Genomic DNA, 288,358 nt, shown 5'->3' with positions numbered 1-288,358 from the left:
CCATTTTGAGTAATAAGTACATATTCCAAGTTTACCAAAATGTATTAAAATGTATAAATGCAACAGTGTCTCTATTGGTCCATTTGAAGCCTGGTCACATCCATCCATTTTCATCTGCTTAGCTGAAGCCGGGTCGCGGGGGCAGCGAGCTAGGCAAAGCACCCCAGACGTCCCTCTCCCCAGCAACGCTTTCCAGCTCCTCCTGGAGAACCTAAAGGTGTTCCCAGGCCAGATGAGATATATAATCCCTCCAGCGTGTTCTGGATCCGCCCCGGGGCCTCCTACCATTGGGACGTGCCTGGAACACCTTCAGCAGAGAGAGAGAGAGACTGTAGGTCAGAGAAGCGCACTGTGCGAGGGTGTGACAGCACTAACACACAATGCTGCTGTCCATGGTTCTGATTTTGGAGTCTGTCTCTGTCAATCGATCAATTATCAACATTTTCTCTACTTCATTTTGTTAATCCATCATCTCCAGTTTGCTGTAAACTCCGGTGAATGTAGAAGAAGCACCTACTGACGTGCCGATGTTGCTCCCGGGATTCCCAGCCGGCCGGTCCTCCTAACGAAAGCGGACTTTAAAAAACACAGTCAGACATTTTATTTGGAGATTTTTTTTTATTCATTATTTGGGCCAATTATTAAAGAGTAAATGTTTAATTATTAAAGGCTAAACAGATATTCAGCAGCCTGTGAGGAAGAAAATATGCATGTTTGTTAAGATTATTCCAAATCCATTCATTATTCAATGTTATGTTGTTGAAGTTTGAAGGTTATAGTTATCGTTTTAATAAGTGTTCGAGTTGAAGTTGAAGTATTGTCTGCTGTGTGTGTGTAAGGGGGATGATAATAGGACTATAATAATTAAGCAAGAAGAATTTGCGAATTATAAAAACAAAGAATGCTGAATTCCGTTCTGATGAAAAAAATAATAATACTAAAACAAGATATGCTGCTGTGAAGTGTGAGCGAAGTTCAGTCAGTCAGCGTTCAGGTGCAGGAAAAGTGTTGAGAGCAGCTCGTTAAGTGCAGCGCTACATGATGCGCAATGGTTGCTCTCTCCCAGGCTGACGTTGGGGCCTGCCTGGTAATATTATTTTGGGACATGAATGATTGGTTAACTTTAAGTGATTAAAGATACTGTATTTAAAAATTAAAAAAAAAAACAACTCGGGTTCAGTCGGGCTCGGACCCAGTGTTGTATGTGATGATGTCGGGTGAGCCGGTTTCACGCTTCAAGTCCCTCGGGTCATTTCGGTTTCAGGTTGAATTTTTGGGCCTGTTGAGAACTCTACTCTGGAAAGTGTCCCACCACTGGCTGGTTCGACTGGTCCTGATGCAAAACTGCTGTTTCTGGCTGGCTTTAAAACTTGGATACCGAGGTGGAGCAACCATCAGGTGCAGCAGACGGCTCAGTTCATCCATTAATGAACTGAACAATCCGTTCATCTGATTTGCTACAGAGTCCAAAACTGTTTTGTGTACCAGTCTGTTAACATGTTTCGGCTGTAAAGTTGGACATTTTAACATGGGGGTCTGCGAGGACTGACTTACTCTTGGAGCCAGCCTCAAGTGGCCATTAGAGGAACTGCAGGTTTTGGCACTTTAGTGATTGTTATGTTTTTCCTCAGATGAAACTTACTTTTGTAGAGACTCCTTTCCTTGCTGAAAACTTTGTCACTGTTAGTTTTGGGATCTCGCTCTGCTGGATGTTCTGTGATATATGGAGCCGCAAGTTGAAGCTCAGGACAAAGTGCAGCTCCATCAGTATATTAATCCTCACCACATCCCGCTCATTAAACATGACATGGCACCTCCACCATCATGTTTCACAACAGTAATCACTTCTCTATTACACTGTGAGCAGAGAATCTAATTAAAGCACAAATGAAATGAAGCCACGGAGGAGATTTACAGCGATGGAGAGGAACACTTGAACTCTTTTATTGTTTCTTTCTGGTCGACAGAGAAAGTGGACTTTGGTTCATTCATGTTCCGTCTTCCTCCTTCAAAGTACACCATGTTTCATAATTATCTTCTTGCCTGGGTGGTTTTATTGGGTGTTGTAATTAGGCCGGCATGTTGATACGGTGTCTGCACGAGCGCTGTTACACCACAATGAATACTGAATGAGAAAAAAATAAATCAATGAGCAACAAATCAAAGTCTCAGAGATAAAAATGGAAATTAGGCGAGCCTCTAAACAAAGGTCACACTGTACATCACTGATCTGTATCTTCTAGAAACACACTCTTTTTGTCTCCTCAGATTCAAAGTTAAGCATCAACTTCTTTCTTACTGGGTACATGCTGAATGTGGTCACAACTGGTTTGTGTATGTCGCAGACTGAAACGCAGACTGTACCACTTTTGTCTGAGATTTTCTGTGTGTTTATACAAATGAAACTTTACAGCCATTAAAAATTACAGATACTGTCGTTACAGAAACATCCTACTCGGAATTGGGTCAGAACACAGTAGACCGCTGTTCACTTCCTGTTCCCTAAAAATGTCTATGTTGGTTTCTTTTCACCATGAAACGATGGTGAGGACATACCTTAAAATGACTCAAAGTTAATCCAACGGATCCAAGATATTATCCTATCCACCAATCCGGGCCCATTTATGCTCAGCGTTAATACGGATATGTCAAGACTTCCTCTTCTCTGTGCCAGATGTATCAGTTCTATAGACAAATTCGGCAAGTGATTTGTGTATGCCGCCATCTTGCAGCGGCGCCATTGCTGCGGTGACATGTGTCAGTCATCAATTCATTATGCATACACAAATCGCTTGCTGAATTCATCTATAAACAGGTATCTGCATATAGAATTTTGCAGATGATAGTCGATGTGTTCTGAAAATCCATTTCAGCCAATGTGTTCTGCCAGTGGTATCACATAGAACAGTTTGTATAATATCCTACGAAAAATGCATGCACAACAGTTCATCGATATCCTTTGGATTCGCACCCCACGAATGACTTTACATCCTTTACTAACATAATTAACCAGCCTAAATTCTTCATGAGTCAGGTTGTAAATGCAAATAAAGGTTACTGAGGATAGGTTTGCTGAAAAGAATGGTTGTTCAGGACAATCAGATGTTCAAAAGATGCAGTCTCAGTCATAAGTTTAGTCCATTCAAGATTTTGGCCTACTTGGCCCATCCACCACCCCATCCTGCCTCCTTAAGGCCCATTTATGCTCAACGTTAAATACGGATATGGCTTTAGTGACACCTTGTGGTGCCTTCTACTCCGTAAAGCTCAGGAGATTCTGGCATGCTCGTACAGTATTTCTGCGTTTCCAGTAAAGCTTTTCAAAAGGGAGAACAGAGGACATTCCACATAGCATGCAGGGCAGTGTTGCCCTCTGACATTTCCATTTCTCTCATCGGCAGCACTAGAGAAAAGAATTCTAGTGAGACACGAAGAAGAAATAACAATTCAATTTCTCTCATCGGCAGTACTAGAGACAAGAGTTTTTGTCTTTTATGCAAGAGGTACACTATCAATATCTCCTCCACAGTCGCCATGTTTGTTTTTGAGTTTGTTGTTGTCATAAACTTTTGACTCTGGGCTGCCTCCTGGTGGATATATTGGTTAACATCCATGCCAACATCAAGGACACATGGAACTATGTGGGCAGTGACGGTAACATCGTTTGAAACGGACGTATACATTTTCGTTCGTAAAGGGAGCATAAATGGGCCTTTACAAGCACTCGGTACTGCTTCCTTGTTTACCGCTGTCTATGCATTGGTCATGTGATCGCAGCTTTTCAAATATAGGGATATATATGAAATTGAATGCATTGGTTCGTGTAGGAACACATTCAAAAGCTTTGCAAGAACAGCCTGGTTCTGCCTCACAAATATTAGGGAGGGGAGGAGTTTCGTAGGCACATGAGACATCACCGAGATTCCCATAGGAATGAATGGACTTTACTTTGACTCATCTCCGTACACATACGTACATGGAAACGAGGCGTTAATTTAACCTCACCAAAGCTGCACTGCACATGTAATAAAGAGATTTGCAGAACAATCCGATATCAACATTCTCAATGGTGAAGTTAGTGTCTTACTTTAGTTACTCACATGTTGTCAATAGACGTCTGTACAGGATGTTTAAATCAAGTAGATGAATTTATAATTTCAACATATTTTCTCGTTTTCCTCCATCTGTCGCTTTTTTTAGACCCACTGATTGTTTGCAGAGTAACTTTGCTAGATGGGACTCTTCCTATGATCACTGAGAAAAACTGTAAATCAAACTATTCTGCAAGTTAATGTGATGTATATTGTTGATTTTGATTTCATTTAAATGTAAAAGGGACACAGAGGTCTCGCAGGATTCATTTTGCTAGAAAACCAGAGCATGATGCTTTCATTTTTGACTTTATTTCACCACCAGACTCCTTTTAAATGTTAATAAATTAACATACTGCTGCCACAGACTGAACTGTTTTACAGACTGTGTTCAGACTCTGTGAAGTGAGAGTGAAGTGGTTTCAACTGCGGGGAATCATCTCCATCATCTTAATCAACATCAGAGTCTTTAATGTTTTTCAATGAGGCAGAAAATCAGACGTCGAGTGTTTCCCTGAGATCCAGAAGTCATTAAAACACACCGGAGCTCTCAACAGGAGCAAAACAAGGAGGAAGAAATAAAAACACATTTAGGCCCCTTGACCGATTTTCAAAATAAAAGGTCACTAGACACACACACACACACACACACACACACACACACACACACACACACACACTCGTTGTGAAGCTATGATGCAGAAATCCTTGTTTTAAACTGAGTCTCTTATGTAATGACCATATGAACGTACTGTACACATTTTCTATGTGTGCTGAAGAGACCAGCCACCCTCACTTCCCTGCAGGACCAATAATAGCTCACAGCAGACACACATCTGTCCGTGTCGGCCTCATAACACGCACTCTGTTTCTGTGTTCACTCGTTTAAATGATGTTGTGCGTCCACAGATTAAAGCTCTGATCTGTTATCAGAGACATAAAGGGGCGAAGGGACTCATCCATCAGGCTCTTTGAACTTTGTTTTGTTTGCTGTAAGAAATTCAATTTAACTTTATTTTAGACACACAGATCCTTATGAAGTTATTGTCCTGCTGTGTTAACGATGGGCAGATTGACACAATATTGGGAGGTGTCTTGGTGGTCTGTGCAGCCATTATATAGATACTGAGATTCATTTATTCTCTGTGGATCATGCATTGCAAATAAATACATCCAACATCTGTCAACAGATGTGAGTCTGTACCAGAGTGTTGTACTGACGGTAGAATGACATCACTGTATAAGCTGACCCATATCTGAACCTGACCTCTGACCTCCGACCAGCAGCATCACAGTAAAACCCAACATGATGACAAGTTTCCCAACAAATGGTAACTAATCCACTCCATGAGAGAAAGAAGCTGGTCATCGGTGCAGAGAATCCCTCGGGATAAATAAAGATTACATAATGGATTAGTCCAAACTCCATCTGTTGGCTTCTTCTGCTTTTTAATACACAATTCAATTACACAATTGAGCTCTGAAGATTTTAACAGTGAGTCAATGGGAAAGCTTACAAATCCAACTTAAGCCCTCCTGCTTCCAAAATATGTAATTTAATGTTATTAAATTTCTCTTTGGTACAGTGCTCACTCGGATCCTGGAAAAGCACATTTTTGTACAGTATGTTAATTTTGGAAGGTCTCAGTAGAAACATCTAAGAATTTATTAAACTCATATTTTGTGCAGGACTTTGTCGGGTCGTGTCAGCAGCAGTTTGGCTCCTGGCCTCTCCTTAATGAGACGCTCTGATCGATCGACTCATCCATCATTGCTTTACATCATGAAGAGAGTTAAAATAAATAGATGTAACATGTAACACAAAGTCTCTGGAGGCTGGTAGAGATTAGCCAAGTGACAGCTGAGTATGAACCGATCATCCATCAATACGTAACAGTTGGGTTTGTTGGTACAGATACAGTCTGAATGTTTCATCCTATCAAGCTCAGACTTTCTCTCTTGTAATCATGAAGGTGTTTGAGAACTTTCCATCTCTTACTGTTTGTTCCTTCAAGACTAATTTCACTTTATGGCACCATTAATTATGGTCCCATTTTACAGTATGAATTACAACAGAAGTTATTTTCCAGTAATATTATCCTCTATTTCCCCAAAATATGAGTGTAGAATCTATGACGTACCCTTAAAACGCTTCCATCAGTGATAGGCACAGGCTGCGAACCTAAATGAGTGAAATGACCCGGAAGTATCCAAATAGTAGCCATGTCGAATTCTCTAAGTGCAAAGGAATTTAGCTTCAGTGCTTCCTTTCTTACCCCCTTTAACACACTGGACCTTTACCAGCCCACTCCCCAGAAGAAAATGTTGGCATTGTACATTTCTGCAAACCATGAATATATGACACATTTGTGCATTTCATACGTGTCATATCAACGTTTCTAAAGTGTCGCAGTATATGAGCTGACTTTGTCATCAGGAGGTGGAGGGGATTGTGGATGATGTGACACCTTAGAGAGACACCTACCAAGCTGCAGACCACTGTCCAAGACCAACAAACAACAAAACAAGTTGTTTATTTACCAAAACATAAATGCATTTTCTGCTGGTATGGTGCCACAAAATGCAGTTGTTATTTACCCCAACATTGCTGCATTTTCTGCCACAAAAGCGGTCTTTGTTTACTGAGACATCACCACATTTTATGCTGGGATCATGAAACCAAAAAACTTTATTTTACTGAGACATTGCTGCTTTTTTTGTGGCGATACAACAAAAAACATGTGTCTTTTTACCTCGACATTGCTGCTGTTTTTGCCAGGATCCTGCAACAGAAAGTGGTGGTTGTTTACTAAGACATCGCTACATTTTCTGCCGGGATAGTGCTCGCCAGTTCCTCACCATTACCAAGAAGTTTTTGCATTTTCTGCTGGTGTGTTACCATGAAATGCAGTTTTTATTTACCCTCAATATCATTGCATTTTCCCCTCGTATAGTGCCACGAAAAGCAGCTGCTGTTTACTGTGACATCACCACATTTTCTGCAGGGATCATAAAACAAAAAACTTTTTACTTACTTACGTTTTTTACTGAGACATTGCCGAGATAGTACTACCAAAAGCGGTTGTATTTACCTTAACATAGCTGCATTTTCAGCCAGTATAGTGTCATGAAAAGCGGCTGTTTTTCACCCAGACACAACTCCTTCTTCTGCCAGGATAGAGCAACGAAACGTGGTGGTTGATTACTGAGACATTGCCACATGTATTGCTGGTATGGTGCCACAAAAGTGGGTATTTTAAGCCAAGTCATTATTTCATCATAAGTGTTAATTGGCCTGAACCTAACCACCGGGAACCACAGCGTTGTTGAAATGTAAAGTTCCAACGTATCCATTACATAATAACATGCAAATGTACTGTAACTTATCAGGTTTGCAGTGGGTTTGCCTTTACCGAAGGAATTCAATCATACTATTTCTGTTTCATATGGATAAATATGAGTGGACAGTAGGGTGAGCGGGAGCTTTGACTTTGGGTAACACTTTACAATAAGGTACACAAAATTAGAGTAGTTACTGAGGAACTAATGAGTAGTTACTGAGGAACTAAGCGACACAAAATAAGAGTAGTTACTGAGGAACTAATGAGGAACAAATGAGGAACAAATGAGGAATGAATGAGTAGTTACTGAAGAACTAACCTACACAAAATTAGAGTAGTTACTGAGGAACTAATGAGGAACAAATGAAGAACAAATGAGGAATGAACGAGGAGTTACTGAGGAACTAACCTACACAAAATAAGAGTAGTTACTGAGGAACGAATGAGGAATTAATGATGAACTAATGAGTAGTTACTGAGGAACTAACCTACACAAAATTAGAGTAGTTACTGAGGAACTAATGAGGAACAAATGAGGAACTAATGAGAAACTAATGAGGAACAAATGAGGAATGAACGAGTAGTTACTGAGGAACTAATGAGTAGTTACTGAGGAACTAAGCGACACAAAATAAGAGTAGTTACTGAGGAACTAATGAGGAACAAATGAGGAACAAATGAGGAATGAATGAGTAGTTACTGAAGAACTAACCTACACAAAATTAGAGTAGTTACTGAGGAACAAATGAGGAACAAATGAAGAACAAATGAGGAATGAACGAGTAGTTACTGAGGAACTAACCTACACAAAATAAGAGTAGTTACTGAGGAACGAATGAGGAATTAATGATGAACTAATGAGTAGTTACTGAGGAACTAACCTACACAAAATTAGAGTAGTTACTGAGGAACAAATGAGGAACAAATGAGAAACTAATGAGGAACAAATGAGGAATGAACGAGTAGTTACTGAGGAACTAACCTACACAAAATTAGAGTAGTTACTGAGGAACTAATGAGGAACAAATGAGGAACTAATGAGAAACTAATGAGGAACAAATGAGGAATGAACGAGTAGTTACTGAGGAACTAACCTACACAAAATAAGAGTAGTTACTGAGGAACGAATGAGGAATTAATGATGAACTAATGAGTAGTTACTGAGGAACTAATCTACACAAAATAAGAGTAGTTACTGAGGAACAAATGAGGAACTAATGAGGAATGAACGAGTAGTTACTGATGAATTAACCTACACAAAATTAGAGTAGTTACTGAGGAACTAATGAGGAACTAATGAGAAACTAACGAGAAACAAATGAGGAATGAACGAGTAGTTACTGAGGAACTAACCTACACAAAATTAAAATAGTTACTGAGGAACAAATGAGGAACTAATGAGGAATGAACGAGTAGTTTCTGACGAACTAATGAGGAACTAATGAGGAACAAATGAGGAACAAATGAGAAACAAATGAGGAACAAATGAGGAACTAATGAGGAATGAACGAGTAGTTACTGAGGAACTAATGAGGAACAAATGGGGAACAAATGAGAAACTAATGAGAAACAAATGAGGAATGAACGAGTAGTTACTGAGGAACTAACCTACACAAAATTAGAGTAGTCACTGAGGAACGAATGAGGAACAAATGAGGAACAAATGAGGAATGAACGAGTAGTTACTGAGGAACTAACCTACACAAAATTAGAGTAGTTACTGAGGAACTAATGAGGAACTAATGAGAAACAAATGAGGAACTAATGAGGAACAAATGAGGAATGAACGAGTAGTTACTGAGGAACTAACCTACACAAAATTAGAGTAGTTACTGAGGAACGAATGAGGAACAAATGAGGAACTAATGAGGAACAAATGAGGAATGAACGAGTAGTTACTGAGGAACTAATGAGGAACTAATGAGGAACAAATGAGGAACTAATGAGGAACAAATGAGGAATGAACGAGTAGTTAATGAGGAACTAACCTACACAAAATTAGAGTAGTTACTGAGGAATTAATGATGAACTAATGAGTAGTTACTGAGGCACTAAGCTACACAAAATAAGAGTAGTTACTGAGGAACTAATGAGGAACTAATGATGAACTAACTATTAGTTAATGGTCAGTTCTTCAGTAACCCCTGATCAAATTTCAGTAGTTACTGATGAACTAATGATGAACTGTTCTGAAGATGATTCAACAGTCAATTTTCATTTCAGTAGTTTTTAAACACCAAATAACTTTTAGATAGTTTTTTTATTTCATCGGTTTTCTCAATGACTTGTCTGTATTAGTTTAGTTTTTTTTATCTGCCTTTGTAAAGCACTGTATAACATGGACCTTAAAAACTTCTCTATAATTAAAGATTATCATCTTCAGAACATTGTAGCTTCACCACAGAAAACTCACACGACATCATCAGTCATCGAATAATCATGGAGCACGTTGAAGTGCTGTCAGATTCATTTAGTACCACAGTTGTCTTTTTCCAAGTCCTTCACCTCTTGTCATTTTCCATGGAGGTTAAGGAAAGTGGTTAAGAAAAGACATGGGACGCTATTTCTTTTGGACCATTTGACCACGTTTCCTTTTGCCCAGCGCTGTGACGGAGTTTGAACTGCATAAAACCACAAAACTCTGTAAGATGAGAACCAGAGGAGATAAAAACATTTGAACAAGAGGCTGAAGTGACAGCTCATGTTAAACTCTCCTCTCTCTATCTGTCATTTCTCTTGTGCATTGCACTCTGAGGAAGCAGAGCCGCTCTAAAGGACCTGAGTGTCCACAGGCTGAACAGGGTTGTTGTTGCCATGAGCGAGGTGCTTCCACATGTGGCCGGCTGACTCATACCTGCTGGCTGCATGAGTCAGGGAGGGAGAGGGGGATGGGGGGGCAGAGAGGTGAGTTTAGAAAACCACAGAGCTCATTCTGCACAGAGCAAGGCCATTATATTGACGGGGGCTGTGTGAGCGTCGGCAGCATGCACCAGGGTTTGTGCCAAAATTCAACTAAATGAAGCTTTTTACCAAAACAACCTGATTTTTAAAATTAGTGTTCGATGACGTCTCAGCAGTAATAAGAGGAGGCAGGAGTCAAAACTGTGCCCGTTACACTGTAGAGGAAAGTGAGGACGTATTTTGTGCATCTCTGAATCCCCGAGTTACGTAAGTGATGGTGCTATTTTCTTTTCATAAGAGACGACTGACAGTGAATCCAACACAGCTGCCCAGTGTGTGATGGGAAACCTGTTTGGGGATTTGCATGAACCAAGTGAATTTAGCGAAAGCAAATGGAATATGATTCAGGAGTTACACAGAGAAGTCCGTAACCCAACAGATGGTGCAACAGATCCCCTCATCTGTCAAAGATGGCCTGAGAGTATCAGGAGCCTCGGAGCCGGTGTTCTCATCATACTATAAATAAAACACACTTGATCCTGATCGAGTAGCTCAGACTTTATTATCAGAAGAAATAAAGTTGACTCTCAGTTCAGCTCAAAACTGATAGAAATCTTTGCTTTTATGTCTGAGATTTCACATGTGATGTGTTATTGGGACTGTACAAATGTCCTGATGTGATTCATTCGCCAGAAAACATGTTGGCACTGTATGTTTCAGCAAGATATGCTACATTACGTTATTATCTAGCAGAAACAATCTAACCTTATGTTTCTTTATGTTCAAATGATGCTGTGGTTTAGGCACAATTACCACTTGGTTATGGTTTGAAAAAGATAATGTTTTGGCTTAAAATATCTGGTTTTGGTGGCAGGGGCGCTGCCAGGGATTTTGGGCCCCATGAAAAGAATTTTTACTGGGCCCTATGCAAAGCTGGCCGGGAGGCCACCAAAAATTTTTGATGCTATTTTACATAAAACTATGCATTTTGATGGTATTTTTGACTATCATTCCCACATTTGTGAAAAAAGAACAATCTCTTCCTCCACTTCCACATTCCTCCCTGACAAACTTGAAGAGGATCCTGGACCTGGCTCTGCAGAGTGTACGTTATAGGGCTGACCCAAAAAATTCAAAGCTTCGAAGCTTCGTTCGATGGCACGGGATTCGGTTGTGAAAAAAAAAAAATTTGAATATTTGGCCTTTTTGTTTTTTTTCTCCCGTTTTTTGGGGGGACCTTGAATGCAACACCATCTCTGACAAGGAAATAAAAAGCCCAACGTGCAATGAATGAAGACCTATTATCCGGCTTGAACACAGATGACTAAATTCGTTCAACAACGTGACTCAAAATAATGATAAAATAGATTTTATCGATATAAGATAATATGCTGATGGTGACGTTTTCCACCGGTCCGCTGCGCTCTGAGTCTGGTGTCAGTGACACATGCTGCTCTGCGCTGCAGTGCGCGCTGAGGGTTTTAATTTTTAGTGTTAAATCAAAAGTAAAACACTACTTATCAGCAGCCAGAAGTGTTTTTTCGTTTGTGAATATTTTTATCTTAATTCTAGGGTTGCAAGAAACTACCTTTTCGCCATAATTTGAAAGTTATTAGTTAGTTTTCGTTCATCCCTAACTAAAATGATCACCTTCTTCTGAATATTAACTTTGTCCCTGGTCCATAAGCTGCTTATAGACCAGGGACAAAGTTAATATTCCATAACTTTCCACCACATGAACCACTAACAAACCCACCTTGCTTTTTGAAATACTGGCTGACATACTGTCGACCCTTTGCTTCTTTCTCCTCTCTTAGCTTCCTTTCTTTCCGTTTTTGGCTACCTGATTTTTGAGGCATATTGCCGTCTCCGCCTCCTTACCCGCTGTCTGTGACAAGTTACGGCGCACTGCAGCTGATCCAGTCAGACTGAACCATTTTACATAAATAGAGGGGGGCCAAAACAAATAAAGTTATTGTTACCAGTACATTGTAAATAAAATATATTTGTGATTATAAGTTAGTTAATAACTTAGTGTCATATTATTTTTTGTCAGTATTATAATTTTATTAGGGGCCTCTCTGGGCCTCTCTTAATCATGGGGCCCTAGAATCCTTCTCCTTTCCCCCCCCCTCTTTTCGGAGCCCCAGTTTGGTGGCACAATCTCCGCTGGAAATTCAGCAATATCTCGGGTTAAAAAAATCTTTTCATGGCAGTATCTCCAGTGGACCAACAGCGAAAGATTGCTAAAAAAACAAACACATTTGATGGCTAAAGTGCTGCTGGAAATCAACAGGTTTTGTAGTTTGTTGGTCTTGAACAGTGCTGCAGCTTGGTAGAGATTTTCCCTAGGTGTCATGCCATCCACCATCCCCTCCATCTCCTGATGATCAGCTCATATACTACGTCACTTTAGAAACACTGATATGATACATATGAAACATACAAATGCAAAGTATTCATGGTTTGCAGAAACGTACAGTGCCAACATTTTTGACTGGTGAGTTCGCTGTCAGACGGCATTTGGTCAGTAGATTGCAAAAATAACGGACAAAGCTCACATGATGTCATCCATTTGTTTGTAGACTCCTATTTTGAAGCCTGGAGTTCGGCGTTTCGGTCGTCGCCATCTTGGTATTTTGGAGCCAGAAGTGACCAACTTATTTGGGTGAGAGGGTGGAGCTGTGAAGGAGCTCGGGCTGCATTTCCCTGACCAAACCCGATCCAATCTGAGACAGTTAAAACTGAGCCCGACGTTGTGATTTTTAAGTCCAAACCTGACACAGTTTGTTACTGGACATAGTTATTGTTGTCATGGTAACAGCTTGTCTGTTTACCATGATAGCACATGGACAGTATGTAAATGACCATCAAAAAGCTGCTGTTATGCACAGTCAAACACGCCGCACGCACAGCAGCACAGCATTCTGTTGGAGCGGAGCCCGTGTTGCGTTCAGGCATTGTCACGTAAATAACAACTTCCAGCACTTGAATAGGCCATAGCACAACACAGCAGCATGTCAAGTGGGTCGATCCCGAAACAAACCAGAGCAAAATTTCTGATTTGTTTGTATCCACACTCTGTTTCAAAACTGATCACTGGGGCACTTCATAGCCACGTCACTGCTCCATCCAGCTCTTGCTGTTTCTCCTCTTCACTGGTGTTTTAGAGGAATGTCTGCATCTTATCGATCGTCCATGTGGTTACATGCCGACATTCTCAGAACATAAAAGAACAAGCTGGAGTGTTTAGAGTCTTTGCCGCAATCAATGGGATATTTTTTTTAAAAAAATGAGTCTGTGCATTGAGTCCTTGTTGAATAAGAGTGATGGTTCTTTATTGACCAGTCAAAGGTCAATACTGCAGTGTTTTCAGCTCCACCTTTTAGTGTCTCATCAGTGCACCAGGTACCTCAACCAAACGCTACACAATGGAGCGGTTCATTCAGTAAGATGGAAATGGAAATATAATCGTTCAAATGTGTGACCTGAACTGAACCAGACTGCTCTGTGGTAAGAAGGCTTTGACGTCCCCACACAGCTCAGGTGTCCATGACCCTCCTTGAGGACAGAGGTCTCTGTGATGAACTGGGCGCCCTGGTCTTCTGACCTATAAAACCAGTCCAGCACGTCTGGAACATGTAATCCAGAGAAAATCCTCCAGATAATGTTCAGAGCCGTCCCGGTGACTTAGTGGAAGAATGTCAGGACGCTGCACGGATCATCAGGAGTGTGTGTACGCTGGAGGGGACACACGAGTTCTTAGAGAACATCTGTGGTGAATAAATGTCAGTTTGCTCACAGATGAGTTGGTGCTGAGCAGATGGTGTTGGTGCATGGTCCTTAACGTCTCATTATTTTTGGGATAGTCTATGAGATTGAACAAACAGACCTACAATTACACCTCCTTATTTTGGCCACACCATTTTAAATTTCATCTGTTAACCCCTTTCAGTCACATCTCAGTCTAATTGTGCACCTATTTAACAATGTAAGCCTAAAATACAAATCCCTAAAAATATTTTGTATCTTACATCAAAATAAAATCCTGTTTTCTTCCTGTAAAACACAATATGACGTGTGCTTACATAAGTTTGTACCAACCACTTTCCGCTAATAATATCATGATAATCTACTCATCAATCAATCTGCAACTTTTTAGCTGCACAGTCTCAATTTTCCATAACATGCCCACTTTTCAACACCCAAATCAAAGTCCTACCAACGTTATATCCCAGGCAACAATAAAATGTTGTTGAACGAATTTGCATGTAGCAGATTAGTGTGTGTTTAGGCACAAAAATCACTTGGTTATGGTTTGGAAAAGATCATTTTTGGCTTATAACACCCACTTTGGTGGCACAAACGCCACTGGAAACATCTTGATGTGTGGGTGGAAAATACCAAAGTTAGGTGCCACAGAGGCCACAGGGAGACCCCACAGTGTGTTGGTAAAACACACACAGCTACAGCGGCACAAACGCCACTGGGAAATGCTGCGACATGCCTCTTAAAAGATCCAGGTTCAGTTAAAATAAAAAAGGTTCCAGGTTTAGTGAAAACACGCTGAGCTTCGGTGCCACAAATGCTCTGGAGAAATGCCACAATGTGCCGCGAAAAGATCCAGGTTCAGTTAAAAAAATACCCAGCTTCAGCGCCGCAAATCTCGTTGGGAAATGCCATGAAGTGCCACTTAAAAGATTCAGGTTTAGTAAAACCACACCCAGCTTCAGTACCACAAATGCTGCGGAGAAACACTGCAATGTGCTGCTAAGAAAGATTAGCGTCTAGTAAAAAACACCCAGGTTCAGTGCCATAGACGCTGCTGGAAAACGTGTGACGTGCTGCTAAAAAGATCCAGGTTTGGTAAAAAACATCCAGCTCTGGTGCCACAAAAACAGGAGGAGCTGATAAACTGATGAACTACGTCACTTTATGATACATATGAAACGTACAAATGTATGGTGTTCAGTATTTGTGGAAACGCACAATGCCTTTTCAAATCTGTGACAAAAGTGGTGCTTGATGCTCTCAAACTGCTGTCTCATCTAAACTTTAATTTTTGCAGCCATTGGATCTTTGTTAGTCTAATTTAAAAAGGTAAAACATTGTGTCTCTGCTGAGTGACAAGGTGACAGAGGAGGAGATGAACCCACAGGAGCTTTAAGACTTTCACACTTCGCATTAGAACTGAACACTAAATATACTTTAAAGCCACACCTCCCTGTCCCTCCTCATCCTCCCTGTGTCACCTCTCCTGACCTCCATCTGTCTGCCTGCCCTCTCTGTCTCCATCTCTCTCCTCTCTATCCCTCTAAGTCTGCACCTTTCTGCCTCCTCTTTGATGTGGGGCCTCAGCTGTTTCCACTTTCCTCCACACACTGTCTCTTTGCTTTCTAAGCCCTTCAGGCAGTTTGTTTCCCTCAGCAGTAGGTGAGGCAGATTAAGCAGAATTAGTTCCTGGCAACCTTCACTGAATCGTTTTTCTTTTTCAGCTGTCACACTGCTTTGCTTCTTTACCTCCTTTTTCTCCGTTTGTAGTGCAGGAGGGACTCCATCTCTTCCTCCAGCCTTCACTGACTTTTTAAAACGTCACTTTCACTTTCTTGTTCTAGCTCGTGCTTCCCTCCGCTCTCACTGAGCTCTGTCTCCCAACAATAACTGAGGGGTTTCAGTTAACGCTCATTTATCACTCAGGTTATATAAATCATAACAGAAAACAAGTGACTTGTTAATTCACTTGAGCTCATGTAAACATCGGAAACATCTGACTGTGACCTGATTTCATTTCATGGTTTAATGGTTTGATTAATGTTGTTCAGTTCACAACCACAACCATCGTTAAACTGCACATTAGCAACTGTCCTACGGTAAGTGAACGCATCATCGCCAATTTAACTCCAGTGCCTTTAATTCAGTCTGTGTGTTTTCTCTTTTCTTTCTGCTCCACACAGAGAGGATCAAGAAATTTCAATCACAACGCAGTGCACAAGTTTGTGTGACGTGCTATGCTAGTGACGTTTGTCATGTGATGTGAAAAAAAGTGCTTATTTTAAGCCAAACCATGATGTTTTTGTCTAAACATAACCACATGCCTTTCTTGCCTAAACCTACAAACAGTATTTTACCTACAGATTATTTTGAAAAAGATTTTATACATGTAACAGGCGCAAACTGACATGCTGTCCCAGAACATCTAAAACGGACACAGGAGGCTACCTAGGGTGTCACAGTTTGATGTGATGGGCCAGTATTTGACGAGTGAGGAGTGAGAGTGTTTTAGAAAAATACAGCAAATTAATAAAACCATTTGTTCATTAAAATGGCAATAGACAAGTTTCTTGCTTTAACTGATTGCACACTGTAACGTCTATAGAATAATGACACCATCTGCATTTCAGTTGGTTCCCTAAAAGCCTTGCTGTCAGGCTGCAAATGCGTCTGTCATCAGCTGGATTTAGAGCTCAGAGAAAGTGTGTCAACCATGACGCAATCAAAACAGGTGATTTAAACCAGTAAAAACACTGAATAAAGCGGTGTCACTTTATAAATCAGTGTTTCTTCTACTGCTTGGAACGTCACAAACACCATTAGCCCCAGACCTGCTAATGTGTGCTCAGCTTTTTTCTCTCATAATTTAAGATCCAGACGTTCAGGAGGTTTTTACCGGGAGCTGAATTATCCACAGAGGTCCCTTCCTCTCCAAAACAAATGTTTTTAGTTTCACATTAAAACAATCAGGTGATTTTCTGATGCTGCTCTTTGTGAAGGGGCTGCTAACTACTGTAGCTGACACAGAAACATTATGCCGGATTTCCACTGGATGCATGTCTGTTGCGGAACGGCAGCGCTGGTTATCCACTGCGTGCTCCGCCGTCCGTCAATACCCTCTGGCTGCGTTTGCTGTGCGGAGCGGTGCAGCTCCACCGGAAGACGTCACGGTGCACCTCCATGATTAATATCTCCTCGTCCATGGTGTCAGCGAGGTGAAATGACGTCTGAAAACCTCTGACCTGTTGACTTCAGGCCTGCCTCTGCCCATTATGTAGTTTTCAAAGTGTAGTGCAGGGAAATATGATCCGCCGTGAACAAAGTGTATTTTATTTTGAAAATTAACCCGATGTTTTATTTTGTTTCTGTGCACGACTTCCTGCCCTGCACGATCTGCTCTTTGCTGAATTGCTGTGTTGTGCTCCGGCGTCCAGCAAAAACAGAAGTCCTGCGTATCTGTTGCGGAGGGCTCCGGAGTGCCGCAGCTGAGACGGAGCCAGAACGCAGCACAGCCGCAGCCGGTGGAAACACACACATTGACTAGAATTGAATCCTATGGGCTCCACTGCCGTGCCGGAGTGCGGACGCAGCCAACACGCATTGGGGGTTAGTGTCCCTATCTAGGGCCAGTGTTTGTCCATTCTGGGCTACTGTAGAAACATGGCGGTGCAACATGGTGATCTCTGTAGACGAGGACCCGCTCCCTATGTAGATATAAACAGCTCATTCTAAGGTAACGAAAACACAACAATTCTTATTTTCAGGTGATTATACACTAAAGAAAACACACTTATTATATTAAATTACATTTCTGCCAATATATCCCCCTAAATCCTTCACACTGGATCTTAAATGCAGGACTTTTACTTGTAACAGAGTATTTTTATAGAGTGGTATAAGCTTTTTTTTTTCCTTAAGTGGAAGATATTAGTACTTCTTCCGCCACTCTACAGATATATGTATTTGTACCTGAGACTGGCTCAATATGAGACTGCTCTCATCCTTTATTCACACATGTTAGTGACCAGCACCTCATCTTTGGGTGTGTTCTGCAGCACAGACTGCTGACTGAAAAAAAAACCTTGAAACATTCACACTCATTTTCTTCTGCAGCAGCATTTGTGGAAATATTTAGTACTTATGTACATGTTTCATTTAAGTATGCAAATATTTCACATGACTGCACTCGCAGAAACAAAACGTATCTAAAATCTCAGGGTTGCTTATTAGCTTAACAACATGTCGTGTAACATTTGGGGGAAAAGGAAATCACAAATGTGAGGGTGAGGTTAAAGAATATGTCCCTCCCTGCATGTGTGTGTGTGTGTGTGTGTGTGTGTGTGTGTGTGTGTGTGTGTGTGTGTGTAGTGTTTTGGTGATTCACTGCCTCTCTGTCTCTCGTCCTAATATTGACTGCAGCTCCTCTCTCCCCCGGCTCGCCCTCCCAAATATCACCTGTCAGTCAAACTCTGTATTAGACAGCTCCCTTCAGGTGGCGCAGTGGGACTCTCTAAGTGTGTGTGTGTGTGTGTGTGTGTGTGTGTGTGTGTGTGTGTAAACATATGATGGTCATTAACCTCCTTCCTTTTTAAAGAGGACGAGTGCAGACCCAGACAGGGTTGGTAATGATCCTGCAGGACACAAACGGAGAGACGAGGTCGGCCGGTTCACTCAGCGCCTTAAAATACTCAACAGGCACCGTGTCTGCCATCTGGCTCTCCACCCACATGTCAGCAGGGTCACGTCATCTTCCATTTGCTCCGACCGGCACTCCGAGGTGGTTCTGACTTTTGATTTTTAGGGGTTTTTTTTGTTTGGTTGGACTGGGTGCACAGTCTCAGAAATAAACAGGTTTTAAAAACAGTAAAAAGAAAAGTGGCAAAAATCTGCAACAAGTGATTAAAGTTATAAAGTTATAAAGTAAATACTGAGGAAATCAGGACATAGAGCTCTATTCCTTTCATCGTGACCTCTGATGATGATGATGATGATGATAATCCCTCCTCTCTTCTAATATATTCAGCTCTTCTGAAAATGTTCTGTCATCAGTTTGTTTCCTTTCATTTGGGGACTTCGTTATTTATTTGGAGGAGTGTGGGGATGCAAAAGGCAAAAAAAAAAAAAGGCATGTCAAATATTTTTTTAAGCAGTTGGGAGGAAATTTTTTTTTTTATTCTGGCTTATTTAAAATACCCTCTGAACCCCAAAGCACAGGTTTTAAAGACAAGTCATTAAAAACTGCCAAAATCACACCATGTACCACGGCTAGAAACTTAAAAAATAAAAATTTGACTTTTGACTTTTAACTTTTAAACATCAAAGGGTGAGTTTTTAAAATCTAATAACATCCCTCCCGTCAAGTTACTGATACTGGGGCCGAACACTGTTGATGTTACATCAGTTGTAGGGTGGCTGTTACACATCCATATTCAGCTGAAGTGAACACAGCTTGTGTGACGATAGTCGGCTTTGAAGGACGATTTGTATTTAGCCTAAGAAATTAGCTGTTTGTTTTGGTGATAGCTCCCATATCACTCTATCTCTCATCAATGCCCTCCGGTGCCCTCAAAAATCTCTTCCCAAAATTTACTCAACTTCATGTGGGAATATGTGGGAATGGTTGCCAATTTGTTTACCACAGTTTCTCCAACATTTATTTGAGTATGTTGAGCCCATTTTAGCCACTGTTTCTGGTGTCTGAAAAAAATCTCATTACTACCTTCCATCTGAATTCCCTCCAAGTATTTGAATTGGTAACTAAGTGTGCATTCTTCCTCCTTCCTCCTGTGTGATCTGTGTATTTTTGACATACAGCATGTTGCTAAATGATTCCCACAGTCATGGACAACCTGGAATAGTCATGGAATTTCACAATCTCACTTCAAAGGCCTGGAAATTTCATTGAATGAGTAAAAATACTTTAAAAGTTTTAAGAAAGTCATAAAGTTTTGTTGTCTGTGATGAAATTAATTGTTACAGTGATCCTCCTTAGATAACCTTCCACATAATTTAATAAATATTACCAACTATTAGAGATGGGTATAGTTTTGGAGTTAAGTATGTCATACAGTTCTGATCATTTTACACGTTGTGAATGGTCATTAAATTGTATCATAATTCCTTTAAAGGTCATTGAAAAGTATTTGAATTTTGTCCATGAAAATGTTTGGGGACTGTGTTTATGTTGGGTTTTCGGATCAGTCATGCATCTAGACAATATATCCTCATAGAACTGTTTGAATGACATCCTAAGAATTAGCCCTCTATGAATGACCTTACGTCCTTATTGTAAAGTTACGTAATGAGCATAAAGCTGCAGAGTGTGGAGGTGAGGTTTAAGCTCAGGATACACTGTGCGATTTTGGGCTGTCCCAGGATGAGAGATGACCAAGAGGACAGAAACATGGTGATATCTTTGGTCGGCTCTAAAATGGTGGTCATACATCACACAGTGCGAGCGGTTCAGGGATGGCCATTGTCACAGTCTTGCGATCAAAGACAGCCTGGGATAAAATTATGACAGTGTCAGAAATTTGGGATGACCGTCTCGCTTTGTGACTGCTGTTACCACCTACATCTACAAACCAACCAATAGAAATGCAGCATAAAATGAGGCACTGATCAGCACTAAACCCAAACAAACAGAAGGATGGCAGCTCGCCATGGAGGCCAAATGCACGTCTACAAACATCAAACTTGATGTTTTACTTAATAATTAGATCCATGTCGCACAGTTTAGCTGCAATAAACCTAAAAGATTGCTAAAATCTCACAGTCTGTAGGAGGCTTTAGGCAGTTAAGTTACTGTTGTTAGGTTTAGGAAAAGAAACATGGTGAGGACCTTAAAATGACTCAAGGTTCACTCAGAGTTCACACACATCCTAACAGCAGTCTCCTTGGGAAAGTCCTGTGGGAAAATTCAGTCGGGGCTGCTTCCTTGTTTACACTGGTCACGTGACCGCAGCCTTCCAAAAATACGTGGGTTATACACGAATAACGGGGTCATGATTACATGGGATATGTACAAATATGGGTGTGTTACTTTTTGTGGGAAAACGTATTAACAGTTTATTAGAACAGCCTGATATAGAACACAACAGCATGTCCACACTAATTTCCTTTGATCCCCATCTTTCAGCAGCTCACTGTTATTTTTTTTTTGGTCTGACGTATTGTTATCGAGGTCTTCAGGTGCACAGAGTTGTGTTGCTGAGTCTCCTGCTGTGTGAATAAATGTGACTGACGTTTGTTATTCATATAATTCTTTAGTTTCATGGTGCTGCTGACAAAATCATCATGACTCATGTAATAAGTGCTCCGTCAGTTACCACCTGTTCACTTCAGATCAGCTGTGGTTCATGTAGTTGAAATAAAATAAGTGTTTTTTTGAGAAACCAAAACTGTCAGAAACTTTTATTCTCACTAACTTTTTCATATTTTCTTTTCTATTTCTGCGCTATGTGAACCAACTGGGTATAGGCCCCTGACACTATTATGTAATATATACATATATGTATACAGCACAGAACCCTGGTGTTTAGGTGGATCAGGTGGATGGGTCCAACAAACACTGACTTTCACCCGAGAGAGAGCGGTGTTCACATCTTGGGTGAAAGATTCTAAATGCCTGTTCCTTTTTTCCGAAACCTAACCACTTCCCTTTGCTGCCTAAATCTAACCATGTTTTTGTTGCCTAAACCTAACCACGTTTGTTGTTTAAGGAAAAAAAAGTCAATTCACAGTGTTGCACCGACATAGTGCATTTATTTTGAAAGAGACTGTATGTACATGTTAAATTTCCAGTGAAAACAGAAGCGTATTTAGAAAGAGAACGGTGTCCCAGAACTTCAACAACCAACGCACCCAGGGTACCTTGATCGTCGAATGTGGATGTGGAAAGTCCATGAACCGAAACGCCAATATGTGACGAGGTCGGAGTGAGAATGTGTTGGTGCTGCAAATAAAATAATCATTTCGACAAATAAGCTGAAGCACCACAGTGAGCAAGCTGTGGTGGCGTCTCCCTTGAATGCAAGCTGTCCTAAGAAGTGTACAGTTTTCTCCTTTCAAGGTTCAGTGTGTCAGATTTAGGGAGGTTTAGTGACATCTAGTGATGAGGACTGAGATTGCAACCAGCTGAAACTTCTCCTGGTTAGAATTCCTTCAGTGTTCATTGTTCAGGAGATCTTCACCAGAACTGAATTATCCACAGAGGTCTCTTGCTCTCAAAACAAACAGACCAACTGATTAAAACTGGTAAAAACAATAAATAAAGCAGTTTTTCTTTGCATCCTGCAAAAGTGGTGTTGTTTATATATGTGTATGTTTCTGAAACACAGTGGAAAGAACCTGAAATCAGAATCTTACATGTTGTAAGATCTTCAGGTTACAGGATGTTCAGCTTGACCAGCAGTTCTGGGTGTTCTGCACATTTGACATCAATGCTTCTTTCATAGTGTATTTAATCCTGAGAGTAATCGAATTAATATTTCTGTGTAACATTAAAAACCTTTTTAACAGAGTCTGACTGTGAGACACTGTGGTGACTCTTCAGGTGAATCTTACTGTGATTAATGTGTCGTTTATTTAGTCATGAGATCATTTAGTGATATTTTAAAATATTAAATGACTGACAAAGTTGCTTGAATCACTAAATATTAACAAGCTAATAAAGTGAATTATCAAATTAATAAAATATGGAAACACTCATTTAGTGGTGGGCAAAGTTCAAACTCATTAATCTGTGTCTGCTGGCGTCCTCAGCAGTTTGACGTTTAATAAACTTTATAGAAATATCTCAGCGTCTCAGTGGACTCTGTGTATATTAGTCATGATTGTTTATTATTTAATTCATATAAACAGATTCTGCATCACTGACTGCACATTCACAGATAAAATGTTCCTTTAGCATTAGTGAGTTATGACTTTATTAAGGACCGAATCTGTTTTATACATATTTTTTATCAAAAATCAGAAGACGTATGATGGGCTAAGAAATGATGCTAAACATTAATGTTAAAACATCAAGGGACTCATTTGTTAGATTTTCATTTCTGGCTTCTGCACTATTTATACTTTAGTACCTCATACTATACTCTGCAAATAGTAATTAGTACTAAAGCGTAGAAATCGACATCAAAGATGCGTGAAATTGACACTGTACCTATAGTCTATGCTATAACCGATACCGTACCCTGTGCTGTAGTCTGACGTGCACCTCTCCAGATAAGAAACAATAAACTGTGAAGAGAATAAAGCCTCCACTAAAATAGCATTTTAAGTCTTGTGTGTGATTTATCCTGGCTTCACATGAGTAGAGGAAATCTCGTCGCTAGGCTAATTTATACAATGTAAAATGCCATAGGCTTGTGCTAATAACGTTAGCATGTTGTATTTGTGTTTAACGTGTTTAGTATAAGACAGTTGTTTTGTCAGTGAACCTTGTGAGTTGTAATGGAGCCGAATTTGTAACGTTACCTTTGTTAAATGTTGCTGTTGTCCCTGGCTTCATGTGAGCAGAGGAAATCTCTGCTAGCTGCTACGCTAATTCCAACAATGTAAAATGCCATAGGCTTGTGCTAATAACGTTAGCATGTTGTATTTGTGGGGAAAATGTGTCCAGATAAAGACAAGTGTTTGTCTGTGAATGCTGCGAGTTATAGTGAAGCTGATTTAAGTACTTGTGTTTGAAATTGTCTCTGTTAAGCCACGTTTAATGTGTGTTTAATGTGTGTTTTGAATCAACTTAACTTTACAGCACTTAACAGAAACCCCACCTTCTACTAGTGTTTTGAAGGTGTAACTGCAGAGTGACACAGACACACCACCGCACAAGTATAAATGCTCACAACAGCGTAGGCTATAGGCTCGGCATATAAGGCAGACGGATGGAGCCTTCTGTCCGTATTCATTTCGTCTGTATTTTCCTGTAACATTACAGATACAAACAAAGTGGAGCAGTAACTGCAGATCGTAGAGACAGTGTAGCATAGTTAAAGGAGGATTCAAACATAGGAGATGACAAAGAAATTTAAAATGCGGCGGAACGGAATTAAGCACCATATATAACGATATATAGTGATAAATGTTGACAGTAGTGAAAAGAATTCTCCATCCATATGTCGGGATGAACATATATAATGGCTGCACAGACCGCCATCTACAACGCTGCGTCCATTTGAAGGACTACGCACTCTAGTGCCATCTAGTGGCTGTATCTAAACCAACTTAAAGGACGCGTGGAAGTATGTGGGCAGTGACGTTTACAACATTTTAAATAGACGCTTCTATTTTCATATGTAAAGGGAGAATAAATGAGCTTTAACAATGTATTTACTTCTGATTGTACTATCTTAACATCAATGCAACAAACAGTTACTGAGACAACGTGAAGCTGCTTTAATTTATTAATAAAACAGTAAATATTATTTTCAGTTTTCCTTCAGTCTCCATCTGTCTCGTTGCGTGTTTGTGCACTTGTGACTCATGAGTGCACATGTGACTCACACACAGATCCCTGCTGAACACTCGCTGTCTGTCTGTAAATGAAGTGAGACCACAGTGGGGTCTGAGTTGTCACAGAGGTTTCTTCACTCATGCATTCATCTCTTTTTTCCTGTCGCTGTGGTATTGAACTGACGCATGCTTATGTTTTTTATTGGTCCTGTCTGAGAGCCTTTGTCCCTGAGTGGCACCAAAATCAATGTCTCTTTGGCACATAAAGCACAGGACCACGCAGACACTTTTCATCGCCATTGTTCGTTTGAACAGACATGCAGCTCTTACCTGCTGAACTGCAGAGCGCCGGTTCGATTCCCTGAGAGGAACTGATCGAAGGTTTTCTTTCTGTGCAGAGACTGTGGTCTGAAAGGTGCATCTGTGTGACTGAACACGTGTTAGGGTTGTTGTGGTACGAATATAAACTGGAGTCCTGTAATGGCACAATAACACATGTACTAGTCTCTGTGCTCCACAGAAACACAATGTGCAGCACAGTCGGGAGGAAAACATGATGAAGCTCTTCAGTTTTTATCAGCTCCGTCCGACTGGATGTGTCTGCTGCTTTGTTGCACAGCTAATTAGAGCGAAGAGATGCATTAAATATTAGTGTTTACAAGATAACTCCATTATATTACCAGTGAGTGACAGAAACAGCTTTATCTCTATTTCAGAACATCTTTCTACTTCTAAAAAAAAAACAGCAGAATTTTTCCTTTCTCAAATCTGAGCATTTATTTCTGAGGCCCTCGTGTTTTTTAATGCTTTTCAATGGGAACGTGTAATTACACTGGCAGTTCTTGGTGTCACAGACTCAACAAGGTGCTGAAACATTCCTCAGAGATGTTGGTCCATATTGACATGATGACATCACACAGTTGATCCATGATGAGATCTGGTGACTGTGGAGGCCATTGGAGTACAGTGAACTCATTGTCATGTTTGAGATGATGTGAGCTTTGTGACATGGTGCGTTATCCTGCTGGAAGTAGCCATCAGAAGATGGGTACACTGTGGCCATAAAGGGATGGACACGCTCAGCAACAATACTCAGGTAGGCTGTGGTGTTTAAACCATGCTCAGTTGGTACTAAGAAAATCTCCCCCACACCATTACACCACCAGCAGCAGCAGCCTGAAGCGTTGATACAAGGCAGGATGGATCCATGCTTCCATCTGAATGTGGTTTTTCCAATCTTCTATTGTCCAGTTTTGGTGAGAAAACCCGTGTGAATTGTAGCCTCAGTTTCCTGTTGTTAGCTGACAGGAGTGGCACCTGGTGTGGTCTTCTGCTGCTGTAGCCCATCTGCTTCAAGGTTGGACAAGGTGTTGTTGCTTCAGAGATGCTCTTCTGCACACCTTGGTTGGAACCAGTGCTTATTTGACTTCCTGTTGCCTTTCTATCATCTTGAACCAGTCTGGCCATTCTCCTCTGACCTCTGGCATCAACAAGGCATTTTGGCTCACTGGATATTTTCTCTTTTTGGGACCATCCTCTGTAAACCCTAGAGATGGTTGTGCTGAAAATCCCAGTAAATACTCTGAGAAGCGCTTAGGTTGATATGAGGCCTTAAACATCGGTTCTAAATGTTCAGGTCTTTAATGTGTCTCTGACTCAACCTGTTCTTTGTTTGTGTTCACACTCTGTGAGCAGCAGCCTGGGGGCGGAGTCAGACTGTCAAGCTGATTTGTCTCACCTGGACTGACTACCTGATTACACCATATAAGCTGGTGTCAGTCAGCCCGTCACCTCTTATTGTGGCTTCCACCGATGTGTGTGTTGTTTGGTTGTTCGGCGTTTATTGAACCGTATTGTTTTTATTTTTGCCTCTCTGCTCCTGTTTACCACCAGTCATCTTTGTTTTTCTTCTTCAGTCCTTCTGCTTTAATTTGAGAGGCTGCTCTTCATCTGTCTGTGCCTGTTTTGTCTTTCTCTTCTCACATGATGAGAGCGGACAATAGAAGCACAGCACCATGGGCGTCTCAAAGATCCAAACTAAACCACATCGAGCTGATTATCATGAACCCGCTGCTGTTAAAGAAAATTGGGCACATCTGCCTTCTTTGATGTGCTCTCAACACATTTGATGTGCATTTATAACACTGAGCTGTAATTGCCATCTTGGCATTTGAAGACTTCACATGTTGCAGCTTCTGAAAACAGACGAATCAAACAGGAAACAGAAGCAAGTCATTTTGTTTGATTGAGGAAAATAGACGTTCACTTCGAACAGCTGTGACATTTCTGAGCTCGCAGCAGTTTACAGAGGGTCAGTGTTAAACTGTGATAACTGTCTGCATGGTGAAAACATGATTGTATCTATAAAACAACTCGAGGTCAGCAAACATCTGCAACGTCTCTCAGCTCTAAATGAAGGCAGACTCCACTAAAAGTGTAGTTTCCAGTTATTTTCCTCTGTAAAAACCATTTTCTTCAAATAAAATCCTCGATGTTCCCCAACACAGAGACACAGGGGCTCCTGAGCAGTATAATAGTGCTACAGCTCCATGTTATTACTGTAAGCTTTAAGCCAGAGGCATTATGTTTTCAGGTTGTCCATCTGTCCCATCTTGTGAACACTGAATCTAAAGAAGACATCAAGGCAGTTTCTTTAAATTTAGCACAAATGTCCACTTGGACTCAACAATGAACTGATTTGTTTTTGGTGGTCAAGGTTAATGTGACCTTGCAGCTGTCTCCTTCTTGTGAACAGAGCATCAGAATTATGAAGAAAGGTGATTTAAGTGACACTGAATGTGACATGGTTGTTGGTGCCAGACGCGCTGGTTTGAGTATTTCCTGGGATTTTCAGCGCAACCATCTCTAGGGTTTACAGAGGATGGTCCCAAAAAGAGAAAATATCCAGTGAGCCAAAATGCCTTGTTGATGCCAGAGGTCAGAGGAGAATGGCCAGACTGGTTCAAGATGATAGAAAGGCAACAGGAAGTCAAATAAGCACTGGTTCCAACCAAGGTGTGCAGAAGAGCATCTCTGAAGCAACAACACCTTGTCCAACCTTGAAGCAGATGGGCTACAGCAGCAGAAGACCACACCAGGTGCCACTCCTGTCAGCTAACAACAGGAAACTGAGGCTACAATTCACACGGGTTTTCTCACCAAAACTGGACAATACAAGATTGGAAAAACCACATTCAGATGGAAGCATGGATCCATCCTGCCTTGTATCAACGCTTCAGGCTGCTGCTGCTGCTGGTGGTGTAATGGTGTGGGGGAGATTTTCTTAGTACCAACTGAGCATGGTTTAAACACCACAGCCTACCTGAGTATTGTTGCTGAGCGTGTCCATCCCTTTATGACCACAGTGTACCCATCTTCTGATGGCTACTTCCAGCAGGATAACGCACCATGTCACAAAGCTCACATCATCTCAAACATGACAATGAGTTCACTGTACTCCAATGGCCTCCACAGTCACCAGATCTCATCATGGATCAACTGTGTGATGTCATCATGTCAATATCGACCAAAATCTCGGGGGTCCAACCCTGTATGAGCAAGGTGTACCTAATAAAGTGGCCAGTGAGTGAACAAATGCAACTTATGCCTGATTTGTATGAACAGGTCATGTTTTCTTCTGGCGACTGGGCTGCAAAAGGAGAGAAAACACATTAAACAGGATTTTAATAACTGTGCCTCATACATTTGAAATGAAACCTGACCTGACTGTCTGTGCAGAAACTGAGGCAGATTTCTACTTGAGGAATACTAGATGCCCAAATGCAGAGAGAATGAGGAGGAATAAACTCAGCTGTTTGTGCTTTTATTATAAATTCCCAACAGCTGGTCAGTTTGATTCAAGAGAGACAAAGTGGAAAGTTGATCTTCTCTTTGAGCCTTTACCTCACATGGCAGTCTGCTCCCGCTGTGTATATCTCCACTGTTCCTCTGAAGAATGTCTGCACAGGGAGCGAAGCCGTTTCCAAGTAAGATGCCTAAACATTTTATGAAACCAGTCTAAATAACGCTGTGTGACCCGCAGCAGGATCCTGCTGGGGATTAAAACACATGATGCAACAGAAAAATACTCATAATGAAAATTTAAAATGGTCCAACTGTTGTCTTTGATTTATTTATGTGTAAACTAAACTAAATTAAAATAAAAGTGGACACATACGCAGCAGATATCTCAGGTGTTTGACCACTGCGAAGACTCAGAGCGTGGAACACCGCAGGCTTCGTCTGCAGAGCCAGATAAGAGCCAGTGATGCATCTCTGCCTTCCAGACTCCTGCAAGTTCTTTCAAGAGGTCCTACAAGCCTCGGGGCTGTCCTCTTCACTGCCTGTCACATTTCTGGGACACCAAACACTTGCACAATGTTTTAAGTGCTTATATAACGTCAGAGACAGTGTTGGTTGCCTCTCAGCTCCTCTAAAAAGCTCACACATCTGCTGTTTTCTGGGCTGAATTACTGAGGCACCTCTGTGCTGGTGGCTGCTTCTGAGTTATGGCAGATTCAGAAGACTGACGTCACACCACTGCAATGTGAAACATTTAAGACATTTTCAAAACTTTAAACAAATGTGACGCTGTTTTCCTTTGAAGAACAACACAGGAACATGTGTATTCTTTCTGTAATTACATTTATTTAGACTCTATTTAAATGCAATAATAAGTCTGGTGATTGTCTGTACTTGTTTTCTTGTGAACAAATTAAAAAGACCAAAACCAATTATGTATCTACTAACAAGTATTGTGTGTGTATCAGAGCCTCCTCTGTTCCATAGAGATTCACTGTTTATCTAAAAAAATATTAAAAACAAAATGAGCCTTATTATTGATTTGTTCCTTCATCACCATGAATGCTCACTGTAGTTTATTTTGACTCAGTCCTACATAAACCGTCCTGCAGCACCAAATGTGGATCAATGTGCCGTTGAAAATAGCACCTCTAAAATGTTCATATGGCACCCAAAATACTTATGTCTGCAAAACCAAATATTTATTTGCGACATGCCAAATAATTACTTACAGCATGCTAACAATTTTTATACGGCACCACAAATATTAATGTACGTTGTGCCAATCTGGCACGACAGATATTTGGGTTGGGAGTGAAGTACTACCTCAAGCAAGGGAGTTCGAGTATCTCAGGGTCTTGTTCAGGGTAGAATGGAGGGTGAGATGGATTGGCAGTTTGGTGCGGCTTCTGCAGTGATGCGGGCGCTCTGCCGGACCGTTGTGGTGAAGAGGGAGCTGAGCCAGAAGGCAAAGCTTTCGATTTACTGGTCATCTACGTCCCAACCCTCACCTCGGGTCATGAGCTCTGGGTAGTGACCGAAAGAATGAGATCACGGATACAAGCGACAGAAGTGAGTTTCCTCTGTGGGGTGTCTGGGCTCAGCCTTAGAGATAGTCTGAGGAGCTCGGACATCTGGAGGGAGCTCAGAGTAGAGCCGCTGCTCCCTCGCGTCCCAGGGGGTCAGTTGAGGTGGTTCAGGCTTCTGATCAGGATCCTCCTGGGCGCCTCCCATTAGAGGTGTTGGTAGGAGGCCCCGGGACAGGCCCAGAACACACTGGAGGGATTACATATCCCTCCAGTGTTGCTGGGGAGAGGGACGTCTGGGGTGCTTTGCTTGGCCTGCTGCCCCTGTGACCCAGCCCCGGATAAGCGGATGAAAATGGATGGATGGATGACAGATATTCACATATGGCCGCCCAAAGATTTATATATGCCTCAACAAATATTTATGCACAGCATGCCTAATAATAATATATGGCACGCCAGATATTTACATATGACAGCCCAAATGTGTGGCACACTTAATATTTGTTCACAACATCCCGAATATTTATATATGGTACACCAGATATTAACATACAGCACCCCAAATATTTTTCATGGAATGCCACACATTTATGTACACAACCAGTTCTGTTGGTCCTAAATGTTTCCTCCTGTCTGTTTGATAAAACTACAGTGAGCTGTTTGAGGGAAGTTTTTGCCATCATGATTCTTAGAGGTGCTGGTAGTCAGATTTTGTTACCTTTAGACAGATTCAGGCCGAGCTTTCCCTGTTTCCTGTCTCTAAGCTAAGCTAAACTAAGCTAAGCTATGCTAAGCTAAGCTAAGCTAAGCTAACCAGCTGCTTGTTGTGGCTTCTTATTTACCGTCAAGACATGAGAGTGGTATTAATCCTCTTAGCTAAGTCTGTAAGAAAGCAACTGTGTATTTTCCAAACTATCTAACTATTCTTTTAAAGACAGGTGTTGGTGCAGCTTTTCTTCATCAGGACCTTCCTCTTCCTCACCTCATCTCTTCATTCCTTCCTACAAACACTGTAGCAACCTGCTCCTGTGTGCCAGCTGGATCACTGTAATTGGACTAAATATATTTTCAGTAGCACCAGTGGAAGAAAGAGCTGAAGTCATGGACGTCACTGCAGCAGAACTGTCAGCTGCATGTTCATTAAACTGTGTGTAAACATATGAGCATTAATGTGAGAGTGACCGACTAATTATTCTTATGTGATCAGAGTTATCTATCAGCAGGTCAAGTATGAAGCTTAGCAAGGCTATGGGTGTCATTTTAAATTAATCCAACCAGATTTTGCCATGATCTTCCTGAGCCAATGCTATCATTGCTGTCGAATTTAAAACTGACTCATCTCCACCCCATTGACCTCCGGGCTTCATCACATCCACTGTCCAGTCCTGCTCCTCAGCCCATCGTCCTCGATGAGGGGCAACAGCACGAGATACACCGCACGGACTAAGGTGACAGAGGCCCGACATTGACTGTCCGCTTTGTGTGTCAGGTCCTCAAGTCTGAGACTGAGGGTGCTTTCACACCTGCCCTATTTGGTTCAGTTTAATCAAACTCAAGCTCCTTTGCCTCCTCAGTGTAGCACAGGGGTCTGCAACCTTCATTATCAAAGAGCCATTTTTGGCCAGAAAAGTTCTCAAATAATCTGCCTGGAGCCACAAAACATATTTGAGCCTCTTACTGAAGGTAACAGGAAATCTAAATTCACCCAACAACATTACTTATAGGTCTGAGGGTACTTTCACACCTGCCCTGTTTTGGTTCGGTTCAGTTGTTTGCCCCCTCAGTGCGGTTCGTTTGGGCAGGTGTGAACACAGCAATCACACTCAGGTGTGCACCAAAACAACCAGACCGAGACCTTCTTGAAGAGGTGGTCTCAGTCCGGTTCCAAATGAACTCTGGTGCGGTTGGTTTGTGGTGAGAAGGTGTTCCAACCTGGATGTGAAGCAACTGCAGTCACATGACACATTGCTTGGGTTAAACATGAGCATGTTACAGTCCTGGAGGATTATTAATGTGCACCTCCTCCTGTACTGCCTTAATATGCACATTCAGCACATCCAATGCATCAAAACATTGTTTTCTAGTTGGAGCCGCGTTTGCCTCGTTTTCAAACTGTATGCTTTGACTAAAATGAACAATGACAGCAATATAGTCCACGATGAGCAGCGCTAAAATCAACCTGCGTAGTTGTCCCTCCATTGTGACATTAGAAAGTGTCACATTTATCTTGCAAGTGTACTCTTCTTCAACATTTGCTTTACTTCCTGGATTTGTCCCACATGGAAATTCTGACCAATCAAGAGCAGCTTTCTCACACAAGGCATTTGATCTGGTCCTCTTGTAAATGCTGCCGTGAGAACACGAACCAACTCTAGGCAATTATACAACTTTGGAACAACATGAGTCCCTGATTCAGACCAAAGGAGACCACTCTAGGGCTGAAAGCAGCCTAAAAATGCAGTTAAGTCTGAGATGGGACCCTCAAAAAGCAGCCTTTAGACCAGTGTCCAGACCAAGATCTGGAACACTTACCTCTTAAGGAGTAGACGTTGTCTGAAACAGTCACCTCTCCGTGTCGTTACACACACCTGAAACACGCCCATGGCTCCCAACAGCTTTACATAACTTATACTAAAGAATCCACAGTCAGTTCCTGTCCTCTTTAAAAGAAAACTAACTTTTGACAACTCTGAGTAAATGATGACAACAATACTCGAAAAATACCCGCTAAAAGTTGCAGCAGTGCGACAGGTAATCAGCGTCCAATGGCATCAAGTTCGTGCCGTCACACGTGTGGCACACATGCATATTCACCCCAAATGACCCGTCAGCTCTACATACAGATGAGTTCATGATTCTGAGGGTCTTTACTTCATTATGATATTTAATTTCTTCTGCTGCCGTTGTTCGTCTCCACCACCTGGTGATTTGTTTGGCCGCCCGCTGATGAACAGAGTGTCCACCTTCAGCTGCAGTGGGAGATCACTGAGTCCAGTGTGTTATGGGATGTTTACACTGGAGAGGACGTAAAGACTGAAATAAGCTTCAGGCGTCACGGAGCTTTGGACATAACTCCCTCCTCGGCTGCGGCTCTGTGATGAGTCGCCCCTGAGTGTGCAGACAGCTCAGGGTAACAGTTCACGGCGTTAAAGCCAAACATAATGAAATACCTTTTTATTCTCTCCTGCTGCTCCGACAGACGGAGCGCGCTCAGAAGAGCTGGAGAGGGAGCTGTCAATCAGGCAGATGGATTGCGTGTGTGTGTGCGTGTGTGTTACAGTATGTGTACAGATACACTCACTGGTGTCTGAAAGTCGTGATGTGGCGTTTGGCTGCCATGGTAACAGCTGCTGTCGCTCTGCTCCTGACTGACAGTGATTGGCTATGATTGGCTGCCCAGCTCCTGTCAGACGAGCAGGAAGCAGCTGTAATTGGCCGTGACACGATGAGAGCTGAGGGAGGCAGGTGGGGCTCTGCTCCCAGTGACCGACGCAAAGGTCAGCTTGATTATTGGACGCGTGTGTGTGTGTCTGTCTTTGTGAGGGCCGGTTTGGGCTTCAGACTGAGACAGTGAGGACATTTTGGGTGGTCACCACTTCTTCAGAAGCTGTCAGAGGGTTCGGACCTGGTTTCAGAGTTCAGGTCAGAGTCCGTTGGGGTTTGGGGGCTCGAAACACATTATCTCTGAGGGTCCTTACAAGCATATGAGAGCAGGGTAGCACCGCTCTAAACTACAAGTCGTGGCCACGGTGGCGAGACTGCTTCAATCATGATGATGTCTATCGCTCCTTCACTTTGCCCCAAACTAAAATATCTCAACATCTATTGAATGGATTGTGATGAAATGTGGTTCATTATTCATGATCCCTTCAGGACTGTAATAACTTGTTGATCCTCTGACTTTTTATCTCAGTGCACTCGCAAGAATAAATTGTGTTTCTGCAAACCACAGATACCTTTTGTAACTCTTTATTTAAAGTATTTTTAAATGTTTAGACAAAACATAAACACCATAGAGAACATTGTGCAGGGGCACACCGGTTAAGTAATCATGAGTCCACATGTTAAATGTCTTCACGGTAAAGCTGCGTCCATGTCTTCTGAAATAAAGATGGTCCACTTCTCTCATTTTCTGGGGAATATTGCTGCTCTAGACCTCAGGGGAAAAGTCCATTATAGTCCATTAAATTAAATATCTCCTTGATTATGTTCATCCATTGTTTCAGGCTTGGAGGCTCAGATTTGAACCAGTTCTTCGTAATCACTTTTTTGCCAGCAATTAAGTATTTTACAGAGATTTTTTATTCATCACATCTTCCCTTACTGTATCAAAATACAGGACGTTAACATCACTCGGAATTTCATATCCAAAGATCTCTTTTATAACTGGACATATTTTCCCCAAAGTATTTTGATTTTTGGACGTGTCCAAATAAATGTGGGAGTGATTGGCATTCATGTGTCCACACGGTCTCCAACACTGCTGTTGTGACTGGGATACTTTGCTCTTAATGTGGGTGTGACAAGGAGCAGATCAGGTTATTCCAGCCTAATTCTCTCCACGTGCAGATACCTTTTAATTTGTACGTTATTTCTTTATGTTTCAACAACGCTGTGGTTAAGGGTGGCTACATTTAGGCACAAAAACCACTTGGTTATGGATAGGATAAGATCATGTTTTGGCTTAAAAAGTCAATTTGGAGGCGCAGTCCTTGCTGGAAAAGCAGTGATGTCTCTGTAGAAAACTAAACGGGACTAAAAAACCACTGGAAATGCAGCAATGATTTGTTAAGAAGCAACCTGTTTAGTTGTTTCTTGACCTTTATCATATATTGTATAAATAATAGACGTAGCTAATGTGACGCCACCCACTGGTTTGTGGACTCCACTGTTGAAGACTCCGCCATCTTGTTTTTTTTTAAGCCAGGAGTGACAATAATTGGCTGAGAAGTTTCAGCTGGGGAGGAGCGAGGGGTAGATCTGACTCGCAGACTGCAGCGATGCTTCCCAGACAGTCTGTCAATCAAGCGTTCCCACCTTTAAACATGTGTACCTTTGGGCCTTAATTTAAAAAAAAACAACAACAACGTATAGTTGTCACTAATGTTGAAATTAGCTACAGAGACTAAATCTGTTTTTGGTACCAGGCTGTAAACATGTTTATTTCTGCTGTAAATTTGGACATCTTAAGATGATGGTCTATGGGGATTGACTCACTCTTGGAGTCAGTCTCAAGTGGCCATTAGAGGAACTGCAGTTTCTGGCACTTAAGCGCTGGCTTCATTTCTCAGCCTCTGAGGTTGCTGCTTTGTTCTTTAGCAGTGGTCTGCAGCCTGCCAGGCATCTCGCCTAGGTGTCCAACTGTCCTCTCCATCTGCTGATGACAAAGTCAGCTCATCTCCTACATCACTTTAGAGAATATGATATGATAAGTATGAAGCATATAAGGGATAATGTCCTTGGAGTGATCTATTATTAGTTTTAATGGCCGATGTGGAGGCGTGAACAGATGGTTGCCTCTCAAAGGCCAGTAAAGGATGGTGAGTGACTGTGGTATAAGTGGGATAATGTCCTTCAAGGTGTCCATTAACAGAGAAATAAAAAGTGAGAATATCCATCTGTATTTTCATGCTTCACGTAATCAGATCGTAAAGCTTTTCACAAGCCGCCGAGGGTTTTCCTGATACCTGGAACAAACCTTACCTCCCCATAAAGTTCTTATGCAATGAAAACGTATTCATTACTTCAGTAAATAGGACGAACCTTAGATACAACCTATCAGCAAGAGATATTTCTAGTCCGCTCAGCTCATAGAACCCTTTGGTCCAGCTGTTAAGAACTGCTATTAGCCAGAAAGCTAACATTATGCTAGCAAGAGTCAAAGTCAGTTATGTTGCGTACAGTTGACGAACAGTAAATATAATTTGATGGTATGTTAAAAAATAAGATTAGCTAGCTTTTCAGCCACGTCATTGTACCTAAATCAATATCAAGATTTTCACGAACAAAAGATACACCTTGTGTGACGTTACTGTCAGCTGCAGCCTGAAATAGCGAGCTGAATAGCAGATGAGATGATGGTTTGTGTAGTACCTGCAGCGTGTTACAGTCTCCATCCTGTGGTGTTCAGACGGTGGCAATTCATTCAGATGACAGGATAAGTTTCTTACATTGTGTAAAATAGGTATTACAATTACCATTCTACACTCAGAGGCCACTTTATTGTATACACATGTAAAATCTGATGCAGCTCAGCCATAAATTCTGCCTTTACAAAATAATAATGTTCAGAGAGGTGTTAATTTAACTGTTGTGGTTTGTAGTGTCATTAAACAGGATTTTACTACATTCAGAGTTACAGAGAAGAAGAGAAGAGAAGATTAACAGAAAGACATTTAACTACGACACCACCTCTAACTGCGACCTAAGTCATCAACATCTTTTGGCTGGTATCCACCTCCTCCATCAGCTGAAGCCAAATCGACCATCTGAAGCCATTTTGTTCTCGCCCCAGTCCGAAGAATCAGCTGAATACAAATGGGGCACAGAAAAGGTCGGGAAAGGTCAGAGCTCTTATCGAAATTGTGTGGGTGTGGAGATGATGCCATTTGATGTCCCACTTTTACAGCATGTCAGTGGCATTCCTGCCTCGCTTCGTTTCTTGACTAACAAAAGTGTATCCACCCTCAGACTGCTTCCTTGAAGCATCTCCGGCTACATCACAGGTTGTGAGATACGGTCAGCGTAAAGGCAGTGATGGAAGCAGACCTGGTTCACTTCCTGCACTGAACTCCCTCTGAAACCACTTCTGTTTTCACACATTTGTTCCTGTGCGGATGCAGTGTTTATTTCATTAACAAACACATCGACGTGACTTTCCATAGTGAAGATGAGTCGATGACGAGCTAAAAATAGATCTTTGATAATGTGGAAAAATACTTTGTAATATGTTCTAGGAAGCGGAGAACTGGTGTGCGTCTCATGAGCGGTATGAGTTCAGGGCACCAACAGCTTGATAAATGCCAGAAAACAGTCAGTGCCAGGATGTTTTGCTAGCCTGCAAACACTCGGACTACAGCATCATCAGCCTTTGGGTGCGGGCTGTGAGCTGTAATTCAGCAGTAAACAAGCAGCTGTATCTATTTTTATACGTAAAAGGAGAATAAATGAGCCTTAAGATGTAATTATTTTTTGTTGACTGAAACTGGTCTAAAACTTTGAAGGTTAAAAACTAAAATAATAATAATAATACATTTTATTTTATATAGCACCTTTCACAGAAATAAAATTTACAAAGTGCTTCACAAAATACAATCAAACAATCAAACATGCAGTCCTCAGTTGTTGTTTCAAACATTTCTAAAGAGACCACAGACCATAAACCAAAAGAAAGAGAGTTCCATAGTGATGGAGCCATGACTTCAACTGCAGGATCACCTTTTGGGTTGAGTCTGGGGTTCGGGATAGCCAGTAGGTCCTGAGTATGTCTCTAAATGAATCCTGAACCTGATAGGAAGCCAGTCTAAAGAAACTAAAATGGAAGTGACACGTGTTGTCTTGCTGGACCTGGTTAACAGCCTCGCAGCAGCGTTCTGGATTATTTGAAGGTGGTTCAGATAAGATTTGTTTTGGCGAGTAAAAAGGGAATTACAGTGGTCCAGCCGGGGACACAAAATCATGAATAATATATATGAATAATAACCATCTCCACCTCAGACCTGAGCTTCGCAATAGTTCTTAGTTGCATAAAACAAGTATGATTTAACGTGATGATCAAAATGCATGGCCTAATCAAAAATAACACAAAACTCCTAAAATTTGACCACACAGCTGACAAAAGGGCCCAGTACTCTGGGCAACCTCTGGAGCTCTACAATCTGAAGCAATTATCAGAACCTTGATCTTGTATGTGTTTAATTATAAGAGGGTGTTTGATATCCAGTCCTTGATGGCTGTCAAACAGTTGTGAAGAACAGCAAGTTTGTTGGGCTTAAACAAGACATACAGTTGAATGTCGTCGGCATAACAGTGAACTGGCTAATAATTTGACCTATTGGAAGCATGTATAAAGCAAACGATATAGGACCTAAGACAGAGCCCTGAGGTATACCACAGGAAAAAGGAGTGGTATCAGACCTGAAAGGACCAATAGACACAGAGAGGTAGGTGCAAAACCAGTCAAGGGCACTCTCAAAATAACCACCCACTGTCTAAGCCTTTTAATCATAATACTGTCATCCACGGTATTGAAAGCTGTGCAGCAGCACCAGCACAGAACATTCACCCAAAGCAGAGGACATCATTATGTCATTTGAGGCTCTAAGAAGAGCTGTTTGACTTGAACTAATAAACATCTTCATCTAAAGACTGATACATAATTTTGGCAGCTATTTTAGATTAACACTGTATGTATGAAACAAACAAGATGCAAAGTATTAAAGAAACTGAAAAACAAACTAACACAATCAGCTGTTAGGCATTCACACATCCCTCACTTCCCTCCAAGGCTTTAATTATGGACCACAGGAAGTGTCTACATTCACAACTGTAATTGATAATTACAAACTTTATTTCAACAAAAACTTTCAAAACCAAGTGCTTTACGTGTGAAAATAAAGATAACATTAAATAGAATCAGGCCGGTAAAAGTACAGAGAAGATATAAAGAGTCAAGTAAACAAACCGATAAAAGTAAAAGTTAAATAAACGTGTGTCATTAACGAAAGGCTTTTTAAAAAGAACCTGCAGCTACTATTTGAGAATCGGTAATTATTTCAATATCAGCTCTAATTTGATCTTTTGCCTCGAGTGCTGTTAAAGCGTGAAACTCGTTCACTCACATTCAAACGACAAATTATGAGAGAAGAAAAGCAGGAATCCAAGAAAGAGACAGAAACAAAAGAACAAGAGAGTACAGATAATAAAGAATAAAAAGAAGAAACTGGGACAGCAGTATATTAGGGATGAAATGACTAACGGGTGGAGAGGAAACAGCTCCTTCAAATACGATTTTGATTGAAACCTTTCAGAAGCTTTTGAGTCAGCAGCAGATTTGTGTCTGAGAGCGACTGATGAACTCAGTCACTTCAAATCCTGCAGCTGAAATCATTCCTTCAGTCTTTTCCAGCTCATTGTTGAGAGAACAGACTGAGTGGATGTCAGATGATGGAAACTTCAGTCTGATGATCCCAAATTTAACAGGCTTTTCTTTCTGATTTCCCACCTTCAACACTGAAGCGTGGCGCTTCCTGGAAGTTCGTCTTCCCACAGTGATTCCCTGGAATTCACCTCCTCCGCCGCCGCCGCCGCCACCGTCGCGCTGACACGTGGGACAGACGGCAGCTGCTGTGGAGAAGGAATCCTGCAGAAGAGCTGAGTCTGTGTGCACTGCTGACCACTGGAAAACACTCAACCTGCAGTTAGCTTATTTTAACTCTGCTGACACCTCACATTAAAAGGAACTGTTTCACATTTTGGCAAATAAGCAGGTTTATATTCTTAGTTACAATACGGATCAAATTACAACAAAGCACCAGTGAAGACGACCTACCACCACAAGAAAAGAGAACAAAAACTGTCATAGTATCACAAAAGCTACTTGTCTTATTTTTTCTTGTATTTATTGTCTTTTATGTCTTTTATGTATTGTGTTATGTCTTATGTGTGCCCAGAGATGTTCCTCGTGTGAGTATAAATAAGTAAAGAACTCTGAAAATTCTGCACAAAAAAAGTGTAAAAAATGACAGTTTGCTGTTTCATGGGGGATTATGTGCCTGACTGGGACCACCAGTGACTTAAAAACAAACATGATTAATTAACATGTCAGTGGGCTTTAGAGGTGCTGGTTGACTTCAAACAGAGCCCCTGTTTCAAGTCTTTATGCTAAGCTAAGATAACAGCTGCTGGGTGTAGCTTCATATTAGTGTGTACAGAAATTGGGTGAGGAATTGAACTATTTCTTTAGATAACATCCAGTTTAAAATGGACACATTGGGACCATGATGGTTGTGGATGAAGGGACTTCGCTGAGGGAGGTGCATAAAGGTTCCTGGTGGTCCAGATACATTTCTGTCCATGATATTGAGCTTCAGGAACAGTAGGTTTTCAGGTTATCCATGTCAATAACAATCATTTACTGTCCCTGTTATATAGCGGCTGATCTCGTCCTCTGCTCACAGGGCAAAGAGCTCCTGGACCTCATCGTTTTCCCAATTTGCAGACATTTTTGGCCACTGTTTTTCTTCAAGTTAGTTGCTAACTGCTACTTTTTAAATGTCCCGCAGTGGGTCTCATATATAACATGCCATCACAACATCACACCCCTCCAGTTCATGGTCTTGTCCTACCAGCTGTCCCGCTTATACAGACATTGTTGCGAAACTGTTACTACCTCCGCTGCCACGATTGTACCTGTAATAAAGAACATCCATCCATTTTCATCCACTTATCCAGGGCCGGGTCGCAGGGGCAGCAACACTTTCCAGCCCTTCCTGGGGGACCCCGAGGCGTACCCAGGCCAGATGAGATATATAATCCCTTCCGCATGTTCTGGGTCTGCCCCAGGGCCTCCTACCAGTGGGACGTGCCCAGAACACCTCCAACGAGAGACACCTAGGAGGATCCTGATCAGATGCCCGAACCACCTCAACTGACCCCTTACAACACAAAGGAGCAGCGGCTCTACTCCGAGCTCCCTCCGGATATCCAAACTCCCTACCCGATCTCTAAGGCTGAGCCCAGACACCCCACAGAGGAAACATTTTGGCCGCTTGTATCCATGATCACATTCTTTCAGTCACTACCCAGAGCTTACGACCATAGGTGAGGGTTGGGACGTAGATGGACCAGTAGATCGAAAGCTTCAGCTTCCGGTTCAACTTCCTCTTCACCATGGTGGTCTGGCACAGCGCCTGCATCAATGCAGACAACGCACCCAAACCACTGATCCATCTCACGTTAACAAGAAGCTGAGATACTTAAACTCTGTTTTGCTTGAGGCAGCAACTCTCTCCCAACCGGCCAGGGCCATTCACCAGTTTCTAGCTAATAATAAAGAACAGTGAGGCGGGATAACTGCATGACATTCCCGCGTTAAGCAGGCTGTGTAAAACAAGCTTCAGGTTCTTTTTCTTGAAAGGCACATGAGTTGTAGGTGTTGTATTTTTAACTGTTCATTTAAATGTATTAGTGTACTTGTATTTTTAGTCTAATTGATGTTTAAAGAACATCGTCTGCCCCGTCTCAGATAAACTCCTGCACTTTGATTTGAGCCTCAGCTGTCACATCACTCCAAAAATTTCTCTGTGAAATTCTTCCTAATGAAGCAGCAGCATTCATTAATCACTGCAGAGGACAGAAGTGACTAACAGCATCAGCTGGATGTATGGTGTAATGAGTCAAGCAGCAGAGTATGTTTGAGTTTAACAAGTCCCTGTGGGCTGGAGTCCATGTTGCCTCCACCTTCCTCTTTATTAGGACCCTGTTTGTTTCTTTGAGATGGTCTGAAGTGAGTCAGAAGGAGGCGAAGAAGAGATGGTAAAGAAAGGAAATGGACTTCTCCTTTATTAACCGCCAGTGTTTCTCCTCAGAACCTTCCACACTTCCCAGAAGCTGCTCACACACAGCGCGGCTGGCGGTCACGTGTGTTTTCACACCTACGGCTCATAAACCTCAGAAACGATCTGTCACACAAAGTGACAGAGAGGAATTTTCACCGAGCGGATGTTCAGAAATAAATGTAGACTGGAAGCTTTCTATTTCACATGTGGGAAACCGCGTCCTGTTGAACGATTTCCACAAACTTACCCTGAACTCTGAAGCTTCCACCAGTTCAATCATATCGCTCTAACACACAGGTAGACACAGCAGAGGCTCCCTACTGAGCATTTACTCTGCATTAGTGCTGCAATAATAATATATCATAGTTGCACCGTCCCTTCTCTTTTTCATAACTCAGTGAAACAGACATTAAACACATGTTGATATGGTTCAGTGGGACTTAACATTATCGCTGATATCCATCCAGAATAAACGTCCATCAATACACTTTGTCATGATCCGTCAAGCCATCTATTCATGTTTATTTGTCATCTCTGTGTTTCCAGTTTTATTTCGGTAACCATTGTCTTGTCTTGTGTCAGACCCCACGTCCTGTCAAGTTTCCCTCCTTTGTGCCTACCTGCCCCGTGCCCTGTTACATGCAATGTCTTCTTTTAAAATAATGCACTGGGAATTGACTTTTTCTTTTCTTCAACAACAAAAGCACATGGTTCAGTTTAGGAAAAAAGAACAGGGTTTGGCTTTAGAATCTCACGGGAGGCAAACCCCACTCTAGGGTGAAAGTCGGCCTTTCACCGCCTTAACTTTCGTCCTTGTCCCACCACGTTTCCTCCTGTCGCTGCTGGGCAACTGGCCTCGTATCATGCCGACGTCAAGGACGTTTTTCGTTTGTTTCTAACACCGCAAGTCACGACCCAAGCGCTGGATTTGGACGACTTCGGAGTGAGACCGGTCTCGTTTTTTACCGTCCTTGCTGTTTGACCACCCTTTGTGCCTGTCGATTTGGATACCTTTACCTGTTTTACTGACCTGTGTACCAACCTGAGCCTGATTAAAGACCTTGAACTTTTATCCCAGTCTGTGGGTCTGCTTTGTGAGACCATCTCCAGTTTGTAATTGACACACTGACAAATCGGACAAAAGTTTTATTTTCAAGTAATCCAGTGACAGTTGTCTGAATGTCCATGAGTACACTGCAGACAGGAGCTACTGACATGTCATTCAGCACACTGTGAATGGACACACTTCAACTACATGTGAACAAATATAAGATTAAATCTGACGAACCTAAACGCTGGAAAAATATTGGAATTGTACATTTCAGTAAACCACGGATACATTGCATTTGTGCATCATTATGTAGTGGATACATTGAATCTTTATGTTTCAACCACACTGCATTTAACATGGTTAGGTTTAGGCACAAAAAGCACTTGTATGGTTTGGAAAAGATCATGTTGTGGCTTAAAATGTTTTCGGTTTTTGGTGCACACACCCCACTGGAAAAGCAGTGATGTCTTGATAAAAAACAGCTTTTCATGGCACTGTCCACAGTGAAAAGAACAACACATTTCATGGCTATAAAGCTGCTGGAAACACAGCACTGACTAAACTAAAACACAACCAGTTTTGTTGTTTATTGGTGTTAAGCAGTGGTCTGAAGCTTTGCAGGCATCTCGCCACAGTGTTGTGCCATCCACCATCCCATCCAGCTCCTGATAATTAGCTCTATACTAAGTCACTTTAGAAATGTTAATATGATAGTCATGTAAACGTACAAGGTTAATGTATTCATGGCTGCAGATATGGACAATGCCAACATTTTCTTCTTGTGACTGGGCTGAGCCGACACTATAACAACACATCTGATGAGCTGTTGCTCTCCGTATGGCTTTAGTTGTTTCTGTCATCAAATTGGTTCCCAAAGTTTTACAAAAATCAAATTACACAATGAACTGATGATAAAATAAAGAAGAACAAGCAGCTCTCCACGAAGAAGAAACAGCATAGAGATCTGCTTTAAGTACATATTAATAAAGATGAGATTTAAATGATCAGATGAGGCAGCCAGGTCTATTGGCTGTATCTAGCCAGCGGCCACTGTGGCTGCTATTATTACTGAGAAATGATCCACATATGAAATAAAATCACTGACCAGGACAGGTAATGTGCTCAGGTATCAAAAGAAATATTACTCATTGAAAAGAGTATAGAGAAATGAAAACCGCAGCTAGTTTGGAACTTTTTGGTCACTAGCTTGCTCACTACAAAGATATTTCATGCGAATAAAACAGCTTAGGATACAAATATGCAAAATATGAAAGACTGTTATTTCAGCCCGAAGTCATCACCGCTTGATCAGTGATTTTGGCAACAGACACAGTATCATGTGTAGACTGGCAATATGTGACAACTTGGGATGAGAATGTGCTGGTTTGATCGATCCACCTCCCCTCCTTTCCAGCCTACACTTGCTCTTTCTTTCTTGCTCTTTATACTACGTCATTTACTCTGCTGCAGATGGGCTTACTATGAAATAAGATAAAACCCTGGTGTGTCTCACAAAGACACAAAAAGGTGCCTGTGGCGTCAATATCGCACTCCGAAGGGCGTAACAAAGCATTGGTATTTGATGACCTGGGCAGGAGAGTTGGCTGGCAAAACTGTGGCTTAAACAAAAGCAAATCTGTGAACACTGAGATGAGTTTGTTCAGGCTTGTTCACATATACACCTGCTTTCCTCTTGTTGTTCTTAATTGTTGCTTTTTAGTAATAATTGCTTTAATTACTGTCGACGTTATTGTTCATCTCTCTGCTTGTATCTGAGTGTTTCATCCCATTAAAGTCATCAGTTGCATTTTAATTAAATGTAAGAATGCCCATATGTGTTGTCCCTGTGAAGGGAAGGAATAAAGTGAAGTGAAAATATATTTAAAAAATGCTGCCTCTAAAGTCCTGCTGATATTCTCAGCACATTTAACCCCACAGACACATTTCATGTGAGGCAGGCAGAGACTGGAGAGAGCACAGCACTCCGTCTCCTCCAAATTAAATAAAGAATCCTTTTTAGGCTGAGAGCTCAGCAGGTTGTCGTTTCACTGTCACCACGAGGACAAAAGCTCCAAACATAGAACATCTACGTCCTCTTTGTCCATACACTGTGATACTGTATGCATGGGCTCTTTTTTTACCCGCGCCTGCAGCGAGATGTGAAATTGGAAACTAGAATACAAATTAATTTGGAAAGCACAGCGTCATGAAACAAGACACTGTTTGTAGGCGCTGTAGGCGGGGAAGCTGCTCACAGCCGGAGATCCCAGATGTGATGCTGGTTTATTTATCAGACACCAACAACCTGGAGAGTGGAGATGACGCTCTGTTAACTCAACATCTCTGCGTCACATAGAGAAACAGTCAGTGAGGAAACTTCCCTTTCTATCCTTTACTGTGCTGCTGTAAATATACATGATGCAGAGTAAACACAGTGCTCCACTCTTCTATTCATTACTGCTAATAACCATCACACACTGCTGAAGCTAAGAGCTAGGTCGCCCTCCATCTCAGACACTTCATAGGCACAGGTAAAATAACATATGTATATCTATACTATTTAACACCTAGTCCACATGTACATGGGTATTTTTGCCCTCAATCGCGATGAGCCAATCACAGTGTGTATAGCCATCCCCATACACTCGGACATTCTCTGCCTGGATGTCCATTGAAATGCATTACAGAAAGTCAGTTTTGTTCAGTTTTATGAGCTTTTTCTGAGATTTGAAGTTTAAAAATGGTCAAACGGTGTGCATGGGGTACATGCAACTCCGACACAAGGTATCCTGAGAGGCTGGGCGACCAGGTGTGTTTTTACACTTTAAACCACATCTCAACCGAGAAAAGTGTCTCCTTTGGATAAAGTTGTGTGGTAACGTTAGACCACAACATCAACTCAACGTGAATAAGATTAACAATGATGTCTACATCTGTTCTAAGGTAAGTCAACATTGTGTTTGAGGCAACATATTGTCACTTTGCTGGAAAGAAATATAAAGTTATCTTTAACATCTCTAGCTAACATTAGCTAAAGTTAGCCTAACGTTAGCTCCTAGCTGCGTTGTTCATCATGTAACAACCCATGGTAGCAGTGGTGAGGCCTAGCAGCCTTACTACAACCAAAATTAGCTACAGCCTACATAGGAAAAATACCCCAAGAGTCAGCAAGAGCAGGGGTGGAAGATGACTCACAGGTGGATTACACGATAACAGACATTGGAACGGACACGACTACTTATTGGATCTGTGACTCAGTGAAGGATAGGGGCACGGACCTATCCACCAGGGCTAGAATTAGCAGCACTCAGGCCAAGGTGAGCGCATCTGTAGAGGGTAAAAGTAGTACAGTTGAGAACAAGATGCTTCAGGTTTGTCCTTGCGGCTGGCAGAAAGTAACATCAGTAAAAGGCCTCAGAACTCATCAGGGAAAGAAGAAGTGTGTGGCAAAGAAAGGGCAAAGTAGCCGCATTGATCAGTACTTCCTAAAAAATCAGTCGACTCAGTCGGATGAAGTCCTGCGGCAGGTAGAAAACCACAGTTCGCAGGATATCAGTAACGCTGCCACTGAGGAGGAGGAGGAGGGGGTGGTAAGAGAGGATGCAGGTGACAATGAGGCCAGTGTGCCAGTCAGAGAGAGAACCATGGAGCAAAAGGTTAGAGTTAGATGGCCTAGGGCAAATAACAGTAAAGAATGGGAGATAGTTAATAGAGATTTGTCAGTAATCTTAAGTAGGCTTAGAGGAAATGCAATAGAAAGGTTAGAAAAGATGGGAGATATAATGTATTCATATGGTGAAGAGAGGTTTGGGGTGCATGAGAGAAAGAGGAGTGAGAGGGTACAGTCAGGTAAGTCTAGGCGGCAGAGAGAAATAGAGAAGTTAGTCAAGGAAAGGAGACAGTTAAGAAAGGTGTGGAGAAAGGCTACAGAAGAAGAAAGGGAGGGAATTAATGTGTTGCAAGAGGAGTTGAGAAGCAGGCTAGCAGTTCTTAGAAGGGCAGAGCATCTCAGGAAAAAGAGGAGGAAGAAGGAACATGTAAGGACAGGTTTTTTCAGGGACCCTTTTAAGTTTGTTAAAGGATTGTTCAGCCAGGAAAAGGGAGGGCAGCTTAAAGCAGAAAGGCTAGAGGTTGAAGAATATTTGAGAAATACATATTCAGATTTAGAGAAGAATGGGATAGTAGGTTTCCCACCCGATATCCCTCCATTAGAAGGGATAGAACATGAGATGGATGTCAGGCCACCTAGGTGGAAGGAAGTTCAGGAGGTGGTCAGGCGTGCAAAGGCTTCTTCGGCCCCAGGGCCTAATGGAGTCCCCTACCGGGTTTATAAAAGTGCGCCTGATACCCTTAAATTTTTATGGAAACAGCTAAGAATAGTTTGGGAGAAGCAAGTTATACCAAGAGCATGGCGTAGGGCAGGGGGTGTCCTCATTCCTAAGGAGAAGGAGACTGTGGACCTTAGCCAGTCCCGGATGATTTCTCTCTTGAATGTAGAGGGGAAGATTTTCTTTAGTGTAGTAGTGCAGAGACTAGCTAGCTACTTAGAAAGGAATAGCTTAATAGATACCATGGTACAGAAGGCAGGAATACCAGGTTTTTCAGGGTGTTTAGAGCATACTAGCATGATCTGGCACCAGATTCAGGCAGCGAAGATTAAGAAAAGAGACCTGCATGTAGTATTTTTAGATCTTGCAAATGCGTTTGGTTCAGTTCCGCATAGCCTCATTTGGAGTGCGTTTGACTACTTCAGAGTGCCACAGGTAGTTGTTAACTTAGTGAAAGCATATTTTCAGGATATTAGGTTGTGTCTAAGTACAGCAGGTTTCACAACAGGTTGGCAGAGGCTAGAAATAGGCATCATGGCAGGGTGTACAATTTCTCCATTAGCATTTACTATGCCAATGGAAGTAATCATCAGGGCTTCTAAGTGGGTGGTAGGTGGGGAGAGATGGCAGAATGGGTTGCATCTTCCACCAGTTAGCACTTACATGGATGACATGACACTGGTGACCACTACAATGCCATGTACAAAGAGGCTACTAGAGAAGGTAAATAAGAACCTCAAGTGGGCCAGCATGAAGATCAAGCCTAGTAAATCTAGAAGCATCTCGATACACAGAGGGAAATTAAGTGATAGGAAGTTTGTCATAGATGACGAGGACATCCCAACAATTAGGGAAAAGCCAGTAAAGAGCTTAGGTGGGTGGTACAATGTGGAGTTAAATGATGAGGAACAGGTGGTGAAATTTAGGAAAGATGTGGCAGAAGGATTGGATAGAATAGATAAATCAGAACTTGTGGTGTTGTGGTGTTTGCAATTTGGGCTATATCCTAGGTTAATGTGGCCACTGTCAATTTATGAAATTCCAATATCCGTAGTGGAGAGAATTGAAAGGTCGGTTAGCTCCTACATTAGGAAGTGGTTGGGCGCTCCTAGGTTCCTAAGTAGTGTTGCATTGTATGGAAAAGGGATACTTCAGCTGCCAGCATCTAGTTTAACAGAGGAATTTAAATGTACCAAGGTCAGGACAGAGCTGTTGTTATCTGGGAGTAAGGATGTGGTAGTTAGGAGTGTGGCTCCAAATCCAACCAAGGGGAGGAAGTGGAACCCAAGATCGGCAGTTCAGGAGGCAGAGGCAGCTCTTAGACATGCAGAGATTAATAATAATAATAATAATAATAATAGATTTTATTTATAACGCACTTTACATTTGAATACAAATCTCAAAGTGCATAGTACAAAGGCAACAATAACAAATAAAAGCAACAATAACAGTAAAATCGAGCAACAGAACAAAACAATAAAAACAGTCAGCAGATAAAATCAGATAAGATTAGTCAGGATAGGCTTTCTGAAAAAGGAAGGTTTTGAGTCCTTTTTTAAAAGCATCCACCGACTGTGGAGCCCTGAGGTGGTTGGGGAGGGCGTTCCACAGATGGGGAGCAGCAGCCTCAAAGGCCCTGTCGCCCATGGTCTTAAGCCGAGTCCTGGGCGGGCGCAGACGGTGCAGTTGGCCTGACCGGGTTCTGGCTGAGGTATGTGGGTTGAGGAATTCGGTGAGGTAGGTGGGGGCTGCACCGTGCAGACAGTGATGGGTGAGAAGGAGGATTTTGAATTCGATGCGGAGGTGAACGGGGAGCCAGTGCAGAGTGTGAAGGACGGGGGTGATGTGCTCATGTTTACGCACTCTCATCAGGACCCGAGCAGCGCTGTTTTGGACATATTGGAGCCTTTGTAGGCTCTTGCCCGGGATCCCGATGAAGAGCGCGTTACAGTAGTCCAGCCTGGAGGAGACAAAGGCATGGACGAGCCTCTCTGCTGCAGGACGAGAGAGAGATCAATCAGTCAATTTTATTTATAAAGCCCAATATCACAAATCACAATTTGCCTCACAGGGCTTTACAGCATACGACATCCCTCTGTCCTTAAGACCCTCACAGCGGATAAGGAAAAACTCCCCCAAAAAAAACCCTTTAACGGGGAAAAAAAAACGGTAGAAAATGGCCGGAGTTTGGCGATATTACGGAGGTGAAAGAAGGAAGTCTTGCAGATATGGTTGATATGATCGTCAAAGCTAAGATGGGGGTCAAACCTGACTCCCAAATTAGTCACGGAAGGAGAGAGGGAAAAGTTGTGGCCGAGAAAAGAGACGGAGGAAATGTGGGAAGAACGGAGCTGGTGAGGGGTGCCGATATGAATGGCTTCCGTTTTGGAGCTGTTCAGCTGTAAGAAGTTTTCACTCATCCAAGCCTTTATCTCCTCCAGGCAGGAGTCCAGTTGAGTGACAGAGGAGGAGGGAGTGGAGGAGGAGGGTGACCTTGAGGTAGGTAGAGTTGTGTCGTCAGCATCGCAATGGAATTGTATTCCATGCCTGCTGACGACACGACCAAGGGGGAGCATGTAGATGGTGAAGAGGGTTGGACCGAGCACAGAGCCCTGGGGGACCCCACAGACAACAGAGTGGGGGTGGGATTTAGCATCCCCCAGGGCTATGAACTCGGTCCTTCCCGTGAGGTAAGAGTGAAACCATTGAAGGGCGGTGCCAGAGATACCGATGTCGTATTGGAGGCGGTGAAGGAGGATGTGGTGATCAACAGTATCAAAAGCAGCAGAGAGGTCGAGAAGGATGAGGAGGGAAGTAGAGCCGGAGTCAGAGGTCATCAGGAGGTCATTGGTGACTCTGATGAGAGCTGTCTCGGTGCTGTGGGAGGGACGAAAACCAGATTGGAATTTTTCATACAGACTGTTTGATTTAAGATGGTTGTGAAGATGGATGGATACAATTCTTTCAAGAGTAGGTGAGTAGGAGATTGTAGGTAATGTTCAGTTTGGCCGGGGAGGCCTGGGGCTTGGCTCAGGCAAACCGGTATGGAATAAAGCAGGTCTCAAAGATAAAAGAAAGCTGGTTGTAGAACAGATACGCAGACAGGAAGAGATAGTAAGGGGTGCAAAGGTAGTGGCCCAGGCTAAACAGGGACAGTGGTTGAATTGGGAAAGTGTAGAGAAGAGGAAGCTTAGTTGGAGGGACCTGTGGAGTATGGAGGAGAATCGTATTAGATTCCTGGTAGGGGCTACATACGATGTGTTACCAACCCCCCAGAACCTAAAACTGTGGGTAAATGAGGACCCGTCATGCCCAATGTGTTCACGTACCGCAACCTTAAAGCATATTTTGTCAGGCTGTAAAGTTAGCTTGTCACAAGGCCGATATACATGGCGACATAATCAGGTGTTGAAATGTTTAGCTGCAGGCATTGAAGGGAAACGAAGACAGGTGAATTCAGAAGGTGTTAAGGATAGGAGCTTAGTAATTCAGTTTGTCCGTGAGGGAGAGAAATACAGAAGGGATAAGTTAGTGAGGAGGCAAAGGTGTGGCCACCTAGAAGGTGCTTGTGATTGGGAAATGCAAGTAGATTTAGGGGGAAAGCTTGTTGTTCCCCAGGAAATACTTTGTACCAGGCAGAGACCTGACATGGTGTTGTGGTCAGTGAGTCAACGGATAGTTTATTTCATTGAGCTGACAGTTCCTTGGGAAGACTCAGTGGAAGAAGCCTATGAAAGAAAAAAGCTTAGATATGCAGACTTAGGAGCAGAAGCTGAGCAGCGAGGATGGAAGACTAGGATTTGTCCAGTGGAAGTGGGGTGTAGGGGATTCATAGCAAGATCAACTGTCTCGCTCCTGGGGGAACTCGGAGTGCGGGGACAGAGTTTGAGGAAGACAGTGAGGGAAATGTCAGATGAAGCAATTAAATGTAGCCAGTTTATCTATTACAGAAGAAATAATGTCAGCTGGGGGCCAGCAGGGGGAACTACTAAGCAGGGCACATAACTCCTTGAGATCAGGTGGAGAGATCCACTTCCTGTCAGGAGAAATCCAGGAAGAGGAAGTATTTAAGTGTGGGAGTGGCCTATTGGAATCCATTTTGTTTGAGGCCATGCAGCAAGGTGAGTGTGTTTGCTGATCCTGTAAGTTTATTTAGCTCCTTTAACTTTAGCTTATATTGGAGTTATGCTATGTAGCATGTGAAACAGAGTATGGTGAATGTGCTAGGAAAGGTAGTATCAGCATTGCTTCTACCTGGAGCTCGCATGTATGGAGCCTGGGTTTGGTTGAAGGTGGCAGTGCTGTTTGGGCTGAGAAAGCCATGTGTAAGTAAGGTAAAGGAGGTTATTGGGTTGGTGTGGGGAGGGGAGCAGTGAGACCTGGCATTAGGGGAGTGTCTCTGGGATGCGAGAGATCACTGTCTAGCCTCCTGGAGGTGTCGTGGGACCAACTAGACGAAACACTGGTGAAAGGAGGTTCCCACCCGATGACCCCAAAGACATGCTAGTTATCACTGCTCACTGGTTTGTATAGTTAAGCCTTGCCATATTAGCTTATCATAGGGCTTAGGAGGTTTTTCACTGAGTGTTGATCCTTTCTCTAGAGCACAAGCTTCTTGTGTTTTATTTGAATGTCACCTTGTTTGCTGGGAGTTCATTAGCCTATTTTGTTCTAGTTTTGTACTTTGGTGATCGTACATCATTGTTAGCTGTTGTCCAAAGGGCTCTAGTTAAGCTAACGTTAACTTCTGGAGCTTAGCTTCATTAACTTATCTGTAATGGCAGAGATAACAAAGGTTGGCAAACGTTATGCTGAATGATTCAGTGTAAATACTGTAGCACCAAACTAACAGAGAGACACTCTTGGTAAAGATGGTAAAAAGGCCGTTATCCTTTTCTCATATTCTGAGCCAAAAACCTTAACTTCAGTGGCACTTTAACTTGTTGTCTTTGATGGCGACGGCAACCAGATGCAGTTCACAAGCGTACACTGTGACCTGTAAATTTTGGCTTGTAATTTAAGCTTTTCATCGACCTTCTCAACAATAAAATGATGAATATATCCCTCCAATGCGTAGTTTAGGCCCTTTTGGTTACTTCTCAATGACATCTGATCGTCATATCTCCAAAAATCATCAGTTGCCTCCTGTGAAATGCCGTGTACTGTGACACCTGCCATAGCGCCGGGCACTGAATGTTGATAGTTTGTCCGAGTGAGTGGAGGGGGCGTGGCTTAGCCATAGGTCAATTGGTGAATCTCATTCAGGGAGCAGCGTGACATTTAATCATTATGGACAGGCTACGTGACTAAAAACAACAACAACACATGTTTGTGTTTTGTTTTAGGCATTCAAGAATATTTTATTGATCGCCTGGGCTCCGATGACCAGAAAAAAAGCAATTACAGGTTTCTGATTGAGGGTCAAAATTACCTGAGCTCCGGATGGGTCGGGCAAATTTTACACCGCCTTTTAGACGACCATCACATCATATTGAAGGCGATCAGTATTGATCTCCTTCAATATGATGTGATGGTCACGTAGCCTGTCCTTAATGATTAAATGTCACGCTGCTAGCTTGCTAACGTCAGCACACGTAACGTATGCTAACGTTATATTACACAGTGTTTAATGATAGTCTATTATCTCCCTATTACTCTAATCTTTCCTGCTTATCGCTCAAACACATGATTAATTTCTATATTAATATCGGTACTCATTTAAGATACCTTCATCAGTTACCAGAGGCCACCGTCTAACATCATCAATCCAGCTATTCATGATGCTGTCATTGTAGAGAGTCAGTTCACAATGACAGCATAATGAATTGATGACTGACACATGTCACCGATTGATCAAGATTGATTTTAGGCGGAACTGTTATCGCAAAATTTATGTAAGTTTTACATTGCTCAACTCCAGTCTGAACTGTCATATCATATTTTATGAAACTTTTACACGCTCTAGATCGACCTTAGTCTGAGCAATCAGAATTCATGCAACTTTAACATTGCTCTGGATCCACATTAGTCAAAATTCTGCACTGGGGGAGTCACTAGGTGAATAGGAACATGGCAGACAGCTGCGATGGACGAACGTAGTTAAAAGTAGCCACTTACATCCTAAACTTTTGGACGAAATCTATTTCAGTAAAGCCGGTCACTCCCGGCTCCAGCTGCACATCCACGTTTCTCTTCATCCTCGTTGTCATCTGCTCACAAACTCCCCAGCTTTCACGTCACATCAACTTATTAATGAAACCGTAAATGAACTTCAGAGGCCGCCATGTTTACTACAACAGCGTGCTATGTGACACTTTTTTGTTGTTCTTCTTGTGCGCATGCGGGTTAGCACAGGACTGAGACCACTGGATATTGGCCACATTAAAAATATATATACATATATATAAACCGGCAAACAAAAAAATCAGATCTGTGCAATAAATTTGAATTCAGCACCAAGGCTTGCAGTGTGAATGTTGTCCAAGTTATTCAGGATTTCACTGGGTCTGAAGCACACGTTGGCAAACAGCAGCCACGCCTCAGTGTGGTACATCATATTCAATATTTTACCACTGACTGTTGAAACTGGGCAGTTTGTCAGTCTGGAGGACGTGATGTGGATTTGTTCAGTTTGCTGTTTGGCTGATGTAGAAAATTAAAATTCTACTTTTCCACACGCCATTTTCAGTGGTTGTTTATCTGCAGTAAATGTTTCCTGTTAGACTGAAAATGTTCGGGATGTTTTTTAGAAAAAACGGTTGACACAGATCTTAAAAGACTCTTTCCTCTGCAGATATTTTCTCTCCCGATCTATTCAATCTGTCACCGCTCAAAGTGTCCCATCGTGAATATCTTTTCTGAGTGATATGATTTTGGGTTTTGACAGAAATCGTCTGGCCAGAGTAATGAAGCAATTTAAGATCAGTAGTTGTGAAGTCACACTCATTTGGCTGTGACAGAAAGTACATGTTGTGCGTGAGGCGGATAAATCCCCCAGAATTATTTATAAACTCATCCATATTCATGCTCTGCCTCGTAGCAGATTCACTTGAGCTCAACTGTTCACCCTGGCTGATCCCTGTGTGCGTGTTTGTGTGTGTGTGTGTGTGTGTGTGTGTTTCTTTATTATACTCTTTGTACATGACTTCTAAATAATACTTTGACATTAAACGATGAAACCACAGTGAGCAGGTGTTTAACCATCGTATTTAAATCTATTACCTCAGAAAAGTACTGACACCACAGAGGTGGAATGTGACTAAGTACAATGACTCAAGCGCTGAACTTGAATTAGTAGTTTGTAGGATTTTGTGGCATCTAACAGTGCGGTTGCAGATTACAATCAGCTGCATATCACCTCCTCTCCCCCCCGCCGTTCCAAGCATGTAGAGGAAATTATGGTGGCCTTTAAGTAACATTAAAAAAGCAAATGTCCTTAGTCTTTTGGTTTGTCCATTCTGGGCTACTGTAGAAACATGGCGGTGCATCATGGTGATCTCCGTAGAGGAGGACCTGCTCTCTATGTAGATATAAACGTCTCATTCTAAGGTAACAAAATTACAACAATTCTTATTTTCAGGTGATTATACACTAAATAAAACATACTTATTATATTATATCATATTTCTGCCAATATATCCCCCTAAATCCTACACACTGGAGCTTTAAGTACAAATTTGAGGTTTACTTCACTTGAGTATTTTTTATTTCAAAATGGCCAAATATATAAAATTAGGTTTCAGAATCCTAAAAAAAAAAAAGAGCAGTATTTTGTTCTGAGATGATAACGGCATGTCCACGAGAGGAGCTGAAATAAAGATTAAGCCGCTACAAAAGGACGGACTTTGTTGAGAGCTAAGTCAGTAGTGAGCTGAAGAGCAAGCTGTGGCTGGGGCTTAAATATAGACAGCGCAGGCAGTGCGGTTGAACTGGGGCCAGTGAGGTGGGGGGCCCATAGAGATAGTGTTTTGTGGAGAATTGGCCAATATGAGTGACTGCCACCTCAAAAATATCCCTCTGTTCAAAGAAGAACTCTCATTAAATTAATTAATTTAATTTGCTATAAATGCCCTCGAAAAAGGCAAAGCCATCTCTGTCATGTTCACTCAGTCATTAGCATCTATGACAACATTATACTCTTACTCTATAACTACAAATCAACTATTAAAATGTTTAAATTAACATCATCATTGCTTATTTTTTTATTTTCTTTGGTATTTTTTGTTATACATAGATATGCAATGATGATTGCTGGGTAATATGTATGCTGAAGTTATCCAATGTTAAGTCTCTGAACATGTGACGAGACGACATTTGCACGGTAGCGTGCACCAGGGCCCGTCATTGTAACTACCTTACACTATTGCCCGCGGCACAGCCACAGACTCTCCTTAGCATTAGCAATTTACGGAGTCGCACAGTAACACAACCCCTGAGCCGAAATCTTAAAGGCATCTTTTCATGCAAACAAATTAATGGTTCCATTTCCTCAAATATGATTTCTTTTTTTTTAATTAAAATGATGAATATAAATAAATCTTAATGAAGTGCTGTAAATAATTAAGTATATTGTCTTGACTGTACTTTCATGCTTTTAATTAAGTAGCATTTCTAATGCAAGACTTTTACTAGTAATTTTATTATTACTTTTACTTGTGTCTTGTGTCTTGATCTGAATACTTCACCACTGCTCATGTCACAGGGCAGAAAAACTCTGTTACAAGTAAAAGTCATGCATTCAAAAATGTCCATAAGTAAAGATACCAAAGTATTAGCATCAAAGGTTCTTAAAGTGCCGAAAATAAAAGTATTTGTTATGCAGAATAATATATATGTTGATATTGGATCAAAATTGTTCATCAGTTTAATGTTGCCGCTGGAAAAGGTGGAGCTCATTTTGATGACTTTATATAGTACTGGGTAGTTTCATCTATAATAATACGTCTTTTATTTATTTATTTATTTTAAGATTTTTTTTTTTGGTATTTTTGCCTTTAATGGAAAGGACAGGTAAGTGTGAAGGGGGGAGAGAGAGATGGGGGATGGCGCCTGCTGTACCCACTAAGCCACCGACGTCCCATAATACATCATTTATTAGTGGACTGTTGTTACTATTGTTGTTCTGTTGCCACATAAACTAACAAGTATAAAAGAAAAATATCAGAGTTTGAATAAATGTTTATGAAATAAATATTATTTCATTCATGGTGAGAAATCCTGAGAGGAGTGAGATATTTCCAGGAGGTAATGACTTAAACTCACCTCAGTCCTGATCTGTGCTGAGAGTGAACTCTGCTGCATGAGAGATAAAGTGTGAAGGATGTTGTTGTTGGTGCGCAGACGACCACCGATCATCTGCTGACAGCTCACAATCCAACTCCGCTCGCATTAATCCTTTGTGTCAGACTGATGACGGAGCTGTAATCATTCCAGAGGATCCTCCTCAGCTGCTGAACCCAAACACGCTGATGACTTATCGATGCCTCGGCACTGATTAGCACAGACACACCTCGTCCTGCTCTTAAACTATTTTCACTTTGGACACAGTCAATTCATTTATCCTCAGTGTCCTGGAGGAAACATGACAAGAAATCCACCATGGGGGGGGTCCCGTGCCGCCTACTTTGTATGTACGATCAAATATATTCACTCTAGATAACCATAGTCGTATTTCTTTTATTGTGAAGTGTTGGAGGAAGTGTTGCAAAACCATCTGTCACTATCAGAGTGGACACAAGACGATGTTTACAAAAGAAAAAGAAAAGAAATACCACCAAAGCTTGCTGCTGTATTTGTACCCTACACCTTGATGACAGCGCTTCATTCAGCTGTGAAGCCGATTACAAACAGAGTTAGACTCTCTGATGGAGTGGGAGTGAGAAGGCTCAGGTTTTGGGAAAGGCCCTGACTGTCAGTACGACAGGAAGTGAACAGCAGCCTCCCGTTTTGAAAAACTGTCATTCAGGGGAGACAAAGTTCAATGCAGGACAGCACCAGGTGTCCCAGGACATATGTGATTTCACGGGTCCGTCCCTCACAAAGCAGCAGTGAACTCAGTCTCAACAAACACAAAGAGGATATTTTCTAAACTATAGAAACCTGTCGTCACGTCATTCGGATTCAATGTCGATTAAAAAGTCATTATTTCTGTAGATCTCCTAACAGCAACCTGAAGAGCTGCATCCATCTCATCACTGTTGAGCAGCAGCCTCTGTACGTTTGTCTCATTCGCCCTACACGGGCCTGACGTCTCCAGCACCCTGCAGGTATTGATATGCACAAATGTAGAAACTGTACACTCAACTGTGGGCTCAGACAGATCGACATCACCTTGATTCATGCATCAACCTGCAACAGAATCAACTCAAACAAATGCAAACATTAAAAGTGTGAAGGACGCTGTTTGGTTCCTCCAGCTCCTCCTGTCTGGACGGTTCCTCCCTCCTTCAGATCCTCACTGCTCTGAGGTGCTTCCAGACGACACGGAGGGAGATGAGTGACACTCAGCTCGCAGCAGAGGGTCTTTGATAAAGCATGACTACGCTGCAGATTGAGCTTTACAAACTCCTACAGTGAAGTCAGAGAACACATGCAGACAGGAAACAGGGCTTGTTATGAGCCTGATGTGCTCCAGTCAGAGGTGTGAGAGGGTTCCTCTGTGTGTCTGGATGATCTTCACCTCAGAGACAGAAGGTTAGTCTGGTGTTTGCACTGTTGGGATATCAGCTGAACAGACTATGGGCGCACAAACCACAGTTTATACCTCTTCAGTCTCACCTTTGAGTCGACCGCAGTGGGCCCAAAGAAGAACACGCTCACTGAATATTTAGAGCTCAGCTGCACCGTTGTGGTCTAGTTATGATCCAGGGTCACTGACGCTTTTCTGGAAATTCAATTCAACATCCAACTTCAGACAGAATTCTCTCAGTCCATTTACCAAATAATATTGGCATTGCACATTTCTGCAAACTGGTGGTATGTTACATTTGCACATTATGAAACTTTACATTTCAACAATGCTGTTAACGTGTGGTTATGTTCAGGCACAAAAACCACTTGGTTATGGCTAGGAAGAGATCATGTCTTGGTTTAAAATACCCTGTTTGGTGGGCACTATCCCTGTTGGAAAAGCAGCAATGCCTCAGTAAAAGACAACTGCTTTTGGGCCACCATTCTAGTGGCAAACACAACGATGTCTCTGTGAAAAGTATCTGCTCTCTGGGCTACTATTCCTGACGGAAAAGTAGCAATGCCCTGATTAAAAACAACCACTTTTGGGAAAACTATCCCAGCGTGAAAAGCACCGATGTCTTGGTAAAAAATAACCACTTCTCGAGGCTCTATCTCCGCAGGAAAAGCACCGATGTCTTGGAAAAAAATAACCACTTCTCGGGGCTCTACCTCTGCAGGAAAAGCACCGATGTCTTGGTAAAAAATAACCACTTCTCGGGGCTCTATCTCCGCAGGAAAAGCACCGATGTCTTGGTAAAAAAAAAAGCACTCCTCCAGCCAGTATCCTGTTAGAAGAAGCACTGATGTCTCTGTAAAAAAGCCAGCTGCTTCTTACGCCACTATCCTGGCAGGAAAAGAAGCAGTGCTTTGGTAAGAAACAGCCACATTTTGGATCATAATCCTTGCAGAAAAAGCAGCGCTGTCTCTGTAAAAAACAACTGCTTTTGCAGCAACCGTCCAACAACCATTGTGGTTAATGTGTGGTTAAGTTTAGGCACAAACAACACTTGATTGTAGTTAGGGAAAAGATTGTGTCTTGGTTTAAACAACCCCATTCGCTGGGTACAATCCCCGCTGGAAAAGCAGCAATACCTAAGTGAAGAACAATCACTTTTCTGGCCGCTACTCTGGCAGAATAAGTAGCAATGTCTAAAAAAAAACCACATCACTTTGGGGGAAAATATCCCAGCAGGAAAAGCAGTGATGTCCCGGTATAAAACAAAAAACACTTGATAATGGTTAGGAAAAGATGGTTTAAAATATTCTGTTTGGTGGGCACTATCCCTGCTGGAAAAGCAACAATGCCTCAGTAAAAGACAACTGCTTTCTGGGCCACTATCCTGGCAAGAAAAGCAGCAATGCTTTGGTATAAAACAACCACTTTTCAAAGCAAAGAAGCAGCAATGCCTCGGTAAAAATACAACTGTTTTTCCAGCAACTATCCAACAACCACTGTGGTTAATGTGTGGTTAGGTTTAGGCACAAAAACAGTTCAGTAAAGATCATGTCTCTGTTTGAAATACCCTGTTTGGTCGGCACTACCCCACTGGAAAAGCAGCAATACTGAAGTAAAAGGCAACTGCTTTCTGGGCCACTATCCCAGCAGGAGAGCAGCATTGTCTTGGTAAAAGATAACCGTTTTTCAGGCTACTATCATGGCAAGAAAAGCAGTGATGTCTTGATTAAAAAAAAAAAAAAAAAACAGCTGGTAAATTGTTACTGATTTTGTTGTTTGTTGGTCGTGAACAGTGGTCTGCAGCTTGGCAGGTGTCTCATCTAGGTGTCACGCCATCCACCATTCCCTCCACCTCCCGACGACAAAGCTCATACATTACGTCACTTTTGAAACATTACGATACGTATGAAATGTACAAATATAACGTATTTGTGGTTTGCAGAAGCGCACAGTGGAAACATTTCCTTCTGGTGACTGGGCTGATTCACTCCTGTCATGCAACACCATGAGAAGATTAACTGAAAGTTTGGATCATTTCATTCTTCCTCTTATGGTACGTGAATAAGACATTTAGTGTCTGAATCACACTTTATTTCTGTCACAATAAAAGAGCATCAATATAACAGCTGATGTAAATGAGCTCTTCACACAGTCAGAATGCAGCCACAAACCTTCCTCTGTACTCTCTTATCTCCTCTTTATGCTGCTCTTAATTGAAAAATACTGAGAGCTCAATAGAAGTGAGTGACCAGAGGGAATTAGGTCAGTGAAGTGATAACATATAATAACCCTGTGGATTCTTAATAGATGAGACAGGTGAACATCTATTATCTGAGGCAGCCGCTCCCTCTGGCTCCTGCTGCTGAAGTGATAGCATGATATTTGATTAACATGCTGGAACATGTAATTAGTGGGCCGAGCTTAGACAGGAGCCTCCATCCATTTACCATTCGCTCCAATCTGATTAACTCCGCAGGCCTCAGGACTTTGATAAGACGGCGACATCCTGTTCCGGGACAGTAACTCATGTCACAGATCACGTATTCCCTCGCTCCACTTATGACTTCATCTTAATGTCTTTGTCTTTTCTCTTTTGTCCTCTCACATGACGCTCCGTGAAGGACTCGGATCGTTAGTGGAACGATGTCGATGAAGGTTCAGGTGTGAAAAACACAACAGGTCCCAAATCTGAATGTTCAGCCTGTCAGTTTGGATTCTGCAGACGTCCGCCCGTCCGTTGGCAGTCTGCGCACACAACACAGCATTTTGAAGAGCTTCCTTTTTATTATGGAGTGTGCCGCTGGAATGATTATGGTGTTAATTATAATCAATTAATAAATTGATCTTTGGAAAAAAAAGCAATTAGGAATTGAATAATTAGCTTTGCATTTAAATGAATGCATTAAAAATGTCAAATGTCAAATTATTAATTCATCATTTAAAGACAGAATAAAGAAATTAGCAAAGTGAATTTTTAATACATCATTTATATGCAAACAATTTCAAAGTCTATAATTATTCTGGTGGTGCGTTCCACACTCCGTACCGACTGCAACAGCCTTACTAGAATTATTCATTGTGCCAAACTCACGGCATTGAAAATAAAATAGTTACTGTAAAATGATTTTATTGTTTTGTTCTCAACTGTTTTATATGTTGAGTTGTTTTTTGTCACTCACTTTGGTCCAGACTGAAATAACTCAACAGCTATTGGATGCATTGTGATGAGTTTCTGTGCAGGTATTCATGTTCCTCTGATGATGTATCTGTATGATTTTGGTGATCCTTTAACTGTTTATCTGGTGCCATCCTCAGGTTCTCAGGTTTATGTCAAAATACCTGGAGAACTGATGACATTCACAGCAGCCTCAGCTGGACTCTGCATTTACAACATGTTCTCTTCTCAGGTCATTAAATACTGACAAAGTGTCTCACCCCCTCTGGTCTGAAACACTTCACATGTGGTCAGTGTTGTGCTGCGGTTAGGGTTAGGCAACAAAAGACTTGGTTAGGGTTAAATCAGGTTGAAACCAAGTGTATAGTGTCACAGACTGACGTAAAGTTAAAACAGTGACTTCTGGTTTCACACAGGGAAATTAATCGCAGTCTCTTGGTTTAATGTTTAGTTTTGTTTGACCGTTCATCTCCCCGACATCCCACCATATGTGTTCTTTGTCACCCTTTATACTACGTCAGTTATTCTCAGTGTCAAGTATTGCTGCGGATGGGTTGATATTGGAGTTAGCTGAAAGCGCAGCACATCCAATAGAGACATTGAAGGCTGCCTTCGGCATCGATATCAGACGCCAAGGGGCGTGACGAAGTGTCGGCACTCAAAGGCCTTGGAATAAGAATTGGTGGGTGTTTCCTGACGCAAAAGTTCAGGTAAAATAAAATCAATGATTTCTTTCTCAACAAATTAAACACATCAGAAAATACTGAGCTGAACTGAAATGATTTCATTCACCAGTGGGCTCCAATGTTGCCAACGCTGATTCAACATGCTGAATCGGCAGTTGGCGAGCATCGACTAGGACCAACGGTGCAAGACACACTGAACTGAAGAGGGTTGCAGACGCTCACCAGTGGCCCAACTTTGACCGACAGGTGACTGTTGGCTTTGTGTGTCAGAGTCTTTAAACGCTTTTCTCTGTTTCCAGGATTTTTTGGGTGGGCCTGAAATCATGGCCTGATGACGGACTGGAGCTATCCTTGACAGAACCCCTCTGCTACTACAGGTAAACTATATATTAACTACCTTACCACTAATGTCAGAGGCCATGGTTCCTTCCCAGTGAGTTTATTTCTTCGCACAAGCTCTCTGAGCTCTTTCAGTCTAATATATATACAAATAAACATCTCCATTAGATAAACACTATCATATAAACACAACCTAAACAGACGTACCTTTTAGTCTCTCAGTTTGAATCAGCTACCAGCCCGCTGGAGGTTAGTGCTCACAGCTTTGTGTGTGTGTGTGTGTGTGTGTGTGTGTGTGCTTCATGATAACGTTAGCTGCTGAACAGGAGGCTGTCTTTGTGTGGTGGCTTTCGTTCTTCGACGCATGGTGTGTGTGTGTGCTACTGAGTTAGCTGCTAACGGGAGTATGTTTATGTTTCTCTGGTCACACGGTGTACAGGAACACACACACACACACACACACACACACACACACACACACAGTGTTATCATACATGGCCCACTCTCATTAGCAGCTTATTAGATTCTGCTTCGGTCTGATTGAACTCACGACATCCTGACATGTACTGACAGACTAATGACTGGCTCCTCCCATTCATTGTGTGTGTGTTTGTGTGTGTGTGTGTGTGTGTGTGATCCCTGTACTGTCTGCCCTCAGTGATCCTCTGTCATAAATCGGTTCCCCGTCGTCTGCCTCAGCATCTAACGTTAATCATACATAATGAATGCGTAAGTTATTTTATAGCACTAACGTTACATCATCATCCAAATAAGGCCAACAACCGATGGTAACGTTAACTAGATTGTGATGAGGTTTCCCTATTATTATGAAATAAAAACACAAGTTAATATTCTACGTGGTTATAGGGATAACATAACCACAAGTAACGTAGACATAGCGTTAGCATGCATGTTTACGTTAGCACGTTTGCTAACTTCGTCAGGCCATATAAAAGCAAAACAATTGAGACGTACCGATGCTGTCAATAACTGACGACATCGCTTGATGGCCCAAAATGCTGTCCATGGAATCGTAGAATTTGAACTTTATTTTAGCCTTCCCACCGGCTCCACTTTTGCACAACGTGCGTTTTTCAGCCAGGTAGCGTTGCTTGAGGGTTTTCCACTCGCTGCGGACTATGTGCCACGGCTTTTCAAACCCCTTTGCTCTCATTTCCCTTTCTAGTTCCTTGTAACAATCCGCATTTCGCTGTTGTTTGCTATCTAATATAGCTGTAATGTTTTTATCTCGAATTAGAGTTAGGGAAACTTCAGTCTCCTCCTCGGTCCACACATACCGCGCCATCTTGTCTCAGGTCATGTTGAACCCCCCTTACGTCATGTCCGGTGTTTAGGTGCCCTGTAAATGCAAAAAAAGTGTTTCCATCATGCTTTTGCGACACACTTCTATATCGACACGTCTGAAAAACCACCTCATGAGAGCGTAAAAATGTTTTAGCGATATTTGAGAGGTTTTTCGAAATATGGGTGTTTCCATTACCAGTTTCTTATTGCGATATTTAGGTTTTGTGCATTTCTAGGGGTAATGGAAACTCACCTATAGATACTGTCAGGCAGTAACAATCAGAAGAGGAAGTATCTGGATCTTTTACATTATTTGAATGAAATATTTTATTTGTCACTCCACTCTAGACAGTTGGCAGCTGAAATGTGACTTTTAGATATCCGTCTTATTACACACAACACACACATGAAATAAGAGCAGAGGGACAGCACAGGGTCAGGTCATTATACGGTGCCCCTGGAGCATTTCGGGGTTCGGTGACTTGCTCAGGGGCAAACTGGCTTTTCTCTAGCTGCCAGCCCACACTGAACACTTAACACACTCTACAGCCACTCGCTGCATATGAATAATGTGTCCTCTTAATGTTAATTTGTCTTGTGTTTTTGTTCAGCGTAGAAATAAAGTCTTTGAGCTGCTCCAGCTTCTGCAGGTTCATCAGGAAATGTCCCTTTAATTATTCATGTGTTCATTAGACGCTTGTGCCACAGACAGGGTGGTCAGTGAACATGAGATGATCTCCAGACGAGCAGCTCAATCATCCAGAGAAGCAGAAAACTGCATCTCATTGATCTTAAATTCATCAGCCGTTAATTTTGAAAAACCGCCGGAGGACTTTAGGAAATCTGAGAGTGTTTTAGGGGGAAGCAACACTTGTGGAATATTTATCTGTGGTCAGAATTAAAACTGTGGAAACATTCAAAGTGATGTGATACAGTGACGAATGACTGGAGGCAGGTCCTCATAGATTATTAAAGCACAAATCATGAAACAGCTCTCCTGGCCTGGACTCTGTCCTCACATATAAATTATACATAAATATTCAAATAGGATGTTTGACCCCTGCAGCGATCATCATTATTTTAGATTTGTTCAGCAGAGTCTGTTGATTCTAATGACTGCAGAGACTTTACAGAACTCTTCTCTGTATTATAACTGTGAATATCTACAGTTCACACTTTTTATTTTAATATAAAGGTAAAGAAAATATAAAAATAAATTCAATTTTTAGATCTGTACTGATGAAGTAGTAAAATAAACTAACATTATAAAAAGTAAAATAAAATCGAAAACTAAACTATAATTTGAATAAAAAAATATAAATACAACACAATAAAACAACAAAAATATAAAAACAACATTAAATTTAAAAATGTACAAAAATAAAATAAAATGCAACGCAATGTAAAATACAATAGAAATATCAAAAATAAATTCAAAAAATTCAAAAAAGTGAAATATCAGAAAATATATGAAAGTTAAATAAAATACAAAAACAAACAAAAGCACAATAGAATAAAATACAGAGTAAATTACAATAAAAACACTAAAATAAATAGGTAAGATGAAATAAGAATATGTTAGATAAAATACAAAAAAATACACAAAATGTGTAATAGAATAAAACACAAAGAAAATTACAATAAAAATATAAAGAATGAAAAATAAAATACCAAAATAGATTATAATTTGAAAAAGTAAATGTAATAAAATATATAATCATATAATATAATATAATCAAATATATATACAACATATAAAAAATAAAATACAGTAAAATCTAAAAACAAGATAAGATATAAAGATGTACAAAAGTGATTAGTTTAAAATACAATAAAAAATATATATTTTAATAAGTAAAATGCAATAAAAATATAAATGTTAGGTAAAATACAAAAATATACAACAGAACAATAGAATAAAATACAAATTAAAAATACAATTCAAAATGTTCAATAACAAGAAATAAGATACAAAAATCAAAAATACAAAAATGCTCAAAATAAATTGTATTAAAGCACAAAATAAGAAATGGGAAAATAAAATTAAATGCATTAATTAAATTTTAAAAAAAGCTCCAGATGAGACTCTCACTGCAGGTGAGGGTGATGAGGGTGGAGGAAGAGGAAGCACTGATAAAGAAGCAGAGAGGAAGGAGGATGCAGCTGACGAGCTACCTGTCACCCAGGATTAGTGTCTGAGACCAGCCAATCAGGACGCACCGTCCAAAGATGTCAGTTCAGGACTTAAATAAAAGTTTGTGCAGAGTCGTGCTGCGGGACATCAGAACTGTCAGTAATAACAGGCATCAAAGGTCTAAAGTGTCATTTGTTATTGATCATGTCATCAGATAGTTCCTGAATAAACCAAACATTTTGCAGCTCTTCAGTTTTTCCCTGTTTAGACAAAATAAATTATCGTAAAACTTTTCAGACTGAAATAGAGATTTATGTAGAAAAACCTCAAAGTAAGGCAATAAAAATGTCTGTGGTGATATATGAACACCAGAAACGACATCTTCAGACGACATCCTGCTCGGAACAAGCTAAATTTATTTCCACATTAAGTGAAAATCCTCTGAGACAAATCTGATCAATCTGATAAATCTGACTCTATTTCACACTCTGAGCTCTGTTAATACATCCGTACATGATGCCTCCTGTCTGTCATGTTTGTTAATCGTGTTTTTGTTTCCGTCTCTTGTTGTGTCGTGCCAACACACACCACATCTGTCACAGTTAGGTGACCCAGGTCATCAAAGGTCAGCAGGTCAGAAACAGAGCTGTTAAATACGGTGGATGATCTGTTTTAAAAAAGAAAAGCATCTGATCCTCAGAATGACCTGCAACAAAAGAAAATCTGCTGTTTATCTGCATCCCTCATCTTTCTGACAGAGACATCGTGTGAAATAACGATAAATAGGAATAAAGAGTGTGTGAACTTTCCTCCAGCTGTTTGTTGCTCCGTCACGTCAGTAACTTAACAAACAAACAAATCTGTAACACGACATAAATTCCTCAAATCAGTCCACACTGACAGATTTAATCAGAGTTTTAAAAAAGACCACAGGAATAAAATGAAAATATCTGAAATGAAAATATAATGACAAAGAAAACCTGATGTTACGATAATAAAGTCAAGGTATTACAAAAAAAATCTCATTACTTTCTGATTTATTTCTTTGAGCGTTTTTTCAGTGAGAGGACCAGAGAAGAGGGCAATGGTATGCAGCAAATAGTTTGGCGTGTTGGGAATCAAACCTGTGAGCTGCTGTTCAGGGAATTTGCACCCATTGGAAAGCACCAAAACTGCTTGGTTAGCAGGCCGCCCAATTTTACAACTTTAAGCTAAAATATTCCAACTTTATTTTAACAATATCATGATTTTATTCTTAAAATATTTCAACTTTTCACTCAAAATAGTCAGACTTAATCCTCAAAATACTCACAGTTTTACTCACAAAATATTATGAGTTAGTTCTTATACTTTTACAGCTATATTAGGACTTTAGTCTCAAAATATTATGAATTTTTATCCAAAAAAATATTGTGATTTTTTTTTTTAAATTCCAACTTCATTCTATAAATATTATAATTTTATTCTTCAAATATTTCAACTTTTCACTCAAAATATTCAGACTTCATCCTCAAAATATTTCAACTGTATTCTCAAAATATTCTGATTTTACTCCCAAAAATGTTATAAATTCGTTCTCATAATTTTACTGAAAAATTAAGACTTTACCCTCAACATGTCCCAACTTTACTCTCAAACTATTTAGATTTAATCTTTAAAATATTCTTTATAAATCTATTAAAATATTAAAGTATAAATACTTTTTTCATATAATTGTACAAAAATATTCCAAATTTATTCTCAAAACATTATGATATTACTTTCTTTTAAAAATCCAACATTATTCTCAAAATATGACAAATTTCCCCTCAGAGATAATACAACTTAATTGTCAAAATATTCACACTATTTTTTATATATTTTTATATTTTATATTAATATAGTATTATGAAATATTATGCCTTTATTGTCAAAATATTTAAACTTTATGGGGTGCCCAGTATCTCAGTAGATCAGGCAGGCGCCCACATAAGATTTCATTGTCAAAATATGATTTTACTTTTAAAAAATATGACTTTGTTCTTATAATTTTACAGATATATGATTCACAAAATACTTTAACTCTATTCTCAGTTGTTTTTTTTTATGTCATCGAATAAATATTGATGCTTTACTAATTCTGGTTGTTTAGTTGAGTTGGAGGTCAGAGGTCAGCGGTTGGTGACAGAGCAGCAGTCTTGGAGCTGGTGAACATCAGCTGCTCAGATTTATCTCCGTACACATGCGTCCAGTTAAAGAACAGCAGCCTTAAACACTGACGGACTTCCTCTGCAGCCTCACAGAGATGACGAGCAGCAAAACAGAAACGTGTGACAAATCCAGTTAGAAATGAATCTTCCCAGCGCACATGGGCGCACGGCTGCAGGCGTCACCATAATCATGTTGAGAGCAGGGAGTGTATTTGAGGAGGCTGAGTGCATTTAATCTGTTTCTTTTTTTTTTTTTTTGTCTTTTTTTTTAGGGAGGTGGGGGTGGTGGATGATTTGAAACGGTCTAATTTAGGAAGCAGCTGCAGAGACAGACAGGACACAAGTATTGGTGTAGGCTACTGTAGTAATAAATAATTTACAATCCAGAGTCTGCTCTGCGACCCGGTGAGGGGGAGGAGGACTGCTGAGGAAACTGAAGATCAGGGGAGCAACATGGAGGAGATGGAGGTTGACGGGGGGAGAAGAAGGAGGAAGGAGGAAGGTCAGTTGGTGTAAAAACAAAGAAAAATACATACAGACAAACAAAGACGCACTTTATTTGAGATGAATGGGACTTTCCACAGAACGCAAACTGACAGGAGGACAGTGAGTTAATTTCATACTGCTCATACTTGAGACAAAGTGGGTTTCTTCTTTTGAGAAGTGGTTACCATGGTTACAGATGACAGCCAGGAAGATAGGAGATGGCAAACATGACGGCTAAATGGCGTATTGGACATTTGATTTGCAAAGCTTTCAGCAACTCTGCGGTGAAGTTTTATAACTATTTGCTTTTGAGAAACTTTCATGTCTGAGCTCTTGGTGGAAAATGTGTTTTTGTCTCCAGACGGCCTTTAACGACAACGTTTCATTTTAAAGCTGCTGGATTTTCCGTCACTCTGTCTGTCTGTTCTCAACCACATGCTTTTGGTAAAGCTGCAGCACCGCGGTGGAGAATGTGTTGTCACAAATAAAAATGCTGCATGTAGGTGCAAATTTTCTCCAGCTCAATGAGAGAAAAACTAAAGTTAATTTATTTCAATCAGGAGAGACAGGAGAGTGAAGTAAAGATAATATTTACTACAGGATATGAGTGTACGGATTAACAGATGATTTGTGCTGATTGAGAATTAACAGAAGTCTTTGGCGCATTTTGGGATCAAGGGACATCTGAGCAGCAGCAGGATAAATCCACTCATGCAGTCCAGACACTGGTGGTGGTGGCTGATGACTCTGAGGCTGATGACTGATGAGGCTGATGAGTCCGTAACTACTAGATGGTGTTGGGGAGGTGGAGGGGGTGCACGATGGCTGCAAGAAAGAGCTACAGCAGAGAAAGAGTTATATTCAAAGTGTGTTGCTGTGCTATTGGTTGATTGTGAATCGGCTGATGACTCAATTGACCTACTCAGACAATAACACCTGGAGATAGTGAGTGAGCGTAGAGTCACTGAAATCCAGCACTTGGACAGTGACTTGCGGCATCAGAACCCAACGAAAAAGGCGTCCTTTAATGTCGCCATGATACGCCACTGGTTGCCATTTTAGTTTAACAGCGGGACAAGGATGAAAGTTAAAGCAACGAAAGTCCTAGTGGGGCAGGCGGTAGAGGTGATGGATGGGTCCAACAAATACCGACTCTCACATGAGAGACGTGTTAGCGTCCCGTAAGATTAGAAAACCACACCCTGTTCTGTTTTCCTAAACCCAACCATGTGTTTGTTGTTGAAGGAAAAAAACATCAATTCGAGAGTTTTAACAAGGTCGAAAAAGATCAACAACTGAGATCGTCTAAACAAAGACTTCTGTTTGTCCCAAGATCCAGGACTAAGTATTACAGCAATATATAAAGTCATTAAAATGAGCTCCACCTTTTCAAGCAACACATCAATGCGTCAATAATTATGATATAATATGTATTATTCTGTATCATGAGAGCATTCAGGCTACTTTTGGTATTTTCACTTAAGTTTAAATCATAGAAGTTAGATGAATAAAATCATTTTAATTCAGTTTCATTTATTTGACTCAAGACGATATCATATGGTATAAAATACAAACATAACACACAATTATAGCTGCTGCGCAGCGATGGGTCGGGTCCGGGCATTTTTAGGCAGTTCTGAGCAACAAGCAGAAGAACTGGAAGACATTTAGGAATTTAGCTACACAATCTGCCTTTTGCATCAGCTGAGGCTTGAACTCACAACCTCTGAGCCTAAGAATCAATTTCTGTCTCACTGAGCTAATTAGTCAGTGACAATTCATGTGTAGCTTCACAAACTGACTAATCCAGACGTGCAGGTTTAGCAGCCGTCCATGCATGGAAAAGCAGATTTCAAACCACTGTAAAAAATTCAGTTATCGAAACAAAAATCTGAAAATACACAAATTGCATCTAGACAGCATGGAGATGTTGGTGATTTGTTTGAAACAATGATTGATTTGCTCCATAAGTGAGTAAGTAAGTCCATTTTTACATTGACTCCAATTGTTCACATTAGAGCAAAATTCAAAATGCTGTCAAAAATTCAGTTTTTGAGATAAAATTCTGAAATTTGCCACACATCATCTACCATGACTCTAGAATTTTGTCTTTTTTTCATGAACACTGAAGATTTATTTAGCAAGAGTTTGCATGTATATGTTTACAGTACCGTTTACAGTCAAACATTTTGATGCACTGTAGGCTCAATTTTTGATAAATCAAAAATCTAAGAAGCATAGTTTGTGTAGGACAGTCTGAAGATGCTCTGTAGCAAGTTTGGTGTCAATTGAGCAAAAATTGTGGGAGGAGATAGGTTTAAGAAGTTTTACAGTTTTTTATAAAAACAGTGATGAACTTCATAATTTTTAATAGGTTTAAATGTACAAAAGTTTCTTCAGTATTGGGACTACAGTTTGATGAAAGTTGTGAAGTTGTAGCACGTATGGTTGATTTGTTGTGAATTTTCAAAGTTTTGAACTTTAGACGCTTGCTGTAGCGCCACCATCAGGACTATTGACTTGAGTTTACAGCTGAGGATATCTGGCATGAGACCGGACCTTTGTGCAAAGTTTGGTGAGTTTTCACCCACGGGAAGTATGATTTCCTCAGAAGAAGAAGAAGAAGAAGAATACCTAGGATTACAATAGTGTCCTGGCAGTGGACCCTAATAACAGAGCTACGGCACACAGCGTGGCTAACGTACAACAAATGTTACTTAAACAAAGGAAAGACATTCTCTTTCAGCTTATCTGATTGTTGTAACAAAACTAATTTAAACATAGATGGTGTGATGGCCTCGGCCATGTTGTGTTTTGCTGGCCTCTCTGTGCTCCTCCCTTCCCAGGTTCTCCCTGCCTGCCTCCCTCCCATCTCGTCAGGGGATTCACCTCACCTGTGGCCTTGTCTATAAAGGCATGGCCATTCCAAGATGGCTCTCTCTCTCCTTCCTGGATGGCTGGGGCCTCCAGGCAACCCCAGCGTTGTTTGGTTTGGTTTGGGTTGTTTTACGTTGGCTCTTTTGGTTCCTTATGATTACACACATACACCTCATACATCCAACACCTCTCACCACACCACTGATTACTGATCTGCACTTAAATCTTATTCTTTAAATAAATTTTTGGTTAATCTAACTGGTTGCTGTGTGGTTCTCCCTCTTTTGTTGTGCTCTTAAACGAGCTGGGCATAACAGATGGGGGCTCGTCCCATTTTGAACTTGGGAGTGTCAATGTTTGGCTCTTGTGTGGCATTAAAACTGGGAGGCTCACAGTGGCTTGTTTGAGTGTTGTGTTAACCAGGGGGTAAATGGTACAGTGCTCTCTTTGTTGACCTGCGTTCAGAGAATGATGGCTTTAGGTTGCGCTGTGTGTGGCTGTGGGGAGGTTATGGCTGGAGCAGTTGCGTCCCTCATGTAGGCTGAAGTGGCAGTTCTCTCACAAGGAGGGGTTGCTCTGTTTTTTTGTTTTGCAGGGCTGTTTGTTGTTTTTGTGTGTTGTCCGTGCGGTTCGTCGCAGTTGTCTCGGGAGCACCCTGGAGTATTGGCTGGGACAAGTTGTCTTCCCCAATACAGACGGTTTACAGGTGCATAAATACCCGCCGCCAGTACGCACATGAAGACTAGGGTGCAGTTAGCTAGTTTGACTTAGGTAGCTAAGAGGGGCACTCCTTTGTCACTCCATCTCTCTGTGGCTGTGTACTGTTTGACTTGTTGCTTTCTCTGTGAATGAGGTCTGATGTTTGCATTGGTTGTGATTTAGGTTGACAGTTAACATGGATAGTGAGCACAGTAATACACTAGTTTCTGAGTTCCTCCAGTGACCATCTCGTAGCACTTTAGCTCAGCTTGCCAAATCAGATCTGGTGGACTTGGCAGTACACTTGGGTTGGTCTAAGGCCAAGGAGGTGCCAAAAAAGGCTGAGCTACGAGACATTGTTGAGGAGCTGGCTGTGTCTGCCAACCTTTTGGAGGTGGCTCAGGCTCCAGCAGCTCTGGTGGGTTCATGTGTTGGGGATGGGGCTTGGTCATTTGAGCAGTGTCTGCAGCTGGAGAGAGAAAAGGCGAAGCTGGAGAGGGAGAGATTTCAATTTGAGTTGGAGCAGGAGAAGCTGAGGGCTGCTACAGCATTAGAGAAGGAAAGGGTTAAAGTAGAGCGGCTGAGGTTGAAGCTAATGAATGAGAATGGAGCTACAGGGCTGCATCGTGGCTTCGATGTTGCTGAAGGGTTGCGTTTGTTGCCAAAATTTGACGAAAAAGACCGTGACACATTTTTTGCTTTGTTTGAACGGGTAGCAGGCATTAGGGGCTGGTCAGATGCCCACCAGACTTTAATGCTACAGTGTATTTTCACAGGCAAGGCCCAGAGAGCTTTTTCTGCCCTCAGTTCTGTTGATAGTGCTAGTTATGGCAAAGTCAAAGCTGCAGTCCTTTAAAGCATATGAACTGGTGCCAGAAGCTTATAGGCAGAAGTTTAGGAATTGGAAGAGAAGAGACCAGCAAACCCATGTTGAGTTTGTTCAAGACATTTTAACTCATTTCAGTCGGTGGTGTTCGGGATCCAGTGTGGAGTCATATGATGATTTGTGTGACTTGATTGTGTTAGAACAGTTTAAAAGTTCATTGCCTGCCCAGTTGGCCACCTATATTACTGAAAAGAAGGTGAAAACAGCAGCCGCAGCAGCAGTATTGGCAGACGAATATGTTTTAACGCATGGCAGGGGCTCACCTGGTGGTCATGGCCAGAGAGAAGGGCAACGGAGGGAGACTTTTAGGCTTGGGCCTAATAGGCCTCCAGTAGCTCATGAAGCTTCTCATGCTAGCAGACATGTCCCAGGGACAGATGGGAAATTTGATCCAGGCAGGATTTGTAGGATGCCTGTAGGAACAAGGGACACTGGAAAGGGGAATGTCCACTTAGTAAAACTGGTCAAAAATCAGCAGATGCCAGTGTGTATGTGAAGCCAGCTGGCCTGGTGACCTCTGTGCTTCACGCTAACATGTCTGAATCTGTTCATCCACCAGGGACTGTGCCACCTAAGCATGTGGATTAATTGTATAAACCTTTTGTATCAGATGGTTTTGTGTCTTTAGATGGACAGCGGAAGGTACCGGTTAAGTTTCTGAGAGACTCAGGAGCTAATCAGAGTCTTATTTTGGGAAGTGTGTTGCCTTTTTCAGCCCATACAGCTACTGGTGGGAAAGCTCCTGTACTGGGTGTTGGGATGGTTACGCTCTGGCTTCCTGTTCATCGTTTCCATTTTGATTCTGATTTGGTGTGTGGTGAAGTTGATATGGCCATCCGTCCTCAGTTGCCGGTACAAGGGGTTGATGTCATCCTGGGAAATGATTTGGCAGGGTCAAAGATTTGGAAAGAGGGTCTACCACTTGTGTATGTGGGTTCAGTTTTGCAGGTACCTGAAGAGCCTGAAGGGTGTGCTAAAGAGAGCCCTACAGTGTTTCCCTCCTGTGCGGTGACCCAGGCTAGGACTAAAGCTCTATCAGAACAGTCTGAGCTCTCTGGACAGGGTCAGTCTTCTCAGGCAGGTCTCTCTGAGGGACAGGAATCATGTAAGTTTTTTCCATTCCTTTGTCTGCATTTTCTAGGGAGGAGTGGATTAAGGAGCAGGCTGTGGATCCTACACTGGGGCCTTTATTTGAGATGGTTGGTTCAGAGGGTGATCTCAAGAGTGTCTCTAGTGGTTATTTTCTCAGTGATGGGTTACTGTTGAGGAAGTGGGTTCGTGTGGTGAGTGGGGTACAGGTTGACAGTGTGATACAGGTCGTGGTTCCTTCCAGGTTCAGAGACGTGGTGTTAAGCACTTCACATGATGGGGTGGCAGGCCATCTTGGTGTAAAGAAAACATATGATAAGGTGCTTCGCCATTTTGAAAAAGGATATTGCTAACTATTGTAAAACCTGCAAAACATGTCAGCTAACAGGAAAGCCCAACCAGAAGCTGAAGCCAGCTCCCCTGTACCCAATTCCTGTTGTGGAGAAGCCTTTTGAGTATCTGTTGCTTGACTGTGTGGGCCCGCTTCCAAAGAGTAAGGTAGGTAACCAGTACCTACTAACAGTGATGTGTAAGAGTACACGCTATCCGGCTGCTTTTACAGATAACAGATGGGTGGTTTATATAATACTTTTGCAAATACCTTTCTCTGTAAGTCATGAAGCTTCTGACATTCAAACTAAATATGATTCTCATCTCCCACAGATTATCATCACAGAGGCTGCAGATCCTCTGGTTTCTGTCCAGCTCTTTATATCTTCCAGTGACTTCAGGAATTCTGCTGTTGTTTACTCCAAAATGACAAACAGCCTGTCTGTACGTTTGGTTTTCATGCAACAGATACCTCTCCAGTTTAAACTCTTGTTTAATTTCGACATATATATCGCATGATGTCATACTGCTGAGCTCACTTTGCCACTTTTGTATAAACTGATCTTTCAGCCTCTGTTCAACAGTTAGTTTTAATCACTTCTGTGTGAGACGAGCCACATTCGTCCAGTATCTGCTGAACCTGTAGACCCATGGTGACACATATACACCTGTATTGTGCAGGCTGTCGTATAGTTGTACATTATCTGACTGTGTTTAGGTACTCTGCCCTCTATCAGCCTCTTCCAGTCACCAGTAATTCTCTTTTTAACTGTAATACAGACTGGATACCTTCATTACTTGCCGTAGACCAGAGGTGTCAAACTCATTTTTACTTACATAAAACCACTGTAGAATAACCTGGAAAAAATAACAACCTTCACATTTTTCATTTTATTTTAGTGTAAAGTACACATACATTTTAAAAACATGTATGTATTAATAACAGATGATTCCTGAGATATCTTGTGCAAATTCAACAGTAGGTCTCAGTTTTTCCACATTCAGTCAATGTACGACTCGCTGTCGTTACATTTTTCCAAACATTTCCATTCTTTTGCAGTAATGCTGTCATCAGCGCACCAAAGTAAAGTGGACGCTATTGAAGAAGCAGGTTAAGTCGTCCCCTGCCTCACAAACCATTTACATATCTAAACTTTTGGTAGTGCCTTAGCTGCAGGGTTTCACCATAAGAGTCTGATGCAGATTCTTTTGTACTGAAGCTGCTGGTTGACAATAATTTGCACAATTCAACATCTTTAAATATGACCACAGTAAGTATTCATTGTATTTAAACTGTATTCTGGTCAGTGTGTAAAAGCCCCTGAAGCAGCATTTTACATGAAGTAGGATACTCTTTTAACTTGCTCCTGAAAGCTGCACCTCTTAGCCTTAATATATAAATAGGCCTATAATAAAAAGATAAAATGAAGTAATAATAATAATAATAATAATAATAATAATAATAATAATAATAATAATAATGTTGTAAAAAAAAAAAATAAAAATGAATAAATAAATAAAATAAAAAATAAAACAGAAATATACTGTATTCTTTCTAATAAACAACACCGCCATCTTGTGTCTGAACGTCCGCCTTACATCCTGGACGTAAAGCGTGGAAGAGGCGGTTCTTGTGACGTCATCACGCTGACCCCGACGTTGTTGGACTCTGGACTCTCTGGGCTGCACCGGCGGGGAAGTTAGCAAATCAGTTGAGCACAACTTTCAACTAAGTCCTGCAGTTTAACAAGGTGAGCACATCGGAGTTATTCTTTTAATCAGTTTATATTCACTGTCACAACTTATTAAGAGCTTTAATTTAAACAAGACACTCATAAAATAGCGGCTAACACACGAGCTAACTTGCTAATCTCTGCATGCACGCCCCCTGATATGGGACACTGTACGCCGAACCCCATTTAAAATATGAGAGTTTTAAAATTCATTTGCTTATAAATTGAGTATAAAACCAATTGAAGTTATGTTAATATATTATTTTTGTTCCGAAAGATGTTTTGGACAATTCGGCATGTAGAAGATTGATCTAGCAAAACGCTGTTTGACTTTACAGCCGTTTTTGTATGTACTTTACTGTGGTCGCTACCAGCAGCTTAACTGTTAATTAGATAAATTAAAATAGTGGTAAATACTAGTGAACAATCGGCTGCAGGTTGTTGTGCAGAGTTTGGTCAAGATAATTTCGTTTTTAGCTAATTATTGCTAACCTAGTTTCATGTTTGCAGTTATAGTCCGCCTGCTATTTTTACATGCAGCTGTGAGGTGACCACACGTCACGTTATGGTGTTATCAAGCTGTGCAGAATGAGACAGTTTACTCACACTGATACTGTTAAATTATAGCTACCTAAAACAAACGCTTTAGGTTGCTACTGCTATTGTATTTAACCGCCTGTGGAGGAGAGACTGTATTTGTATTGAGTCACTGTAAGCTTAATGTGTCACTCTCATAAATTCCCCCATGGGACAAAAGATAAAGATCCATATGTGCTGGGCTTTTTGTTAGAAATCCCACAATGCAACGCTTCACCTTTGCTCCTGAGATAACAGACGTGTATTACTGTTATCTGACACTATATTTCACAGTTTAAACTCTAAATGAGTTGTTGAAATGGGTGTTTGTTGCTGTGCAGCTTTATTTTGAAAGTCTAACAACAAAAACTAAACACTGTAAACCTCATTAAATCAGCTGAGACAGCAGTAGTACAATAATGGACTGTGTTAATTACTCTGCGTCTTCCACAGATCAGAGATGGCTCTCACACAAGTGTCCTCCAACAAGTGCGCTGGCGGCTTCCAGAAGGTTTTCGAACATGAGAGGTGAGATCACAGCTGAACCTTCACGTGTTCTACGAACATCCACACCCCATGGTACGTGTCCACAGGGGCGTTTTTGGATGCGAGGGGGCCGCACTGTGCCCCAGCATTAATTGGCGTACAACTAGGTATGTGGGCTGTCTGCTCCCAGATTTGAAACTGGACCAAGATGGCAGCTTGTTGGCATTTTTCTTTTACATTACAAACATTTGAGATGAGAAATAAGCCATGCGGCTGCTGAATCTGAGTATTTTGGAGGTTTCCCGAGGCAGCGAGACATGCTGAACGCGCCTGATTTGCATGAAGTCATTTAGACTCAACTTTATGCACATGAGGAGCAGACGCTCTGTCTCGAAACAAAAAATCACCCAGTGCTACCAGAACGCACTGCACAGCTGCTTACATAGACAATAAATGGTAGACATGGAAATGACGGATCCTGTGAACACATACCATCTCAACACACACACACACACACACACACAGCTGTGGAGCTATGAACTCGTGTGTTTGTGTTTTCTTAACGCAGTACTGAGCTCAAGTGTAAGATGAAGTTTGCCGTCTACCTGCCTCCCAAGGCTGAGACCGACAAGTGTCCCGTCATGTACTGGCTCTCTGGTGAGTGAGCAGTCTGTCCCAAGGCCCCTCAGGTGTGCTGGTCTGCGTCTTCTAACTGCTTTTTTCAGTTCTTGCTCCTCGACTTAGGAACAGCCTCCCACTGAGCATCAGATCAGCTGACTCTGTTCACGTCTTTAAATCTCGTATGAAAGCTTACTTTACAGAGCGGCCTGTCCTGACAGTTGATAGACTTATTGTGTGTCACCAGACTTACCATTTTAATAGGTCAAAACTAAAACCGGTTTCCTTGAAACAAGTTTAATAATTTGATGCAGACGGTGTTTGACAAAATAATTTATCTTTGACAAGTAGAAATAAGATTAAATAATCCCAGAATAAGAGTTTCCATTCTGTGTTTCTCTGCAGGCCTGACGTGCACGGAGCAGAACTTCATCACCAAAGCTGGCAGTCAGCTTCCTGCTGCAGAGCACGGCATCATCATCGTCGCTCCGGACACCAGCCCACGTATGAAAACACACACGCAGTAAAACAACAGTAAAACAAATGGTGCATCATCTCTAGTCAACAAAAAATAGATTTAGATGACTTCCTGTCTCCACCATGACTGTTTCCCCTCCTGCATCAGGCGGCTGTAACATCGAGGGCGAGGATGAGAACTGGGATTTCGGCACTGGAGCTGGTTTCTACGTCGACGCCACGCAGGACCCCTGGAAGACCAACTACCGCATGTACTCCTACATCACAGAGGAGGTGTGTTGGATTTATGTCACCTGAAAAACTCACTTGTCAATTTTACTTTGAGCTAATTGTGACGATTCTCTGTCTCAGCTCCCCAAACTGATCAACGCTAACTTCCCCACCAACCCAGACAAGATGTCCATCAGCGGTCACTCCATGGGCGGGCACGGGGCGCTCATCTGTGCCCTAAAGAACCCTGGGAAATACAAGGTACGACCTCAGAGAAGCTTCTGTCTTCTATCTCTCTTCATTGTTCTGTGTATTAGTACATTCAGAGCAACTTTAAACCAGAGTGTGTGAGCACTCTGACGCCGGTGTGTCTCCTGCAGGCTGTGTCTGCGTTCGCTCCCATCTGTAACCCAATGCAGTGTCCCTGGGGACAGAAGGCCTTCTCAGGATACCTGGGCTCTGACAGGTCCACGTGGGAGGTACAGTAGGAGCTCTGCACGCTGCCGTCCTGATAATAACTGTAATAAAGATGACACACTGAGCTTGTCACAGAGAGCAGCTGCAGCAGTTGCAGCACTAAGAATAAAAGAGTCCAAAGGAAAGAAACCTGTTGAAACTGTCAGTGAAAGTTTGAATCTGTCTCAGTTGTGTTTCAGCTGTTTGATGAGTGATGAAGGATCATATGAGTTCTCCAGCTTCCTGTTGTCATCCCTCCTCTTTCCTCCTTCAGGCGTATGATGCCACCGTGTTGGCGGGAGCGTACTCTGGCCCTCAGCTCGACATCCTGATCGATCAGGGCCGTGACGACCAGTTCCTGTCAGCCAGCCAGCTGCTGCCTGACAACCTGATCGCCGTCTGCTCCGAGAAGAAGATCCCTGTCGTCTTCAGGCTGCAGCCGGTCAGTTCCTTTAGTCTGTTGTTCTGACATTGCACAAAGGGTTGGTACTGTTCACATTTGAACTTGCTGGTGCTGGTACCTTGAATTTGTTGCTGGCACCCAAAAGCTCTGCTTCCACCAAACACTGTCAGTTTGGTACCTTTGGAACAAACAGTAACCCTTCAGACATGGTACCTAGACCCTAGCATACATAGAAAATGAAGCAATGTCAATTCTGTTCTTACTTTGTTTCATTTTCTCTCTTAAAATACCCCAAAAGAACCAATAAGAGTATCGTTAAAGTACCAGATCCATAAGCAGTATTGCTAAGAGTAGTAGTATCATCAGAATCTTAATAATACCCATCCCTGCTATAAATAGAATTTTGCACCTGTATGCTGAACCTTGAGGTGGTGGGACAAGATTTTCATATCTGAAGCGCTGTGGTTTCTGTTTGCAGTCCGAGTTGTATTAACCTGTCTCATTCAAGCAGCAGATTAACAGTTTGGAAAGGCAGGGAGACAAGAAGTTAGCTGTGTCTAAGCTTTTCTAAATGTGTCTGCTTTCATGTGGAGATATCTGTTTATAGAGATTAGATTAAATGGCCGTCTCGCTGAAGAGGAAGTCTTGAGCCATATATCCGCTGGATCAGCCTGAAATATTGTCCGTTGCCCCCAGAGCGTTCATCGTCTTCACACCTACAGCTGATGGAGTCTGAGATTGCAGCAGTAGTACCGTCTCCGTAGTTACTAAATTCAGCTGAAGCTGAGTCTAAAAGTGAAGTACTTTATGAATCTGTTTCCTCAACAGTGTCCTCTTTAGCAGCAACCTGCCACATCTGCCAAGTTTGCACCTCAGAAAACAGAATTTGAAGCTCTGTGATTAGATGTTTCTTACTAAATGCACCCTGGGAGTCATATACAGCTGACTTTTTTTTTTAATTTCTATCAAGGAACCGGATGTTTTCGAACACGGGTGTTAATCTTTTCTTTCAGGAGCTAGTTAAACATTTCATAGTGTGAGTCTGACGCTGTGTTTCCTGCTGCAGGGCTACGACCACAGCTACTTCTTCATCTACTCCTTCACGAGCGATCACATCAAACACCACGCCAAGTTCCTCAACGCCTGAACTGCTGCCACTACAGAAGAAGAAGACTGTTCAGCTCTGCTCTCCTGACATCAGTCACATGACTTCCTGCTGAATTAACTACACTAACATCACCTGTTCCCTGGTGATCAAAGTCTATAATGACACAAGTCTTGTTCCTTCAGTTCAAACAGCACTTATCTAAAGTCTCTCATAACACCAAGATTTGATTTAATTATATTTGCTGTGTGTCATTTGGAGCCTCGTCAGTCGCTTAGTGTTTCTCAGACAGCAGAGGACAAGTTTTCTGTCAGTGTCGATTTTTAGGAGTGTGTCAGTGAGCAGTCACAGCTGTGTTTTTCAAAATAAAAGCCTTGTTTTGTTCATTTTGGTGTTTTTGTTCTTATTAAAGTTTGTTGAGCTGCAGAGCGAAACTGTCCACACCATCTCCACCACAGTCACAGGGCTTCCTCTATACTAAAGTTTAATTAAATAAAAAAAAAAATAAATAAATATACAAACACTGCAACAACATAATAGTACAGAGAAGCACGAGTATGAATTTAAACCTATGATTTAAACAAAAAATGTAAAAAAGAATAAAATTAGGATAAACAAACTTCATTGATATAAAACTATAATAAGGACAAAACATAGTTGTTTAACCCTCTACTGCATGACTTTTTAATTTTTTGGGAAAAAAATATTTCACCCTATTTTGGGGGAGCTTTGGGGTCCCTGATAATACATCAATCACAAAATTTGACCCCCCCCCAAACAAATATTGGTTTGTTGCTTCAAGGCAACATTGTGCGACGAGGGTAATAAAACACCAAGGTTTTCTATAATAAGTTTTATTAATGGAACAAGCATAAACAAATAAACAAACAACAAATAAACAATGTAAACATTTCATAAATTTCATATGTCAACATTTCATACATTTCATGTCAACATCAGCTGTTGGCAGCTGGCCCTGTCATTCTGGGTAGGCATTGATGCTGGCGTTGTGGACTTTTCTCCATCTTGGGGGGTGAGACACTTCACCCTCCTCTTCATCTTCATCTCCTTGCTCTTCCTCTGTCTCAGACTCGCTGTCTTGAGGCTGGTTTTCTCCTGAAAAGAAGAAAAAGGAAGCACATATTAGAAAGAAGTAAATGCAACAGGAACACTTGCACGCACACACACACACACACACACACACAATTACTTTACCAACTGACCCCTAACTGACCCTTGAGCCCCTAAGTGTCCCTCAAACCTGACTCAGGGATCCATTCTTCCTGATCCACTCCCTCACTGTCACTGTCAGACAGCTCACTGTCCTCACACTCTGAGGGAATGTCCCTAACTGCACATTCCTGCTGCTTTCTGCTGTAAAATGTTCTTATGTCCATGTCCTGTAAGTATCACTAGATTGTAAAGTAAAAAACATTGACTATGATCATTTAAATGCATACAAACACATCTCTACACACATATGCTAATGCATTATATTGCCTGAAAAAAATTGGGCTAACTGCAGTGTTGCCTTGAGGTGACGAATAAAATAAACAGTTTTACTGTATAAATAAAAACAAAATAAATACTCAAACAATCAAATATACTCCTCTCAATATACTTATTTACATGTTCATGCACATGCAAGTATTTTTTTATATACAGTTATTTCAATGTAAACATGTAAAATAGTGATATTTATCTTACCTACTACTGGCGATCTGTCCCATGTGGTGCTGCTTCCTGAAAGGGGGTTTCCCGCCCCCAAATGAATGGCACACCACCTTCAACTCATCATTTCATTGGCCAGAGATGTGTCTGGTAACATTATTTGAAAAAAACATTTTGTTTTCTTTTAAAGGGCCAGTGTGAGGTCTGAAAATGTGGTTTGTTGCCTGAGGGCAATGCTATGCAGTAGAGGGTTAAATTCAGCCCACAGTTTAACAGTTTCATTACCTGTTTTTAAGGTTATAAGTTTGACAGTCTATATATTCCTTAAATTCATATAAAAATCCAGTGAAGTTGGTGTTAACTTTGTGATTTTATGTTGATGTATGTCAGATTCACCATAATATATAATGAGCTTACAACAAATTCAATGTTAAATGTATCTTTTTTAAAAAATCTACAGTAGCATTTTTATACTCAATTTTGATTTGATGATCAGTTTTACACAATAAATAATCTTTTTTTGAGTCCAAAGGTAACTGAATTATACAACAGAAAAGTAAATGTGTGTAAATGTTTGCAGAAAATACATTTGTTTCCAAGAATTTGGAGAAAAATAGATTTGTTGGATGTACTTACTTACCTACTGCCCTTTATGCCGGCTGGCATGTAGGGCAGCAACAAAGGATCTCCACTCCTGTCTGTTCTGGGCCAGCGTCTTTACGGAACCCCAGGTGTGATGCAGGGCCTTCAGCTCTCCTTCCACCGTCCTGCGCCAGGTGTTCTTGGGTTGGCCTCTTTTACATCTACCATCTGGTGTCCAGTGAAGGGCAGTTCAGGTGATGTTGTCCTGCTCTCTACGGATGACATGTCCAATCCATTTTCATCGCCGCCTTATAAGGATGGTAGCCATATTTTACTGCTTACACAGGCTGAGAAGATGCTGGTTGGATATGGTTTGGGGCCAGAATATTCTCAGTATCTTCCGAAGGCTTTTGGTGTGAAAGGCTGACAGTTTGTGGAGATCATTTTCTGCCGTTCTCCAACATTCTGAGCCGTATAGCAGGGTGGACAGGACGCAGCTGTGGTACAGTCTCAGCTTGGTGTTGGTGCTGTACTGGGCCGACTTCCAGACGTTGTGAAGTCTCTGTAAGGTGTTCCTGGCCTTGCTGAGTTGGCTTGCGATGTCACTGTCTGCTCCTCCATATGGCTAACTACACTGCCTACATAGGTGAAATGGATAGTTGTGGGTAGGTTTATTCCATCTACTTGGATTGGTGAGGGGTTTGGGATGTTCAGCATCATCAGCTCTGTTTTCTTTTGGTTGATCTTCAGACCGACTTGCTTTGCGTAGGTGTTTAGATGACATGTTTTCTCTTGCACATGCTGGTGTGTATGAGAGACCAAAGCCAAGTCATCTGCAAAGTCGAGATCTTCCAATTGTGAAAACAGAGTCCATCTGATGCCTCTTGGTTTGTCTTTGGTGGTTCTTCTCATCCACCAGTCAATTAGCAGGTTGAAGAGTAATGCAGACATAACGCAACCTTGCCTCACCCCGGTCTTGACTTTAAAGATGTTTTGTTGACTGTTTCCAATTTGGCATGTGAAGTTGGTATAGAAGCTCTTGATGAGGAGGACAATTTGTTCTGGAATCCCATATGCACTATGCAGAGGATGCGTTGTTGGATGTATTATGAGTAAAATGTTCATGTGTGCTTCTTTCATTTTTCATGTGCTTTATTTTGAGCACTGAAAATACTTTTTTTTTTTTTTTAATTATTTTGATGATGGCATGGTCTTCATTTTTGAGAGTGTGCTCAGTAAGTGCAGCCAACATAGGATTACACCGTAGAAGGCCTAAGCACTCACAACACACACCAAAAACTCAGTGTCTGATACACACACACACACACACACACACACACACACACACACACACACACACACACTCTGTCCATTGTCTCCGTTGGACCTGTCACAGAGTATCAGAGTCACACTGTGTAAATATGTGAATCATAAACCAGACATTATTAATGTTGCATCACTGCCATCTTCTGGTGTTCATGAACTCCTGCAGGTTCATTAACTCAAGTTCTGTACTTAGCTTTTAATTTTATTTGAGTATTTCCATTTTATATTACTTTATACTTAAGGCCAACTGCATCTCATAAAGGAACTGTCGTACTTTTTACAGCTTTAATTTCTAGTTACTTGATAAATTAGTATTTTACATACAAAGCAAAGAGTGAGTATTTGTGATGGGGAGCTACATAATTGGCTATTATAGATATATGGAGAAGGGGTGGGAATAAATAAGTTTGTACTTCCTCCAGCTCCTTTTTGAACATGTAAATTAAATCATTATGTTGTTTTCAGTGTTCGTGCTTCCTTTAGTAACCTGTTTTTCTATGTCTGTCTACTACTGTATGATTGTTTTATTTGCTACTTACAATTTATTTATTTTATTTTAAAACTTTATAATGCAGATTCAGATTTGATATACTAAATTTTATGATAATAAAAGCTTATAAAATCTATTATTAGAGATTTCAAACCAGTGGACTTTCACTTTTTACTTTTTACTTTCGGGGGAAACCCGCCGACATCTGGCAACCATCCCCGTCTGTCCGTTGAGTTTTGTTGATGTTGTCCCGGAGCAGCTGTGTGAACACACTCATCAAGGTGACCGCAGGTAGCCGGGTCTGCACCGGAACATGAGTGTGTTCGACTTCAAAATAAAAGCCAAAGAATCTATTGTGTGAAATTGTCCCACCAAATTGTCCCAGCTTTGTCACCCGGTTTAAAACATTTGTTAAAAAAGTAATCAAAAAAAATCTAATGTAATACGTTACAGTACTTTAATGATGAGTTACATTACATATTACTTTTTTTTTTAACAGCGTAACCATTAATATGTAATTATACATTGTTATTACATTTTAAAAGTAACCTTCCCAACACTGGCAAATAGTGGCATCCTAGTTTGACTTCTGTAAAGTTAAAGATATAAAAACTTTATAAACGTACACTGTTAATATTTGCACAGACCTGTACAGAGTGAACAGCTGATCCACTTAAAACACGTACATATTTAAGTATTTCTTATATTTTCTCATCTTTCAATTGTAATTTCTTTAAATTATTCCCCCTGTGTTTATTATTACGTGCCAAACTACCAAGACAAACTCCCTGGGGGTGGGCTGCAATATTTTTTCAGTATTGGAGAAGGATTTCTGGTTTTGCTTTGGCTGAGGAGAGGGACGTACAACTTTTAATGTTGCATTTATTTTCTTTTTTTACTTCCCTCTGAACCCCAAAACACATCAGTAACTTTGTATGGCATGTTTTCTTTGAAAAATTGCCAAAATTGCAACTTTTTTTGTCTGTAAAACTGTAAAAACAGAAAACGGTTTAAAATTCCCAATAGTCCTTGAACACATCAGGTGAGACAAATGCTTTAGTCAGAAAACATGACTCTAATCTAAGCTTCAAATAATAATAATGATATTTTATCAAAACATATCTCACTGAAGATTTTGTGAAATAAAAACTGTTTGCATCACAACATTACACTATGTGCTCTGCTTACATGATAAAAGTGTAAATATGGTTTTTACCACTGCATGATTTTGTTTTCATCTTTTGACTTTTAAATCTTGATCACTGAGGAGCACATATGTTGAATTTAACAACAGCTGTCGTACTATGTCACTGCTGTTATTCTTGCGGCTGCTGCCACTGTTGCAGCTGCTTCGGTTTATTTGGGAAAACAGTCATTACATGCACATTTCTAATGCTAAAGTGGTTACTGTGGTATGTGTGTGTGTGTGGGGGGGGCTATTAAATGTTGTTGGTTTTGTTTGGGTGACTGTCATGTTGTGGCATGTTGCATTTTGAAGAAGAAGATGTACTTCATTAATCTCCAAGGGGAAATTAATTCTTTTTCACTCTGTTGTGATAAGCACACAGGCACAAATAGGATCTATACATGCATTAAATGGAGGGAGGGATGTCAGAGATGCCAAAGGAGTTGTGGGTTTGATCCCTTCCTTCAGGGCATTCGGTGGTGCCTAGGAGGCAAACTGGCACCTCTCCAGCCACCAGTCCACACTCCATATTTCGTCTGGACATGGACTTGAGCTGGTGACACCATGGTTTCCAACCCAAGTCCCTATGAACGGAGCTACTGCTGCTGCTTAGCTTATGATATTCGCTGTTTGTTTCTCTGTGCTGTTTGCTCATTGCATTGGCCTCAACACATTTGGTGTGAGTATAATAAAATATGGTTATTTATGCTGGAAGGAAAGTCATACATTTCCCTCCAGTCGCTCAGGCAGCTTCGGAGAGGGTCAAGATAAAAATGCATAAATGAATAAATAAGTCACACCACAGCCACACTTACAACGAACAATCCCTAATAAAAGCCTTTCTGATTCTTCATTCTAACCGGAAATGTTGCCAGGTTTTAGCAGTTGTGCTTTTATTTTGAAGCCAAACCGGAAGTAAAGTCGAAGCTCTCTTCCTGGCTTGACGCCGCCGTCCTTATCACAACAGATCAGACTTGGCCGGAGAGAAGTGCGTTCACTTCACTTCGGAGCGAATTTTCTCTGTTGATTTTTTTGTTTTTACAGTTTTTCCATCGTGTTTTTTTTCTCGTCGGAGTTTGTCTGCGTCTCTTCCAGGATGGTTAAAGTGTCTTTCAACTCCGCGTTGGCGCAGAAAGATGTGAAGAAGGACGTCGAAACTCTGATCCCCGAGGAGGACAAAGTGAGTAGAAAATGGCTAACTGTGCTAACGAGAAGTTAGCTTCCTGCTCGGCGGAAGAAGACGCAGTTTATACACACACACAATGACTTCATTTATATAAACTATGCATATATTTTAACTATATATGTCACTTAAACACTTTAAACAAAGTACACTGCGATATTTTAAAATATATTTTATAGTAGTGACGTAATTAGTGTTTGGCTACTTCCTGATGTGGTTGTTAATGTTATACTTCGATCAGCTTGTTCACAGAGCTGCGTTGTGTTTGCTAGTCTGACTTTTCTGATAATAATTCAAATATTAAAAGTTATAACTCTTTTATAAGCAATTTTTCCAAACTATGGTTAATTATTTTAAGCATGTTTTTCAGTTTTGTGTTTTGTAGTACATGAAAATATGGTTAGTTAATGATTGACACGCTAAAAAAATAGCATTGTCTCTATATTAAAGAGTTTTCATATTATTTTCTAGCCAGAAATTCAGAGTATTAAGTGAAGCCACGTTCTGAAACTGAAAGTGTCTTGTTTTAATATTTAATTATCGCTTATAGTCTTTATTTTAAGCTGTTAATTGTCTTTAAAGTCAGTTTGACATCTGTCCTTTCTATAATTGCTCTTCTTGTAATCTTAGCTGCTGTGTCTCGTTTCTGTTTTCACTTGTGCTCTGTTGTTTCCTCTGAAAACTGCGTCACTCTTGCACAAGAGAAAGTAGACAATATGATGAAATGCATCATGCAGTGTGCAGAAATACAGATATATATAGCTGGAGTGGGTACCCTTTTTTCTAATCCTCTTAACTAACAACATCCTGATACATTGGAAACTTTAAATTAGACAGAAAAGCTGGTGATCTTCTTAGATTTTAAGCCTCTGTGTGTTGCAAACAAAGAGGAAGCTTCCTGTCACGTTACCTCACACATTAGAGTCCTGGAGAAGTTGAGAGTCTTGTTTTCCAGGATTGAAATGCTTTGGAAAACTGGGAGACATCATTAAAAGTTAGACAGGAAACATAAACTATAATTGTAGGTTTGTGATTGCTGGAAAACGTTGAAACAGCTGCTGTGAAATCAACATTTAGAGTGATGGTTTTGAAACTTCAATTCTAACTGGATTAATAATTCAGCCATGTGAAGCTGACTGGAGGTTTCAGCCTGCTGACTGCTCAGGCGTGTTGTCTCTCTAGGTCTAAAGTCTACTTAAAACTCCTCCTGAGACATCCGTCCGTCTCCACCCTGTTGTGAAAGAAGCTGTTGCTGTTTCAGGCTTTCAGAGGAAGTTTCAGCCCAGTTTGAAAGAGTTTCTCTGCAGAGTAAATATGAGCTGTAGTTGTATTGTCTGTGCATACTGTCTGTGTTTTTGAGGAGGATTTATAAAAGAGGTTTAAAGTCGGGTGCAGAAGCAGCGTGATTCTCGTTAAACAGGTTTCAGATGTAGGTTTGTGTGATGTGATGCATATCTGCTGCCTTCCTGTGTGGTTACTGTGGTTGCAGACTGTACAGTTAGTTGAAAGCCATCTTGGTTTCAGTCTGACTGACTCTTATCGTGATAATCGGAGCTTAATGTTTTCCTTCTGGGGGGGTTGAAGTGGGTGCAAACACAGCAGATTCTGTACATGTTGTTTGGAGGGATTTTCCTGCACATGGCAGATTGTTTCCATCTGCACTGTAAGATAACCATGTGTCTGTCGGAGGGCTCCTGATGCTCACGTACACTGGTGACAATTGCTCATTCCTAGGTCTTAAAAAATCATGAAAAGGCAATATTCTTCACTCCTGATGCTTCTGACATTGCATACTTTATAAAGTTGCGGATTTACTCAACATGTATCATTAAAATATGTTTAAATTTGGGTCGTGACATGAGAAATAACCTCCAGTTACAGGGCAATATGATCTGGTTGTGTCATATTGCTTACAAGAATCCTATAATGGAGTTAAAAAGATGAAGTTCTGATAAATTCTCAACATTTATTGATTTAGTTAATGTCATTTACTTCCAAAAATGTGAAATATTTCTTAGTTCCAGCATCTTGGTTGCAGGATTTTCTGCTTCTCCTCGTCTCATGTCATCGTAGATTGAATATCTTCTTGTTTCGGACATTTGGTTGGACAATAAAACACGTTTAAAGATGTCACTGGACATTAGTTGGGTGTCATGGGTCACACAGCTCCTCCAGGCTTACTCACATACTTATTAGTCAATCAGATGAGTGTAATTTCAAAAGAAAAAGTCATCTCTTGTTACAGCTGATGTCTGCAGAGCTGTGCTTATCACAGTCTGATCCACGTTGCCTTCATGGAAACATTTTCATCATGGCGTCCATCGAGACAGGAGCACTGACTTTGTGTTAATTTCTGCCTCAGGTGATGATACACCTGAAACCTGATCACGTTTGCAGGGCTGACCCAAATACTTTGAAGGTTCGATCGTCGCCACAGTAGTCGATGTCCAAGTCAGTATTCTGATGCTTTGTTTTTAATACCATTACCCCAAAAATAAACAGTTATCCAACATAATTCGTTCATTGATTAGTTCTTCTCAGATAAGGACATGTAAACTTTGTTATAGGCCGAGGTTTGTGACTCCGCCATGGCAGGTTTACAGATATTCTACCGTAGGAGTGTCCGAAAAATCAAGCATCTGGAATAGTTTCAAAATTTACAAAGGTAGCTTTCAAAAAGTCGAGTGTCAGATTCGCCAAAGGAAACTGGTGTACATCAAAACCTCAACAAGTTTGGCAAATCAGCTGAAAACTGTTCGGTAACAGCTCAGCCATCTTGTATTCTCTCAAACTCAAAAACCATCCTCTTGTCTCCCTCCCGTGAAGCTGTGATCCATCAGGAGTATTTCGAAGCTTTGATGCCATAAAACTGGTATTCAGGGCAGCCCTAGAAGGTTGTAGCTTGTAGTGTACTGTGTCTGTAATAAGAGTCTGAACGTAGTGCTGCGTAAAGCTACATGTGGACTGTCATGTCTTTAGGATTCTCACTATTCAATCCTTGTTGTCATGGCCTAATTCAGAATACATTTTCAGCTCAATAAATAAGAGAGGAGACACATTTTCCAAACTGAATGTTGGTTTTTGTGTTCTAGAGTTTGGACTATGGTACATTATAATACTCTGCTTCAACATTAGTACCAGTAGACCCACTCTGTCTGTCAGTCAGTTCAGACTTGAAGATGATAACGATCTGAATTCTTGTGAGAGTGGATTTCCCCCACCTCCACACGTCTGGCACCGTGGGAGATTATAACATGATAATGAATCTGAAAGATTGTCTTCATTGTGGATAGTGAGTAGCTAAACTAAACATCATTTCTGCATTGTGCGTTTTACACAACATGAGCCTAAACACGGTGGTTTTAGTTTCCTAACCTCAGAAGATTTTTAGTTTCTTTTTGTCTCTCTTTCTCTCACACTCTCTCTTCCTGTTGTGCTTCTGCTTCTCTTTCTTTTAAATCCCTGGTTTCAACATGAAAATGAGCAAATAATTGTTTTATGTGACGAGTGAGGGGAGAAACAAATACTATTCTGTAATGTATTTACTTTAAATCTTTAAATATTAATTTACACGTCTTGTCTCATCTCCATGTTGATGAGCTCCATCAGTCGGGCACTGAGCGGTTTGTGTTCCTCTGCAGGCTGTTTGTGTTCGTCCGTCTTTAACGAGTTAAACAGAGTTGAACCAATCAGCTAAAGCCTGCCGCTGAGACATTTATAGCCACACAAAAAAATAAACCAAGCTAAACATTTAGGCTAAGCCTGTCGACATGCTTACTTTAGCTTTTCCCTGAGTCAGACATGCTGGGTGTGTCCAAACAGGGATGCAGGTTTCTTCCTGTTGGACATAAGATCCCAGTTTATATCTTCATCCATGGAGAAAAAATAACAGGACTCAGGCAGCGGTGGAAGACGTACCTTGGATCCTTTACTTCAGTGACTCTCAACCTTTGTCATGTAAAGGAATAGAGTTTGGTTGTTAGATATGATGAGGACTAGAATTGTGTAGTTGTGGAGATAATCATGGAGGGATTAAAACCTGTGATCAGAACCGTCACCTGTATGACTCTTACTCACGTTGGGTTTACTTCTATAGTTAGTTAAGTAGTGAAACTAAAGTAAAAGTACTACTACCCCTCTTTGAATATACTGTACCTCGTCACAAGTAAAAGTCCTGTATTTAAAGTAAAGATACAAAATATACTTGAAGTACCTAAAGTAAAGTTCTCATTTTGCAAAATTGCCCATTTCAGAAAAATGTATACAATATTATTGGATTATAATTATTGATGCATTAATGTGTTTGTCACTTTAATGCTGCAGAGCTGAAGGTGGAGCAGATTTTGATTTATTTATATTATATATATGTAAAATATATTTTATATACAGTAGAGATGCATGATGATATCGGCCAGCATGCTTTTTCTCAATTTGCACAATGAATAAATTCACATACATTGAAAAGTTTTGTATTTCATGTCTCCATCTGCTGGTCATCAGCTAATCATCAAGTTCCTAACGTCCATCTGTCCAAACTCGAGGCTTTAAAGATCAATTGATTTCTGCAGACACATTTTAAACATCAGGTCTGTTTGTGTCCACTCTTAATTAATCCACAGATCATTAGAGTTAATCAGCATCTTATCTGCTTTACTAAACCCAGTTTGACTTTGTGCTAATTAACAATTAGGCCTCGTCTCCTGCTGTCAGTGTGCTGATTCTGCTCCGTCATTGATCCAGTCTGTAACGAGCTCTGCTCCGATTTACACACAGAACCATGAGTCAGCTTTTGTTTCTGTGTGCATTTTAAATTCTGCACCAGAAAGCAGAATCCAGTGTGTAGATGTTTATTGTATTGACTTCTGTTTGTAATGACTGGAGTCACCAGGCTGTGTTGTCTCTGCAGAGCCCTTAAAGAGAAAACAGTGAGACTAACCTCCAGACAGCTCAGCTGAAGGTCAGCATGGGACGAACACCTGAGCTTATGTTGCAGCACATTAACACGTCACACTGTACTGTCAGCTCCGTGTAGTGAAGATCAGCGGCTGAGCCCAGGCTTTATCAGCAGCGTGTGAATCCAGGTTAATGTTCAGGTTGTGTTGGTCCATGACGGCCAGGTGTGTGTGTGTGTGTGTGTGTGTGTGTGTGTGTGTGTGTGTGTGTGTGGCGTTCATTAAAGGTCAGTTTTCACAACTCTGTTCTCACATGAAGCACAGCAGCGGCGGGGTGTGAGACATCACTACTTATCAAGTTCTTACTGAATTTGTTGAAGCATCAAGCGTTAAATGCTTCATCAGATCATCAGACATTTCCCTCCTTTATCAAGATGAAATGAACTTTATCAAAAACCTACGCAGTTTCACAGCAGTGAGGAGGAAGTACAAAACATTGAAGAATGAAAAGAATTAAAGTATACACATTTGTAAAATAAAACTTTAACACAACCTTCACATGAAAATTTTTTGTTTTTTAATTATATCATAATTCTCTCTCTAATATCTATTTTATATTGCTGTGAAAACACCAAAGTTCTCCTTTTAACAGCTGTAGTTATTCAAGGTTATCATCAAAAACTGCATTTTACAAGATCACATTGAACACATCACGAACATATTCTAATTTACCATCAACCAATACCCATTTTTTACTGAATAGAGCTTGAACGCATCGTACTGTAACTCAATGCAATCTCCGTCAGCAGTCAGTTCCAGTCACTAGCTAACAGCTAACATTAACTAGCTCTCCTCCTGCTAATGTCAACACAGACTTGTTTAGATTGTAGTGTTTTAGGGAAATAACAGGCCGCGTCTCAAAGGTGTCCCGCTGAAAATCCCTGCTCATCCTAAACATGCTTTTTATTCACCTCTGGGCACCGTTGGTGTACAGCCCTGCTTTTCAGACACAACAGAGAAACGTTCACCGCCATGTTTTTTACAGGCCAATGCCAGTCAACAAGGCGAATATCTGCAGATTCTGATGTGCGGCCGATAAATCAGTACATCCTTTCTATATACAAAATGAGCATCTACTGTATTCAACAATAACAGCAATATAAACGGGAACTGCCCATTGGTTTGACATCCCATTGGTTCGACATCCCATTGTTCCGACCATATTAAACTCATTGTTCCAAAGTCCGTTCCGAAATCATCATGATGCCCTGTGGTTAAGGTCTGGTTAGGTTTAGGCACAAAAACCACTTGGTTAGGGTCAGGAAAAGACCATGGCGTGGGTTAAAATGAAACTGCTTTCCAGTTTAATTTATGTGAAAATATTTGGGTTTTGGGCTGCTCTCACATGAACACATGGCTTATTGTTTGAAGCATTAAGTTTTACAAGGTTATTTCAATCACATATTTCCTGATTTCAAAAGATAAACTTTATCAAAGTCTCACACAATTTCACAGCAGCAAGGAGGAAGCACAGAACAGCTGCACGGTACAGATAAGAGAAGTTAACTAAAACTAAGAATGTTATATACATTGTAAACATCTTAATATAACTAAATACAAATGTATAAACAGAGGTGCTATAAACTGAGAGCTGATCTATGGAAAAAAACAGTCTTTAACTATTTCAATAAACAGTTAATCAAATTAAAGTCCACTTTTTTTTATTAAAAAAAAAAAAGCCAATAAAAATCCCAGTCATAGAATTTCAGTCAGGGATATTTACAGCTTTTCCCTTTAATTTATTAAATTGTAAACTAAACGTATTTGGTTTGGGATTGTTGACAGGACAGAAGAAGACATTTGAAGACATTATCTTGGACTCTGTGGACGTGTATCACTATTTTCTGACATTTTACAGACTAAACAATAATTTGAGTAATTGAGACAATGCTGTAGATAATTCATTAATGAAAATAATCTTTAATTGTACCCTAAAATACACCATTTTATAATTTGATTGTAGATTACAAACAAGAACTTCGTTTGAACATAAATGCATTTGAGAATCTTAACTTTATTGTCATAGTGTTTATAGGTCATAATAATGAAGCTGGAATAATTTATCGGCACAGCACAGGAAACTCCTTTATGTTTAATGATTATTTTATTTTATCAAAACAAATACTGGAGCCTGATTGGCCCACAGCAGCAGTTCCCTTTAATTCAAATGAGATAAACCTGCTGAGTGAACATGTCACAGTTGACTCTAAATTAATCTGCCTTGTTTTGTGAATTATTAGTTTCCAATCACAAGTCACCTGCTTTTATCTTGAAATCTTTTAATGATATGAACAAAAGACAAGTTTGTTTGTGAAGCTTTGAACAACTCGTTGGTATTCCTAACATGAAAACTAACTGATATGAGTTTATAAGTTTTCTGTGATAAAGCCAGCTGAGTAAACGTCTGATTGTTGGAGCAGTGAGGAGGTTGTAAGTTGCTGGTGGTGTGGGCACCCGTTGAGATGCCTGAACTATAAATGTGTCTTTATAGGAGCGGGATATATTCAGAGACGCTGTGAATGCAAGAAGGAAGCTTTATTAAGATGTGCTGGCTGCTGCAAACCTCGTGTTACTGTGCTGATAATGTGTTGGAGGGAATTATTTTTATATGTGTGGGTGTAGAGCGTTCATATGATACTGCTTTTTTTTGTAATTGTGTCAACGGGTGGAAAAAGTGACACATGGCAAACACATAAATGTCATTGTAAATAACAGTTGAATTTATGAGGCTTTGACAAGAAAAGTTTTATGCACATCAGTGTTTTTGAAATATTAAATTATGACAATAGCAACTGTGTTTCTTGTGAAGTTGGAAGTAGAGCTACAACAATAAGTTGATCTGTTGACAGGAAATTAATTGGCCAAACTTTCTATAGTTGCTCCGAGTTGTGACAGTTTTCTGTTTTCTTTGTCTCAGCACTGCAGTTAATTGAATACATTGGTTTATCGTTGTTTTCTGGTGTTTCACTGACCAAATGATTAATCAGTTAATCAGGAATAATCATTTGCAGCCCCAGTTTGAAGGATTGTTGTTAATATTTATTGTCAGATATCCTTCAGTTATGATTACTAATTCATATTATTGTTGACTTGCACATAGAGACAGGAACTGGTTACAAATGGTCTAATCCATCAGAATAATTTGCTTCAGAGCTTATCAGTACCTTTTCTCGATGCCGGTGTGTTTTTCTGCATCTACACTGCTGGAAACGTGCATCCAGATGGAGTCATGGCGAAGAGAAACCGTCCAAAACATGGCTTTACTTAATTACAATTAATCTAATTATATCCAACCGGCTGTATGGCCAAGTGCAATATCCAGATTACAGGAGCTGTTAAGTTAAAATGTGTCATAACACAGCAACATAAATGAAGCATTGTGGTGCTGCAGAGACGCCCCAGCCTACACATCATATTCCAGACCTAAGTGAACATCATTTTTATATTTTTTCAGTGGAAATTAAATGCAAAAATTGCCTTTCTGTCTAAAATCACTACTCATTGCAATCGTAGTATTTGTCAAAATAATTGCAATTTGGCTTTATGCATATCTCAAGAAGAGAGAAGAGAGATGACAACAGTGCTGCTTGTAACGCCTGTAAAATGAGAAGTTCAAGTAAGGGTGGAAACACCAGTAGTATTCAGAAATGTCCCTCTAAGCAACAGGGGCTTAAATTCCACGAATGCCAGGCATTTGACACTTGAAGTGTGAGTGTCACAGCGTTTCAGTGGGGAATACCCTCTGTTATATTAACATTAAAGTCTTTTTGACAAAGAAAACCTACATGAAAACAAATAATCTCTCATTTCATCTACACTGTGTTCAGTGCATTTTCCCCCCACACAGAAAACTGATTGAGGAGTTGAGAAAACATCAGACTGATAAACAGAACCGATAATAGCATATCAATTCCCGTCCTTACTTGCACACCAAGATCTCCTGACATGGTTGATTCATGAAATGTTGAAATATTACTGAATCATTTAGGTGCTGATTTGGATGGGATGCAAGAATATTTTGGTGTTGTGGTGGGCTCACTGTTGTTTTAATTGTTTTTTGTCCTACTCGTGGTGCACAAACTCAAAGTGCAGACGAAGATGGTTCATTTTGGGGCGGCTGTGGCTCAGAGGTAGAGCGGGTCGTTCACTGACCAGATCAGTCTTTAGACCTGTGTCGGCAGGTACCTTACCTTTGTTCTATCCTCTTTTGTGATGACAGAATGAATCCACAGTTGATCAGTGGATTCATTTGGTTCACTGTGTGCAGATCTCTGACCGACAGAGTAGAGATGTCACATTTTTGGGTCAGTCTTCAGCACTTAAGGGTTCAATCTGAGCTGCCATGGTGGTTTTACAGCTGACATGTGTTTTATGTTTAGACAGTAACAAAATGCATGCAGGTAATTCATTTTTACCCAACAATTTTGTTTCCCTGCTATGAGCACTTTTGCAGGTAACTCAAGGCAACACCAACCCATTGACCTACACATCACTGCAGGTCTTAGAGCTGAAGCTATTAGTCGATTAAATCAATTAGTCAATCCTACATGCTTAAGTTAATTGGGAGGGCTTGCTGCTTTAGATGATAGCAAAATGAGGACTTTTGGTACTCAGGCTGTTGATCGGACGGGAGAAGCCATTTAAAGATGAAGTTGTGATTGGGATTGCATTGTTGTGTGACAGTTTATAGACCAAATAATGAATTGAGAATGATACTAATCACCAGCACTAACAGGTTTCACTCTGGCACTGAGTATCGTTGTTTGTATAGACAGGTCTGAGCCTGTTGTTGCAGCAGGTGATGCATTCAGACATGGAAATAATATGAAAATCATCGGGAGAAACTTTCTGCTTGCAAATCTCACAGCTCCACGTCTGTCTGCTGATTGTACTTCTGTACATTTACCAGACTCCTCCAGTTGATTCATTTAAGAATGATTGCAGGTATGATATGACTGCATACCCGTCTACACAGCTACATGACGGGATTACAGCCCAGATCTGTTGCTGCTGCTCTCCTCCTGTGTGTCCTCTGATCGTCGTCTGAGGCATGTGGACTGCTTGAGAAGGATTACGGTTTAATCAGTCAGATAGAGACTCAGCCGCAGAGACTTAGCAGCCTCCTACAGCGGCGCCGGCCACTAAAACTCAAGAGGAGGGGAGATTATCCAACTAGGCAGATATAAGACCTCCACCCCCCCTCCGCAGCTCAGAGACCCAGACACCCTTCACCCCAGTGCAGACCTGATATGATGTAGAGAATCAGATTTACAGCAACTGGGAGATGTTTGTGTTCTGTCTAGAGTTGCAATGATTAGTCCGTTAGCCTATAAAAAGAAAATGAGGCTAGTCAGCAGTTTTTTTTATTAATGTTTAAGTAATTTTTCAAACAAAATTTTTGAACATGCAGTATATAATTTCCTGCTGCTGTGTGTGTCTCGAGCAATTTCGTTATTGCAGTCAGGTTCTCCTAGTTAGGATTCCTCCAGTGTTCAAGGTTCAGGAGGTTTTTATCAGGAGCCGAATTTTCCGCAGAGGTCTGTTCCTCTGCAAAACAAACAGACCAGGGGATTTAAACTGGTAAATAAACTGAAAGAAGCAGTTTCAAGTTAAAATCAGTGTTTCTCTGATGTTGTTTGGTACAGCAGGGGCTGGAGCCTAGCTCAGTTTGTTTCTCTGATGACTTCAGATCCAGACAATTACTAAAATCCTTAATCTGGTTAAAACATAGAGTTTAAAACAATCAAGATCTAAAAAGTGTCTTGTAAAGATGTGGCTTAAAACTGGATGAAAGTCAATTTATGACTCTGACTTACGCACAAATAGAATATGACGACATTGACAACCAAATGAAAAGGACCGTGTCCTGGATTAAAATGACAAATTTCTGTGTTTGAGCATTGTTGAAAATGTTTAGGATAACGAAAAAATATAGATCGTTGATCCAATTGTTTTTAGACATTTTGATAGTAAAGTATCTTAATGTTTTAGGCTTTTGGCTGGACCAAAGAAGGCGTTTGATTTTGGACATTTTCCACTGACGTTTTAGAGACGATTAATCAAGAATGAAAAGAGCTATTAATTGCAGCTCTATTTGTGTCCACAGGTAGTTTAGTTCCACTTAAAGAATTATAATTACTTTACACAATATTTAAGGACTTCGTCAGGTTATTTTTTAAAGGTTTAAAATTCAGCAATATTCACTGATTTATTGCACTTTGCAGTCAGTAAAAGTCAAAGTAAAGCTCAAGTTTGTGAAAGAATTACTGCAAACGGGTTATCTTAAATTCGTGGTCCAACAGGTTTAATGACAAAGAAAGAGGAGTGGAGGAGATTAAATATTTCAGTTGGCTTTGGAGTTCAGTTTCACTCTGCTTTTAGTTCCCATTTTTTTGTTTTTATCAGGCTGATGACGTGCTGGACTCTGGCAGGTTTGTGTCATATCCAGACAGACAGTACGTGTGTGTGTCATGTCGCAGAGATCTGAATAAAATAATCAGAGGAATTCCTCTGGTGTATCAGTGCACCCTCGTCCGTGGCAGTGCTTTGTATAGGTTTGTAGGAACACAAAGAAGAGTTTGACAGTAAACAGACGGTGGAAAAGTTATGTTTCCTTTCTCTAAACTAAGGAGGGGTTTCCTGTTAAAGTTTTGAACCCAGTGTTTGGTGTGTGGCCGTATGCAGCTCAGAGCAGAGGATGGAGTTTCAGTGAAACCAAACCTGCGTCCTGGACACTGATACTCACCTGTCTCCACAGAGACAGAAACACAAGTTGCTCTCAGGTGGACCCACACTCAGGACTCTGCAGGCTGATCTGACATTAAGACATTGACTGGAACACTGAGCCATGATTAGGACCAGGGCGAACAGTCATGTATTCACACTAAAAACATTAATAAGCCTCAGTTATAAAATGGCATCATACAATCCAGATGAGGGAGAAAACGTATTTGTTCTGGTGAAATCAAAGACACTTATAATAAACGTGTCAGTACTGAATTGTGGAGTTAGATCTATACTATACACTGTTAAAGAGCAAAGTCCCCTAAAACCTCTTTGTTTCACGGCATTTAAACACAACAGATATGATAACACCTGACTCTTTAATTCCAGCACACACACACACACACACACACACGCACACACACACACACACCCTCAAACCATGTGAGAATCCACCAAAACTTAATGAAGTGTGAGATGTTGGTTGGTTGTGGCTGATTTAAAGTGGTGTCGCAGACACAAAGAGAGTCATTGATCCCTGTTGTAGCGTGACTGTGTGATGTGAATGAACCATCAGCCTCCGTCCTCACCACACACACACACACAAACACACACACACACACACACACACACACAAATCTCTCAAAATGAGATGAAACAGTTGACAGTAAAGTTGAGACAGATCATCATAGCAGAGTCGGACCGACCGTCTGAGAACAAAGAGGAAGTGAGTCTGTTTCAGTCCGTTGGATCTGACAGTTTGTTAAAAATACAAAAAGGCTGAAGTCACAAGAATCAGTTCCTGTACACAAAACATCTGCACAAGTTTTCATTCCTACTAATTATAAAGCTCAGATATCTGCAGTAGAGCTGAAACACTCAGTCTATTGGCTGATGAACAAATAATTATAATTGTTTCCGTAAGTTTTCTAACAAACAAAAAAAGAAACAATTATTTGCTGGTTTCAGTTTCTCCCATTGATGCTTTTCTTTGTCACACGTGATAGTAAACTAATTATCTTCAGTTTTGGACTGTTGGTCACATTAAACAGGAAATATAAATGACATTGATCTCTTTCATCGCTTTATTTCAGAAAATAATTTGGAGATTGATTGTTTTCATCAATTACGCAGTCTTTGTTTTTATCTTTTTGTAATGTATGATTATTTTCATTTAATAGGTGAGGTATCTTTGAACCTCTCATGCACTCTTTTCAAACATTTTAACTTCTTACTTTGTTTGTTATACACATGTAAGTGCAAATAAACTAAATAGCTGCACCCCAAATCTGCTATTTTCACATTTGTTGCTTGATTTAGATAGTTGTGAATTGTCTGAATGTTTAAATAAGAAAATTATTTCACTCCTAAAATCACTTGGGCTGTAATCAAGCAAAGCAAAGACAATCTTGGTCAACTGAATATTGACCTACTCTTTCACTAATCGATAAGTCAGTGGGGGAAAAGTTCTGCATGTCATCTGTAGATTAACTAAATCAGCCACAGTGCATTGGGTGCACTCTACCTGATAGTATTGTGTGTCCACTGAGGCATTATTTCCTCTCACAGAGCTTGACAGTAACACTCCACCAGGGCAAGTTAACTCTGTGTTCAGGCACGTAGAATGCCTAGAGTGAAAAATAGATGCGATCTGAACATAAACTGCAGACTGTCCAATTAAGCTGCTTGCACGAGTCCATCTCAACGCTAAGTGTTGAACAGGACTGATAAGAAGAATCTGACATACTGGACTAAATATGGAGCACTGCTTGCAAGAGTGAGATTTATTATTTGTAGCGCAGTAGTTAACGTCAGCCGTCCTGCTGCTCCAACTGAGGGTCCAGTGTGATTGTTTCCCTTTCAGAAGGTTTATAATCCAGACTTGAACGGCAGCATCTTTCTGGAGGCTTCGTAAAATAGATCCAGAATGAAAATCTGACACTGACTGTCTTCTGTGATTATTTATTCAATTTCTGAATAGAAATGAGAGCTAAAATATGTTTAACTTTGGGTAGAACAATGCGCTCATCACTGTCACCAGACGTCCAATCACAGTGGAGAAGGGGCGGGACAAATACCACAAAGACCAACTGACACAGGACAAATACAAGTGCCTAACAACAACAACTACTGTGGCGGACTCACAGACTTATTAAAGTAACACCAGCGACTGTGCGACCAAGGACAAGAATATATTGACCAACCAACTGACCAGAATGTGACAGCTCTACAAGTAGTTAATCAGTTAAATATTGAAAACCTTCTATGGCTTCAGCTTCTCGAAGATGAATATTTGCTTCTTTATATAATTTATAATTTTTCGTGACTATTGGTCAAACAAAATAAGACTTTTGTAGAGATTTTTTATCTTTCCGAAACCCTGTACTACATTTTTATTTCTGTCTTTGTATCAGTAATGGGAATAATCTTTAGTTGCGGCCTCATCATTCACTCAGTTGATCAAATAATCCTGAAAATGCCTTTATTCCTTGAGTGTGTTTCTGACTGTACATATTGTTCCAACTGTGTGTGACGTCGACATACTTGACTGTGTTGACACACGAGTGTGTTAACGAGGGTGTGAGTGTGTCGCAGTTATGAAACGTTGGTCTGAAGGCCTGTCGGGTCTTGTTGGTGGTGGTGATGAAGCATCAGGAGAATGTTGAGAAACAATGATCACTGCATCAGATGTAATATTTGAACTCAATGAGCTGCTTGATTTCAATATTTACAGTCTGAAGTAGTTTGCCTTGACGTTATTTAAATTCACTGTCACCTCTACTTCATGGCCAACCAGAAATCTGAACTAATAAATAAAATAGAGGCGAACACAAAGCCATGCTGACAGGATAACTCTGATGTGATGATGAAATACAATCATGGAAGTCCAGTTTGAGTAAACAGATCAATGAGTTTTCAACTCAGCATGACAGTTATTTGATCTTACTGCGCTGGTCACCTGGAAACAATAGAAACACAATATTCATCTTACAAACTCATCTTCCTGCACTAGATGTATTTAATTCAAATAAGGCGACTGTGTGTTTGCATGCAGGTTTGAACTCGGCCTTCTAACCGATCCAAGTGGACTCTTAGTTAAGATCTACTGCAGCCCTGCAGATTGTAACCAGCAGGTCTTTGAGCTCCTCTGATCAGGGTTGGTCGGTTGTTCCTCGTTTCAGGTATAAAATTAAAGGAGACTTTTTAGGTTGTGGTTCTTAAGGCCCGAACACATCAAACTGTCTTCAAAGAACTAGCATCAACGAAAGCTAACTGTTGCGTCGCCTCACATTGCCTGTATCTTGGCTAAAAAGTTGGACATGAACACACTGCGAAGAGCCAATGCCCCAAATGACATGCTCGTTCTGCGCCTGTGTGCGACGAAACAAGTCTCCACGCCAGCAGGCAGCAGTAGTCTGTATTCATCATTCAAAAAGAGAAAGGGGAAGATCACCAGGACAGATTCAAGACACTAGTTAGCCAGTTAGCACATTGACAGCATGACCTGATGTTGAAAGAGCAGTTTACCGTGCTCCAGTGAAGAATGACACAATTACTCACTGTTTCTGTGGAAGAGCGCGGTGGCTCAAAACACATTGTTACCCAATATGGGAAGTTTGTTTGGATCTCACGGCCCCTTGACTTCAGTCATTTGTTTACTTTCTTCACTTATGTTTCTCTTTTTGTGTGCAAGGCTGAACTGCCAATCAGAAGGATTTCTCTCACCGATGGGCTCTGCCGTCTCAGAGTCCGATTTAAAATGATCAATTAGTGCCAGTGTTGGGGACGCATTAAAGATTAGGGTGCTAGATGCTCGCTGACAGCACAACATTGACCAACAGGTGACCATCAGCCAGGTGTTTCAGGGCCCTTATAAATAAAGTTACTTGCTAGAATCAGAATCAGATTTATTGCCAAGTAGGTTTTCATGTACACTGAATTTTCCTTGGTGTTTTGGTGCATATGAATAAACATGATAAAAGAAGATAAAAAAATAAAGCAATAAATAGCAGTGAAATAGAAAAATGTGCAATAAACGTAAGATAAAAATATAATGTACCTGTTTTGAAATGAAAGAGCTGAACAGTTTTGTGCAGTAATGTGCAAAATATTGACTACAACTGTGAAAATAACCCTCATATCAGGGTTGGATTAGACCCCGATTATACACTGATATTCAAACACATTTATTTTTAAAATCTAGCTTTCTCACCTTAAACTAGAAATAAAACTGGATGTCCTCCACCGGCCTGACAGCTCCCGACACAGGGCCAAATGTCTCCTAACTAACCTTTTTAATATTCTCGTGTCACTGAAGATGTCCAGTAGGTGAAAAACATCCTCTTCTACGTTCTGCTATTTTGCCTTCACTTCCTCTTTTTTGTTTTCCTAGAAGTCAAAGTCAGTGTGAGTGTTTGAAACAAATGTCCGCTCAGCAGCGATGACCTGAGCTTTACAGCTGATGGAGAAAAGCCTCAGGAAATGTTCCCTTTTAGTGTCTCTGTCAGCCGCTCGGCCTGTCAAACACACTTCGTCTAACACCGCCAGTGTTAGCTGCTCAGCACTTTCCTCTCTAAAGGTTTCACCCTCACTTCCTCCCGTCAGACCGTTGTTCTTTGGTTCCTCTTTTCTCAACGTTCCTGCTCGCAGAAAACAAAACATTACACAATGTTCCGGGAGTTTTGTCTTTGCTGGCCGAGAAGTGAGGTGAAGGTCAGAAAGGGCTGACTGTCAGTGTTTTAGTTGCCTCCCTGCAGTTTCCTCCTGTACCCGAGGTGTTCTGGAAATGCTGACTCATGGTCCACAGTTATCAAGTTATAAAAGCTGCATTCACTCAGATGGCACGGCTTTACTGACCACACTGAAAATACAAATATGAATGTTTAACAGGAGGTCGACTGTCTGCTGATGTCAGGAAATATGTTCTATGTGTTCTTCTTAAAAATACATTTTGTTTTTTGGCTGCTTTATTGAAATTGTAGTGTTTATAACAGCTGTGACAAAAGGCTGTTTCTCTGTCTAATATTTTAAAAGTAATTATTTAACACTACGTAACTATAATTCCCTTTGTTGCATTTTGTCGTACGCTGTTGGCAAAACTGTTCCTTCAAGATGTACATGAACATAAAGACTTACTGCAGAAGTGTTTTTCATCACAACAAAACCGATCACACCACGAGGGCTGATATTTCTTAGTTTGTGCGGTTTCCTCTTTGGCTCAGGCGACGGTTTCTGCTCAGTGTTGCTTGACTGATTACAGGAACACGAGGAGGAAGTTTGTGTGTCGGGTGTTATGAAGTGTTGCATTGTGGGGAAACCAAAAACACTTCTGCATAGACATAATGTCAGAAATCAGCAGGCTCCTAAACTGGAAACATGAGTTGATGAATTGGTCGTTAAAGTCGCTTGTCGTGCAACAATGTCATAAAATCTCTCATTCCACATTTTCATTGTTTTAATATCAGAATAAATTCTTTATGTTATTAAGAAATTGCTTTGAGTAACATCACAAGTAAATGTTCTACCATAAAAGTTGCCGGTTGCTGTCGCTAGTCGTCACAATGAGTTAAATATTTTTCTCAGTCTATAGCTTCTGTTAGCGGCAGTAAAACATCCTTTCATTTCATAGTTATAGTTTATTGATGTATGAAAAACTAGCCATGGTATGAAAAGCGGTTACAACTCAACACTGAGTAAAGATGAAAACACACTGGTGGCATACACCGCTGCAATGTACAGCCCTACACTGGCGGCGGATAGGCGCGTGTCGGCGCTCCTGGATGTGTCCCCGTGCCACTTCACATCACTGTCCTATTTCCAGCCTTGTCACTACCAGAATTAAAAAGGCAGGAATATTAAAGGCATTTTCTCCCCCACTTGTTTTCTGCTTGTACACACCAGCTCCTGCAGCAGCTCTTTTTCTCTGCTCCAATAGCAGCTTGACTCCTCTCCTCATCATCGATGTATTAAGAGAGCTTGAAGTTGAGAATTTTTTGATGAAGAATGGATGAGGAGAGACTTGTTGTTGAGGTCAAGAAATACCCCGAGCTAAAAGACCCACAATCCCGTCATTATAAAGACAATGGCCAAAAAGATACTTCTGCGGGTGAGAAATCAAGTTTAATTAGGGGCTGTCTGCACGTGATTTGAAGCTAATGCAAAGGTGGAGGAAGTACAGATCATTTAGTGAAAGTAGTAATGACTTTGCGTGGTCGTCTGTTTACACGTGCTAGGGGAGACACTTGACGTGTTTTCAGCTTAAGAGAGATGGTTTGCTATTGACTAATCAATGGACTGCAGAGTTTCTAGCTCCACGTTTAGTACGGGATCAGTGTGATCGTTTAAATGATGCCATCCACAACTTTTTACAATGAAAACCGAAAAATAACCACTCTGATGTGCACCAAAGTGAACTGAACTGATCCGTACTGCTTGGTAGAAACGAGGCTAAACAGTCCGAACTCACACCGACACCAGAACCCTGTCATTAAACCTGTTAGTAACCATAAGGTACGTGGTGTGTGACTACACCCAACTCCATTCACATTCTAGGTATTAAAAGAAGTATTCTATTGGTATCGGCATCGGCGTTTAAGGGTACTGTTAACATCATTTTTTAAACAGTACCCAGCCCTAGTTGCAGCTCGTTCCACTAACATCAAGTATAGGAGACGTTGTTGGTTTCTAATTGTGATTCATACGTGACGGAAACAATTCATACACCACAAGTTCTCAGTACAAGCACTTCTGTCAATTCAAGAGAAGGGTGTGTTGAAAATTAACGGTAAAAAGCTTGTCAGAGTTTCTGTAAGTGAAACCACAGGTTGTGTTTTAAGGCTCAGCATCAGTTAAACAGATGTGATGGAGGTCAAAGGAGAGAGCTTCACGTTAATGACTCCTGGCTGTTTATCTTCAGACGAAGTGTCTCTTAGTCTGACGGAGGTTTTCAGTTTTTAGCAGCAGGAGGAGACGAGTCAGGTCTTGTTCTGAGAGAAGCTGCTTCTTCATCCTGCTGGCCAGAGTCCAGCAGCTGATGTTTGCCTGATGAAAATAAGCCCGAGTCTATTCAGAATATTTACCCACAATCCTCCTGGCCACTCAGATCAAAGTCTCAGGTTTCTCACAAGAGCTTCTTAAATGCACAACATTGATATTTGACAGTTTTATAATGTTATCCATGTGACAGTCGGCCTCAAAAAAAGATCTACAGATTTAAGATGTCTTTTTTTTTTTTAAATTGTAACCACTAGCTGATATGTTATCGTCCTTATCAACCAGCACTGGCTTGCAACTTCGTGTCAGTAACAAGATCAGAGTCCACAGACACGCTAGCAGCTCTGTGATGCTGCACTGAGGCTTTTTCTCACACTTAAAACTTCCCTTAAAACCACCCTTAAGTCTAGCATTGTTTGCACTGATGTTTCCCTGCTGGCAATCGTCCTCTTCTTCTTCTCTGTCTTTGTTGGTGCATTGCTGCATCTCACAGCAGTGAAAATAAGTGGTGTTTTCTTGATGAAATATAGAGTGTTGCAGTGAATGGATACGTCTGAGGAGTAAAGGAGGGAAGAGGTGTAGAAATAATGGCGGAAGAAGTAGAGAAATAACCAGAGCAATAACAATCAGACACGTTTTTTCCTTTTCTTCTTCGGAGGATTTAATATTTGAACATCCTCGCTGATCCCATCTTCTTCTTCTTCTCTTGCAGGATGAGGAGGCAGCTCTGCCGGTGCGTCACCAGTCCCGGGCCTGGTGCTGGTGCATGTGCCTGGGTCTTGCCCTCATGCTGTCTGGAGTGGTGGTTGGAGGAGCCTACCTGTACCGCTACTACATCCTGGAGGTGAGCTACCAGCCCCAGCGAGGGTGGGAAGGAGAGGTAAATTTAACAGTAATTGTATATGAAAGGATCAGTGAAGGCAGATTAGATTTGAGGCAGGACGACTTTCAGCTTTAATGTTTGCTTATCGTCAGGGGTTGACTTAGGCAGCCCACTTAGAAGTCCTCCAGAGACACGACATTACAAACTAGCAGACAAGGAAATAAAACCATGTATTAAATAAATAATTATAAACTAACTCATAGGGGTGGGGGAAATTTCCGATTCTTAGATGCATCGCGATTCGGACGTGGACGAATCTGAATCGATTCACAAACGTCCAAATTTCAATTATTTAAATCTGTTAATTAGAGAAATACAGAAGGTTCTAAATAATGCGGAACTAAGAAGCACGGTATGTGTCATCTCCGGGACACTTTGGGATGCGCGCCTGGAGTGGACACGCCGACATGCGCACAGAGGAAAACAAACATGGCTGACCGCCACCCACCTTGCCGTGAGATCCGAACAGCTCCTTCTAATTTTAAAACAGACGAGTGGAAACACTTCGGCTTCTACAACGTCAATGGCAGAAACGAACTGGACAAGAGCCACGTTATATGTAAGCTGTGTTGTTCTAAAATAAAATACTTTGGCAACACAACAAACATGAGAAGCCATCTAACTCGATTCCACCTGACGGAGGAGTCAGGGAGACGGCAGGCTGTTGTTGCTGCGGCTACTAGTGGTGCTACCGACCGGAGAACAATCGAGGAAGCAATTAGAAAGCTGCCACCCTCATCGGAAAAGGCGAAGCAAATTACGAAGGCCATCGCGGCATTTATTGCCAAGGATTTGTGTCCTTATTCCGTCGTGGAAAATCAGGGATTTCGAGCACTGCTGCATACACTGGAGCCCAGATACACCATCCCATCCCGACGCTATTTCACCGACACGGCCATCCCGACACTCTACAATCAGACCAAAACAGAAGTCATGGCCTCGCTGTTGAAGGCAGGCAGGTAGGAACGCAGTTACATGTGATGCATGGACGTCTGTCGCCACCGAATCATTTGTTACTCTAACTGCGCATTTTATCTTGTGATTTAATATACCTGTTGTTACCTTTGGTTCCGTACAACAAAGTTGTAACTTTCCAGTTTGCAATCATTTCCATTTATATGTTTGATAAAATATAATGGAAATGAATTCAACTGTTTCTTATTACAAATGCACTGTTTTTAAAAATTGCAAGTGTTGAATGCTTATTCAGTGAGACAAAAAGAAATGTGTGTTGTGAAAAAGTGCATCAATATACATAAATTAAAGATGCATCAATAATCGTTTTATAATGGAATCGTAGCCCCTGAATCGTAATCGTTATCGAATCGTGAGGTGCCCAAAGATTCCCACCCCTATTAGCTCATGACTTTCACAATAAAAAAGCATCTGATAATGTCAGTATTTGGGTTGTAGTTGTCGATCAAGTCCAAAAACAACATCACAAGTATGAAATGTGACACACTGGACATGTCGGAGCAGGTAAACTGCTGCGAGCTGCTTTTATGTCACATGCTGACTCCGCCTACCTCAGCAGGTTTTAAAGAGCAGAGATGTGAGTGATACACAGACCTGTCCTCCTCTCTGTATGGAGATTAATAACTGCAGCAAAGTGGAATCAGACAAAACAGAAACTAAACACAAAACACAGCCGTGAAAGTCGAGGTGATTTAAATCCTCATGCATAAAACACAACCATAAGTCTACAGACACAGGAGGCTCTAACACTCTGTTCACAGTCTGGTGTAAACATTTTCAGACTGGTTTGATATCAAGCCAAAGACAGGACCGGACTAGTGTAATGAATTTTACCAGGTGTCTCACTTGACTCAGCAGCCGCTCCTGAGGGGAACATAATGACATCATGTCCCAATAGAAAATTAGCGTCTGACTGTCATGTAGCATCACGTAACTTCAATGCACTTCTGTTTCTTCATGTTAACAAACCATGTAGGCCGGGGGTGTCCAAACTTTTTGGATTAGATCCTGGGAAAGTATCTGCGGGTCAGCTGCTTCTCGCATCAAATGGATTATAAAAAAAAATCATACACAATTCGACAAACACAGCTGTTTCATCATTCAGTGAAAAAGTATTCATCTTTCCACTGCTCCTCAAAGCAGCGGCCCTCGCTTTTGACTTTACGCTTCTCTGCTGTGGTCATGTCCGCCACCTAGCAGGAAATGTCTGCTGTTAGCTGACCTGTGCTTGTTTGTTTATGAAAACATTAGTTCTGCCTGTGTAGTTCCCACCTGGTGCATGTCGACAAACTGTATGATAGTCTTGCCATCCTGAGGTTAAGGGAAAAATGCAAAGTGAAATTGCTCAAGGGCGGTTTAAATGAGTCTGCTGGGTCATGATTGACAGCAGGCTCAGTGTGGACAGAGAGTGTCTGATGTGTGATGTGACACGATAGTCGAACACGTTAGGATGCCGTGTTAAGATGGATTTATATACAGCGCATATGTAGCTGCAGCTACAGAGAGAGTCCTGTCAAAAATGCCCAAATTTTTTCTTTAAAGGGCTTTTATATATCTATAGAGTTCTGCACCCCTGGATAAGGAGGAACAGAGGAAGGTAGACAAAGATAACGTGAATGCAACATGGATCCAGGAAGACGTCAAGAAACCTCCAGGTGCTGCGACCTCCTTTCTGCCGCAGACACACAATAGACAGACTCAAGGACATTCACATAAATGGGAGCAGAGATGAGGGCTGGGTCTATCTCCTGGAGGATGGAGACCCAGATATCACATTGAGACCACGCGTGCTGTGATTGGTCAGCTAGTGTTTCCCTCTACATGTTTCTGATCTCAGTTAAGATCGTTGAGGGTGAAGATGAAGAAAGACCACCATCATCATCACTCTCTGTTAATAAATAAACATAAACATAACAGTTGCATGTCGGGACTAACGTAAAAAATAACCAGATGTCAGTATCTGTTTCATCAAGTTAAACACTGACACATCATCCCATTGATACAAAACCCTGTAAATCCAGTTTAACCATGAACTAGTCCTGGTGACTAATTTGAAATCAGACTAACAGTGACCAGTGGCCACCTCAACACTTCTTATTCGTTATAGCTGTGTTTTTTATTCTACTTCCTGCGCTGTGAAAACTTGCATTAAACATTTTGTAACTTTGTTTCTAAGAGTTCTGTATTATTAAAGTTTATTATTATAATGTTTTACAGCGAGGAGCTCTGATTATTTTTTTTTAAAAAAGCAGAAATGTAATGTGTGACAAACAGGCCTTGTTACAGTTTACAGCACTCAACACATTCACATCTGCTGCACAGACTCAAACACTCACTCCTTCATTTGTGTTCTCCTCCTCTTCCTCTCTGCAGGAGGGTCAGGTGTTTGTGTGTGGTGTGAACTACCGTGAGGAAGACTTCATGATCCAGGAGGAAGACGAGGTATGAAGCTGTTCAACACATCAGCTCTGTTTCTCTTTCTGCTGCTTATCAGGAAGTGTTTTATTAATCATTACAGACTGGGTCACTGATTGATTTCTGAGTTAATGACTTCAGGCTGAGCTCACAGTAGAGTCATCTGTATCTGTGTTTACACACACACACACACACACACACAGACTCCACATGTTTTTATTAGTTTTAACTTCAAATCACGTTCACTTTACGTTTTAGTCGACTATTTTCAGACAGACAGGTGGAGATTTTATTTATTATATTTTTCATTATTTCTGTTTCATTACCACACCATATTAATATGGAGGATTAAAAATGACTTTAATACAAATAAATGAATAAATACAAGAATAAATAAAGAAATGCATTGATTAAAAAAAATAAATAAATACATGTTGAAATATGTAAATAAATGCAATAATCCATGAGTAAATAAAATGAATAAAAAATAAAATAATAAAAATAGATAAATATGTAAATAAATAATTTAAGGCATTAAGAAATGCATAGATAAAAGTATGTATTTTAAAAGTACATAAAGAAAAATCTGAAATTTATTTACACATTTTTGTATAATTACATTTATTTCTGAATCTCTGTGTCTGTATGTTCACATTTATTTATTTATTTATTAATTTATACATTTATTTTCTTATTAAATGATACACATTTTTTTTCTCCATTTTTTACATTCTGTTCACACTTTTGACAAATGTGATAAGATTTTTTTTTAATTGCGCTGTAATTATTTGCTGATTAATCAGTTACAAAAAAACTGACAGAAAATAAATCCGCAGCTTTTTTGATAATTGACTGATTAAGTCAATTTTCAACATTTGATGTTCACTTGAGAATTCTTTTAGTTTTTATTTACTTACATTATAGAACATTAAATATATCTTTTTAACTGTTGGGCAAAACAAACATTTGAAGACGTCTCGTTGTAGACACATTTCTGTTGAACGATTGTGTCAGTGCTAATCTCGATGACAAATTGTTTCCTTTGACTGCGTCACAATAAAAGCTGTCCTGTTTTTGTCCAGTAGAAGCAGGAAGTGTTGTGTTAGCATTAACGGTATCTTAATCTGGCTCTAATACATCTGTGAACAGTAAACTGTGAGTCTTATATCAATCAGATTAAATTATAAACAGTAACTCTGGTTTACAGTCTGCAGTGTTTCCTGTCAGTCTTTAATGGTGGTTTGAATCCAACACAGAATTAATTACATATAATTAATTTAAGTCCATTTAATGGCTCTTGCTGTAGAAATACACTGAGTTCAGACTGTGGAATAACAAAGGAAATAAGTGACCAAATAACTGTCAGTGTGACTAGTTCTGTTACTGGTTAATGAACTGGCTGAACTGGTTTGTAGTTGGAGGTGGAGCTGCCAAACCAGTTCCAGCTGCGGCAGCTGGAGGAGAGGATCAGGGTGCTGGAGAGGGAGCAGGTGGAGCTCATCAACGTCCCTGTGCCCGAGTTCGGAGACGGAGACCCAGCAGACATCGTCCACGACTTCCAGCGGGTGAGACAGATCCCCGGCTGCTTCCTGTGTGAATCACTAACGACTTTGATGATAAATAGATAATTATCATTTCTGTTGATTGTGACTTGTTTATCATCAGCAGTAAATTATAGTCACATAAATACATCTTATTAAACATAGATTAGAGGGAAAGATTCAAGTTAAATTCCAAAGACTTATATTGCAAAGTCTCATAGAAAACACGGCATTCAAATGACAACTTCCTGTGGATTTTCACATTAAAAGCTTAACATTAACAGGCAGACTGGAAGACTAAAATGTAAAGGAGTCAACTGGAAGTGTTCATTCACAGTAGATTGAAAATTATCAGCAAAATAAATGAAAGGTGAAAGAACAGGAACTGATTTATCAACACAAATAAACATGGAGGAAGGGACCAGTTGTCACTTACTGGGAAGAAGGGGAAATGAAAAATAAAAAGTGTGTCTCTAATAGAGGCCTGCTCCAAACAAAGGCCTGGTTCTTTCCGACTTTTAGGTTGGTAGGGGCAGAATTTGTGAAACAGGTTTATTACTTGTTTTAAAAAAGGAAATTACAGCTGTGTAGATGTTAGTTTTGTTGGTCTATAAATGTTTGTCGTGTGTCTCAGAGGTTGACCGCCTACCTGGATCTGAGTCTGAACAAGTGCTACGTCATCCCACTCAACACCTCCATCGTCATGCCTCCCAGAGACTTTTTGGAGCTGCTCGTCAACGTCAAGGTAAACCACTGTAGTTTCACCTTAATCTAGACGTCAACGGCAATCCTTCATTTAATTAAGGATTATTACATTATATATTTAATAATAACTATATATTTTGAGAAATAAGCAAGTTAAATGAGACACTTGCACAGAGCCAAGTGTTTCTACTCTTCATGCTGAAGTGGCTGTAGCTTCATATTTGTGGTTTTAATCTTCTCATCTAACTCTCTCCAAGACATTAGATAAGCATACTTCTCAAACTGAGTGTTTCTTTATAAAATAGAAAGTAGACATCAAAGCTGGCACCAAAATAAATCTGTTAAACCCGCCGAGCAGTTTGTTTTTAAACTGATTTTCACAGACGTTTTGATGGATGAGAGACACAGTTGATGTCAGTTTACAGTAAACTCCACTAACGACATTAAAAACTGTAAGAACCAGTTCCTAAAAACAAAACTGGTAAAACCAGCAAATTAGAACAAGGGTGCAACTTCACTGATGTTATTTCACATACTAAAAATAAGGTTTGCACTGAGCCCTGGGGAGTCTGAATGAGGCAGCTTTAACTCTATCAGTGGTGATCATGTATTCATCCCTATCATCTGTCCTCTCTCTGCGCAGGCCGGCACCTACCTGCCTCAGTCTTACCTGCTCCATGAGGAGATGGTTGTGACAGAGCGTCTGCAGCATGTCGACCAGCTCGGCTACTTCATCTACAACCTCTGCCGCGGCAAAGACACCTACAAGCTGCAGCGCAGAGACAGGATTCTGGGTAGGAACAGGAAGTCACTCAGGCCTCTATTTATGCTTATTAGAAGAGCTCTTTTACATTTAAGGTCATAGATGTGTCTCTGACAAGAAATAGATGAAGTTACTGTGAGTTAAACAGCGGCTGAAAACACTAAAGGCCCAGCTCACACCTGTGTTTAAACCAGTTAAACCAGGTCATATAATGGATGGTTCACACACACTTAGGAGACAGGAGTTAAATTAACTGTGTGAACTTATTGTCCCGTTAGCAGTTTGCTTCAGGCTGCACGTCAGCTAACGTTCCCTTGTGTCGTTCAGAGATCTTTCAGTGTGTGTTTCTGTTATACTCGTACAGATCAGAGGGTGTAATGTTCATATACACAAAGCAGTGCCACGTTTAGCAAACCACAGTGTTAAGTAAACATAGAGGAAATCAGGAAACAGAAATAGTTTCAGCCCAGGGACAGAGTAAACAAACCTGAAAGGATTTCAGTTTATCCACCTAACAATGGATGAAACATGGGTGACAGTTTGGAGTGCCTTAAACAGGAATGTAGTTCCCTGTGTAACAGTACACAAGAGTCATGGTTAGGTGCCAGTTTGGTACCGCAAAAAAAATATTCATGAGGATCCATTTGTTTTGATTTATTGTGAAAAGACAGTTTAAACAAGTTAGGACTTGGTGATATAAAGACTGTACGATATATCGATATATTTTCAAGCAAGATTTAGACCACTCTGTTTATACTGATATAGGGTCATGCTGGGTTACATCACACATACCAGTGTGCATCTCACCTCTCTCATACCCTCCTCACAGCTCCGCCCCACTCACTCACTCACGGTTTCTCCTTCAACACTCAGAGAGACACAGAGCAGCTGACCTCAGTCTATATGTTGCACGCACTACTGTAATCAGTCTGTGAGATGTGTGAAATGAGCGCAGTACAGCGCTGCGCTGCATGTGTGGGAAACAGAGCTGCTTGATTGTGTCAGCTGAGCGTTTGTTTGCTAGCTGTTCTTGTTAGTAGTTGTAGTGTGACAGTGTGACATTGAGACAGCGCCTGGATGCAGGTGACAGATCTGTTTAAAAAATGCAGCGCAGACACAGATGTTTCTTATACAACAGAAATAAGATTTAGGCCCCATTAATAATAGATGTAGATCATTTTCCAGCAACAGATTCATTTGAAACACCACAGGAAATTACCTTTTAAGGCCCTGATCACACAGCAAGTGTTTTGCAGGTTGCAAAAAAATAAAAAACAGACAGGCAGAGGGTACTTGTCAGTAATTAGTTTGTTGGTCACAGATAAACAGAGATCTGTGTGGGTACATGAGACCCTAAAAAAGAGGCTGGATCATGGGGAGTACCGCCAGTTGGTCCAGGAGCTTCTCCTCCATGATGGCTGTTTCCAGGAATATTTTAGGATGAGTCAGGGGCAGCTTGACAACCACTACCACCAGTTTCTCCTCCATTGTTGACCAACTGTAACCTGTAAACTTGTTGTCGTGACCACCACAGAAGGCCCGCCTCTCAAACCATCTCACTGGACAACGGGGAAAAAAAGATGACGTGGGGCGCTCCTCTGTTCTGAGTTGAACGTTTTTTCAACTTGAGAAGTTCAAAGCGCTGAAACACTTTCTGTGTGATCAGGGCCTAACTCCACCCACAAAGATTTTTATTGTCTCAAACCTACTTCATACGTTCATACTCATGTTATAGTTTAGTGTCCTGTGCTGCAAACCTTTCAACCTCTGAAGCTCCAGTGCTGCGTGCAAAAAGTTAACGCACAGCCCTGCTATTGATTTTATATTATGTTTGATTTCCATGTTGTGCAGCTGTATCTCAGTCTCAAATGTGGCTTTGACTTGACTCTGAACATGTCACCCATTTCATAGAAAATACAGAGATATATATTGTGTATCGCCGTTCAGCCTGAAAATACAGAGAGAGGATTTTTGTCCATATCACCCAGCTCTAGAACATGTGTCAAAGACAGGCACAATCCTCCTGCTTGAGACTGAGGGGACATTTTGTCCACTGATAAACTGTTTTTATTTTAGAAGTCAGGAACATTTCAAACACTTTTCTATTACACTGTAGATACAACAAAGTCATGGAATAAGTAAACATTAGGTTGTGTTTACTGCCTCGACTCAGCGCATTAACCCCCTCTTCTTGTCTTACAGGTATGCAGAAGCGCGAAGCTCTGAACTGCCACAAGATTCGTCACTTTGAGAGCAACGTTGTGGTGGAAACTCTGATCTGTGAGCTTTAAGAGACCTCGTCGCCTCACTTTAACTGCTCTTAAAGTCACTGGCGTGCAGTGAGATCTGTGTTTTAATCATCACCTGTCTTTTTTCTTTACTTCAGGTAGTCTGAGTGAGTGAGAGGAGTGAAATGTGAAGCTGTTTGCTAAAATATTCTTTTGATTGTGATAAAAACAAAAGAGAGAGTTGTGTATTTTTCCACTTTTCTGTTCGGGGATCTTCTTGGAATCTTTTCATAAAATAACTAGTTAAAAGTCAGCTGAGTTAAAAATAGTAAATTATTTTAATCAAATAACTGCAATTATAGCACGAACGTATATTTTAATAGACGGGGTAAAATATAGTTTACCTTTCTTTCAGTTCAAACATTATAAGACTTCAAGAGAAACTTTTGTACCACTCATCCTGATCAGTCCAGGGAGACGTTTTTTGTTTTTTGTATTTTGTCTGCTGTAGCTATTAATACACTGCACCTGTTCTTTCTTAACTGGAAAATGATCTTAAAATAAGCGTGTGGACACGTGCGCCTCCCGTGTAGCTTTAAAAATAACTTTGTATTAAAGACAAGAGTGAAATTCCCAGAGGAGAGTTCAGACACACACTTATGTTAAAATCTTTTTCTCGAGGGTTGTCTGTCTTTTTTGAATGTGTAATTTTTTTGGATAACTCTTCCTGTTGTACTAATTTGTGTATATAATCTCTTTAAAGATATGAACAGACCAACACAATAAACGAAATGGAAAAAACAAACACGCTGCTGTTGTGTGTTTTTATTAAAGTGCTTTTTAAGCTGCTTGTGTGCCTCTTCAGAATACGCTGAGCCCAGGCCAACATTCACACCCACTTCCTGCAGCGATCAGGTGAGAAAAGAGGCAGGGTTTGAACCTCCCTCTCATCTCTTCAGACATATCTCACACTACTTTTCTGTTTAAGCATGAAGTGGGATTTGTACCTCTGCATAGAATCAACATAGAATCTACAATGTAAGCTCTGCAGAGCCTATGTCGTAGATTGATGTGTAACTCCCCAGAAATGTAACTACACAGTGCAGCAACGCAGACTTCCTGTATCTTTGTAAACGTAAAACCATTTCCCTCAGCCCCACAAAAAATAATTTTGTTGTGTGTGATTTACTCTGGCTTCATATGAGAGGAGGAAAGTCTGCTAGCCACTATGCTAATTTAATCAATGGGAAACATCACAGGCTTGCGTTAATAATGTTAGCATGTTGTATTTCTGGGGAAAACCATGCACTTTTATGCTGTTACTTTGACTACATGAAGCTGATAATACTTGTGTACTTTTACTGCCCCACAAAATAACATTTTAAATCAAGTGTGATTTATTCTGGCTTCATAAGAGTAGAGGACAGTCTGCTAGCCACTATGCTAATTTATTCAATGGGAAACGTCATAGGCTTATGCTAATAACATTAGCATGTTGTATTTCTGGGGAGAACCTTTGTGATTTTATCGCTGATAATTTCACTGACTACTTGAAGCTGATAATATTTGTGTACTTTTTCTGCCCCACGAAACAACATTTTTAACTCTTGTGTGTGATTTATTCTGGCTTCATATGAGTAGAGAAAGGTATGCTACCCACTATGCTAACTTATTTATTGGGAACCATCATAGGCTTGTGCTAATAACATTAGCATGATGTATATCTGAGGAAAACGTGTACTTTTACTGCTGATACTTGAACTAACTACTTGAAACTGACAATACTTGTGTACTTTTACTGCCCCACAAAATAACTTTTAAGGTCTTGTGTGTGATTTATCCTGGCTTCATATGACGAGAGGAAAGTCTGCTAGCCACTATGCTAATTTATTCAACATGAAACATCATAGGCTTATGACAATAATGTTAGCATGTGATGTATTTGGGGAAATCGTGTACTTTTTCTGCTGAACCTTCGACTACGAGAAGCAGAGAATACTTGTGTACTGTATTAGAAATCTTAAAAAAATACTGTTACTTTTAATGGAGTATTTTCCACATTGTGGTTCTGGTACTTTTACCTAAGTAAAAGATCTGTGTATTTCTTCCACAAGTGATTAGTCCACAGTATTTGTAGTATTTTCATAAACTTTGATTGTTACAGTTGTAATTGTGTATTCGTACAGTGTTTGCGGTATAATCATGAAGGACGTGTAGTATTGTTGTGTATTTGTACATTGTAGTACTGTTGTGTAATTGTACACAGTGCTGCTGTGTCATCATGTGACAGTGTGTCTGCAGCCGTCGCCTCAGATCAGACTGACCTCAGATCAGCTGTCACGGCGGGAGCTCGGCCTGCGTGTCATCTGATCACAGTGGAAATTTGTCCTTGATTAAAGCACTAATCAGAGGGACCTTGCCCAGGGGGATGATGGGAAATGGGCCAGGTGGTTGGCGGTGGCGTGGTGTCACCTTGAAGGATCAGACAGAAGGTTGTTCAAAGAGCTCATATGATGTAAGTACACAGTAACTGCTGCAGCACTGCAGCTCCTCACAGCATCAACTCTTTAATGACATTTATTCTACGGCTGCTGTTTGGTTTCTCTGCAGATTCAGATTTTCATCCAAAACATCAATATCTTATCAAATATGACACATTGTCCTTTAAATTTTAAAATTTGTTTGTGCTAAGTATTTTTCTTTGTAATGATGAAATAGGTACTTACAGTTGAACTAAGATGCCTGTGACTACATACAGATGTTCGTGGTCTCCAGAGGATGAATCTGACTGACTTTGGTGATTCTCAGTTTTCCTGTCGCGCCACCAGCAGGTCTTTATTATCCATCTATCAACGAATCTAACAAATGTGTCTACTTGATTTAGCCTCACAAAATTTAGTTCAGACATTCGTGGGTTTTTTTTTTATGCCTCCATGCTAGCCATCACCAGAGGCATTATGGTTTCAGGTTGTCCATCCACATTCGTCCTTCCATCCCATCCATGTGAACGTGGTATCACAAGAACGCCTTAAGGGAATTTCTTCAGATTTGGCACAAATGTTCACTTGGACTCAACATTCAACTCACTGGATTTCAGTGGTCAGAGGTCAAGGTCGCTGTGACCTTGCATCTGTCTTATTCTCATGAACACAATATCTAAAGGAAGCCTTGAGGGAGTATCTTGAGATTTGGCACAAACAGTCACTTGGACTTGAGGATGAACTGATTGGATTTTGGTGGTCAGAGGTCAAGGTCGCTGTGACCTTGCATCTGTCTCATTCTCGTGAACGCAATATCTCAAGAATGCCTTAAGGGAATTTCTTAATATTAGGAACAAATGTTCACTTGGATTTAAGATGAACTGATTGGATTTTGGTAGTCAAAGGTCAAGGTCACTGTGACCTTGCATCCATCTCATTTTCATGAACGTGATATCTCAAGAACACCGTCAAGGAACTTCTTCAAATTTGGCACAACTGCACTTGGACTCTTGGACTTGGATGAACTGATCAGATTTTGGTGGATCGGACACTGACCTTGACCGTCATTCTTGCAAATGTGATATCTCAAGAACACCTTAAAGCAGTGGTTCTCAACTCATACAGCCACAGGGTCCAGATTTCTTTTTAGTCATCAGTTCAAGTTCCACACAGTTTAATATATTCAGTATCGTGCTTATGTTTGGGCATGTCGTCGAGCTAGTTTGCTGTCTCTGTCGGGGAGCTGTCCATTCGTCACTAACTCTACAGCATATCCAAAAGCTCAACTTCACTGTGACATCATAATGTTCTGCAGAAACTCTTCTCTGCCCATTACTCAGCGTCATATCTCAGGAACAGAAAGGGAGACATTTGGTCAGATACTGAATTGGTGCAACTGTGCTGATTGTATAGATCTTCTGTGTGAAGCATCCATGTTTTCACTGACATGGATGGAAACTATTAAAGAAAGTTGACCGGTGGGCGGAGGCAAACAACCACGGGGTGATAATTCTAGTTACATCCTGTATTTTAGTAACTTTGGTGATCCTTCTTGTCTAGCTCCATCATCAGATCGACATTTTAATGTGTCCAGTATTTTATTTGTGTCCTGCACTTTATTTCCATCACTCTCTTTGAGACATAGTAACACACACCATGAATAACTTCACACACACACACGATGGCTGCCGTGCATATCATCGCAGGGTGTGAATGTCTAAAATGTGACAACAGCAACATGATCTCTGAGTGTGAAGAAAGCACCAAACCTCTGCTGCCAAACTCAGGATTTAAATCAGGATCTCTGCACAAGCAGCGAAGTCTCTGGCTCTGATTACAGAGAGGACAGGTGAGAGACAGGTGAGACATGACTGCAGACACACTGTGTTATTAACTTAAATGTGATAATAGTGTCAGCAGGTGAGTTTGAACAGATGCTAAAATTTAAGTAAAGATTCAGTGACACTGTTATAAGAGCTTATTGCACAGTCAGTTTTCCCTGAATAAACAATGGCTGATTGATTAATTGAAGTAGCCATTCAGAACTTAAGTAAAAGTACAAAAGTATTAGCATCAAAATATAGTTAAGGTACCAAAAGTGAAAGTACTCATTTTGCAGAATGACCCATTTCAGAATCATATGTAATGTAATTGGATTGTAATTACTGATGCACTGTGTTCAGCACTTTAATGTTGCAGCTAGTGATCATGATGCTAATTTTAATTACTTTATGTACTTTTTCTTTTTTTTTAATTGTACATCTTTAACAATTTTGTAATACTTCTCAGTCTGGAACTCTTATTCAATAATGCTGTCTTCATTTTTATCTTTTTCTTTTTATGTATTATTGTTGTTATTTAATAGGGGAGGTATCTTCATGGGCCATTTTTGGCTTCTAACCTCAACTGTACAATGTTTTAACTTAAAATTTATTTTCCCTGTGTTTCCTTGACATGTATGTGCAAATAAATTAAACTAAACTAACATATTTTTTTTAATTATAATTTAAATAATCTAAGTCCAAAAACCTTAATATTTTTAGTTTAAAATATTAATATTTAAAACAAAAACAAACAGAAAAAGGAAAACAATAACTTTTAATAAACAAGTAATCAAAAAATATTTTTCTGTAAACTACATTAATCAGTAAACGATCAGTTGCTTCAGCTCATGTTATAACCTTAAATTAATAATATTAAAATCATCTTGCAGCAAATCTCAGCACAGAGCCGTAAAGCCGGTGTTACCACCTTGTTGAGTCTAAGTTCATGTTGTACCTTAAACCTGCCATGACTACATCTCCCATCAGACCTTGTGTTTCGCCCCTCGCGCTTGCCGTATTTAACAAACGTCTTTTTTTGACAGTATTCAGACATTTTAACGTCTCAGCGGTTTAAACTCGCTGCCGCCGCTTTTTGTTTCATTATGTGACTCCTGAGAAGAAGTTAACTCTGTAGAAGGTAAGTTAAGACTTTTATCTGACGATTAAAACACACAAAAACGGCTTTTGTCTGCCGAAAGTGAAGTTATGTTAGCATGCTAACATGGAAGCTAGTGGCCCGTGTATCTGTCTCCATGGCAACCGGCTCCTTCTGCCAGGACCTGGTTTGTGTGGACGTGTTTTATGGTTTTAAATAAAGGACAGCTTGATCTAATACACCGGCTGCTGTGGAATAATATTATCTGTATCTATTAATCACAGCGGTGGAAAGTTACTACACTCTAATATTTAGTTTAGGCCACTTTACTGCTACTTCTCCTCCACTTCTCAGTAGGAAATATTCTTTTTCCACAACTACATTCACCTGACAGCTTAAGTTACTGTATAAATTCAGATTTTGACACACAAAATACTTAAAGAGTTGATAAAATATGATGTTAAAGTAAAACTAAAACCCTTAGTCCAATAATTAATAAGTTAATTGAAAGAAAACTAATGAGAAATATTGTTTTTCCTATAAAGTCCTGCTTTTACATCATGTCATGAGTGATAATCATCTAATGAGATCAGATATAATGGTATAACATTCACCTTTAATACTTTGATTACATTTTACTGATTGTACTGACATGATTTTACTGAAGGAACATTTTCAATGCAGAACTTTTACTCTATATTATTATTATTATTATTATTATTATTATACTCTATTAGAAATTTAATTGTGTTGTATTAGTGCTTTTACTGTAATTTTCTATTTTATGCTACTTCATACTTGAGCTTTTACTGTAATTTTTAGTGCACTACATTTATTTAACAGCTGTAGCTACTGTGTACTTTTGAGATCAGCGTTTTAATCACATAATAAATGATTATGTTATTAAATATGATGCCTTGTTATAGATAAAAGTCATTCAAACAGTTACAGTCAGTTAAACACCAGCTTAACTTGGACCAGCTACACAAAATGCTGCACACACAGCACTGATTAATCATGTTTAATTGATGCTAATAACAAGAGTATTGTTATACTAAATTTACTTCCGTTTTTGGGTTGAGGGTGTTTTCATTCACCCTCCTCAGCAAGTTCTGTGTAGAACCGCAACAATCAACCAAATAATTACCAGTTAAATTGAGTAGTAGTGAAATATTTGATGGTTCTAGCCCCTGAAATATAAGAATGTTCTATGTTTCTCTGTTTTTATCTTCATAAACAGAGTTTTTGGACAGTTTGAACAAAACTGATGTTTCTTAGGCCAAATGATTAGGCCTGATCAGGAAAATAATCATCAGATTAGTTGATAATAAAAATGGCTGGTTACAGTCCTGATCCTGTCACAGTATTTTGAGGGTCAAACTTTTCTATAAAAGCAGTGAAAACATTTTACAGATCTTCTTTTCTTGGATTTCAGCCTTGGTAAAAATCACAAATTACCTCCTCATAGCAGCTGAGTCCGGACTTTTATCCATTCTCATCCTACGTGATCTGAGCGCAGCCTTTGACACCATTTCTCACAACATCCACCTTAACATACTGGCCTCCATTGGAATCACTGACGCACCCTTGGACTGGTTTAAATCCTAGCTTTTTGACTGTACTCAACCATTTCCAGTTACTACTGGTGTTCCTCAAGGTTCTGTCTCGGGTCCCCTTCTGTTTATTTTCTACTTACTTCCTCTCGGCTACATCTTCCATAAATTCAGCATCCATTTCCATTGCTATGCGGATGACACCCACCTCTATCTGTCCACCAAACCTACCTCCACCCTCCCGCCGTCCTACCTCTCTGACTGCCTTCAGGAAATCAAATCCTGGTTCTCCTGCAACTTCCTCAATTTAACAGTGATAAAAATGAATTACATCTCACTGGCACCAAATCCACCTTAGCAAAAATGGACTGTTTCACACTTGATATTGGTAACTCCTCAGAGTCTGGGTGTCACCCTCGACAGCATTCTGTCATTCCAAGCTCACATCAATAATGTCGCTCGGTCTGCCTACTTCCATCTACGCAATATTAACCACCTTCGCCCATCCCTCACACTGCACTGTACTGCCATTTTTATTCACACCCTGTTACATCCTGTATTGATTACTGATTACTGTAACTCACTCCTTTTTGGTCTCCCTCTCAAGTCCATCCACAAATTTCAGCTGGTCCATTTATTTTATGTTACGTTATTCCTCACCTTGTTGACATTTTAAATCTGGTGTAATTTTCTCTATCTTTGCCTGTATGGTGACCTTGAGTGTTGTGAAATGTGCCTATGAATAAAACGTATTATTATTTCTTTGTGCTGAAACTTTATTGTTTTTCTTGTTGCAGGTGTTATGAACAACTATGAGGTCATCCGTCAGATCGGAGAGGGTGCGTTTGGGAAAGCCTTCCTGGTTCAGGACAGAGGGGGACGTGGAGACAGACAGTGTGTCGTCAAACAGATCAACCTCAGAAAGGTACGGCTTCAGCTTGTTACTCACCAATGTTTTAAAACCACAGTTGGTGTCTGTCTGTGTTTGATTGATTATAAGTTAAAGGTGTGTTCACTGCTCAGATGTCAGCACGGGAAAAGGAAGGGTCCAAGAAAGAAGTGACGCTGCTGTCGAAAATGAAACACCCAAACATCGTCTCCTTCATCAGCTCATTTCAAGGTGAGGGTGACTCCATATACATGGGATCATTGTACAGTATATGGTATACTGTGTGTGTGTGTGTGTGTGTGTGTGTGTGTGTGTGTGTGTAGAGAGGGGCAGCCTGTACATAGTGATGGAGTTCTGTGACGGAGGAGATCTGATGAAGAAGATCAACATGCAGAGAGGAGTCTTCTTCACAGAGCAGCAGGTGAGGTGGAGAGCTGACGTCATTTGGTTTCAATGAATCTAATAATTACACACACAGTGACGGGGTAACACTGAGCTGTGTGTCTCTCAGGTCGTGGACTGGTTCATTCAGATCTGCCTTGGACTCAAACACATCCACGACAGGAAGATCCTCCACAGAGACATCAAAGCTCAGGTGTGTGGAAGCGAACACACTCACACATCCACTGCTTTCACTTTCTGAGCCAACTCAACACACCGTCAGGGAATACTCTGTCAGTTTACTCTGAGAAACACTGAAGTCTGTGGCTCTAACTCCTCTGATCAACAGCTCAGGGCTGCAACTAACAATTATTTTCATCATTTAATAAGTCAGTTACATTTATGATTAATAGATATCATTTACTCTATAAAATGTCAGAACATAGTGAAAAATACTGAGATAAAAGTTCCCAGAGTCCAAAGTGATGTCTTCAAACTTTGTTTTGTACGAAAAAATTATTGCTTGTCATCCCCTCTCTCGCTGCCCCTCTCACACTTAGACTGTCGTATCTAATAAAGGCAAAAAGCCCAAAAGAAAAATCTTTAGAAAATATATAAATTGTTAGAGACACAATAATAAATATATAGAATCTAAACTTGTCTGTTGATTTATGTCAGAAGGACTTTATTCTTGTGAATTAAACTGACTATTTTGGGGAGTTTCATCAAATTAAAACGAGTGATTTACAAAAAAATTTGTGCTGTTACGACAGTTTGATGAATCTGACTTGAAACACTCATAAACCTCACAGAGAAAAGTTTATGAGGAGAATATAAGAAAAAAATTCTTATAAGGTGTAAAGTTATGTACCTGTCTGTGCGCAGTCAGCTGTATAAATAAAGTTTGGAGACCTGGATTTGACCTGATCACAGCTGCTGTTAGAAGCTTTTCACAGCTTCCTCTCAGGCCAAGATTTTGGGCGGACTGTGACTTTAACTGGGTTATGAGGCTGATGCAGCATACAGTACATCATGCATTCCTGGTACAACTTGTACATGTAAACAACATCACCCACAGAGCCCGAGGTTTAACTTTTTAATTAACGAGTGTTATTACAGCGTCCAGAGGATTGTGAGGCTGAACCGTCCAGAGCTTCTCAACAAAGAGCTCGCTGTGTGCCAACTCCCAGAATAACTGCGTCTCTGTTCACAACCATCACTATCTTTCATCAATCATATCTGTTTCCTAACACACACACACACACACACACACACACACACACAGAGGAAACATGCACAGTCACTGTTTTCCTGCTGAACACAGACGTGCTTTCATTCCTGCTCTCCCTCTGCTGCAGAATATCTTCCTCACCAACGGAGGGTTGAAAGCAAAGCTAGGGGACTTTGGAATCGCAAGAATGTTGAATAAGTAAGTCAGTGTCATCTTCACACACACACACACACACACACACACACACAGAGTGCAGCTGTTAATCACTGAGTGCTCTGTAACACATGGAAAACCTCCGAACAAGTCATTATCATTCCATAAACTGTCGACCGGGACATGTAAACACACATGTTGTGGAAATAATGGTCAGCCTGCAGAACTCCACAGATCTGATTTGTGTCCTGTAAATACTGAGTACACAGGTCCTTTTAGTGTTTCTTGATAGATAAGAAAAGATAGTACAGTTGTGATGTACTTTATATGAGCGTATTCCTTTTATGTTACTTTATATTTCTGCTCCACAACATGTATCCAACAGCTGAAGTTAACTGGTTTACCTTTAAGATTAAGATTAAAAAAAACACACAATGAAACTATATGATAAAATAAAATCAATTTATTTAACCTCTTGAGATTAAAAATGTGTTTTCAAGAGTGTCCTAGTCGAGACAAGCAGCAACATAAAGTTACGGACAGACAACATTGAACAAAAATACAGAATAAAAATGTAAAGCTCTAAAACAAGCAATATAAAACACAAAGTAAGAACACAACAAAGAAAAGCCTGAAGTATGTTAATATATGCTATAGGTGAACCATAAAAACACAAAAAGGGCAACTACACATGATGACAAAAACCAGCTACGATACACCCTGACATTGGCATATAGAAGACTGTGTACAAAAATCCTGCAGCAGTGTTTTGAAACAGCCGAGAGGAACCACTGAGTGCAACTTTACGTCCTTCTGCAGGGGATACCACATATGAGGAGCAGCAGACATAAATGCACGCTTGCCAAACTCTGTATGTACCCTAGGTACAGACAATAAAATCAAGTTCTGTCAACAGAGAGCAGCCATCCTCAATTTTTTGCTTAATGTACACATATAAATATGCTGAAGTAGGTCAAGAACAGCTCTGTAAACAAGAGAATACCAATGAAAAAGTCTATGAAACCGAGCAAACAGGATACAGTGATGAGTTAGAGGCTTACAGTTGGTAATAAATATTAAATATTAAACCAGTGTTTCCAACCTGTTATGCTTACGACCCCTCACAGTGAAGCAACATCTAAGCTGGGCTCCTTATCACGTCTCAGATGTCTCTGAGTTGTCATCAGTTCAACCACAGAGACATTTCTGCTCATACATTTCCACATAATTTTATTCCAGTAGCTGTTCAAATGATCAATATTTTACTAAAAGTCAAAGATGAGAGAAAAGTCCAGAGGGTGAAAAATCAGTTGGGATGTTTTTATCCGAACTCGAGGATTGGTATCGGGACTGGTCTAAACATTTCTTAACTGATTGGGATCGGCTTTTTAGAGCCTGATCTGATCCAGACTGCTGTCTGATGTTATTCAGCCAGGAAAGATGTTTTTATCTGAGCGCAGAAAGGTTTTAAATAGAGCTGCACAATATAAGGAAGGTGTTTAATATACTTTAACCTTGTTGAGTATCATGATGACAGTATTACTTGTGATAAATAAACAGATATTAAAGTGTGCTCAGCTCTGGATTTAAAGAAAAAAGAAAGAAATATATATATATATATATCAGTTTTTGCAGTTTTCTACTCATATTCTCTTTCAGCTCACTCCAAAAATCGGAGTGAAAAATGTGTTTCGTGATGTGTTTATCGTGTGAGTTGACTCCGTGATGAAGATAAAAAAAAAAGATGTATTGTGCAGCTCCAGTTTTAAAGCCTCATATTAACACTGACAAATGTATGATTGTGCACTAACAGTGACTGTGGGTGTTTGGAGGCATGTTTGGAAGGTGTCTGTTGATATCTGGTATATAAAGACAAGGAGTGATTTTACATGCTTATGTGACGTTACATGTTAAACCCTGACTGAGTGTGTGTGTGTGTGTGTGTGTGTGTGTGACCTGTGTGTGTGCAGCACCATGGAGCTGGCGAGGACCTGTGTTGGGACTCCGTACTACCTCTCCCCAGAGATCTGCGAGAATCGACCCTACAACAACAAGACGTATGTGCATATACAGACTAACAAAAAAAAGTCAGACTTGACTGAAATAAATAAAATGTTTAGCCTATTACATAAACAGAAAGGAAATATGACATTTTTAAAAGCTACAGCTGTAATAATCAATAATAATAATCAATAATAAGAGGCAGGTCATTGCACCTAATGCAGGTAAAGTCACCCAGACTGTATATTAACTGCCAAAACTATTATAGTACAATTATCTTCCATCCCTCAGTGTCTAGTGTTAATACAGTCTGTGGTGTAGATGGTACAGGTTGTTTGTTTCAATGTGCAGTGAATCCCAGCAGGGTGAGGTCAGTCTACTCTGGTCAGTTCAGGGAGGATCCTGTAAACTGTCAACGACAGAAACAAAGCGGAGATTAATTCTGACTGATTAAGACTCTGATAGTCGTCATTATATATTACTACTGGTCGCACCCATCTGGAACCAGAACAAGCTGAAATTAACCACAGAAATCATTTTCATAAACAGAGTGACCGTTTATTTAACTGCAGCAGAAAAACAACAACAACAGTGTATGATCTGCGTAGAAGACATGCTCATAAAGAAACAGCAGTGATCTTACATTGCAGTGGATGAAGAAACATTTAACACAAGTTATTTTATTCTGATTTTATATACTGGAGGACTAACTGATCTGTTTGCCAAATGTAACTGTCTCAGGTGATGTTAGCTGGAACTGTAATGAGTGTGTACTTTCCCGAACACAATAAAGATCAGGTCAGAGCTGCTGACGTCAGCCTGAACTCTGATAGTGTCCGGGTCCACCCTTCACACAGAGGATGCGTCTCTGTACATACTTTATGATGTGCTCCTGGAGCTTAGAAGCAAAATGGTGCGCTGGCATTAATTACGAAAAAGAAGTCGTAACAGAGTTGTTTCCAACATGTGTTATCTGTTTTATTATTAGTGATTTTATCTAATTATTGTTGGGTAGTTTATTCCATTTTATTTTTGTATTTTTTTATCTGTCTGATTTTATTTGCCTCCTGAAATGTTAAATTAATGTTCCTACAGTAGCCTAGAATGGACAAACCAAACACCAGCTCTAGATAGGAACATTCATGCGCCTTTCCTCACAATTTTGCTCGAGTCTTTTTAGTTAGAAAGGGACGCCTGAATGAAGAATATCTCTGTGACAGCAGCACCATACACACTGCTTCAACACTGCCTGCTGTGCCTGGTGATCGTGTCTGAGCTATGATTGGACAGTTACTGCTTGTGGGAGGGGCTTAGAGAGCTGACCAAGGTCAACATGAACTCTGACCCTGTGTGCAGAGAGGAGCTTCCTCTTTTTTATTTTTATGGTTGAGATAAGAGCACATGGTCCTGCACATGCACTCATTTCAACAACAACATGTACACACACACACACACACAGATGCAGTTGCTGACAGGGAGCTCAGATGTGCAGCAAACACACACACGCACTGATTATCATCCTCTGCCCTCTCTTTCTCTTTCTGCGTGTTGAGACAGATCGCTGCTCTGTTCTCTGCTCTCTTGTTTTGATACAGTCGAGGTCAAAGTTACTTCCACTTTCCCACACTCACACAGACATGCTCACACTGCTGTACTTGTGAGACTCTTATTCACATCATACATGATGCCTGAGCCCCCACCTCTAACCTCCACCTCAACCTGAGTCTGAACGTTCCCCTCAAACCAAGTCTAAACTCTCAAACTATGCTTTGAAGAATAAAAAAGATGTCTTTAATTTGATTCTCAAACTCTAAAACTTCAGCCGGACCTCACAAAGACAGAAATACAACAGCACACATGCACATACTTGCTTCCCTGCCAATAAGGCTCCGTGCCAAAATCTGTTGTATGGGTCCAGACGCAAAACTTTTTTTTATGAGATGTTTCTGTAGGGATCTGCGCTCTGACTGGACGCCTCCCAGCTCTGGGTTTTGACATTATGGTTTAGTTTGTGGTGTGTTTATGAGTTTAGCTCAGGGGGACAGAGGGTAATGTTCAGCCTTGCCCCAAAATCATGTTCTAACAAGGCATTTGTCGAGTTACACAAGATGCAGCGAAGAAGCTGCTTCATGGTGACGAGATGAAAACACTCCCCGATTCTGTTTCAACACAGAGCTGAGAGGACATCTGGAGGTGATGTCACAACATCAGGGAGTTTGTCTGTGAAATTATTGCGGTTAAATTATTGTCAGATTGTATTTAACTTCCCTTTCATGTGTGTGTGTGTGTGTGTGTGTGTGTCCTCTCTGCAGGGATATCTGGTCTCTGGGCTGCGTCCTGTATGAACTCTGCACCCTGAGGCATCCAGTGAGCTGCACCACACCCAGCACACACACACACACACACACACACACATACACAGCTGGAGTCTCCAAGGCTTTGCTAACACTCAGCTAATGCTAACATTAGCTCTGTAGCAAACTTCATGAGCGCAATAACATAGGTATGAACTAGAGCACTCGGAGAGCGCAGATCTCCGCCAAGCAGCTCGGATTTCCCGCCATTTTATTATTTTATCCACTTCGCTTCAACCGATCACCACCAACATTTTATCATCTGTTCCTTGTCCCATTATCAACCTTTCCTGAAAATTTCATCAAAATCTGTTCAGAACTTTCCGAGTTATTTTGCAGACAAACAGACCAACGCCGGCGAAAACATAACCATCTTGGTGGAGGTAATAACCTGTTCATGGTTTGTCCTCTAATCAGAGAATCGGTGGTTTGAACCCCCGGCTCCGCATGTCAAAGTATCCAAGACACTGAATCCCCAATTGCTCCTGATGGCTGTTCCATCAGTGTGAGAGCTTGTGGATGGTTACTGAGTAGCAGGTGGCACCATACATGGTAGCCTCAGCCACCAGTGTGTAAATGGGTGAATGTGATGTAGTGTGAAAGCATTTTGAGTGGTCTTAAGACTAGAAAGGCGCCATACAAGTGCAGTCCATTTACCATAAAGCTTATCCCAGTTACAGTCATATTCGGGATATGGCGTTTACATGAGCATGGAGAAATATGGTCATCCATATTCCCCAGATTCTGTCAGAGTACTCCAGCTAGCATATTTGGGTTTCTCATGAACGGAATATAGGTTAACACGCTCAAACACATAAACGGGGTTCTCCAAAAACCCGATCATAAACAGGTTATTCATGACCATGAAAATGCACCCAGTGCTCTTAAATTACTGTTAAGCTGAGATGACTTCTCTTAATGGGATATTAATCATGGGAATTGAAGTTTTTTTAGTTTTATTTTGTTTTTGACAACTTCGAATGAAGTGTGTTTTATGATGATAAAATTACTGTTTATCCAAATGGAGTCTGGTGGGTGATTTAGGCGCTGTGTCTGGTGAAACAAAAAGGATCTTACTCATTAACCAAAAGGTCTTTATCTGTAGGGGATCATCTCTATGATGTTGTGAGACACTAAAAATAACAATCTGAGCCTCTCTGTGACAAAACAAACACTTTTAGAGGACGAACACTGATGGTGTGGCCATCCTGTTTCACAGCTGCCAGCTGCAGTGCTGTCTCTTTCTTAATACTGGACCAGTTTCAAACAATGTTGTTCCCATCGGTCACTTAGACACAAAAACATGGAAAATAGGAGCCAGGTTGAAGGATACCAAACTTACCCTTTAAGTAAAGGTTTCAGTGCAGGACTTATATTCTGTCTACCTGCAGTTTGAGGGCAGCAGTCTGCGGCAGCTGGTCAGTAAAATCTGCAGGGGGCGCTACAACCCAGTGCCCAGCCACTACTCCTACGACCTTCGCCTGCTGGTCACCCAACTCTTCAAGGTCAGACACTCTTTATTTATTTTTCTTTACAGTGTGTGGATATCAGAGAAGTGTCAGAGGTTGCTGGTGTATCTAGTGCTGGGTTCAGACTACACAACATATTTGTTTGTATGTCAGATTAGGTGACTATGAAGTCATAAAATCTTGCCGTGACAGACTACATGTTGGTCCACAACCACTCAACGCTGGTCATCTGTCACAATGTGCGTGATGTTACGGGATTATTCCTGTCATATTTTTATTATTATTACGTCAGTCACTGTGTCTGTGCATGTCCCAGCCGAACTGTTTTTGTAGTAATGTAAAAAGTGCCACCGGATGGGCGGAGCTACATTTGAAGTACTGCATGAAAATTATGACAGTCACTGAATCCTCCACCACAAGTTCCTGTAAATGTTTCACAACAAAAACCTTTTTTATAACATGAGGAGATTCTCTCCAACGAAACAATAATAGGCTTTTAATTTTAACGGATACAGGAAGTGCTGAGTTTGAAACGACGGTGCAATGCATCAAATTTAACAGGGCAAACAGGAGCGGATTAAAAATGAAAATATAAAATACAGGGGAAATGAGAAATAACGGCGGCTTCTCATGTAGTGTGTTTCAAATTAAGCTGGTAGCCTCTGCAGTTGTGGTGAGTAAAAGCCCACACTGTATCTGTGAATTTCATTTCTTTATATCCTCCATTATGAAGAGTTAGTTTTCTCTGCTAGCCTGATGCTAACAGCAGTACTCAGCAGGTTGATGAAGTGCCTCTGCTGTTTCACATCATCATTTTCCCTTTTTACTCTGTGTGATAACTTCTCTACAGGAAATATCAAATAGGCTGGGCTGTTGTAGCCGTACAGTTTCCACGGCAGCAGATCGCTCTGTCTTTCTATTGTTCAAAGTGACGGCTGTGACGGGAGAAGTCGTGAATGACAAATAGAAATAAAACATGCTAGACTTTCTGTTGGGACGTCATGGGATGTCTCAGACGCAGCGTCGGTTGTCATCAACTATGACACACTACACAAGATAAAACAATGGATCATCGCTTCTGACACTCACTGTACGACGTGTCAGGCTATAATCAGGCTGTTATCATGTAGTCTGAACCCAGCGTAGGGGTCGTCTGAAGCTCCTATTGTCTGCTGCAGACAGTCAGGCAGATAAAACAGGCTGCCAGTGGAAGTACATCATTCACATGTTTACAGGAACCAGTCAGTGAACAGCCTCACATCCACCAGATAACCTCTGAACAACCACCTCACTGCCGTTAGTCAATGTATACAAAGTGTCTCACAGTGTGTTATATGTAAAGTAGCCATGATGCTCATCACTACCTGTGTCATTATAAAGTCAGTAAGTGACTCTCTTGTTGATGAGGTTTATTTTTGGGCTGTACAAATAATCATTAATTGATTGAATTATTATGAAATTCAGTGTTCATGTTTATTCCACACACACATACACTGTTTTGTTAGGTCAACCCTCGGGACCGTCCCTCGGTCAGCTCTGTCCTCAGGCGTCCCTTCCTGGAGAAGCACATCAGCAAACACCTGGACCCACAGGTAACGAATCTGATTCACTCATGTGTTAATTAAATTGTCAACACAGTGAGAAGTCTCATGGAAATCCACCAGACTTAACAGCACAGATGCACTGAAAGTGATACGGACGCCACTCAGATTTAAAATGCCAACAGAAAAGGTCACTATTTATCTCTCTAAAACAAACAGGCCAGATAATTTAAACCGGTAGAAACACTGAATAAAACAGTTTAATGTAACAAATCAGTGTTTCTCTGATGCTGTTTGGCACGTCTGAGATGGACAGCTCTTAAAGCACCTGCTTATCTGTGCTCACCTTTTTACTCTGATTACTTAAGATCCAGATGTTGAGGAGTTTTTTCCTGGGAGTTGAATTATCCACAGAGTCTCTTCCTGTCTGAAACAAACAGACCAGCTGATTAAAACCAGAAAAACACTGAATAAAGCAGTTTCACCTTAAAAAAAATCTTGTGCTTTTCCAGTGTTTCTTGACACGTAGGGGCTGCTAACCACAGTGGCTGACATGAAAACATGAAGGTCCCTCTCTAGAATCAGTGTTTGGTTTGTCCGTTCTGGGCTACTGTACAAACATGACAGTGCAACATGGTGATCTCTGTAGTCGAGGAAGAGCTCCCTACATAGATATAAACAGCTCATTCAAAGGGAAAGAAAGCACAATTCTTATTTTCAGGTGATTATACACTAAAAAAAACATACTGATTATATTTCTGACAGTATATCCCCCTAAATCCTACGCACTGAACCTTTGAGTTCTACATTTAAGAAGATTGTAAACCAGTTTTTGTTGGCACTTTCCAAGAGGTGTTAATTCAACTATACGATGAATACTGAGCTCACTGTTCGTGGTAAAGTCGAACTGTGCTCCATTATATATGTTCCCCCCCTCCAAAACATTAGAAACATTTAGGGCAGTATCATGTTTAAATGTCTACATTTAGTTTTCAGTTGCTTTCAATATTCAAATCTCTGTGACTAGTATTTGCCTCCATAAATAAGGGTTCCTCAGAAGTATAGATTTATAAACTTGTGTATGTGTCAAGGTTATTATAGTTTGTTAAAACTAAAACTAGTTGTGAAAAAACAGTGTAGTTCACTGAAATAAAAATAAAAACTAGACTTCAGAAAAAAAATAAAACTAACTGAGACAATATTGTTTACTGACAAAACTACAATAAGATAAAAATATATCAAAATCAGAAAAACTATTTATCCCAGAGGGGAAATTATGATTCTTTACATTCACTCCAATGTAAAGAATAGAGAATTATAAGAAGTAAGAATAAATAAAAATATAAATATAAAGCAGTAAATAAAGTAAAGTTGATATGAAATGTGCATTAAGATAAGATATACTTTAGTGATCCCCCAGGGGGGAAATTCAATTCAATTTTATTTTAAAATGAAAATAAAATGTGCATTATGCTACTGTTTCTAACACCACTACTTAAGATATGATAAATTCAAATACTGAAATAGAATATATATTGTCACTGTGCTGAAGCTGTGAGTGTGAAAATGTAACTACAATATATACATCAATAGAATAAAACAAGAATAGAATGAGTGTAACATAAGAAATATGTACAGTTATGTGCACTGTATGTTGAATATATACATTGAAGAGACGATAAATACTGCACAGTTTAAATAGTTGCACAGAATATTGGAGATGTTTTTAGTTTTAGTTTAGTGTCAATTTGGTGACACTGGTCAACACAGCAACATGAGGAGGTGTACTCAGACTGGGTTGTCTACATGTCTGTGACTCAACTGCCCTCACAAAATGTTGTGTTTGTGTTGTAACACCTTCTCTGAACTTCTTAGTTCCTTCTTCTGACAAACCCTCCATGTATTGAGATAAAAACAGACTAAAACTAATAATGAAACTAACAAAAACTAAACTGAAAACATAAATTAAAAGCAAAATAGAAAGAAAAACTAATGAAACATACAAGACTAGAATAACTCTGGTGTGTGTGTGTGTGTGTGTGTGTGTGTGTGTACATGTATGTGTGTGTGTGTGGTTTCCTGTGTGTGCAGGTGATGCAGGAGGAGTTCAGCCACACGGTGCTGCATCGAAACAGATCGGCAGCGTCTCAGGCTGCTAAACCCGCAGCAGCAGCAGGAGGTAACACCACACACACATTTGAAACAGCAGCAGAGACAGAAACTGAACCTTCAGCTGGTCTCAGGTCTGATCAGATGTGTTGAACGTGGATTGTGGCGCCACCTGGTGGTCGTTCCGTGACCCTACACCAGCCTGATCCCACAGTGTCGCTGCTGGCTCCACTCCAGCTGCCATTTTTCAACACTTGTGATAAACTGCAGGGAAACACGACTCCATCCTCGGTCGTATCGCTGAGTCCTGATTGGACTGGCCGATGGCGTCACGTTCTGGCACACTTTGTGTTTTGGTAACATCAGAACACAAAGTCTTGAATCATTGAGGGAGTGTCTGCTGCTTAACAATGGTTACATAACTCATTTATCTTCATCTCTCTCTGCTCTGACAGATCTCATGTTCTGCATCTCTTTTATTCCTCTGAACAATAAACTCAAATGAGTTCATCCAAACTTTGAGGCATTTTGAAACTGTTTCAGACAGAAGAACACGAGCAGGAAGAGCAGAAGTAAACAGGAAACTCATGCCACCTATGGGTGCACATGTCACATATTTATACAGCAGCCTTTACTCCAGTAAAAGTGACAGCACTGCGTTTAAAACCTTTTCCTGCTGCATGAATGTGTCATTTTCCTGCTGTATATGTTTCAGGTTGTGCTCACTTGAACTCCTTTACATACTGTTGGGTAGTTTATCTACAGCGATGCCTCAGATTCTATAAGATCATCACATGTTTGTAGCGTGGCTGTCCTGTGAGAACCACAAATCTGTAAAAAGTCAGAAAGAGAGCCTGTTTCCAGCTTTGTGACGACAGATTTTTCCAGCTGGTCCAAGAGTTTTAAAGAGTTTATTTAGCAGCAGATAGAGGAAGATTTCATCCTTCAGTTTATCACAAACATTCAACATCAACACATCTGGAGATACGTGGTTATCACTGGACAGGAAGGAGCAGAAAGCGAAAGCAATGGAAATTCAAAAGTAAAAGTACCGGTGCACTGACAGGAGACAAAGTGACTCTGATTATTTTTGGTTGTTCTAACTTGAGCCTCGTCTTTTCTCCAGAGAAGAAGCAGAAGTTTGGAGCAGCAGAGAGACCTGGAGCTGCTGCAAAGAGACTTCCTGCTAAACCAGACTGGAGGGTCCCACTCAGAGTCTACAGCCCCGCCCCCTACAAAGTAATAACAAGGATAATAGTTAGACACCACAAGTGCCATATATACAAACACAGTCCAGGATTTGGACCCTCTGGTTGCTGTTTTTTCCCATGTTTAAGTGTATATGGTACTGGTGCAGTGGTTAGCACTGACGCCTCACAGCAGCAGGGTACCTGGTTCAAACCGCAGGGTGGAGGAGCCCTTCTGTGTGGAGTTTCCATGTTCTCCCTCTGTCAGTGTGGGTTTCCTCCAGGTGCTCCGGCTTCCTCCCACAGTCCAAAGACATGCAGGTTAATTGGTGACTCTAAATTGTCCGTAGGTGTGAATGTGAGTGTGAATGGTTGTCTGTCTCTATGTGTCAGCCCTGTGATAGTCTGGTGACCTGTCCAGGGTGAACCCTGCCTCTCATCTTTCCAACTATGATCCATTTCAGTCTGAACATTTCTAGACAGTCAAACACATATTAAGAGAAGTTTATTGATACAATATTTTGGTAATATCACACTGCCATTGGCATTTTCATGACCATATGTCTTTTTCATCACAATAAACAAAGTGATGGAAATAACATTCTCAATTCACAGTCACAATTTAAAAAAAATCCCAGGCTATGTTAGCTTGCTGATATCTGAATACACACCAAGTAAACAATATAAAATGTTGTTTTTCTAATTATCTGTACATTTAAAGGAAAGATGAGCTGCATATTATTGATTTAACAAAAATTTATCTTGATTTCATCTTATTTTACTTTCCTCTGTGGAACTAACTGTCCTTTGGCCACTTGCAGTCCTGTCACATGACAGCCGCCATGGTCATCAAGTAAACAAACTCTTAAAAAAAAATGTATTTCCCAAAATTTGAAAGAGTTCTTATTTCTCAGATATCATCAGAGAGTACATCAGGTCACAGCTCATTCATAAATCTCTCCAAAATCCTTTAAGATAGCAGTTAATGTTTAAGGTTATTAAGTTTGTCAATAATTAGTCTTGATTTAATTGAGAAATTAGGAACTTTAAGTGTGTACAGTGTGCTGCAGAGACGCTCAGGAACAGCTGAAATCATAAATGTAAGCTCTTGTACAAAACTAAGCTGCCAAGTGTGTGAAATTATGATTATTGATCTAATCCATTTATTTATGATCTCAGCCTTTTTGTCACAGAGCTGCAGACAGAGAAGCTGCAGCACTGCAGAACCAGAGGTGAGTCACATTCAGACCGTCTCACATATTCAACCTCTTCACTCCATGAATGAAAGTCTCCCTCAGTCATCAGTGACGTCATGATGACCTTTACATTCGGACTTTGACCTAAAGCTATTGATGCAGGTTTAATGGACAGCAGCCGGTCGGCCAGTACAAGCACTACTACGCCCAGCTGGACGCCCTCCAGAGGAGGAAGAAGGAGGACGTCCTTCCTCCTCCTTCTCCTCCTCCTCAGGAGAGAGAGAAGGAACAATGTGAAGACCATGCTGTGGAACCGTACAGGATGTGAGTGACCTGCAACTAATGATTGTTTTCATAATAGATTTATCTGTGGATTATTTTTTTAGCTTAAGAAACTACTCGTCAGAAAGTAGTGACAAACGTATTTCCCAATTTCTCAGAACTTAAAGTTACATCTTCAGTGTGCTTGTTTCGTTTGATCAACGCTCCAAAACTCAAAGATCTTCAATTCGTGATGATGTAAAAGAAAGAAAAAACAGGAATTCTTCATTTTTGAGAAGCGGGAATTATGTAATATTTGGCTAAAAATGACTAAATTTATCGATTAGTCGTGTGATTAATTTTCATAATTGTTTCAGAGCTACATATACGAGGATATCATCATGATAGTTGGATAGCTGAGTCTCATTTTTATCTTCCCAGCAAACTCGTTACCCACCAGTCTACCTGCAGCTAGCAGCTAACTGCTGCTCTTCATGTGTTTGATTTAAAAGAAAAGTTTAACAGTTTTTTGTTTTTTGGTTTTGTTTTCTTGCTGGATCGCTACCATATATCCAGTGATAATGGAGATGTTAGCTTTGCTTAGCTTAAAGGCTGAAAATGAGGTAAACAGCTAGTCTGGCCAAAGTAAAACAAAAAGCCTACCAGCATCTGTTTCCCCTTGTTTCCAGTCTTAAAGAGATGGTTCAGATTTTTTCAAGTAGGGTTGTGTGAGGTACTTATCCATAGACAGTATATTATTTACAGTAGATGTCAGTCAGCACGCCTCCAGTTTGGAGAAACAGGCGGGAGTCTGACATGGTAGTTAAGCAATGTACTGCTGTGGAGGGGTCAGCAACACAACGTATTTTAGCCACCCTTAAAAACTTACACCACTGAATCTCCTTAAATCTTACACACTGGACCTTGAAGTGTTTTCCCAGTATATTAATTTCTGATTTATTGTCATCATGGAGTTCAAGAACAGTATGTCAATAACAATTTTAACCACGTCTCTGTATCTGTCAGTGTGGCTGCAGCTCGTAATGAATACATGCAGAGGAGACACGAGGCCAACCTGTACAAACTGAGAGCAGAGAAACAGCTGGTAGGAAGAAGCTCAGCAGCTTCACCATCTCACACATACTGAGTCTGCAACACGTTTCTGATCACTGAATTATCAGATCTGTGATTTTAGCCTTAGTTTAGATAAATCCCACACTGTAGGAACACTTTAACTCAACACATGTAATAAGACAAGTCATAAATGTGTCTGAAGAATCTGGATTGTCTGGATTGAAAGAGAAGACTGAAGACATTTTGTTGTTGTAGGTTGCTCTTGTTAAATCAACAGGTTTTTTAATGTCGGTTTGTTCACAGGATCATGACTCAAACCTGTAAACATCATTGGGGTCGCACAAAACCACAACAGGAAGTAAACTTGCTGTTCACACTCAGAGTAACATTCAGAAACCTGTGAAGGAGAAAACTAACTGACACATGACAGAAGTGATCACAAGACTGCAGCATTAAAAAGAGACGTTAAAAGTCACTGTGCAGAATTTGAAAGCGCAGATAAAATAAAAATGAAACAAATAAACTCTTGGTGTTGGTGGTAATTTCCCATCATACCCAGCTCCGACACAGCTGTAACCTTTGACCTTTCCTCTTTGATTGTCAGGGTTTGCGTCCGTCTACAGCTGAACGCAACAGGAAGCCTGGAGGTCAGGAGCAGGAAGTGAAACCATCTGTACACCAACACACACCTCAGGACAGGAGGCAGGATGGACAGCAGGTAGGACACACACCTCAGGACAGGAGGCAGGAGGGACAGCAGGTAGGACACACACCTCAGGACAGGAGGCAGGAGGGACAGCAGGTAGGACACACACCTCAGGACAGCAGGCAGGAGGGACAGCAGGTAGGACACACACCTCAGGACAGGAGGCAGGAGGGACAGCAGGTAGGACACACACCTCAGGACAGCAGGCAGGAGGGACAGCAGGTAGGACACACACCTCAGGACAGCAGGCAGGAGGGACAGCAGGTAGGAGAGTTTTGAACCACATGTTGTCTTTAACGAGGTGGAGAGCTACTACATACATCTAGTTAAGTACTGTACTTCAGTACAACTGTAAAATGTTTTTATTTATATTTGCTGTAACTTCATACTGTGTCTCTGTGGCCAGGAGTACCTGCGTCAGCTGGACGCCATCAGACAGCAGTATCACCAGGAGATGAGACAGATGAGACTGAGAGCTGAAGTAGAGGTACGAGCACTTTATTCCACCTCAGGTGTTCGTGCAGCAGTCTGATTTTAGAGGACAATATCTGCAGCCCTCTGTATCTCATAATCTGTTGCATGGCAGGTGACCTGTACGTGGATTTGTCTGGATGGACCTTATAGGGATAGTTCTGTTTCTCCACAGTCAGTGTGTTACTGTACATACACTGGGTGTCAGTCGGGATACCCGCAATTTGGAGAAGCTGGCAGGAGTACCACAACAGAAGCTGAACAGTGCACTGCTGTGGACAGGGGAAGCAGCAAAATGTATTTAAGGCTCTTAAATAATCGACTGCAGTTTAAGTGTACGCTAAATTTAGAATATTTTCACCACCACCTTGACGCTCTTCAAAGCCAGACAGTACAGTATTACTTTGTCTCCACGCCCTGTGAGGTCGTAGTCTTTGTCCTGCAGAATGTCTGTTACCGTCCATATCCTGTCATTTCTTTGTGGTTAAAGTATCATCCTGAAAGATGAGCTAAATTAAACAGGAACACACACATTACATATTTCATCCTCCTCTTCCTGTCATGTTAACCTGTCTGAATCAACACACTGAGAACAGACGCCATCAGCTCCTCCTGTCAGCTCAGAGAACACCAACCCTGTTCATTGTGAAGTTATTCCCGCCCCGACAAAGTGAAACACTAACATATGTTCATTCTGTCATGTGTCAGCCGCAGCCACAACACAAACATGGAACCTTTGTGGTGGAGAAACCCAGAGAGCAGAGAGCCTCACCTGTACAGGTAATCAGCTGAGTCACACCCATTCTGACCTTTAATACTCCAGCAGTACATGAATAATATAATAAACTTTATTTATACAGCACTTTTCTTAACAACGACACAAAAAAATACTTCTCTTATACTTCTTCTTTCTAGATACTCTTAAAGGATTATTTTGTTATTAATAAGACCAATAATAAATCATTATAAGAGGTAAATTATCGTGCTGATATTTGTGAAATAAAATCATTGTTTTGATTAAAAGTTGAACAGCACACATCTGTTGAAATTTTTTCAATAAAATTTAAAAAAAGTTTTTAATTGAAAGCATGAGTAAGCAAGCTCTGAATCCCCCGAACAACAATCAATAAAAAACTAAAGTCTCTGATAGTGTGTCTCGTTCCTGCTGCAGGACGTAGAAGCAGCTCTGAGGCAGATCAGAGAGGAGACCAGAGATCAGAGGAGAGCGCTGGAGAGGAAACACAAAGACAAGGTGAGGTCACACTAAGGGTGAATCCCAGTTCTCTTTTTCAGCCCTACCCCTACCCCTTGCCCCTCCAAACAGAGTGTCAGTGACTAGGGGCTTGAAATATCCCCCTAAGAATTGGGACACCACTTCAAGCCGGCACACAGATATTGTCTATAGTTTGTAGTTTTCATTGATGCACACAGAAAATGTCTATAAGCTTGTCAGGGATGTGTAAATGGTTTATTGTTGTTTTTTTGCACCAGAGTGACTAGATTATTTTACAAGGGTTTGTATTTTTTCCCCACCCAATTTAGTAGTATTTTCTTTTCCTCGAATAAATCATCATACTAAAATCTTGTTTCTGGTATTTCTGTTCTGTTTTATATTATATATTATATTATATATTATTAAATATTATTTTATATTTATTTTAAAGTAGGACGTAAGTGAACGGGAGGTACGCTCTAAGAAGCAGCCTAGTTATACTGTAAAACACGGGGAAATACGTGCGGGAAGTGAACGGGAGGTACACACTAAAGACACGGGCCGTATTATGTAGTGTTACTGCAAACTTTTTTGACATGCTTGTTAAAAGTAAAAGTTTTAAAATACACTGAAACAACATAAAACCAAGCTAATTCAATGGTTGTCGCAATTTTTACACCTTTATTAACAAAGAAAAACTTACATCTGTGGGCCTCTTTTCACGCGTCTCTCACCATCATTAGCCCTCCGTTTGGAGTGTGGGTCTGGAAAATCTCCGTTTGAAGGGCTATCTAGCCCTCCCCTTGGCCCTAACCCTCGACGGTAAGAGAATTGGGACACCCCTACCCCTACACAGGCACGCGCATTTTCGAGTGGTAAGGCTAAGGCGAAGGGCGAAGGGGTGAATCAGGATTCACCCTAAATATTCAGCTCAGACACTCAGCTGATGTCTTTACTCAAGAATAAGACCTGTCTTGAAGTCAGCTTTTTGACTGTCTGTCCAGATTCAGAACATTTGAGTATTTAATGTAGAATAGTTTAATGAACCCCAAATAAGCAGCTCAGTTTTCAGCCCGCTGTTCACCTAAAGTCATCGAAGCTGGTTTGTGATCAAACACACTTACACATTTGGCTCACTGAGGCTCTATATTACTATTAGTCCTGTATAAACTGAGACCAGGAATTCATGAAAGAACGCTGACAGTGCTAGTTTTCCAACCTGCTGTGGAGCTCGCATAAATGTGACATCAATGCGTATGGCAGAGTCTTTTCTCTCTGATTATATTATTTGGTGATTAATCATCACTAAGTACCAATAATATTAGCATCAGGGTGCCACTATCAGGTGCGCTCAAAATGTCATGAGAAATTTTCTAGTTTTGTTTGTCATCTGTTTGTTGTGTTTGTCATTCCTGCAGAAGGGAATCATGTTTGAGATCCGGTTAGATGACGAAGGCGTGAAAGAGGAAGCAGAGAAGGAGGAGAAGAGAGAGGAAGACGAGGAGAAGGTGGGTGATGGAAGACAAAAGGAGGAGGAGGTGAGTAGTAACTCTCTCTGTTTCTCCTTCACACCTCCTCTTCTTCTTCTGTTTCTCTCTCATCTTGTCCCCGACTCCTCACACAGGAAGTGGACCCTCTGAACCAGACGCTGAGCTTCCGGGTAGGGGAGGAGTTGAAGCTCAGGGATTGGTTGGAGGTGAGGAGGGGGTGGAGCCAGAGGACTCCTCAGACTCTGCTGGACGCACTCGCCAACATGGACGTCAACTCCGTCTACAATACAGTGGTCGAGGCTGAACAAGGTGCAGTGCAACGTATTTAAATCATATATTAGTTAGTTAATTAATTCATCAATGAATCTCCTCTGTATTTAACTTTTTACAACAACCAGAGCTTCACCACAAATTTAAAGTTTATTTTCTTCGGTTACACTATTTTTCTGATTTGTGCTGTTCTCTGCTTTCCTCTCTTCTCTGACTTTGAAGGAATATGAAATTGACATTTTGATAAATATTTGCTTTCATGAAGAAATCCTGTTGAGAAACTTGACTGTTACAGTGCAGTGTATGGGACCCATATATGTCTCCTGACCCCGCCCCCCTCAGGTGAGGAGGCAGCAGGTCGCAGGCAGTGGGTGGACGCTCCCCCCAACACCCTGCTGAACGCTCTCGCTGAGGCTGAACTCACTTCATCAACTCTGGACTCAGTGACTGCAGGTCAGAGTTCACTCACACTCACTTCTGACTGATCGACAGTCGGCAGCAGTATAAAACCAACGTCACTCCTGAAACATCTGACACACTGAACTGTGTTTACTGTCAGACTCAGAGGACAGAGCAGAAGAGGAGGAGGAGGAAAAAGAAGAGAGGAAAGAGGAGGAAGAGGAGGAGGACTCTGATGTGGAGATGGATGAAGAGCGTCTGGAGCCGAGGTCAGACGATGATGACACGTGAGTGAACACTCCCCTCTGTTCACTGCTCTCTGTAGCTCGTAGTTTCTTATGGATATATTTATAACACCATCATTTATGTCAGTGTCAGTGAGGATAATGTTTCAGTGATACAGCTGTTTAATACACAGATGTTAGTGTCATCATTACTTTTTTCATTAAACTTATCTCCTCAGCAACAAGCCCGTTTCCTCACCAAAGCCTTCATCGTCGTTGCTTCTTGAACTTTAGCAAGACCATTTTAATTTCCTGTCTGTCATCAGGAATTTCGAGGAGTCGGAGGACGAGCTGAGAGAGGCCGTGGCAGACTCCATGAAGAACCTGTTTGTGATGGAGGACGAGAGCTCGGACGAGGCAGAGCACACAGAGGAGACGGCGGCGGTGGGTGGTGATGGGACGGAGGAGAATGAGGATGGAGGTGCAGCGGCGAGTGCTGCAGACTCACAACAGATCCAGCCGGAGGTCGAAGATTCACAAGCAGACAATGTTTCCTCTGAGCCTGAAGAACGAGACGGTCAGTCGGACAGTTCAGACACTAACACTGCGTCAAATAAACAACAGCAGACGAGCTGAGTGATCACAAACATTGAATCCTTTATTCTGAGACAGTGACTGGAGTCCATTTAACAGAATAGTTTACCCAAAACAATATGTTGGAGTATATTAGAAGAGCCCTCCTTCATGGGAAATGTTTCATTTAGCCAAAGTTTAGAAGAAACAGTAGTTTGGATTTCCAGAGCTGAACAGATACAAGACAGCTGGAAAATGCTGCTCAGAAATGTCCAGAAGGTTTAATTACCTTTTCTTTTGTTCATCTTCCATTGAAGTCTGTTTGCACTGATGTGTTTTCATGTTTCAGGCGCTCTGCTCTGCTTCACACCATTAGATAGAAAACTGTTTGTGTCTGAGTGTCCAGTCTTTAGTTTAACTGTCTGTTGATCTTTATTTTAACAGATAAGTCTGGTGTTATTTTACATTTTTTTATTGTCTATAAATGCAATGAAAAGAACAAAATCAACAAATATTTTAGTTCGTCTTCTCTCAATCGATGATCACATGTGCTCTGTCTCAAGTCAGAAACTTCTGTACTCAAACTTGCTACTTTGAGTGTGTGAGTGCGTTCACACTGAGAAGTATGGTGAAAAGCAGAGACCTAAGAGTACCTGGATGATGCACTCATGACAGTCAGAAAATTGAGTTGTGTTATGTTGCACACTGTTAATCTTTAATGGTCGCCATGTTGCCTACGTAACAGAAGGGGCGGGACCACAAACACATTTCAAACTTGTGAAATGACGTTAGTCTGCTAGCGAGCTAACAGCATCACATTTTGTCATCAGGCGTGAAGGGTAAGATATACTAGCTTAAAGAGTAAGTTATTTTTGGTGTTTATGCATCTTAAATTATACGGGTCCATCCTGAATGGACTCACAAATGTGTCAGGTTTGTAAAAAAACACTTTATTTTGAAGTACAGTGAATATCCGGCACAGAGATTTTATTCTGAAGTGCTGTTTCCTGATGTAGAGTGAGTGACTAACGGGCAGCTAACTCGACGACATGGCCAAACGCCAGCATGACGCTGAATATATTAAACTGTATGGACCTTGAACTAATGACTCAGGGCAATTCTGGACCAGTTGGAAACCATTGCTATAGAGGATTGTAATGTCAGATTTGTGGTCAGATGCTTGATGAATTGTAAATATTTATAAAATGCAGCAGCTGTCACTGACAGTTATTATCAGCCACCGACATCCATATATATAGAAACGTGCTGTGAAAACACCTTTATTTTTAATACAATGAGTAAATAAATGCAGAAGACAAAGGAGCAAACAGGCAGATACAGCAATCATACATTCACTCGAACATTGACGAGAGATAGTCATTCGGGTGATGATGCTCAGCCTGGCTGCAGTTCACTGAGCAGAAGGAAAGCTGTCAACAGCCATGTTTGATCTGAGACAACACTAACCTGTCAAAATTCAAGCACTACACAAGTAACTACACAGTGAACACAGTGTTCTAACGGAGGTATCTGATTTGAGACACAGCAACAGTTTCATCAGTAACGTCCTCACAGCTGCTCACTGTAGTTTTTAATTTAACAAACAGGAGGAATCAGTGACTGTGTAGGGGACTATTTTCAGCGGCGGATTAATCCACATTTGGTGCTCTAGTGAGTATCTGTGGCAGCAGGACGGTTTATGTAGGATTGAATCTTTTTATGGGATTTTGTGACATTTGGAAAAAGCTGAAAATCAGCAGACGTCTCCTTTAACATCAGCTTCAGCGTGACTTCTGATTTTAATGCTTCACTCTGGCACAGAGCAGTTATATGGAAGATATTGTTTAACAAGCAGCAGTAATGTTTGTACCTTTCTGTGCTTTAACTCTGTTTCACACACATAACAGACAGTTAATATGACGTGTTGATGATTGTATTTATTGCAGTATTTGAATCTTACTTCTACATAAACAACCTTAAACAGTAACAATGTCTCTTTCAAAATAAAGATTCCTTAATATTTCACACACTTTCACATCTCTGTGCCTCGACCTCGTTACTAACAGGAATGCAGGAAGTGAAACTACATTTAAATAAAGATTGATTTGGCCGTCACCTTAAACCCAAACACACTTAAGTGCTTCTTCAAAGTGCATAAAAAAACATCTTCATTTCAGTGACTCTGTCAGGAAAACTAACATCACAAACCCTTTCACATCTATTTAGGAATCATTAAGAATACTACCATCTTCATAAATAACTATAATTAAAATCTGAATAACTTCACACGTCAGTGGTGTCAAACAAAAAGATATTTGGAATGTAACTCTCAATTTAATTAAACACCTTACAAGAACATTTGGGAAGTGAATATGCTTTATAGTCTGATGAGAAGATTCATTTCCAGATATGTCCAACATGAGTTAGCTTAGCACAAAGACTGGAAGCAGGGGGAAACTGATAGCCGAGCATAACCAAGAGCGGTCTGATTTACATTACATTTACATGTTGTATCTTAAGTATTTAAACACATGTAGAGCTAGAGAAGCTTCTAGTGGAGGGTGGAAACAAAACAAACAGAAATCTCATGTTTCCATCAGGTTTTCATCCACGTGGTTTTCCTATGTTTGTGTTTTGACCGGAGCTTTTTCAATCACCTCTTTTTCTTTTAGAAAAAAGCATTTGTTTGTGTTTTATTTTCCAGATTTTCAGGAAATTTGGGTAAAATTCTTTGCTACATTTGAACAGAAACCTATGAAGACAAAGTGAAGTTAAGTTGCTGACTGTGCTCACTTTTGTACCTGTAAACAAAATGATTAGGGGCCATGTCCGCCAAAGCATTTTTCTTGAGGCCAGTGCATTTTGTTCAGGCCATGTTTACACGAAAACGATCCACTGAAAACAGAATCGTTTCTCATTTTTGTTTTGAAAAAAGTTCCGAGTTTAGACGACAACGTTTTGATAACAATCGCCGTGCACACGGATTCGCAAAAATGACCAAACGCACTGCAGTATACATGCCAGGCCAGTAGTTGGTGATGTGACGCTTACGCTTCCTTCTACAGAGCCGCGCTGTATAAACAAACAAAATGGCAACCACACAAACGTTTGTCTGGACGGACGACGAGGTGGGGTTGCCACAGTATATCTACACTATGATGGGGAAGTGTTGATAAATTCAACAGGGTGAGCAGCACAAACAGAGCTCCGGAGTCCGCCATCATTGCTGTGATGCTCGACTTTCTCGCGCATGCCTAGTGACTGGAAGCGAAACGCCTCTGTTTTCAGAGGAACTGCGTATTGCAAGTTTACATGACAACGGAGACAGTGCCGTTTCCAAAAAAAAAAAAAAAAAAAAGCACTTTGGAACCCGTTTTCAAAACGTTGTGTTTTCAGGCACCCAAAACGCCGTTGTCATGTAAACAATTGGCCACAACGCAACTTAAGTTTACCGTTTTCAGTTGAAATCGTTGTCGTATAAACGGGACCTAATTCTCTGCAATGGCAGCAACACGAATTTAGAAATCTACTACAAACACCAGCGGGGCAACAAGGCTTTGAGTGCTGCGTCTTTGGTGGCGTTTTTTCTAGTGACCCAGCCGTCCAATCATAGTAGAGGAGGGACAAATACCACAAAGACCAATCATCACAACTTACATCAATGGAGGAGAAACATGTTAATACACTGTGTATATATTAATATATGTTTCCTCTCATGAACCCACACAGACCAGTGGCTCCATCTGCTCTCCCCACGTGCTTCAGCACAGATAGATTGAAGATGAACTTTTTCTCTTTGTTTGCAGGCTGACAGTTTCCCTCTGCTCACAGCCTTTGTGCTAAGCTAAGCTCAACAGCTCCTGTACCAAGCATAACAGAGATATAAAGGCAATGACGATATTCTCATCCAGCTAAGAAAACCAACTCCTCAAATCTCAAAGTACTTCAACTCGGAAATGTCACATCCCACTGGTGAACAATGTGATTTAACACAAAGTTTCCTGAAGCTTGAGATCTCTTCTAAGCTTTTGGCTGAAGTCACTTCAACACATTAACAAAGACAGTTTCATGGTGAACACATGTAACGTTTATGTTTTACATTTAAAGTTCAGGATCTGCTTCTCTGAGTCTCTGGAGCTGCAACAGAAACTCACCCCGTTTACACCTGACAGACAATCAGCCCTGTGAGCTGTGTGTGAGCAGAGGAGCCTCCGTCTCTGCTGCTCCTCCATGTTTCTGTTTGTTTGGTGAACAGTCGTTGTGAGTTTGACACATGCAGAGTCACTGGAAATGTATTCTGTGTTTGCTGATTGATCACAGCAGATATGAAGAACATTTTATCTGTGGGCGTCCACGCGGGACTCCTCTTTATAACATCACCTTCTTTCTCTGTTGTGTGTCACACTTCATGACCTCGCTGCTTCAGTACAAAAATCTGTGCTCGAGAATGCATTTAATTAAAGTCCTGGTCCCTGGTGGACGCTGGGCCTCGTCTGCTCCTCTTCATCGCTCCAGTTTACCCATCAGAGACTCCATGGCAGCGAGGAAACAAGCCTCAAACTCCTGGTCGGAGAATCGCTCCACAGAGCGCCGGGCGTTACGTCGGATCTCCAGTCTGGCCGACGGAGACAGCGCCAGGATGGTTTCCATGGAAGCGGCGTAGCTGTCCTCGCTGTCGGCCAGGAAGCCCGTCTGTCCGCCTTCGTATGGCACCACGATGTCCAGCTTCGGACCTCCAGACTTATGAGCGAGAACGATGGTGCCTGCAGCCATACACTCCACCACACCTGGACACAGAGAGGAATTTAACTCCTGACGCATCAACAGCTGAGTATCATTTTAAAAGTAACGACACCAGTGCCCTTACACTGATACTGACAGAAAACTTCATTTGATACCTATCATGTGAATGGAAGCATTTAGTTACAGGCCAATGTGTATGTGTGTGTGTGTGTGTGTGTGTGTGTTGTTTTCCTCACCGATACCGAAGTGTTCGTTCCACATGGTGTGCAGACCGATGGTGGCGTCCACCAGCTCTCTCTTCAGCTCCTCAAAGGGCACGTTGAGTTTGAAGTCGACGCGGTCGGTCACACCCAGCTCCTGACACAGACCCCGCAGCATCAGCACCCGCTCCTCATCCTCCTGGTTCCTGCATCCACCAATCAGCACCAGGCGCAGAGACTCCCGCCCCCCGGGCCCGCCCTCCTTCCTGCCCAGCAATTTGTGAAACGCCCTGATCTGCAGCCGATGGTCCTTCTCCGGCCGGAACTGACCCACCGACACGATGGAGTGGCACTTCCTGTCCCTTCCCTCCTCTTCCTCCCGTCCGAGCTCCTCCCAGCCTTCCTCCTCCACCTCCTCTTCATCCTCCTCCTCGTCCAGCGGGATGTCCAGGAAGGCCCTGACGTCGCAGGGCGGGTAGACGATGCTGGTGCGGCTCGGCGAGCGCCACAGAGCCAGGATGTGACCCAGCGTCCAGGTGGAGTTCACCATGATGACGTCGCTGCAGGAGCCGGCCAGGCCGTAGAGCAGGGCGAAGCAGCAGTAGTACACCACCTTCACTGCGCTCAGCACCGGGTTTCTGGAGATGAAGTCAGCGTTGTTGAATCTGGAATCAAACAGGACGAAGACAGAAGGTTGGTGTGTGTTTTATAAGCGAACGTCCAAACTGAACCTGCTAAACTAAAACTATTTTCTCTCAGTTTCAGATTTACACTCAAACTAAAATGCTTCTTTCTTCCCAAATATAACTACAGAAGCCTCTGAGGGACATGCCGACTAACATCTACTGTAGGTAATATACTGTCTATGGATAAGCACGTCATACAACCCCATTTCTTAAGATCAATCATCACTAAGTCCCGCCCACAGTGTTTTAAATGACAGGTTTTCTTGTGCAGCGTTACCTGGGGTTCCTCTCTCTGACCACAGACAGCATGTCGGTGCTGACGGTGGGATAGTGAACGTAGCTCGCCACCTTACAGCCTCCCAGGTAGCGGAAGATAGGCAGAGTGAAGGCGTAGCCCATCGAGTCCACGTACAGGTCGGGAACGAAGGCCGTCAATGCCTCCCAGCCTACAACACACACACACACACACACACACACACACACACACACACAGTGTAACTGTAACTGAGCGCACGACCTCCATCCATGTCAGAATTTACTATAAGTCACATGTTGTGGCTCGGACTCACCGAGGAACATGGAGCCGCCACTCTGTCCCAGCAGGGTGAAGTGAGGGTAGGAGCTGGCCTCCACCAGCGAGCGGTGACGCAGGAAGACGAAGGTGACTGATCGAGGCAGCGTGATGTTGAAACGCTGTCGGGCTCCCTCCAGAATCTGCTCACCGGTCACTCCCTGGTCGCCCGTGTAAACCACGAAGGAGATGCCGGGGTAACTGAGGAGAGGAAGAAAAACATGAATCAGTTTCAGTCATTCATTAGATTTAAGCCTCAGTTGGTTATTGTGTGATTTCTACTGTTTCTGTTACCTCTTAGCTGATGTTAGCTAAGTGACAATATTTTTAATTGCTGTTGAATAAATGACCTTATTTCCACAGTGGGGTTGCAACGGTGTGAGAGTTTGACAGTACGCTAACAGTATCAGGAAATATCACAGTATCATGGTGTAAAGGATTAAACAATTACTATTATCATTTGGTCGAACAAAATTTTTATTATGACCAAAACCTGAAACCATTTTTTTAATGTAAGTATGTGTAAAATGTTGACATGTTCAAATTTACAGCAGAAATAAACATGTTTACAGCCCGGTACAAAAACAGTTTGGCCTCTGTAGCTAATTTCAACATTCATGACAACTGTAGACGGCTGTTTTTTATATAACTCACCTGTTTATGTTTTATTAAGGCTTATAGTTACTCATAATTAAGTGTGGAGCCCCTTGAGTGACAGACTGTCTGTGAGGCGTCACCACAGTCTGAGTCAGATCCACCCCTTTCTCCTAAAATATGGTCGCTCCAAAAACCAAAATGGTGATGGGTGAAATGCCGAACTCCAGGCCCCCAGGCCCCCAGGAAGTGAGCCAGGCTGTGAAGCCAGATTTCGTAGTGGCCAAACAGTGGTACTGCAATTTCTGCTCCCCATCCCATGATGCTATGGGGCCCAAAAAGACCTTCTTCCATAGACTTACAGTGAAAGAGACATCTGTAAATAAGTGGATACAATTTTTTGAGCACCACAGCCTCTGCAAACTGACTTGTTCTGATCAGGATTTTGGTCATTTGGTCGGATAACATTTGGAAAGTCTAGAAGAGCCACAAGATGAAACCATTTTATCCCCACTGAAGTTAGCAGAGCTAAACTGGACGTCTTCCCTCTAGCCTCTATGGGCCCACTTCTGTGGAGGCAGCACCGATCATTCTGATAATTTCATACTAAGAAAAGCTTTTTCAGGTTAATGAGACACTGGCAACTTCATACAACTTTCATAGGGATGAACAGAGTCCTGCCTCCAGCACTGCATCCAGGTCTCTTCATACATCAATGGAGGCTTCAAAACAGGAGTCCACAAACCAATTGGTGGCGTCACAGTAGCTCCGTCTGTTATTTTATACAGTATATGCTCTTGATCTGTTGATGTTGCCTGTTAGTAGTGTTTATAAACTCGTTATTATGCAAAAGTACCGATATCATGTAGCAGAAAATGGAAATACTCAAGTACAGTACAAGTACCTTAAAACTTAAGTAAATGTACTTATTAACTTTCCCCCACTGACAGATAGCAGTATAGACTGTACCGGTGCATGAGGGCCCTCAGGGAGCACCAGAGGACCCGCTCCCCGCCTCCTCCCGCGTTGCAGTACGGGTGGAAGAAGGCCACCGCGGGTCCACCGTCCCGAGCCCGGCGGGCCTTGCGGCGGCCCTGCAGCCACATCCGGACCCCCAGCAGGAGCAGCAGCAGGACGAGGGTCAGGAGCAGGCTGAGGTAGGCGCAGGGGACCACCAGGGACCACAACAACCTAAGGAGGGGGACACAGAGGGCTGTGAGCGGGCTGAGTGACACCACCGGGGCCGTTAACCACCGGACTTTAACCGCCAGACTGTAGTTTACTGTAACTTTGAGATTAGCCACCTTGCTGCTAATGAAGCTAAAGTTAGCATTGAGCAGTTAGCTCGTGTTCATGAGTTTATTTCTTTAACTCTCCGGTTTGATAACATTTAATCTGTTCAGCGAAGCAACGAGACACCGAGAGGAGAAAGTTTTACCTCATTAAATCACAGAAACACAGAGAAAAGTGGTGATGATGTTCGTGTCCTGCCATCTTGACAACACAACACTACACCGGAAGCTGCGGTCAGCTGACCGAGCTGTCGCTCTGTGATTGGCTCAGCGTTTGTTTACCTACACGTCATCAACACATGACTGTAATTTATTTATTTTTTACAACACGTTAAAAGTGATGTCAGACAAATACACGCACAAAAGATAAGAAAATAATATATGTCAAAATTTACAAAAATATTTTGTGTGTTTTTACCTTCTTGTTTTATTAGTTTGTAAAATAAAAGAATAATAAAAAATATAAATATAAAATATGTAGTTTATGAAATCCATTAAAGACACGATAATATTCAATGTCCACCCCACACCTTTAAAATGAGTTTTTATTTATCTATTGCAATATTGTCGTATGTTAAAATAAGAGTAATGTCAGGCAAGAAAATAACATAATAAATTTTAGGAAACCATTTGTTTGTTTGTTTTAATAATTGGTAACATAAAATAAGTGTATATATACATAATAAAATAATAATGAGTAATATAATATAAAATATATAGTTGTATAATCCATAATAGCCCCAATATTACTCAGTCAATATCCATCTTTAACTCCTCAGATTATTTATTTATTTATTCATTAATCAGTTAATTAATTTATTAATGATGTGATGCGAGGTAAATAAACATGCATACATATATTAGTTAAGACAATGACTTAGATTAAATTTTACAAAAATATTTTGTTTGTTAACCTTCTTTTTCATGACTGTAATATATATGTATATATAGTTATATTAAATTATATTTAATGTATTTAATTATGTAGATTACTTATATACTCCATAATATTTTTTTATGACAACACGTTAAAATAAAAGTGATGCCAGGCAAATATACTCACATACATACTCAAAAAATGAATGCATTTTTCAAAAACATACGTTTACCTTTTTATTTTTGGTAATTGGAAATATACCTGTTATCCAACCTAAAACCCCTTAAAAGGGTGCTTTTATTTATTTATTTAATTCATTATAACACACATTTGAAATAAAGATGTGATGCCAGGCAAAAATAAACACACACATATAATAAATAAATAACATGTTGTTGGGGTGGATGTTTTAAACAGTTACCTCTGTTTGCCATGTGGAGGAGCCAACGTTCAACCACTAAGACAGTTACTCCCTCCTGAACTCTGGTTATGTGCTGGATTTAGATTTAGGCCTTTGAGACAAAGTTATATAACTTTGAAGTCGTCGTTGTCCCAAATTCATTAAAGGCAAAATGCCCCAATACATATCTTTAAAAACAAAAAAAAAGAAAGAAAAGAAATTACAATAAAGTTCTGTGGCACTGGATCATGCTGAGTTTGTATAATGACTAATCTATTGCTGCTTGGTAACGAGTTATTTTTGGCTTTGTCTGAATATTTTTAAACTATTTTCCTCAAACTTCTGCAAAGCCTAACTCTGAGTAAAGTTAACATTACAACACAAGTTCTTCCTGTAGATATTCAGAGCCTCCTGGCTGCAGACCTCAGTGTGTGGCTCTGGTTGGTGTCAGACTGGAGGTGACTGGGAGCTGTCCTGGGCGCCATTATGGCTCTGAAGGAAGTCACTGAGGCAGAAAGTTGGTGGCGGAGGAAGGAAGCGCTGATCTGTCAAAATACAAGTTCGAGTTAATATGAAAGTGAAATCTTCAGTTTTGGATGTGATGATATTGAGTCTCACCTGAGTGAAGGAGCGACAGCAGAGGGTTGTTGGGGCGGAGGCGTGGCGGTTTACAGGGAAACGCCTCAGTGATTTTGTCCGTCAGCAGGGTGGAGGTGTTGGGCTGCAGAGGGGTGGGCGGGGCTGCCAGCTCCCTGCCTGCTGGATCCCCTCGGACCTGCATCACCCTGATCCAGGAGCAGTGACTGCACGGCTGCACCTGCTGAGGGGAGGAGTGGAGGTCAGCTGAGCTTGTTGCTCTCCGTGGACACAACAAACCCCTCAGACTAAATAACATCTGTTTGTAAAGAAACCTGAAGGAGCATTGGGACATACAGAGGAGTCCTCTGTAGTGTAAGACTTAATCTTTAATCAGGTAAAGGTGTTAACCTGCATAAGTTGATTAAGAGTGAAGTACATATAACCATGTTTTATGTTCTATAAAACTGTTTGTTATGCATCTATGTGTGATAAAACAATGTTATACAAGTTTATGTATTCATAACACAGGGTTATGCATTCACATTGAAGAGCACACATATACCACACCATGTATTGTTTAATAATAACACACACATACTCTTTAATGTTTGTATTGCATGACACACATTCTAAGCTCACATTGCATGGACACACAGGGGACTGTATAGAGAAAGTCCCCAAGTTTTATATATTTTTAAAAAATAAAGTGAAACCAGGCTCAAATCTAATGGTGGGGGAATTTAGGGATTTCCAGGCCTAGGTCATGTCTGGGCAAGGGCCCAAGGGGCCTACTGCCAATAGATTTGGACCAGATGGGAAAAGGCTAAAAACAAAAGGATCTGCCACCAATAGGTTTGGGTTTAGGTGGGAAGGATTAAAGGAAAAGGGTGGAGATTCTCTCGAATCTTCACCAGCATAAAAGAGAGAACGCAGAGAGCGAAACTTCAGTCGTGCTCCGGAGCCTGACTCAATGAGTTGTATGTGTTGTTGCTTGTGAACACATTAAACTCAAATGCACCTGATTCTACTCGACTCCAGTGTTTCTCTAAGTGTTAGCCAGCTGAACCTAAGGTACTAATTCAACTCAGAGGACGATCTGCAGGAGAAGTAGAAGACGAGGTTGGGAGCCATCTGGCCCACTTCCAGGCCCTGATTTTCGCGTCTACACCTCTCACACATCTAACATCTGTGGCAGCAGATTAATAACGTTTCAACAACAGTGTATCTTCAGTTTAAATCGTCTGTCTGCAGAATGTGAAGAAAGTGATGGAGGAGGAGCAGCTTCAGCTCACTAAACCTCAGTGCTCCTCCTGAATTGGGCCACTGACTGTAACTTCCTCTTTTCTTCACTTCCAGCAAACGTTTTATGAAATAATTACAACACCGTTCATTGTCGATTTTCATTCTCTGCTGCTGATGTGACGTCCTCATCATGTGCTAACCACTGACTCATCAGTGTGTTTTAGTGTCAGTGTCTGACTGCGCTGTGATTCATTTAAACGGAGCTTGAGACAGCATATTTTCAGACTCACTGCTGCATTTTTAAAGAGAATAATTTGACATTTCTTGAAATATTTGCCCTCTTGCAGAGAGTCACATGTTCATCTGGTTAGCTTAGCTTAGCATAAAGACTGGAAACAGGGAAACAGCCAGTCTGGCTCAGTCCAGAGGGAACAAAATCCACCTTCCAGCTCCTCCAAAGTTAACTTACCAACATGTTTTATCTTTTTTATTGAATCCAAATAAGTATAAAACATGTTGCTGTGTTTTGTGAGGTGATGTGCTGAACTATTTCTTAGCCTGTCCCAGTGATTCTCTGGAGTCTTGTTGTCACTGTGAGGTTTTTACATGTGTGTGGATCACTCTAATGAGGTATAACACATTATTTAATGAGCCTGACAGGGCCAGGAGGCAGATTTCAGCTTCATCAAGTGAGGAGTTGCTGCTTTTCTGTCTTATGTGGTAATAACTGCAGCCCATGTGTCAGAGAAAGCAATGTTGGCAATGTGTGTTTCTGTAAACCATGTTACATTTGCATGTTTCCTTCATCTTATAGCAACATCTTTTAAGTGACGTAGTATTCATTCTTCAGGTCAATTTCTTCACTCTGTGGCTTTAAGATCTGCATCATATCTGACATTCATTCTGTGTTTATAATTATTTATATTAAGCTATTTTTCCTCTTGTAAATGTTTCATTAAAAGCATATATTTTTTTCATTTCTCTCTGTCTTCTCCTCTGGTTTCTTAAATTACAGGTTTGTAACTACATCAATCTGATCACTCTGTCTGTCTGCGTTTTCATCTTGTAGCAAAGAGCTGACCATCTTAACCAGATTTACGTCCATTTTGTTTTCTATTCGAAGACTTATGACTTGATGGACACATAATCATCGTCCATTTAGCCAAAATAATTGAGGCAATTTGGTGGTGTCAAAGGAATTCAAAGGCAAATGAACGTGAGGAAACACACTGTCTGTCAAATCTGCTCAGTGACCGATCAAAGTCTCTGCAGCCTGACGTGTCTGTGTGACCCAAACTCCAAGGAAAGATGTGAGCAATTTACTTATTTTACTATTTGGCAGCAGAAATATCAAACAAACGATGCATCTTTGCTGAGGACAGTTGTGAATCCCCACAGACGTATGTTTGTGTCAATCTGTAATGATGAGAAGTGAGTGTACCTGACACTGTGGGAGCAGGAGAGGTTTTTACGATGGGAGGGAACCTTCTGGGGGGCAGAGGCCTCCGGAGAAGACAGATGTGTTCAGACGACATGATGAGACTGTGTCTGATTCCGCTGAAAGTCAAAAACATTTAGGTGTTTCTGTGCAGCAGATGACAGGATGTACACATACAGCAGGGTTCTTTAATGACAGGTATTTATTCTTATGAGGAGCACTGGTTGTTCAGGTAAATCTGAGGGGTTTTTATTTGGACCTTGAATTGTTTCAAATGTACTCTGTGTGCTTATCATGTGTTTTCTTTAACACCACACCAGTCAGATGAAGTAGTGGGGTAAAAAATACAATATTTCCCTCTGCATAATAAATCCACGTCCCTGCACGCAGGATGGTTTCAAAACTACAGCTAGGTTAACACGTCATATATATATTTTAATTAATGGCTAATGCTAGTTTAAAATCAACGACAATTAATTTAAAGACGATAATAATAATAAAAAATCTAACTGCAAAGACTTTGACTTTCAGTTTCCGGTTCAACAGACACCTTGGAAACGGTCATTAACCAGAGTTAGTTAGCTCTATGACTCATTAAAGCTACAGCTGAAATAAATACGACTTGATATTTTAATAACTAATGAGTAATGCGAGTTTAAAACCGAGTAACAAAAGACGACAATTATAAAAAAAAATCTAACTGCTGAGACCTTTACTTCCGGTTTCTGGTTCAACAGACACCTTAGCAACGGTGATTAACTAGTTAGTTAGCTAGTTAGCCGTATATATGACTCATCAAAATAACAGCAAATGCGAATGATTAATGGCTAATACTAGTTTGATTTCAACTATAATTATTTTAAAAAGGTCATAATTTTGTAATACCTAACTACAGAGCCTTCACTTTTCAGTTTCTAAATTAATAGACCCCTTAGCAACGGCCATTAACTAACTTAGTTAATATGTTAGATCTATGACTCATCAAAACTACAATTAGGCTAATACGATTTACATTTTATTAAGTAGTGGCTAATGTTGGTTAAAATCAACACAAATTAATTGTAAAAGAAAATAATAATATAATATCTTACTGCGGAGACTCTTCAGTTTCCGGTACCGCAGATTCCTTAGCAACGGTCATAGCAACCAAAACTTTCATTCACTCATTCATCTCTTTTCTGTGTGTGTGTGTGTGTGTGTGTGTGTGTGTGTGTGTTCGTTCCTCTCACCTGTGACGGACAGAAATCCGACCAATCAGCTCAGCTCAACCTCCACACCTGCTCCTGATTGGCTCAAAAAATCCTCAGGTGAACGTAACGTTACTGTTAGCTTGTTAGCTTGTTAGCTAGCATCCGCTCCGGAGCACCACAAACACAACAAACAAGATGGAGCTGTCCGAACGGGTCATTTACCGGGAAAAAGCGGGCAAAAGATCACGTTACCGACACTTTAAGGAGGTTTTGGTGTATTTGAGGTGCATGTCTTAGGTGTCTAAAACATGCACCTGTCTGTCTTCCTCTCTGTTTTTGTCTCCTTCATCTGTCTGTCCCTCCAGTGTGTCTCTCTTCACCCATCTGCCTTTCTTACTAACTTACCTGTCTGTCCCTGGACTACCTGTTAACATACCTGTCTGTCCCTGGACTACCTGTCAACTTACCTGTCTGTCCCTGGACTACCTGTTAACATACCTGTCTGTCCCTGGACTACCTGTCAACTTACCTGTCTGTCCCTGGACTACCTGTTAACATACCTGTCTTTTTACTAGTATGTCCTCATATCTACCTGTCTGTCTCTCTATTTTCCTTTCTTGTCTGGCATATCAAACTACCTGTCTACCTGACTACTACTCTTTTCTGCCTGTCTGTTTCTGTGTCTGTCTGTCTGTCTGTCTTCCCTCCCCCTTTTTCCACCAGCCTGTTTCTACCTATTGGTATTTCAACCTACCTGTCTGTCTCATTAAACACCTGTCTCTCTCTCTAAACACCTGTCTGTCTCTCTACATACCTGATTGTCTCTCTAAACACCTGTCTGTCTGTCTCGTTAAACACCTGTCTGTCTCTATTGCTTCTGCACCTACTGTAATTTTGCAAAAATGCCTAACAGGATAAAGTGATGAAGTGATGACGTCTTATACCTAAAAGGTCAAAGGTCAGCTTTACTGTGACATCATAATGTTCTGCAAAATCACATTTCCAGCCATTAGTTAACATCATATTTGAGGAACAGAAGGGCAGACATTCTCTTCAGATTCTTCACATGGAATAATAATAATAAACGGAGCAGGGTCCTTGCACCGAAATACTTAAGTTTAATTGACAGTTGATCAGATTTCTGAAGTGGTCTCAGTCTCCACCTTGTTCTGTATGTGACAGAAATTTAACTGAAGCTCTCTGTCCTGTGACACCTGAACCTCCCTGACGGTGCTCTGAATCTTGTAAAACACGTCTCCAACATCCAGAACCTGGCACTGGGGGTCACCTTGACTCGCAGCCAGCGTGCATTGCCATATAAAGACAAAACGCCTTTCATTCCTGTTTCTGAAGTGTTGCATGTCACTTCCTTCCTCGTAGATTTGAATAGATGCGTTGTCAGCGGCGACTCAGTGCGCTGCCTGTCAAGCAGTGAGCAGCACAGCAGCCAGACGGAGCAGAGACTGATCATCCTCCACGCCTAGAGATCACCAGCCGTCTCACCTCACCTCTCAGGTAACCAAACATGACATCAGGTGGCCTTGGGTCCATGCAGGTGTTCCTGAAGGCATCACTGTGAGCTGAGAGACACTCGAGAGGATTTCTATTTAATTCTGTTTGTTTGTGTGAAAATGGAAAGGCAGAAAAGACCAATAGAGGAAGACGTGTTTGTTTTCTCATGTTTTTGCATATTGCACACATTTTCATAATCCAGACCCCGAATGTTCGTCACTGCAGTCCAGGTTTGTTCTCATGAACAGTCCGACTTCATAAACAAACACACAGTAGCAACTGAAAACTAAACCTGCATCGCTCACGTTGTTTATAACTTTGTGCACGTTTTACACAAAAATCATTTCAAACTATTTTAAAGAGCTGAAAAGATTCAGAGCAGTCAGAGGCAGAATGAGGCCTTCAGGGGTAAGGAAGGAGAAGTTGAACCACTGCAGCGAGCTGTAAAAGGAAGTTTGCGGTTAGCTTCACTTCAACTGCAAAAGAAAAAAAAAATCCCTCCAGAAGCAGAAACTCATGTCAGCTCAGGCCTCCGAGTTTCATCAGGCTTTTACTCTTTATGTTCGATAATGCCGTGGATTTAGTTAATGACACGTGTGAGGCATGCTGATGAGGCTCAGCACATGCAAATCTGCTTTACGCACGCCACGCTGCTTACAGGAGGCCCTGTTTTAGTGTCTTAACGTGACTCAAAAATGTAGTGACAGCCAGCGGTGGAAAGTAACTAAGTACATTTACAAAAGTGCTGCAGTTAAAGTCAGGTTTATACTTCTACTTTCTGCCACTTTGTACCTCAGTCTAATTCATATCAGATGGAAATATACTTTTTACTCCACATTTATCTGACAGCTGTATTCAGTATTTATCTCACAGATTGTTCCTACAGTACTTAATTTAATCTTATAAAGTATTTCTTTATGTACTTCTTTAGTAATAATACTTGTGTATGTTTACTGAAGTGCAATAACTCTAGACTTTTCCTTGTGATGGAGTATTTTTGGTATTGCAGAAGTGTAGACTCGAGTCACATGACCTGAACTAGAGTCATTAAAACCATTTAGCTGATCAGATTGATAGATTCTTAAAGATGGATTCACATCACTGTCTGTGTCTGCTCCTCAGTAACTCACCGTGGGAGAGAATTTGCATCAAGTGAAGTTGTGTCTTTGTGGTTGTGACAGTTTATTTCCATTAAAAAAACATTCATGCTTTTAGTGATGACAGTTAATCTGTCATGTCCAAACAGACCAAAGGATCTGTTTGTTTTGTCAGTTTGAAACCAGAAATCCCCAAAAATTTATTTTGCAAGTTGCATTTTCAACTTTCTGTTTCGTTGTAGCTCCTTAAAGCTCCAGTGTGTTGGATTTAGTGTGATATGTTGGCAGAAATGGAATATCATATAATAAGTGTTTTCTTTAGTGTATAATCACCTGAAAATAAGAATTTTTGTGTTTACACTACCTTAGAATGAGCCGTTTCTACAAAAGCCCAAATGGGACAAACCAAACACTGGCTCTAGACAGGGCCTTTCACTTTTGCAATTTCACATTTTCACATTGGCCACCATAGTTAGAGGCCTCTCTGCGATGAGCAGCGTCGGAGAAACACTAATTTGTAACATTAAAAAGCTTTATTCAGTGTTTCTAGAGGTTTAAACGACCTGGTTCACTTGTTTTGTAGAGGAGGAGACCTCTGTGGATTCAGCTCCTGGTAAAAACCTGAACAATGAACACTGAAGGAATTCTAACCAGGAGAAGTTTCAGCTGGTTGCAGTCTGCAGTCCTCACCACTAGATACCACTTTATCACCTTAAATCAGTGGTTCCCAACTGGTGGGTCACGGGCCCATTTTGAATGGACCGCAACTTTATTTTTAAGTACAGTGAATTTTCAGCACTGGGTTTTTATTTTGAAGTGCCTGCTATAGAGTGAGTGACTAACAGACAGCTACTTAACAGAGACAGTAAACTAGCTTTACGACATGACCAAACACAAGTATGATGCTGAATAAATTAAACTGTGTGGACCTTGAACTAATGACTAAAGAGAAATCTGGACCCCGTGTCCAGTTTAGAACCACTGGCCTAAATCTCACAGTGTTCCTGTAAAATATCAGAGGTGGCTGATTTCTGTAAAACCTGAGTGGCTCCAGGCTGCAACCAACGATTAGTTTTATTATTGACTAATATTCGAGTTATGTTAACCCCTTCAAATGTCTCATTTTGTCTGAAGTTTACAGTGTAAAAAAAAGTCGGAAAAAACAGCAGCTCTTAAATTTAAGAAGCTGACACCAACAACTGTTTTTTATTTTTACCTAAGTTGTGACACAATTATTTAATCTGTCTTGTTTAATCAGACCAAATGAGAATTTGCTTTGTTTTCTCAGTTTGAAAGCAGAAATCTCTAAACTTTATTTTGCAAGTTTCATTTCTAACATTAGACTTTCTGTTTCATTGTAGCTCCTAAAAATATCAGAGGTGGCTGTGACAGAGTGGCTGTGGAGCTGCAGCCAGTTATTCTTGTAACTGATTGATCTCACAGTTTTTTGATTAACTGATTAACTTCCTCTTGATGTGGTTTCTATGGACAAATAAGGTAAAAGTGCAGCAGTTTTGCACCTTAAAATGTCAGATTGAGTCATGTCACTAAAATCAGCTCAGACGGAGATGAAGAGAACTGAACGTTCATTTAAGGTGCTTGGTTTCATTTCTGCTTCTGCACCTTAGACAGGACAGAGCTGCAGGACTCACTGCAGACACGTGTCCCTGCAGTCAGAGCTGGGAGAGACACTAAATGTCTCTTAAAAACATCCTTAAAAAGGTGTCAGTGGTCTGTTTAAATTCAGGCTTCCTGCTTTCTTTTAAAGCTGAGACTGAGCTTTTAAATGTCCTAATAGTTCATGTGAGGGCAGAGCGAAGAGCAGAAGTAACGTCAGGGCTGATGTGTGATAAACTTGTTTGATATTTATATCAAATGCCACTAGACTTAAGGACTTGTTTTGTTCCCCAAACACAAAGATTAAAGAGATTATGTTATAAAGAAGTGTTCAGATAATGAGCTCATCATCTTGCTGATGACAGATATACTGCATCAGTCTGACAGCAGCCAATCAGGGCGCAGGAGCAGGAAGGAAAGTGTTTCAAATCATTGTTTGAATCCTCCATTTTATGCCTTATATCTCAACTATCTCAGCTTTTTTTTGTAGCTATTATGTCTGATGTTACTGTGACCTACATGCTAACAGAGTGGCTTATTGTCACATCAGTTTACACATGGCAGATGCAAACACTTTGATTAATTGAGGATATTTCTCCATGAAGCTTCGATGCCCAAAAAATATTCAGGACAAGCAGATATCTGATCTGACAGGACTAAATCAACACATAAAATCTTCACAGCTGTGGGCTGCTGTGGTTTGATCTTTAGTCTGATGCATAAGAACTTTTCATATAGGAAATCATTTATATTTTATCATTAAGGCTGAGCTGAGAACAAACAGGAAACAGTCGACTTCTGATAAATCCGCTCCTCGTCCGTCCTCTCAGCCTCCAGAATCTGCTGCAAGAAATCACACGTTGCTGCATCTTGAACTAATGGACGTGATGCAACATGAATGTGTCAGATGTAGAAGCAGGTTGAAGACGAAACTGTTGCAGCTCAGCTTGTTTTCAGTTAGATTAAGACCTCATTGATTTGTTGATTGACAGGTAGGTCTCTTAGGTCTCCTGACCAGGACCCATCAGCTGTCCTCCGCTCTACACTTGAAGTGGCGGCTCCACTTCTATGGAACTTTCTTCCATCAGGCGCACGGTCGTCAGTCCCAGTGTGAATTAATTTGAATTTTATTGTAAGTTATAAAATGGTTGGATGGTTTTGGCCCACCGGCCACAAGTTGAGTATCACTGGTCAGCTGCTTGTTCCTTTGTGTGTCTCTTTGGGTCCTCAGTGACCTGTGTTTGCTCTGTGTTTTATAGTCTTTACTTTTACTTTCAATTTGTTGCCTTTGATTTTATTGATTGATTGTTTTATTGTTGGTCTGTTTTATTGTTTTATTGCATTTTTAAAGCACTCTATGACTTTTATTTCTGTGAAAGGTGCTATATTTAAAAAAATGTTATTGTTATAATTACAACTTACAGTCCAGACATTCAGGAGGTTTTTACCAGGAGCTGAATTATCCACAGACGACGACTCTACTCCAAAACAAACAGACTAGCTGCTATAAACCGCTTAAAACACTGAAGCTGTTAAAAGATCAGTGTTTCTCTGGCACGGCTTGACTCAGTGGAGACAGGCCACTAGCCTATCACCTAAAAAGAAGAAAAGTTTCTAATGCTTTTATTGCTGAGAGGCTGCTAACTATAGTGGCCAGTGTTTGGTTTGTCCATTCTGGGCTACTGTAGAAACATGATGGTGCAACATGGTGTTCTCCAGAGATGAGGGCCTGCTCCCTATGTAGATATAAACAGCTCATTCTAAGTTAACGAAAACACCATGATTCTTATTTTCAGGTGATTATACACTAAATAAAATATACTCATTATATTAAATTTCCACCAATATATCCCCTAAATCCACACTGGAGCTTTTAGTCCTCATCTCCTCCACACTCTGATGGACAAATGGGTCAATATTATCTTATTGTAGATATATCCATAGCTGAGTTGACCAAAAATAATGACAGCATGGAGTTATCAAATATAACAGATTAAGGTAAAGTTTTATCTGCTCAGTAACACCTGAACATTGTTTCATGGATTTTTATTTCTCTTACAGCTGTTTTTTACACCTGTTAGCTCCTCATTTTGACACCAAAGGAGTGTAATGAACCGTTAAAGTTGCAGCCAGTGTGACTTTATACTTTTGTGGCAGAAAAGGAAGTGGCATGTCAATCTACTCTCCTCTCATTGGCTCTGCGGTCTACAGATGTGAAGTCTTTGAGCTGTGAAGTAGGACAAATTACGTGCACAGCTGCTTTTTTCAATGTTTGTTAGTCAGAGCTGTTTGAGTCTGTTCAGGTCGACCACAGTTTGATTCAGGTTTAATTATCCTCTGGTTTACTGTCGAGGAGGGCAGACGAGGTAAAGACTTGGAGAAACACTATTTAATTTGTAATTAAGTTTGCAAGAAATTATAAATGAATTCTGAGTGATTGCTGCCTGGATCAAGTTCACTGATGGCATTTTGTCCAGAGAAGGTGTTTGGTTGTTGTTTCGTGCAGAGGTGGTCGAGGTGAACAGTGGGTGTGGAAGCCACAGGACTTTGACTGCAGAGACCACTGACCACATCTTGAGACCAGTGTGAAGTTTTCGTAGATTTTAATTAACAGAAGCACTTTAGATAACGTCAGGGGAAAATGTGGTTTTGTTTAAATGTTCATTTTGAAAGACAAACTGTGTCTAGGTGGTTGCAAAGTGTTGCAACGATGTTTGTAAGAGACACTTTCCTTATGTGGACGTAAAATCGACATTTCTTTTTCCTCATTTGATTGAACAGCACAGACCTGTCAGTATGTATGATGTGCACATATATGACTTTATAGTGTCGTACTTCCTCTCCGCATACATCACCATCAGTGTATGTTTCTCTCTGAGCAGAGCAGGAAGTTGAATCACTCGTCTTAAAGGTTGAAGTCAGTCGTCGTCTTTGTGGTTTGAAGTGTAACGCACAGCGAGTCTTTCTTAACAGCCTCCTCCATGTTCACATTTAACTCCATCTCCTAAAAAGGACACACACACACACACACACACACACACACACACTGACAGTGAATCATCACAGACTGAAATAAAATGCCCTCTGTGTCATGTGATCACCTACTTCTCTGAATCGCTTCACTCTTCCTCATCTGCAGCTTTGTCTTTTCTGCAGACACAAAACCTTCACATTAGAACACATAATGTAGAAGTGTGGAAGTTAAAATCAATTTCTGAACCTCAAATTACCTGCAGTGCCTCCTTCTCAAGCTTTAAAGGAATAGTTCAACATTTTGGGAGCGTATCATAAAACTTCAATTAGTAGCCCGGGCTATTATTTGCTTAAACCACTGAACTAAACCGGCCTATATTTGAGACAGGCCTTTAATTCCTTCCACACAAAACTGATCTCCAAAAAGTTTTGTTTTGTTTTATATTTGTTATAAGTTTTATGGTATTTGCTTTCTTGTGGAGATGCAAAGATTGATACCACACATGAAGCTACAGCAGCCCGTTAGCTTAGCTTAGCATAAAGACTAGAAACAGCCGTCCTGGTTCTGTACGAATGAAATGAAATCCACCTGCCATTCTCCTCGAAATCTCACTGATTAACATGTAACATCTCCAGAGGATGCTGTGTGTCTCCGGGTGTGGTGGAGTTTTCCTGCACGTGTTTATAGTAGTATAAATCTGGAGCTGTGTGACATCCGATAAATGTCCTCGAGTGATGTCACTTGAGTCAGCGTCGGTTGAAGACGACACGTTTGAAAAGTAACAAAAAATCTGGAGGTGTGGAGTTAGAAAGAAGTGTGATTGCCAGACCTCTGCTGCTAACAACATTAACACACAAACAGAACTGTTGGTGAATGAGCTGCATTATGGGTAATGTAGGCGTAAGGTTGTGACAAGTTTTGATTGGGTGGAATAACAAATAGTTTATCTCTGATTCTGCTGCGTTGATTTTACTAATTTTTTAGGTCAATAGTGTGTGTGCATCTGTCATCAGACACTTGTGGGACCAGCAGATCTTATTACAATACACACAAAGAAACGCTTCTCTGTCCAACAGGAAGTTCAGCAGCAGCAGCAGCAGCAGCAGGAAGTTGAAGGCAGGCAGAAGTGAGAACTGTGAGCAGTTTTCATCACAACATCAGGAGATCCTAACTTCCTCCTGCTCTTCTCCGCCGCACACGTCTGCCAACCGGTCCTGCAGGTTCTCACTTTACATTTAAGGATGTTTCTGTGCTCTGTCTCAGTTTCAGGTTCCCAGTATGGCCGCCCCAACGCCGATCTCTGCGGAGGAGCTAGAGGAACTCAGAGAAGCTTTCGCCAAAATTGGTAAGTGAACCAGCTGTCAGTGTTTTCTGTCATTTCCTCTTTGGCCTTTGATTCAGAGTCTGGTGCCCCAAAAACATGTCACACTTTGGATGTTTTTGATTCGACCTTTTCTGGAACCAGTTTATATTTCTGGAATTGTGTTAGTTTGTTTTTTGCATCACTCTGATCTTTATAATTATTGTTTATTTTTTGTTTTATTTCGTACTGCAGCTGCTGCACAACAGTTTCCCTCTGGATAAATACAATAATTTATCAATTCTTTGTACTTGATACTGGGAAGTTTTGCACTTCCTGCACACAAACAGATGTGTTTTTATGTATTTCTTATATTTTTTCATATTTTCTTTTGTAAATTTTTGGAAATTATATTTCTGTTACACTGTATTTGTTATGCACCAAATCACAGAGACAACTTCCTTCTTTTTGCAAAGCTACTGGGTGAAAAAAATGTTTTTTTTAGATGTGACATTTTCTCCATTTTGCTTAAATAAGTCCAAACCAGTCTGCCCTATCTGAGTAATGAAGATTTAAATTAACAAGAAATATTTTAAACAATTATTTAAACTTTTTAAAACTATATATTATTAATTGTTTTCAGAATTTTACATCTAAAAACACCAAACTAAAGGAGAAAAAAAAACAGAAATTATTTTGTGACGCAGCAGAGTTCATTCATCTGAGTGAAGTCTGTGTAATTGAACATATTTGATGTTTTAAACTTGTCTTCTTGTTAATCCTGGATGAAAATGGTGTTTCCTGTGTTTGACCTCTGACCTCTCTGTCCTCCACCAGATGTGGACAACAATGGATTCATCAGTAAAGACGAGCTCACGGAGCTTTTCAGAGCTGCTAACCTGCCGCTGCCGGGCTACAAGATCCGAGAGATCGTCCAGGAGCTGACCAAGACCAGCGACCAGCTCACCTTCGATGAGTTCACTCAGGTGTGTCTGCAGGTCAAAGGTCAGACAGAGAGCTTCACAGTGTGAACAGAACATACAGTGTTTTGTTCACAGGCAGGATGGAGCTGTTTCCTCCAAATGAAAAAAGACGTTCATACTGTCAAACTATCAAATTTAAACAAGTAGATTTTAGTTTAATTATTATAAACATAATAAAGAAATCTGACTGACTGTTAATAAAAAATATAGACTGCTGTAGAGATTAATGACGCCAGATTTAATATATTAGAATGTAGTTTTATCTGAAGCAAAGACAGAATATCGCCCACTAATGGTGACTCATTGTGCTCACATCTCCAGTTTATTTTATTTAACTTTATTTCAGCTTTATTTATTTTTTTAACACCTTTCATACAGACATGCAGCCCAAACTCAACTGAAATAACACAGACAAATAAATGAATAAATAACCAATAAATACAAATTTACAAGAGTAAAAACGACAAAATAACGTGTTAAAAATCAGTTAGGTCAAAATAAAATAAATGGGGAAAAAAAGAAAAAGAAATTTTGCGAGACTAAAAATTCAGAATTTAATTTTGAAAAATATAATCAATTCATATCAATCAATAAAATAAAATTAAACAAAATAAATAAACAACAAATATTAAATCATGCAAGTCAAAAAATTACAACAATAAAATGTTAAAGATCAATAAATGTAAAGTCAATGAAATAAGATAACAAAAAAATATGATTTTTCAAGACAAAGAAATACAACAATAAAATGATAAAAATCAATAAAGAAAAACCCAGGGATAAAAAAAGAAAAGAAGCAAAAACCAATGAATAAAGTGAATGTATTACTTTGAAAAATTGCATGTAATGAATATTTGTAAACTCACTGTTTTTCACTCGCTGTACTTTTTGGAGTTGAACATATTTCCTTTGTCATGAATAGATAATATTTTCCTTATTGTGTATTGTGTGTCAGATCGTTCATGGGCTGAAGAGCAGCGAGGTGGCGAAGACCTTCAGGAAGGCGATCAATAAGAAGGAGGGAATCTGTAACGTGGCAGGAACCTCAGAGCAGTCCGGCACTCAGCACTCATACTCAGGTATCTCACTGTTCAACATTATCCACATTTACACCTGTGCCGGGGTTTTAGAGGTTGTTTTTCGGGAGGTTAAAATTATAGAGCCTTGTTGATTTTCTCTCTGTGATCTGATGTGGGATTTCTTCCCCCTGCAGAGGAGGAGAAGGTGGCCTTTGTGAACTGGATCAACAAAGCTCTGGAGAAGGATGCCGACTGTAAACACGTCCTGCCAATGGATCCCAACAGCAACGACCTGTTCACCGCCATGGGAGACGGCATCGTCCTCTGGTACCTGAAGAAAAGCTCTGCATTTTAATAGAGCAGTAGTTTGACATTTTGGGAACAGGGTTCTCACGGTCATGGAAAACCTGGAAAAGTCATGACATTTTGTTGTGTGTAGTGACAATAATTGTTACAGTAATCTTTAACCTTCATGAAATGTCACCTAACAACAAATTTATTTTCTGTAAGTTAGCTGTTGACATAACGTCGCTCTAATATGCGTCGACGTAGGGCTGCATGATACAACGTTTCAACGTGGACTTCCCCTTCATGACCAGTTATGAGTATGTGAGGTAGTGTGGTGGCATTTGCTACAGGAAGTGAGACTCTCCTGTGAATGTGTAGAAAGTAGTGTAGGGGTGCCCAGTAGCTCAGCGTGTAGAGCAGGAGTCCCATACAAAGATAGCGTCCCTGCCGCAGCGACCACAGGTTCAATTCCAACCTGCAGCCTCCTACTGAATGCATGTCCTTGAAAGGTCATGGAAAAGTTTGACATTTTTGCCATGAAACTGAGTGAGAGAGAGCTCTGTGAAAATCTGATTTTCTCTTTCTCTTGCAGAGTCACATGGTCCCTAATTGTTGAATTCATTTTTCATGCAAAACCGTGATATTTCCTGCTTCTCAAATGTGAGGCTTTGCTGCTCTATTTGGTCTCACATGAGAGTGAATTAATTGGTTGCACCAAACAAGACATTTGATGAGGTCACTGTAGCCTCTGTGAGACTGGATCTACGAGTAACGAACATAATCGCTGAAGTCCTACACAAATGAATAAAAACAAGATACATCATGTTCATCAGTGAGCTTAGGAGGCGCTCGTAGATGGATCTAGTTCTCTTTGGACATAGCCAGGCTAGCTGTTTACATCTGTTTCCAGTCTTTATGCTAAGCTAAGCTAACCAGCTGTGGCTTCATATTTACTGTGCAGACATGAGGGTGGACTCAATCGTAATATTGACTGAACATGTGACTGACAGACAAGAAGACATGTAATTCCCAACATGTCAAACTGTTCCTGTAAAGTATGTCACAGGTTTTGTTTTGTTCTTTAAACATGTGGTAACTGTTAAATGTCGTCTCCTGTTAGTAAGATGATCAACCTGTCTGTCCCCGACACCATCGACGAGAGAACCATCAACAAGAAGAAGCTCACACCTTTCACCATCCAGGTGAGACAGGAAGTGTCAGATTCTGTCTGATCACTCTACGGGCATTTCCCAAACCACCTCCTACACCCTCTCTCTACCCACTCTACAAACATGTTTGTAGTTGACCTCACTGTGAGTGTGTTTACATCTTGTGTCGTGTCGTCTGGTCCAACAGGAGAACCTGAACCTGGCTCTGAACTCATCGTCGGCCATCGGCTGTCACGTGGTGAACATCGGAGCTGAGGACCTGAAGGAGGGCAGGCAGCACCTGGTCCTGGGTCTGCTGTGGCAGGTCATCAAGATTGGACTGTTCGCCGACATCGAGCTCAGCAGGAACGAAGGTATGTGTGTGTGTGTGTGTTTAAACCAAGGATGTTTCTAATATGATGTGTAAGTTCAATGTGTCATATTGGTTTTAAATGTGTGTGTGTGTGTGTGTGTGTGTGTGTGTGTGTGTGCAGCTCTGGTGGCTCTGCTGCGTGATGGAGAGAGTCTGGAGGATCTGATGAAACTCTCTCCTGAGGAGCTGCTGCTGCGCTGGGCCAACTATCACCTGGAGGAGGCCGGCTGTGGCAGGATCAACAACTTCAGCTCCGACATCAAGGTGAAAACACACACACACACACACACACACACACACATGCATGTAAACACGCTGACCAACAAACAATGATGTTAAAAGAACTTTGGTTGTTGATGTGAGAACAGAAACATGTGTTCAGTCAAAGGAAAGACAATTCACAGTGATAAAATCAATAATGTGGATTTTCTATCTGCGATAAAACAAACAAAAAAAACCTGACATATTAATATGTTTATTTTTTCCTCGGTTAAAGGTCAGATCTCTTGACTCTGCAGTTGTTTGTGTGTTTCAGGACTCCAAGGCCTACTACAACATCCTGAACCAGGTGGCGCCCAAAGGAGACGAGGAGGGGATCCCCCCCATCGCCATCGACATGACAGGAATCAGGGTGAGACGCTCCCTCAACTTTTATTGAACAGCTCTAATTTGAAAGCTTGGGAGATGTGGTCGTTTAATTAGTCCTTTATTTTACCTTTTATTTTACGTTTTAGTCGAGGCTCTGAGGACAGAGAGGGATCGTGTGTTATAGGAATAAAGTAGGGATGCACGATATCATCGGCACGTCATCGGTGTCCGCCAATATCGGCTTTAAAATGAATTATAAGAATCAGCCAACATGCTTTTTCTTATTTTGCACAATGAGTGAATATTACATACACTGAAAAGTATTGTATTTCATGTCTCCATCTGGTGGTGGGCCGTCATGATAAAAGTATGTATGACTTGATGATCACTAACATTAGCTGGGGAAAAAAGTGGATATATCAATATCGGTTATTGACCGAATGAGCTGTTATATATTGGCATATCCAATATTAATCATCTTTTACATCAGAGTGACAGATCAATAAAGTATTTCTGATTCTGATTCTGACGTCGTCCTCGTCGTCTCTCTGCAGGAGAAAGACGACTTGAAGCGGGCCGAGTGCATGCTGGATCAGGCCGACCGGCTCGGCTGCAGACAGTTCGTCATGCCCACAGACGTCATCCGCGGCAACCCCAAACTGAACTTGGCTTTCGTCGCCAATCTGTTCAACAAGTACCCCGCTCTGAAGAAACCCGAGAACCAGGACATCGACTGGAGCTCCATCGAAGGTGGATGAAACTTTCTTCTTCTTTCTTTCTCACTCCAAAATAAATATAAAATATTTCTCTTTGAGATGTCGACAAAAGACAGTTTTTCCTGCATTGTCTTTATAATCTTTCAAATAACTTCAGGTAACAAAGCAGCAGGTGTGTTCTCATCAGTGTGAAGGAGAGTATCAGAAGCACACAGATTATAAAAACTTCCTGTTGATGTTTTTCCTTCAGGTGAGACCAGAGAGGAGCGAACCTTCAGGAACTGGATGAACTCTCTGGGCGTCAACCCTCGTGTCAACCACCTCTACGCGTAAGAACACTCTTCTTCTTCTTCTCCTTCTTATCTGGCTTTTATTTTACCTGCTTCACACTTTACATCATGATAATGTGGAGCCTCATGCACACAATAATGATCCTGACGGTGGCGCTACAGGACAGGTTATAACGTGAACTGCATATGTTACAGAGACATTGACGACGCCCTGGTCATCTTCCAGCTGTACGAGAAGATCAAGGTACCAGTGGACTGGGACAGAGTCAACAAGCCTCCCTACCCCAAACTGGGCAGCAACATGAAGAAGGTACGACAGAAGAGTTCATGTCTGTGTCATGCGTCAACCTCGTGAATGAGGCAGAGTTTTTTTCCACTGTTTAATAAATGTATAACTTTTTAAGAGTTTATTATTATCAAAAAATGACAGAATACAACAAATTGTGCCAAAAACATGGCAACATAAATGAATCGGGGATCACTCTTGTTTTTTCATTTCACTCTGAGGGTTAAATGAGACCGTTTGTGTCAGTCTTGTTCAAAATCTCAAGAACACCTTGAGGGAGTATTTTCAAATTTGGCACAAACATCCACTTTGAGTCATGGATGAACTGATGACTGTCGATTTTGGTGGTCAAAGGTCAAAGTCATTGTGACCTTGTCTGTCACACTCATGAATCCAGTATCTCAAGAACAGCTTAAGGGACCTACTCTCGAGGTGTTAATTATATGGTCATTGCTGTTAATGGCAATAAAGTAAAAAAAAAAATATATTAATGATTATTGGTCAGAGGTCAAGGTCACTGTGACCTTGTGTTTATCTCATTCTTGTGAACATGATATCTCAAACGCATGCAGATTTTATTTTCAAATTTAGCACCAATTTCTATTTTGAGTCAAGGATGAACTGATTAGATTTTGATGGTCAAAGGTCAAGGTCACTGTGACTGCATCTGTGTCATGAACGCAATATCTCAAAAACACTTTGAGGGATTTTTTTTTTCATATTTGACACTCGTCCACTTTTGAGTCAAACTGAACTGATTCGAATTTGGTGGTTGAAGGTCAAGGTCACTGTGACCTTGTGTCCATCTTATTCTCATGAACATGATATCTCAAGAAACTCTTGATTTTTTTCTTCAAATTAAGCACTAACATCCACTTTGAGCTTTGATTATTGTCACACATGTATACTGCCAGGTATTAATACATACTTTCAACATATTGTACCGCAGTAACCAGAACTATAACTATAATATTATTACTTCCATTAATGTTGTTGTAAGATACTGTCATTACCTGCATATCTCTCTCTCGCTCTCTCTCTCTCTCTCTCTCTCTCTCTCTCTCTCTCCCTGTGTCATATGGATTACTGTTAATTTATCATGTTGATCTGTTCTGTACGACATCTATTGCACGTCTGTCCGTCCTGGAAGAGGGATCCCTCCTCAGTTGCTCTTCCTGAGGTTTCTACCGTTTTTTTTCCCCCGTTAAAGGGTTTTTTTGGGGAGTTTTTCCTTATCAGCTGTGAGGGTCTTAAGGACAGAGGGATGTCGTATGCTGTAAAGCCCTGTGAGGCAAATTGTGATTTGTGATATTGGGCTTTATAAATAAAATTGATTGATTGAATTGATTGATTTGAGCTCATGACGAACTAAAGATTTTGGTGGTCAAAGGTCAAGGTCACTGTGACCTTGTGTCCATGTTATTCTCATGAACATGATATCTCAAGAAACTCTTGATTTTTTTCTTCAAATTAAGCACTAACATCCACTTTGAGCTCATGACGAACTAATGATTTTGGTGGTCAAAGGTCAAGGTCACTGTGACCTTGTCTGTGGCATTCTCGTGAGCACAATATCTCAAATACACTTTGTGGGATTTTTTCTTTCAAATTAGCACAGACATCCACCTGGAGTGAAACTGTGCTAGAATTTATTTTAGTTTTGTCCAGCTGTGAGCAGCTCCACCATCCTCTTTGTGCACTGCATTGTGGGAGAATCGTGTCTGACAGCACGCTCAAACATATTTAGTTTGCCTACTTTTCACTTTTCATTGCTCTTCAGTTTTGAACACACAAACCTGCTTAGAATCAGTGTGTAGTTTGGATTTCCCTGGCAGATACACAGAGACATCCTGTGAGGACCTGGGCTCTGTGAAAATCAACAAATACTCTCAGCAAATATTTCTTGTCCTTTGTGCAGATCAACTCAGCTGTGACTGAAATATGACTCTTCTTTCTGTTCCAGCTGGAGAACTGTAACTACGCAATCGAGCTGGGAAAGAAGGAGGCCAAATTCTCTCTGGTGGGAATCGCAGGTCAGGACCTGAACGCTGGGAATCGAACCCTCACCCTCGCTCTGCTCTGGCAGCTCATGAGGAGGTAACAACTCTCCTGTGTTTACAACTTTTCGTTCTCAAAAAGATCAAGTCTTTTTATTTAAATTTAATTTAAAGCTTTTATTTTGAAACCCCTCCTCTGACCGCTGTCTGTTCCCTCAGATACAATGTTCAAATCATAACGGCAGAATACTGTGTTTACACATTGTGTCCTGGGTCAACAGACATCTGCCTCCTGGACATATTGTAACCAACCATCTCCAGCTTCAAGGTAACTGAGACACACACAGGGTTGAAGGTGTTGTTTGAAGGTTTTTGTTACCCAGAAATGATGTGACATGGTGTTGGGGCTACTCAGAGTTGAGGCCTGTACATTAGATCAGATAATGTTCAAATCATAACTTTTTTTAATACTGTGGACTCCTGGACATATTGTATATACAGTTATATCCTCTAAGTTTTGGTCAAAGAAATAGTTTGAATGTCAGTATGTATTGTGTGTGTAGGACGGATCCATCAGTAGCAGTATGCCAGTCCTGGACCTGATCGATGCCATCCAGCCTGGATCAATCAGATACGACCTGCTGAAGACAGAAGACCTGACTGAGGAGGAGAAACTCAACAACGCAAAGTATGGACACATTTATTCACTAATTATTTCACATAATAATTAATAACAAAAGAGAAATCAAAGAGAGAGATGGAGACAAAAAGTCATTGTGTAGTATACCAAATAAGTGTCATAGTTCTATATGTCATTAAAAATACATGCAAGATGTCATGGTACATGATGTCATAGAAATGTCATAATATAGTGTCAAAAAATTTGAATAACAACTCATAGTATAGTATCATTAATATTTATTTTTGACGACATACTATACTATGACGTTTTTTCAGAATTTTTGACGACATACTCTGACGGTTTTTCACAATTTTCAATTACATATTATACTATGACACTTTTTCACTTTTTGACGACATACTATACTATGACTTTTTTCGTGATTTTTGATGACATTATACTATGACATTTTTCAACATTTTTTACAACATAATATACTATGACGTTTTTTCATAATTTTTGACGACATACTATATTATGATTTTTGACAACATGCTATACCATGACGTTTTTTCACAATTTTTGACGACATACTTTACTATGACGTTTTTCTACAATTTTTGACGACATACTATACGATGATGATTTTTTCACACTTTTTGAGGACATACTCAACTATGACATTTTATCATGATTTTTGACAACATGCTATACCATGACGTTTTTTCAATTTTTGACAACATACTTTACTGTGATGTTTTTTCACATTTTTGACAACATACTATAACGTTTTTTTCACTTTTTGACGACATACTCAACTACGACGTTTTATCATGATTTTTGATGACATGCTATACTGACATTTTTTCACATTTTTTGACAACATACTATACTATGTTTCGTCATGGTTTTTGACGACATACCATATGACGTTTTTTCACAATCTTTGACGACTTACTATATGACAATGTTTTGTCATGATTTTTGACGACATGCTATACTATGACATTTTTCTACAATTTTTGACGACTTATGACATAATATATGCCTTAATATAGGATGTCATGAAACGTCACGGTATAATATATCACACAGTTTTTCATGAAAAATTGTCGTCGTTATAGTATGCCATTAAAAGTGATGCAATGAAAAATATCAGAAAAAAAAAAGTTTTATAACCCGGCTCAACAGCTTCAACAAGGATTGGAGACAAAACAAGTTTACAAAAGGGGAGAAGCAAATTTATTGACAAAAGTAATTATAAATAACAGAACAATCATGGAGGTCAGTAATCAGTCATGTCATATGGGTGCATGGAAATATCTGCAGTAATCCAAAACCACAGCAGCTGCACCCACGATGGAAAAAGAGAGAGACCTTCGAAGGGGGTGAGCTTTCATGTCATCAACAGGTGTACCTCCTTAGGTTAATGACGACCCTCTGTCTTGATCCAGATCCTGTGAGAGAAAGAGCCAAAAAAGCAGGCCGAGGACACCTAGTGGAGCAGAGGGGTCATCACAATACTAAAATTTAAAAAAAAGTTTTCTGTGAAAAATGTCATAGTATAATACGCCATAAAATAAAAAACATAATGTCATGTTATAATATGCCATGAAAAATTTCATTAAAGATCAAATTTTCAGAAAAATACATCGTATAATAGTATGGTATGTCGTCAAAAATCTGAAAAAATGGAATAGTATAGCATGTCGTCAAACTTTGTGAAAAAATGTCAAACTATAGTATGTCGTCAAAAATCACAACAATAAGTCATAGTATAGTATGTCGTCAAAAATCGTGAAAAAACATCATAGTATAGCATGTCGTCAAACTTTGTGAAAAAATGTCCAACTATAGTATGTCGTCAAAAATCACAACAATAAGTCATAGTATAGTATGTCATCAAAAATCGTGAAAAAAAGTCATCGTATAGTATGTCATCAAAAATTGTGAAAAACATGTATGTCGTCCAAAATCATGAAAAAAGTCATAGTATAGCATGTCGTCAGAAATCACGACAAAAAGTCATAGTATAGTATGTCAACCAAAATTGTGAAAAACATCATAGTATAGTATGTCGTCCAAAATCGTGAAAAGTCATAGTATATAGTATAGTAGTAGGGTTTGTTGAAGGTGGCGGTGCTGTTAGTCATGGTATAGTATGTTGTCAAAAATCACGACAAAAAGTCATAGTATAGTATGTCAACCAAAATTGTGAATAAAAAGTCACAGTTATGTCTTTAATTCAAAAGTCATGGTGTGAACGCCATAAAAGCCATAACAGTCAGAGAAAGATGTTTTTCTCACCACATGCTGTTTGTCATTATGTGTTTCCAGGTACGCCATCTCCATGGCGAGGAAGATTGGCGCCCGCGTGTACGCGCTGCCTGAGGACCTGGTGGAGGTCAAACCTAAGATGGTGATGACGGTGTTTGCCTGCCTGATGGCGCGCGGCATGAAGAGAGTCTAAAGACCACAGCAACCTAAAATACTGGATATGTAAAGTTTCCAACAGGGTTCAAGTTAAAACAGTGGTGACGTTTGAGAGCAGAGACACTGGAAAATGTACTTTGGTAAAACCACTGCAGTCTGTTACAAATATTCATTCCTCTTATGTTTACCTTAGAAAACTTAAGGCTTTAAACTCAAACAGGACTTCCTGGAGCTTCACTCTACAAACATTTAAATAAAATAAATTCTCTGCAGCAGTAATGAAGGTTAATCATGATCAAGATGAAGGTTTTCACTCAGAGCGGCCATGTTCCCCTTGGCGTTTACTGTTCGTGTGCATTACCTGCTCAGGTTTTTCACTTGATCACAAACGTGTTCTAAATCACAAACTTCATGCCAAATGTTCACAACAAATAAACAGATTTTTGTATTAAAAATTGTGTCATCTGATTGTGTTTTTTGAGAGACTGTCCTGTAACAACCACATTACATCACTATCATTTAACTGGACAGATGTAAATCTTGTCTGTGCTGCCCTCCGGTGGTTCAACATCTCACCTGGCTGCAGTCATGTACAGGTGTACTCCAGGACACTGTGACATCACTGTAGGGTGGTTACAGGTGCAGCCACAGACTGAAACTATGGAAGGTGGAAGGACACTTAGCGTTTGGACATTTGTATGAAGTCAAATTTGTTTATCTAAAAATCTATCATTTTAACATGCATGCCAGTTAAAACGACAGAAAATGTCCTGTTACATATCTGACGTCTTACGATGTTTAATATTGGGTGCAACCATTTTACAAGTGTCGGAGGGGAAACTGATGAAATATTATTTGGTATACATTGTAAGTGTCCACTAGATGACAGACTTAAATTAGAGTACACTGGGCTGAGTGATTTAATTCTTTCATATCATATAAAATGAACGGCTTAAGTTATTTGTTTTAGTACTACTACTTTATATCACCGATATTACTCATGTCTGCTGCCGAACTTCGATTAAATGAGTCAGCAGTGACAAAAATGTTTAAACTGTTTCATTAAGGCGGACGAGCGGAGCGTTAGCTGGTAACATGTTTATTCACTTTACGTGGAGCTAAAATTAATACTGAATTAATTAATACGGTAATTAAATTGTTTACCTCATGTTACTGTAATGTTGTTGTTGGAGTAGATGTTTACTGTTAGCTAGCTTGGGCTCTGTTAAATTTAACAATATGCTAACGGAACAAGGCAAGTTAATCGCTAACATGCTTGGTTAAGAAAGAAACAAATGTTTTGAGACGTCTGTCAGAGACGACAGAGGTATGATCACATTATACCGCCTGAGGTGCAACAGGAGGTGTGTTCAACGTTATATTTCCAAATTGCTTCAGAATACAGGATTAGCGTACCGTTAGCATACCGCTCATACTGTTACAATAGGAAAACACTGGTTCTGATTCAGCGCCAGAAGCCGTGCCTATAATTCACTCGAGGTGTCATGGGGGCAAGGAATAAGGTGGATACAGAGCTCGGTTTTCCTGAGTAAAACACCACGTTTGTGTTTAAGAACCATTTTTTATATAATTAATCCTGGATTGGTAACGCACATTACGGCCACAGTGGCTTTAAAGCTTCCAGAGGACATTCGCTCTCTTCAGTCACAAGTTCATGACGCATGCTGTGATTTTGCCAAGTAGGACACGTTCCTCGATCAACATCTCACACCAACATTGCAATCAACCAATCGCAGCCCTCTGACATCATCAGTCTGCTTCTCCTGGGCTTCTTTCAGAATTCCTTTGTGCTTCTTCTACTATGCTACATTTTCCAAATTGGCGTTGGTTAGATTTAACAAACTCCTCAGTAACACTGAACAAAATCCTTACATGCTACTGCAGGGTTAGCAAATTAGCTTGCTAAGTGGGTAGGCTATGCTAACGAGTGAACTTGCCAATAAAACAGAATATTGTTCTTTAACAAATAGAAAGGATGATGTTATTTTTCAGTTGCAAATACCTGTGATCAACACATAGTCCCTCCTTTTTTATAACGTATAATAAGCTTTCGTTTTGCAAAATTGCAGCACTCATGTTGATCTAGCACCACATGGTCATGTTGACCCTGGATCATCGCCACATGGATTTAGGATAATTTGGCATCAACATAGCAGTGATGGTTCTGGATCGATGTTAGCAATTCTAGTCAGGATCAGCATGGTCCAAGATTAACATAAAAAGTAGTGGAAAACCGTAGGTCTTTGCAGCTGCAAAATTACATTTTACTTTTCGTGTTAGTGAACAATATTTTAATTGGTAAAATTACTCGTTAGCATAGCCTTCCTAGCTAGCAAGCTAACTCACTAACCCTTGAGCAGCACACTGATGATGTCAGAGGGCTGCGATTGGTTGATTGCGATGTTGGTCCAGGAACATGTAACATTTGGCAAAATCACATTGACAGAATTTATCCTCTCGCACAAAATGGGCTGTCCCAAAAATTGAAGTTGTATAGAAGACAGGTGATAGGCATGTAGCCAAACGTACCCACTAACAGGAGCCCTCATTGGTCAATGCAGTCGCTACGTCAAAAAGGGGCGGGTACGTTGGTGCCAGTTAATGGCGTGGAAGCTTTAATGTTTTAAGTGTCTTAGAACGTCAGCAATGTTCTTGTTAACAGGACATGTTCTGTCCTTTAAATGCGTATCTGACACGTCAAGATGTTCTATTTTTACCTGTTAATACAAACAAATTTGACTTATTAATACAAATGTCAAAATTGACGTTTGGAATACTTGAGCATTATTATTAAACTTTCTACCAGAAAGGGCCGAGAAACATGTTAATCTTCAGGAATAGTTCAACATGTTGGGACATTCACTCCCTCCATTCCTCTCTGACAGTCAGATGTTCAGATTGATTCGACTCACGTCTGTACAGTAAATATGAAGCTACAAACAGGAGCTGGTTAGCTTAGCTTAGCATACAGACTGCAAACAGCTAGCCAGGCCGCCTCCATCAGTCTGAACATCTGACTTGAAACACGTCACCCTAATTGTCAATCTGATGTCGACATGTGAGAAAGTTTTCAGGTACTCACCGCAGCTGTCAGAGGTCTATGTTCATGATGAGCGGACGGGAGCAGTGATTAGTTTCTTCCATGTGTGAACATTAACAGCTGTTACAAACAGGAAGTGGACGACAGACCTGATTAAAAAACATTAATGAAATCACAACAACAAGATTCAACTAAACAATCTGTTTAATTAGAGAAAAGGAAAAGATTTCCAAAGGAAAAGAGCTCTGGTAGAAAAATGAAACGGTGAAGTGAGTTCATCCTTTTGTTGTTTGACTTCTGGAAAATGGAGACGGGAGGATGGGACAGAGTTCAGAGGCAGAACTGAGGATGACGTCACTCAGAGTTGGGTCAGTTTCCGGCACGGTGTACGAGCTCAGACCAGTCTGATTTTATGCAAACCAGCTGAACCGGCGTTTGTCGTTGTAACACATTGCAAATTAAAAAGTCGCCTAAATCAGCGATCTGTGCTGACGGTGTCACGATGGAGCTGAAAGTTCCCAATGAGCTAAATAACTCTTGTTAACAACAAGCTAGGCTACTTGCTGTCGACCAAACTGTGCGTCAGTCACAATATAAAATGTGTTTTCTGTTTTAAAAGGTTTACAGAGTAGGACAGCATGTAGGCTGCTCACTCATCTTTTACGTGGTTACGTCTCCAGTCTGATCTCGAGCAAACAGCTGATGTTTACCTGGTTTGTTCACATAAAGTAACAGAAGTGCTTCTTTAATGGTGTTGATATTACGTGATGTGACGTAACAGTCGCTAGTTTTCTGTTGAGACACAGTGTTTTTATGTTCCTCTCAGGGGTAGTGACACCTGGTATCATGCGGCGTACCAGTCCAGTCTGGTGTTTGGCCTAATATCAAACCAGTTTGAACACCTTTACACCGTCCTGACCCTGACGTCACCACATATTTACAGTATCAACTGCACCAGTTTCTGCTCCTGTGATGTTCAGAGTCATGAAGCGTGTTGCACCAAACCGTGTCCCTTTGACTGTTTGATAGATTTATTTTAGCAGCTCAGACCACGACTCCAGTCTGTCTGTGCACTGTCTCTGTGAGGATCATTATTTGGCAGGTTTAGCCTCGGCGGGGTTTTCTCCGGTGTCCAGGGTCTTGAGGAGGCGAAAGAGGCCCGCAGCTTCTCGGATGCGGCTGAACTCGATGCAGAAGGCCTGCACCTCGATGAACAGGTCCTGAACGTTGATGATCTTGTTTCTGATCAGCGACTGGAGGAAGACGCAGACCAGACGGACCAGACGGTTCTGGAGGAAATATCAAATATTAGAAACAACTCTCTGTAAAATACAATACAACCTACAGCCTCCATACTAAAACTGACCTCAAGAACATAAACAGGGTGTCTACAGGTATCAAACACCTAAACTTGTTTTTAAGACCTTTTCAAGATCATTTTTAACCACATTTAAGACAATATGGTCCCGAGCAGAGGTAGGTTTATGTAGACATACGGTTATTAGAGTGAGTATGTCTCCAAATAAAAGTAAAAATAGTTCAGGTAACAAACTGCATGAAAGCACACGTATAAAAATATGTACATGCAAACTCTACATGAATGCAGTGATTTATTAATGACTCCTTGAGGTCCACAGGTTTTTTTTTTTTGCTATATGTGAATGTGTTAAAATATCGTTTTTAACACATTCACATATTTCTGTTTTTGTCAGAGAGCAGGTCGACTACACTCCGGCCTTTTTAAAGGATCGTTATTATCAAAGTGTTGTTCTGTACCTGCATGTACTTGTCTTTGATTTGCTCACAGGTGGAGATGCAGTTGGAGATGTAGAGGTGGATGAACTCTGGAGGTAAATCCACCGCTGTGGTCAACCTGTGAACGTGACCGGATTTAACAATCATGAACACTGAAAGAAGAAATGGTCACATCAGCATTATAATTAGCATTACTGCTAATATTTAGGTAGTTTCTTGTTAAGTTGTTTGTTGCCTTCTTCTCATGTTTTTGAGAGAAATAAAGTAAATCTGCTCAGGTTTTAAAGGGTTAAGCATGAAAACCGTCAGATGCAGTGTGGAGCGCAGCGTCCTGACCTGTTGACGACCTCCATGGAGTGCAGCGACATGTCCATGTTCACCAGCACTGAGAAATACTCAGTGATCTGGCTGCTCTGCATCAGCTTCAGCAGCATCTCGATGGCCACCAGCGGGTTGTTCTCCACCAGATCAGGGAGCTTCGCCGGAGACAGACCGATGTGATACACCAGCTTTGGGTCCTTCTCCAGCTCCGCCAACAGCTGCACAGAGACAGAGAGGGAGGGAGTTTACAGCCTGACTACTCTTCTTCCTCCACCGTTGTTAAAACACATCAGTGAGTCACACCGTGTCACCGACAGGTTCCTTCATCACCATAGACACACACTGTAGTTTATTCTGACTCAGTCACACACAGTGTCCTGCTGACACTTAAACTCACTACAGCACCAGATGTGGATTAATCTGCAGCTGAAAATAGTCCCCAAAAAAAGTCAAAACTTTTTCCTGTCACGTGAACCGACACAGCGTGTCACGAGCTCACCTGTGACTGCTGCTGAGCCGACAGCGAGCTCTTGAAGGCCTTGGACATGATGCGTTTGATCTCCACGCCGGTGCTGTTCTTCACACACATGGAGCGATCCCATTGGATGCTGTGATCCGGCTCAGTGGGGTTCAGCCACGCCAGCTCGTCCTCACACACATGGAGGGGAGGGGGTGGGCGGATGAACTCGGGGCGGAAGTGACCTGAGGACGGAGAGGGGGTGGACGTTCAGATTATCATACACTAAATAACTTTATTCAAAGTGAAACTGATCCTCTACAAGTCTGAAGAAGTCTGTGGGTCAGGAGGCGCTATGACAAAGCGACTGGGTGTGTCTCAGTCCGCCTCCCTACCCTGCCCATTTTTCATACTTTTTTCACGTTCCAGGGAGGAGGCAAAACTCTGGGGTTTAGTTAGTCTTTCAAACATTAAAATCCGAAACACTTACTCTCCAGTGGAGGGCGGGGCCCTGTGACCAGAGACTCTATGATCTGATTGGCCACAGAGCTGTCGAATCCTGAGTTAGAAGAGTCTGGATCAGGGTCGTTGAGGATGCTGGGGAAGCTGGCTTTACTCTGAGTGGGCAGCTCTGACTGACGCTCTGCACAACAAACACACAAAACATAGGACCTTTAAAATAAAATTAAAAAACAAACAAACAATGCAATAAAATAACATAAGATAAAAAAGTAAAATAAACTGCATAATAAAAAACAGACTAAAAATAAAATAAAATAATGTTCTATTCTGCTGTCATCTCAGAAATAACAATATAGAAACCTCCTCGAGTGTCGCCATGTTTATTGTTTACATCATGCAAATCTGACAGTTCTGTATGGTCCTCTGATGATCTCCAGTAACACATGTAGTACAGACACAGGTATGTGAAATATTCTGTTCATGATGCAGCCAGTTGTGTCTGCGAACGTGTGTTTTAAAAGAATCCAGTTAATGTTCCCGCCTGACTCTTCACCATGTGAACTAAAGTAATATTTTATATACTTTAACTTAGAGAAGGCCAAACTTTTTGTCTTAGAACCAAATACAGAACAATAATAAGGAGTCACATAGCAAACAACAGTAAATGCAGTTTTTAACCAGTTACACAGCATGAAAATAAGTGTGTCTCTACCAGAACGTCCATTTGCCCCAGACGATTTTGTATCTTCAGGTCCACCGCCATGTTTACTGAGGTAAATGTTTTTATTGACTAGTCATTAATAATTGTTGGTGAAGCAGAGACATCCAGTGTTCATCTTAAGAAGTGCAATGGCAGGGCTCAGTAGTAGTAGTAGTTCCAGATTACAGCAACACTGTGTGTGAACTTGGCTGTGCTAAATATATATTTATACAATAACATTAATTAGAAATATGCTCAAGCCAGATTCTAGTTTCTTTTCAAAAAGTCGCTGTGGGCCATTTAAAACTGTAGGCCATAGTTTAGCCACCCCCTGCCATCTGCTATTCTTAAATTTCAGCCTTTAAATGTGAGTGCTGTCACTTTTGTGTTGGTGTACACTGACCTGCTAACGCCAGCTGCAGCCCACTGATGTCGATGGCCTGCGGCATGTTGCCGACGTCCATGCAGGACACCTGTCTGGGCGTCTTCTTGAAGAGATCCCTGGGCGGCGCCAACATCAGCTGGGACAGGAAGAACTTTTCAGGCTGCGTGATGGGAGGGAGGAAGCCTGGAGAGAGGTCACATGACACAGAACGATGTGGTTGAAGAACATGTGCTGATACTAGGGCTGCCACTAACGATTATTTTCACTGTCAACTAATCTGTCGATTATTTCTTCGATTAGTCGTCTAATCATTTCATTGAAAAATGTGTTAAAATGTTGAAAAATGTCGGTCTGTCTCGCCCAAACCCCAAAATTACATCATCTAATGTCTTGTTTCGTACTCACGCCAAAGGGTTTTAGTTCACCGTCACGGGAGAGTGTGTAAAGCTGCCAATATCTGAACGTAAGAAGCTGCAGTAAGAGTATTTTGGGTACTTTTGTAGTGCTTTTCTATGAAAAATGACCAATTAGTCGACTACTAAAATAGTCACCGATTATTTTAATAGTCGATTAGTCATCGATTACTCAACTAATCATGGCAACCCTAGCTGATACACAGGTATTATACAGCTGATCCAAGAGGGTTTGAAAGAGCTGATTTAGCTTTAAGAATGAGAGTTTTCTCAACACATAAAGGAACACTTCATCCTTCACTTGATCACAAACATTCAACATCAACTCATCTGGTGATACAAGGTTTTAACTGGACAGGTGGAATGCACCTTCTTGTTCAGGTACGATCATCTGCATCTGCATCCACTTTTAAAAGACATTTAAATACACATTTTTAGTACAAACACACTTCCACTGCATTAGATAAACCGTGGAACACAGTGAAGAAAATCCAGAACAACAGTGACGTTACCAAGAACTGGACGTCCCTCCATAATTGATGAAAAGACAAAACAAAAACTGGTCAGGGACGCTGCCAAGAGGCCGACAACAACGCTGACCAAGCTGCGGGAATCTCTGGCAAGAACTGGCTGTGTCCTACATGTGACTACAATCTCTCGTATTCTTCATATGTCTGCACTGTGGGGTGGGGTCGCAAGATGGAAGCGTTTTCTTACTAAAAAAAAAACATCCAAGCCTGGTTAAATTTTGCAAAAAGATGCATCAAATCTTCCAAAAGCATTGTGGGAAAATGTGCTATGGTGTTATGGACTTTTTGGGCATATTTCCAAAAGGTATGTCTGGCTCAAAAACAGCAGTGAAGCATCATGCTTTGGGGTCATTTTTCTTCAGGTGGAACTGGAGATTTAGTCCAGGTGGAGGGAAGAACTATGAACAGTTCCTGATGTCAGCCAATTTTGCCAAAACCTTCAGGTGTCTGCTAGAAAGCTGAGGATGAAGATGAATTTCACCTTCCAGCACAACAATGACCCAAAACATATGAACAAATCAACGGAAGAAAATTAAAGTTTTGGAGTCCAGACCTAAATCCAATTGAAAATCTGTGGGGTGACCTGAAGAGGGGTGTGCACAGAGCATGTGTGTGTATGGGTATATTTATGTAGGTGACTATTTGTGTAGCTGTATGTACATATTTTATTTACTATTTGCAGACACCTCATTCTTTATTGTCTTACTTCATTTAACTGTTTTTATGGTCTCGTGAAGTACTTTGTAACATCTGTTTTGAAGGGTGCTATATTAATAAATGTATTATTATTATTATGTTGTATTATTATTTTGGGACACACACAGGGCCTTACCTGAGAGCACCTTCTCCTGCTCCTCCCCGGCAGGTGCAGGGTTCAGCAGGTGAGCGAACACGGCAGCGAAGGGGTTCGCAGCCAGCGGCTCGGTGCGGTACATCTCCCAGAGCAGGTAGAGGGCGGTGAGCCTCTGCGGGGAGCTGGGCAGCAGGTCAGGCTGCTGCAGGAGCATGACCAGCACCGAGCCCACCCTGAAGTGCTCCGCTTTCCCGAAGTAGTGATGGAAGTGGGTGGAGAGGCTCTCGAAGGTGTTGGTGCATGCCTCCTCCGAGATGATGCTCAGCAGGTTGGACAGCTCCTTCGGGGCGAGGGTCATGGTCTGCCCGCCTCGGTCAGCTCAGCTCTCTGGAGGTCGGTGTTGTTATAAAACGCGATGTTTTCTGTTGATACAGTTCACCAGAAGTTAAATCATGTCTGCGGGAGAAAACCAAACAGTCCCGAAGTCGTTAGCTGAGAGTTAGCTTAGCCTAGCAGCAATGCTAGCTAACAGAAACCGGTGAAGTCATGTCACAAACTGAAGAGTCCGCCCATTAAAACCGGCTCTGACCGGTCCGGTAGCTACATAACAGTCTAATAAACCCGACAAACACAAACCAAACTCAAATATTCCCAATTTATTCCAGTTTAATGACGTGTTATCCGGACTGTTAGACACTGCTCTGCGCTGTTAACGTTAGCCGTTTAAATTCTGACCCTGTGGGCGCGGTGCATTCTGGGTAGCGTAGTTTTTTTTCCGGAGTTCCGCTTCCGGTACGCGCTTAGCTTTTATAAAATTAACATTTAACGATATTTTATGACAATTAAAACTGTTTGATTCCACTATCGGTTAACCGTTAATCTTTAAGTCAAAACTTTCAAATGTGAAACTGACCTGAAATAAACGCTAACTTCACCTGTTAACGCATCTTTACCCATAAGCACTTGCAATGTACTTCCGGTGTGTTGCGCTGTCAAAGTAAAAAGTTGTAACTCGTGGAGTGGTGGAATGTGAGCAAAGAGGTTACAGTATATAATAAGCTATATATAACTGCTATAATATTTATATTAATTATAAATAAAATACTATTTAAATTATATTATGAATATTATGTAATGTCACTTATGTGCTGCACTTCCATTTTGAGGTAGTCTTACTTATACTTTACTTGAGTATTTCCATTTTCTGCTACTTATACTTCTCCTCTACATCAAAGAGGAAAATTTTGAACTTTTTACTGCACTACTTTTTTTTTGTTGATAGCTTAAGTAACTAGCAGTGGTGAAAGAAGTAGCCTATTCAGAAGTACTTATTTACTTAATAATAATAGTATTAACTTTATTTATACACCTTTCATACAAGAAATGCAGCACAAAGTGAAATAATGGCAGTATAAGCACTGAGTGCTTCACATGAAAATAGGCAGAATGAACATAAAACAGAACTGAATAAAATCATAGAATTATAAAACTATAAATCATAAAATCAAGTAAGATTTTAAGAGTTGCAGCAGCATGAAGTATAAAAAGAAAGAGTTTCAGACCTCTATCATAAAAGTCAGAGCTAGTTAAAGGCTAAAGTGAACAGATATGATGAGTAAAAGTAGAAATACTAGTCAAAAATATTGTATTTTAAGTAAACGTACTGGATTAAAAATGTTAAGTGAAAGTGTTATCAGCAAAATGTACTAAAGGTAGTCAAAGTAAAAGTACTCACTCTGCAGAATCCTCCTTTCACAATGTTACACCTGTTATTATAGAATATTACATTGTTTTTTTATCACCAGTGAATACATGTACAAACATTTTAATGTTGGAGTTCGTCAATATGACAATTTTACATACTCTGTGTACTTCTGGGTAGATTAGTAGTATAGTAGTCACATACATAGGTTACATATAACATTTCTTTATTTTGTAAAAGGTAACTAGTAACTGTAAGAGTCCGATAAATGTAGTGGAGTAAAAACTACAATAATTGTCTCAGGGATGCAGCGGACTTAAGTATAAAGTAATATTAAATGTTGATACTCAGGTAAAGTATAAGTATTGTGAAAATCATACACTAGTATAGTACGGCACATTTAGTTACATTATACCACTGGTAACTTGTTACTTTGCAGTCATGTATTTCTATGTAACTTAGAGACAGTAACACAGACAAGCTGTTATAACATTTATTTAGTAATTCCACTTTTTTCTCTCTTACAAAAGAGCGATGTGCTTTCAGTCGCGCTTCGGTTTGGAAAGCAGAGAACTTCTCCAGACATCAGGTTTTACCAGGAAAACACTGCAGACTGACAGGTGGGTTTACAGCTCACTGAAGGATCAAACTGCAGCTCATCGATCGACTCTCAGGTTTAAGTGTACAAATATAATCCAGGTAAAAGATTTAATCTCTTACTGTTGAATTCACTTCAATAAAAAAGTGCAAATTAAAGATCTGATTCTTTCTGGTAAAACTTGTTTCTCAGTGACGTTCAAAGACCTCAGACACAAGTTTTCCCACAAGATCTCGTGTTTCCTGTTTAGTTATGACTGTGAGTTGCTCTTTACTGATAAGAGACAGAAGATAAATGATCTCATAGTCGATTTTCTTTAGATGATTTTGTGTATTTAGACCTGAGTCTGAAATCGTAGGTGAAACGTCTGCAGGGGCACTGATGAGTTTCTGGTAAAATCAGCCTGAGAGAAGTCGCCTGTCACATTTCATGGATCGTCTCATTTCTTGATTCACTCTCTGTGTTAAAGGAAAACTGCAGGCAGAACAAAAACCAGAGCGTGCCGACCATGGGCGGATTATGAGACGCTGACATCTCTCCTACACTGATCACACCTGGTTGGCTCGTCAGGGTGAGGGGGTCTGACGTTGAAAGACCCAAAACCCCCAATGACCCCTGGTACTGTCACTGATGATGTGTCCAAGTACATCACTAGATGTGTGTCTCTACCTGCTATGGACCAAACAACTGATCGATTAATCCAGAAAATAACTGACAGAGTGACAGTGAAAGTCCTCGTTAGATTGCAGCTCTACACAGCGACTCTGTTAGTGGCACTAAAAGATTAATCTTCCTCTGAGGGGTCGGCACGCTCTGGTTTTTGTGCCTCTTTAATATCAAACTGTACAACAAGAAAAAAAAAAAACACTGTTTCAGGTCCACTTCAGTCCACGAGGGAACATTTGGTTCATACTGCTTCACACACACACTGTATACACACACTCCCACACACACATCTGTTTATATGGCACAGAAACATCCAACCTCCACCTGAGAGTCCAAACACACAGGACGTCTTTTTAAAGGGCTATTACAACCAAACAGCACTGAACAGAAACACCACCACCTCCAGCTGATCAAACACACACACACACCATAAATCAAAAAAGAAGAAATACAAAGAGTATGAAAACATCGTGAATAAAAATGTCAGTTATTATATCAGGCATGCAGGCAAACACACTGTAAACTTCAACACTGGCAACCAGGCGCTTTGTTCAGGTCCACTTCACCACACGAGAACCACATGAGAACACGACGACGACAGGCCCAGGCTGCAACACCACCGGGAGGGAAACACAGGTGTCTGAATTCATCTTAAATCTGTCGGTTTTCTGCTGGAGTTTGGTGCGAAAGGATCAAACCTTCACTGGAGGAAGACCTCGTCCTGATCTGATCCTGTTAATTTAGACCAGAATTTAGTTTTCTGTCTTTGCATTGGGGATTCAGTGTTGAGTTTAAAGCTTTAAAAACTCTTCAGGGAACCTCATTTTGATGCTCAGGTTTGACTTTTCTTCCAAACTTCAGGTTTAAATCACATTTTCAGTTAAATTCTTTAAAGTGAGAGTAAAAACTAAAACAATAAGACCCAAGCTGGGCGAAAAAAATCCCAAACTATCCTTCAACAACTGTCTTCATCTGCACAGATCACAGGATGTATTAAAAGTAGTTTCTTTCTACGTGGTAAAACACTTTTCACCACAGCTCTGCTCAGCTTTAAAATAAAACACAGAGGCTCAGTCTACAGACTTCACATCAGAGACGACAATGATTATTATTTATGGCACAAAAGTCACTGAAAACTGTCTGTCATTCACTCCTCTCCACTGAGTTTGATATTTCTGTCTTCTATTGCAGTTTGATTATTAGTGTAAATATTTTAGTGTCTTTCTTACTCCTTTGTTTCATCTCTAATTATTTTCCCAGAGTTCTCAGTATCTTTATATGGAAGCCCAGTAACAGAAAAAAATAATATGAAGACTTGTGATGAAAATAAAAGATGCTGTAACTCACTATGATGAGAAACCTTCTCAAAATGATTTAGGGTAGAAAATCAATGATGTACAGCATCTAAAAATATTATTATTACTATTTTCGAGATATTAAGTTGTTATTTCAAGACAGCTTTTCATTATCGTTAAAGGTCTTTGTAATACTCCATTTTTAATGAGTTGCCATTGTGTGTAAAAATGCCAACATAGTTGTGTATGCTGACGACACCACTCTGTTCAGTGCCGCCATATTGGAGCGAGCTGTGTCACTCTCAGTCATTATTTCAAGAAAGTTTTTCATTGTAATAACTTACAAAGATCCTTTTGTCCTTTTTCATATTGGGCTCCATACTTTTAACACTTCACTGATGATAAAAAGATGAAGATAAGGCTCTTGAGAAACTAAGGAGGGTATTTGCTGAGGCCAAAGGTCAAAGGGACGAGGAGTTGGTTATAAACTAAATAAAATAAATCCTCCTGATGCAGTGAAAACACTCAGGAGAGACTGAAACTGGTTTGAACACTGATTCGATGATGTGGTTTGTTGGTTTAATTGTCTGATCTTTTACATAATTAACACGACAGCAGGTGAGGATGAGGAGAACGAGGAGGACGATGAGATAAAGAGAGGAAGATCAGCTGCAGTATTAAAAAATAAGAGGGTCTGTTTTTGTTTTTTTACGGAAACTTAAAAAGATAAAATGCTTTCAGTGCTTGTCCTAAAACTTGGATCAAAAAACTCCTGCTCTGAGACGATGATGATAAATGCGAGTCTGGACTTCTGTTTTCGAGGGATTTGGAGGACTGGAATTATTTACAAAGATAAGTCTCTGGTGCTAAATTTGATTCACTGTTTTCTGTTCACTCTCCTGCAGCTGACGCAGAGCTGCATTAAACTGCTGCTGATGCTAACATGATGTTTCCTGCTGCTGCTTCACATAAAAAAAAAAAAAATTCTACTGGCAAAAAAAGCGGTTGGCTTTTATTGTGAAGCCGTCACAGGAAACAAAACGTGTTAATCAGTGACGCAGACTTCAGTATTTGTAAAATTAAAAAGTATTTTTTCTTGATTAAACACTGAGAAGAGCCTCAATAAGAGCTATAGCTAAATGTTAATTTATCAGTTTTTGCAGACACAATGAGTCGTAGTGTAAAAGTGCTTCAGAGGAAACAAAGAAAGAAAGAAAATCTCTGAATTTGGTTTTTAGTGTAAAAGTGTCTTTTGCATAGCTTCATTTGATTCTGTCTTTTTAATCTCTGGGATCAGAGCGTCACATATTTCTTCTGTTAACACTAAAAATAATCTCAAGTCCTCACTTCAGGGGACGGACTGTGATCGTCCTCTGCTGAGGGTCGGGGTGAAGGGAGGAGAGTGCACAACTAGAAAAAAAATTCTTGTGATCACAAGAACTACAAGATATAAAAACGTTTTCTCTGACCTTCTGTGAAAGAACGGGAACATTGGGATCCATCACACCAACACACAACATGAAGACGCCTGAAGCTCTGCTCACTTCTCCAACAACAGAACTCACAAAAACTGCCTTATGGGTAGACAGAGACGATAACAAACTCCAGCTCTGATTCTGTCCAATAAACACGATAAAATATTAGTGAAACTCAGATTCTTTGATCTGTTTGTGATCGATTAGTGTGAGAAACTAAAAGGAAAAACAGGAACAGAGCTGAGTCATCTTTTCCCTTCTGGCTCAGATCGGATACACTGAACTGGTGTGAGACGCCACACGTCCACAGACACACATGAACACAGAAGTGTTGGTCCTCAGTCGGCGTAGTGCATGATGGACTCCACATAGTTTCCAGGGAAGAGGCCCGTGGTGGCGTTCATCACGCCTTCGTACCACCCGTCCTCGTTCTTCTTGATCACGTAGATGATCGCTCCTTCCTGGAACGACAGCTCGTCCTCCTTGTCGGCCGTGTAGTCGTAGATGGCCACCACTGGAGGGCGACAAAAATGATACCACAGATAGTTTGTCTTTATTTGACAGAGACGGTACAGACACAGACATGCAGAGAGTAAAAAAAGGACGAGTGCTGCAGGATCACATTCACTGTGGATGATTTGGGACACAGCTTTATGTTTCTGTACCTTTCTCCATGTAGGTTCTGGGGGCCCACGGTGGGTCCTCCTCAGCGTACGGGTCGCTGTACTCCACCACTGCTGACTCCTCCTCTTCATGTCCATCCTCCAGTGGCTGAGGAGTTGGCAGGGGCTCCTCAGGCGCTGATTGGCTCTCTGCAGCTGGGTGAGGTGGAGGAGGGACGTCTGAGACTGGAAGTGAGGAAGGACATTGTACACTCAGAAACACACTCATGTGCTTTACACCAAAACCTCCTATACATTTGATTTAGTAAAATAAAACACTGAGGTTCGGTGTCTTGCACAAGGAAGAGGCGAGGAGGTGAACTGGCACCTCTCCAGCTGCCAGCCCATGGTCCATACTTGGCCAGAACCGGGACTTGAGCCTCTGGTTCCCAAGACAAGTCCCTGTGGACTGAGCTACTGCTGCACCCACTACTGCTACATTTATGCCCAGCGTCCACACTACTGAAACGGAAACATTTGCTTCCCTGACTGGGTAGCTAAGTCTACATACCTTTTGTGATGTCATCCTGCTTGTAAGGATGCTCCCTTCCCTTCCCTTCCTTCCCTTCCTTTCCTTCCCTTCCTTCCTTTCCCATCCCTTCCTTTCCTTCCCCTTCTTTCCTTTCCTTCCCTTCCTTTCCTTTCCCTTCCTTCCTTTCCTTTCCCCTCCTTCCTTTCCTTCCCCTTCCTTCCTTCCCTTCCCCTTCCTCCCTTTTCCTTCCCTTCTTCCTTCCTTTCCCTTCCTTCATTTCCTTTCCTTCCCTTCCTTTCCTTCCCCTTCCTTCCTTCCCTTCCCCTTCCTCCCTTTTCCTTCCCTTCTTCCTTCCTTTCCCTTCCTTCATTTCCTTTCCTTCCCTTCCTTTCCTTTCCCTTCCTTCACCTTCCCTTCCTTTCCCTTCCTTCCTTCCTTTCCTGTCCTTCCTTTCCCTTCTTCCTTCACCTTCCTTTCCTTTCCCTTCCTTTCCTTCCCTTCATTCCTTCCTTCTTTTCCCTTCCTTTCCCATCCTTCCTTTCCCTCCATTTCCTTTCCTTTCCCTTCCTTCCTTTCCCTTCCTTTCCTTTCTTCTTTTCCCTTCCTTTCCCGTCCTTCCTTTCCTTTCCTTTCCCTTCCTTTCCTTCTCCTTCCTTCCTTTCCTTCCCTTCCTCCTCCTCCTTCCTTCCCTTCCCTCCTTTCCTTCCCTTCCTTTCCTCCTCCATCCTTCCTTCCCTTCCCTTCCCTCCTTTCCTTCCCTTCCTTTCCTTTCCTTTCCTTTGACTGCCTTAAACTCACGTGTTCCACCTCATCGTCAGTCCAAGCAAACAACATCTCTTACCGTGTGCCATCTTTGTAGTAACTAAGCAACCAACCACAGAGTAAACAATCCTCTTCCTCTTTATACTGGCACACACATGCTCATTGTATGTGAATGGTCGTGTATTATGTGTTTTCAGGTGTGTGTGCCTTAATGAGACTTACTGGACTCTTGAACTCGAGCGACGAAACCCATCAGAGGAAGCTGAGGAGTGAACTGGAGGAGGGAGGGGGGCGGGGGGGATGCTGCCAACACACACATGAGAGTTAATCAAGTTATAGATCAAGTTATAGATCATTTTATCACACTGATAATTAAAGTAAGAGTTCAGTGAGGAGGAAAATATCTCCTGAATAAATCAACTTGTTCTGTTCCAGATTGTGTGTGTGTGTGTGAGACAGTGTATAATACCTGGGCTCTGGTTGTAGTATGGACCCCCGTTGACCTGGTTCTGTGTTTCGATTGGCTGACCAGTCACAGACGGGGGGCGACGGTACGGCAGTGACCCCCCCACCTGAGGAGCCTGCTGGCGGGGCTGAGGCCTGTTCATACTGAAGAACTGAGGGACGATAGGACCTGAGACAGACAGAGGACAGAGGATCCTGGTCAGAACTGGTGATTCATGTATTTAAAATCAAAAGATTTAACAGATCTTTTCGGCGGCTTAAACTCGCAACACTTTGGAGAAATTAGGTTTTGACTGGTGAAAAATAATCCACACTCTGTTAACTGGCTCTCGGTACTATTAATACAATACTTCGGTCAGACAGGCCTCATCAGTCACTAACTACTTTTCCACCTCTTATTTCAGTCCCAGAAACATTCGGTGCGTTTCATCTCATATGATACTAAGCAGCCTCCTTCATTCATAGCTCTGATGATGTCACTCGTCAGGAACACGCCCGCCTCTTTCACATGAACTCACTGGTGGCTGGATAGGAAAACCCAGAGCTGACTGAACTAGTTGATAACCAGATTTGTACTACCGGTTATCCAGACGGCCAATGTGACGCGTTAGTCAAACCAGATAACGAGACGATATCCTACAAAAGTTGAACTGGCTTCATAGTGCAGGGCTCTGCTGTTGTAATCGAACCCCAGGGTGAGACTTGAGACAGAGGGAGGGTACAACTGTGGAACAACCTTCTATTGGGAATCAGACAAGTCACCTTACTGTCCTCCTTCAAAACTCATTTTTCATGAACTGGATTTTGACTACAGGTTTTTTCGTTTGTGTTTGTTTATTTACAAATGACCTTCTGATTGCTTCGGACAAAGGACTTGTCTCTGTACTTGTTTTATTAGATCTTAGTGCGGCGTTTGACACAATTGACCATCAAATTCTACTGCAGAGACTGGATCACTTAATTGGCCTAAAAGGTTCTGCACTAAGCTGGTTTAAATCTTATTTATCTGATCGTTTTCAGTTTGTTGAGGTTCATAATGAATCATCCTTATGTACCAAAGTTTGTTTTGGAGTTCTGCAAGGTTCTGTGCTCGGACCAATCCTATTTACTCTATATATGCTTCCTTTAGGTAACATCATTAGAAATCACTCTATAAATTTCCATTGTTATGCGGATGATACTCAGTTGTATTTATCGATGAAGCCAGAAGAAAGTAATCAATTAACTAAACTCCATAACTGCCTTAAAGACATAAAAACCTGGATGAGCACCAATTTCCTGATGTTAAATTCAGACAAAACTGAAGTTATTGTTCTTGGCCCCAGACAACTCAGAGACTCTTTATCTGATGACACAGTTTCTCTAGATGGCATTGCTCTGGCCCCTGCCACTACCGTAAGAAACCTCGGAGTAACATTTGATCAAGATTTGTCTTTTAATTCTCATTTAAAACAAACCTCACGGACTGCATTTTTTCATCTGCGTAATATTGTGAAAATTAGGCCTATCCTGACCCGAAAAGATGCAGAAAAATTGGTCCACGCTTTTGTTACCTCTAGGCTGGATTACTGTAACTCTCTATTATCAGGTAGCTCTAGTAAGTCCTTAAAAACCCTCCAGCTAATTCAGAATGCAGCAGCACGTGTACTGACAGGAACTAAGAAACGAGATCATATTTCTCCTGTTTTAGCTTCTCTGCACTGGCTCCCTGTAAAATCCAGAACTGAATTTAAAATCCTACTGTTACCTTATAAAGCTCTAAATGGTCAAGCTCCGTCATATCTTAGAGAGCCCATAGCGCCTTATTATCCCACCAGAACACTGCGCTCTGAGAACGCAGGGTTACTCGTGGTCCCTAAAGTCTCCAAAAGTAGATCAGGAGCCAGAGCCTTCAGCTATCAGGCTCCTCTCCTGTGGAATCATCTTCCTGTTACGGTCCGGGAGGCAGACACTGTCTCCACATTTAAGACTAGACTTAAGACTTTCCTCTTTGATAAAGCTTATAGTTAGGGCTGGCTCAGGCTTGCCCTGTACCAGCCCCTAGTTAGGCTGACTTAGGCCTAGTCTGCCGGAGGACCCCCCTATAATACACCGGGCACCTTCTCTTCTTCTTCCTCTCTCTCTCTCTCTCTCTCTCTCTCTCTCGTATTCTATTACTGCATCTTGCTAACTCGGCCATTCTGGATGTCACTAACTCGGCTTCTTCTCCGGAGCCTTTGTGCTCCACTGTCTCTCAGATTAACTCATATCACAGCGGTGCCTGGACAGCGTGACGTGTGTGGTTGTGCTGCTGCCGTGGTCCTGCCAGATGCCTCCTGCTGCTGCTGCCATCATTAGTCATTAGTCATACTTCTTCTGTTATTATACACATATGACTATTGTCACACATGTATACTGCCAGGTATTAATACATACTTTCAACATATTGTACCACAGTAGCCAGAACTATAACTATAATATTATTACTTTCAATAATGTTGTTGTAAGCTACTGTCATTACCTGCATCTCTCTCTCTCTCTCTCTCTCTCTCTCTGTCTCATTGTGTCATATGGATTACTGTTAATTTGTTATGCTGATCTGTTCTGTACGACATCTATTGCACGTCTGTCCGTCCTGGAAGACGGATCCCTCCTCAGTTGCTCTTCCTGAGGTTTCTACCGTTTTTTTTCCCCCGTTAAAGGGGTTTTTTGGGGAGTTTTTCCTTATCAGCTGTGAGGGTCCTAAGGACAGAGGGATGTCGTATGCAGTAAAGCCCTGTGAGGCAAATTGTGATTTGTGATATTAGGCTTTATAAATAAAATTGAATAGAATTGAATTGAATTATTGCTTTCATTCATTTCCTTATCGTCACATTTTTATTCATTGTCTCTTTTATTTTGTTTCCATTTTTAGCTACACTGAACTGACTCCAAACTTGTAAACTTGTTTTTGAAAAGCACTAGATACATAAAGTTTATCATTATTACTATTTTTAAAAAACACACTGGACTGATCTCAGGCTTCAAGGTGATAAATATAAAAAGCTGTGTCCATGTTCCACACTGACCGTATCATGTACTCTGTGTTACTGTGAAGTTACTGTGAGAGAGCAGCGTGTATTTGACAGTGAACCAAAAAACCAAACACATATAAAAAAGCAGGATGTGAAGATGAACAATGAGCCAAATGAAGACAGCTGTATGTTGTGTGTGCAGGCTGCTGAACGAGTCCCTACAGTCAGAATTAAAGTTATTCTGTGATTGCTGTGACTCTTGTGTCTGTGCAGCTCCTAAAAATAAAAGCAGAGCAGACTGTGTGTAATCAGAGGCTCAGTCTGTGGGGTCTGAGCTGCAGAACATTTTATTGAATCTGAATCCCTCACAGTCTTTTTAGGTTTAGTTTTCAACATTTAGATGTAAACAAATTTAAACTAAAGATGGTCTGAGATCAGATGAGAAGGCAGGATATGAAATGTTGATTAAAAAAGTATCTGACAGACGGAATTAAAGGAACAGTTTGAAGATTTAAGGAGATTTAGTGGCGTCTGGTGGTGAGGACTACAGATTGTAACTTGCTGAAACTTCTCCTGGTTAAAATTTCGTCAGTGTTCAGGAGGTTTTTTAACCAGGAGCTAAATTAAAACAGAACAGAAGAAGGAAATGAAGGATGGAGGAAGGCAGAGCGCCGACGACAGAGGCGGTGCAGAAACTCACCTTCAGCAGGTGATGATGAGGAGGAGGAGGAGGAGAGTGGAGGAGGAGGGGCAGGAGGAAGGAGAGGAGACAGCTCTACGTCAGAGCCAGGGGCGGGGTTAGAGGTGTTGGCGGGTGCGTTTGATCGTGTGTTTGTCTGAGGAGGTGAGTCGGCGTGTTGTGCGGGTGAGTTTGGTGGTAAGGCTGCGTTGGGTTGTGTTAAGGTTGTGGTGGAGGAGGAGGAGGAGAAGGAGGAAGGAGTCGGGGAGGGGGAGGGGGAGGAGTTAGGAGCAGTGGAGGAAGAGCTAGCTGGTCCAGCAGTCGGGGAAACTTCAGGAGAAGGAAAGGGAAGAAGGAAGCAAGGAAGGAAGGAAGCAGGGAATATTAGGAGTTAAGTGGCTGCTACAGGAATATGTTCAAACATTACATCCAATAATAAGCTGTATATGTGCTTTAATCATCTTTGTGCACGTACATTTTAAAATAAATGTTAGGATGGAAGAAAAAAGCAAAGGAAGGGAATTAAATTAATCGTTGATTTATTAGGATCATTGATAGTTTTATTAATACAGAGTGAATATTCTTCCTGGCTTCTAATCACATCAACAGAAACATTAAATCAAACTCAAAATAAAAATGAGCTAAGAGTTTCTATCATTCTATTAAATCAAGAAAGTCGGAAGGATAGAGAAGGAAGGAAAGATGTTGTAAAGTGTAAACGTGTGCGCGTTGCTTGCATGTGTTACCTGGGAAGGTGGAGGGCGGGGACGGCGTCGGCACGGCAATAGGAATGCCCACGCTGCCGCTGCCACTGTTCTCCCTGCTGCTGCTGCGACTGCTGCTGCTGGGATGGCTGCCACCACTGCTACCACTGCACGCACACACACGCGCACACACACACACACACACACACACACACGGCAGGATTATTAATGTACTGTAAAAGTGTTCAGGTCTAGAAAATGTGTCTACAGCTCAACTTCGCCTTCTTTAGCCTACATGGGCTGGGACCGAGCTACATCGCTAACTCCCTTGTGAACTATTTGTCTCCATGAACACTGCGATCATCCGCTGCTGGTTGTTAGCTGTAGTTATTGGAGGTTCCCAGAAACAGCTGGTGGAAGATCAGGGATGCAGCCTTTGTCAGTGACGCCCCAAAACTATGGAACACACTACGTATAAATATCAGGGAAGCCAGCTCGCTAAATATTTTTAAAAGAAAGCTACAAACATGCTGATACAGGTCTGAAACTCTTTTTACGCTTCATGCCACGTGACACACCTCCTTCATGACACAAGCAGATAATGAAGACAGGAGAGAAGAGGATGTCAGAGCAGCTGATGAAGTGATGAAGATTAATAAGACAGAAAGAGAAGTAAGTCAGCTGCCTGCAGAGAAACTTCAGAATAAAAGCAGAGCGGTGGCTGTTAGAGCAGCAGCAGTGAGTCAAACGTTAATGTCGGCACAGAAGATATGAAGCAATGAAAAGCTGCAGACACAGAATCTGATTGGCTGACGGCTCCAGACCAGCACAGACAGAGATGGTGATTGGATGGGAAATAGTTTTCCCATCCAGAGCATCAACAGGCGGCCTGTTAGAGGCTCACACAGGTGGATAAACTGCAGAGGAGAGACAGTAAAGCTGCACACTGAATCAATGAATCAATGAATGAGAAGAAAATCAGTTAGTTGATGCTGCGAGGATGAAAGCAGGAAGTTAGTTTGTGTCCTCTGACGTCACTCAGCAGTGATGCTCAAACAACACGACTGTCAGATGCACTAACAGGAAGTCAAATCAAAATTAACAGAAAAATGTTGATATCAGTGAACAGGATTTTAGCCAGTTAAAACTGTGACATGTTAGTGAGTGATTGTCTTAGGAAGCAATATAAGACTAAAGATCATGTTTACTATTTAATATTGTTTATCAGTCAACTTGAATGTTTTTATTCACTAATTAATAACTACCCCTGTTTCACTGCAGTAACCATGAGACATATTTTAGCACAAAGCTGCGTTTTAAATCAACTATAGAAACTCCCTGAGTGTCACTGCTGAGTGACATCACAGAGGAAACACAGGACAGCAGCAGAGTTTGTGATAAAGCAAAGTTCAACAACAAAACAAGAAGACAGGTGAGAACTCACGAGCAAAGGTTTTGGGAATCATGTAACAGCAGATTGCTCTATTATTTTTCTGCATTGTCCACACTCATTGACCATCCACAGAGACGCTCCAGGGGACAGGTCAAAATCTTATAAAGGTTTAAAGGTTCGGCAGTTCGACATGGTGCCGTGAGAACACAAACCAACTCTGGGTCGATGATACAACTTTGGAACAACATGAGTCCCTGATTCAGACCAAAGGAGACCACTCTAGGTCTGAAAGCACCATCACTGTCTGTAAGAATGCAACTCATTTCCCAAAATGTTTAACCGTCCTTTAACCTAAGCTCATCTGAAAGGAGTGTTTCCTGTCTGTGTGGAGGGAAACTCTTCCTATAAGATTAAAAAAGTTGTTGTGGTTGAAGTTAACATTTTGATCTTTTCTCTTTAAAAACTGAACTCCAGGTTTGGGATCATTTTTCTTGGAACGTTTCTCACCATGTGACATATATGATGTCCAAAGTATTTGCTCATGCTCGCTCACCTTGTTAAAAGTGATCAGATCAGCCAAGAATGAAAGCATGAAGTTAATAAAGCACACTGAGAAAGAAGGACGTGTTGAAAGGATGCAACGTTAGTAGTTAGTCAGGACTTTATCTTCAACACATCTGTCAGTCTAGATGGAGACGAAGCATGTTTGTCAAAGTTTAACATCGTTATTAAAATAAAAGTACAATAGTGATACACCCAGTGACTCCAAAGATTTCTAAATTTGGAGTCCCACGCTAGACTTGCAGATGTGTTGAAGATCTGCCTTTCTGTGATCACATAAAAACATCGCCATGAGAGGGGAGGAAAAAGCTCTCAAGTTGTCATCTGGCAGCCATGTTTACACGCCAACCCCTCTACCTGTATGTTCGGGGGCGATGGTTGAGGGTGGCGGTGCGGGCCGGACTGGGAAGCTGTCCGACAGCCATATTGTTCCTGGTGGGGCTGGAGACGTAATCGTTGGGCACCACCGGGGGGCGCACTGGCTCCAGTGTCCTGTAGGGGGAGTTCTTCCTGTACATGTGGGAGGTCAGGGTGGATAAAGGGTTAACGGGTGGAGTCTATTTCTGATGACAAAGTCTGACAGCAGCATCCTGTTGGGAAGTTTGCATTTCCTAGGACAGAGAAGAAATGACCCGCCTTATTTTGATTTACTCTGCCTCTGATTGGCTCATCCTGGCATTCTTACCCTAAACCTAACCAATCCAACCAATGAAGGCAACGAGTACTAGCCAATCACAGGTAGAGTAGGGCAGGTCATACCTTCGCTAACCTAGGATTCACAAATTTGTGTTCTGTAGGGCGACCACTTCCTGTACAGCACCTGAGAACCTGGAAAAAGTGGTGGAGTTTGATCAGTTTGCCCAAATTTATTTTACTCTGCATCTGGGACTCAACATCAGAAACATGAACTTTCATACTGGGTTCAGTTGGGAAAAGGTGACGTATATTAGGTCATGTATTTCATGCACCAATCAGAGTTTCGCAACATCAGTTGATGAGTCGTTTTGAGTCGACTCTGATCAAACCACACAGTACTGAAGATCATCTGAGTTTTTGTTTATCTCTTGAGAAATAAAAACCTAACCAGGGCTGCTCCTTGAAAGCCACAGATTGGAATCATCAGTTGGAGACCCCAGTCGACTTTGACTGTTTCAAGTCCTGTGGTCTATTTTCTATTTTTTTTGGGGCTAGTCAGTGTGCTGTGCATTGTACTTCTGGGGCCGTTTTGGCAGTATCAATTTCGTTGACAAAAATTTTGTTTTCAGTTGTGAGCTGTAATTCAGCTGTAATGCCAGGGCTACACTGCCAACGAAGTGCTGCAAAGCGCAGCGCATCGAAATTCTCGCGTGAGCCAGAGCATTTCCGTTCACATCAGACGCGCATTTCTCCACGCTGGTCGACAAGCGCTCCTGCTCTCAGCTGTTGTCTCCGTCACATTTGGGGCTGTTTTTCCATCATGGGTAAGTAAATAACCTCATAAAATTATACGGCATGTTTTCCTAACAACTGCACAAGTATGTCCACTTCTTAGTAATGAGTATGTGTATATAAACACACACACACATATATGTTTTATTTTGAAATTTGTTTTATTCTGAAAATTGACTGGATGCTGTTGTTGTTCCTTTGTTTGACTTCCTGCCCGGCTTGACACATTCGCTCGCGGCTTGCGCAGAAAATAGACCAGACACCGAAACGATCACTGCAGGGCCGGCGCGGCCGGTGTGGATGACACAATCGGTTAACATGGGCGCCGAAAGGAAACTGGCTTTGCTTCGAGGCACTTCGAGGCTATTCGCAGCGCTTCCGCGGACGGTGTGGCCCTGGCGTAAATAATCAGCCATGTGTGTCTGACTGTGGATGGCAGAGCTGCTGAATGGATTTGTGGAGTTTGTTAGTTGCAGCAATGGCTGTTAGCCGTTAGCTCCACTTGTTAGCCGCTGAATGGCAGCAGAGCAAGCAGCCACCTACTGCTGGACTTTGACTAAATCTATTAAGGATAAAAATGACTGTGGACTCAAACTAATGAGCATTTGCATCTCAAGACTAAAACTAACACAGCTGCCAAAATGAGCACTACGTTTGGGTCCCAGATTTTGCTGTGGAATAAGCGCTCTCAACGTTCATGCTACTCTTTAGTACAAAGAGCTGTGGACATAATGCAGCGTCACAGAGGAGGAGCATCTCTGCACCTTAAGGCTCTAAAATAACATTGTTATCGCTCTTCTTCTTGGAAGTGGTGAATTTACAGCTCACAGATACTTAATGCGACAGTCTCTGGTTTTTGTGTTGTACATTTCTGATCCGTCGTTAGCACAGTTAGCTTGTTTACTACATTACACAAATGCTGCTGTCACACTGAACATCCCGCTGAGCCTGATTCAAATGTTTATATGAACAAAAAAAAAAAAAAAAAATCACAAAAGAATGATTGAATATTTGTATTAAACAGCAGAATCTGATTTGACTGAATCAGTCTGTCGGGTACCAAACCTAAAAGATGTTTGTTGTGCAAACCTGATTTTGAAATTGATTGCTGTTTATTAAATAATGGATATTTAATGTTAGAAGAAATAAATCACAGATAATAACTGTATAAATATAAACAGATAAATATAAAATAATAATTGAGAGTCTTGCTCATTTGTGAATGTCTTTAAGACAGGTTTTCTCACTTAAATTAAAGCAGCCATCCCTCATTAGATTCCTACTTTAATAATATTCAGTGTAATACTCTAAATGAAAGGTAATGTGGGGAGGAGCCACAGGAGGGCGCTGCAGCTCTCATCTGCTGTAGTATCCAGCAGAGCGCAGACTCTACTGTTAACTGTCAGCTCTGCGAGGCCTTAATTAAATAAAACATGACATTAAAAAGTCCATTTCAAGGCAGTACGGTACATAAATATAGCATCAGTATGTTTATATTATTTCTACATTAAATATGAGCTGATTTATTTCTGTCAGAGAAACAGAAATCTGTTGAGGCCATATTTAAAGGTCAGGATGTATTTTTAGAGAACTATGACTCCTCGAGCATCAAAGACTGTGGAGAAGAAGGACAAATGAGCATCATCATTGTCATAACAGAATAAAACCCAGACTGAAGACAAACAGGAGTCAGTCTGATACAGTCAGAGTGAAAAAATCCACATTAATAACATCAGTTATTTCACCAGAAACAAACACAAACACCGTAAAACTCTGAAATATGATCCGTTACACCTCAACAGAGTAAAATCAGCATGTTGTGTTGTTTAATGTGTCACAGCTTATAATGAATAATCATATCTTCTGTCTGAGAGACGAGTACGAAGACACAAAAAGAAGGATTATACAAGAGGAGAGATGTGAAGATTATGTGTGAGCGTGTTTCTGGGGTGTTGTGTGTGTGTGTGTGTGTGTGTGTGATAAGACAGAAGGACTTGGCCTGTGGATTGCAGTGTGATGCCAGAACACACTGCTGTGTGTGTGTGTGTGTGTGTGTGTGTGTGTGTGTGTGTGTGTGTGTGTGTGAGCGACTTGGCTTTGTGACCAAAGCTTCAGTTTCAACAAACTGCTGAGCTGCTTCTGTTCGATACTTCCTACAGACTCAAACACTTTAAGCATGCTCTCCTCTTGTTATTCCATGAATTAAAATAACAATCTTTAAATAGTTTTGTTTCCATGTTGCCGTCAGATCATGTGGTACTTTGACACTTTCAGCGGGGAGACGATCCTGCCGTCTAATTAAGGTTTATTGTGCACAAACAGGCGGCTGATCAGCAGGTTACACACTGGAAACAGGAAGGAACAAAACAACAGGAGGTGACGGACCAGCTGGCTACCTGGCTACACACACACACAGCGTAATATAATAAGATATAATAAGTGTAATAAGCACTGGTTTAATGCTCCAACATGAGAATTCTTACAGAAATAGTTTCAGATTTTGGGAAACACATTTATTCACTTTCTTGTGATGTGACATCAAACCACTCTCATGTCAGTAAGTCAGTTCAAAGCTACAGGCAACAGATGGTTAGCTTAGCTTAATATAAAGACTGTAAACAGGAGGAAACAGCGAGCATCACTCTGCCCAAAGTTAAAAAAAAAAAAAATCCTCCCTCCAGCTAGATTAGTCATGTCACCATACCAGAAATGTAGGAGTCGATACCAACACCAGTGAAATTCCACAGTTCTCTAAAGCCAATCCTATATACAGGTACTTGTCTTTCAGATACAGTGCAAAGCCTCCTACAGTCTGTGAGATTTTAGCAATCTCATCAGTTTAGTGCAGCTACACTGCGCGACATGGATCATATATACTGGGGTACGACATAAAGTTTGATGTATTCGGACTGTACGATGACAGTGCCTACTAAATCGAAGGCTAAAGGCCTTTGCACACTGTTTTTTTTTTTTTTTTTTGTCCGAACTTGTTGTACAGCTAAAGATAAATACGACCTCCTGAACGAGTCCTGAACTCAGTCATAAAAATTTTCAGAACAGGTTAAATTTTCTGTATTTTTCATATTGGTCAGAGCCTTTAGAGACGTGTGACTGAGAATCAGTGAAGAAAATGTGGCGGCGGGACACAACAGCGACAAGACAGAGGAACGGGGCGCACAGAATCATTTCATAACTCAGATACCTCACGTTCAAAAGGTCAGATAGTAATATTCATTCGATGATGACGAGGAGGAGGATGTGGCAGCTACGGTGCCACATGAAGGACAGGGAGAGAGTGGTGACAGTGGAGAGAGGCAAAGGAGGAAGTGTCTTTTCACTTTGTCATGTACTGTCACCAATTTGCGCACCAAACAGAACAATAAACGCAACGGTATCAGTGTGCAAGGTTTCTGTGCGTAACGATTTTGTACAGATGACGTATTAAAAGAACGCATCCGAAAAAAATTGACTCAGTGTGCAAAGGCCTTAAAACGTACGTCCATTGACGTCAATACGCAAGAACAAAACGTCATCAGTATGCCTCATCAATCTTCGCCACTGTCATGGTAAGAGAAAAATGACAACATGAATCGAGCTCTCGCTATAGCGGCAATTATGTATGTCGAAAAAGTCCCAAATTTCATACACTGTCAGAATTTTATCCCAGGCTCTATTCGATTGCAAGACCATGACGATCTTTGAACCTCTCTCACTGTGCGACGTAGGACCACCATTTTAGAGCCACAATCAAAGATTTCACCACTTTTCGTTCACGCTTGTCATCTTTCGTCTGGGACAGCCCAAAATCACACAGTGTATATTGGGCTTAAGGTATGTGTAAGATCTAACATGTTAATCAGAGCTTAAGAGATGCTAGAAGCTGGAGTTTGTGACCTTTGTTACAGAGCCAAGCTAGCTGTTTCCAGTCTTTATGATAAACTAAGCTAACGAGCCGCTGTAGCTTCATATTTACTCAACAGAAATGAGGGTGGAATCAATCTGAACATCTGACTTTCAGATAGCGAATAAATCCATTTCCCAAAACACTGAAGTGCACCTTTAAGCAAACACAAACATGACCTTTGACCTCACGGTGTCTGGATACTGCAGAGGAGAGATGTTGGAGAGGAGGGAAAAGGTGTGATGAGGGAGAAGAATGAAAGATGAGAGTGAAGGTGAGACAGAATTGAAACAGGAAGAGAAAAGAGAGGAAACAGAGTGGAGATGAGGAAGAGGAGATACAGCTGGGTGACCTAGATGTCTGAGAACACAACAAGCTTTCACAACGCATGACGTTACTCCTCTTCCTCTGAGCACCGTGTGTGTGTGTGTGTGTGTGTGTGTGTGTGATGTCATCCCCCTCTGCCGGGTCTAATCTGTAATAAACTCGCCGCAGGACCCTCCGTCCTCCCACCAGAGACAAACACACACACACACACACCCCACTTATTTTAACGTTAGCTCAAAGAACGACACATTTGTGATTCTGTGAAGGGAAGAAGGTTTAAGGTTTACATTATATATGTCATTGTTTAAACATGTCACCTTTTTCAGACGTCATTCAGGACAAATATTAGAGTCACTGAAATAAAACCATGAAAACAGAAAAGCATATACACACGACAAAGGATGAGTGAATGTCAGTGTGTGTATGAGTGTGTGTGTGTGTTGAGCTGGGTACGTACCCTAAGATGCCCTTGCCCGCCCTCGGAGGGCTCGGTGGTTTCTGGGTGGGGGGGTTGGACCGGGATAGACCACCTCCGAGTTTCATGTTCTGCTGGCCGTTCACCTGCAGAGAAACAGACACACAAAATCAGAGTTTAGCTTGAGATCGTCTCAGGAGAGTCCCCAGTGTGCAGAGTTTTTTAACGTCATCATATCTTCTTTCAAACTACCTCATAGTTTTTCTTTTAAATCTGTAGAAAAGGTAAAAATTGGATTGGTGGTTTTGCTTCTGGTTTCCTAAACAGGATAACCCTTATTATTGCAAACAAAAGCCATCCTGCCCAGTTCCTGATGAGGTGGACATGATAACACCTTCTGATGTTTGATTTGGATGTAATGACAGAATGCAAGGGAAACACGCAGAGAAGGAAAACCAGACAGAAGTAGTAGATAATCTGTTGAGTGTTTAATGGTTATTAATTTCTGATTTAGAACATTACCACCATGAAATTATCAGAAAATAAAGTTTGATTTCTTTTGTTCACTCACTCATTGGATTAGTCACTGGCATTTCTGTATGTACCTTTATAATGGCAGTTTTTCCTCCCTCAGTCACACGTATTACTTGTATTGTTCAGGTATCATGTACAGGTGTGTTGTGCATCCTTACCTTGAACCTCAATAACCACTTAACACGTCAGTGAAAGCAATGGGAGCAGGAGGAAGAAGAAGAGAACAGTTGTCTAGAGGTTAGTGACAGAGCAACAGCATCATGCAAACACTGAAACAAGAGGCAGAAATCAAACCCCAGATAGAGACACAGATGAAACAGAAGAGAGACAGAGTCAGCTCTAACAGTGAGGACGGGAAGAAAATGTCAAGCTGCACTTAAATCAACAATGACAACAACATTAAAGCCACTTTTACACTGCTGCAGATGCAAACTATCCAGTGCGACACAAACACAGCAGAAACAACCATGCACACAAACATGCTGGTTTAGATCCCTTCACCTTTCAGCGTCATGGCTTTGTTCTCTTCTTCTTCTTAGCATTGCAATCTCTTTTCACAGCTGTGGAATATTCTGTCTTTTGGTTTGTCTTTGCTCTACGTGGCTCATCCACCACACAGATATCTGTTCTTGTGGTGTTTACTAAAGGTTGTAAAACTTTGTGTATCTCCTCAGATTTGTAGCGCTGACTGCTGGTATGTAACTATATAGTGACACTATGTGATTTCTACTGCACTGTAAACATCTATAATCCTTTCTGTCATTATTATTCCCACCTTGACTCCGTGTCCGATGTCATCCAGGACGCTGTAGTCGATGGGCTTCCTGATGTAGCGCACCGGTCTCTCTGGATTGCCCGGAGCAACTATTTTATGTGAGCGGGACGTGTTCTTATTGGTGGTCAGGATGCCGATCTCCCGCCTCGCTACCTTCTCTTTGTGGATGTCGACGGTCTGAAAAGAGACACAGACAGAGTGGGTTACTGGCTAATTCAAGTGCAGAGGTTTTAATGTTAACGTGATTTATCAAAGCTGAAATTAAATTGCTGTCAGACTCGTGTTGTGGGAAAAAGAGTCTGTTTAAACGTCAGGGAAATTAGGAACACCCCTACATTAATCACAGTCTATTAAGGAGTCTGTAACAACTTGCAGGAGCCCATCCGTGCCCTGTACTGATGTCTTTGTTTGTCTGACTAACAATCCAAATCCTCTAGATGTATTCACTGTGAGCAGCTTTCACACTGCAGATATTTCTGGTGTTGTACATTTTAATATGTATGACAACCTGTTCTCCGAGCCGCCAGACAGGACGCGTGTTAATCGTGTTTTCGGTGGTGCATCAGGAGTTTCAGGTGTGTTTACTCAGGTGAGATGAGAGAGGTGACAGTTCTGAAACATCACAAAGGGTTTTCATTAACAACAGTGAAAATAACTAAGAGGTGACAAGTCTGCAGCTGTGAATCATCTGCCTGTGTTTATGAGAGTCTAGAGAAAACATCTACAGGCCTGGGTCCACAAAGCTTATTTTTCTCAGCGTTGGCATGGTATTTCAATTGTTGTCTATGAGGATGGTGTATATGGTCACATGCAGCCGCCTGGAGAGAAAGCGTCACGCCCGGCATCTTTTTTCAGAGTGCTCAGACTTTTTTTGTGTGGCCACTCCGAGCGCTTTTGGGCCTGCGTCCTCAGAGCGTTTTTCTTCAGCAGAAAAGCTGTGGCAGGGCGCTGGGGAGGGGTCCATGTCATTGGTCTGACAGCCCATTGGTCCAACATCCCATTAGTCCGACGGTCCGCGGTGCCGAACGGCTCACGGTGGGCATATTCCTACCTTGATGGTGCGCCGGTGCCGACGGAGCAGGCTCACGGCTTATGTGTTTGTCACTTTCTTTTTCATTTTAACCCACACCATGATCTTTTCCTGACCCTAACCAAGTGGTTTTTGTGCCTAAACCTAACCAGACCTTAACCACAGGGCATCATGATGATTTCGGAACGGACTTCGGAACAACGGGTTTAATATGGTCGGAACAATGGGCAGTTCCCCTGGGGAGTGCCTCATCCAAGCACTTCTTTTATTGAGGTGCTTTGCATGGGTGTGTTTCTATTAAACAATATCTTGACACTGAAGTTAGCTAGGTGGCTAATGCAATGCTACATTAACAGAGGGTGGGCAGTTAACTTCAGCAAAGAGAATGGTGTTAAAAGCACAACACTGACCAGAAAGATTCAGCGTCCACCGGGCGATCTACTTCCAGAAATTAGCTTTTAAGTCTTTGTTGTAACAGTACATAGTAGCCTAGCTGAAGAAGCAGCAGTGACATCACCGCCCTGCCCTTTCGTTGAAAATCTCTTAAGGCCGGTGTCGTCACTGCCGCTTCTTCAACTAGGCTACTATGTACTGTCTCAACAGAGACAGAAAAGTAGGGCTGCCCCCTAACAGTCGACCAGAAAGGTCATTAGTTGGCAAGATTTCATCGGTTGCTTAGTCGCAGAAAAAACAGAAAAAAAAACAAACAAACGTGAAACTCTATCAGGAGCTGCCCCTTGTCAAAATAAATCCAAACCTATATGACTGGACCGTGTGTGACTTTACTTTGAAAGGACAGACACAGGAAGTGTCCACACTCAGCAGTCAGACAGGAGTCAGGTTAATCTCCAGGGCTGGTACCTGCGGTTATTCCACAGGCTAGTTAATAACATGTCGGGCAGGAAATCCAAAGTGTGGGATCATTTTGAGAAGGTGAAGGACAAACCCAAGGTGATATGTAAACTCATCTTCATTGGTCGACTACAAACATGACATATCATCTGAAACATGGAAGTAGCTACATGCCCATTAGCCCACAGCGTCATTAACAGGCGGCTCGCTCAGTGTGTGACGTGCACTTGGAGATAAAATATAGGCCTATATTAATGAAGGTTCATTAGTACGGTTTGTATTTCTCTGTAATGTAGCACAGTGTTAACAATGTTACTGATACTATTCTTTCTCACACCTTCAACTCAAACCACCAAAATATATCATTTAAAAATTACATTCATATCAGAAACATGATGCGGGAGACTAGTCGACTAATGGACCTGAATGATGACTACTGGTCGACTAGGAAAATTCTTAGTTGTGGGGGCAACCCTACAGACAAGCCAATTTTCTGGGAGCAGATCGGTCGGTGGACTCTGGATGTTGCTGGTGAGAGTTGTGCTTTTATCACTGTTAGCTTTGTAAGCTTGAAGTTAACTGTGTCAGCCGTCTTTTAATGTGGCGTTACACACGGCACGTTATCAAAAAAAGCACTAGGGTGAAGAGTTCCCCAGCTTTTCTGCAAAAAAAGAAAAAAAAAAAAAACGCCATGTGGACACGGGCTCTGAGAAAGAAGAATGAGTGCGTCTGAACTCATCACACAGACACACTGTGCATTTGTTTCATCTTACAGGACTCGGCTGTTGGATGATTTCTACAGCATGAAGTGAACGCTGAAATGTGATTCTTTATGAGAGGGAGCCTCGCAGCACGAACCGCTCGCCTACATAACAGATGTGACTGTGTCTCGCTGAGCTGAAAGCAGTAATTATGACGTGTAATCACAGTCCTGGCCTGACATGAGAAGCATCTCATTATTCCTGCATGCAGAGTTGATTCTGATTACACTGATGATTATTATTACAGAGGTCTGAGGAGGAGAATGGATCCTCTGTGCCGCTGAAAACTGCAGTTTGATTCCTTTAAGTACTCAGCTTCTGTGTGGGGGGACTGTTGTGAATTTCAATGTTTAATGAATGAAAATCCTTCTTTTTCCTACAGCTGGTGTTAAATAATGAATCTGAACACAGAGTGCATGCAGCCACGTGTCAGCTTACTGAGTATGAATGATGTGTGAGTTTGTAGAGAAATATGAAAGTGCTGGACAAAGCTGCAGAGTTAGAGACGTATACCATCGACAGGAGATTTGAGAGAGCTCAAAACCAATTTGAGAACTGCTCAGAATCTGTTTTGTGCCAGTCTTGGGTGGTATCACAGGACATTCAGATATACAGATAATTATCTTTCTATTAAACAAATACAGAGATGCTGTGTTGAGGATGTGTTGTATGTAGTGCACAACATGTGCCACCAGAGGTCAGTCTCTCCTGTGGAACAGGCAGCTGAACTGACAAACATGGCGACTGTGAGTCGTGGGGAGCGTTACAGGACTGTAAGTAGCCGGTCAGCAGCAGCAGAGATTCTGATTTTCTGCTTGCCAACAGTTTTTGGAGCTCCCCAACAGAAGGCAAACTGGTGCTCCAGCATTTTGTGTAAACTCCATCCATCCATTTTCATCCACTTATCTGGGGCCAGGTCGCAGGGGCAACAGGCCAAGCAAAGCACCCCAGACCTCCCTCTCCCTAGCAACCCTTTCCAGCTCCTCCTGGGGGACCCCAAGGTGTTTCCAGGCCAGATGAGATATGTAATCTCTCCAGCATGTTCTGGGTCTGCCCCGGGGCCTCCTACCAATGGGACGTGCCTGGAACACCTCCAACAGGAGGCGCCCAGGAGGATCCTGATCAGATGCCCAAACCACCTCAACTGACCCCTTTCGACACAAAGGAGAAGCGGCTCTACTCTGGATGTCCGAGCTCCTCCCCCTATCTCTAAGGCTGACACCCCACAGAGGAAACTAATTTCTTTCTGAGATCTCATTCTTTCAGTCACTACCCAGAGCTCATGACCATAGGTGAGGGTTGGGACGTGGATGGACCAGTAAATCAAAAGCTTCGCCTTCTGGCTCAGCTCCTTCTTCACCACAGCTGTCCAGCGCAGTGCCTGCACCACTGCAGAAGCTGCACCAAACCGCCGATCCATCTCACGCTCCATTCTACCCTCACTCATGAACAAAACCCAGAGGTACTTGAACTCCCTCGTTTAAGGCAGTAACTCTCTCCCAACCTGCACAGATGGCTTTTATCACTTAGTCACGTATCCTCTATCTTATTTGTTTATAATTTGACGTTCACTATTGATCTGTCGTGCTGATGATGGCTCTTTAGCTGAAACATGTCTGTGTCTTTATGTTTTTGTCCATATTAAAGAAGTGAATTCTCACTGGGGATTCCTTCTGGCGAAACAATTTGGGCACACAAATACCATCATATGCCGTTCACCTGGGTGAAATGCCAAGAAAGTATAGAGTTTTGAATAAATAGATACCGCCTGAGCCTATTTTGTGCTCTCTGAAATCTTTTGTCATCAGTAAACTTCCACACAGCGTGGTGTGGTGAGATGTGTGGGTGCAGAGTGTTGTGTAAGCCTGATCAGACCACAGTGGTGATGCTTCACACCTACAGACGGTTTTATTTGTCTGACCAGCTGACAAAAAGAAGAGTCTTCTTTTTCTTCATCTTCGTAGACTCTACACTTTACTGCACTGCTCTGGAGTAACCTGATACTTTAGATATCATGTAAAAAAGTACTGGGTCTCCTTGAGTCGGCAGTGGATGAAGAAAAATCCTCCTCCTCCCTGACACAAAGCTAAATCTAGCTTCATGCTGTTATTAATAAGATCTGTTACAGAACACGGTCCACTCCAAACACACATTCATCACACTCTCCTGTGCGCAGGATGCAGAGTGGAAACACAGAATAGATGTTTCTGCACCGGAGCCACTTATCACTGTTTATTCACCTCTTCAGATTGTTACTGCAGCGTGCTTTGGGATTGTTCTTCTATGTTTTTAACGTGTGGTATCTTCCTGAGATGAGCTCAGCGAGGAGAGCTGTATCCACAGAGCAGTGAACAGAAATGAGCCAGCATGCATACATGATTATATACTGTGTGCTTTCACCCATGAGGCCTCCCACCATGAATAACACAGCTACACTGCACCCATGGTACGGCTCCATGCATGCTGACAGACTAATTTTAGGTTTTAAAAGCACTTTTTTTGCCCGGAGTGGGTGATTAAAGAAATGTGGGTGGGTGAAGTTGAACTGTTATTTCACAGGAGTAGAAGGGGGCTGAATCTCAATTTAATATAAAGACAAAAAGCTGCTTTTAAGCTTCAAGATTTATAGATTTTCTATGATTTACGAAGTAGCCTGCAATGGGAGTTCAGAGACATCACTGTGCAGTATTCTCTGATTACTGAACCAGTACTGGGTCAGACCTGTGAAATGTGGTTGACGGAGCTCTCCATGCGGCGCAGCTGCGAGGCCTGGATGTCCAGCATCTGCAGCACGTTGTTGGCGAGTGTGTTGATGAGGTAGGCGACGCTGGCCAGAGACTGGGTGGTGTAGCTCTTCGTCTCCTCCAGCGCTCGCTCCTTGTCTGCCGACTGCGGGGAGAGAGGAGACAGATTCAGGACAGGAGTCACATCAGTGCCACCATTTTATGTTTGTATATACACCAGAGAAAAGAGTGGAGGCAGAACAGATTAACACATTAATACAAGGGACGAGCAGCTGCTGTATTTATATGAAGCTTATTTATCATGTCATATTTATTTTGTGTCATTGTAAATGATGTATGTATTGCACTGCACCTTACTGTTACTTTTATAGTTAGTCTGATATTTGGTATACATGTGCTTCTTCTACTATGTTACTTTAGTCCTTGTACACTGCGCACTTTGCACTCCTCTAACTTTGTATTGCAACTGCTGCGCTCTTATCTTTTCTCATCTTACTGTCCAGGCAGCCCGCCACGATTAAAACAACTGCCACCCAAATAGATTTTCTATTTTGGAGCTGGACTGTTCGCTATTGGAATATAGTGTCTTTCATTTGGTTATTTATAGCACGGCAGAGACAGAGCAGCAGAATTTTAGGTGCTTTGAAAGTATTCACTCGCAGCAGCTGCTCCTCTTATCCATTACTCTGATTAGATCAGAACAGACTGATTAATCAATTATCCACCCAAGAGTCACAACCTGCTGCTGGGGCACCTGGTGGTTTAGTGGATGGAGCAGGCGTCCTATATACGAAGGCAATGTCCTTGCCGCAACAGCCAAGGGTTCGATCGTAGCCTGTGGCCCCTTGCTGCATGTATTCTGCCCTTTCTCTCCCCCTTCACACTAGACTGTCCTATCTAATAAAGCCAAAAAAATAAAAAAAAAAGTCAGTAATTTATTTGTTTCAATTCCACATTATAACTTTTGTGTAGCAGGCTAGGCTGCAGCACCCGCAATTGTATTTTCTCCACCAAAATGACAGATGTCAAATCAAATTATACATCAAGCGTCTCTAGAATACCACGGACGAAATGCAATAATTAAAATTAAAACAATTTAGAGGTCAAATATTTTAATATGGTGGCTGCTAGGGCCATAACGGTATGTTTATTTGTGTCGAACCGTTCGGTACGTGACTTTCAGTTCGGCATGACCCTGTTCCGAATTATTGGGTGCAGGATATTATTTTATTTTATTTTGTTTTGTTTTAATTCACTTAAAATATCTAGTTTCCCGATGGACATAATTGAGTGACGGACTGAGTCCGACCGTAAATCTCCGCCTTCACTTTGTGCAGCGCATTCTCGCATTTGGACAACATGGCAAGTGAGCCTGATGAACCTGAAGACCCACCCGCAAACCTTAAGTCCTCCGTTCGGGAACACTTTGGTTTCAGGGTAAAATACGAAGATGGAAATAAACAAGTGGACAAGACAAAAGCAGTGTGCCAACACTGCAGAACAGTGGTCGTGTTTCCAAGTACATACCCGACCGCTGTTACAGCTGCACTGTACTCTTTTTTTTTTTGCGTAAAATTGTTTAAACAGAAATTTATATTTATATTTTTTATTCAAAACGTGTTAAAAAAAACAGCAGGATTTTATTTTTCACTTTTATATTTCTATTTTTCATTCAAAAATGTGTAAAATAAAAAGCAAGATTTTATTTTTTAAATTTTATATATTTCTATTTTCAATAAAGTACAAGATATTTAATAGTTGTCTATTTTTTTCATTACTGTACCGAAAAAAAAACGAACTGTGACTTGCGTACCAAGGTACGTACCGAACCGTGATTTTTGTGTACCGTTACACCCCTAGTGGCTGCTGTTAAGTCATTTCTTTATTACTTAATCTTTATTTTTTGCTGTATTTCTTTGACGCTTTATTCCCCTCACATTCTCCTCTAATATCTATCTTTTCTTTGTCTTTCATTCTCACGTCTCTCTACTCCTATTTCTTCAGCAGTAAAAAGTAAAACTGTTTAATGTTTTTTCCAGATTCCATTGTGTTCTATTTAAATTTTTCTGAAGACTGTGTTTTATTATTCAAGCACATTTTGTCTTCAGAAAAAGTGTCTAATCATGTGCATGGATGAATAACATTTTAACAAATAAAAAAGAAAATTGAATAAATATAAATATAAACACAAGACTGCATTCTAGTTGAAGTGTTTCAATACGGTTTTAAATTTCATATTTCATCCTTTTGTAAAATAAAGTACACGACATCGTTTTTTGGATGACTGCAGGTCAAAGAAAAATGTCAATCTCATCCCAGCATCAAAGAATAAAGTCATTTCCCTCACACATTAGTCAGATTCCTTCCTGTATAAGGGTCACTGGTCACATGTTTTAACTTCCTGTGTATAAAACCCAATTACTCTTACATTCATACATGTATTTTTACTGTTAACACCTTCTTTTGAAAAGCAGATGTAGTCATATGTGTGTTGTTTCAATACATTTACAGGTGGTTTGACTACAGAGATGTGAGTGACGACTGGTTTGACACAGGAACATTAGCTGCTACCTCCCAACCACCAGAGAAGCAAAAGTGGACGGGATTCTATCAAGCTTTGCTAAGCAAGAAAAAGATGTTTTCTGTTCCTCGCATCTCTGCGGTCAAATCAGTGTTAAATTTGGGGACAGACACGGACAGAGCAGAGCAAGGTCTCAGAGAGTAGAGCAGATGAGCCTGATCAGCTGACTGATTAAATTTACTGTCCAGACTTATCTTTTTACACCCACTATGTGGAGGAGCTGAGCCTTCCACTAAAACATGCTACAATGCCTTAATCTTTATGAACAGTAACTGTTATGATATGACAGACAAATGGACGTCAACTCTACTGACCCTAATTACACCCTTCCACCTCTTTAATGTCGTAATGAAAATGGCAGACAGCATGATGTCAGAGTGAAGCTGTTAGCTAACGGATACAGATACAGAACGATAATGAATGGAAATGCTCAAATGTGCATCAACATGTGCAACCACGTGCGTGAGCACCTTTATGTGTGTGTGTGCAACATGTGTACTGTATGTGAGCAAATGACAGCAGGGACAGTACAGAGAGACACACTGATGTTAGTGTGTGTGTGCTGAAGCATGATGTAGGTCAGTGCAAACTCATTCATGCCCGAGGTTGACAAGAAACACACTGACACCAATGTGTGTCTCTCGCTTACAAACACACACACACACACACACACACACACACACACACAAAGGTTTTGTGAATGCAGAGCTGTCAGGTTTTCTCTGAAGGAGCACTCGTCTCTTGTGTCAGTTTGACTTCTGATACAGGAACAACAGACTGTGACACAGTGACAGAACGATGATGATCGTTTACAGTGTGTAGTCTCAGCTGTGCGACATCCTGAAACACCACAACACCTCCGGCCCCAGACACGGTGCAGTATGAAACATAACTGATGGTTATGCTAACAGGTCTTGATGAAGATCACTACCTGACTGGACAAAAAGGAATGAGAGTTTGTATCCTGCAGAAGGAAAAAGTGTTTACAACATCATGTATGGAGAAACATCGTCTCTGCTGCAGCAGGGAAACCACCATTCTGCATGATGCTGTATTGGTGCAGATCTTTAGACGTGAAACAGGATATTGTTACTTTCATCACCGTTCTGTAAAGCAATGAGGTACCATGGATGTATAAAGAAAACTGGATACAGTGTTGGAGGTGGGGCGGAAAGTTGTTCAGTGGTGCATGAAACCTAAAGAGTTTGACATCCTGGGTATGACATTACCTAGATCTTCTGCATCGTTGGGCCCATAAAGCAGGTGCCCTTCAGCAAGCTGAGCAGCGCTCCGCTAACTTGAATGAGGATAAAATGATTTGATCTTGCAACTCTTCTTGACTTACCAAATGTTATTGGACAGAATGGATTACATTCTGACAGTGAAATGAGTCACTTTGCAGGGGTTTTGACACTCAAAATAAATGTATCCAGCGATTTACATACGTCACTTTCACAATTTAACTCGAGGGGAAAAGTCTTTTGGGCCTCATAGCATCACGTGGAGGACCCTGACATTACAATTACATTATCTGGCGACTACATAAATTGCCTTTGAAGTCTGGCGCACGTTCTGGAGACCTGTGAGCTACGTGTCATTTGACCAGTTTGTGTGCGCTAGAGGTTGGTAAAATAAGTCTCTGGCTAAAGGCTTGCTACGTATTCACACTATGCTCATTTTGCAAAGCTAATTATTAAATTATAGAAATCCTAAATACACCTAAATGCTTGTCATTATTGCAGATGAACATGAGTGTGTGCACCATCCAGCTGCTGCTGTGCACTCATTGTTGAGTTCTACCTTTTCAATCTCGTCAACTTTATCAATGACACCCAGATATCTACTATGTGAATCTGTGAATTTAAAATCATTAAAGATTCGACTCTTTACTTCTACCGCACTACATTTTTTACAACACTACACTTATTTAACAGCTTTAGTTACTTTGCAGGTTGAAAAATATAATATATATTGTCTGAAACTGAGCAGAGAGAAGTGAATACTAACCAAGATTTTTTATTATTTTATCAATAGGGTTGCAGCAATATACAGGTTTTAAGGCATATTGTGATATAAAAGTTGATGGTTATCATACCGTGTACGCGTGCTTATCTACAATACTGAAAAATAAATGCAACTGGACGGAGATTCTCCCCTTTATTTGAGTTATTTTCTGTAGGGAGACCTACTACACAAACTTCCATTACGAATATGGTTTCAAGTTTAAATTATAGTAATAAAACATTTATTTAAACAAAAAAATAACCCTTTCATTTTCATTCCTTTAAGGGTCGTCCTGGCTGATCCTGATAATAATAATAACTCTGCAATATCGTGATACTTTCTGAGAGCATCATCGTGCCGTGAAAATCTCAGAGTGTTGCAACCCTAGTTATCAATAAACTAAATATTTAACATGAATATTCCAACTCTTCGCACAGTGTTCACCAAAAACACTGCGATCAAAACAACCAAAACAAATGCAAATGAAACATAAAAAAACGAATAAATTATGTTTTATTAATTTAATAATAGTTGGCACAAAACATAGCAAAAAAAACCAAAAAAACAAACCAAAACAAAAAAATGCAACTTTTCTGAAATTTTCACTGTCTCCTGCAATTTTTTCGCAACAAATATGCCTAAAACATCGCAACTTTCATCGCAGTTTTTCAGAAAAGCAGCCATGAAATCAGGCATTTAGGCCGTAACAATCCCGAAAAAAGCCTGCGAAATCCTGGAGGATCCGATTTTGGATTCAACAGTCCCAATCATAAATCAGTCTATTAACTTTTTATCATTTATTTCTGGATTCCTTTAATCCACTGATCTCCTTGGCACATTTTTGATTTGTTTTCATTTTTTTACTCATATATTTATGTGTCTACATGTTACTGTATATCACGTTACAGTATGTGTGAAAGGCAACCTGTGGTGGGATCAATAAAGTTGTCTGAATCTGAACAACCCATCGTTATATAAAGTCTCTAATATTAGCTCCATCTTTAGCAGCTCCAACATTAGTGATGAACACATTACATCAATAATTATAATCCAATAACATGATACATATTATTCTGAAATGAGCCACTGTGCATGACTACATTTGCGTTTGGTACTTTAAGTATATTTTGATACTCAGTAAGAATTTAAACGCACGACTATGACTTCTAACAGAGTATTTCAACACAATGTTGATACTACATTTAGTAAAGTAAAACATCTGTGTACTCTCCACCTCTAACATGTAGCATAACATCAGACACAGAGGGACTCTCGACACGCACAGGTGCAGAAACACCTGAACTAAAACTATAAATCTTTTCTTTCCCAGTTTAACGTCTCTTTCCTCCCCTCCCTCTCTTCATCACATCCTCCTCCTCATTACATCTCTTATTTTCTCCCTCTCCTTTCCGTCAGCCATCTGATGTCCTGTTAGCTGTGACCTAGTTGGAGGGCTGCCTCCTCTGGCCTGAGGACAGGGCAGAGCCACACACACACACACACACACACACACACACACACTCATATTACTGCTGTTTTTTTTTTTTAAATGTATGCAGTTGATGATGACTCAGATCAGATCTACATGAAATCAGATGCACGCTCTGATTCCTCTGACCTCTTTTTTAATGAAGACACACTGCGGGTCACATTCCTGCTGTTTGCTATTTCTAAATTATCCTGAAAATATGAAACGAGCTGACAACATCAACATGGAGAGAGCTTACAACTGCCTGAAGGTGTGGCGGCAAATCATACTCACAGATGAACACATTTCAACAAATGATGTTTGGAAAGAAAATACCCAGGTTTCTCTTTCTGTCTCCCTCATCTCTCTGTTTTGTAGGCTCTCTCAAATGTTTAGCATTTCAGTTACTGAAAGTTAAATTCATCTTTGCTAGTGAATACATACTGTATGAGCTCACTGTTTTATCTTTCTGGCCTCAACATTGGTGTCCTTCTGGAGACATGAAAAATTTGATCAGTCTAATATCTGCGTGGGTATTAAAAAGTAGCTTGTAACATAATTTCGGTTCCAACAGACACAGACAGCTAACATGCTGCAGGTCAATACTGTTTCTATCTATGATTTGAGCGTGCTATGCTATCAACCCATCCATCCATTCATCTATTCATTTTCATGCGCTGACCTGAGGCCAGGTCGCAGAGGCCAAATAATCCAATATTTACAAAAACAGCACAGATTAGAGAAAGATCCAAACACTGAAAACAGACTTTCTTAAGTAATAAATTATCTCCTAAGCCCTCACGTAACAAGTAACCAGCCACCAGCTTCAGAAGGTCGTGATCAGCCCATTAACTGGTCATTATTGGTTGTCAGATGGCTATCTCTAGTGGCCATGCTAATCATGACAGGTACAAAGGAGGAAGTCACGTGACATAGTATTAAGAGCAACAAAGTCCTCTCAGGGAGGAGGTTTGGGTGGATGGATGGGGCAAACAAACACAGGACTTTCACCCAGGAGACTGCTGTTCATGTCCCATGTGACACCTAAACCAATCATCAGCAGCCATTCATTTTCAACCACTTATCCGAGGTCGGGTCGCAGGCTGAACAAAGTACTCAAGACATCCCTTGATGCTTTCCAGAAACACTTTCCAGCTCCTCCTAGGGCATACTGAGGCGTTCGAGATGTATTAACTCCTCCAGTGTGTTCTGGGTCTGCCCCGGGGCCTCCTACTAGTAGGACAAACCTGGAACACCTCTAAAAGGAGACACCCAGGAGGAACCTGATCAGATGTTGAACCACTTCAACTGGCCACTTTTGACATGAAGGAGCAGCGGCTCTACTCCGAGCTCCCTCAGGATGTCTGAGCTCCTCCCCCCAGGCTGTGCCCAGACACCCCACAGAGGAAACTCATTTCAGCCACTTGTTTCCGAGATCTTATTCTTTCAGCCACTACCCAGAGCTCATGACCATGAGGACTTGGACGTAGATGAATCAGTAAATCTAAAGCTTTGCCTTTTGGCTCAGCTCCCTCTTCACCACAATGGTCTGGCGCAACACCACTCCAGGCCGCCTGTCCACCTCCCGCTCCATTTAACCGCTCACTCGTGACCAAGACCCCAAGATACTTGAACTCCCTCACTTGGGGTGTAGCAACTCTCTCCCAACACAGTGGGGCAACCCATCATTTTCTGGCAGAGAACCATGGACTCAGACTTGGAGATGCTCTCATCCCCACCTCAACCTGATGTATATCTGCAATCCATTTTTGTAGCTGCAAACTTTTGATGTTTACTTGTGCAAATCTTGATGTGCTCACACACTGGAACTGATTTGTGCAAATCTTGTTCATTTGTTGACAAAATCAAATCTATTTGTTCATATTTTTTTTACACATTCAATAGCTGATCAAAACATTTTTCCACGTTCACACATTTGACAGTATTTATACAAAATGTTTTCACACATTGAGATGTGGTAATGCACAGTTACAAGACTTTTGACCCTGTTTTGTTTCCATACAAACAGACCTGAGTGTGTGTGTGTGTGTGTGTGTGTGTGTGTGTCTGTGTCTGTCTGTGTCTGTGTGTAGCATCTACATCTGCAAATTACAGACATGTCAGTCACACTGCCTCTGCTTACAGCCCATGCATGGCAGTGTGTGACAGAGGGGAATGTGTGTGTGTGTGTGTTACAGCACGGTACACCTCATAAGTGCCTCTCTCTTTGGCTTTGAACCGGATCCAACAAGTCCCTGAACCACTCATCTAAAACACACACACACACACACACAGGTCTGTTTGTACCTTCTCTCAGCAGCTTGCCTTTACCTTACAAGGACAGGCCCCTCATGTTCTACAGAAGGTGTTTAAACCTCTGACACAGATAAAGTATTCTACATTTTATCACATTATTACCGCTCCATATAACAGCTAACTTTCTTAATTAATTTAAATACGTAAAAGAAGAAGTCCGGTATTTTGCACTTTGAGCCCCATTTCTGGGTTGTTTATGATGAAATAGAGTGGTTAAGACCAAAATAGTGACGACTACTCATTTTCAGAGAATTTGGCTTTCCCCTACCTGGCTTAACACTGCTGCCTATGGCCATGTGTGAACCTGTCCTAAAACCACCCTAAACGTTCGTTTTCGCACATAGCACTGTCGAGCCGGCACTTTCGCTGAGATAAAAGACTACAATGACTACAACCTTGTCGTAAACAACCCCATTTCCGTTTCCGGTGGCAGATTACTACCAACGGACAATGAGGCTTCTATAGACGAATTCGGCGAGCGATTTGTGTATGCCGCCATCTTGTGGCGGCACCATTGCTGCGGTGACATGTGTCAGTCATCAATTCATTATGCTGTCATTGTGTCAGCATCATGAATAGCTGGACTGATGATGTTAGACGGTGGCCTCCGGTAACTGATGAAGGTATCTTAAATGAGTACCGATATTAATTTAGAAATTAATCATTTGTTTGAGCGATAAGCAGGAAAGATTAGAGTAATAGGGAGATAATAGACTATCATTAAACACTGTGTAATATAAAGTTAGCATACATTACGTGTGCTGACGTTAGCAAGCTAGCAGCGTGACATTTAATCATTATGGACAGGCTACGTGACCATCACATCATATTGAAGGCGATCAATACTGATCGCCTTCAATATGATGTGATGGTCGTCTAAAAGGCGGTGTAAAATTTGCCCGACCCATCCGGAGCTCAGGTAATTTTGACCCTCGATCAGAAACCTGTAATTGCCGTTTTTCTGGTCATCGGAGCCCAGGCGATCAATAAAATATTCTTGAATACCTAAAACAGAACACAATCACGTGTTGTTTTTAGTCACGTAGCCTGTCCTTAATGATTAAATGTCACGCTGCTAGCTTGCTAACGTCAGCACACGTAACGTATGCTAACGTTATATTACACTGTGTTTAATGATACAGTCTATTATCTCCCTTTTACTCTGCTTATCGCTCAAACAAATGATTGATTTCTAAATTAATATTGGTACTCATTTAAGATACCTTCATCAGTTACCAGAGGCCACTGTCTAACATCATCAATCCAGCTATTCATGATGCTGTCATTGTAGAGAGTCAGTTCACAATGACAGCATAATGAATTGATGACTGACACATGTCACCGCAGCAATGGCGCCGCCGCAAGATGGCGGCATACACAAATCACTCGCCGAATTCGTCTATAGAAAACCAATGGATTAGACAAAATGTCAAATAAATCATCACGGAAACCACAGTTTGCTACGATTTTTATGTCAGACCATCAACGAACACCACTGACCACTCGGTGAGTTTCATGGCTTTGAAAACGAACATTTAGGGTGGTTGTAGGACAGGTTCACACATGGCCATAGGCAGCAGTGTTAAGGCAGGCAGGGCAAAGCCAAATTCTCTGAAAATGAGCAATCGTCACTATTTTGGTCTTTGCCACTCTATTTCATCATAAACAACCCAGAAGTGGGGCTCAAAGTGCAAAATACTGGACTTCTCCTTTAAATAGAACTGAGCTGCCAAATCATAGGGGTTTTTTTTGTGCACTTTTTTTGACTGCAAACTTTTGTTGTGTAACATGCAATCCACCAGACCGACCATATCAAAAATCAGCCCAACTACAAAGGGCAAATCTGCCTGAACCATGTTGACTCTTTGCATTTTATCTCTTTCTAGAGCCGCCATTTTACACCAGTGCTCTACAGTCACATCCACTGAAGACGAGGAAACACAAAGACCTCTAAAGCCCAGTTCAGACCAAAGATTTGCGACGAGGTGAGCTGAAACAGGCACAATAATGCAAGTAAGCAGCACCAATGTCTGAAACCAGCACACCATGAGGACGGAAACAGACGGCTCAGTGGGGACGGAGCACCTGCTGCAGCGCGGTCGTTTTGACTTGACCAGCGGACTTCACTAGCTGATTAGCTGTTGAAACAGGTGACGTGCTTTACGTTCTAAAACCAGCCGCCGTTGATTTGACCAGCTGAGCTGCAGGTGACACCATCGTGCAACTTTTCTCTGCAACGTTTTAAAACGGTTTTGTCTCGTTGCAAATCTTTGGTCTGAACTGGGCTTAAGAGACGCCCAAATTTTGCCATAAACCAACATGAGTGTCAATCAGTGACCTGATTGAAGCCACACCTCTAGGTTTGGTAAATCCATTACTCAGACTGGCTGTCATCTGCAGCCTCTCCCCTTTAGTGCAACCATGGGAATATATCAAAACTGAAATTACGACTCTATAAATGACCAAATTTAAGTCACATGAGTGTGTTTGGTGATTTTATTCCTTCAAACAGGACGTCAACTGGTCAAGTCATCTTTATTTATGCAGCTTAATATGACAAATAACAAATTTATCTCAGAGGGCTTCAAAGTGTGTCCACCCTCTGTCCTCAGATCCTCATTTTAGATCAGGAAAACCCGTGGAAAAAACTCTAACAGGAAAAAAATGGAAGAAGGCTCAGGAGGAGCAGCAGAGGAAGGATCTCTTTTAAGGACGGACAGACAGGAAATAGACTGAGATAGTAAAGTTACACTACAGACTACCAGGATGTCTGTGTAACTGACTCATTGTTTCAGAGCTGTTCTTTGGTCCTTGTTTGAAAGTATTCTGGGAGGTGTCATAGATGTAGGCGAGGCAGGTAGTGTGAAAGTGCTCTGGTGCTAAATAACTGCAGGAGTGAGCAAACATAAAACAAACTGTGAACATTAAAACTGAGTTTTTCTCCTTTTAAACTGTGAAATGATCATGTGACCTGCTCTCCGGTCTCAAACTGCCAAGCGTTGGAGAAACAAACCCGTCTTTCCAAACTCTCAGCTTGTGTCGCCCCCGCAGGAGCTGTTCCTGGCAGCGACACTGAAGGTGGAGGCTGATACTCCTTCAGCTGGAAAACCAATCACCATGGTTTCTAACCCCAAACACACACACGACCAGCGTCCACATCCAGCCTCCTGCAGTGTACCATGTGTTTTCAATGAGCAGCAGGAGGTCGAGTTACATTATGACTACCTCTGCTCACAGCTAACTAGTACCAGCTGTGGAGGACCCAGAGAGGGTCTGAGATGGGTCTGCACATGCTCAGTAGAGGCCAGCTCAGGGGCTTCACTGAAGAGTATGCACTAATGTTTATGAAAGTGAATGTTGATTAATGGATGCAGAGTTTTGGTTTGTCTTCCTGCTTCAGTTCCCTCAGTTTCACATCATGGCAGCTTTGATCACATGTTGCCAACAAGCAGTAACGCAGCATATGCACGGCCCTGTAGGCCATCAAAAATGTACTTTGGCTATTAAATTTAGGGGCCTGGTGGCCTGTGGGGCCAGTGCTTAAAGTATTCCTGTCTATCCCTGTTTTAGCCTGTTTTTCTCTCGCCAAAATTAGCCTTAGCATTATCAAAGCTAACCATACCTGTTATGCACAGTGCTAACCAAGCTAGCAGCTAGCATTAGGTTAACTTCACCCTCTTCACCCAATCCATGAAAATATGCCTCGATCAGTCCAAATACCAATCTTTAGGTTCAGTTCAGCTCACATTTTTGTTTTACACATTGTGCAAAAACAAAAATTCTGATTACTTTTTTAATTATTAATATTACAAATACAAATTACATTTTGGTAGCCTATTAGAGTAATAAAATCAACCCTTTTTTCAGTCCACCAGCTGCAATTTGCTGCAATAAAAATGACTGAAGTGAGAAAACAAACTTAATCGTAATATGTATTACGAGGGGTGGGAATCATCAGAGGATCCACGAGACAATTTTATGGCAATATTACTGTAAATGTACTGTGATATGCTAAGTATTACGATAAAATATATATTGTGATATATATTGTGATTTGTTCCCTTTTTTTCCAACTGCAAATTATTTCCCCAATGGAATGTCTGTGTTGGTGAAAAAACATCGTAATAGAGTCACATACCTGGGTTCACGTGTTTTTAGCATGTAACAAAAGCCTTCATTTTCAACAACGCTGTATGGACGCAGATCTTTGCACATGAAGTCGTTAATGAACTGTGGTATTTTCTTTGCTCTCTCACAGTTGGATAGTAGTTTTGTCGAGCTAAGTGTGTCCAGGGTTTAGTGTTAGCTTGGCCTTCAGCGGCTAACGCTATTTATGTGAGGTGAGCCCTCATGGTCGTATTTTATTCTCATATGACTGCTTGCAAATTTTGCGTCATATCCGAGTCCTCCTTTCCTTCTGTGTTAAAAAACGACATAAGTCAAGCTATAATTTAAACATCAATGGCGCATTTCTGGTTCCTCCGGTGCCCCCATATTTGTTTTGATGAACTTCCTGCCAAATGCCGCCGACTGACACCTCTGCTGACCTCACCAGGAAAAAAAGGCTATCAGCACCATCTAGTGGACCAAAAAAGCAACTGATTTTATTATTGTAGCACCAAAAGTTGTATTTAAGTGTGCAAAGTAGTATTGTCACGCTACCAAAATCTTTGTTTCGGTACCGATACCAATATGAATTTCGATACTTCTCGGTACTTCTTCCTAAGGAAAAGTCCTTTTGGATACAAACCTTTAGAACAATAAATAGTAAGGGTGTAACGGTACCAAAAAAAAATCATGGTTCGGTAAGTACCTCGGTACGGACGTCATGGTTTGGTTGCTCAAATGTTTCACCAAGTTTGTGTTGTCTCGTGTTGTCTCCCTTTGCGAGGCAGACTTTCTCTTGTCTTTTTTCACGTGTGCCAGCTGCGAATGTTGATACAGGTGTTGTCATACACACCACTTGCGCAATCTGTGCCCCAGTAGGAACAAGGAAGGCGTTTGTGTGCATAAATGAATTAAATAAATTAATGAATTGAATCAATTTAAAAAGGACCGGTATTTTCCAAATGCAGTATAGCACCGTTTGGAATACTCTAGTACCGCGGTACTATTTTAGTAGCGGTATACCGTGCAACACTAGTGCAAAGATGATTGATGTATATATTAAAAGATCGATACTTGGCGTCTGTGTATCGATACAATATCGCTACGCAAAATATTGCGACACTATGCTGATTTTTTTCCCCCCCTCACCCCTAGATAGATTAAAAAAGCTTTCTTTGGGGACATAATTTGCAGTTTAAAAAATGTAATAAATCACAACATATGTAACCACTCAGCATATTGCAACACGTTTAAAATCGCAGTAATATTGTCTCATGACTGTAGTAATATTGCTTCATGGGGCCTTTTTGATTCCCACCTCTAATATATAAATCATAAATCACTTTAAATCAGGAACTGTCTGATCAGAGTAGACACAAGAAAACAAAATGACCTGTCTGACTGTGCACGCTCTGCCTCTGCACTTGACTGTTTTTTAAAATGACTATGAACATTATTCTTATTGACAGTATAACGATGAGCGGCTGAGACAGATTTAATCCTTACAGTGTCTGATAGCCCAGGAGGGGGCCACACAGGGCCAAACAGGACTTAACATGGGTCAACCCTAAATCCAAATATTTAGCCCATAAAACAAGATCAACAGCTCAACTGTTGGATTATGTAACAGCTCACATCATCTGTTGGCAGTGGGAATGTAGGCCATCCAGTGGGCACCGAGCTAGGCCCCATTAGGACGTGTCGTATGAACAGGCTAATGAAGTGGAAAAGAGTCTTTTTATTCACAAAGACGTGGCACTCAGAGGACAACGCTACTACTCACAGAGACAGAGAGGAGTGTTAGGAGTTATTCCAGTGAAAGAAAAGGAAGGAAGGGTGAAAGGGCACGAGGGAGGAAGAGACAGAGAAAGGAAGGAAGAGGGGGAAACTTTGAAAAGGAGAATTTGAAAAAGGAAAGTGAGACAGTCACAGAGAAAATGAGGTCAAAATAAAGAAAAACGTAAAGGGTGAAATGATGAAAGAATAAAGGAAACAAAGAAAATATGGATAAAAGATTCTTTAATTATTAAATATTTATCTATGGGTATGTAAACCTTAGAGAAGACAGACTATACGCAGCTCGTCCTGTTGATTGACGGCCGCAGGAATGTGATGAGGATGAAATCTGGCGATGAACAGGTGTGTAATAAAGCCAACTGAGGAAGAACAGTTGTCCATAACAGCTTTGCCAGCCCACACACACACACACACACACACACACACACACACACACACACACACACACACATCTCCACTAAACAAACACAGAAACATGTCAGCCCAGTAATCTGATATCTAACCAGCTCAGAATGTAAATAAGAAATGGCCCATATTTCTCTGGATGTAAAAGACGAGCAGATCTGAAACGATTAGTTGATCAATAGATTAATCTGAAAAGATTTTGATAGACAATCATTTAAGTCATTTTTCAAGCAATCATGCTGCTGATTATCACCTGGTTTGCTGCATTTCCTTGTCCACTATAATAATAAAGTAAATATCTTTGCGTTTAGGACTGCTTATCGGACAAAAAATGCAACTTAAAGACGTCATCTTGGACTCAATTTCACTATTTTCATGTATATTTTGGACTAACTGATAAATTGATTAATCCAGTTTGGTTACTGTGGAGCTCATGGTTGCCATCAAGGCAATGTACAAATAGAGCCGTTACGAAGTCCCTTCTTTATGTCTCCTTTGCATTTTTACTTCGGCTGTAAAAATAGTGCGTTAGTTTTGATCAATTAATCACTGGAACTGTTGACAGGAGCACCGTTCTCTGCAGTTCCTGCAGTAAGGACTTTACGTACCATCGGAGAACTTCAAGCCTGAAATACACACAAAGTATTTAGCAGCGAAACTGGAGGTCTGAGCTAGCACAGCCTCTGATGCTAGTGCTAGCAGTCAGCCTCGTCAGGCCACACTCAACCAGGTGTTCAGACACAAACTGAGTCAGTCTACCTGTGACCAACTAACTTACTCCTTTACAAAATGGACTGCAGAGTAGTTTGGGTGGTAGAGGACGGGGGGACAACTGTGTCCAAAATACAGCAGCTTTACTACGACACATCAAATTTATTTGAATTAAAATAAAAAAATTAAATTCTTTCACAGCAAAAGTTGATATATGTGATTAATTTAGATTAATTAATCACAGGGCATCTAATTAATTAGAATTTTTTTTAATTCGCTTGATAGCCCTAGTTTTTTCACAGAACCAAATAATGGCTTGCTGCTCTAGTGTGTGATTTTACCAGTTTGCCAGTTTCCTGGAATCAAAAGAGGCGTGATGGGCGTCAAATGTAAGGAGCCGTTTATACAACAATGATTTCAGTAAAAACGGAAAAGTCTGTCCTTTGCGTTTTAAAAAACTTATGTGTTTATATGACGTTATTCACACGGAGCCGCAAAATCTACTGGAAACGCTGTAGTATGCACACCAGGTCAATGGGTGGCAGTGTAAATTTGCAAAGCAACACCACAGTATGACGCCATACGCCTGCGCTGAAGCGCCTTCCTCTCCAATGCCGTGGTTACAAACCAAAACAAAGAAGACACAATGGTGAAAGCATGCACAGATAACTTTGTCTGGACGGACGACAAGGTGCAGTTGCTACAGTAACAGATCTACAATTCACTTCAAATCAACAGGGTGAGCAACACAAACAGAGCTCAGCATTGTTGTTGTGACGGTCGGCATGCCTAGTGACTGGAACCGTAATGCGCATGTGTGAAAAGTCTCCGTTTTCAGAGGAACTGCATATTGCACATTTATATGACAACGGAGACGCTGCCGTTTCCAAAACGTTGCACTCTGGAACCCATTTTCAAATCGTTGCGTTTTCAGGCACCCAAAACGCTGCTGTCGTGTAAACAATAGGCCAAAACGCAACTAAAGTTCACCGTTTTCTGTTGAAATCGTTGTCGTCTAAATGGGGCCTAAGACAACAGCATCGGTCTCTAGTTCGACAATACAATGTTAAACAATAACAATGGCATTACCAAGGCAATAACAATCTGCTCGGAGGGTAAGGAGCACCCGGACTTCAATTTGTGGACATTTTCGGCTACTATTCTTCTTTGAGTTAGCTGCTAACTGCTAACAGCTACCTTTAAAATCTCTCACAGTGGGTCACACGCATAACACGTCATCAAAATGCCACACCCGTGCTGCTCATGATAGTGTCCTGCTGGCTGTCACTTTTATACAGACATAAGTTTGATGCTGTTACTACCACAGATTCCAGCTTCATGGTGAGACAACTCTGTCCCCGATGCCATGATTGTACCTTTATACATAACAGCGAATCGGAATAACGGCGTAAAAATTCCACATTGAAGGTGCAGTATGAAAGGGGCTACGGACTTTACATATTTGTGTATTGTTTATGTATTTGGATTAGCTTTTACTGGCACAGCAGCTACTCTCGCTCTCTCAGGAGCACTAAAAAATTCATCTACAACAATTTAAATAGTCAATTAATTATTTAATTGACTTATAAAGCAAACAAGCCAGAAATTAACTGAGTTTTGATTCAATAATGTTAATATCTGCTGTTTTTCTGCTCTTAAATCACTTTAAATAAACTATCTTTATACTACCATTACTGGTCAGAAACTGTGATGGGCATTTTTTCACTGTTTTCTGATATTTACTAGACTAAATAACTGATTGATAATTCTAAATAATGTTATGTTATGTTATGTAACCTTTATTTAAACTCGTGAGTTTAAATAATGATGCAAATATGTATAATACCATTAAAACTATGTAACAACATGAGCACATTACATAACGCCGGTGGTAAAACATTATGATTAAACGTTTTTAATTCATCAGTATTTTTTTGAGGGTTATTATTGTATTCAAATGTACTCTTGGTTACATCCCACACAGCCATTTTCTCATATCATTACACTACCAAATGAAACTGTTTGGCATCATTGCACATCCATTCTGCTTCAGTAAACTTGAATTTTCTTATAAGATTTTTTAGCTTTTCTAAAGCTGGGAACACACTTTATTTAGTTATGGCTACTTTTAATTAACAGTAATGTAATCGTTTATATTTTCCTCTTCACAGACATCTATACCACTACAGTAACTGGTCTGAAACTGGATTAAAAACAAGTTTGTGTTTCTAAACTTGTAAAACTACAACTTGTAAAATGAAATTCTTTATTCAACCTGTCTATATTTAATAAAAATCAAAATTCTATGTGATTATTACAATAACACCATGTTAAAAGAGTATTAATTTAACAGTAAAGTTCAGTTTTAACTGGGCCATCCTCTTCTGTTGATGGTGCACACTCCTATTTTCATTTTCAGTGCATCACTACTGTAGTTTTGCTCGATGGGAGAAACGTCACACCAGACTCCCATTGAAATATCCCCATTTAAAGATTCCCTGCTTGTCTACAGATGCTACACACATTGTAGAATATGCTTTAAGACGTTTTTAGACTAAACAACAGTCGCTCTTTGATTCGGCATACATGTAATAAACCAATTCAGAGCATAAATATGTAAAATGTCAACTTTAATAACTAAATAACTCGCTCTCATATGACATTCTGAAAGTCACGTTACACAGTTATAAAAGTTTAATTTCCATAAAAACAGACGTGTTTTCTGGAATATTAAGAAGCCGAATTAACTTTAAGGTCCCAGCTGTTCGGTTTTATAACAGGTCATTTTAAACTCTGAATTCATTGTGACTTTTTATCTTTCATAATAAAGCCATGGGTCACATAACGGAGCCTGGTGCTGTCACTCCATCACTCCCCTCTCCAAACCGCCCACTCCCTGCTGCTGCGCCTGTTTTATAACTTAAATAAACACCTGGTGAACAAACACCGACAGGTACCTGGACATAGTTGCTCTCGCAGTACTCCGCTACTCTCTCCAGGTTAGTGTAACTGTCCAGTAAAGCTCTCCGTCCCGCAGGAATTTCCTCCTCCAGCAGCATTTGTAGCTCCGCCATCTTTACATGCTTCTACTACTAACGGCTGCGGCGCGCGCTCACTGGATGGATCCCGCTGCCTTCATGGAATGTGGGAAAAATCACAACACCGGGCGAGAAAAGATGGAAAAGTGGGAATTTTGTGTCTCACTCCAGCGTCTGAGAGCGGAAATTAAACCGAGGCATGCTGATTGACAAATGACATCGATCCTGACAGTGATGTCTGACAATAACAGGAAAACTTTGAACAGATAAATATGAGAAAGTAGTCTAATTATTACGATCTACTCAACTCCATCAGTTTAATGAAGCGTTCAGGTGCACCTCGTCAACAGAAACTACTACAGGATGTAACTGAGACAAACTTGATGAATTATTAAGATCTTTTACTTGAGTAAAAAGAAACAATACTACAGTGTAAAAATACTTAATTACAAGTCCTGCATTCAAACCTAAATAAAAGTATATAAAGGCTTACAAAATATTTTACATTAAAGTTTAAAAATAAATGTAGTGCAGTAAAAAGTACAATATTCCCCAGGTACTTCAAAACTGTAATTAAGTACAGCTTAAGTAAATGTACCCCACCACTGACAGTATTCATTATTTTATTTTTTTTATTTACTGAAAAATAAAATAAACAAAATTGTCCATATGAATTTTATCATTTTAATAAAAAAACATATGTATTATTATTATTATTATTATTATTATTATTATCATATTACTATTATCATAGTTAGATAAAATAAAATAAACTACATTTTCAAATTTCATTTTATTTCATTTTACTGAAATAAAAATTAAATTATCAAAAGTGGCAAAATTAGTTTTTTTTAATGCAAAAAATAATCAAATTGGGACTTTTTTTAATTTTGTATTTCAATGAGAAATAAAATGAACAAAATTGTAAAAAAAAAAAAAAAGGTTCTTAATTAATTGAAAAAAATTAATTTAAATGAAAAATATATTTTTTTATTTAAATGCATTCATTGAATTTATTTTATTGTTTTTATTTAAATAAAAAAAATATTACCAAAATTGTCACAATTTATTTTATATTTAGATTAAAAAAAATCACATCAACTAAATTGCCAATTTATTTGATTTTTATTTAAAAAAAATTTTTAAATATTTGTTTAAATAAAAAAGGAAAATAAACAGAATTGGTTGATGTGATATTTTTCATTAGATAAAATTTAAAATAAACAAAAGTGTCAAAATTTGTTTATTTTAAAGTATTGTATAAATCATCTGCTGTAATATGCAGACTCACTAAAAGGTGTTTGAGATAAATCCTCCTCTTGAAACTCTTCCAACACCTGAGTTTATCTCAAACAGGTGTCCTGCAGCAGGTCTGTCTCCCTGCAGAGTCACGAGTCCTCTGAGCCAAACTGAACATATGTTACATGACTGCAGAGTTTCTGGGTTTAACAGATTCCTGCCGACAACACGCCTCCACTCCTCATTTCATATTTCATTAAATTAGGGAAATAAATTCTGCCTCTTTCTCCAGTCTAACCTCAAACCGTGGGAGCTCATGATGCTGCATAAGTTCTGTAGCCATGTGATGTGTTTGTTGGAGCAGCAGCGCCACCCTGTGGTGAGAAACACCACACAACACACAGCTGATACTGTACATAATATTGTTTATCTTTATTTACAAAATCACACTTAGGAATACAAAGTGCTAAATAACATGTACAAAATATACATTGAAGGGGCAGGATAGCTGGTTTGAGACAGACAGACAGACAGACAGACAGGAAAAGGTTTTTCAGGCAGGTATGTCCAGATTCTCGTCTCCTCTCGGGAATCCCTCCACCTCCATTGTCATCAAAAACTCTGCAGAGACAAAACCAACACATTTCACTAAAAGCACAAAATCTTCAGTGTTTTCTCAGTTTCACAAAACACTCTCAGACCATAAATAACTTTGATTCCTCCTTTTTATGAGAATTATTATATAATTATTTTGATTTTGTTTGTGAAAGTTATTTACCCACTTTTGTTTGTATTTTTATTTCGCTGTAAGTCCATTTTGTCAACCTGTTTAAAATCAGCTCTGTACATTTAACTTGACTTGAGAGATGTTATACTCACACCATCATCAGAAGTATTCCAGAGCGCCGTTTACTCTGCTGATATTACTTTCTGTGTTTACAGCACCTTGTGTTTAAGCTGCTATCCAAATCTTAAATTTGCTTTGAGTAAGCTAAACACGTCCTGGGTAGTTTCACCAGCCACCTCCCATCAGTAACCAGAGATTTAATATAATTAGCATAATGAAGAAGAAACACATACGGAAATGTTTAAAAGAAAACAACTCAGAAATAAATACAATTAGGGGAATAAATAGAGGAGGAAAAATAAAGGGATATAATCACTGAATGATGATGTAAATACACTTAAAAATGTATCAATACATTTCAAGATAAATTTAAAATAAATAAGTAAATGCAAAAATAATAAATACATTTAAAAACATTTAAATTAAATTCAAAAAAATTAGTTTAAATATAAAAAATAGAATTACAATTAAATTTAAATTACAAAATAGAATTGAAATTAAAGTTAAATAAATAAATGTTAGAAATTTAAATTAAATTTAAAAAATTTCAAGAAAATTAAAAATAAAATTAGAATAAAAAATACATTTAAATCTAAAACATGTATACATAAAAATAGAATTACAATTAAATTTATATAAAAAAATAAAAATACAAATAATAAAAAGGGAAAATGAATTGGGCAAGTAAAAAAATAGAATTAAAATTAGATTTACATAAAAAAAATAAAAGGGAAAATTAATTAGGCATGTAAATAAATAGGGGAATTAACATAAACGCACATAATAGGAATAAATTGATACCAACAAATCAATTTATATCACATTACAGAGGACATGTGCCCCTCAATATTTAGAACAAATGCATCCCCCTCAAGTAAATACAATAAAGGACAGAGGACTTTCATTTCAACAAAATTAAAGATATTTCCACTGATACAGAAAAGGCAAAACTGATGCAAAATGATTCACAAGAACACAAAAACGTAAGTGTTTGACCGTCAAAATTTAATGTTGAGGACCTCAAACCCCAATTACATATGTGTTCCTCCTCATCAAACCTATGCCCTTGATTTTTAACATTTAATGGTATTAATTAATTTTAGAGTCATTTCTTCCTTTAGTTTTGATTCTCTCCACCCACCTTCTGTGTAGTCGATGTCGGGTCGGGTGGAGACAACGGCCCAGGCCAGGCCCACCAGCAGCGCCACCACCAGGTTCACTACGATCCACGGCCGCAGGATCTGCTGCTCCGACCCTGGAGGCCTGAAGGAGGTGAAGGTGAGTACGACACAGTAGAACACAGTTGAACACAGTCAAATACAGTCAAACACAGTAGAACACAGTAGAACACGGTCAAACACAGTTGAACACAGTCAAATACAGTCAAACACAGTAGAACACAGTAGAACACGGTCAAACACAGTAGAACACAGTCAAACACAGTTGAACACAGTAGAATAAAACCTCAGCTCTCACCACAGCGTCTCATTGGCTGTTGGGTAGAGGTGGATACGATCGCTGGTCATTTGCTGACTGAGGGACAGGATCAAGGCTATGAAGTATACTGAAGACAGAGAGACCACCACCATCATCATCATCATCATCATTATCATCATCATCATCATCATTATCATCATCATCTTTGTCCTGACTCACAGAAAGAAGCGAGAGCAGCAGGATCCAGAGTGAGGAATCCTCTCAGAGCCATGGAGGCTTTGGCCAGGTTCACCCTGCAGGGGGCACCAAACACAGAAAGTGTCAGTCAACACTGATGAATGAATGAATGAATGAATGAATGAATGAATGAATGAATAATTCGATAATTTTAAGAAAATAAAAATACATGAAATTTAAGAGGCCTTTACATTGAGTCCAGCACTCCACTGACTCAGTGAGCTTTAATGTTGTAGTTCAAAGTTCTGTCCATTTAGAGGTGGTTAAATTTTAATGTTTTGCGTTTTATTTTATTTCCTGTTGGCTTTGCAGACAGACAGCAGGGTAGCCGCCTTAGCATCTGGAAACACAGCACCCACTGTCCAAACTCTGTCTCCACTAGTTCCTTTGCTGCAGAACTGAGTCCTCTTTCATATGAACTGACAGAAGAACACAAAAATAACTGAGTCCCTTTTCTGTCGGTCCACTTTTTGGTGCACTTTGAGAGGACTGAGTTTGGTTTGTTTAAAAATGACTATATGTGAAAACACCAGGCCCAAAATTGAGCCACTTACTCAAGGGGGTGAGCTGGGGGTAGACCGGAGGGTGGGCACAATGTCTCCACAGCAACACTATTGGGCTGGGACGGCGTTAGTAACGTTTTTTGCCAAATGAGCAAACTTCTTGCACGTGATTGTTGTTACAGAGTTATATTTGTTGTGATTTATGAGCCTTGGTTTCATGTTTTTATCCACAGACCTGTCGAACGCAGACACGGTGCTGATGGCCAGCAGCAGGTAGAGCAGAGACTGAGCTGGGTAGGCCAGAGGGTGGTACTGCTGCAGCAGGTTGGGCAGCGTGGTCATCTGCTCGCCCGCCAGTATGTACACAACAATGATGTTCCACACGGCGTAACCAGCCAGGAACCCGTGAGAGAAGAGACCGATCACCCTGCACACACCACAGGACAACATGGAGGGGAGGAGTTATCGTATGAGAGGGGTCCTCACAACGTGGTCCAGGGTCATGGTCCTCATATATGTAGTAAAACATGTATATGTTTGTGCAGACCTGAAGCCACTGTGGACCTTCATAGCCACGTCTCTGGTGGTCCAGAGCTGTCGGGGGTCCATGTAGTCCTCCATCAGCTCTGAGTGTCGGAGCTGCTCAACTCGCTCTGCCTGGTGGAAACGCCCTGTGCACACACACACACACACACACACACACACACACACACACAGAAAAAAGGCAAATGCTTGTGCGTGTGTTTTGTGTGTGTTTTCAGTGTCAGCCTCGTCTTTCACACTCACTGTTCCTCTCCACGAAGACTTTGCCAACTGGCTGGCTGTGTCCGTGTGGAGCAGAGAACAGGGAATGCTGGGGGATTGGCGACGGAGCGTCTGTGATGATATCATCGTCTTCAGCTCCGAGATCATTGCTGTGGTGTTCTGCCGTCCTCGCCTTCCTGACGTGATATAAGAGAGACGGTTCTCACTGTGTAGGTGAAGACTGAAACATCTCAATAACTGTTGGAGTGTGATTAACTGTGGTTTGTCGTTCATGTTCAGGTCGACATTTTAATGTGTCTGTACTTTGGTTTTTAAAATCTTTACTTTGTTCTCACCTCTTCTTTTTTGTCTTTCTGGTTACAGCAACATTCATTTCCTCTCCGCCGGCGTCCGGCTCGGCCATGTTACCGTTTGGCACATCTGCGTGCTCTGTTTCCTGATCTGAATGAAACAAACCATTGGGTTATTATAAATATACAACGCAGTGCCAACACTTTGATAAAACACTGTCTCTTAGACATTGGTGATTAAAAGCTGCTGGAGAAACTTTTTTTTTTTTTTTTTTTTACATTTTTATTGTAATTTTTTTTTTAATTTAAAACAAATTGTAAGTATTTTTATTTTATTTTATTCTATTTATTTGTCTTGTGTATGTATTTTGGAAAAACTTTTTAAAATTATTTTTAAATATTTTTATTTATACATATATGTTTATTCATTTATTCTTTTTGCATTTTAAATATATTTTTTTTACTTTACTTTTAATTTGTCTTGTTAATTTGCGGGAGAAACATTTTTATTTTTTTATGCAGTTATATTATACATTTATTTATCTATTCATTCTCTCTTTAATGTATATTCGTTTTATAGTTTATTTGTCTTGTCTTATATGTGTGTATTGATATAATTATTTATTGTTTATTTTTCTTGAAAATCTAATAAATAAAGTGTAAAAAATAAAAAATAAAACACTAATGGACAGTCAGTGCTACACATAACAAAGTGTAAAAAAAACCCACTATCTCATGGACATTGGTGATTACTATCTGCAGGAGAAATGTTTTTTTTTATTTTTACATATTTTATTTGTTTATATATTCATCAAAATTTTTATTTAAGTTTTATTAAAACATTTTTAATGTATTTTTACCTTATTTTTTATTTGTCTTGTGTCTTTCTGGGAATTTAATTTTGAATAAAGTGTCAAAAAATACCACCACTCTCACCCAATGTCTCTTGGACGTTTGTGAATATTATTTTTATGACATACATACATTTTTATTTATTTATTTACATAATTATTTGTATGTATTTTAGATCATTTTATTATTTGTCTTGTCTAATGTTTGTGTTTTGATATTGTTTCTTGAAAATCTGATAAATTAAGTCTAAAAAATAAAAATAAACACTGCCTCTAGTGGACAGTTGGTGCTACACATGAGCAGTGTTGTTACCAATTGTAGGCGTCCTCTTCTTTTTCTTCTTCTTGAGTGGTGCTGGATCCTGCGGCTCTGGAGTCAGAGGCTCTTTACTGTCAGAGTGGCTCCTGTTGGCCACTTCCTCCATCTCCACCTCCACCCCTGCAGAGGAGCATCACAGAAACAGAATAATAGAAGAGAGCAGAGATGTGTGGAGCTGCAGGAGTAGACTCTGCCTCCTCTCACCTTCTCCCTGCTCCTCTCCATCAGTCACCTCCTTCTTTGGTTTCTTCTTCTTGCTCTTGACGGTTGGCATGGTGTCGTTTCTCTGTGAATGAATCAATCAAGAGGATCTTTCAGGATTTTTTTTTTTAAATGTAGGTCAGTTAATTAACGTTTAACGAGGATCGTCAGTGGCCGGATGGTGAAGTCTGTTAGAGATAATTGGATTATCCTGAGCTCTGAGGACAGCAGGTGGGACAAAGCTTCAGGAAACACACCACAAAGAACAGACCAAAGACTTTTTTAAAGGTTATTTAAACAGAGTTCTGCAACATGTCAGCGTGCAGCAGTTTGAAATGATGATTTCCGTGTTCCTGTTTTGATGTGCGATACAGACGGTTGGTGTGTCAAGCTGAATTTTAGTTTTCTTCTGTCTTGTGCACAATCATCTGAAATATTCATATGACACTTCAGACACTTTTATCCAAAGCTTACTTATATTGGAGTAATTTGGGGTTCAGGGTCTCACTCATGGACATTTTAACACTTGCAGAAGTGAAGCTGAGGAGTACATTCACATGGCCACAAGACGTGTCACTAACAAGGTCTCTGTCAGTCCATGTGATGTTTGTTTACAGGCCACAGCTGGTTGATCATGAGGTGGTGGTGGACCTTTATCTTCCTCCCCACATAAAGTCAGAGATAAGCAGTCAACATTACATCAGTGGACACCAGACCAGAAAAAAAGAGGTGGTTACAAGTAAATTCTGTAGACGTTCATCCTTTTACAAAACAGATAAGCAACCTGAGATGTCTTCTTAAGAGAAATAAGTGCAGCTTCAACAATATGTCTCAGTTTTTCCACATTCAGTCGACTTCTCACTGTCATTATATGTGCTATTATCCAAACAGTTCCTGATACAGATTCTTTTGAACTGAAGCTGCTGATTGACAATATTTTGCACAATGTTCAGTATCTTTAAACATGGTCACAGTAAGTATTCATTGTTATATCAGAAAACTGTATTCTGGTTAGGGTGGAAAAGCGTCTGAGGCAGAATTTTACATGAAGTAGGCATTTTTCTACTTGCTCCCAACACCTGACACCTCCTAGTCTCGTCATCTAGTGGGCCGGATTGGACCCTGTGGCGGGCCGATGTGTGTCACCCCTGACATAGAGCATCACATGAGCAGAGCCACACCGCCAAATTTAAATGTGTATCTCTGCAATAAATGGTTAAAACTTTGAAGTGAATGTTCTGACTAACCTTAACACAGCTTCCATTCAAACCAAACAACAATGAGTGTTGTTTAATAACACCTTTTCACTGTGATCCAATTAAAATACGTCTGTAGACTCTCACAATGTATTCAGACACAAAGTTGTTTAAAATTTAAGACACTGTTGGAACGCTTCGAAAAATGGTTTCTAGTCGCCTCACAGATGTTAGTCAACGGAACCTTTAACTTCATTTTCGATTTCCAGCGGCTATAGATCAAAATGCTTCTGGACACAACTGTATCGACCAACCAATCAGAGCATTGAAACATGTGACCAAATGTAAACAGACTACAGCGAGCAGAGGTGAGCTGTGATGATGCAGCATCAACATGTCCATGAGCGACTGCTGCTGTTTTTGCCATCGGAAGGAGCGAACTGGGAACTGGACAACTGGACGCCACGAGTAAAAAACACTTTTTGTGCCTATTTATTGTTGCCAGGCAACCACCCCATCATCTCAGTGTCTAGTTCCTGACACGTTGAGGCAGAGGGTACTGTCTGTAGCTCTGGTTGAGGGTGAGAGGCTGTCAGCAGATAAACAGAGATCTGTGTGGGTACATGAGACCCTAAAAAAGAGGCTGGATCATGGGGAGTACCACCAGTTGGTCCAGGAGCTTCTCCTCCATCATGGACGTTTCCAGGTATATTTTAGGATGACTCAGGGGCAGTGTGGCGCACAGCAACACAAAAACAGTGAACAAAAAGCTTCATTTTCATTAAAAACAACTAGAAAAAGCCGCCTCCAGCTGCTGAAACACACAGTTTCACATTAATCGTACAGAAGGCAAAATTACCGTACAAATATGATAATCATCACACATGTGGCCCCACTGAAATCACTCCTCTGAACAGTCATCACCTCAAACACGCCTCTCAATAGATAAATGGTTGTGATCGGTCTGTTAAACCTCAAGTAACTGGACATCTGTCTGAAGCAGAGGGGTAAATGGATGGACCTGCACTTGTATAGCGCCTTTCAAATCACTTTCCACCCATTCACACACACATTCATATACTGCTGGCCGAGGTTACCATACAAGGTGCCACCTGCTACTTAGTTTTTAACACACTCACACACCGATGGAAGCAGAGTCCATCAGGAGCAATATGCAATTCGGTATCTTGCTCAAGGGTACTCAAGGAGCCAGGGATTGAGCCACTGATCGTCCAATTGGTGAATGACCCCGTCTACCTCTAGGCCGCAGCCACCCCAGATGTGTTTGAGGGACCAGACACATCTGGGGCAGAGCGAATACAACATGAGCTGAAGATTTGTCAGGTTCCCAGGCAACATTTTACCTGGATTATTTTTGCATTTAGGCACGTATTTAACGACAGGATGTTCCTTTTCTAAATGATCACAATGACTGAAACGATGAGTTAAAGCTATCTAGTACAGTAAGTGTTCATATTCATGGTACTTTTAGTGCTGGCAGTGCATGACAGCTCTACATAATGCCAGCAGCATCCAAAACCAAAACAGAGAACATGAATGAGACGAAGCTGCACCATGAAAAACTGAATATTTATAATAAAATATAAATCAGGATAAGGATTGCTTAAACTGGCTAAATTCTAACTTCCCTTTGGCTCTGTGCTTTTTAAAGGATAACCTGAGGTCTTACTACTCGTGCACCTTCTTTCTACACTGAGCACATTTAAACCAAAAGCATATTTCCAGCAGGTGTGTGTGAGTGAATAAGAGTTGGTGCTCACCTGCTCAGCAGCCGAGTCGCTGTGTGAAGAAACACTCCAGACGATCACAGCCTCCTCCGTCTGTCTCTGATCTGATCCCGCTAAGGGAGAGTGTCTTAGGGTGAACCTCAGAATAAAATCTCACCCTCCTTTACTTCATTTTTCTCTCTTCTTCCTCCTGTTTAATCTCAAAACCTGGATTCAGAATGATTCTTTCCCTTTAAATGATTTGAAACCTGAAGCCTGAGTCCAGAGTGAGGAGATGAAGTGAGATAAAGCAGAAACAGATGGATGGCTGAGGAGGCTCATGTGCAGGTTTGAGATTCGTCCCGGGGCTTTGGAGTGACAGGTGGATCATGTGCTGAGCCCTGACAGCCTCTGGGAGCTTTGTGGTTGGTTGATCAGCTGTGAGGTCACCTGATGGTAGTGTGGCTAAGTAGCCATGGATGCTAATAATCCTTCACCTGCTCCGCTGCCAATACACAGCTCATCCAAACACTGTTTACTGTTTACTCACACACACACACTGATGATTTTGAAGACTGCACATGTTCATATTTGCTGAATAGGTTTTGGTTTTGGCATAGAAATGTAATCAGTGATTCAAGAAGTGCTCAGATCCTTTAACCAACTGCAGGTCTTCTGCAGACCTTGGTTGTAACCAGTGGTTATTTGAGTTGCTGTTGCCTCTCTATCATCTTGAACCTGTCTGGACATTCTCCTCTGACCTCTGGCATCAACATTTTGGCTCACTGGGACAATCCTCTGTAAACCCTAGAGATGGTTGTGTGTGAAAATCCCAGTGGATCAGCAGTTTCTGAAATACTCAGACCAGCACGCACTTTGTTCAACTAGTGGTGTTCCTCAGGGCTCTGTCATAGGTCCCTTTAATTTATTATCTACCTTCTACTTCTTGTCATATCTTCAGAAAATCTGACATTCAATTCCACTGCTACGCTGATGACACCCAGCTCTTTCTATCCACCAAGCCTATGTCCACTCTTCCACCCAGTTCCTTTTCTGACTGATTATCGGATATTAAATCTTGGCTCTTCCTCAAACTTAACAATGATAAAACTGAGGTTCTCCTGAGAGTCATCCTGGACAGTACATTGTCCTTTGAGGCCCACAACACTAGTGTTACTCAGTCTGCATACTTTCACCTATGTAATATTAATCGTCTTTGCCCATCACTGATACCTTACAGCGCCACTATCCCTGTTCTCTCTTTGGTTACAGTCTTTGGTTGTGTTACACTGACCCCCACACACTGCTGTTCGTATACATGACAGTAAAGCTGAATGATGCAGTGAGAAGACACTAATCCTGCTGTTAAATCGGCTGAGTCGCAGCTGTCCTGCAGAGGATTAACCTGACAGACAGAGAGAGGGAGGACACACACAGCCACATGATTTAATCTTGATCTTTAATTAGCACAGATACTGCATGTATATGTTCACTCTCATTCAATATGTTGTGCTTTTATTAAAGCTGCAGTAAGTGAGGATCAGTGGAGAGAGTCTTCAGACTTTAGCTGAGTTCAGCTGAACTGCGTCAGCAGTCAGGTGTCGTCATGCAGCTTGTCTGAGCTTTGAGGAGCTTTATATTGAGTTTCAGCTTATTGTTTATCTGTCAGGCCACAACTTCACTGCTCTGGTTCACTCTCACTGCTCTAATAGGGTCATTTTCAGAGACAAAGCTGTGAAACAGTGAAGCATTTAGCAGCTACAGAGACAGATATTTGCCTCAGGAGTTGGTGGAGACCAAAAACACAGCAAACAGAGAGAATATTGGACTGATGTTCATCAGGTGACACAAACACAAAGACCCTTAATGAATCATGTTGATCTGTAACTGGATGTGGAAACTGCTCACATGTTTAACACACTGAGCCCCAGAGAGGTCAAATGATCCAATATTTACAAAAACAGCACAGATTAGAGAAAAGTCAAAAAACTAAACACAGTTTTTCTAAACTAATTAATGATCTCACAAACCTGCCTGTAACAAGGAACCAGCCACCAGCTTTGAATGTTTGCAGTCAGTCTTATAGGAGTTACCAGTGGTTATCAGCCTCATAGATACATCGGTTATAAGGGCCTGCTACTGGGTTCAGAGGGCCATTATCAGTCCACTTCCTGGTCAATACTGGTTGTCAGGCAGCGATCTATAGTGGCCGTGGTAATCATGATGGGTATAAAGGAGGAAGTCAGGTAACGCTGTTCATGTCCCGTGTGACACCAAAAGTCAACACTGACTTTAATGTATTTAATGTACGACAGGTTACGCTGCATAACAGAAGTACTTATTTTAAACCAAACCACAATCATCCTCTCAGCATGTCATTACAAATGAAGCATTGTGGTGCTACAGGCCCACAAATCCTGTTCCAGACATAAGGGAACATGCATCATCATCATCTCTATGTTTATGTCAGTGAAAATAAAACACAAAAATGACCATTCCCAGTAAACTCACAACTCAAATCACTCTACCACTAATCTATGTGTATGAGGCTGATGACCACTGATACCTTATGGTGCACCAGTCCAGATCCTCTGAACAGATCTCTCTACAGAGAGGTCATTAAAGAACATAATACACTGAAAAGCTATTCCTGTGAAACAGTGATCATGAATAATGTAAAAAACAAAGTGCATCTTTTAATAGAAGACATGAGGTAACGTGAGACAACAGAGCACCTTTATGGTGCTAAATCTTTTTGCTTTTCAGTGGTGGAAATAACTATCGTCAAACTTTGACTAATATCCTGGCCTTTCATTTGCTTCAGTCACTGAGCTCAGCTGGCATCTATATTTGGGACGACTTCTTTTGCATGAAACTCTTGATGGAGAATCAAATTGTTTATTTATTCCAGTATGAATATTACTTGTATAAAAATGTGGCTCTTGATCAGTGTTGGGTAAGGGTTACTTTAAAAGTAATCAAAGTATGTTACTGCGTTACTTTTTTAAAAAAAAAAAGTAACCCGTTACTTTACTGCGTTACTCCCTGAGTAAAGTAACTCAGTTACTTTAAAAGTACTTCAAACGTTACTCCCTGAGAAAAGTAACTCAAGCACTTTTAAAGTACTTTTGAGTATTCTACATTTCCTATTGGGCAATGGACCACAGGGCGCTAAGCCTACATTTTTTTGTCTCCAAAATTAAAGTTATGGACCACTTGCCCTTCACTGAGATCCAATTCTCCCATCACAGCCGTCACTTTGACCAGTAGAAACACACAACAATCTGCTGCTGTAGACAACTGTATGACAACATCACCCCAGCGTTTTTAATATTTCCTCTAGGGATGTTACCACACAGAGTAAAAGGGGGAAATGATGGTGTGAAATAGCAGAGGCACTTTGTCAACCCGCTGAGTTAACGTTACTGTCATTAGCATCAAGCTAGCAAACAATGTTACATCCTCACGGTCAAACATAAAGTAATAAACATTAACAACAAATAGCAGGGCTTTTACTCACCACAACTGCAGAGGCTCCCAGCTTCATCTGAAACAAACTACATTATAGATGGTCTGTTATTTATTAATCCCTCTGTGTGTTTATATATTTATTTTTTATCCGCTCTGTTGTCTTTGTAAAGTTAACATATCGCACCGTCATTTCAAACTCAACACTTGTTTCAAATTAAAAGCCCCTTATAACCTCGGCTGAGAGAATCCCTCCATTTTCTAAATAGGCTTTTATTCTGAAACATTTGTCAGAACTTCCTGTGGAAGATACAGTAGCTTGACAGTTTACATATGGCGCTAAAGCGTCAGCAGAGGTGACTACAACAACATGTCGGCTGGCACATGAACACACACAGTGACTCAAATAATAGTGAAAGTAATAAAAATAGGACAAGAATAACCCGATGACATCACACACGCCGTGAAAGACGACCGGGGATAATTGGTGAGTACCAGCATGTAGCGTGTACCAGGCATAATGCAAGTCCTGAGTCTGAAATATGTCTGTCAGCGAGTCCTGCTCCACCTATTTAGACTCCACCGTAGACAACAGCAGCATTTCTCCGACCACGTAGCGAGCCACAAGCTCCGTGGCTTCTTTCAGACTGATAGGTTTAACGTTATCTCCGTTATTAGAACCAAACGACAGCCGTTGCTGTTTCGGAGCTGAAGGACCAGCGTTCTAAAAGTAACGGAAGTAACTGATGTCTTGTTTGAAAATGTACTTAAGTATTTGATTACTCAAACAGCAAACTAATGCATTGGGTTACTCATTACTGCAAAAACTAATCAAAGTACTCTAACGCGTTACTTTGTAACACGTTATACCCAACTCTGCTCTTGATTAACATATTAATAACAACTACTGTGGAGGGGCAGACCTCAGAGCTCAGACCTTGGCCAAGGCCAAATGCCTTAACTTATCTCACGATGTTGAAGGTGCAATGTAGGACATTTAAAACATTAATCTAACAAACAGCTAACTATTATTCATATCCCCACTGGCTAATTGCTGCTGCTCTGCACTACAAACTACCCCAGCTGGGTGGGCACAGAGGCAATTGATTGATTGATTGATTGATTTTTTTTTCCCTAGAATGGCGAATGCACAACCCCCCCACTACTGGCTTGCCCTACTATTCTTACCTTAACCCTCACCAATCTCAGTCCACAAAAACCTCCTTAAAAATAGCCTTTTAAGTCTTGTGTGTGATTTATCCTGGCTATACATGAGTAGAGGAAATCTCTGCTAGCCGCTAAGCTAATTTATACAATGTAAAATGCCATAGGCTTGTGCTAATAACGTTAGCCTGTTGTATTTGTGGGGAAATGTGTCCAGATAAAGACAAGTGTTTGTCTGTGAATGCTGCGAGTTATAGTGAAGCTGATCTGTGTACTTGTGTTTGAAACTGTCTCTATTAATTTGAATCAACTAAACTTTACATCACTTCACAGAAACTCCATCACCGACTAGTGTTTTGGAGGTGTAACTGCAGAGTGACACAGACACACCACCGCACAAGTATAAATGCTCACAACAGTGTGAGTAGGCTCTGCATAGAGCTGACGCACAAGTATCAATCTATCTTGAGCGTTTGTGGAAAAAACGGCTGCTGTTGGCTCTTTCAGCACTGTTGCCATTGTTAGCGCTGCACTAATAGCCCCCAGCATTTCAGCTCTGTGTTTGCTTGTAACGTCCGAAGTAAGAGCCCAGTCCAGACTCTGAATGTCAAAGGTCAAAAATAATTTGTGCGGTTGCTTTAAGATTAGGATCTGCTTCAAAATCAGATGGGTTCTTCCTCGGCCCATATTCCACCCCTCTGCTGAGTGGAATGAAAATCAGGCTGCACAAACTGACCAAATACATGGCCTCCTTGGTGGAGGTAATAAATACAGAGAGAATATCTCTGACTCCTCTTTGGAGTTAAACTCAACCAGCGAGGTGAAATTCTTCCTCCACACTTGTCTCGCCTCTGAGGTTTTATCTGTTCAAACTAAAAGTCATTTTATTTGACAGTTTTGGTGACAATTTTAAAAGACGACAGGTAATATTTTCTTTGAATAACCTCCTCAGTCTCTCACTTTTCCATCTCCATCATGTCGTAACATCTTCTCCTCTGTCTCCAGTTATTTTCTATGACTCCCAAATTCTTTTTCCATCTCCTCCCCTCATCTTTATATCTCACTCAGTATTGTTTTCTTTTATCCAACACGTCTCCGTCTTTTCTCTCTTTGTATTCTCACTTGTAGTTTTTCTTGTCTGTCCTAATCATCCTCTCCTCCTCCTCCTCCCCCTCCTCACTCCTCTTTCCGGGTCCAGCTGACGGGTATCCACTGTGGTTCGTCCTGCGCCTCCTGGATGATGGAGAAGAGCTGTATGCAGGAGTCCTGCAGGTCATCGTTCACCAGCACGCTGTCGAAAAACTGTTTGTACTTTGCCTCCATCAGCCTGGACACCTCCTCCAGCTCCACAAAGTCTTCCTCCTGCAGGAGGAGGAACATGACGACTCAGTTTCCTGCACTTCAAACTCTCTTTCTAGTTATTTCATGTGATAACAGTGTTGTCATTCTTTGAGAAATCGGAGCTGTAATGTGTACGTGGAGCTCTTACTGTGAACACTCTGTTGACGGAGCAGTTGGTGATGATTCGGGCGTCTCTCCGGGTTTCTCTCAGTCTGTCTGGACTCGGAGCTTTGATGAAGATCACGTACGGCTTCAGTTTCCTCGTCCTCAGTGGCAGGATGCTCTGACAACAAAACCAACATCACGGTGTTAATCCATCACTGAAAACAGCCCCCAACTAATGAACTATTTCCTCTGAAGGAAACACGTGTCTCCATTAATCAACAATCTTCTTAATGAGACTCACATGTGGTTCGACATCGATGATGCACATCCGTCCTCGTTTCAGCACCTCTTCTATGGCCTCAGCGCTGGTCCCATACAGGTGACCCTTATACTCCCCGTACTCCACAAACCTGACACACATTAACAAACAAGTCTAAATAATAACAATAAAATCATACCAAAAAAAACCCTAAACAAACAAAAACAGAACAAGTAAACAATCAAAAGATTACCTGTGGTTACAGACCATGTACTCAAACAGCTCTTTGGTGACAAAGTGGTACTCCTTTCCTGACTGCTCCCCTGCTCTGATTGGACGAGTGGTGTCTGGAGGAACAAGGCAACAGCCAGTCAAAACTGGTATGAAATTACCAGGCTCATACAGAATCAATGCCAGGTATGACAATACTCCACAAGGCTGTCACGTCTTGATATCAATAATGTGTAAACTAAAAAATAAATTTTGTCTTAAATTTTTTTTTCTATATTTTTTTCTATTTTTTTGATATGAAAACACGCTTCAACAATATCACTATATTTTGTCTATTTTGTCGTTTCTATCAGTAAAGTTATTAGTATATAAGGTCTTTATTATATTATTTTAACTTTAAATGACTGTGTTAGATTTGTGGTGGTCACTTACGAGGTACGGGTCCCTGGAAGGTTGAAGGGTTCAGTTTGATGAGTCGTTTCCTCAGTTCGTTCACTCCGACTCTCGTAGCTCCTGGACAGAGAGAAATATTGGCGGTATCATACACAGAAAAGGAGAATTAACAAACACTGAGAGAAAACACAACACTACAGGAACAGTGACAAAAAGGTTCTTATGGTCTCACCGATGAGGATGATGAGGCGATGGTTCTCCTGCGGGGTGCGCTGGTACAGAGCCACCTCCTCATACGGAGTGTACAGGGCGCTGCTGTTGGGTGAGCAGGAGGTGCAGGACTGTCGTCTCCTTCTGTAGGACGTCCTCCTCCATAGACGGAAACTCCGCCGGAAACCGGCTGGTGAGGGACACACCATTCATTCAGTCATTCAATTATTCATCCATTCACTGTATCATTGTCCAAATAATCCAGTGTTTTTTATCTATTAAACTGCTGACACTCTCTCAGAGATTAAGTGGAGAAATTGACTTTTGTCTCTCAGTATTTATCCAGTACCACAGTCATTACCTAGAATTAACCAGCATTCTTTAATTCACTGTAGTAAAAGAAATAAAATATATTGTCAGTGAACAGAGTTACTAACCAAACTGATGGAGTACACAATTAACTGACCAACCAACTGAATAACTGACAGACTAAATGACTGACCGACTGAGCAACAGACTAACTTACTGACTGACCAAATAAGTAATTGACTGACTAAATAAAATAAATGACAAAACAATTACCAGACTGACTAACTGACTAGCTGACAGACTGAATTACTAACTGAGTGACCAACCAACAAACTAACTGATTGACTGACTGACTTACGGACGGACCGACCAATTTACCATCCAACTAAACTAAACTAAACTAACTAAACTGAATTAAACTAAACTAAACTATACTTACTAAACTAACTAAACTATACTAAACTAAACTAATCTAAACTGAACTAAACTAAACTATACTAAACTAACTAAACCATATTATACAAACTAAACTAACTAACTATACTATACTAACTAAACTAAACTATATTATAATAACAACTAAACTATGTTATACTATACTAAACTAACTATACTATACTAACTAAACTAAACTATACTATACTATACTATACTAACTAAACTATACTAAACTAACTAAACTATGTTATACTATACTAAACTAACTAAACTAACTATACTATACTAACTAAACTAAACTATACTAAACTAACTAAACTATGTTATACTATACTAAACTAACTAAACCATATTATACAAACTAAACTAACTAACTATACTATACTAACTAAACTAAACTAAACTATACTATAATAACAACTAAACTATGTTATACTATACTAAACTAACTAAACTAACTATACTATACTAACTAAACTAAACTAAACTAACTAAACTATGTTATACTATACTAAACTAACTAAACTATACTATATGAACTAAACTAACTATACTAACTAAACTATACTATACGAACTAAACTAACTATACTAACTAAACTAAACTAAACTAAACTATACTATACTAACTAAACTAACTATACTAACTAAACTAAACTAAACTAAACTATACTAACTAAACTATACTATACTATACTAACTAAACTATACGAACTAAACTAACTATACTATACTATACGAACTAAACTAACTAAACTATACTATACTAATTAAACTAACTAAACTAAACTAACTATACTGTACTAACTAAACTAAACTAACTAAACTATACTGTACTAAACTAAACTATACTAACTAAATTAAACTAAATTATACTAACTAAACTATATGAACTAAACTAACTATACTATACTAACTAAACTATACTATACTAATTAAACTAACAAAACTAACTAAACTAAACTAAATTAAACTAACTAAACTATACTATACTAGTTAAACTAACTAAACTAAACTAAACTAAACAACTAACTGTTAGTCTTACCCAGGTAGATTCCATCAGTAACATCAGACTCAGTCTCGTCTGAAAGAACAAACATAAACACAGGAATAAATTTACTGTGAAATATAAACTTCTAAAATATAAACTAAACTAAACTAAACTCTCACATACCACTGTATATTCATGCTACTGTCAAAGCTGCACAGATCTGATCTGTAGTATGTACACTGGGTTTATATTTTACCTCCACCTGTTTATTGTCTGAATAATGACTCACTGTGTCTTGCACCTTTACCTGCACTGTGTATGGATACTTGCACTGCCTACTACTACTGTAATGCTAATGAACTGTAATTACTAATGACCTCTGTGCAGTGACTAGTCCTATATAATTAGTGTGTCACATTAACACCTACCAAAGTGTATCTCTTCCAGCTCTGTGGAGGAAAACAGAAGATGATTAACTTCAGTCTGTTAAAGCTGTTTTATATATTCATGATTTTGTCGGACATGTTTTACCTGGTACTGAGTGTTTGTCATCAGCCTGAGGTCGATCGTCATCTGGAACAGATGAAAGAAAGAAAGAAGACATTATTTAAACGTACAGTTTGTTTCCACACATTCAAACTTCAGAATGGTAACCACACATTACACTGTGTTTTGTTTGATGGACACGTGTTCTCTGAGTCTGATTCATGTTGTTGGAAAAACCCTATGAGTTAATGTTCGTCTACTGTGAGAGGAAGTGACAGCAAGATGTTTTGACATTTGTTATTATCAGCCAAAGCAGACTGGTTGAGTTATACTGTGAAGTATTTGATTATTTTTAACAGCTTAAATAACATGCATGACATTACTTATCAGCTTCACCAGTAACATCTCTAGTTTACCCTCCATGCTGATGTAGAAAGTTGCGTCTGATTAGAAAAGGTTTATATGCGACGTACTGTGTGTACATTTGTTTTGCTTTAAGTGTTTAATATTTTCCTGTAGATGCAAATTAACCATGCAGCTAAGTCTGACTCAACACTTGTGATGTGCATGGGCCATGTTAAAGAAACTAGTAAACTACTGTGCATGACATGAATGGACACTGAGGTGTGTAACAGTAACACCAATGAAAATAAAAACCTCTAGATATCGTGGTCACATACACACTCAGCTTTAACACCTGTGCATGTACAGTAACACTGCTCCTTGTCTCATTATTCACAGCGCATGAAGATACTTTGATACAGTCACATGAAAAGACACAAACTAAATAACATCAGATACAGTAATAAGATCTGTGAGCTGTGTCACTCACCGTTATCAGTCAGAATCACTGGGGACAGACAGCAGGTCGACACACAGAGAAGAGACATGTTGTTAAAGTTTAAAGTCACATTCACAACATTTATAAACAGAAACAGTCACCTGTTGCTATCATGATGCTGTCAGTTTGTGCTGTATCTGATCTTTATGTCATTTCAGTTAATGTTTAATAATATTTTTTTTCTTTCTTCTTTTTTTTTAAGATTATTTTTAGGCTTTATGACCTTTATTTGATGGGTCAGTGTTGGCAGGAAGGACAGAGAGAGAGAGAGGGGATGAAATGCAGCAGAGGGCTGCAGGTCGGAGTCGAGCCTGTGGCTGCTGCAGCAAGGACATACCCTGCTCTACCAGATGAGCTACTTGTCACCCTACAATATCCTGTTATATAAATAAACAAAGCATATTTGAGTTCCGTGTCCACTGAACCAGCTTCACATTGGCAACTTTATATGCTTATCATTTAAGTTAGTGATAGTGATGCTGAGCGCTCACAGGGCTTGATGCAGGTATGAACCTGTGACGGCTGACACCACCAGTGTTCCCTCTGTTTACTGCAGACAGACAAACAGAATTGGAGGATAAATCATAATTAAAACATGCAGCTACAAACTCCATGTTTCCACAAAAGATCTACAGTTGAGTCGTAATAATTGAGGATGTGTTACTGTGATATTATCGAGTGTCATGTCACCTCTTCAGCATGCTGGCAGAGGGGATGAGACCAGCACAGGACGCAGCGGAGCGCAGCTTCCTGGCCTGCCACCACCTTCCGTCCGACTGGTCGACCACCTCCAGCAGGTCGCCTCTGCTGAACGGCATCCCTGCATCAGGACACGGGATGGAGGAGTCCTGCAGGGGGCAGTAGTCTACCATCGCCCTCATGAACACCTGACAGACACAGAAAACTGACTGTGATATACTAGGAATGACTTGTAAAGTGCTGTATTTCAATAGCTGTAGATGCTTTTTTGTTGAGGAGACCAGTCTCCAGTATAAATGAGTATCTCTTATTTTCACAGACTTATCATAAAGACACAGAGGCAGTCTGTGATGTCGACAACGTGTGATTTTTACATTCACATATACAGTGAGTTTAATGTGATTCTACATGTGTTTAGTTGTGACTTCTCCCATCGTCACTAGAGGGCAGCAGAGACACAGAATTATCATGAAACTGTGCAGTAAAATGTGTTTTTGGATTAAATCACTGCTGCATTAATGTGTATGTTGTATTTTACTGCTGTAGATGTTTAATGTTGTGCTGATCAAAACTGTTAGATAAATAAAGTGCAGTAAAAAGTGCAATATTTACTAAGATGTAATTGAGGGGAGGTTTAGTGTTGCATAAAAAGTACAAGTACCTCAGATTTGTGCTGATGTACAGTACTTGGTTCCAACACTTGGTGGATGTTTCTTACCGACTTCTGGCTGCTGCTGCTCTGAGCTGCGTCAGGAATTACTTTAAACAGGATCGTTCCCTGAGAATTAATCTGCAAACACAACAAACAGTTAATAACTGATAAGTTATCGATAATCAGAGTCACCACACAGGAGATGTTCCTCATTCTGTTTTTTAAATTTACTTGTTTGCTTAAAATTGTGCACCGATAGTTTTCTTGTCATCACAAGAAATTAAAATTAACCGTATCTTTACCTATGTGGAGAAGCTTCAGAGGAAAAAGCCAATCAGTATCAGGTAATAAGGTAAAAGTTTATTGTTATAATGAGGTTATTCATGTTTTAATAGGATGAAACTTAGATTGTTAAAACAATAAACTACTGATCTTGTTTCAGTGTAAAAAGTTTCATGCAAAAACGTGTTTATTGTTACAACATAAAATGTTTTACATGATAACATGATGACATGATAAACTCGTGTTTAAGTAAGGAAATGATGTGATGACAAGGACAAATAAAGTGATGTGGTTCATTTACATGATTTGATTAAAGGTTCAGTGTGTCAGGTTTAGGGGGCTTTGGCAGCGTCTGGTGGTGATGATTACAGATTGTAACCGTTGTAGCCAACATGAAGATGGGAATGTCCCTATCTAGAGCCAGTGTTTGGTTTGTCCGTTCTGGGCTACTGTAGAAACATGGCAGTGCAACATGGTGATAGGCAAGGACCTGCTCCCTATGTAGATATAAACGTCTCATTCTAAGGTAACGAAAACACAACTATTCTGATTTTCAGGTGATTATACACTGAAGAAAACACACTTATTATATTATTTTCCATTTCTGTCAATTTATGCCCCTGAATTCTACACACTGGAGCTTACATCATTTTTACGTCATGGATTGAGACATGGTGAGATTTTGCTGTTACTGAGCGCGGTGTACCATACTGTGAAAATATGTCCACTTCATTAAGAAGAATTTTTACAGTTCTCAGGTCAAAATCAGCAGGAGGAGGCGTGTAGGAACAGCTGTTTCTAAGAATAAGCTCGCATAGAAACACGAGCTGTAGCAATGCAAAAACCGCAACCATAAAGCTTCATTCTCATTAAAAACAATTACAAGACGGTGCCTGCAGTTGCTGAAACACTTTCTGTTTGATCAGAGCCTTATTCTGCTGCGTACTGATAAATTCATGGCGCTGTCCTGTGGTGCTGACGAAGCAGGTGATTCATAGTTGTGACTTTTTCTCTGTCGTATTTTCTGCCTTCTTCGGTCTTTATTCAGTGAAATTCATGTACTGATTTTTCTCTTCAGGTGACCTACCAGAATCTGGATGACCTGTTCCGGCTCCAGACCCACCACAGGGTTTCCATTCACCTCCACCAACAGATCACCAGGATGGAGGAGTCCTGAAACACATGAACACACGTTATTACACATTTCAACCACATTTGATTCGTCATCATGTCTGTGGTATTGTACTTAATACTTAAAATTACAGTTTTATCTCACCACTGCGGTCAGCCAGTCCTCCATGAATCACCCTGGCGATGTAGATCTCTCCTGTCTCCTCGTCCCTCCTTATTGTCGCCCCCTGACAGACAGACAGTTAGTCCAAATTTATCACCTTCAGTGACTACATAAACAGACACTGCAAGCTTTTAGTACAGAAGCTCTGTATAAACAGAAGGGAATGTAAAATGTGAGCGATACAAATGGAGGAAGAGATGAAAGCAACTGATGACTGCAGAGACCTGGTAAGCTCACTTCTTTCTAACTCCACACCTCCGGATGTTTTTACTTTTAACTATGGTAGCCTTCAGCTGATGCGGACATTTATCAGGCTTCACAAACCTCACTCTGGAGACAATAAAGATTCATACTACTTTAAAACATATGCAGAAGAAATCCACAACACCTGGAAACACACACTAAAGTGGAAAATCCCTGGAGTTCAAATTTGCATCATAATTATGCAGACGACATCCAAATTTACCTTCATCTGTCACTAAGCAACCACTGACCCAAATGACTGAATGATTTGATGAGTCTGCATTTCCTTTAGTTAATTATGGACAAATTAAGATAAGAAAGGTGCAGACTAACACATGTTTGATTGTCTGACAGGAGAAACTGTAAAGAATAAGAGACAGACAATGATGATGATAAGTTTTAGGGATAGACGGATGAAATGGGAGATGCTGTACCTTGAAGGATTTTACTCTTCCCTGTCGAGTGATAAATCCATAGTCTCTCAAAAGTGTTTGTTATCCGAGAGATGATATCAGCCTGCGTCTGTTTCATGGTTAAACTTTTATAAAAATGATTAGGATGTAGATCTATATTAAAAAAAGGTATTTGAGTCAGTTTCAGAGTCTGTTTTCCGCCACAGCAGGCAAGGAGAGGAGATGCTTGTTTTTCATCTACTTATTCTTTTTCTTCTTCTTGGTTGTCAAGCAGCCAGTGCTGTTACAGTCTTGGTCCTCCAGAGGAGCTCTCGAAACTGTTCCATTGTTGAGCCTCACTTGTCCATTACTACCTCCGCCACCTGTCCTGTGGGTGGCACCAAACGTCACCACCGTCTTCTTGGATCCTCCATTCATTCGATTTTCACTCCTTGATGTTGTGAAGGTGTCTGCACACGAACTAACCGACGTAGATGAAGATGAAGAGGAGCAAGACGAGGAAGAGGAGGATGTGACATGGCGTGGGTAAGGTGTGGGAGGTTTGCGCACCACTTTTGGAGACATTGAGGACACCCTCGGTGGAGGTGGTGGAGGAGTGCGTTGTTTGGGCCGGCGTGGAGGCGACACCTCGGGGTGTTTGCTGGCTACAATGAGCCCCTGCAGTTTGTCCACCACCTCCACCAGCAGGTTGAGCGCCTGGGCATTCTCCTCTGCACTGTCTACAATCATCTCGGTCGCCGCCACCATCTTCTGGCCAAGATGGCGGACATCCTGAGTTCCATGCTCCATGCTGCTGGCCACTGTCTGAACAGTGGACCTGAGCTCCTCCACGCTGCACTGTTTGGTGAGCTCAGGATGAGGAAGCCGTTTTGGCTGCTGCTGGTTTCGTGTCTGTTTTGGCTGCTTCTGGCGTCCGTTGTGACGAGGAGAAGTAGAGTACTTGGTCATTGAGGGATGACTCAGAGGCTCTTCTTGGCATTCATTATGAGATCTATTTTGACCCCCAGGTTGCCTGGCAGGGGGAGGGAGGGTGCTAACGCCCTGCTGCCGTGTAGAGCGATGATGCGCAGGACTGGAGGGTGCTGTGTGGGCTCCAAGTGGACTAATCCCAGTACAAGAGGGGCTCCTGCCAGGTGTAGGGATGTTCCTCGACTGTCCCCCTGCAGCCGCCTTTTTGTACAAGACAGGGGAGTTGGGGAGGCTGAGACTGTACGCTGGGACTGGAGGAGGAGGGTAGGCGTAGTCATCACTGCTCCCTCCAGTCGAGCTGCCTTCTCTGCCGGCATGATGGGGTTTCTCTGAAAATGAACCTCCATGTTGGGAGGAAGATGAAGACGAGAAAGAAAGAGCCCAAAGAAAAGTGAAAAACACGTCACTGACAGAGAACAGCAGTTCAGGAAAAAGCAAAAAAGGAGGCGAATGATGGTGGAATGGAAAAGAAAGATGACGACTTGGGGACGACTGAAGGGCGGTGAGGATAATAACTACATTTGAAAGATACATGATGGATGAACTGATGTCTTCCAACACGTTTGCTGGACAAACCAAAAGACAGAGTTCATGACAAATGCAAAGATGGAGGAATAAATAAATGGATGGACGGATGGAAAGATGTTGGGGCCCATATTTATCAGGCGTCACAGATCAGGAAATCAGTCCTATTCATTAATTTCCGGAACTGCTTATCCTGCTGGGGGTTACGCATTCTCACTCCTAACTCATCAGCTCTCAGCATCTGATACCAGTGCACTGAGGCACCCTTTAGCATCTGTACGAGACGCAAAGGGCAGGTCATTATTAGACACTCAGAGAAACTGACATAATGTAAAGACCACTTTCAAAAAGACACTATGCATGTAAGGGGTGGAAACTGACACGCTGTCCCTGAGTGTCCAAAACTGATGCTAAAGTCAATAGAGTGTAACATTTTGAAGTGTTGGGGCCACTGACCAAGTGCCGAAGTATGAATGTGTTGGAATATTTAGTAGATCTCCAGATCTTCGGTCCTCACCTGCTGGGAGCTGCCAGGAGTTGTTGTTCAGGTAGAGATGATGACAACGAGCCTTGTGCTGGATGCAAAAGAGAGCTCCTCATAACCACACAGTGATTTATTTTCCATAATAAAACCTAAAATGCATCATCACCTGAAATATTTTCCTGCTGTTTCCTGTGTTTTGATTGATGGTCCTCTGATAACTCTAACACCTGATAAATACGCCCCCTGCTGGATGGACTGATGATCCTTGTGATTGGATGTCTTGATGACAGATCAAACAAAGGATGACTGAATGAATTAAATAGACGGATGAATGATGATTGCATTGATTGACAGTTCTCCTCCTCTTACCAGTGCAGGGGGCGGGGCTAAAGACAGAGGGAGCTGATTGGTTAAGCCCTTTCTTCCAAAGCTCTGCAGACTGTGGACACAAACAGCAGCTTCCTGTTGACTGGTAACGGGGAAGAAAGGGATGTGACCGTCCTCCTCGGGGGAGGGGCAGAGGCCTGGCTTCACTCTCAGTCGCTCTGAGCTCCTCCCCCGACCACGCCCTCCTTGCGGGGACAAGCCGGTCTAATGTGAGGTGACGGAGGCTGCTCCAGTGACTGCAAATCACTCCCACTCCGTCTCCAGCACTTCCTCTGCGCTCTGCTCCGTTCTTAGTGAACAAAAGATAAAAGAAAGATCTCCTCTCATAGTTTAAAATTTAAATAACCATCTGTAATGCAGCAAAAAGTAGATAAAGTAGAGAATAGATCTGATCAGTGCAATCAACTATTCAAATCCCTCTCCAAGAAATTAAATTTACATTCGTCATGATTTGTTTTGCAGATTGCATTTTGTAGCAACATGTAACTGCTTCCACGTGGAAACATTATCCATCATCTTGTTAATTACTATTTTTATGCAGACGACACACAGTTGTATGTCTCTGATGAAGGGTAAAAGGGTAATTTGCTGTTGACAAGGTGGAAATTAAAGAGTGTTGTGTTCTTGGTTCACACTGGTTCAGAATACAGAGTCTCCTTGTTCTCATTTTAATATCTGCATAAGCGTAGACGCAACTTTATGTAAACCTCTGCTACAATGCGAATTCACAGGAAGAGGCCGACAGAGGAAACGTTACATGTTCTGTATGTCAAAAGTTACTCTGCAAAGGTGTTTCCATATCCAATTCAAATCACATCAACTCTTCCTCCACAAAGTGAGTGTAAAAAGGTTTTTGCACAGTTGAGGAAGTTTTTATCAGATTTTGCTGATTCCATAAAAGTTTTCTAACATGATGTTTTCTAACCACTGATGCTGACAATGAAGGGTTGAAAGCAACACACTGACTGCACCACTTACACCAGTATAATCTCACTTCTCTACTAACACGGGCTTATATCATTAGAGCACTTAACCACTACCATCACACACACATTTTACTTAAATAAGTAGATCCTCTTTCTCACCAGCGGCTGGTTGTTCTTCACCAGACAAACGATCCTCATGGCCTCCTCATCCTCAGGCATCTCATCAGGCAGAGGAGGTAAGACAGGTCCATAGTCTGACTGGGCCACACTGTCGTGGGACGACAGGAGGGCCTGATAGACAGGAGACAGCTGTTACAGCAGAGCATCAGACATGAGTTCCTCAAAAGCTCCTAAACGAGTGACTGACACACCTGGATGTGAGGTGAGCTGAGGAGGCTGTAGAGCTCTCTGGCTTCAGCGGAGGGACGGTGGACCCTCTGTAAAGTGGTTATAATCTGATGGACAGTAAGGCAGACAGACAGACCGTCAGACAGTCAGACAGACAGTCAGATGCTCTAACAGTCAAAACAAAAGCAACCAGATCAGATTGTGTTTGTTTGTGTGTATAAACCTCATGTGAGAGTCCTGAGGCGTAAGGCAGGGTAGGTGTGGGCGTCGACCTCTCAAACTGCAACAGGCAGTCATAAACCTGGAGGAGTAAAACAGGAAATTATGTCACGGCTCGACATCTTCATGGTGCGTCCGTTTTTAGTGGCGAGTCTGATGAGTAAGGTCATACCTTCAGTAGAGCGCGAAGCCACGGTGAATTGAGCAGTTCATGCAGAAGCTGAGCTCCACCGATGTTTCTGCTGATGGCGTGACTGACGTCCTCCACCACACAGGATAGCACCTCACTGACGCCTGCACAAACACAGGAGGCACAGGGGACATGCTGTAACTCCTGTATTCAGCCTCTGACACTCTTCTGTGTTCTAGCAACTGTCTCTTTAAAGCCCAAACACACCAAACTAGGGTTGCCCCCTGACCAAACGTTGGTCGACCAGAAAGGTCATTTGTCAGCAAGAAAAAAAAAAAAAAAGTGAAACTCTCTCAGGAGCTGCGCCTTGTCAAAATAAATCCAAACCTATGTGACTGGACCGTGTAGGACTTTAATTTGAAAGGACAGACACAGGAAGTGTCCACGCTCAGCAGTCAGACAGGAGTCAGGTTAATCTCCAGAGCTGGTACCTGCGGTTATTCCACAGGCTAGTTAATAACATGTCGGGCAGGAAATCCAAAGTGTGGGATCATTTTGAGAAGGTGAAGGACGAACCCAAGGTGATATGTAAACTCATCTTCATTGGTCGACTACAAACATGACGTATCATCTGAAACATGGAAGTAGCTACATGCCCATTAGCCCACAGCGTCATTAACAGGCGGCTCGCTCAGTGTGTGACGTGCACTTGGAGATAAAATATAGGCCTATATTAATGAAGGTTCATTAGTACGGTTTGTATTTCTCTGTAATGTAGCACAGTGTTAACAATGTTACTGATACTAAACCACGAGAATATATCATTTAATTATTACATTCATATCAGAATCATGCAGTCAAGACTGGTCCACTGATGGACCTGAATAATGACTATTGGTCAAACAGGCAAACTCTTAGTCGGAGGCGGCCCTACATCAAACCAACTTCAGACCAACTTCAAAGAACTAGCGAAACAAAACTAACGAAAGCCCCTGCTACAATGCCACACATAGGGTTGCCACTTTGGATTTGTGAAAAAAAGGGACACTCAACCAAATATTTGAAGTGGAGGGCTCGGCCATTATTACCAATTCAGACTGACCAATGAACGTGAAATTCGGACATAGGAGACCAGATTTGCCATCATTCCATGTCCTTCTATGTGCCTGTATTTTATATTAATTTTTATATCAATGAAAAAAACAAATCTGTGTTACTAAATTCTTACATTTTTACATGTATCTCACCATAGCAAGTTGGAAGAAGACATATTCTGCCATATATGAAGAGGGGAGACTCTCTGGAATCTGGCAATATAAGAACCATGATGCTGGGACATTCTGTCACTTCACAGCTGTCCAAAACATGTGGTTTGTGCCAGGTGGACATGATTGCCAGTATTTTTTCATTATTGCAAGAAATTCCATTGACTCATTCACAAGTCAAAAATGTGTTTTATCTGAAGGAAACATGCAGTTGTCTGGGTGCGCAAAGGTAAAGTGGCTGGTCTTGTCATACAAAGTTTGATGGAGTGTCAACTGGACAATATGGAGATATTTGCATCTTGAAAGCCGGACTACAAATGTGGACAGACAGGGAGAAACACACGCAAGCCTAAGACGTGGTAAGATACGATATTCCTCACTATATGAAGTGACTGATAACAAGATCTGTATAATGGACTGTAAAGAAATTCGTCAGGATTTTATTTTGTAGACAATTGATCTGTATTTATAGCATGATGGGATGACAGCACAATGATGTGTGTGGTCCTGCGCTTTCATGTGATATGCGTGGCATTTCTGTGCGAGCCTGCGTTCGCGAGTAATCCATCCAACAGTAATGTGTGTGCAGAGCTGTATGAAAGCTCTGTTATACATCATTTTAGTGTAACTTTATCTTTTTTTTCGCTGTGAAAACATTCGGAAAGCTACGATTCCGCTGTTTCATGTGATATACGTGGCTTCTTGCTATGATGCACGGTCGCGGAGAAAAACCACAGAGAAGAACAGGTGTGAATTTGGACGCACTATGCATCGTTCGGGGCCTGTTGCACTGATTGCACTGATTCTGGATGAACTCCTTGGCCTGCTGCTGCTGCATTTTCCCCAAAAAACGGGACAAATTGTGTCCCAGGAGAGATTTTTTTTTTCCCGGGACAGCTGACGAAAAAAGAGAACAATTCTGGGAAAAACGGGATGGGTGGCAACTCTAGCCACACATAGCCTTCTCTCAAAATGCATCTGAACACACACAGAGACTACAGCTGACTGCCAAATAACAAGTACATTCTGCGCCTGTGTTAGAGGAAATAACTGTCCATACAAGCAGACGGCGGTATTCGTCATTCAAAAAGGGACAACTGGAAGACCATTATGACATCAGTTAGCCAGTTAGCACATTAACAACACAACCTAATGTTGAAATAACAAAAGTATATTTACCATGTGCGAGCGAACAATAACACAAACTATTACAAACTGCTTCTGCTAAGGAGCTCAGTGAGTAAAAGATAATCTGACTTTATATAACAAGTTTGTTTTAATCTCACTCCCTCTTGACTTTAGTTTTTTGTTTACTTTCCTCATTTCCGTTTCTCTTCTCATGCACTGAACTGACAGTCAGAGTGATTTCATTCACCAACGTTCATGCTCCACCGTCTCTGACACCAATTCAACATGCTGAATTACCCGGAAAAAAAAGCCAACAACAAATGACTAACGCCGATGGTGCTGGACATTCTACAAAAACTAAGGTGACAGACACTCACTGACAGCTTCGCACTGACCAACAGCCACCTGTTGGTTTGGTGTGTCATGGCTGTTAAAAACCCAGACACACCCAACTGGGTTTTACTTTTACATACAGTTACCTCATTATATGAAGGTCTGGCCATGTTTCATGTGAACATCTGAGACTGTAACTTTATATATACGACAGAAAATTAGGAAAAGCATAAGAGGTGCCCTTAATAAAGACAGTGGAGTGTCACCGTGTTAAATAAGAAGTCAGCAGCGGACTTTAACATGCAGCAGACTGAATATTGTTCGGACAGTGTGTAATATGACAGCAGATGTTTTAGGCTGATCGTTTCTCCTGAGTAGAGGGTGAAAAACAGACATGTTTGGTTCAGACAGGATTAACGACACTGAGGAGCCGTGACCCCGCAGAGACACACTAATACCTTCTGAATTAGGTTTCAGATTAGATTAGATGGAAATTAAAACCAAATCTGGATTTAGACTCGAGTTCAGGGTGAAAACTGAACTCACGTCAGACAATAAACAATGAAGGAAGTCAATGAAGGTCAGATATACAGCTGTGTGTGTGTGTGTGTGTGTTTCTCACCGTCCTCCATGGCTTGTTTCATGGTGATCGTCCAGACTCACCACAGAGGACAAAGGCTTCTTCCACTGAAAATAAATATAAAACAAATATTAGTGTGAATCAGTCTGATCTGATCTGAGACTGAATGATCGACATCATTTAAAAACACAATAGTAAATGAGACCATTGCCATATTTTCACAGTGGCCCAGAACGGACAAACCAAATACTGACTCTGGAACACTGACAAAATTCTTACCTGGAGAAGTTTCAGCTGGTTGCAGTCTGTAATCATCACCATTAAGTAAAGTTAATAGTATTAAAATGAAGTAAATATAGTACAAAATGTGTAGCAATTACAATTGTAAAGTAGCATTAAAAGGAAATACCCATATACAAGTACCTCAAATCTGTACTTTAAAGCAGTACTCGACTAAATGTACTTAGTTACTTTGCATCACTGCTGGTATTGATCTACAACCTTCAATTCATGGTGGATTAACTTTCATTCTTTTGGTTGGTAAAGTCTGAATTATCAGCCCTTGAATGTAACTCAAGAGGAGCTGATGAGATGTGAGATATTCTTCTGTCAGTGTTAATGATGTGTAATTGTGTACAACTCTGTCACACTCAGCTGAACGGCAGCACAGCGACAGAAGGTGAATGAAGTGAATGATTTAAACACAGCTCGTGTTATTTTGGTACTTCCTCTGACAGCAGCAGGTAACTAAATGTGGCCGATGTTAGCGCTCCTCTTTAGCCTCTTATCTTGGCTCAGCTTCCGTTTCCACTTACGCTCTCCAGGAAGACCTTCAATTAACCAGATCTAAAAGTCATGAAAAGCCAACTGAGAGCATCACGCAGCCCCACAGAGCCTCGAAGGCACAAAGACCTAAAGCTCAGGACTGTTCCCACGGGTTATACAACACTACAAACTAAAACTCAGTGAAATAAAGGAATGTCTTAATCTCTGTTTGAGGTTTTAACAGTAAAATGATCAAAATAAAGACTGATTTTTGTCTGAGGTGGAAGGAATAAGTTTAACCAAAATGTTTTTGTAAAAGGCGTGGCTTATTAGGAGGCACTGAAAACCAATACAGTCATTTATGAATGTGTTAGCTTCAAGAACAACTCAATAACTGCCAAGACAAGTTTTTAATTTTACCTACAGGATTTAACTAAAGCCTTCTTTTGAGTTATCTCATCAACGCAGCAGATGGGTCATGGTTTTCTTTGGTTAAGTTTATGAAATGGGAGTAAACGCTACAATATTCATCAGCATCTGTGCTTGTTCCTACACAGAGGACATTAGTCAAATCAGCACTGTGAGATCAAACTAAACAAATGCAGCAACTCCAAAACTGATCCAAGTTCAATCTTGAATTCCTGCAAACACAAATTTCTCCATTTTCCTCAACAAAGCTCCATCAGAGACAAAAAATGTTTTAAATGTGTCAGAGTAGCTACATCTTAAAAGTGATGCAATCAGACACAAAGTCAATGGAAAAACTGCCACTAGCTGAAACTTCTTCCTTCACTGTTCATTGTTCAGGAGCTGAATTATCCACAGGGGTCTCTTCCTCTACAAAGCAAACAGACCAGCTGATTTAAACCAGTAAAAACACTGAATAAATAAATTTCATGTGTTTAAAAAAATATGTGGTGGCTCACACAAATATAAAAAAAAAGCAAAAACATGAACATTCTTGTCCTGAGCAAGTGTTTGGTTTGTCCGTTCTGGGCTACCGTAGAAACATGGCAGTGCAACATGTCGATCTCTGTAGACGAGGACCTGCTCCCTGTGTAGATATAAACAGCTCATTCTTAAGCCCTGTTTTCACTGAGCTGTATGGTTCAGTTCAGTTCAGTGTGTTTTTTTCCCCATTTCCACTGTAAAAGTTGTGGATGGTACCAACAGAAGCGTTCCTTAGCGTCCCCATGTTTGGTCCCCCCTCTGTTGGGGTACCTAGCACACAGATCTGGTCCTAAAAGGTGGAGCTGTGAACACTGCAGTCTGATTGGTCAATAGAGGACGCTCACTCTGCTCAGGGCTGAGCTGTGTCTGGTTTTGAGGCTCATGTAACCACTGTTCATACTGTGGAGAGTTTTATTAGTAAACTGTAACTATAAAATGAAAGGATGTTTTGCTGCCTCTCACAGCAGCTGGAGTCTGAGAAAAAATAGCTTCATTCACTGGGCCGACTGCCGGAGACTTTTAAGGTGGAACGTTAACTTGTAATGTTACTCAATGCATGAGTTGATGACGTGAATCCATCAGCACACCTTAAATTTCACTTTAAGTGTTTATATATATTAATTTCGACTGGAACAGCATATATTCTAATCCTCACTTGGAGAATAAAGTGTTGCAGAGCATCGTTCCTGTGGGCTCCAGCAACACTAAACCCCTGAGCTTGCCTGAGAAGGACTAAATGCACAAAGCTGCTATTTTTAAATATCCCATGGAGAGAGACTCTCACTGCAGCCTGTTCTATTTTGTTGTGAAAATGTGGGCGTGCAGCCTCGTTCTGTGGACGATAAACCAGGTACAGACTGACAAAGGAGGAAATACAGTGAGTGCTGGACGGAGCAGTGAAGAAAACATACTTATCAGATTATATTGCACTTAAAGCCTACACTGGAGCTTTCAATGGGTTGAAAAATTATTTTTATTCTTAAGGGTATAATGTTGAATTCAGGGTAGGATTTTTTTGCAGCGCACAAGACTAAAAGCTGTTCAGACAGGAAGAGCAACAAACTCTCTGCTGGTTGTAACTCAATAATCACTGTGCTGCACAGCCACATAGCTGTGAACAAAAGCTGTGCAGCTTTCTTTGAACTGTGTGTTTTTGGCTGCAGCTGCAGTGATGTTTCCAGTCACACTTGGGAATTGTCAGAAATCAGAGCCTAGGCAGTGACTTCTGGCGTAGGACACCAAGGTAATGAAGCTTGTGGCTGGATATGCTGTGGATGAAGAGTTGCTCCACGAGTGACTCTCTGTCTTTCGCTCGGAGCCTTGGGAAAATACTGGTCACAGGCAACTTTACACCTCCAGGTAAAAAAAATAAAATAAATAAAAAAATAGCTATCTAGCCTCAGCTACACTTACCTGGGATCACACTGACACTCACACAGAGGCACACGTCAGATTTTTGGGGATATACGCACTTACCAGTCTCATGGGGTGTAACAGAATAGTAATATAATGAGTAGTGTAACAAATTACGGTTGACAGGGAGTAATAAGCAAAGTAATGTTATTACTTCTGAAAAGAGTAATGAGTAATCTATTACATTTTTAGAGTAACAAGCCCAACACTGTTTATAACTGATGCAAAGTCCTCGTCTACAGGAAGTGAATTTATTGTTGCATAGGCTGACCAAACATCCATTTTTGCCCGGACATGTCCACTTTTGACATCCTGTCCGGAGTTGATGATAATGTCCGGTTTTCCTTGTGTGTGTGTGTGTGTGTGTGTGTGTGTGTGTGTGCGCTAGAGTGCGGCACGGGCCGAATATTTCTGTCTAAACCCGACAGTCATTCTGTTTTGTTATGTCCGAAACCGAACCGAGCCCGACATTATTTAATGACTAAAGCACTGAGTTTGTGTCACACAGTTGTTACGGTTACAGGCTATTTAACAGGCCAGATGTGCACCGTGGGTGCTCTGCGGAGAGGGAGACCTCCGTGTTTGAGATGGGACAGGGCGGCGGGAGGTCCGAGGCTTCCAGCGAGGGGAGAGAGGTAGAAACAAACAGCCAACGTGTGTCTGTGTGTGTTATGTTCAGGTGTTGTCACGTAAATAACAGTGCCCAAGCAATAAACAGGACAGACAATAGGATTTTATTTATTTTTACACTACATTTTCACTGAAAGCTGACTGAATCCGACCCAAGCCCGAATGCAATTTATAGCTACATTTTTGACCAAACCCGGCCCGACCCGTCGAGTACCGTCGGGCTCGGATCGGGTAGCCACACTCTAGTGTGTGTATGTGTCCCCTATCTATTGGGGCCTATCTGAATTTCTGTCTTTGAGAGATATTATTTTGTAATATAACTGAATTTTCTATCCATACATATAAATTTTAAATATATTAAAATTATAAGGCATCTTTGAGTAAACTGTGAGTATCATTTAAGTAGGCTATGTCGTGGCCGGGCTGAGTGTCCTCTTTTTTGGAAATTAAAATATGGTCACCCTGTGTTGCACCACAAAGAACTTTGCAGCGTGACGTCACTCTGGTGTTCTGCTCCACAAGTTCAACTATTGCATAGATGCTAAAAAATTGTTCCCCAGAGCATGATACTTGTTGTCCTTCATGTCGCTCCATCATCAAATCAACATGTTTATGCGTCCAACACTTTGGTTTATGACCAACTACCTACAGAACTGAAGATGTTCAGCCTCAGCTGGACTAGTTAGCTAATGTTAGCATGCTAACACATGATAAGAGTGACGTGGTGAATATTGCACCTGCTAAATGTTTCCATGTTAGCATGCTGATGTTAGCATTTAGCTCAGAGTGCAGCCTCACAGAGCTCAGTCCTTGTACACAACACAGACGGACTGTCAAATAAAACCTACTCACCACCTCTTCGTCCTCGTCTTCCTCTTCTGGTCCAGTTTGTTTCAGTGTGTGAACTCTGAGCTGAAGTGAATCAGCAGAGTGAGCGTGTCAGCAGCGGCCAGTGGTGACTGACATGGATGTGATTTTACTACCAAACCAAAACAGACACTAATCCTCTTTAACCCGCCTTAATCCACCAACCACCAACCTCTCTCCTCCTCTCCTCTCCTTCGCTTTGCTTTCTTCTGCTGTTTTTAAAATCTTTGTCTGTCCCCTCCCATCCTCCGCTCACTCACTCCATCTGTTTCTAAATCTACAACCTCTCGTCACCTCCTCACTCGTTCATCATGGAGCTTCCTCATTCTGTCATATCCTCGCTCTCTCGCTCACTTTAAGTACTTCAACAGATCACAAAGCTTCTTAACTCTTTACTGCTTTTAGCACACACACACACACACACACACACACACACACACACACACACACACACACACACACACACGGCAGGTCAGACATGCAGCAGCAGCAGGCACCACAGTGTTAAGAGGCCAACACACAGAAACTGTAGTTGTGATTCATTAAATCCTACTGCAACATCTGTGTGTGTGTGTGTGTGTGTGTGTGTGTGTGTAGGGGGTAATGGTAATGGTCACTGGGTCAGCTCCATACAGATTAATGCTGATCCTTCAGAAACAGAGAGACGCCACACATCCAGGCAGATGTAAGAAAACATGGCCGCCAACAGAGGAGACGTGTTTTGTGCAGCTTTTTTTTCCACAACATCAAACATTTGCTGTGAAAATTCACAAATAACTGTTTAGAGAATCTCGTGCAGCCAGACTTATCTCCAAATTGGCGTTTCAGTGCTAAAGAAAGGTCTGGGATCAGCGATTATCTTCCTGCTACAGGGGGAAAAACGCTCTGGCTTTGCTCACCAAACATATGAAAATGTCCAAGTACAGCTGGAACTATGAGTCAGTTAATGAAGTGACAGATAATTGAATACATTTCCCGCTATACTGATGATCATCAAAGTCATTTTGTTATGCAAATTTTTTTTTATCATGGCCGGCATGCTGTCACACACTGGAGCGACATGATGCTACGGTCATTTGGTTCTGTGTCAAATGCAAAGGAAGCATAAAGACGGGACTTCATGGCGGCTCAGTAGCGCCATCTCTGTCTAAAAAGGACCAGTGTGTCCAACAGTCTGTAGTAACCAGGGCTCTGTGCTTGGCTGCGGTGTGTTGGGGCTTAACAAGCTGGTGAGGAAGGTCAGCTCTGTGGTCGGGCTGGAACTGGACAGTCTGGGGTCAGTGGCAGAGAGGAGGCTGAAGGACAGGATCACAACCACCCTGATTAACCCCTCTCACTCCTCTCCATGACCAGCTGTGGCAGATGGGCGGCTCATTCAGCCACCAGATCATCCCACACAGATGTAGAACAGGATATGCGCCCACCAGCATCAGACTGTACGACAGCAGAGGAGACCGCAGACCATGATCACACTGAGCAGCTTCAGACTGGCAGATATCTTTTAAACCACACGTCATTGAAGTAAAAATATATTCTGTTTTACAGCATTAGTCAATTTCAGCTTGTGCTAATCCCCAGGTCAAAGACAGATGCTTCTTCATGCCCCTCGGTGTGTGATACCCACGCTGAAGGCATAACTTATTTTATCTGTAATTATCTTCGGTCTGTGGCTTCATGTCTACTACCGAATCCCAGCCGTGATGATATTGAATGTGATGATATTTCTTAATTCATTAAACTTTTTATTTGTAGGAGAAATAGTAATTGTTACGTTACATCTTATTTCAAAGTTACAAAGTGTTTCTTAAATGTTTCTTTTTGCAGATTAAAGCCTCCTACAGACTTCAAATAAACTCGGGTACAACAGACTGCACGATGACAGCGCCTACTGAATCACAGGCTACAACGTACGTTCATCGATGTTAATACACAAGAACAAAACGTCATTAGCGAGCGCCATCCGTCTATGCCGCTGCTGTAGTGGTAAGAGAAAATGAAAACATGAATCCAGCGCTTGCTATAGTGGCTTTAGGCCCATTTCCACCGCAGGAACTTCAGGGTAATTTTACGGGGCCGGGGCCGTTGGTGCGTGTCTCCACCGCAGGAACCACCCCCGAAGGACAGAGCCCCTTTTACAGGGGCTAAACAAGTCCCTGCCTCGGAGTAGGTACTCAGAACAGCCCCGACTTGGGGTTTACATGGTGCTGATTGGATATACTCAAGGCGGAATGTGACGTCAACAGAAAGCAACAAAATAGCCGGCATTTTTAAAACTCAGCGGACGAGGGTTAGCTCGTTCATAGCTTCCACCGCCATGTAAACAAACTCAATAACCGGTCCGTGAAAAACATATTTTTTTCCAGCGGATATCTTAGTTACAACATGATTGAGCTAGCGAAGCAGTTTTGTGTTGCTATGTGTGGTATTTATTCAGTTTTGGGAAATCACGATGTCTAGAAAGCATCAGCTGACAGTGACAGCTAACAGCAGCAGCAAAGCTAACATCAGGATGTCATCTGTTAAAAGCCTCCCGTTGTCGGATACGACATGAAACTACTCCAGTTAGCTCAGTCATGTTGTAACTAAGACATCTGCTGGAAAAAATATTTTTTTCACGGGCCACTTTGTGAGTTTAATGAGTAATTACAGACACCCCTATCGGCTAACGACTAACAGCATCCCTACTCCCCTACGTCGCCCCGGTCAAAATGGTTGTGCAACGATTACGTCACATCTAGAGCCCGGTAACTTTACAGGAACCTTCCTCCTACTCCGCTCTCTCAGCGGAGACAAGGCGGTTGAGAGGGCCGAGCGAGAGAACGTTCCTGTAGTAGTTCCCGCCCCCCAAATAGTACCAGGAACTTCTTCAGTGGAAACGGGCCTGTTATGTGTGAAAAGGTCTGAAGAGGAGGAGGAGAACGTGGATGCGGTCATGGTCGGGGGAAAGAGGCCAACTTGACATCCCAGTTTTTCAACAAGAACTCGAAGTGTATTTATTAGCATCTACTAGCATTGAGCATTGTCATGCTGATCAGCGTGTCATTTCATGCTTCATTTCTATTGGTTGGTCAGTAGACGTAGATGGTAACAGCAGTCACACAGTGAGATGGTCAACCCAAAACATCCGTCCTTGAACCTCTCTCACTGTGTGATGTAGGACCACCGCTTTAGAGCCGCAACCGAAGATATCACCATGTTACTGTAATGTTGGTTCTCTTTCATCTGGGACAGCCCAAAATCACACAGTGTATACCAGGCTTAAAGGAGCAGTGCGTAGGATTATGAGGGATATGGCGTCTAGTGGTGAGGATTGCACATTGAAACCAGCTGACACTTCTTCTGGTTAGAATTCCTTTAATGTTCATTGTTCAGGAGCTGAATTATCCACAGAGGTCTCTTCCTCTCCAAAACAGACCAGCTGATTTAAACCGGTACAAAAAACAAAAAAAAACCCCCACAGTTAAATCAGTTTCATGATAAAAATCAGTGTTTTTCTGACACTGCTCAGCACAGAGGGGCTGCTAACTACAGTGGTCAATGTGAAAACATGAATGTCCCTATCTAGAGCCGGTGCTTGGTTTGTCCGTTCTGGGCTTCTGTTGAAACAGTTCAACATGGTGACCTTTGTAGATGAGGACTTTCTCCCTATGTAGATAAACAGGTCATTTTACACCACATCCTCACTCTGACCTCGTCACATATCAACGTTTGGTCATGGACTTTACACAATGACATATGACGTCCAAGGTACCCTGGGTGTGTTGGTTGTTGACGTTCTGGGACGGCGTGTCAACTTCAGCCTGTTACATGCATTGTCTTCTGTCAAAATTCACTTCTGTTTTTTCACAGGAAATTTACAGTTTGCATACAGTCTCTTTTTCCTTTTTTCCTTCAACAACATATGCACAAGGTTAGGTTTAGGTTTAGAAAGAAAAAAAAAGATCAGGGTTTGGCTTTATAATCATGCAGGAAGTGGACATCAGCCTCCTGAGTGAAAGTCAGTGGTTGTTGGACCTATTCACCACCAAGACTCTTTTGTGTTTGATGCCAGAAGTCACTGCCAAAGGGCCAGTATTCAACAACTTCGAAGTGAGACTAGGTTGCTCTCTAAGATAACAATATATCCCCCTAAAAGTGTTCGTCTACCAACAATGATAACTACAACAATAAATAATCACCGAAATAAAGGCATTCACATTCACTTTATTCATTTAACTTTGTAGATTGTTTAAAAAACAAAACAAACAGTTAATGCTTTCCAAATGTTATATTTGACCAAATTATTTATATCATATTATCTTGCTGTTGAACAGTGTTTGTAAACAGGCTGAAGTTGTGTCGAAGTGTTTAATTGCTCTCAGAGGACAAACAGATAATGACCTGTTGACCATCTGACATAATGACTGTGATACTAACTTTAGTACTTGTTACTGTCAAAGTGTTTTGGTGTGTTTGTGATGTGTGATGTGTGTTTCTGATGGCAGAGGTCCTGTGAGGCCGCCACACTGTGACCACTGGGTCATAATTAGCTGTTTGTATTAGCTGGCTGCAGTCAGGCCGCTCCCCTGAGGCTGCCACCGCAGATGAGGCTGCACGCTAATGACCCTCATTACAGTGTCCTTACATCAGCTGTGGCCTTCTGCAGACAGCATATTGTTATTATCTAAATAGTTGCATCATTACTAATTGGAGGCACACACACACACACACACACACACACACACACACACACAGTGTCTGAAATCACCTTTAAGACGCATTTTCTTTTGTTTTTGTCACCATATTTTGACCTCTTTGATCTCCTGTAAGAGTAAAATTTGTGGTGTACGTCATTTCACATTTCACAATGTCATTCTATAGCCTACAAAATAAAAGTCTCTGCTTAATCCACATGGGATTTTACAGGAATGGAGAATGCAATGTTCTTTATATCGTGAAATAAAGTAAAAACAGAAACAGTACATACATACATGGAACACAAGAGGAGGTGTGAATCACAAATGATGGTGCAACCTATGAATTATATTAATGAAATGCCGTTATATCGTGGTATGTTTTAGATTTTAAGCAGTGAAAAACAGAAGGCCGCATCATTGTTACTGAGTAACAAATTAGATGAAATAGGAAGTATGAATGGAAAATAAGTACGTAAGGAGCATAAAGAGAAACTTCATCAGAGGACTGCGTTGGTGGAGTTGTATTACTGGGACATTAAATCCAGGAAGTCCTGTTTTAGTGAAATATCTGTGCGTCAGAGGGCTTAACAGAAACATAAACAGTACACAGTGGTTTATAATAACTAGCAGACAGGATTTTAAAACTCACTGCTGCGACTAGGTTACGTTAGTTTTTTCACGCAGAGTGGAAATCAGGCCTCATTTCATGACAGGCGCAAATATGTCATCCAGGGCTGAGCAACCTCTGACGACCTGTGACGTGTGCTAGCGTGGGCACGTTTAGCCATTTTCCACAACACTGAAATATGTCACTACATTTGTTAAAAATCATAACAGTGCAGTCCTATTATCACAAGTTGTTAAATTAGGTTATTGATAAAACAGATGAAAGCAGTATGATAAATTCATGTTGACATGATGATTGATTGATTTGGCTCAAGTGTGTTTGAGCCGCTGTAACCAGGAGACCACACAGCTCCCGCCTGCATACAAAACAGATATTGCAGGTTTAAAGTGGGTCAGTCTGTGACACCTGGGGTCTGCATGCCTGGGTCCCTGCCCCTGCCTGCTGCCTGGCACACAATGCACCCAGCCCCAATGCCAGTCCCTGCAGGCGTTGGGCCCACAGGTCAGTGGCTCCATGTCATTCATGGCCCAAGGCCTGGCTGCCAGACGAGGATCCCCCCCACGTCTGGCTCCAGAGGGGGGGCCCCTTTGTCCCCATATCGGGTGATGTACTCTTTTCCTGAATGTGCTGTGTCATCGAGGTCTTCTTGAATCGGTCTGGCCCCTCCCCTGGGAGCACTTTGCCTTGGAAGACCCTACCTGGAGCCCCAGACAACACAGCTCCCAGGATCAAAGTAACCAATGTCATTTTCACTACCAAACTTCTCTTGCAGTTGATGTGTCAGCTGGCTAGTTTGCCAAATTACTTCATCATATGACATGATCAATGATATTAACTTATGCACACTGACAAATATTGTTGATTTTCCCAACAATATAAGATGTACTAATACAGAAAACTTTCTACTAGCGAAAAGTATGTAGGGGGTGCCAATGTGCTAACCATAGACTGAGTTAAGGTTAGTCAGCTAGATGTAACTTAGCTCATTAGTCTTCATGGATCTCCCATTGGTTGTTGCGTAACATCAGCTGGTTAAGTCACTTTCAGATGGCAAGGTATATAGTATGGAGTCAATGGTCAAAATTAAACAAAGGAACATTGCAGATAGTAGTGTAATTCTAAATATGATTGTAATACTGGTGCAGTCTGTGCACCCATATCAAATGTAAAAGCACTATGTGACACGGTATGAAGGAGGGACCACTCAGTTAAGGAAATATAGTCACTTTCAAAAACTATAAATGTTGAAAATAATTAAAATGCTGTACGGTTGTTGTTTAAAGAGGCAACAGACAGCATCTTTTCCTATATATATCATTATGAAAATAATGTGGGTTGCACAGGGCAGTGGCCACAGTAAAATCAGACTATCAGCATTTACATAGGTTACTTAGTGGCTCTGCAATCTGTGTAATAAGCTTCTGCCACTGGTGCCAAAGTTTTGCAGAAAAAATCTGCACATCATGTATTGCGAAACTGGTCAGTCAGCCAATCAGGGACTGGAGCTGGTCCTTATGAGGAGTTGGGCATGAGATAGTTGAGTCACGAACAAAATGGCAGACGGACAAAGTTTGGAGACAAGTGAAAAACGGCCTCCCAAAAGAAAAGGAGCTCCTCTGTGTGAGGAGGCAAAGAAGAGCAAAAAGGAGAAGAAGAAAAACAAGAGTAAACCTCAGTCAGGCGTTCAAGAGATGGAGGGAGCTCCGTGACCAAAGAGGCTTCAAAACCCATGTCCAGCTAGCTTTCTTTCTAATGGATCAGTAAGTAACACGGCTAAATGTTAGCTAGACCAGAGAGGACTGGACTGTACTGGCTGCTAGTTCATTCCTAGCTGGCCAGCATCGCAAATCGCCGCAACCAGGGAGCGGGTAGCGAGTGTTGGTCGGCTGACATCCTGGTTGCCATTCTACAGCAGCCCTCGGACAGCGATACCCCCCTCCCTTCCTTCTGTCCAGTGAACACTGGACTTTGTTTCTCATTCAATTTGAGCTCCAACCGGCTGCATGGTTTCCATACGGTAGCGTTTATTCTAGAATGGGGACTGCTTACATGTGCATATTGGTATAATTCCACTGTGTCTACTGTTGTTTGTACTGATACTGTACATATTGGTATCATTTACTGTGAGCTGTTTGTACTGGTACTGTGCATTCTGCTATAATTATTTGCATTACTATTTTTTTTTTCTTCAGATAAATCTGATAATTGTTGCTCGGTCTCTTTACTCATTTAATTAGTAGAGTGTCCACACATTTTGGATGAAAACATTATGAAAGCTAAGACTAATCATTTCACCAAACTCATTGAAGAGGCCAATGGCAGCAGTTTTAAACTGTGGCGACATATAAATAGACTAACCTACTCAAGTAAGCAAAAGCACCCTAAAATAAACTGCCTCAAAGTCTGTGATAAAATTATTGATAGTAATGAGTCTATTGCAAATGGTTTTAATAGTTTTTTTTATTGACTCTGTACAAGAATTAGCAAGTAATTTTAAATCTACTGAGTCATCTCCTGAAGAATTTGAGCATGATCACACAGACTCCTTTTACAATAAAGAGGTATCCCATGATAAAGTTATTGCGAACATGAGTAACTCTATGTCTAAGCATATCCATAACTTAAATGCTGCATTTATCAAGAAATATCTGAGCTGTCTGTTGAAGCCAATTACCTACTTAGTAAACCTGCCAATACAAACAAAAATCTTCCCAGAAAGTTGGAAAACTGCAATAATTACCCCAGTTTATAAATCAGAAGACAAATACTTAGCAAGTACTTACAGGCCTATTGCCATCCTCCCTGTAGTCTAAAAAGTTCTGGAGAAGATTGTAGCTGAACAGTTAATGAAACACTTACAGCCTATTTCCGGATGCGTGTTGGTTGCGTCTCCGCTGCCGGAGCGAAGACGATAGGATTCAATTCTTGTCAATGTGTGTGTTTCCACCGGCTGTGGCTGTGCTGTGTTCCGTCTCCGTTTCAGCTGCGGCGCTCCGGAGCCCCCCGCAGCAGATACGCAGGACTTCTATTTTTGCCGGACGCCGGAGCACAACGCAGCAATTTAGCAGAGAGCAAATCGTGCAGGGCAGGAAGTCGTGCACAGAAACGAAATAAAATATCCGGTTGATTCAAAATAAAATACACAGTGTTCACGGTGGATCATATTTCCCTGCACTACACCTTGAAAACGTTATAATGGGCAGAGGCAGGCCTGAAGTCAACAGATCAGAGGTTTTCAGACGTCATTTCACCCTGTTGACACCATGGACGAGGAGATGTTAATCATGGCAGTGCACCGAGATGTCTTCCGGCGGAGCTGCACCGCTCCGCACAGCAAATGCAGCCGGTGGGTATTGACGGACGGCGGAGCACGCAGCAGATAACCAGCGCTGCCGTTCCACAACGGACACGTATCCAGTGGAAATCTGATGTTAGACTCTAACCAACTGCTTCATCCACAGCAGTTTGGATTTAGACAAAAATATTCCACAGAAACAACAAACTGTTATCTGCTTGAGAAGATCAAAGCCTCTCTGGATAAAAGAAATGTTGTAGGAGCAGTGTTCTTGGATCTAAAAAAAGGCCTTTGACACTGTTAACCACAGTATCCTACTTAATAAACTAAATCAATTCAAAATGTCACCTGAGGCTCTGAAGTGGCTCAAATCATATCTGGGGGGGAGAGAGCAATGTGTCAGGGTCAATGGGGTGAAGTCACATATGAATGCAAACAGCATGGGAGTACCGCAAGGGTCTGTTCTTGGTCCATTGTTGTTCACAGTGTATATGACCTACCAAGCTGCTGTCCAGATGTCAACTGCTAGATAGATCAGCTAGTAGGCTGATGACATGGTCATCCATGTGTCCACTAAAACACCCAGCCTGGCAGGTGAGCATCTGACGCAGGCTTTATTGAACATCTCTGAATGGCTTGAGTTATCCCATCTAACTCTTAATGTTAAAAAACTGTATCCATGTGCTTCTCCACGCGTAATAGACCCGCATATGATGTATTTGAGGTCAGGATTAAGAAGGAAATCATTGATGAAGTGAATGCAGTCAAGTACCTAGGCATCATCTTGGACAAGAACTTAAAGTTTGATAGTCAGGTTAAGTACATCTGTAACAAGGTTAGACCAAATCTTAACTGCTTTTGTTTTATTAGAAGGAACCTGTCACATCAAGCTGCAAAACTGTACATGCATGCAATGATTTTTTCTCATTTGTCATATTGCCTCACATCATGGTCACAAGCTTCTTCAACCACATTAAAACCTATAATCTCAATATACAAGCAGGCAATAAAACTCATGGACCGGAAACCAATGAGATGGCATCACGGCTGCATTTCAAGAAAACACAACCTTCTCACCTTTGAAAATTTTATGAATGTTAGTACTCTTAAATTGTTTATTAAATGTCTAAATAATCATGTGTCAGTACTGTTTTCTGAACTGGCCATCGTTAGAGCTCTCACAGAGCGACCACACGAGCCTCCACCAGTGGTGATTGTCTTGTCCCAAGATTCAAGACTTCATTCTGTCAGTCTGCTTTTTCTGTAAAGGGGGCAAAACTTTGGAACTCTCTACCCACTAATCTAAAATTAGAGACCAACAGTAATGCTTTTAACAAAAGACTCAAACAATGGCCAAAATCAAAAGTGCTCACATGAATAGTTTTAACTGGTTGATTGCTTGATCATGTTGCCTTTGCTTTGTAGCTAATGTATGTATTTAATCCTAACAATTGCTTCTCTTTTACTGTTTTAATGTTACTGTACACTGCAATTTTTTTTCTTTTCTCTTTTATTATTATTATCATTTCAAAAGTCTCCTGTGGACAAGTGTTGTGAATTAGCACGTGTGCTAAAACACTCAAAAAATATGGCCTCTGACATAAGGCCTCTGAATTCTGGGATCCAGACTTTGACAAAGTTTGTCACATGTTGCTGTTTCCTTGATGAAGGGTTTAATGAGATCCATGGAGGATGAAGCAGTGTGATATAAACATGTCACAAATTCAACCTGGGAGTATAGAGGAGAACACAGTTAAATCAGAGCTATGATTGAATAACACATTGAAATACAGGGTGATTGTTAAATCGTTTTATCTGCCTTTTTAAGTGGGTTGATTTTTGACAATCTTTATGGATGAAGAAATAAACGTAACATATATAACTCTAGGTGGACATGTGGAAGTTCACAAATACAGATTCCTTTATTTTATGATCATGTTTATAGCATACATTTTAGTAATCTGCAGTAATTCTACTATTGTGTATCTTATTGTGATTCACCGAAACCTCCATGAGCCTATGTACGTTTTCATTGCAGCTTTGTTAATCAACTCTGTTCTTTTCAGCACTGCTATTTACCCAAAGCTTCTGATTGACTTTTTATCTGAAAAACAAATCATACCTTATTCAGCCTGTATCTTTCAGGGTTTTCTGTTTTATGCTTTAGGCGGTGCAGAGTTCTTACTGTTGTCAGCCATGGCCTATGACAGGTATGTGTCTATATGTAAACCTCTGCAATATCCAACTATCATGAGAAAAACAACTGTCTGTATCTTTCTGGCTTTAGCTTGGTTTGTTCCTGCTTGTCAGCTTGTGGCATCAGCGGTGGTAAACATTCATGTAAAGCTCTGCAGATTTACTGTGAGAGCAATTTTTTGCAATAACTTTGTTTACAGACTTCATTGCAGCGGGTCAAGAGCACTGTCTATATTTGGTGTGGTCATTTTGCTCAGTGTTGCATTATTTCCAATGCTCTTCATTCTTTTTACATATGCAACAATATTCAGAATAACCTATCGAAGTTGCAGAAAAGTCAGGAAAAAAGCTGCAGAGACCTGTTTACCTCACCTGTTGGTTTTGATCAACTTCTCCTTGCTGTGCACATATGATGTAACTATAGTTAGACTGAAATATGATATTCCAAAACTTGCAAATTTAATAATGACTTTACAGCTGGTTTTGTATCATCCGCTTGTTAATCCAATCATATATGGACTAAAAATGAAAGAAATTTCAAAACACCTCAGGCAGTTGTTATGTCAAGGCAAGGTTAACTCATGTTAACAACATAAATTTCTTCTTCAAAAAAGACTACAATTGGACTTGATTTGCTAAATAATACACAGTAATGAGCACTGTCAGCTTCAACAATGTGATGACTGATACATTTTAGTAGTTTCATTCTCAGTGTTTCATTACTGTCGTACTGCTTTGAATTTACTGTACAAATGCAGAACCCTATTTATTATGTCCATTATTAGTTTTCTCGGTCTATTGCTGAAGTATATAAATAGTAGAACTAAGAGATAGAATCACATTACACCTGCTGTTGCCTCTTTACACTGTTTATAGATTGTGTTTAAAGAGGTTATTAACCACTGACTTTTGATGCACTGCATGGGTTTTTACTTGTGTCACTACTGAACGTTAGAGTCCCTGTGAGCTGTGAGAGCCCCTGGAACAATCTCTCAGAGGACATTCCCTCAGCTGACTCTGTATTTTATTTTAAATAATTTCTGAAATCATACATTTATCCCACAGTAGACCCTGATTGTATTTAACTCTGCTCCCTTACTCCATTAGTTTTTATCTTGTCAGTTTTCACTGTTTTGTTCATCTCGTTGTTGTTGATGTGTCTTATAACTTCATGACCATGTTATTAACATGGCAATAAAGGATTTCAAATGTTGACGTTATTCTATATATTTTACAATGTAGTGCTCATAATGAACACTGTATACTGTAACACCTGGTGCACGGACTGAACTTTACTGGAGAGGCATAAAAATATATTTTTCCCAGCAGTTATCTTGGCTATGTGCTACGTAAGATTGACATAACCTCCACAATAATAATGGTGCTCTGTCAGAGCTAGGACACCAGAAAGCACAAATGATTTAATATGTTGGTTGGAAGATTTTTTTTTTTTTATTATTAGGATGACATAATGTAGAACAGTGGTTTTAACCTATTTTTGGGCCAGTGTCCCCCTATTCATGATCCAGGTCCCTAACCTCCTCCCATCAACTAAAATGTAGGCTAAATGTCTTCCCTGATTATTAATGTTGATTGTTATTCTGTACTATATCATTAAAAGACCATGTCTTTGAATGCTAATGTTGGGAACACATAGTTGAAAGTATTAAAATGGCTATAAGAAATAATTATGATAACTATTAATGAAATAGAATAATATGATTTAATTTACATGAACTCACCGTGTGGGGCACCATAAAAAAGGAAAAATGATAGCCGTTTAATTAATTCAGTTTCATAAAGTACATTAAACTATCAGTTTGAAGGATTTGGGAGTTTTGACACAGCAGGGCTCAAGGTTTCAGGAGTCAGAGTATTTACAAAGCTCTGAAATTTGCTTAAACTGGCCTTTCCTAATAATGACTGTGAACAAACCAGAGCCCTAACAACACCCTGGTAAAAGTTGTCTAAGGCCTAGTCCACACGGACCCGTGTACTTCTGAAACTGTGTATTATTCTATGCGATTTGGCTGTTTCGCCACACGCAACCGCACTTTTGGGCACCCGAAACCGCGTTTCTTTGAAACCGGAGTCCAGGGTGAAGTTTTTGGAAAACTCCGGTGCCAGCGGTTGCGTGTAGAAAGGATAACTGCAGTATTTTATTACCTGACGCCCTTGTTTGACGTCAGAGCGATGGTAAATAGGCCTAGCTCTTTTCTAAAAGTTTACTAACTACTAAAATCCCACATACTGTGTTAAATACAATGTATCTTAACTATATTTACAATGAAGCTTGATTCTACACTCTGCTCTTAGCTTGTATGTGAATGTTTACCGTTGCTATGGCAACAAGTGACAGTTGACGCTAGCGTCAGTTAGCTTAGCTCAATCGTCCAACAAACAATAACCCATAACATTATAATTCAACATATTTAAACAAAATCAACAAGAGCTACCAACAGTTACAGTCCTTACACCCTTAGCTAATGTGTTGTCACAGGTTATAGTGTCAAGATTAAAGTAATAACAACTTAAATCCCTGAGGAACTACACTAGCATTAGTGACGGTTGCAGCCACTCGGTCTTCAGTAGCTTTACTCTAGGTGTAACTGCCAACTGAAGAACGCAGCGCAAACCAACCGTTTATATACCCAGATTTGCTCTCATGCTGTTACTCAAATCAGTTATGCTTTCAATTGAATGGGGGGTATCTGTTTGCTATGTAAAGATACAAAATCGATATCATATGTATAAAATACAACCACAAAAGCAGCGACAGGCCTGCCAACGGAGGTTCAGGATCTGGCTGGGTCGGACCTCCGTTGGCAGGCCCGTCGCTGCTTTTGTGGTAGCAGTGTTGACTCTGACTTCTCATTGGTTAAAATGACCTTTCTGTAAGAAGTTACATCGCCACCTACTGCTTTGGCATATGTATTACATCACTTGATAGCCGGTTTTGCGGTTTTGTGTGGATATCATATTTTTTTATCACACCACTTGTGTGGATGAATTTTTTTTGGAAACCGGAGCCCGAAAAATTTTGTTTTCAGAAGTACACAGGTCCGTATGGACTAGGCCTGAGAGCTCAAATGTCTTGAGGTGTTCAAACCTTTACATGATGTTCCTTTCCCTTTTTTCCACTCCAAAATTATACAAAGCAAAATAACACACTGGTCTCGCTTAAAATGTTGAAAAGCATGTTTAACTTCATGTCTTTTGAAGATCAGTTCATCTTGTACTTACTTAAAGGACAACTTCAGTATTTTTCAACCTGGGCCCTATTTCCCCATGTGTATGTGTGCGTATGATTCATAGGTACAACTCGTTCTAAAATTGGTTCAGTATTGAGGGAGGTGGATGCTACTGGAGCCGCAAAACGTGCTAAAACGGTAACGGGCGCAAATACATCCGTATAAGTTTGCGCATTAAAAGTGCTTTTTTTCGCCACTGACCGGCTCAGATCGCCAGTGTTATGAGTGCTATGAGTGGAGTCAGCTGTCAGTCAGTGTTGGAGCAGAGAGGGGGAGGGCTGCCCCGCTGGGTACTGTAAATGTCCATACAAATCCCGGGCCAGGTCAAATCGGTGTGTGACTCCTTTAATCTGACACAACTTATTGAGGAGGCAACACGTCCAAATGTCAAATGTCCTGAGAAGTCATCATTGCTTGATTTGATCTTGACAAATGCTCCACATAAATACTCCGCTTTTGAAAAAGAGGTTCTATATCTCAATAAGCTTCACTTGGTTAAATAAAGGTTTAATAAAAAAATGAGTATGTGTATATGAAGTGTGTGTTTTTTCGCCACTGACTGGTTCAGATTGCCAGTGCTATCTCTGTAAACAGCATACTAACTTAGCCTTTCCCTTACCTCTGGGCTGTGTGATGTCACGAGCTTTGCTCCACTATGTCTGTAGCTGTCTCTACTCGTGGGACAGCCGTTCTCTTGAGGAAGAGGTGTTTCGGGATTGGATGTCTTCTCTTCTTCGGCTGACAGTAGTCATCTTGGGAGAAGTGAGCACTGCAGACCCGATGGTCTGCAAGGCGCAGTGTCTGGACAGGAGTGTTAGCATCCATTTGTAGCACAACTAGCCACAACTTCAACATCTCACCGTCCAACAAAGGCAGCCTGTGAAAGCTGTACGGGGTGTTGCACAACATCCTGTTCTTGCATTCGGGAAAAAGGCCCGTTTATTTGAGCACTCCATAACACTCTGGTAAAACTCCGGTAACACTCCAGGGGTTGCACGTAAAACACTCCGTCCTCTGACTCTTCTAACGTAACACACACACTTCATACACACATACTCACTTACAGTACCCAGCGGGGCAGCCCTCTCCCTCTCTGCTCCAACACTGACTGACAGCTGACTCCACTCATAGCACTCATAGCACTGGCGATCTGAACCGGTCAGTGGCGAAAAAAAGCACTTTTAATGTGCAAACTTACACGGGACGTATTTGCCCCTGTTACCGTTTTAGCTCGTTTTGCGGCTCCCGGTTGCATCCGCCTCCCTCAATACTGAACCAATTTTACAACGAGTTGTACCCATGAATCATACGCACACATACACATGGGGAAATAGGGCCCAGGTTGAAAAATTGTTGTCTTAACAATTTACAGTAAAATAAATTTTGACCAGGGGTGCCCAAACAAATAAAAAAGCGCTCTGTGACACAGTATGAGGGAGACACCACTTGGTAAAGGAAATAAAGTCACTTTCCAAAACAATACATGTTGAAAATTATTAAAATGCTGTACTGTTTTTTTTTCTTTATATTGGCACAGAAAACACTGCATATGCACATTCTCCAGTAAAAAAGATGAACTATGGCTTCTGATTTCTGGGCTACAGAGTTTGACAAAGTTTGTCACGTGTTATTGTTTCCTTTGGTGAATGGTGTAATGAGATCTATGGAGGATGAAGCAGTCTGATAAAAACATGTCACAAACTCAGCCTGTGGAGTTTGGAGGTGAACACGTCCCACCTGCATTTTTTAATGAAGTCAGGTAACTGTGAATGAATAACACATTCAAATACAGGTTGATTGTTAAATGGATGTTCAGAGAGTGAATTCTTTACTTGTAGTTGTAGGTTCAGTATGTCTGTTATATTATCTGCCTGTTTAAGTGATTGTTAATTTTTGACTATCTTAATGGATGAAGGATTAAATGCAACATATATAACTCTAGGTGGACATGTGGAAGTTCACAAATACAGATTCCTTTATTTTATGGTCATGTTTATAGTATATATTTTAATAATCTGCAGTAATTCTACTATTGTGTATCTTATTGTGATTCAGCGAAACCTCCATGAGCCTATGTACATTTTCATTGCAGCTTTGTTAATCAACTCTGTTCTTTTCAGCACTGCTATTTACCCAAAGTTTCTGATTGACTTTTTATCTGAAAAACAGATCATATCTTATTCAGCCTGTCTCCTCCAGTATTTTCTGTTTTATACTTTAGGCGGTGCAGAGTTCTTACTGTTGTCAGCCATGGCCTATGACAGGTATGTGTCTATATGTAAACCTCTGCAATATCCAACTATCATGAGAAAAACAACTGTCTGTATCTTTCTGGCTTTAGCTTGGTTTGTTCCTGCTTGTCAGATGATGGCACTGACAATAATGTCCTTTAACGAAAAGCTCTGTAGGTTTACTTTAAAAGCAATTTTTTGCAGTAACTCAATTTACAAACTTCAGTGTAGCACATCAAGAGCACTGACAATATTGGGTTTGGTCGTTTTGCTGGATGTGTCATTTTTTCCGATGCTCTTTATACTTTCCACGTATGCACAAATTTTCAGAATAACCTATCGAAGTTGCAGAAAAGTCAGGAAAAAAGCTGCAGAGACCTGTTTACCTCACCTGTTGGTTTTGATCAACTTTTCCTTGTTGTGCACATATAATGTAATTATAGCTCGACTGGAATCTGAAATTCCAAAACTTGCAAATTTAATAATGACTTTACAGCTGGTTTTGTATCATCCACTTGTTAATCCAATCATATATGGACTGAAAATGAAAGAAATTTCAAAACATCTCAAGCAGTTGTTATGTCATAGGAAGATGAACTAATGTTTTCAACACTGATTTCTTCTTCTGTTTAACAGTGCAGAGATGTGATTTCTCTGATCCTTGGAAAGTGTTTAACTTTAGGACTTGTTTTACTTAATAATGCACAGTAATGAGCACTGTAAGCTTCAACAATGAGATGACTGATGACATTTTCTGCAGTTACTCTGTTGCAGTAGTTTCATTCTCAGTGTTTCATTACTGTCTTACTGCTTTGAATTTACTGTACAAATGCAGAACCCTATTTATTATATCCATTATTAATATTCTGGGTCTATTGATGAAGTTTATAAATACTAGAACTAAAACCCTGCTTTTGTCTTTTTACACTGTTTATACATTGTGTTTAAAGGGATTTTTTTAGAATTATATTGCTAACTTTTGATGCACTGCATGGGTTTTTATTTGTGTCATGAATGAACGTTAGAGTCCCTGTGAGCTGTGAGAGCCTCTGGAACAATCTCTCAGTGGACATCCACTCAACTGATTGTATTTTATTTTAAATAATTTCTGAAATCATACATTTATACCACAGTAGACCCTGATTGTATTTAACTCTGCTCCCTTACTCCATCAGTTTTTATCTTGTCAGTTTTCACTGTTTTGTTCATCTCATTGTTGTTGTTGTGTCTTATAACTTCATGACCATTTTATTAACATGGCAATAAAGGATTTCAAACGTCGATAACATTGTGGCGTTATTCTATATATTTTACTAGTGATGTACGAAAATATTGATACATTGATATATCGCAATATTTCATTTTGCAATACTGTATCAATTCTCAAAAGTACTATATCAATTTTTAATCAGTAGTTTTAATGCATTTCTGGCAGTGGTTATTTTGTGTGTTGTATTTAACCCTCCTACCACTAGTTACCAGCAGTCACACAGCCGTTTGACTCTTCCACTCCACCGAAACAATAAGATCTCATGAGCATAAAAGCCTCTGCAAACTCTGGAGTCTCGTGTTAGCAAACACAGGTGACCGATGGCTGAATCTGAGCGCATACAACCGGCTCCCGTGATATACAAAGCTGATGTGTGGAATCATTTCGGTTTTCGAAATAAGGAAGGCTATAAAGACAGCGACAAGAGTCATGCGGCTTTGTAAAATGTGCCATACCAGAGTTAAATACTCTGGCAACATGACAAATCTGCGAGCACACATGGCCAGACTCCATGCTGATGTACAGCTAATGGCTAACGTGAAACAAATGGACCCCTCTCGACAAACTCTGGAACAAGTCCACACATCGAAGTTACCACCGACCTCAACTCGTGCAACCAAGATAACGCAGTCACTACTTTATTTCATTTGCAAAGACATGCACCCCCTTAGTGTTGTAGAGAATGAGGGGTTCCATAATATGATCCAAACATTGCAGCCCTGTTACACCATACCTTCCCAGCAACACTTCACTGACATCACTTTGCCTAAGTTGTACACAGTAGTACTAGCCAGGGTGCTGGACTCTCTCAGTTCAGCAGAGAGAGTTGCTTTGACATGCGACGCTTGGACATTGAGGGCCACTGAATCGTATGTAACCATAACAGCGCATCACATTACTGACGGGTGGAAGCTAGAGTCCCATGTACTGTAAACATGAACTATGCAAGACAGTCATACAGGAGAAAACATTGCAGCGTTACTGGGTGAGGCTATAACTGAATGGGGACTGGATGCAAAAGATCCTGTCACTGTTACAGACAATGCGTCCAACATGACCGTCACAGCTAAACTTGCAGGCATGACTCACATACAGTGTTTTGCACACAGTCTTAATCTCGCCTCACAGAGAGCATTAAAATTGCCAACAGTGGTGCGACTACTCGGCAGGAGGCATGTGACAACCTTTTTCAGATGCAGCACCATAGCTAGCCACCAGCTAAAGTGCAAACAAGAACTGCTCCAGCTACCAAAACACAGACTGATAACAGACGTTGTCACTAGATGGAACAGCTCATATGAATTGATTTTTAGAACAGCAGCCAGCTATTTATGCAGCACGGCTTTTAACAGAAGTCAGAAAGAGTGAAAAAGAAATCTTCACATTGAACGAGGCTGACATCACCTGGCCAGAGGGTGTGCTCAAGGCACTCAAGCCAATGAAGGATGCCATATTGGTGATGTCAGAGGAGAGCATGTCAACACTGTCCATCATTGTTCCACTTCATGCCAAGCTTGTCAAGGGTACAGAAGAAAGCCCAGATGATGACACACAGATAATGAAGGAGATCAAGGCAGCTATAACACAAGATCTGGGAAAAAGATATACCAGTGAGAGGGAGATGCTGTACATGGTATCAGATTTTGATCCTAGGTTCAAGGATCTACCCTTTTTCTCAGAGAAAGAGACCAGTGAGATCTACTCCAGACTGACCGATGCTCTCGTGGCTACCATAAAGAAGCAACAGAATGTACGTAATTAATTAGACTGCTTTTTTATTAGATTACAGTTATAACTGTAAGTGTAAATCTGATTAAATGAATATACAAAATGAAAGATATTTTCATTTAGTTTTTAATTGTTGCACTTGGGTAAACTACAAAATAGAAATGTGCAATAGGATGAATTTTGGATGTTAAAATTTGGCTTGCTGTAACACTAGTTTTATCTGATGCTTTGATGTTTTTCAGCAGCAAGTGGAGCAAGACACTCAAAGTCCAGTGGAGGAGAAAGAATTCCCCAACTTCAAGGATGGTCCTGCTCCTGTCCCTCAGCCTCCTCTGAAGAGACCAAGGAGTGCATTGGTTGATTTGCTTGGACCTACGTTTACCTCTGCCAATGACAATGCTGGTCCAAAATTTGCACATGATGCTGCTGCAGCTGAGATCAAGAGGTTCAACGAAGAAACCCCTTTACCTCTCACAGGGGATCCCCTCAGTTGGTGGAGGGAACACGAACAAGAATACCCTCAGCTAAGCAGAGTAGCAAAGTGTTTCCTGCACATTCCTGGAACAAGTGTTTCTGAAGAGAGAGTTTTTTCCACCGCAGGAGACATTATGACAGCACAGAGAAGCATCCTGAAAGCTGGGCATGTGGACCAGCTTGTCTTCCTCCAAATGGATGTTACAGGGGCTGTTAAATACAAATGCAGATTACACTGTTCTGACAGCATAAAAATAAACTGTTTACACAGATTATATGCATCTAACAGCATAGTGTGTTCTTCATACCTGAGTTTTCCATAAATTAGATTATTTTGAAAAGAATCATATTTGTTGCCTTGCTTAAAGGCGCCGCATGTAAGAATGTGGCCAAAATGGTTACTGCACTCAAATTCAAAATACTGCCATGAGTCGTGTCCGCCCCCCCCCCCTCCCCACAGATTCGAGGCTGCTGGACAGCGGCACGCTGGAGACTGATGGCAAAAATAGAAGTCCTGCATATCTGTTGCGGAGGGCTCCAGAGTACCGCAGCTGAGACGAAGCCGGAACACAGATTGACTAGAAGTGAATCCTATCGGCTCCGCTGCCGTGCCGGAGTGCAGACGCAACCAACTTGCATCTGGTGGAAATTGGGGGTGATTTGTTTGCCCATGGGCGGCTGCCGTGGCAGGGCCACGTTGCTGCGTCCTTTATCTGCGGTTTTCCAGCGGTTCGTTCAAACAAGTCCGGCTTCTCTGCTGCTAACGCTGCTGCCAGGATACAGCGGAGGAGGAGCTGGCTGCTAATGCTATGTACCGGGACACTGCTAATGCTGCTTGCCGTGCTGCTAACGTTTGTTTCTCAAAAATATCAGTCGGGTCAATGACCCACCTGCACATAGGCTACAATGTATGATCGAAAATGAATAACAGTTGAAAGTATTCGAAATGTCCATCCCCGTCTTGCTATGATGCTAGTTAGCCATCTTTGGCTAAAGCTTACCTGTCGAGGAGAAGAGTAGCCACTTCGACATCCGATTTCAAATTCTTCTCCGCTTTCAACCGTCTCCACCGTTCAAAAGCATCTCCTATAAAGACCCTCGCTTTGCCTCGAGTTTTGTCTTGGCGTTTTTGGGAATCATAACGAGGTCGTTTGGGTTTAGTCGCACCGTCAGCCACTGTAGCTCAGTCGCAACTGTAACTGATGCTGAGACTCTACTGACTGTGTGACTGGTAGACGGCGGTGGCACATCAGGCCTAAACACAAATTCAAAACATAAACATGATTTGCAGACCGCAAAATTTTTTTAAATGCAAATATTCTGGCTGTACTGTTGTTGTCAGTGAGATCAGTATGTTATACGAACATTATTCCTTAGTCTCTGTGACATATTAGGATGATTTTACGACTATTTGCTTTAGATTTCTTACATATAGCTCCTTTAAAATGGTAATAATAATGGTGCTCTGTCAGAGCAAGGACACCAGAAAGCACAAATTATTTAATATGTTGGTTGTAGACTTTATTTTTTTATTTTCAGGATGACATAATGTAGAACAGTGGTTTTAACCTATTTTTGGGCCAGTGTCCCCCTATTCATGATCCAGATCCCTCACCTCCTCCCATCAACTAAAATGTAGGCTAAATGTCTTCCCTGATTATTAATGTTGATTGTTATTCTGTACTAAATCATTATAAGACCATGTAATTGAATGCTAATGTTGGGAACACATAGTTGAAAGTATTAAAATGGCTATGAGAAATAATTATGATAATTATTAATGAAATAGAATAATATGATTTAATTCACATGAACTCACCTTGTGGGGCACCATAAAAAAGAAAAAATGATAGCCGTTTAATTAATTCAGTTTCATAAAGTACATTAAACTATCAATTTGAAGGTTTTTGGAGTTTTTGACACAGCAGGGCTCCGCGATTCACTCACACTTGTGCCATATTAAACAGAAAGCAAGTGTGATTCCAAAGGTTTTTATCACAATATGACAAAAATAAACACACAAAATAAACCTAACTACAGACGAAGACACTTAACAGTGTTTTGTACGTGTGTGTGTGTGTGTGTGTGTGTGTGTGTGTGTGTGTGTGTATGTGTGTGTATGTGTCTGTGTGTGTAGATCATCAATTACTCACTTAATGACAGCAAATCAACACATGTACATCAACAACAGTGAAATAGTCTTGCTTAGCCTGTACAATTGTACCAGTGCTGTGCCTAGTTGTTACGTTACCAATCCATAAATGTTGGGAGGAGTTGTTTTGTTATGCTGCTTGTTAGTCGGCGATTCTCTCTATTGTGTATGAGCAAAGATGGAAAGGATTGTGATTCCTGAAGCAGTCTCTGCAGTGTTGCATTTGAGTGTTACAGGTCAGAGGAATCTTTTAACTCTTTGTCTTTACAAAGATAGCAGTTAGGTGCTAACTCTGCTTTGATTCCCTTTGAAAAATTACCTCACCCACTTTGTGTCTGTTGCAGGCATTAACTTGTCTGGTCCCTTCTCCCATTTAGAAAATGTTCTGTGTTTGCTTAAGCAGACCACATGTAGATCAGAGTCTTTTTATGCCTCCTCACCAACGGTAGCTACAGTCAGAAGCATTATGTTTTTGGGTTGTCCATCCGTCTGCCTATATGTCGGTCCCATTTTTGTGCTGATTGTTGGGACAAGGTCTCAGGAGTCAGAGTATTTACAAAGCTTTGAAATTTGCATTACCTGGCCTTTCCTAACGATGACTGTGAACAAGCCAGAGCCCTAACAAGACCCTGGTAAAAGTTGTTTGAGAGCTCAAATGTCTTGGGCTGTCCAAACCTTTGTATGTTGTTCATTTCCTTTTTTCACTCTAAAATTATACAAATCAAAATAATACACTGATCTTGCTTAAAATGTTGAAAAGCATGTTTCATCTTTAACTTCACGTCTTTTGGAGATCACTTCATCTTCTACTTAACAATTTACAGTGAAATAAATTTTGACCAGGGGTGCCCAAACAAATAAAAAAGCACTCTGTGACACAATATGAGGGAGACACCACTTGGTGAAGGAAATAAAGCCACTTTCCAAAACAATACATGTTGAAAATTATTAAAATGCTCTACTTTTTTCTTTTCTTTATATTGGCACAGAAAACATTGCATATGCACATTCTCCAGTAAAAA

General features: G+C 40.9%; 11 protein-coding genes across 18 annotated transcripts; 6 read left to right on the top strand and 5 right to left on the bottom strand.

The window, feature by feature from the left end:
• The first annotated feature begins 75,336 nt into the window (after positions 1-75,336).
• Positions 75,337-80,158, top strand: esd (esterase D/formylglutathione hydrolase). The gene is made up of 9 exons (XM_049594810.1): positions 75,337-75,459; positions 76,471-76,545; positions 77,072-77,160; positions 77,527-77,625; positions 77,747-77,871; positions 77,950-78,069; positions 78,189-78,287; positions 78,539-78,706; positions 79,734-80,158. Exons 2-9 carry the CDS (start codon positions 76,478-76,480, stop codon positions 79,812-79,814), a joined length of 849 nt encoding a protein of 282 aa, XP_049450767.1. The 5' UTR covers positions 75,337-75,459; positions 76,471-76,477; the 3' UTR covers positions 79,815-80,158.
• A 5,812-nt stretch (positions 80,159-85,970) lies between these two features.
• Positions 85,971-115,193, top strand: LOC125899617 (integral membrane protein 2B-like). 2 transcript variants are annotated; one of them, XM_049594054.1, is made up of 7 exons: positions 85,971-86,207; positions 105,591-105,722; positions 109,110-109,178; positions 110,567-110,716; positions 111,327-111,437; positions 112,041-112,191; positions 114,363-115,193. In XM_049594054.1, exons 1-7 carry the CDS (start codon positions 86,124-86,126, stop codon positions 114,449-114,451), a joined length of 786 nt encoding a protein of 261 aa, XP_049450011.1. In that variant the 5' UTR covers positions 85,971-86,123; the 3' UTR covers positions 114,452-115,193. The 2 variants fall into 2 exon arrangements, with proteins under 2 accessions (XP_049450011.1, XP_049450010.1); XM_049594053.1 differs by having other exon boundaries at positions 105,591-105,758.
• A 4,510-nt stretch (positions 115,194-119,703) lies between these two features.
• On the top strand, positions 119,704-145,013 carry LOC125899598 (serine/threonine-protein kinase Nek5-like). 4 transcript variants are annotated; one of them, XM_049594021.1, is made up of 24 exons: positions 119,704-119,829; positions 122,138-122,265; positions 122,364-122,460; positions 122,553-122,650; positions 122,741-122,824; positions 123,969-124,039; positions 125,965-126,051; positions 128,308-128,362; positions 129,741-129,854; positions 131,324-131,410; positions 133,451-133,538; positions 134,595-134,707; positions 135,835-135,887; positions 136,014-136,175; positions 137,139-137,217; positions 137,791-137,904; positions 138,299-138,379; positions 139,072-139,143; positions 139,535-139,615; positions 140,995-141,114; positions 141,201-141,375; positions 141,679-141,789; positions 141,896-142,022; positions 142,286-145,013. In XM_049594021.1, exons 2-24 carry the CDS (start codon positions 122,143-122,145, stop codon positions 142,593-142,595), a joined length of 2,502 nt encoding a protein of 833 aa, XP_049449978.1. In that variant the 5' UTR covers positions 119,704-119,829; positions 122,138-122,142; the 3' UTR covers positions 142,596-145,013. The 4 variants fall into 4 exon arrangements, with proteins under 4 accessions (XP_049449978.1, XP_049449975.1, XP_049449979.1 ...); XM_049594018.1 differs by having other exon boundaries at positions 139,514-139,615; XM_049594019.1 differs by lacking the exon at positions 119,704-119,829 and adding an exon at positions 121,264-121,444 and having other exon boundaries at positions 139,514-139,615.
• An 857-nt stretch (positions 145,014-145,870) lies between these two features.
• Positions 145,871-150,895, bottom strand: LOC125899599 (GDP-Man:Man(3)GlcNAc(2)-PP-Dol alpha-1,2-mannosyltransferase-like). The gene is made up of 6 exons (XM_049594023.1): positions 150,765-150,895; positions 150,296-150,517; positions 148,731-148,933; positions 148,439-148,607; positions 147,512-148,140; positions 145,871-147,319 (listed from the first exon to the last, which is right to left on the bottom strand). Exons 1-6 carry the CDS (start codon positions 150,818-150,820, stop codon positions 147,036-147,038), a joined length of 1,563 nt encoding a protein of 520 aa, XP_049449980.1. The 5' UTR covers positions 150,821-150,895; the 3' UTR covers positions 145,871-147,035.
• A 6,829-nt stretch (positions 150,896-157,724) lies between these two features.
• lcp1 (lymphocyte cytosolic protein 1 (L-plastin)) lies at positions 157,725-176,042 on the top strand. Its single transcript, XM_049593912.1, has 16 exons — positions 157,725-157,859; positions 164,808-164,889; positions 165,682-165,830; positions 166,783-166,906; positions 167,041-167,173; positions 168,255-168,336; positions 168,491-168,656; positions 168,777-168,919; positions 169,191-169,286; positions 169,798-169,993; positions 170,210-170,288; positions 170,445-170,559; positions 172,499-172,633; positions 172,840-172,860; positions 173,096-173,220; positions 175,492-176,042. The coding sequence occupies exons 2-16, from the start codon at positions 164,823-164,825 to the stop codon at positions 175,622-175,624; spliced, it is 1,764 nt and encodes a 587-aa protein (XP_049449869.1). The 5' UTR covers positions 157,725-157,859; positions 164,808-164,822; the 3' UTR covers positions 175,625-176,042.
• Positions 176,043-178,843: 2,801 nt separating this feature from the next.
• Positions 178,844-185,205, bottom strand: cnot11 (CCR4-NOT transcription complex, subunit 11). The gene is made up of 7 exons (XM_049594037.1): positions 184,504-185,205; positions 182,747-182,911; positions 181,672-181,824; positions 181,224-181,426; positions 180,740-180,942; positions 180,425-180,521; positions 178,844-179,937 (listed from the first exon to the last, which is right to left on the bottom strand). Exons 1-7 carry the CDS (start codon positions 184,820-184,822, stop codon positions 179,740-179,742), a joined length of 1,338 nt encoding a protein of 445 aa, XP_049449994.1. The 5' UTR covers positions 184,823-185,205; the 3' UTR covers positions 178,844-179,739.
• A 3,923-nt stretch (positions 185,206-189,128) lies between these two features.
• LOC125899292 (abl interactor 2-like) lies at positions 189,129-230,172 on the bottom strand. 4 transcript variants are annotated; one of them, XM_049593475.1, is made up of 12 exons: positions 230,005-230,172; positions 211,636-211,803; positions 206,272-206,448; positions 205,655-205,672; positions 205,005-205,108; positions 199,249-199,401; positions 196,980-197,104; positions 196,255-196,563; positions 192,566-192,730; positions 192,319-192,399; positions 190,866-191,048; positions 189,129-190,714 (listed from the first exon to the last, which is right to left on the bottom strand). In XM_049593475.1, exons 1-12 carry the CDS (start codon positions 230,119-230,121, stop codon positions 190,539-190,541), a joined length of 1,776 nt encoding a protein of 591 aa, XP_049449432.1. In that variant the 5' UTR covers positions 230,122-230,172; the 3' UTR covers positions 189,129-190,538. The 4 variants fall into 4 exon arrangements, with proteins under 4 accessions (XP_049449432.1, XP_049449434.1, XP_049449433.1 ...); XM_049593477.1 differs by lacking the exon at positions 196,255-196,563; XM_049593476.1 differs by lacking the exon at positions 205,655-205,672.
• A 1,650-nt stretch (positions 230,173-231,822) lies between these two features.
• Positions 231,823-239,958, bottom strand: LOC125899293 (transmembrane protein 237A-like). The gene is made up of 11 exons (XM_049593480.1): positions 239,752-239,958; positions 236,778-236,859; positions 236,568-236,693; positions 235,449-235,554; positions 235,135-235,289; positions 234,896-235,019; positions 234,584-234,775; positions 233,828-233,901; positions 233,648-233,735; positions 233,313-233,434; positions 231,823-231,945 (listed from the first exon to the last, which is right to left on the bottom strand). Exons 2-11 carry the CDS (start codon positions 236,845-236,847, stop codon positions 231,878-231,880), a joined length of 1,125 nt encoding a protein of 374 aa, XP_049449437.1. The 5' UTR covers positions 236,848-236,859; positions 239,752-239,958; the 3' UTR covers positions 231,823-231,877.
• A 5,547-nt stretch (positions 239,959-245,505) lies between these two features.
• LOC125899517 (MAGUK p55 subfamily member 4-like) lies at positions 245,506-260,873 on the bottom strand. Its single transcript, XM_049593911.1, has 19 exons — positions 260,852-260,873; positions 257,546-257,667; positions 257,378-257,455; positions 257,178-257,261; positions 256,966-257,097; positions 252,842-252,923; positions 252,653-252,738; positions 251,350-251,421; positions 250,623-250,819; positions 250,424-250,482; positions 249,137-249,178; positions 249,034-249,054; positions 248,660-248,698; positions 246,891-247,058; positions 246,698-246,778; positions 246,288-246,381; positions 246,077-246,185; positions 245,819-245,953; positions 245,506-245,691 (listed from the first exon to the last, which is right to left on the bottom strand). The coding sequence occupies exons 1-19, from the start codon at positions 260,871-260,873 to the stop codon at positions 245,506-245,508; spliced, it is 1,809 nt and encodes a 602-aa protein (XP_049449868.1).
• Positions 260,874-275,885: 15,012 nt separating this feature from the next.
• Positions 275,886-276,818, top strand: LOC125899516 (olfactory receptor 6N2-like). The gene has a single exon (XM_049593909.1). It carries the CDS (start codon positions 275,886-275,888, stop codon positions 276,816-276,818), a length of 933 nt encoding a protein of 310 aa, XP_049449866.1.
• Positions 276,819-281,386: 4,568 nt separating this feature from the next.
• Positions 281,387-282,313, top strand: LOC125899515 (olfactory receptor 6N2-like). The gene has a single exon (XM_049593908.1). It carries the CDS (start codon positions 281,387-281,389, stop codon positions 282,311-282,313), a length of 927 nt encoding a protein of 308 aa, XP_049449865.1.
• The last annotated feature ends 6,045 nt before the right edge of the window (positions 282,314-288,358 follow it).

Source organism: Epinephelus fuscoguttatus, linkage group LG13 (genome assembly GCF_011397635.1).
Source record: "Epinephelus fuscoguttatus linkage group LG13, E.fuscoguttatus.final_Chr_v1".
Lineage (NCBI taxonomy): Eukaryota > Metazoa > Chordata > Actinopteri > Perciformes > Serranidae > Epinephelus > Epinephelus fuscoguttatus.
Note: the sequence above shows the minus strand (reverse complement) of the source record. Positions and strands in the feature narration are given on the sequence as shown.

Bases quoted from the DNA above. Each gene is read 5' to 3' on its own strand.
- LOC125899292 (XM_049593475.1), bottom strand. From the start codon at position 230,121: ATGGCGGAGCTACAAATGCTGCTGGAGGAGGAAATTCCTGCGGGACGG. The intron at 206,449-211,635 runs GTCTGACCCAGT...GTCTCTTTTCAG, and splicing joins CCGTCAACCACATTTCACAG to ACCGTCGACATCCACAAAGA. The intron at 192,731-196,254 runs GTGAGTTTCTGC...TGTCTGTCTCAG, and splicing joins CTCATCATCACCTGCTGAAG to GTCCTATCGTCCCTCAGTTC.
- LOC125899293 (XM_049593480.1), bottom strand. From the start codon at position 236,847: ATGCCAACCGTCAAGAGCAAGAAGAAGAAACCAAAGAAGGAGGTGACT. The intron at 234,776-234,895 runs GTCTGCACAAAC...TGGTGTGTGCAG, and splicing joins AAGGTCCACAGTGGCTTCAG to GGTGATCGGTCTCTTCTCTC. The intron at 233,435-233,647 runs GTGAGAGCTGAG...CACCTCCTTCAG, and splicing joins ACAGCCAATGAGACGCTGTG to GCCTCCAGGGTCGGAGCAGC.
- lcp1 (XM_049593912.1), top strand. From the start codon at position 164,823: ATGGCCGCCCCAACGCCGATCTCTGCGGAGGAGCTAGAGGAACTCAGA. The intron at 168,337-168,490 runs GTGAGACAGGAA...CTGGTCCAACAG, and splicing joins TCACACCTTTCACCATCCAG to GAGAACCTGAACCTGGCTCT. The intron at 170,560-172,498 runs GTACGACAGAAG...TTTCTGTTCCAG, and splicing joins TGGGCAGCAACATGAAGAAG to CTGGAGAACTGTAACTACGC.
- esd (XM_049594810.1), top strand. From the start codon at position 76,478: ATGGCTCTCACACAAGTGTCCTCCAACAAGTGCGCTGGCGGCTTCCAG. The intron at 77,626-77,746 runs GTATGAAAACAC...CTCCTGCATCAG, and splicing joins CGCTCCGGACACCAGCCCAC to GCGGCTGTAACATCGAGGGC. The intron at 77,872-77,949 runs GTGTGTTGGATT...TCTCTGTCTCAG, and splicing joins ACTCCTACATCACAGAGGAG to CTCCCCAAACTGATCAACGC.
- LOC125899617 (XM_049594053.1), top strand. From the start codon at position 86,124: ATGGTTAAAGTGTCTTTCAACTCCGCGTTGGCGCAGAAAGATGTGAAG. The intron at 86,208-105,590 runs GTGAGTAGAAAA...CTTCTCTTGCAG, and splicing joins TGATCCCCGAGGAGGACAAA to GATGAGGAGGCAGCTCTGCC. The intron at 112,192-114,362 runs GTAGGAACAGGA...CTTGTCTTACAG, and splicing joins GCGCAGAGACAGGATTCTGG to GTATGCAGAAGCGCGAAGCT.
- LOC125899515 (XM_049593908.1), top strand. From the start codon at position 281,387: ATGGATGAAGGATTAAATGCAACATATATAACTCTAGGTGGACATGTG.
- LOC125899516 (XM_049593909.1), top strand. From the start codon at position 275,886: ATGGATGAAGAAATAAACGTAACATATATAACTCTAGGTGGACATGTG.
- cnot11 (XM_049594037.1), bottom strand. From the start codon at position 184,822: ATGACCCTCGCCCCGAAGGAGCTGTCCAACCTGCTGAGCATCATCTCG. The intron at 182,912-184,503 runs GTAAGGCCCTGT...ACCTCTCTCCAG, and splicing joins GCAGGAGAAGGTGCTCTCAG to GCTTCCTCCCTCCCATCACG. The intron at 181,427-181,671 runs GTAAGTGTTTCG...CTCCGTCCTCAG, and splicing joins GCCCCGCCCTCCACTGGAGA to GTCACTTCCGCCCCGAGTTC.
- LOC125899599 (XM_049594023.1), bottom strand. From the start codon at position 150,820: ATGGCAGGACACGAACATCATCACCACTTTTCTCTGTGTTTCTGTGAT. The intron at 148,608-148,730 runs GTGAGTCCGAGC...TGTGTGTTGTAG, and splicing joins TGGCGGCTCCATGTTCCTCG to GCTGGGAGGCATTGACGGCC. The intron at 147,320-147,511 runs GTGAGGAAAACA...CTCTGTGTCCAG, and splicing joins GAACGAACACTTCGGTATCG to GTGTGGTGGAGTGTATGGCT.
- LOC125899598 (XM_049594018.1), top strand. From the start codon at position 122,143: ATGAACAACTATGAGGTCATCCGTCAGATCGGAGAGGGTGCGTTTGGG. The intron at 122,461-122,552 runs GTGAGGGTGACT...GTGTGTGTGTAG, and splicing joins CTTCATCAGCTCATTTCAAG to AGAGGGGCAGCCTGTACATA. The intron at 141,376-141,678 runs GTGCAGTGCAAC...CGCCCCCCTCAG, and splicing joins AGTGGTCGAGGCTGAACAAG to GTGAGGAGGCAGCAGGTCGC.
- LOC125899517 (XM_049593911.1), bottom strand. From the start codon at position 260,873: ATGAAACAAGCCATGGAGGACG. The intron at 252,924-256,965 runs GTGAGAAAGAGG...TCTGTCTGTCAG, and splicing joins TGAAGAACAACCAGCCGCTG to GGGGCGACAATAAGGAGGGA. The intron at 250,483-250,622 runs GTGACATGACAC...GTCTGTCTGCAG, and splicing joins TCTGCCAGCATGCTGAAGAG to TAAACAGAGGGAACACTGGT.